The 288,358-nt window shown below is 38.9% G+C and overlaps 1 protein-coding gene, 1 long non-coding RNA gene and 1 pseudogene across 9 annotated transcripts; 1 reads left to right on the top strand and 2 right to left on the bottom strand.

The window, feature by feature from the left end:
- Positions 1-40,226: 40,226 nt before the first annotated feature.
- On the bottom strand, positions 40,227-42,159 carry LOC110211185 (glutathione S-transferase omega-1 pseudogene; annotated as a pseudogene).
- Positions 42,160-83,991: 41,832 nt separating this feature from the next.
- On the top strand, positions 83,992-266,630 carry NRP1 (neuropilin 1). 8 transcript variants are annotated; one of them, XM_020990447.2, is made up of 18 exons: positions 83,992-84,067; positions 85,870-86,454; positions 89,863-90,037; positions 157,112-157,293; positions 166,855-167,082; positions 174,317-174,472; positions 177,998-178,164; positions 209,907-210,062; positions 214,217-214,361; positions 224,497-224,828; positions 231,311-231,455; positions 237,029-237,133; positions 242,434-242,493; positions 249,023-249,160; positions 257,024-257,298; positions 257,891-257,987; positions 261,305-261,355; positions 263,673-266,630. In XM_020990447.2, exons 2-18 carry the CDS (start codon positions 86,385-86,387, stop codon positions 263,960-263,962), a joined length of 2,772 nt encoding a protein of 923 aa, XP_020846106.1. In that variant the 5' UTR covers positions 83,992-84,067; positions 85,870-86,384; the 3' UTR covers positions 263,963-266,630. The 8 variants fall into 8 exon arrangements, with proteins under 8 accessions (XP_020846106.1, XP_078008364.1, XP_078008352.1 ...); XM_078152238.1 differs by lacking the exon at positions 83,992-84,067 and adding an exon at positions 84,425-84,582; XM_078152226.1 differs by lacking the exon at positions 83,992-84,067 and adding an exon at positions 85,203-85,461 and having other exon boundaries at positions 85,874-86,454.
- On the bottom strand, positions 242,478-259,270 carry LOC144456757 (uncharacterized). The gene is made up of 3 exons (XR_013485830.1): positions 258,949-259,270; positions 255,999-257,590; positions 242,478-243,386 (listed from the first exon to the last, which is right to left on the bottom strand). It is a non-coding gene; the product is annotated as an uncharacterized LOC144456757 (long non-coding RNA).
- Positions 266,631-288,358: the final 21,728 nt, after the last annotated feature.

The raw sequence follows: 288,358 nt of genomic DNA, 5'->3' as shown, positions 1-288,358 counted from the left end.
TACTTCAGCCCCTCCCCAATCAGGACATTCACTGAGAAGTCTCTCTTCTCTGGCTTCACCCTCACCTCACAATCACTATCCCACCCCCACCCCCTACCCCACCCACCACCCTGCTATCCCTCCTTCCTTCTAGTCTCTGACAAAGAGGTTGTGACCAGGGCCAACTCCTCTACATAGACCCTTGATCACATCTTCTCCAGGAAATTGTCAGCACTGTCAACCGCCACCTCTAATTTTCAACCTTCTCCTATCTATTGATTCCGTCCCAGTTCAATTTCTTCCTCCTATTCAGTTCTGGTCCAAGACTATTGTTTATCTGTAGTATCTGTCCAAAAGAGTTGTACTGAGGGACTAATTTCCTTTGGCTGCACATCCGACTGCATAACATTGTCAAAAGAATTGGCATATGTGTATAATAGTAAGAAATGTTAATTCATTGATAGTTGGAATATACTAGCCAAGTGCATTGGGAAGCTGCTATACACTGTGGGGTAAAAACATGAGAAAGGCTAAGATGTAGGAATAAGCTTAGAAAAAAGATTAACAGAGAAGGAAAGAAGGAAAGTGAGGCTTTAGTCCTGGATAGAGCTGAGGGTTCTGTCAGAGACTGGAAGCTCAGTGTGGTAAATAAAGTGCTAAGTGCGACCTCAATTTCTTCATCTGTAAAATAGGGATAATAACATCCAGGTGGGTTCTGGTAAATGTTTAAATAACTTTTAAATTTAATCTGCACTATTAAATTTTTCTCCATCACTTTCTTAAATCCAGACAGTCAACCAAACGATAAATCAGGTCCCGAGGCATAGTGTTTGCTTGTTTCTTAGCCTGAAACTGGCCCCAGCACCACCTCTCTTATAATATCTATAGTACTCATCTCACTGTGTTGATGTGAGCCTCACACTAGAATATATATGTAAAGCACTTTGCCAACCTTGAAACAATTATTTATTATTATAGGTTCAAATTAAAGTTGGAAGGGACTTTGAAGGTCAGGCAAGCTGACTCTTGATTTTTGCAGATGAAAGAGAATAATCTCTAACTTGTTCAAGGCCAAGCATGCACTAAGTGACAGAGACAGGATTTGAACCGAGGATCCCCGACTCCAAAACCATTATTCTTTCTATGGCATCGACTACTTCTCTAAGGTACTTTCCCTTATCTTTACAGAAATACTTCTTGAGCCACCAGCTGAGTTTTACATCTCCACTCCCAAGGCTCCAAGCACTGTTCGAATACATTGCAGGACCTGACAGTATCTTACTGAACCTTTGAAACCTAATTTGCAAGCTCAGCCCAATGCCTCCGAGCATCCCTTATGAAGAATGTCTGTGAATGAGACTTGTTAGTTGAAAGACTACCCTTACCACTCACCTTGCTCCTGTTTGCCTACAGAAGAAGCTTCCCCATTTGTGAGTGTCTTTGTGCCCGCTGTTTTTACAATAATATTTTTTGGATTCAGTGTTTAGTTTTTCTCTTTGTAGATTCTAGTCAGACAGAAATTGTCTGAACTCAGTGTGAGGGGAAAGGTAGGGGATCTGTAATCTTCCTTAAAATGCGTCTTGGCCAGAACCCCTATCTAATTTGTGTGATGCATTACCCCACCATGTTCTGAAACACCACACTGGCCTCCGCCCCTAATTTATGCAAATTCCAAGCATACTTGGACAGAACCTTTGATATTATAAGATAATTGAGTTTTTTTTGTTTTGTTTTGGATATTGCTTTGTTGGTCTCTCTAAGGAATCAGCAAGTCTAGAAACTTCCTAAAGGTCATCCACACACACACCCCCATCCCATTACCCAGTGTTTGGCTGATCTATCGGTCACGTGTAAGTGCTTTAACATCTTTGAAGATGTTACCTAGGTTCAGCTGCACATTCACAGCTGCATTTCAAAGTGTCATTTTAATCCATTTTATCCTTGTGATAACCTAGAAGTTCTGTTTGTGGGGTGGTTTATTTGGCTCTCTAAGCTTCCTATTTCAGCAAAATCCCAGAAGAGAAAATGCTTTAGGCAGAATGAACCCTGAACTCCTGTCACTGAGATCCTTAATGTAAGTACACTGAATGCAGCCTGCCAGGTTTGACCGAAATCATTAAAAACACATATTCTCTTTAAGTCAAAAATTGAAAAGAATATCCTCTTTTTTTCCCCAAAATGTCATCAGATCTGACCTTGGTGACTCAAAGCATCCAACATTATCTCTATAATGAAATGGAAAGCTACTGATTTGCTTCATTTTGGTTATAAATATTATCATTCTATGCTCAAGATAAACTGGCAAGGACTTGGTCACTAAAAGTTAAGGATGTTATAGTGACACTGTCTTCATCTGATACATGAATATTCATGAATCAGGGTGATAACAACAAATTAACTTTTTTGTTTGAAAAAATAGCATTTATTAAATACATATTATGCACCAAGCAATACGGTTGATCCAATATAGCCCTCACACATGGAAAGAAATATATTTAAACACTGCTTAAAATTAAGAAAATAGTAAAATTTTTTCAAATAACATTTTCCTAACTCCTTTCTCCAAAATATAGGAATCATTAAAAAAAAAAACTTGTTTATTGAATTCAGATTTCCACTCCTACCCTTCCCCCAAAATTGCAATGTATATCTTTCATATGCAACATCCTAGTGATTAAGTTCTTAAATCTCTACTTTTTCCCCTGGATTTCTTCTCTTATTCCTCATCTTTGCCCTTAGCCACTATGACTCCTGTTTAAATCTATCCAGAACAGTTTCTCACAGTTTAATGCTCAGACATCTAAATGTTAAGAAGAAGAAAAAAGACATGGCTACTTGGTTAGTTTGTTCTATTTCTAAATCATTAGTAATAATTGGCTCTAAAATTATTTTAAATCATTATTATTGTTATTATAATTATTTCTATGTAATACACCAGGAAGGGAAATAAAAACAAGGTTGTGGGTATGGGGTGGGTTTTCCCCCTTTCAACAATTTTTATAAAATTATTTTGCTTAAAACATCTCAAACATTGTTTTTACATTTTTTTGTTAGATCCATGTGTATTATATCATGCCATACAGCTTCCCTATTGCCCTACCCCAGTAGACATATCCTACCTGGAATGTACAAGCCAATAGGTGACTCAGTGAATCGAGGCAGCTAGGTGGCTCAGTAGATAGAACTCTGGGCCTGGAGTCAGGAAGATTTGAGTTCAGATCATGTCTCAGCTGTGTGACCCTGGACAAGTCACTTAACCTCTGTCTGCTCCAGTTTTCTCAACTATTAAGTGAGAATATTAATTGCACCTACCTTCCAGTGCTGATGTGAGGGTCAAATGGAAGCATATTTGTAAAATTCTTAGCACATTGACTGGCACATAGTTGATGCTTAATAAATTCTTATTTCCTTCCTTCCTTTCGATACAGGATCAAATTAGTGACATGTCTCTCATTCTTTAATCACATTTTGCCCAGAAAGATCATAGTCTTATAAGTTTATCTGGAATATAGGAGTCATGACCATCATTTTCTAGGAAGAAAGCACCCTTGTTGAATTCAGATCTCTACTCCTAACCTCAAAAGAAAATTACAATGCATATCTTTCATATGCAGCACTTTAATGATTAAGGTCTTAAATCTCTTAAACTCTCTGGCCTCTTAACTTCTTTTAAAAAATTTTATTTATTTATTTGTTTTTAGTTTCCAACATTTACTTCTTTAGATGACATGCATTCTAATATTGGCTATACATGTACAATCACATTAAACATATTTCCACATTAGTTATGTTGTAAAGAAGAATTAGAAACAAAGGGGAAAACCATGAGAAAGAAGAAATTTAAAAAAAAAAAGAAAATAGTATGCCTTGATCTACATCCAGACTCCATATTTCTATGGATGTGGATAGCATTTTCCATCATGAGTCTTTTAGAATTGTCTTAAATCCTTGTATTGCTGAGAAGAGTTAAGTCTGTCAAAGTTGGTCATCACACAATGTTGCTGTTAGTATATACAATGTTTTCCTGTTTCTGCTCACTTCACTAGCATTAGTTCATATTAAGTCTTTCCAGGTTTTTTCTGAGGTCCACCTGCTCATCATTTCTTATAGAACAATAGTATTGCATTGCATTCATATACCACAATTTGTTCAGCCATTCCCCAACTGATGGGCATCCCCTCTATTTCCAATTCTTGGTCTGGCCTCTTTCCTAATCTATAAAGTGAGAGGGTTGGATTTCATGACTTCTAGCTCTAAACCTATGAGAATATTAGTCATGATAGCTGTCTTCAAATTTGTCCTTAGAACACTGGGCAAGTCACTTAACCCTCTTTGCCCAGTTTTCTTTTCTGTAAAATGAGCTAGAGAAGGAAATGGCAAACCATTCCAGTACTCTCCCAAGAAAACACCAAATGGGGTCTCACAGAGTTAGACATGACTGAAACAACTGAAAAATAACAATTTATGCTCCTGAAGTACTCTATTTTTTAATAAACCAATTTTAAGGAATTTTTTCTTGCATAGAACTTTCTGTGATCCTCAACTTCCACTCATTCCAGTCAACAAATGAGCTAAGTACCAATTATATGCAATTATATGTACTGTCCAAGTGCTAGGGCTCCTTATATTCTCCAGGACCAAATATAAAATGTTCAAATCCCACTTCATCATAATTTGTCCTTCAAATACTTGAAAATATTGAACACATTTAGGAAGCCCAAATCTGTCTCTTTGAAACTTTCATCTATTGGTCATGCTTGACCAAGGTGGGCTAGGGGTAAAGGGAAGGGGGACAGTCAAAACTCTCTTCTACATAATATGTAAAAGTGTTTGAAGACAGCTAACATGGTGCCCCAAAGCCTTCCTACTTTCAGGTAAAACATCCATACTTCGTTCAACTGAACCTCATGTTACGCAGCTTCAAGTCCCCTCATCATTGAGGTTGCTGTCCCCTGGATGTGTTCCAATTTGTCCTTCTCAAAATGTGTTGCTCAGAGTTATACACAGAACTCCAGATGTAGTCTGACCAGATCAGAAGCCACTGGGAATATAAAGCCATCTCTTTCAGTCTACTGTACTTCCATTGTTGAGATTCAAAACACTGCTAGCCTTTTTTGGGCTGTTGTTTCACTCTGTTGACTCCTATTAATCTTCAAGTGCACTAAAACACATAAGTTACATAATATATTTCTAGCCAAATTTTCTTCATCCAGTACTTGAGCAGTTGACTTTTTAACTTGTGTGTGTGTGTGTGTGTGTGTGTGTGTGTGTGTGTGTGCGCGCGCGCATCCCTCTTAAATATCAATTTCTTAGATTTGATCCATTGTTCAATACTGGCAAGATCTCTTTGTTTCTAATATGCAATGTATTTGCTAGTACTTCCAGCCTCATGTTATCAAATAAATTTGCTAAGTATGCCATCAATGCTTCATTTAAGTTATTGGTAAGAAAAAGAAATCAACAAAAGATGACCAAGAATAGAGTTCTGGGATCTTCCACTAGCACTAGAAACCAACTACCAAATCCATTAATTAACACTCTTTGGATTCAGGTGTTAAATGAGTTCCCAAATTTTGCTAACTATATTCTCACTAATTTACATTCTTTTGTAAGAATATAAATATATTCTCATGTAGTCCACAATGTTCTATCTTTTGCACAAAGATCTCATGAGGAACTTGGTTAAATGTCTTGCTGAAATCTAAATATAGTATGTCTATAGTATTCCCCAGATCTATAAGTCTAATGACACTAACAAAAGGAAATGAAATACATCTTAAATGAACTCCTGCTGGTCATTGTTCTCCCCTTCTAAGTGCTCACAAATTGCATTTTTAATAATGTACTCTAGAAATTTTCTCGGAATTTAAGTCACCCTCACCAGATTTTACTATGAAAAAAAGCCTCCTTTTTAATTTTTGAAACTAGGACTTTTCCTGTCCCTAACATCTCTCCCACTCATTTAGATCATTTAGCCCAGCTCTCTCATTTTAAAACTGAAAGAATTAAGCCAGAAGAGCATTTGTGTGACATCCATTGTTATCTGATTTATATAATATATAAGGATTCATAAGATTATAGGTTTAGAGATGGAAGAAACCTTACAGATCATTTAGTAGAATGCTCTCATTGTTATAGTTGAGGAGCTAAGTATAGAGAATAACTTGTTCAAAGTCGCACTGGTAGTAGCTGGCAAAGGTGGGATTCCAACCAAGGTCTTCTGATTTCAAATCCAACATATTTCTTCAGTACCATCTTCCAATCGTCTACATGTTTCTCCTTCCACCACTCTATACTGCTGCATGCTGTTCCACTTTTAAGTGCTAGACTCATCAGAGGGGATAACTTCACTCAAACTGAAAAGAGCTCATTGTTGACTATGGTTATTCATTATTCTCCCTTTACACTGCCATGACTAGAAAGGAATGATTAAGAAGGTCTTCTGATGCTGCTAATTGATGGAGTAGGCATGGTTACAAAAGCAATCCTTGGGTTTATAAAATATGGAGTGTGGACAGCGAATAAGATAAAGTGCTTAGAATGATTCAGGCCAATAAGCATTTAGTGAATGCCTGTTATGTACAAAGTTTAGGCTACTCTAAACACAAGTTAAAAGAAAATCATTACTATCCTTCTTTGTCTGCCTTGAGTTTATAAAAGTACTATAGAGCTAAGTGGCAAAAGAAGTATGAACCGAATGGTTAGAACTATCAGCTAAGGATCTTTTGGTTCACCTGCTGGTTTCCTCTTGTGTGACATTTTTCCAGTCTCTGCCATGCAGATCTATCCCACCATGGTTTTATGCCATACTATGTTTCAACTGGACTTAATACATTCTTCAGCTACACAGTGACATTCCTTAAAGCTACCTGGGCAGCCAGGAGACAATACTATTAGCATTCCTCACTCTTGTCCACTTGTTCATTCATGTCCAACTCAACAAGACCCCATGGTCTTTTATTCATGGGGTTTTCTTGGAAAAGATACTGGAGTAGTTTGACATTTTCTTCTCCAATAACTTCTAGTTATCTTCTTTTCTCAGCAAAGACTATTCCACTCATCACTATTATCAAAAGCATACAGCATGTTCCTCTCTGTGTCTAGGGCTGAGCTAGTCATCAAATGAAGCAAGTTAAATAGATATTCTGTGTCATCCTCAGCAAATTCCTAAAAGTAAGGTATGGTGCTGCAAAATATCTTAATGGGAATAACCCCATTGGGAGATGGGTCCTCAGCTTCTCCCCTAAAGGTCTGATCTACAGGGCCACCTGTGTAGACCTGTGCTACACCTATGCAATAGCATGGTCATGTGGGAAAGATTTCTCTACCCGTAGTTGGTCAGTAGTACCTGGCAAGGGGCATTTCTATTGCCTTTTTGCAGTTGCCTGCTCTTAAGAAGGGAAATGGTGGGTCCTTGCCGCAGTGGGGGTTTTCCTTTCACTCTGCTGGTTATCTAGGTGAAACCTCAATCACATCGCTTCCCCTCCATCCAGAAATTGCAGAATTGTGTGTCCCCTTGGCTACCAATAGCTAGGCAAAATGGAGGTCAGTATGTTCTCTGTGGCCTCTTCTCAATGCCACTCTCAGGGGAGTCTAACTTCCTCTCAAAAAGAGAAGCCAAATTTGGCATTCAACAGCATGAAGACTTTACCTTCTTTCTAGCCAACCTAGTTTGTCCTAACAGCTGTAAAGGACAAGAATATTCTCTTACTACCAAGAATAAAAAAGTCAGTCCCTGCCAGCCGTACGGGAAATCAAAGTGGAACTATCAGATTCATAGTCCATAGTACAGAAGCAGAGGTCATTGTAAATAGCTTATCTCATGGCCTATTAAGTGATGAAAAAGCTAGACCAGTTGGCACAGACCCATGTCTCCAAACAAACTAATCTTCAATAAAAAAGTGTGCTATAAGAAATAATAATTTTAATAAAAATGGAAATGATTATTCAGAGCATTAGTTGGGGACTTCTTTAGGCTCCCAGTGCTTCAAAATTCAGTAAATGTGCCATTACTGGGCCATTGAGAAGCAGGAGAAAGGCTGGTGAAACCCTACAAATCAAATAATGTTTGGACCCAGTTTGCAAGAAGAGTGCTTTAAAAAGGATATTCCTCAATTTTCTAGGCTACTGATGTTATCCTTAACATGCTATTATCCATGAACAAAAATAATGCAGCTGGAATGAGAAAGGCTATAGATTGTGAGGGGGGAAGAAACTTGCTGCAAAGATTTTTATGTTGCTCTGATTGGAGAAAGCCCCAGATTAGATCATGCTCCTTCTTCCTCCCCAGCCATTTTCTGCTGCTGGTTGGTCCTCCTATCTCATCTCTCCACACTCCAGTCCCTCCTCCACTGACCATGTGACCACCCTACTCAAGAAAGTCCCTATTATCTTCAGGATCAACTATTAAAGGCTTTGTTGAGCCTTTCAAAGTCCTTCATAACCTGTTCCCTTTCTACCTTTTCATCTTTCTTACACCTAACTTTGCTTCACATACTCTGAGATCCAATGACATTGATCTCTTTGCTGTTCCTGGAAAAAAAAATTCCATCTCCTGACTCTAAGAGCTCTCACTAGATTCCTGGAACACTCCATCGTCATCTCTACCTCCTAGCCCTGGCTTCCTTCAAGTCTCAGCCGAAATCCCACCTTCTGCAAGAAGCCTTCCCCAGTCATCCTTAATGTTAGTGCCTTCCCTCTGAGATCACCCCTAACTTGTTTTATGTATATCTTATATGTACATATTTATTTGCATGTTGACTCCTCCATTATATTGTGAGCTTCTGGAAGGCAGAGACAGGAGGCTGTTTAGTTAGTTTGTTTTTTTTAATTTTTACATTCCCATGGCTTAACACAGTGCATGCCACAGAGTAAGTCCTTAACAAATGCCTTTTGACTTACTGACTCTGCTTTCTACCTCATCCTTTGGGAATTATAAACAAGGCAATACTACACTGCTTCCAGAAAGGGCTTGTTACTCTACTGGCCCATTGTGTCAAAGAGGTCTTGTGACCTTCCTAGACCTTGAATACTACTCCCTCTCTACATATCAATAAAATATCATCTCTCATTGGATTATAATCTCCTAGAAGGCAGGAATTGTTTCATTTTTGTATTTGTATCCATAGCACTTAGCGTGGTGGTAGGTGCATAATAAGCCCTAAGTAAATGTTTTTCATTCATTCATCAAATATCTCTACTAATTGTCTAACATTCAAAATCTATTAGAAACTGATATAAGTTTATAAGACTGAGCCATGGGTCTGTAGATAAGAAGTCAAAGGTTACAAATAATTTTTAAAAGAAGAAATCCAAACTATCCCCAACTATATGAAAAAAATGTTCAGAATCACTCAAGAGAAATGCAAGTTAAAACAACACTAAAGTATCACCTCACATTCATCAAATTGACAAACATTTTAAATGATGGAAATTGTTATTATTTGAACAGTTCTGGAAATATGGATACACTAATCTATTGTTGGTAAAACTGTGAATTTGTCCAGTGCTCCTGGAAATCAATTTGGAATTATAAGAGAAAAGTTACTAGATCATTCATATCCTTTGAGCCTCATTACTGAGCTTATGCTCCCAGAAAGACAACATCAGAAAAAAAGAGACCCCACATGTATCAAAATATTCATAACAATGCTGTTTTTGGCAGATAAAAATGCTAAAAAAAAATAAATCACATATTCAATTGGGAAATGGCTAAACACATTCTATATCTAAATATAATGAAACATTATTACATGAAAAGGATCTAGGAATGTGAATAATTCAGAAAAATATAGGAAGACGTATACAAACTGATTCAAAGTAAAGAAAACAAAAAAAACAATATCCACAATAAATCCAACAATATAAATGGAGACAGCAGAATTAAAATTAAATAAAATGGACAGCATTAGTTCCAGGTGACTGATAATAAACTTCCTTTCTTTTAAAAAATGGTAAAGTATGAGTGGTGCTGTCAATTTTAATTACAATTAATTACAATAATATATAATGCGATTAATCTATTAGACTCTTTTAAAGGGAAGATATAAGGAAGCTCACAGACTTAGTGCTGAAGATGATCTTTCATAGACATCATCTAGTCTGACACCCTTATTTTACAAATAAGGAAACTGAAGATAAGAGAGAGTAACTAATCCAAAGTCACAAAAGTATCAGAGGTAAGATTTGAACACAGATTGTGGCAAAATTTGACCTCTGATTCCAGACTGAGAGCTCATTTCCCCTGAAACATGTTGATTTTACTATAGAAATTCGTTGTTATATTAAAAACACACTATATCCAAAAAATGTTAATAGGGAAATGATATTTTTATTAGAAAGAGTCTGGAGTGGAGATATAACCTACCTTGCAAAAGAGACCCAGCATCTAATGCTGTGCTCTCTTATATTGTAGGCACTTAAATATTTTTGTACTCTATTGAAAACCCATAGCTCATCTAAAGCAAAAGCAAAGTCAATTCTACCACACTTATATAACTCTCGTATTGGTTAGAAAAAAGATCTCAGGTCTAAAACTGTCCTAAAATTGTTCTTGGTAGATAGCAGAACAGGGAACAGGCTGGGAAGCACAGGGAAGAGGAGCCTGGATAGAGACAACATGAAACCTATGCAGTATATTCATGATGGAGATTTTGCTTATATAAGTATCTTAAGGGTCACAAAAATCCTAACAAAACCTCCATATGATGATATTTAAATTTCAAAATGCTAGGCAATTTCACTAGATCTCTCCCATCCTGGGCATCAAGAAATACATAGGAGGTTGAGGGAGGGAAAATGAATCAGATTCACCTGGTCAATCATTTTTATAAAATGGAATTATGGATACTGTGTATCTCTGTCCCACGGAGTGCAGGCTGTTGTTTGGCCAAAGCAGATAAGCAGTTCTTATTAGGACCACAAATGGATATATACACCAAAGCTTTTGTGCATCAGTGTGTGTTGGAATTGGCCAACCCAACGTAAAGCTACTTTCAGGGGCTATAGGCAAACAAAAAAAAAGAGCACAGTTGAATTCTCAGAATTGCAACATAAGGGAAAAAAACCCCCCCCCCAAATATTAGAGGAGTACAATCCTTCCACAAGAATATTAAGTGGCTTCGGATGGCTGTCAAGCATGCCAAAGGAGGAAGCTTCGTGCTTGTCAATTAAAAGCTCCTGTCCCATAACCAGCATGCAAAATTGGCCTCAAACAAAAAATAAACCAAATAATTGAACCTGAAAAGTGCCAGCTCTAAGAGAAGGATTAGGAGAAAGGAGGGAGAAAAGCTGGAGAAAGCATTGCCAATGTAAATCAAAATTGCCTTTGGCTCTCTGGCCTTTTTGAGGTTCAAAGTAGGGACTAAAACAGATGTTGTGCCTTCTATTTTCCAATAACCTCTTCCTTAAAGCAACTGGCTTGGCTAAAACCTTAGTGCTACCTCCAGGGAAACCTAGGGGCCCCCAGAGAAGCGAAGGGTGGGCACAGGCTAAAGAGGACAGTTATGATGGATAGGATCGGGTGTTGGTATTGTCATTGTCGTCTTTGTCGTCATCGTTGTTGCTGCTTTTCCTGTTGCGCTTCCTGTTACCATTATTGCTCTGGAAAGAACACAATTGACTCCCCTCTTGGATCTTTAAGCCATGGTTGATAGAATGATAGGGAGGCTGAACCTGACTCGATACAGATTACTGCTTCAAAGACACGTGGGTTTTTTTTAAGTACTGCCAACTTAATAGTCATCAATAAAAACAATCAAACGTACAAGAAGAATTAAGCCCCGTGCAACCCCCTTTGCATTTAGGAAAACAAAGCCAAGTGAATTCACAACAAAGAAAAGAAAATGCTTTTGCTTTCCATCCTCTTCTTGATATGCCTGAAGTTCTTCTATCTCTGGCTTTGTTTTCTTGGAGAGAAGTATTTAATAGGGTCTTACAAGCCCAAGGACTTGCAGGGAAATTTCTAGCTCAGTGCAAACATGCAAATCCATCAAAAATCAGTTCTAGAAATTGCATAAATCATTCTTAATAGCAAGCATTCCTGAAAATGGGGTGGGATTAGGTTATTAAGCCCTATTCTACGTTACCCAGCGTACCCTGACATGAGGCCACACAGCAGAGAGAGAGAGAGAGAGAGCCAGCCAATGTGTTATGGACCCCTTTGACAATGTGTATCTGTATAGACTATGTATACATATAGAATAATGTTTTTAATGAATAAAATAAAATGTATAAGATTACAAAAACATTGAAAATGAATAAAATAAGATATACGATTAAAAAAAACAGTTATATTGAAATAGTTATCAAAATTCTTTTTAAAAAGTTCAAATACCCCAGATTAAGAAACTCTACTCTAATGTGTCGCCCAGGGGAGAAAAAGAGTTGAATGGGAGAGGCTCATTCCTGTGGGATTTCATCCTGTCCTTTCTGCTCCTGTTAGTCTAGTCTCTCTTACTTATGTGTGTCTACAGTCGGTTCTTTAGCTGTTCCTGAAGATTGGAGGCAAAATAATGAACCTTGTGAATTCTACAATCTTTGTTAGATCTGAGGGATGTTTGGAAGCACTTCCTATTGACAAAGGAGAAGTTGGATTGGAATCAGGATGATCCAACCCTGTTAACAGAAAGCCACCGCCTTCTCAGTCTAGTCATATGACCTATTGTTGGCCCCTTTTCTAAGATTTCGCATGATCCAATCGAAGAAAGAGTGTCTCTGTCACACACACTCACACACACACACACACACACACAAATACACACATTTTAAATAGCTAGAAGGTAATGAATGAACTGTCAGAGGAAAATTACATTATTACCAAGGATAGCTAAGAGGGCTGGCTGCTAACTGTGAGTGTTGTGTGTGTGTGTGTGTGTGTGTGTGTGTGTGTCCCATATGATCCAAAATAATCTCAACAAGCAATAAAATACAACCCAAGCTTTATCAGCACAAGTTAAGGTATCAGGATTTAACATTCCAATAATTCTATTCTCTAGTATGACAACTAGGCATAGAATGTAGTCTAGACATTGCCTGCTTTACACACAGAATAGGGAGAGGTGGGCTAATACTACATGTTCATTGGAAGACAGAGCCAATTAAAACAAAAGAAGCAAACACTAAGGGTAAGAGGCAGGTTCCAATCAGCATTTGGCTTCTAGGAGTAGTGTGGTATTATTGTCATCTCTTTATGTTTGGGTTTACAAGGTCAATGCTCAAGGGACCATTTGGAAAGAAAAATGGGAACAAAAGAGCATTGCAACAGGCTTATTAACACCTTGTTAAAAATGAGTCAGCTATGATGGTGCTTGGGAGTTCCTTGGAAAGTGGTGTTTCTTTCCCCCTTAAATTCATATAAACCTGATGTGTTCATTAATGTAGCTAATTTTCACTGAAAAACTCCCTTTCACTCTACAAACAAATATCAGTACTTACTCTACAACTGACAGCCTAAGAGAGTTGCCTGGGACATTTGTGAGGGTCACCTGGCCAGTACGTGTCAGAGACAGGACTTCAACCTATCTCTCCTTGACCCTGAAGGTCAGCTCTCTAGCCACTAAGCCACATTTCCTCTAAATCCATATGTTCCCTGAAAAGTCTGGGTATGAGAGACTCTTTTACAAAGACCTCAGAAATCTCTAATATAATTCAGAAGCACTGCAACCCAATGAATAGGAGTTATCAGCCCTATAGACATGTGCGATTCATGGCTTATGTTGTGGGGCATATGTCACACAAGAAACAGGACTCACTCATTTCTGTTCCATTGAGAAATGCTCAGTTTCACAAAATGTGTAACGAGCTCCACTTCTATAATCCTGCTCCCACTCCCATAACCTCAAGGCTTCTTTCTAAAATGTGATTTCCCCAGATGAGCTATAATTTTTTTAGCATGGTATGACAGATAGGATATTAGAACTAGAATCAGAAAGACCCTAGGTTCAAATTTTCCTTAAGATGTCTACTAACTGTGTGGCCCTGGGCAAGTCACTTACCCTCTCTGGGTCTTGGTTTTCCCATTTATAAAATGAAAGGATTGAACTAGATGAGCTCTAAGGAGTCTTCCAGCTCTAAATCTGAGTCTTGCAACCCCACCACATGCTAGGATGCTGAATAGACTATCATAGGTGACACTTCCCATCCACCAGAGCCTTGAACTCTAGGCTTGCTTACAAAATTAGCTTAAAAAATAAATGTAGCTGAAGTTGTAGCTGTGATTTAAGGGATACTGCAAAGCCTCCAAATTTCTCCCCAATAGTCTTCCAAGGCATTACCCATATCTACAATTTGATCTGAAACTTCTATAATTAGGGTCACTCTCTCAGGTTAGAAAGCAAAGGTAGGAACACTGTCTTATAAAAATTATTGTTAAAATTCTCATTTTACCTAGAAGGGGAGGAAGGCGCTCTGAAGTACTCCCTTCAGCACATGGAATGCATTAGTTTTTAGTTTTAGTTAATTTTCACTTGGAAGGCACAAAGAGCTTAGTCCATGGGGAAAATTTTTGGAGGGATAAAGGTGAAACATGGCAGCAAGAAGTCCTTGGTTTCTTGAGTTGATTCTTGAAGGAAACTAAGGATTCCTAGAGGTGAAAGTGAGAACAGAGCTCATTGCACCGATGGAGTATAACCTCTACAAAAGCATAGAAATCGGAGAAGGAATGAGTAGGGAAACCGCAAGTAATCCAGTTTGACTGGAATATAGAGTATGGGAAGGGGATGAAATAGGCAATAAAGCCTGGAAATGTATCCAGATTGGGAAAGACTTTAAATGCAAAGTAGAAAAATTTGTATTCTATTTTCCTAGTGGCAATAGGGAGCTACTAGAATTTCCTGAGCAGCATAGTGACAGACCTGTGCTTTGGGAAAAAAAACAATTCACTAACTTAGATCTCTAGCAAAAAACCATGGTACTACTTAGTAGTAGTGCCGAAAAGTGGACAGAAGAGTCAGTTTCAAGATACACAATTGCTCACCAGCTGAAGTAGTTTACATTATTATTTGGGCTCTATTTTGTTTGAATGGCTTTTGCTAAGTAATTGCTGGGCTTGTGAAATCAAAGGAGTCACCATGCAATGCAATTAACATCCTTCCCACTCTCTCCAAGAACCACCAATCAGAATGCTTCTCCTTCAGACATTTGTGACTCCAGCAACACTAGCTACCTCGGCAAAGAATGTTTCATCAAAAATGTACAACCTTATGAAAAATGGAAATGTGCGAGGTTGGGTTTAGCTCCTCAGCTGGAGTAATGTCATCACATGTCTACTCTGTGCAATGTACTTTCATGATTTTGATTTTATTTTTGGCCAAAGCCATAGCAATTTCAAAGCATCTCAGAACTGTGCTTTCTCTGAAGTAAGTACTTTTGATTTTCATCTGTCATTGTCCCTCTCTGTGATGATGTTGCAAGCTCCTACCCTGGATGAGTAGCATCCCTGAGTCTTTTTTTTTCTTCTGTTCAGTGAAACATAAATCCAGTTGGAAAAATAAATCTGAAATAACATGCTTCTATTTTTATAAGCCTATATGATTATGACATGCTAGAAATGTCATTATAATTGCACAAACAAGTTATTTCAACAATCCTCACAACTGAAGCTATTTATAGACCATTTCAATATATATATATAGGAAAGGAACTAGCTCTTGTGAAGAGCTTGCAAATGTTTGTGCTGTATCTCTACGCGGCACCTATAGCCACTTCGGTGATCTAGGGCACCCTGTGAGTAAGTGTGTCCTGCCATTAAAACATGGACCCCAGTGAGTCTTTATTCAAAATAAAGGCCATAGTCATAAATAAAAGTAAGCATTTGAAGTAATTATGATTTGGCATTTACTGAGCCAATACTCCCAGTGTGTAAGGTACTGTTTTAAAAAAATCTCAGCAGCTATCTTGCCGTCCTTCATGGCTAGAGACTGATTGCCCAGGGGGGAGAGACCCTGCCGGCACAGAGGGGGAAAGTGACAAGAGAATAATGTTCAGGTCAGGAAAAAAATATCCCTTATCCAAGATCATTTGTAGACCATTAAAACTGGAGGGAAATACAATCCGTTATGATGCTTCATGCTCACTTTTCACATTTCATCTTGAGCAAGGGAAGCAAGCTGGCTGGGGCTGCTTATTTGTTATTGGTTTTCTGCTTTTTTATTTTTAGTCTCTTTCATTTTATGGCTTTTATATAGCTTTGCTTAACAAAGCTGTAAATTCAGAGATGAAATAAATTTCACAGTGGCACTTTAACCTCCACTGCTAGGATGCATTTGCAGAAACTTCAGCTCAGTTCTGGGATTTCAGAGAGGGGCGGGGTTCAAAGAGGAGGGAAAGGCATTGGAACCCAAGTAGTTCCTGTAGAAATCCCAATTTGCTCCCAAACTAGCAGTGCCTTCCTGTATTGGTAAATGCAACTTTCTTCTTGGGGAGTTGATTATAGTTGACAGTACTGTCATGTGGAGGGCAGTAGGTCAATAGCTTAACATCTCAGCTGGGGAACATGATCAGGCTTCACTCAATGACATCCTAGCTAGCAGGCTGTGAGCAGGAATTGGTAGGTGATGACAATACCATATATAATGTTCTCTGTTAACAAGAAATGCCCATTCTTTTTTCTAATCCCCTTTTGAATACCAGGTCTGCCCTTCTTTTATCATCAAGTACTCATCCCTGTTGCTTTCTGGACTGAACACAGAACCTGAATTTTCCTATAGTCATGTTTCTGGTACACAGTGTTATCTCAGATCTACAGTGGGGCATGTGTATGTAGGGAGAGGGAATTAATAGACTGCCATTATGTGGAGAGAGCAGGTCAGGGGAATGTCGGCTGCTTGAGTTAATGTAGGGCACAGGGCTGAACAGCTATGACAATCTCTCAAGTGACCAGAAAGCAATCTGCAACCTCACCTCATGGAAAGTACAGAACCAGAGCAGAAAGATGCCTTAAAGGCAGAGGACAAAGATTTATGCTGGTAAACGGCTGGTTGTTTTCTGTGCTCCATGTGAAGAGCTAAGGAAAGAAAACAAAAAGAACCTCTCCCCTAATTTTCCCCCCTCAGAAAAAAAAAAACCAACCCCAATAACATGTGTGCTGCAGGGATTACAGCCATGGTTCCATTTGGAACGGATGAACACGTGTTAATCATTAGAATTTGAAACCAATCCCAGAGTATGTTGCATTATAGTTACATTCATGAACACTGAAATCTTTCTTTGACAATGGGCATCAATGCTGAGACGAAGACAAAAGCCACTCCCCGAATATTGTGGAGCCCAGGGATGGGTTTAGGAGGACAAGATGATGTCTCGGGGCGCCTTTAAGGAAAGACAGATGCATTTTCCTCTGAGCCAGCAAGATGCTCCCTGGCACGCAATGAACAGCCTTTGTAAGGCTTGGTGAGGGCTCTCCAGATGGATGCTGAGAATAAGACACCAAGCGTAACAACACACTAGTTGGACAGCTACCTGACAAGCATTGGGAGCCGCTTATAGAAAGGGCTCCTTCATTAAGCTAATAATACACCAGCTTATGTGGTTAACTAAAGCCAAGGGGCTGAAGATAATTTTACAAAAAGGAGAAATTTTAGCTGCCATGGCAACCTGGACAACTACAGATCTTCTGAATGTGACAAGATTCCAGTCTGAATTATACAAAGTCACCATAAGCCCAGAAAGCAAAGTGGATTTAATTAGTTGGTTAAGTCTGAGAGAGCATAGAATGGATAGCAGTACTGTGTCCTTTATTCTCTTTCCAAACCATCACAGTATCATTATGTTGATCATTCCCAGGGAAGAAAGACTTTTTGAGCTAGAGTGCCTAATTGTAGAACAGAGGTTACGGTACTAAGTCACAAAATTCAAATTCCCTCAAGACTTAAAACTAGGCCTGAGTGTTTTGAGTTTGTATTATATAGCCATTCTCTATCTCATTGGCTGCTCTTTAGTCTAGTTTCTATGCCATGCTCACCCCACCCCAAAAAAAAAAAACCCCTCACCTTCCCAGTTATAAATGGTAAACTCACCTCTTTCTAACTTTCAGAGTGTGTCAAAGGTATCCTTTTACAGAAGGGCTAGTTTTTCTTCTGCTCTGGTACTAAGCCATAGTAAATAATTTCCTGTTATACTAACTCCCTTCCTCCATGTTCATAACCTTCGGGTTATATCATGGGATGAACTCAGCTCCCTGCTTTCCTTGGTAATGCCTTCATTAATAACTGCTACTGTATTCCTGTGTCCTCGGTTCCACTATGCCTCACAACGTCATAATTCACATAGACCCTAGCTGTTTGAATGCTATAATTAACACTTTCTAGCTGTTGAATGGGAAGGTGCCTGGAGAAGAATCTGCCCCTCCCCCACATGCAGGACTGTACCCTAATGGGTCACAGGGTTGAAGGGATAACTTTCTTTCTCTGAACAGAGGAGGATTTTTGGAGCACAGGAGCCATATGGATTAGCCTGAGGGAGATGGCTTTTTGATCATTTGAAAAAAGACCCCACACACCTTCCAAATAGAGTATAGCACCAGCAGAGCTTCCAAAGGGAGGCTGAATCATGAACTATTAAGTTAGCAGTGAACCCTGGAATTCTGGGACCTTGTTTGACCAGAAAATAGACTCAAATTTTGGCCTCTTGACCTCTTTTCCTGTCTCTTTCTTTCAAGTGACAAAAAAAATAGTCACCTTGGGCTGTCACTGCTGTGGTTCCTTCCCCCTGAAATCACCCAAAAGGTAGCCCCACATTGAGGCTCCCGCCTTCCTGGGTAGCTTCCAGGAAGTTGCAAAGCCCAGCCTCATTCTTCTTCCTGGATTTGAACAATGCCAATTCCCCTCTTCGCCTGGGGTCATCTCCCTTATCTCCCTTCTTGGAAAATCCACATACCCTTAGGCATGTACACTGCTGAGCTGAGGAAAGCTATTGATCTATTAATAAATGTGCATATCAAATGTTAATTTAGAATTATGGCTAAAGATTCTATTCTCATTACAGAGAAGTGATTTTTAATAGATTGGTCAATTCCTTAATAACCTTAAAATGACCCCAGAGTTAATATTCTGATGGTTCCTATTAAATACATCTCTCTAGCACAGTATTATGTAATGTCTTTCCTTGAGGGCAAGGGCTGTCTTTTGCCTCTTTTTGTATCCCCAGGGCTAAGCATAATGCCTGGTGCATAGTAAACATTTAATAAATTTTTATGGATTGATTTATTTCTTTGTGGGCTTCAATTTTGAAGGCTTGCTAAGATCAAGACACAATGATCCCAAAAGCATGGACATTCTAATCCAACATATTTAGAAATAAAGCAGGCACAAGAGCTGGTGGAAACTGGATGGGTTACCCCTCTTCCGCTAGGTGTCATAACATTTACCTTTGACTCTTCTTCTCTCACCTTTCAGATCTAATCAATTGCCAGATCCTGTCAATTTCACCCCCATAACATCTCTGGAGCCTCTTTACTCTGTATTTCCATTGCCATCACACTTGTATTAGCCCTAGTTCCAAACCAACTGCAGTATTGCAATAACCTCTCAATGCTCCTGCCCCGTTGGGATTTCAAAACCCTCCTTGGCATTATAACCTGGCACCAGTCAGCAAAAAGCATTTTTTCATTTACTATGTGCCAGGGACTGTGCTAAGTGCTGATAATACAAACATGAGTAGAAAGAATGACAGTCCCTGTCCTCAATGAGCTTAGATTCTAGCAAAAGAAGACAACACATAAAAGGAAGCTGAAAGTCAGGATGTGTTGGGGAATGGGGGTGGGGACAAAGTAACCCAGTGTGGATCATCTCAGAGAAAGTCTAGGTGCTATCTGGAGCAGGACAAATCATGGCTGCTTAGACACCCTCCTTAAATGGAGGTTCTGGGAGGAACCATTCAATCTGAAGGAAAGGTTACAGGGGCTAATGGTGCTTCCGGAGTGAGGCTTCTGGATGAAGAGTTGGGACATGGTAGAGGAAGTCCAGAATGCACCTGGAGAAGAACAAGCAACACCCTAACTTGAACATAGTAGGTGCTCAACAAAAATGTGTAGAACCATTCGTCAAAAAGCATTTATGAAGCACCTACCATACACAAAGCAGTACCCTCTATGTGAAGCCTTTCCTGGTGTCCAAAGTAACTAGGCTCTCCATCTACCCTCCAGTTATATTGTATCTACCTCTATATCGTCATATTGTCTCCTGTCATAGAATATAAACTTCTTAATAGTCTGGATTGTTCCATTCTTAGTATTTGTATCCCCAAGTAGAAGCTTCATAAAAATTGATTGATTGATTAATTATTGATTAATCAATAGGTGCTGGGTATGAAAAGACAAGAGTAAGATAGTCCCTGCCCTCAAGGAGCTTCTATTCTATTGGGAGGGATAACATGTTTTGTGCACATATACTATATTATATATGTATGTATATACATACATATATACTATATGTTATATATACACATGTGTGTATGTGCTACATGTAGATACATAGTATATATACAGCATACACATATACATACACAATATGTACAAAATTTGGGTAATTGGGGGGAGAGGGAGGAGAGACTAGCAGTTTGGGGTATCCAGAAAGGTTTAATGTTGAAGGTGGTATCTCAGCTGTGCTGTGAAGGAAATCAAGGTTTCTAAGAGGCAGAGATGAGAAGACATATGTGTTCTAGGCATAGGGAAAAGTCAGTGAAAAGGCACAAAGACAAAGGATCATTAGGTTTGATGAACCATAGATTGCAGTGTCTGAGGAGAGTAATTTGTAATGAGGCTGAAAAGTAGGTTGGAACAACTGAATGAAGAAACTGAATTGTGTCCCCCACAATTCCTTGTCCAGTGCCTTATATAGGGCCGCTATGAAAGAAATATTTCTGAATGACTGCAGCAATGAAGGCAGCATGATTTTCAGAGACTACTTACTCACATAGGGTGAATTCAAGAGAAATGGCTCACTTTGCCCAGATTGTTAGAACCCTCATGTCTTGGAGTAAATGAATGAGCTCTTCCTTCTAGCAGCTAATGTATATCACAGTTTGCTTCCCAACTCATAGAATTTGGAGAAATGGTGCTAATGGGCAAGTGATCTATTTAGCTTCTCTTACCCTCAATTTCCTCATCTGTAAAACAAGTGGTTATAGTACATAATTTCCAAAATTTCTCCCAGCCCTAAAAGTCTATGACTGTGTGAGTATGGAAAACTCACCACTCTTTCACCTCCTTCAGAAACAGTCTGCCCTGCTTAAGTCCATTGTGCTGGCTCCCAGAAACACAGAAATTGGTTAATAAGCTGTTCAGGTGGTAAGGAGATAGACTATCCTAGGGATAGTTTTGAGCCTAACCTCTCATGAAAAGCGTCACATTCCCAGAATCTTCCACATCAAAGACTCTGGAGCTGTTATCATTAGACTTTGATCAAGCATCCCACAGAGTTCATGGCACTGGATTAGGTGCTATGTGACATATAATGATTAGGTTTAGAGGTGGTCCCAGCCCACAGGGAGCTAACAAACTAGTGAAGCGATGAGCTAGACAAAAACACAGATACAATATCTCACAAGACAATATTCTGTATGTATACTCTACATGAATTAAAAGTAGACCATCAATAAATGTTTCTATACCTGGGGATTAGTTTAGGGGATATTTTTGGGATAATTTTCTGGGATAGATTAAGGGAATTATTTAAACATTTTGGGGATAATTAGTTTTGGGATAGATTAAAGGGGTTATTTAAGGAAAATTTCATAGAAGAAATAAGTTTTAAGGAGCATGACTATAACTATAATTGGCACCTACTATCCACTGGCATTTTAGAGTTCCCAAAGCACTTTGTATGAATCATATTGTTCTTCACAATATTTTTGTGAATTAGGTACTAATGGCATTATTATCCTCATTTTGCAAATGAGTAAACTGAGTCTTAAAGAGGTTGACTGGTTTGTCTATGGTCACATAGTACTTATTGCAGGCAAGATTTGAATCAGGTTTCTTCTGATTTTTATTTCACCAACATCATGGAGTAGTGAATGGAGGACTGGACTGGGACTTAGGAAGACCTAGGTTCAAATTCTGCCTCAGATATTTACTAACTTTGTGACTCTGGGCAATTCTCTTGGTCTCAGTTTCTCATATGAAAAGGAGTTGGATTTGGAGGTTGATAAGGACCCTCCAGCTCTATATTGATGAACCTATCACCCCATGCTCCCTGCTGCTGATTACTGGAACATGACTCATGACGTCCTTTGGCCAAAAGTAATCAAAGTTAACCTGACCCAGTAACTGTTAGCGTCACTAGTGACACTGTTTAGTGATATATACATGAAATGCAGTCTGGATACTATGTACTGAAACATAGAAAATTAAATTTTTCTGATCTTTAAAGCCACTGTTCAATAGGAGGCAAATATGGCCCAATTATGAATGTAGTAGGGAAATGTAGCCCAATTTTGAGTTTTGCAAACTACTCCCTTTTTAAGAACTCTAAAATCTTGGCTAGGGTGTGCCCATTATTTTTATTAATTTGTTTTTAACAATGCCCAGGAAGCACTGCCTCTCCTCCTTTCCACGCTCACTGTTGGTGCTCCCTTCAAAATCCTGAGGACGTCTGTACAGAGAAGAATTCTACAGGAACACAGAGGGAGACTGTCTTTGGGTTAGCCATACTAAACACCTCCTCTCATTAGGCCCTTTCAAAGGTCTAATGTTAAATACATGTTAAATACTTGTGTATGTGTTTGGATTTTCTGTGATTTTTTAATAACTTCAAGCTTGAAAAGACCTGGGAAGATTTCTAACACAACTTCCTTGCCAATACATAAATTTCTTCTACCACATCCCAACAGCTGATCCTCCAGGCTCTGCTTGAATACTTCCAGTTACAAGAAATTCACTACTTTAAAAAGCAGTCCACTGTTGAGTAGCTCTACTTGTTATGAAAATCTTTGTAATCTACTTATTCAAATAGAGTCATCCCTACTTGATATAACAAAAGTGCCCACCCATCAAATTCATAATTAATATTCTAATGCCCACTGTTTTCAATTTTATTGAAATAGCTATACCATTCACTCATGCCATTGACTCATTCTCCATCCTTTTAGCTATTAGTGAACCTATGTTATCTAATCTTTCCTCTATCCTCCTCGCTGATGATATCATACCTTTGTACAATAAACATTATCTAGTGCATCTGACTTTTATAAAACTCTTTATCAGGAATGAATTGGTGAAGATTGCAAATAATTTTTTCCCACTGTGCTCCAGGTGACCACAAAGCTTATGTTATTCATTGTTCATTGCGCAAAAAACATTCCAATGTGTAGATAATTGTGTGCAGAATGGCAGAGGTAAACATTTCTGCCTTTATCTCCATGGACACTTCACACAGAAGTAATGAAAAATTGACCCACACCATCATGCATCTTGTGACCCATCCTCCATCTGAAGTGTTATGTTGACAAGGTTGGTTTCCAAAGTAAAACCACCTTGATCTCCAAGCTAAATACGTAAACAAATTGTCTGTCTTTGTGGAGAGAGTTGACTATGCATCCACTTTATCTTATTATGTCTAATACATATTCTAAATATCTCTCTGAAAATTTTACCCACGGCTCTATGTGCCACTTGAGAAACATAAAATAGAATCATAGAATCTTAGAGTTAGATGACTTCCCAGGTCTAGTTCAACCTATTACTGAGCAAGAAGCTGTACCGAGATATCCCTGGCAAGCATTCATGTAGCTTCTGCCTTTCTAGTGATAAGAAAGTCACTACTGACTAAAGCATCCATTCCTTCCTCTTCTGCCCTTGTACGGTTCTGATTATTAGGAAGTTTTTCCTCAGATGAAGTATGTCTCTTGTAACCTTCACTCATTGCTCTAAGTCCCATCCCTCTGGGTCCAAAGAAAATGAGTCTAATCCTTCTTCCATAAGACAGGTCCTCAAATACTTAAAGACAGCTGTCATATTCTCCCCAAGTTTCCTGTCCTGCAGGCTCAACATCCCCAGGAATTTCAATTCACTTACATATAGCTTATGTGTAAACCTCATCATTCTGTTAATCCTCCTTTGGACATACTCCAGCTTGTCCGTGCCTAAAGTATGGCACCCAGAATGAAGCTCACTATTACAATGTGTTCTAATCAAAGTAGAATCCAATGGAACTATCACCTCCATTATTCTGGAAACCACAATTCTACTCATTTACCTAGGGTTGAGTTAGCTTTTATAGTTATCATGTCACATTGTTAACTCATATTGACCTCATGATCCTTAAATGTCCTGGCACTTTTTCACACTAATTATTGTCTAATCAAGTCTCCCCTATCATGTATCTGAACTTCTGATTTTTAAAATTCAAATATAGGACTTTATATGCATCCCTAACTTCATCTTATTAGATTCTGCCCATCATTCTAAGTGGTCAGGATCTTTCTGGCTGCCGATTACCTCATTCAATTACTTGTTATCCCTTCCAACTTCATATAATCTGGAAATGTGCTAAGCCATCTAGGGCTTTATCCAAACCATTTATAAAAATGTTCAACACGAAAGCTTCAAAGAGATATCTTTGTGGTATTTCACTAGAGACTTTCTATCAGGATGACACATGGAACGTTCATTATTGATCTAGTGGTCCACGACAAAATCGTTCTTTGGGCCTCGTCATCCAACTAGTTCTACTTCAACGTGTAGTCATTCATCCTGCAGTCTCCATTTTGTCTTAGATATGATGAGAGACTTTCTCAAATGGCTTGCTAAAATCTTATTGTGATGTAGCTGCAACATTTCCCTGACCTGTCAGTCCAGTAACCCTATCAAAAAAGAAAATGAAGTTAAGGAAATGGGACTTATTTTTGATGAATCTGTACTGGCCCACAGTATTCACCACTTTCCTTTTGAAGTGATCACAAATTAGCTTTTTAATAATATGTCCTTTTAACAATAATATCCTTTTAATAATAAAAATCTTACCAGGGATTAAAGTCAAGCTGATGTGAGTATATTGCTGGAAAAATTGCTCTTCTTCCCTCTTCTGGAAATCAAGACATTTGCCTGGCACCAATCATTTAGCACCTCTCCCAGTCTGCATGATTTTTTCAAAGATGACTAGCAATGGCTCAGAAATCACACCTGTAACTTCTTTTACACTCTGTCTTTACTGAGATAAAATCGTCAACGTCTGCTGATTTCAACTCAATAAAGAAAACTTGGTGATCTCTTGCCATCTTCTCATGTATCTGGGTTTTGGTTTCCTACTGACCATCCTCCTCCCTACCCCCTGCAATATTCCAAAACGAAGATCATTCTTCTTGTTTAAAAACGAAAACAAAACTGAATAGAACTTGGAAGTCAAATAGTTGTGCCTTCTTTCTTTCATTGAATAATCTCCAAGACAGTCTTATCCCTTCTCTGATCTTCTTCTTTCCCCTAATACAACTTTTTAAAAGCACCTTTTTTTGTTATCCTTAACATTTATAGATCACCCACATAAGGGAGTCTGGAGGTCATCTATCCCAACCATCTCACTTCCCAGTTAGGAGAACAGATGACAAGAGAAGTTAAGCTGCAAGGTTTATCTTACTCTGGGCATTTCCTCTTCTGCCATTTGTACAGAATTACGCAAGAGTTATATTTTCAGCCTAGCTACCTGCCTTTACTTCTGTTTCCTTTTACAAAACTCAATGTGGTTGATAAGTTTCTTGTGCAACCACGTCAGTCTCTAGGCTTTGCTCACAGACTAGTATAATAATAATAATAATAATAATAATAATAATAATAATAATAATAATAATAATAATAATAATAATAATAATAATAATAATAATAATAATAAATAGTTAACACGTATATAGCACTTACTATGTGCCAGGCAGAGTGCTAGTTACCTTACAATTGTTATCTCCTTTGATCCTCACAACAACCTTGAGAGGTAGAAGCTATTATTATCCCCATTTTACAGATAAGGAAACTGAGGTGAGCAGAGGCCAAAGATCATGATTGTGTCATCGGAATTTTATTTTTGAGAGAGTACCTCCCCCTTAAACAGAATTTTCTTACAGAATCTTAGACTTATACTCTCTCTGAACTAGCTAAAATCTTGTTCTCCCAAAGTCTAGTAGCATGTGTCAGATTAGGCCCAGTGTTTCCTTTTTTTAATCTGTCACAGACTGTACAACGATATGGTCATTGTTCAGTCGTGTTTCAGTCGTGTCCAGCTCTTGCTGACTCTATTTGGGGTTTTCTTGACGAAGATACAGGAATGCTTTGCCATTTCCTTCTCCAGCTCATTTTACAGATGAGGAAACTGAGGCAAATAGGGTTAAGTGACTTGCTAGTAAGTGTCTGAGGCCTGAGTTGAACTCAGGAAGATGAGTCTCACTGACTTCAGGCCTGGCACTCTATCCACTGTGCCAAGTGATATGGTCACTTTCTTTCAAAGTTCAGGGGTGGAGCCAAGATGGCAGAGTAAAAGCAGTGACCTGCTTGAGCACTTTCTCAAACCCCTTCAAAGTTCCTATTATTTCTCCTTTACTTGTTCCTCTTTTCGGACAAACACACATCTAAAGGAGGAGGGAAGGTGGGAATGAGCATTTATGTAGTGCCCTACTATGTGCTAGGTACTGTACTAAGTTCTTTTTATAAATATTATCTCACCTGATCCTGACAACAATCCTGAGAGGTAAGTGATATGATTATCCCCATTTTTAAGTTGAGGAAACTGAAGTAAACAGAGGTCAAGTGATTTGCCCAGGATCCCACAGCTGCCAGATTTGAACTCAGGTCTTCCTAGGTCCAGGCCCAGAGCTTTATTTACTAAGCCACTAGCTGCTTCTAAGATAGTAACTATCATTTCTGCTCCTATTCCTTGTCATTTTCTTCTTTGAATTACTGAACACTTGCACTGCTATTTTTCTTCCTATATCCTACCTGCTGCTCTCTACAGTATTTAGAGGAGGAACTATAGCTGAACATTTGTCTTTCTCCTCCTAACTTTCAGTATAAGGCCATTTTAATCCATTTACCCAGTTCCCCATTACATTTTGCCTGGCCTTTTTAGATGTATTCTATCTCACAAGAGCATCTCATTCCTGTACCTTAAGCCATGGTTCAGAAAGCCCAGATCTCTTCCCTAATATTATCTTCTTGCCTTCTATTCACTTACCATGCAAGAGTCTCTTCCAAAGTCCCTGTTTACCCAAATCCTTCAGTTTCCTACTCAGGTCTTCAGAATTCCTTAAAATTCACTCCTACTGGTATTCATTTGTTCTCAGACGAGTAGGGACTTTCAGACTCAAAGGCTCAAGATGGACCCTATCACGTCTTGAATATACTATCCAGGGACAAAGCTTGTCATACGGCCTGATGGTGCATGGCAGGCTAACCCTAACCCTTTCTCCCAGAATGTCACCCACCAAGAGGATATATTTCATGTGGGGAAGGGGAGGGGAGTCTTTACTCTTCATTACATTAATGAGTCCTTTTTTTCCCTGCCTAATAGTATTTTATTTTTTCCAATTACATGCAAATATAGTTTTCAACATTCACTTTTACAATATTTTAAGTCCTAAATTTTTCTCTCTCCCCTTCCCCCCTCCCAAAGGGATGCAATCTGATATAGGTTATACATGTACAATCGTATTAAACATATTTCCATATTAGTCATGTTGTGAAAGAAGAATCAGAACAAAAAGGAAAAACCATGAGAAAGAACACCCCCCCCAAAAAAAAATAGTACTCTTTGATCTGCATTCAGACTCCATGGTTTTTTTTTCCTCTGGAAGAGGACAGTATTTTCCATCATGAGTCTCTTGGAATTGTCTTACATCACTGCATTGCTGAGAAGAGCAAAGTCTATCAAAGTTGGTTGAAGAGTCCTTTTTAAAATCTTTTCTTGCTGCATGAGAAGCTGAAAAATCTTCTCTCCGTGAACTTCAACTCCAAGATCCTTCTTCCTTTCCTGCTCTGTGCAACAACATTCAATCAATGCTGGAGATAGTCTAGGGCTCAGTATGCCAGCACCCAGAAGCTGGAAGGCTTGATACCATCTAGCTGATTACAAAGAGCAAGGAAACTGCCTTGCTGGCTATTGACAATACCCAACTACTACGTGGCCAAGTAGCCAGATCCTTCAATCAGTATAGCTTGCCAGTGGCATTTCATCCCCAAGATTCAGCTCCAGTTATTTAAATATACCTGTTGGCACCATTCATTCCTACCAGTATCAAGATTTAGAAACTGGCAAGCAAGTAGTTTAGTTCACAACTTATTCACGTCCATTTAACCATTGCAAATAAAACTTGGAAGTCAGGGTATGTGCCTCCCACTTTATGTGCATTTTTCTCAACCAGATTGCCTGAAGGATTTTATGGTTCTATGTATTTTTAATTTGAAAAGGCTCAGTTCTTTTAGTACTAAAGAACAAAATTATGTGCCTGGGAAAGTACAGTCATTCATTAACTTTTTTCATTCAACGCGTACTTATTGAGCTTTTGCAAAATTCAAGATACTTGCTGAAGGGGCAATAGGAGATAAAAAGATAGTAAGACACAATTCTTGCCTTCAAGTTGCTTACAATTTAGTAGGACATTATTTAGGGGCAATATTACTATTGAGGGGGCAATAATGCACAGTGTCAAGGAGACTTTTGATACCCAACATGGTCCAGTGGAGAAAGGGTAAGATTTGGAGTCAGAAGACTTGGGTTTGAAACCTGTCTGCCACTCACTATCTGGGTTATCATTGGCTTAATCTCTCTAAACCTCAGTTATGTCTAGTCCCTGCTCCAAGCACTTTCTAGCTCCAGATCTACGATCCTATAATTCTTACATTTGAGGTTGTCAACCAACAGATTCACCATCTTTAGCATGAGCAAGGGACCATAGTAGAATATACCAGCTCCTTCAAGATTTAAATTGGGATTTAGCACTAAATAATCGTGTTCTGGTGGATCCATTTTTGGAGAGGCAAACCATACCTATCCCCATTATATTATCCCAGGTGTATGTAGTCACCCACCTCCTCACACTCAAGAAATGTGTGCACACTAATTCCTAAATTGTGACCCAAATTGTGGAAGACACCACCTTTATTCACTCATTGACTCCTCATACTCTACATCTACTCTTCAAAATCTTCACATCTTTCCTCAAGCTCTCAGCCCTTTCTATTCCCATCCCTATCACCATCACTGATCATTGTTGGGCTGAATCATATGAAGCTGAGAAGATTGAGAATAATAGAACCAGACTCCCTTAATTGCTTTCCTTCCTGACATATCTCCATTTGCTGTTGATTAATCTACCTGAAGCCATTCCTTTAACTGCGTTTCTTCTTCCTTACCTCTTCTGAACAACAAGATTTGTGTTTCCATTTGCATCATCAAAAACACTTATTAGAAATACATGGGGTATGTAAATTATACAGACCTTGTCATTATGGAACATACAAGCTGATTAACGGACAACATAAATTCAATAGGATATGATTGCACTTTTTTTTCCCAATTGAAGAAGAAAGAAAGGTTAAGGGGGAAATACTACAAGACAAAACAGGACTCTAGCTATGTGTGACCCTGGAGAAGTATACTATTCAGTCTTTCTGGGTTTCAGTTTACTCATTTGGAAAGTGAAAAAGCTGGACTAGGTGAGTCCTAAGTATCCTTACAGCTCTACACTTCTGTAGACACCTGGAGAAATGACCAGAATTACCCTTATTTCCTGACTTCCTGACTAAAATAGAATTCAGTCACATGGATCTCACCTTTCCTCATATTTTCATTGGCTGGAAGCCTTCCCTGACCAGTCTTCATTCTAGTGCCTTTCCTTTGCTATTCCCTTTTCATCCTGTACATAGCTTGCTTTGCATATATTTGTTTGGATGTTGTCTAGATCATAAGCTCCTTCAGAACAGGGACTGTCTTTTGCTTCTTTTTGTATCCCCAGTGTTTAACACAGTCCCTGCCACATAGTAGGTGCTTAATAAATGTCTATTGATTGTTGGGCCACAAATAAATGCCCTATTTTGCAACCAGAGGTACCTATCTCCGTCCCATTTATTAATCTATAAATATCTTTTCCTGGGAAAAGGAAGAAGAATGACATTTCCAGCTTATTTAACTCTTCATTAACCCTGTTTGGAGAGGTGAGGTTATTCTATTTAGAATCGTCTGGCATCCAGGAATCAATCATCTGAAATGCCTTTCTTGAATTTTGAATCACACTCCATTGTCCATAAGAGGCTCCTCCAGTTGGTTTATAACTTCCAAGTATGTGGCTGCGAACATAATCTTGTTAATAAATAACCCCAGCAAGCATTTAGCTGAAAAGCTATTTAGCATTAGCCGGGGTAACTGACAGAGCAAATTATGATGGAGAACCTCTAATAAAGAACATGAATGATGACTGAGAAGCCAAGCTGATCCATAATGAATGTGGTGCAATTAGCCGTGTACTGGGATTGTTGTGTTCTCACAATAGGTGTGCATGACCAAGAGGCAACATCGTGACAACTTTGCCTTTCCTTGGGTCTGTCTGGGCCTTGGTTAGCATGTTAAGCACGTGCTGTATATTTGGCTCACTGCGTTATTGATTTTTAAAATGCACCTATTGCTGAGCCTCTAAGCCCGTGTACAAAGAACAATATACCGTTTAAGTAACACTCATTTTCTATAGGTTGTAATTATAGTTATAAACCTGCCAGTCCTCCCATGGCATTAGAAGAACGCCTTACCTACACCCCAGCAGCCTCAAGCCCTGATGAGAGAAGAAGGGCCTGTATGTAAGAGCAGCCTGTAAGTGCTCAATAAATCCTATTGATGATGGAGAAATGGAGATCTCAGAGGCCAAACCAAATGTCCTTTTCCCAGAATCCAATCCCAAGGAGCCTGTCGTCATGCTGCTACTAATCTCAGTTGCATAAGTAATGAGGTAACCAACCAGAAAAGTGCAATCTAGAGGACTTTACTGATCAGAATTAACACAGGCAACTGAGACTGGAAGTGAGCAGAAGGGAGAATTTACTGTAGAACCTGGCTGTTATTGCCTGTGAGTGCTATAGACTCTAGGACGCTAGAGTGGAAAGAGTATCTAATAGGTAGAAGATCCAGATTCCAGTCCCAGCTTTGCCCCCAACTGGAGGTTTAGAGACTTCTTTGAGGTCAGCCTTGAAGTTACAAATTAGATGAGGAGTAGCATGTGTCCTATTGCCCACTGACCAGTCTTTACCGTAACTTTAGCTAGCATCTCCCTGCAACTCCAATGGCTGAATATCTGTCTAGCCCCACTCTGATTGGTCAGATGCAATTTTCTCATTTATTAATTCAAAGAGTTGAATGAAATAATCTCTAAGGTTCCTTGCATCTCTAAAAGTCTTTGATCCCAAGTCAAGAAATGCTCAAAACACAACAGATTAGTCTAGAAAGTATAAGTAAATTGAATTAAATCAGCATCTTCACTACCTCCCCCACCATAAATTGTTACACTTTCCCAACCCAGACAAAGAGCAAGGTTATTTTGAAGAGGATGCATTGCATTTGTCAACAATCCAAATTTTTGACTGGTACTCATGGATGGCTCCATAAAGGGTATGTCATACCTTTCTTCCCCTTTCATTCCCCTCCATAGCCTTATTCCCCCACCAGGTAGGCTGTAGTGATGACTACCTGGGGAATAATGTGAGGGGAATGGGATATATATGAGTAGAAGGAGAGAGAAAAGAAAGGAGGAATGGAATAAGGAGTGGCAGTGTTTTTATTAAGATATATGGCTAGACCTCTGAAACTGCCTTTTTCTCTACTTTTTCCCTATGTCTTACTACTTCCTGCTTTGCCTTCATTGTTTCGGCCTCATTTCTTATCTTTTCATTTTCTCTCTGCCCTCTTTTCTTTCCTTACCAAAGGAATGAAGAATTGAAGACAGATGAGGAATATTTGAGGGGGTGGAATAGGAAGATGGGAATAGGGGAAGAAAGAAAGAAAATCAAGGGACTTTCAGGTTGTTTTTAACATTTAGTCCTTTTTCATAAACAAGCTTTCAGAAGATGGTGAGATAATTTTTTTTTATTTGACACATTGGATATAGGGTGGAGAGACATTACAAGGATTACAGGAACTATATTAATAAACACTTGCTTATAGGTACCCCCTTACTAATTAAATAGAAATTGTGGACTTTATCTTGGAGCTAAAAATTCCTTTCCTGTTATTTCCTTAACCAAATCTCCTCAGTCATTTCCCCCCAAATGTTACAAGTTTAAAAACTGGTTAATAATATACTGTCTAATCTAGAATAAAAAAAGACATGGATTGGTGAGGGAAGGGGGAATCTTTATATCAGATTTCTCTGATAAGGATTTGATATCCAAGATGTATAAGCAATTAACAGTCACAATTAACAGCTAACATCACACTGCTGACTTACACTGAGCTTAAAGGGCACTAAAATCTTCAGATCATTTTTTAGAACAAAATTGATCTCTACTCATGCCTTACCCATCTCTTGCCAAGATAATTTTTTTGTACCCAAATATATCTTTACATTTACCCCTTAATAAATTTCATCTGATTTTGAGTTAACCCAGTTGTCCTGACAAGATCTTTTTGAATCCTGTCATCTGCTATTAACTACCCATTCCAGCTGTGTGTCATCTAAAAATCTGATAGGCATGCCATCTATACCTTTATCCAAGTTATTAATAAAAATATTAAACAATGCAGGGTGACTTGAATTCAACAAAGGCAGCTACATGTGGAAGTTTTTGTCTAGGATAAATATGAGACCCTTTACATATTCAGGCTCTATATCATATCCTTTACATTTTTTCATTAATTTATTTTATATTCATGACCTGTTGTTCTTCCAAATTAATTCTGTTATTAATTTTTTCTAGCTCAATAAAACAATTTTGGTGGTTTAATTGGGATGGCAATAATAGATTAGTTTAGATGGAATTGTTATTGTTATTATATTGGCTCAGCCTACCCATGAACAATTAATATTTCTGCAATTATTTAAATCAGACTTTGTATAAAAATATTAAGTGCCTAGGTTTGTCCTGGGAGGTATACTCCTAGCTACTTTATATTGTCCATAATTATTTTAAATGAAATATCTCTTGCTATCTATTCTTGCAAGGCTTTGTTGGTGATATATAGAATATTGATGATTTATGTGGATTTATTTTACATCCTGCTACTTTGCTAAAATTGTAAAAAATTTTGACTAATTTTAGTTGAATTTTCCAATTTCAGTTGATTTTCCAAATATAATATCATACCATCTCAAAAAAAGATAGTTTTATTTCCTCAACCATTCTGATTCCTTCAATTTCTTTTTCTTCTCTTATTGCTAGTGCTAACATCCTGATCTAGTTGGGAAGACTTCTAGTTTATCCCTATTACAGATAATGTTTGTTAATGATTTTAGGTAGATACTTCTTATCATTTTAAGGAAAAACTCATTTATACCTATGCTATCAAGTGTTTTTAATAGGAATGAGTGCTGTATTGTCAAAAGCTTTTTCTGCATCCATTGATATAATCATATGGTTTTTGTTGCTTTTGTTACTGTTGTAATCAATTATGTTAATAGTTTGCCTTATGTTGAACCAGTCCTGCATTCCTGGTATAAATCCCACTTGGTCACAATATGTAATCTTCATGACATATTGCTGTGGTCTCCCAGCTAGTGTTTTATTTAGGATTTTGGCATCAATATTCATTAGTGAAATTGGTCTATAATTTTCTCTCTGTTTTTGCTCTTCCTGGTTTAGGTATCAGCACAATATTTGTCTCATAAAAGGAATTTGGTAGGACTCCTCCTTTGACTATTATTACAGATAATTTATTTAATATTGGAATTAGTTGATTTTTAAAGTTTAGTAGAATTCACTTGTAAATCATCTGGTCCAGATGCTTTTTTCTTAGGAAGCTCATTTATGGCCTGTTCAATTTCTTTTTCTAAAATAGCTTTATTTAGATATTCTATTTCCTCTTTGGTTAATCTGGGCAGTTTACATTTTTATAAACATTCTTCCATTTCACTTAAGTTGTTAAATTTATTGGCATATAATTGGGTGAAATGACTCCTAATTGCTTTAATTTCATCTTCATTAGTGGTATATTCACCCTTATCATTTTTGATACAAACAATTCAGTTTTCTTCTCTTTTTTAAAAAACATGTTAACCAATAGTTTATCTATTTTGTTGTTGAGGGCAGGTTTCATAAGACTAGCTCCTGGCTTTATTTATTAATTCAATGGTTTTCTTATGTTCAATTTTGTTAATCTTATCTTTAATTTTCAGGATTTCCAATTTGGAAAGATTCTCCATTGAACACTCTTGTTACCAGATACCCTTCTGGGCTCACGGTTTCAACTCCTACTGACAGGCTGGTTCCCCAAAGGGCAACTGATTACTTCTAACAGGGTTCTAAGGGGTGACTCTAAGTGGCTGGGGATTCTAGCACTATCACTTAGAAGCCCCCAACTAGTGTACCCCCTCAATATAGAATTATAAGTTGATATAAGTTAGCAACAAAGGATATTTACTTAAAAGGTATAGCAAGAACAAAAGTCATGAAAACACTGCCCCCACCCAAATCAAACTAAGGCACAATCTTCTATCTGCATAGACTGAGTGCCTAAGGAAAGTGGGCTCAAACTTAATGAAAGTTGGTATAAACCATTGCTCCCAACCCAGAGTACATAGCTGATGGAGAAATTACTTCTTTGCTCAACTGGACTAGCTCTTTGAAGATCTGGTGTCTTGGATGTTGGGTCAACCCACTCATTGGCTGAGTCAAGAGGTCAAGAGTGACACCTCATCAAACTGAGTTACTACTGCTACTGAATCTGGTGACCTCTCCTACCAATGACAGTTGCTGGCAGGAATTGCACATCTGACCTTTCGAACTGTTTACAGTATATTAACCTTGGTCATTCCATCTCCAGATACTCATTCACTAGATATCAAGAAAAAATGTATACACTCACGCACAAATCCAGCATCATTAACTCATGGATACATGGTAGCCATATAAGAGAAGGGATCCCCAATAAAGCCCCATATATCAAGTCCACTTCACTCAAAAACAGCCCGGGAAGAGGGCAAGAGATCATTTGCTCAGACTTTTTGAATATATCCTTAGTTCTGGCTCCTTAGTCAAGAAGACTTTATCACCACAGTACCAATCCCTCAGTCATTCATGGCTGGAAGTGGACTCATCAAGCCTCTATGTTTTGTATTGGAAGCAAGCAGAGAACATTGCACATGCCCAGTATAACCCACCAGGCTGTACAAATCTTCTATGCTCTATGTATTGGGATTTCATTGGTCAGTTCCCCATTAAATATAAAGGTCATTCTTTGAAGAGAAAACAAATGAGGATTTACCTTCTCTCTGACATCAGTTTTCATCATGCCATCTGCCCCAAGTAAAGGTCCAATCCATTCAAGACTCCAATCTTTTTTTCCAGTATAGCTTTAAAATTTTTGTTGTTGTTTTCATCCTTAACTTCCCTTGCCAGGCTCAGATCATTTTGATCTTTAGTATTTCTGACACTATTTTTATAGGACCATGCCACAGTCTTATATTCATCTTCTGCTACCTGAGCTTACTTTCATCTTCTATAAATTTCTTTTTTAAATCCAAATTAGTTGGTGAATTCCCTGTGTATTCACATTGGTCTCATCAGACAAATTCCTTTTTTCCTCTTCACTGAAATTGTTTCCCTTTATGTTTTCATAATTTCATTACTGAGCAACCCCCATCCTTCCCAGACTGACAAGAACTTTGTCTATTTTTCCTCTGAACCTTTGAAGTATGCTTTCCCAAAATCTGTGGTTTGTGCCAGACTATGCCAAGATTTCCTCTCCTCTATCATAAATGCTAGAAAGGAGTGGTCACTTCCCTCACCCCCACAGTTCCAATCACTTCCACTCCAGAAACCAGTTCCTCCCTTTTAATAAGAATCAAAGACTTTCAGGAGCCAAGAGGTCGGAGTAAGCAATAAATCTCCGTAACTCTCCCATATTCACCTCCAAACAACCATGAAAAAGCTCCTGAAAACAAATCCTGGAACAGCAAGATGAGCAAAAAGATGGGGTGAAAGAATATGTTAGCCCAATAAATTTGAAAGATTGGCAAGAAAGGTCTGTCCCACTTGTGTAAAGAGGAAACACAATCCAGGACAGCAAGCATCCCAGCAAGCCAGCAGCAAGCCCCACCTCAGCAAACCAGTAGGAGATCCTGAGCCCCAGTGTGGTGGAGCAGGCAACTGCCAACACCAGGATGCCCCGCATGCCTCAGGATAGCCAGGAGAACAGGCAGACACCAGCGGCAAGAACCACCACATGCTTCAGCATAGCCCCAGGCTGACAGGCATCCTCCAATGGCCAGACTGCTTCAGTGTAGGCCCAGGGAAATGAAGAAACACCCTCTCTCCTCAGTACACAACAGACACCAGCATTAGAACCCTGTCTCAGCACCAGGCAAGCTACCAGACCCCTATGGCCTCCACCCACCTCACTCCACCTCCTCAGCACAGCACCAGCCACTAGGGTCCCCTGTGGGCCTCCGGGCAACATCAGTGCAACACCAGGTAAAGAACCAGAGCCTGCAGCCTCTGGCACAAGAAGCCTGAGGCAGTGCCCCTTCCACCCTGGGAGCAGAGCTCAAATGTAAAAGAAAGGGAAAAGACCAAAGAAGGTAAGCAAAAACAAACAAACAAACAAACAAACAATCTGACCACAGAAAGTTATTCTGGTGACAGGGAAAATCAAGACACAAACTCAAAAGAGGACAACAATGTCAAAACACCTATGGGCAAAACCCCCAAAGGAAAACAGGAAGTGGTCTCAATCCCAGAAAGAACTCAGGGAAGAGCTCAAAAAGGAGCTTAAAAATCATATAAGAGAGGGAGAAGAAAAACTGGTAAAAGTAATGAGAGTGATGCAGGAGAATTATCAAAAAAGAGTCTACAGCTTGGAAAAAGAAAACAACTGTTTAAAAAGTAGAATTGGCCAAATGGAAAAGGAAGTACAAAAGCTAACTGAGAATATCAGGAATCCTCAATCAGGATTACACAGGACTTAGCAGCTGCAACATTAAAAATTCAGAGGTCATTGAACATAATATTCCAGAAGACAAAGGAGCTAGGACTACAACCAAGAATCACCTACCAGGTAAAAGCATAATACTTCATGGGGAAAATAGTCATTCAGTGAAATAGAAGGATTTCAAGCTTTCATAAGGAGAAGACCAGAATTGAACCTAAAATTTGATCTCCACTATCAAGACCCAAGAGAATCCTAAAAAGGGAAAAGAAAACATAAGGAATTCAATGGAGCTGAACGGTCTACATCCCTACATGGGAGGTGATACTTGTAATTCCCTAAAAATTGTATCACTAGTAGTACAGCTAGAAGGAATATACAAAGAGGGTATGAGTATGAATTTGAGGGAATGACATAAGAATTAATTAAGGGATGACAAAGAGAAGTATACCGGGTACAGAAGTAAAGGAGAGGTAGAATGGGATAAATTATTTCACATGAAGGGGCACCAAAAACCTATTACAGTGGAGGGAAAAATGAGTATTATTTGAACCTTACTGTCACCAGTATTTGTTCAAAGAGGGAAAAATATACACAATCAGTTGAATATAGAAATCTATCTTACTCAACAGGAAAGTGGGAGGAGAGGAGATTAAGTAAAAGGCAGGGGAAAGGGGTAGGGAAAGACTGACAGAAGTGAGAGCAGACCAGCAGAGGTAGTAGACAGAAGCAAAACACTGTTGAGGAGGGAAAGGGTGAAAGAAGAGAAAGACAAACAGTAGGAAAAGTAGGATGGAGGGAAACACACAGGTAGTAATCATAACTGTGAATGTGAATGGGATGAACTCTTCCATAAAACAGAAGCAGACAGCAGAGGGATGCGAAAATCAGAATCCTACAATATGTGATTTACAAGAAATACATATGAAGCACAGAAACACACAGAGTAAAGGTAAGGGGCTGGAGCAGAACCTACTATACTTCAGCTGAAGTGAAAAAAAAAACAGGAGGGGCAATAGTGATCTCAGACAAACAAAAGCAAAAACAGACCTAATTAAAAGAGATAAGAGGAAAGTACAACTTGCTAAAAGATATCACAGACAATGAAGTAATATCAATACTAAACATATATACACCAAATGGCATAGCATCCAGATTCTTAAAGAAGTTAAGTGATTTACAAATTCATGAACAAACAACAAATAGAGAGCATTATAAAATATACATTTAGATAATTTTGATTATATTAAATTTAAAAGCTTTTGCACAAACAAAGCCAATGAGATCAAGATTAGAAGGAAAACAGAAAGCTGGGAAATAATCTTTACAGCAAGTGTCTCTGATGAAGGCTTCACTTCTCAAATATATAGAGAACTGAGTCAAATTTATAAGAATATACTCCACTCCCCAATTGAATAATGGCCAAAAGATATGAATAAGCAGTTTTCAGATGAAGGAATCAAAGCTATCTAAAGGCATATGAAGAAGTGCTCTAAATCTCTTTTGATTAGAGAAATGCACATTGAAACAACTCCGAGGTACCACCTTATACCTATCAGATTGGCCAATATGACAAAAAGAAAAATAATAAATGTTGTAGAGGATGTGAGAAAATTGGGACGCTAATGCACTGTTGAAGTTGTGAACTGATGCAACCATTCTGGAGAGCAATTTGGAACTATGCCCAAAGGGCAACCAAATTGTGCATACCCTTTGACCCAGCAATACCACTAGTAGGCCTTTATCCTGAAGAGATCATAAAAAAGAGAGAGAAAAGAACCTACCTGTGCAAAAAATATTGATAGCAGCCCTTTTCATGGTGGCAAAACATTGGAAATTGAGGGGATGTCCATCAATTGGGGAATGGTTGAATAAGCTGTGGTATATGAATGTAATGGAATACTATTGTGCAATAAGAAATGATGAACAGGCAAATTTCAGAAAAACCTGGACAGATTTGTACAAATTGATGCAAAAGTGAAATGAGCAGAACCAGGAAAACATTGTATACAGTATCAGCAACATTGTGAGATGATTGACTATGAATGACTCAGCTCTTCTCAGCAGCACAATGATCTAAGACAAGTACAAAGTACTCATGAAGGAAAATGCTATCCACATCCAGATAAAGAACTGATGGACTCTGAATACAGATTGAAGCATATTTTTTTCATCTACTTTATTCTTTTTCTTGGTTTTTTTTCTTCTGATCTGTTTCTTCTTTCATAACTGCGACTAATACGGAAATATGTTTTACATAATAGCACATGTATAACCTATACCAAATTGCCTACCATTTTTGGAACAGGGGAGGGGAGAGAGGGAGGAAGAAAAAATTGGAACTCAAAATCTTATAAAAATGAATTCTAAAAATTTTCAATATGTAATTGGGAAAAATAAAATGCTATTAAAAAAAAAGAAAAAAAGAACCAAATACAAATTTTCCCTTCTTGGTGCCTCTACCTTTTGCAGGATAAAATCCTTACGAAGGCAAAATAAGGAGACATAAGCTAACCTGGTTTTGGCGGAGAGGGAGCTCCAGCAGTTGTCTGAATTTTTTAAGTCTCCCATTACTCCTATGTTATACTTCTCTACCAGGTATGTGATCTGTTTCTCAACCTCTTCATGTATTTTATCTTTCTGTCCAATGGCAAAGTTATTTGTCTTTCTCCCTCCTTTGAAGTTCACCTAAATACTTTATTATACTATTTCACTCAGCTTTCTGAATTTCCTCACATGAGCATATCCTTTTAATATACAATACTACCCACCAAGCCTCAGTGAAATAAACTTTCCCTTATTTCTTTTGATCTCCTTTTTCCTTTCCCTCTTTCTTCCATCTATCCATCTATCCATATCTATCTTTCTATCCATCAACTACCTATATTTCTCATCTATATTTACTATCTATCTTATCAATTGTTTTCATCTACCATCTATCTATATTTGTTACCTACCTATCTATTGGACATAATATTATATGTAATGGAGATGAAGGTCATTCTTTGTGTTGTGAAGACCAGGGGTCAAATCCTGTCTTTTTTATTGGTTTGTTTAGGAAATTTTAAGATTGTTACTGAGAAATTTTTAGAAAATAAGGCTTACCAGCCCTGAGCCAAAGTCTAACACAATTATGTTGCGAGGATATGCTGGAAAGAACAAATGGTGAACCATATGGTGAAGGTATAGCTGCTGCTACTATATCCCCCCTCACAGCCCACAGTCAAAAGCATCAGGATTATTCTGAAAAGAAAGATCAATGAATTCTTTATATGTCTTTGCTTTGAGTTGGAGTGGGGGGGACCTGCTACTGTGAGATCTTTCTTCATGGCTCTCCACAGTTTCAAAGTTGGATTGTGGTCTAGGCAGTCAGCTACCTCCTATGATTCCAACTATTTAATCCAGGGTCAGCTGAGGCAATCAATCATGGATACAGACTTCCCACCAAACAAAATTGACTTCTGTTGTGTAAGAACCTACTCCAATTTGCTGGTTCCTATTGGAGTCTTTTTTTTTTTGAGTACTACAGTATTCCCAATTTTGAATTGTTTTAATTGACTATCTGAAGACTGACTTTCTAAAGTCAAGTATGATCTTGGTTTATTTGGGGTTTTTTTGTATCTGAAGTCATCTTTTGTAAAGCTTTATCATATTGGTCTTCTGGAAACAGCTTCTTCTGAGTAAGCTTCATCTAAGTTTTCACAAGTGATGGAAGATTTATAGATCAATCCATCTTTGCTGGTCTTCTGATCTGGAACATATTCTGACAAATATTATTTGTGTGACCATGGACACTTCATTTAGCCTGTTTGGTGCCACAGACAATCTTTGAGAGTATAAATTATAGAGGTTACTGATCTTCTCTGGTGGAGGAAATTCTTATGCTTATACCACTAAAATCATAGGTCTGGAATTTACATATGCATAAATACATACACACACTATTCAGTACTCAGTGGGATTACCATTTCTCTCCTTTTAGTTTTAACCTTAAATTTGAAAATTGATATTAAAGAAATATTGTGTTATTCTTTTGTATTTAATACTATATTACTACTAGTCAAGCAACAATCTGGGTTAAGTATGGGAAGGCTTATCGCCATAAGGATTTCCACAAAGTGTTGCTTTTCATTCAAAATGCCCTACAAAACATACAAAATATTAAACAAACTTCAGGCCTGTGTGGTACTGTTGGGCTTCCTTGGTGATGACATGGCAGAAAAGAGGACAGAGGGTACTAAAAATCACATTACAAACAGAAAGCATCAGTGCTTTTAATGAGGATTCTTTGTCAAGTGACCAACAAATTGTTGTATTCCTAAAGGAACTGAATCATACCTGCCACTCCAGTTTGGAACCCCAAGAGAAGACTGGTAGCAGTATATGGGAAGAGACAGCACTCTGTGAAGATCAGCACAAAACCCCAAACCAACCTATCCTCCAGCCAGCTACACAGGCAGAGGTCACCTGCTTCTGCCTGCTGGACTCGAGAATCCACTCCTCACACTTCCCACACAGAAGTGACTCTGAGAATCTGCATTTGTCTGCCCACCTCCTCTCTTTCTAAACCAGGGGTTTTTAACCTCGGGTCCATGAACATATGTGTGTGTGTGTGTGTGTGTGTGTGTGTGTGTGTGTATGTAGTCTTAAAACTATATTTCAGTGTAATTGGTTTTCTTTGTAATCCCATGTATTTTATGCATTTAAAAATATTGTTCTTAGATGGTATCCAAAGGCTGCCAAAGGGTTCTATGACACTCAAAAAAGGTTAAGAACCCATTCTCTAAACAAAGTACCAGCTCCAAAAGGGACACACTTGGTTGCCTTTCCTCTCTCCTATTGAAACTCCTGATCTGCATATGCTCAACTGTTCCACATTCCATCCATATACTTTCTCTCTATCCATCTCCCTCTTCCTCCTCCTCCTCTCTCTCTCTCTCTCTCTCTCTCTCTCTCTTTCTCACACACACACATATCCTGTCACAAACACATCCATGGTCTATTTCATTAATTCAAAAACTTCTTGCTGTATCACAAAACACCACTATCTAATGACTAGAAGGTGTTGTCATGCCAAATCAATACTTTCCTGATGTTCTTGAACAGCCTGGAGTGATAAACACTCACAGACAGCTGTGAGCATAGTGTCTGCTCTGCACAGCTGTCTGCCTTCACCTGGGATCCTCTACCATAACAGCTATATTAACATTCTTTATCTAAATGACACCAGAAATAGTTGCAGATAAATGGAGAAGGACTCACAGGTCCTCCACAGAGATGAATAAAGAGGTTGATGGGATTCTTTTCACTGTGTATGCAAAAGACATAAGAAAAATCTTTTCATGAGATCCTTCCTCATCTTTCCTTGCAGTACTCCTGTTGAGGGAGAGCTAACAAACTGCCATGGAAACAATTGCAGGCCAGCTTGAGTTTGAGGATGAAGAAATAAAGCAGTTCTATGAGACACTTCACAAAGCCCTCTAACCTAACTACACATGGACCCGGGCTTTAATGTGAAGGGTGTCATAAGACAAGGCAAGAAAAACACATATATTGGGAGAAATAGCTTGGAATCAAGAAATGAAGGAATTAAAAGGCATTGTTAACACTTACCATGTGCAGAGCACTGTGCTAAGCACATCGGGATACAAAAATAAAAACTAGACAGTCCCTGCTTTCAAAGAGTTCATATTCCAACAGGGGTAGATGACACATATAGGAGATTTCACTTGCAAGTCAGATGGAAAGGCCCCATGGTCACAGTAACAAAGCAGATGGCAATGAATCTCCTTTTGTGTTATTTATGTTGATGAATCCATATCTGCTTCTGATGCTGAATTCTTTGACAGTGCCAAGGACTTTGGTGGAAAGAATTTCTTTTCCAGGGTCTTCAGGAGCTGTAGAGTTAGGGGCTGCAGTACCCACAGAAGCAGTTGTCAGGTGGTACCTCCACAAGAACTGATACTTTGGATAATGGCTTCATGGGCTGGAGGGATTGGAATAGTGCTACTATTCCCAGGACTCCTGGACTTACTTGCCCATGGGATGGCAATTAGTAATTAGTGTTGGTAAGAGCAAGGATAGAGGATGGATGCTCTATAGGGTCAATCCCCTTCATGAAGGCCAGGCTGAAAGCAGGTTTATATGATGCTGTTTTTCTCGGAACAGTCTACTTCAGAGTCTGAGAGGAGGGAGAGGTTGAAGAGGAAGGTGGAGACAGCGGTTTGACCCATCTAGCATGAGCCATATCTTGCTTTTCCCTAAGGGAACCTTGTTGGTCAAAAGCTCATCAGAAGTCTCATGCTTGTACACAATAAATACTTTTCAAGAAAGAAGCAAATAGATTTCTCCATTGAGAGCGCTGAACCTCACAGAGAGACCAAGAGATAGAGAGGCAGAGGCATGGAGAGACACACAGAGAGAAGTACATCTTCCCGGATAGGGAAAAAATGATTATCATTGTATACTTTCATATCATTTCCCTTCAGAACTAGCCGCCTGGGGCAAGTCACAGCTCTGGCTCATGAGGGACAAGGGTAAAAATCAATAGCAAATTACAAGGAAAGATACAGAAGCGAAGATAACGTTTTTTTAATGCAACTTCTTTAAACAAGCTGTCGGTGCTTTAAAAATGCTAAATGATTAAAAGTAAAGGACGTTGACATTGATTATTCCTTTTTCTTAGACATTTGGCCAAAGCAAAAGAGTTGTCACAAAGAGGATGTGGATAAAGAAATGGCCTCGGCCTGCAAACGTGATCCTGACAAACAGAGGTAATGAGCAGTTTGTGCCCATTCAGAATGCAAGCTCACTTGCAGAATATTCTAACGGCACCATCCCTTTCATTTACACAGCAATTACTTTAGTTCAGACCCTTATCTCTTCTCTCCTAGACTATGTCAATCGCCTCCATAGGAGTGTCTTTGCATTCAGTCTCCTCTGTCTTCAGTCCATGGGTCACGTTCACTCTCTTGATGTTCCTACTCCACAGTCATGATCTTGTCACTCCCCTGCTCAAGAAACCCAATGGCTCCCTCTTGCAACTTGAAAAAAAAAAAAACAGAAAAACATATTTTTGCTTTTATAATTTTAAGACACAAAATGAGTTTTTGGTTTTTAAAGCTCTTCACAACCTGACTTCAACCTGCCATGCCAGGCTTATTGCATTGTTCTGTAGTCCTACCTAACTGGCCTGTTTGCTATCCCTCACAGGTGACATTGCATCTTCAGCTCAGTGAGACAGACTGCTTCCCCCAAGTCTGGAATGCACTCCCTCCCTCCTTCTGCCTCTTGCAACCCCTAGTTTGCTGTGAAACTCTATTCAAGTACATTTCCTGCAGAAAGCTGATACTGACACCTCTAGTTGCTAGTATCCTGACATCCTGGTAATTATACTTAGTGTGTGCGTGTATGCGTGTATGTATGTACGCATGTATGAATATGTGCATACATACACAAACATGTATTCTACTTTTTTGCATACATATTTTCCCTTTCAGTGCAATGGAAGCTTCTTGAGGGCAGGGACTGCTTTGTTTTAATCTCTGTATCCCCAGCACATAGCGTTTGACACAAAGTAGCAGCCAGGTGATGCAAACAATGAAGCACTACACCTGGAGTCAGGAAGAACCGCATTCAAATCTGGACTCAGAGACTTTCTAGCTGTGTGACCCTAAGCAAGTCACTTTACTCTGTTTGCCTCAGTTACCTCATTTGTAAAATGAGCTTAAGAAGGAAATGGTAAACCGCTCCAGTATCTTGGCCAAGAAAACCCCCAAATGGAGTCATGAAATGTTAGATACAACTGAAAAAATGGACTAAACAACCACCCAAAGCAGCTAGGTGGTGCAAGGGATAAGAGCATTGCGCCTGGGTTTGAATTCAGTCTCTGACTCTATTTGTGTTTCCCTGGGCAAGTTGCTTAAATGCTATCTGCCTCAGTTTCTTCATCTGTAAAGTGGGGATAATAATTGCATCTAACTCAAAAGAGTTGTTGTGAGGATCAAATGAGAATATTTATAAAGTAAATACTTGTTCCCTTCTCTCCTGGTGTTTAACAAATATTTGTCAAATGAATGAAATCATTGTAGATTAGTCCAATATTTCTTCAGAATGAAAGAAAGATAGCAAAAGACCTGATTAATATATTAATTATCACTCTGTATTTAAAATGTTTCAAAGTAGTATCATTATTATAAGCCTGTTGCCTCACAAAACATGGAAAGGCAATTGAGGGGAAAATGAGTCATCAGAAAATTTGGTATGAGATCCAGAAAAGCTGTAATATCTTGAGGACATTTGTAGAAGAAACTGGGAAGATAACAAATCAACATGAAACGGGACAGATCTGCTGGCATTTCTAGTCTCATCAACAATGACAAAAACTGGAAGGGACAGGTAACTCAATGGATCAGAAAATCAGGACCCAAAAAGATCTTAATATACTAGAGCATCGGACTGAATTGAATTAAATGAAATTTTATACCAATAAATGTAAAAGTCTTATACTTGAATACAAAAAATATCAACTTCATGAGTATAAGATGGGGCAGACATGTCCTCAAGATTAGATAGCAATTGTTCTGAAAAAGGTCTACAAGTTTTAGTATACTATCAGTTCAATATAAGTCGAGAGTGTGATGTGGCTGCCAATTCTCTTGTTGGTCAGACATTTTTAGTCATGTCCAACGCTTTGTGACCCCATTTGGGATTTTCTTGGCAAAGATCCTAGAGTGGTTTTCCATTTCCTTCTCCAGTTCATTTTACAGATGAGAAAATCGAGGCAAAGACAGTTAACTGACTTCCCCAGGATCACGCAGCTATGCAGTGGCTGGATTTGAACTCAGGAAGACGAGTCTTCCTGACTCCAGGCCTGGCACTCTATGCACTATGGAGCCACCTAGCTGCCCTGTTGCTAAGTAAGCAAGTGCAATCTTGGATTGCACAGGGTGGCAAGTAATAGGGAAGTGATGGCACTCTGTCCTCATCAGACCTCACCTAAAGTCTTGGGTTCAGTTCTAAGCAGAATTTAAGAAAGGTATTAAAAAAGTTAGAGAGTGAGGAGAAGGGTAACCTGGATGGAGAAGGCCCTTACATTTATGTCATCTGAAAATCAGTGGAAAGAACGTGGTGCTTTAGAGCATGGGACTTTGTTTGGACAAGCCATTCACTGCCAAAGAGGTAGGAAATAAAAAGGATGATTCACAAAAGAACTCAAAGAGGAAAAAATGGAGCTATTTCCTTAATCAATCAACAATGGCTACAAAAACAAAAACAAAACAAAGCATAGATGATAAGAGAAAAGAAAAGCAAGATCTGAAGCCAATTCACTAATCCTTCTGGGACTTTTTAAGGAGTTACCTCTCAGTAATTGGAAATTACTAGGAGATGAAATATTTCTTTCCTTTTAAATCCACATATGCTGCCCAGAAGACCCTCAGGCTTTCTGTAATTTTTATTAAGAATTCCAGATATTCAGGCAATAATTTTCAGATACCATGACTTCTGTTAACACCATGAGGTCTGGAATTTGTACTCCAGGTGATTGATCCTGAACTCACTTTTTTATAGACATAACACTCCTTAAATTTTGAAATATAAATTATATTCAGTATAAACAAAACTGATAGACTTAAGATAGCAGCTTAAAATTAATTGAAATTAAATTTCAGAGTCACTGACTTGAAATGGAAAAAAGGCCATTATACTAATGAGGAGATGTTCTTTTGCTTTTATAATTTCAAGACACAAAATGTTCACTTTTAGGAGGTTGGTTGAATTTGTCAGAAAAGAAATTATTTAATATTTACCCAGGGGGATAAACGGTTAAACTAGATGCTCAGCCTCTTCTGGCTCTAAATCCTATGATCCCATGATTATCCAGCTGTATTCTGAATTAACAAGAGGTGGTATAGCCCAACGGTTTGGGATAAGTAGGTAGTACAGGGAATAGACCCTGGATTTGGTATTAAGAAGACTTGAGATCAAATCTGGCCTCAGATGCTTACTAACTCTGTGACCCTGGGCAAGTAATTTACCTCATTATGCCTCAGTTTCCCCCTGTAAAATAGGAATGAATAATAGTAGCCACCTCCCAGGATTGTATGGAGGGTCAATTAGATAATATTTGTAAAGTACTTAGCAAAGTGTCTAGCACATAGAAGACAGTTAATAAATGCTTTTAATTAGCATTAATAATGCTAGTTATTAATTAGTAATATTAGTTATTAATTAAATAATCATTAATTAATGCAAGTTAATAAATGTTTTAAATAAAAAAGGAAGGCTTCCCATGGAGGCAGGAAGACCTGGGTTCACAAGTGCTAGCTATGGGTCCGAGGGCAGTTCACACAACCTCTCAGTGCTCCCTTTTCTTTGTCATTCAGTCATTTCAGTCATGTGATCACTCTTCCTGACCCCATTTGGGGTTTTCTTGGCAAAGATACTGGAAGTGCTTGGCCATTTCCTTCTTCAATTCATTTTGCAGATGAGGAAACCGAGGTAGAGTTAAGTGACTTGCCCAGGGTCACAAAGCTATGAAGCGGCTGAGATTGGATTCGAACTCAGGAAGATGAATCTTCCTGACTTTAGGCCTGGCGTTCTATCTATTGCTCCAACTAGCTGCCCTCAGTGCCCCTTGCCAGGCAACTATGAATTTCATAGTATAAATATACACATAAGTATTATATGATAATGAATGCATATGTAGATAGATAGAGAGTATGAAATGCAGACAAGTTACCAACATGCCTCAGAGGAAAGACTTTCCACAGTGGAAGTTCAATAGGGATGATAAAAACCTACAGATCAGACTGCAAAATAAACTGATATAATTCTGCACTACCACCCTCACATTGCAATTCTGACATATCCTTCTGAGAACAGACTAAAAATACCATGTTGCTTTAACAGTAACCTTTAAATCATTCTAAACTTCCCAATGAGCAATAAAAAACTAATGTTAAATGCAGGTCAGAATCAATCTGCTCCCTCTGAGAAAAGCACATGGTCTTTTATCATACTGTCAATCACCGATTTGGGCTCAGAAATAAATTTTGTTTTACAGAGATCTTTGTTGTGCTGAACTTCAGACAGTTATGGAAAACATGTGATAGTGTTAATCTGGGGAGAAAAAGGATTCTTCGACAATACAGTAAGTGTGTGGTACTGCATTCTACACCAGGCCCTTCCTGATCACCCAGTTAATACCTTCTCTTGGGGCAGCTAGGTGGCTCAGTGGCTAGAGCATCAGCCCTGGATTCAGGAGGACCTGAGTTCAAATCGGCCTCAGACACATAACACTTATTAGATGTGTGACATTGCCTAACCAAAAAACAACAACAACAACAAAAATACTTTCTCTTATTCCCCAAAATTATTATGTCTTTCCTTTGTATTTAGTTCTCTGTGTAAATATTGTTTACTCATAGTACAAAGTAAATTCCTTGAGGGTAGGAATTGCTTCATTTTTGTCATCGTACACTCAGCACGTAGAAAGGTCTATCTGCCATGGTTGTTGAGTCAGTTTTTAGTCATGTCTGACTCTTTGTGACCCCATTTGGGGCTTTCTTGGGAAAGTTACTGGAATGATTTACCATTTCCTTCTCCAGCTCATTTTATAGATGGGGGCAAACAGAGTTAAGTGACTTGTCCAGAGTCACACAGGTAGTACATGTCTGAGGCCAGATTTGAACTCAGAAAGATAAATCCTCCTGATTCCAAGCCCAGCACTCTATCCACTGCACCACCCAGTAGTGAGGCCCATAGTCACTTGATAAATGCTTGTTGAATTGAAACAAATCAAAGGAGCATTTTGAACACTCAGTTGAAGGTTTTTGACATATGCAATGATTTCCTACTGACCCCTTTAAGGTGTTTCCCTGTCTATCTACTCTGTTATGTAATACCATTTCTTTTAGAACACGCCTTTAAAGAAAAGCTATTATATATTTTTTATTGAGCCATCATATCAAACTATAGCCATGTGCAAAAGCATGTGCTGGAATCAGCTGCAGCTGACAAATGCAATCTTCCAGTCCATTCCTCTTCCTGAGCTGCATGAATTTATGGTTATTTGGAGGCTACTCAATGGCTCAGTGGAAGTCTGGTGGGCCTAGAGTCAAGAAGACCTGAGTTCAAATCTAACCTCAAACACTTATGAAACTGTGTGATCCTGGACAAGTCACTTGACCTCTCTATTTGCCTCCATTTCCTCAACTGTAAAATGAGGATAATAATAGCACCTATCTTCCAGAGTTGTTATGAGGAACGCCTGAGATGAACTTAGAAAATGCTTAGCCCAGTGCCTGGCATATAGTAGGTGCTATATAAATTGTTGTTATCTTTGACTAGGCCCCACCCATCTTCTCCTGAGCTGGCATAACTTTCCTCTGTGACTTTTAGCATCCATTTTTTCTTTGCATCTAGTTTCACCATGTATATAAACACATTCACTGCTTATTTAGGTCACATCTGCGTGAAGACAAATGATCGAAAAACAAAACATTAAATTAAGTAGTGTTTAACTTGTTTGTTCTACATAAGGTCTGTACCAGTTTAGCCGACTTTTACACTAAATGAACTAGCTGTTCTATTGTCTTGTAAACACAATTGGGTATTTTAGTGATTACTCTGCACTTAAAATGTTTGTGAAGTTGTATCTTGAAAATATTTTGACCAGAAGAAAGAGGTGAGATTTTCAATCAGTCAACAAGTCAGCCATAATTCCTACTTGTAAATGGCTTACATTCTTACAGGAGATACAGAAACATACATAAATGTATACTGAATAAATATTAAAAGAATAAATACTACATGGCCAAAAACAAGGTAGTTTGAGGAGAGTGCTGGCAGCTGAAGGGATCACTAAAGACTTGGTGAAGATAAGGCTTGAGCTATGTCTTCAAAGAAGAAAGGTATTTCTTTCCAGCGGATCAAAGGAAGGTGCTCTTTTTCTGTGTATATATATCTCTGTTTGCTGATAAAATAGGTGAAACAAAAAAAATTCTAATAATTCCTAAAATTAAGTTGTGTTCTTTTTAAGTCCTGAGTCAGGAGCCAGACCTGATCTTCTAACCTCAAAAAGACCACATAGAAACACTCCCTGAAGCACATTTCTAGTTTCAGTTCCAGAGAACTCTCCCTGAAAATCGCTATAGAGTGCAGAATTCCATTGCAAGTTACACAGATGCTGACAGAAGAGTTTCTAACCTCTTACTTCCTCTGCCATAATCTGTCAACTAGAGCTCTCCCAAGCTTGTTTGAGGGTAGGGGTGGGACACGGGGAAATCACAGAACCTCAAAGTTGGAGAACCCCAGATACCAACTAGTCCAACCCCTGCCTAAAAATAAACCACTGTCTAGCCCTCTTGATAAAACATCATCCTGCTTCTTGGAGATCTGGAGGGAGGGAAGCCCATTTCACTTCCCAAACATCCCATTCTACTCTTGGACAGATGTGCCTGACAGAGAGAATGCAAAAAAGGGATCTGAAAATGTGGCTTTGCCGGCCAGGTCAAGTGTCAGCAGAAAGATGGGTTTGTTGTTTATGCCTCTGGGGACACGATATCAGATTGGCCACTTGAATGCTGGATCTGGAGTCTGGTGGGTCTGCCAGCCACAGGTCTCTCCCCGCTCCAGACCATCTTCGACTAAGCTGCCACAGTGATCTTATTAAAGCTCAGATCTGACCGCGTCAGACACCCCACAAACACAACACACATTATCAATAAACCCCAGTGGCTCCCTATCGCCCGCAGGATCAAATATCTAACCCTCTGTTCGACATTCAAAGCCCTTCCTAACCTGCCTCTCATACTTTCCAGCCTCCTTATAAGTCACACCCCCACTCCCATCCCCCACACCTTTGATCCAGGGACCCCACCCTCCTTTGCTGTGCCTCGATCAAGCCCCATCTCCAAACCCCAGTCATTTTCACTTGCCAGTCCCCCGCTACCACCACCCAGTGTTTTCCTTCCTCAACTCTCCCTCCTGGCTTTCCCAGCTTCCTTCAAGCCCCAGACAAAATTCCACCTTCTACAGAAAGCCTTTCCTGGTCCCCTGTAATCCTAATGCCTTTCTGCTGTTGATCATTTCCAATTTAGACTGTATTTAGCTTATTTGTCCTAGTTATTAACATCATCTCCTCCATTAGACTCGGAGTTTATAGAAGGCAGGGACTGTCTTTTGCCTTTCTTTCTATAAGTAGAACTTAGCATAGTTGCCTGGCACATAGTAAGTGCTGAATAAATATTTATTGACTGATTGACTGAAGGAGATCTGGGTTCAAATCCTGCTTTTGCCACTGGTTAGCTGTGTTTCCCTGAGCAAGACACTTAATCTCTCCAATTCTGTTTCCTTATCGATACAACGAGAAAGTTAGATTAGATGGCCTCGAAGCTCTAACACTAACTCTACGACCCTTCCTGGGGTTATCTTCCCTTACTGTTTCCCTCCATTGTTGTTGTCGTTGTTGGACAATGGGGGTTAAGTGACTTGCCCAGGGTCACACAGCTAGTAAGTGTTATTATGTCTGAGGCCAGATTTTAACTCAGGTCCTCCTGAATCCAGGGCCAGTGCTCTATCTCCTGCACCACCTAGCTGCCCCTTCTCAGTTCATTTTACAGATGAGGAAACTGAGGCAAACAGTATTAAGTGACTTGCCCAGGGTCCCACAGATAGTAAGTGTCTGGGGCAAGATTTGAATTCAGGAAGTTGAGTCTTCCTGACTTCAGACCCAGTATGCTATCCTTTGTACATAGAACAAAAGTTAGATAATTCACACTATTAGATAGTTCACATTGAAGTGTAATTGATTGACAGTTGCTTAAAGGGTCCCCTGCCCCACCAAGATTTTTGTATTTGTAGAGGAATTAGACCCTTAAGCTAAAGGAACATAACCTATGGGAATTCAGATGCCCACCAATAAGGAATGAATTGATTTATTTTCTCATGGAGCCTTTCTAAGGGTCTTGAAACAATAGCCCTAACTAGCTCTGCCTCCTAAGACTTTTGGCAAAGTCTCAGGCCTCCTAAGACCCATAGACTTTAGGCAAAAGTTCTTTGAGTAAAATGCTATGCATAAAATATCTTATAGGATCATGGATCAACAGAACATGGGAAGACTGCTAACCATTCCCATTTCTCATCTTTCTGCTCTAGAGCCACACAGGTTCTATTTTTCCCTCCTTTTTGTCTGTTTCTCTGAAGAGACTGCAAATGCTCTAACGACACTGTCCCAAAGGAAGGGAACCATAACGTTCCAACAATAGCAGAATTTTGTAATATGCCTTTTCTCTGAATGTCACATGTGTTTACCATTGTTCATCTAGTGAAACTAAAACCCGCTTCTGAGTTTTATACATAACACGTGAAAATTTAACCTACTTTTAAAAAAAAAACTGTTAACAAAAGCAGATTCGCTTCTGCAGGGGAAAAAAGGAACAATTCCCCTGCCAGTGTGCCAACTGGAGAGTTGTTCTAGGGTCAGCACCAATCCACTGGTTTACATTTTTAGGGAGTATCCACCCAGCAGCTGTGTTTCAATCATCTTTAAAGCAACACTGCCTCCCACCCCCTCTACCCTAAGTTCCTGAATTGTAATCAAAAGAACACAAAATTGAATATGCGATGAAATATACATTATGCTCCATTGTGGAAATGCCTAATTACTGTACTATACATGCTAGGCTGGAGATTGACTGAAGGCAAGAGAATGAAACAGAGTTGAGGCTATTTCTGGGCTAAATCCAGCCAGCCAGTGAATGGTACAGACCTTATCTTGTGCCAGCAACAAGACTATGGAATACGGAAATGCATACAGGCACAGAAAAGATGGATTAAGGTTTATATTAAGAGAGATGCCCTTCCAGTTATGTTTCTGGCTCTCTGGCCTTTGCCATCATGACTCAATTGCCTTCTCACTCTGGAACTTCCCTAACCACCTGGGAATTTCTCATCCTGGAATATCCCTCGACCTTACTAATCCACATTTGGAGTTACCTTCTCTCCTTTCTGTGTTATCTTCTCCCATTAGAATGTAAGCTACTTGAGGGCAGGGAACTTTACCTTCTTTTTGCTCTACTTGTATTTGTATCCCTGGTGCTTAGCACACTGCCAGGCACATAGTAAATGCTTCTTAATAAACACTTGTTGCTTTGTCTCACCTTGCCTTCATGAGTGGGTTAAGTACTTTTCAGGTGAAATCAATTAGGAAATGAAGCTAGCTTCACTATCCTCAGGCCTAGGGGAAATTCTAGGAGATAATAAAAGAAGTAAGGAAGAGATATTTCACACCCTCTTCTCCCAATATGAAAAAGCTTTCCTCTAAGAGCTGAGAGGTTATTTGTTAGCAAGTACTAAATACGCTAAATACAGCAAACCAGATTTATTGTTTACTTTATAATAATGGTCTAGGTTCTCTGAGGGATACACCCAATCTAACACATATTTTCTGTCTTCTGGGAACATGGAATCACAAAAATCACAGAATTTCTGAGCTGGAAAGGATGTCAGAGGCCACTCAGTTCAACCTATACCTGAATGAACCCTCCATACGATATATCCAACAAGTGGTCTTGGCTTAAGGACCAACAATGAGAGATAACTGCTTCCCAAGGCAGCTCATTCCACTTTTGTATAGCTCTAATTGTTAGGAAGTTTTTCCTCTTTGTTATGGTTGTTGTTCAATCATTTCAATTGTGTTTGACTCTTCATAATCCCATTTTGAGGTTTTCTTGGCAGAGATACCGGTGTGATTTGCCATTTCCTTCTCCAGTTCATTTTACAGATGAGGGAACTGAGACAAAGAGGGTTAAGTGACTTGCCCAGCGTCACACTGCTAGTGTCTCAGGTCAAATTTGAACTCAGGAAGATAAGTCTTCCTGATTCTAAGCCCAGTGTTTTATCCACTTTGCCACCTAGCTGCCCAAGTTTTTCCTGACATCAAGTCTATATTTGCCAATATTTAGGCAGCTAGGTGGTACAGTGGATAGAGCTCTTTGCCTGAAATCAAGAAAACTTGAGTTCAGATCTGGCCCCAGATACTTAGTGGCTATGTGATCCTGGGTAAATCACTTAACCCTTGTTTACCTCAATTTCTTCAAGTGTCAAATGAGGATCATTATAACACCTATCTTCCAGAGTTGTTGTGGGACAATATTTTTAAGCACTTAGCACAATATACATGACACATAGCAGGAACTTAACAAATGGTTATTTTCTTCCTTCTTCCCCTTTCTAAATAATAATTGATAATATTAATTTTAGATCATATTTACTAAGTACTTAGCACAGTGCCTGACACATAGTAGGTGCTTAATAAATGCTCACTCCCATTCCTTGCCACCCTTTGCCAGTAGACGTACTATAGTTTGGGGCCAAGAAGAACTTGGTGGATAGAGTTCCAGACCAGGAGTCAGAAAGCGCTGGAGAAGGAAATGGCAAACCACTCTAAGATCTTTGCCAAGAAAACCCCAAATGAACAGTCAGACTGGAAAATGACTTAACAAGAACTAGATTAATTCCTCTTAAGTGTGATAGTCCTTCTGATATTTGCAGACTGGCAGGATATCCCCACTACATCTCTTCTTCTTTAGGCTAATCATCCTGATTTCTTCCAATATGGCCCTTTTCTAGAGGGCTTTCACTATCCTAGTGACTCTCTTCTCTTGACATTCTTGCTTATCAATCTCCTTCCTAAAATGTGATTCCCAGAACTAAGCCCAATGTTCCAGATTTGGTTTGAAAATGTCCTGTGTAATAGAATCATCATGACATTTTTCAACATGTTAACACAGCTTATGACGGAGCCTGAACCTGCCTTAATTGCCCTGGCTGCCATATCCCACTATTGGTTCATACTGACCATACTGTCCACTAAATCACAAGTTCTGTTTTCAGATGAGTTGCCATCTAGCCATATTTCCCTCAACATACACTTGGGAATCTTAATTGATGAGATAATAAGACCATAGATTTAAAGTCAGAAGATACTTGTCCAGTCCTGTCCCCTCATTTCTTAGGACCCAGAGAGTTTGAGTGGCTTGCTGGCCCACTGTTGCCATTGTGATGGAGCTCTTTTGCCTTTGCTAAGGGAATGAAAGAGGCTGGGAGTCATTGTGTTATGAAGCTAAGATTTGTGGTCATAGCTGCCTATGCTATGGCTGCCCAGAGTCAGGAGACAGAGGGTTTGTAGGCCAGGACAGTGATCAAAGTAGGCAGGTGTGAGCTGGTACCTGTACTCCCATAGTACCAACTGGGACTATCTTGAGCCAGGACACTGTGGAGCAGACATGGGGGGATTTGAGTCGACTTTGATCTCAGAACCTAACCATGGGCCCTTTGACCACTCTGATTTTGGTAGGGTAGTCTTGAGACCCTACAGATTTCCTTGCTGACTTTTTTTTATTCTCCTTGCTAATAACTTCTATCTGTTTTTCTTTGTTTGTTTGGCCAGTCATCTTGACCTACATCTTGCCACTGGACTCCAATGACTGGAGGAGAGGGTGAGGCTGATGACTTTGCCCAGCTCTGCTTCACTTAAATCCAATTTACTTGCAAGTGAAGACATCACCATCCTGTTGTCACTGGTCCTCTTTGAGAATGAAGAATGAATAACATTCTGTTTTTACTTTCCTGTAGACTTTTTATCACCTAGGAGATTGATTTTTTACCTTGAGGTTTTTGGATATCCTGTTATTGAAGGAGTTTTTATATCAATCCTCGAGCTCTGAATAATCCATTCAGTCAATCAATAAACACTTATTAAGCAACATCTACTATGTGCCAGGCGCTGTGCTAAGTGCTGGGGATATAAGAAGAGGCAAAAGACAGCCCCTCTCTTCAAGTTGCTTACTATCTAATGGAAGGAACAACATGTAAGCACATACAAACAAGCTATGTGTAGGGAAAATAGGAAACAAGAGGTAGAAGGTGCTCAGATAGAGAGGGGAAGCTTTCCTATAGAATGGGGGATTTGGGTTAGGACTTCAGGAAGCCTCTAGGTGCAGATGAGAAGGGAGAACATTCTAAACATGAAAGACAGCCAGAGAGGATCCCCGGCGCAGAGAGATGTTGTGTTTTGTTCATGGAACAGCCATGAGGCCAGTGTCATTGAATTGAAGAGTATGTGTCAGGGATGAAGGCGTCAGAAGACTGGAAAGGTAGGAAGGGGCTGGGTTATGAAGGGCTTCGAATGCCAAGCAGAGGATTTTGTATTTGATTCTGGAGGCAATAGGATATAGCAGCTACTAGAATTTATTAAGTATGTTGCGGGGGGTGGCGGGCGGTGACACAGTCAGACTTGTGCTTTAGAAAAATGTCTTTGGCAGTGGAGTGGAGGATGGATTGGAGTGGAGAGAGATTTGAGGCAGGCAGAACCACCAGCACCTATTGCAATAGTTCAGGCATGAGGTGACGAGGGTAGTATCAGAGGAGAGAAGGAGGCATATACAAGAGATGTTGCAAAGGTGCAACCTAGAACCATGACACATGTAGTGAGTGGCAAAGCCACTGTTCAAACCCAGATCCTCTCCATATCCAGTGCCAATTCCCTTATAGCACATAAACACATGGAAAATCAATTTCATGAAACATTGCTATGAGACATCATAACGTCCAGATTAAAATATGACCTTCAAGGGCACAGTGGAAGCAAGCCAGCCTTTTCCCTTTACAGTTGGCTTTGTGGGTGCTCTAAAGGCATTTTGTTTAAATGTCCTTAGTCTTGATTCTCCTCTTCTTACTCTTCACCCTTTCCTCTAGAAGTAAGTAATTAAATGTGGAATGCATGGCACACACAAGAAGGAGTGTGAGCCCAGAAAAGGGAGTAGGCTGAAGTGTTTGGAAAGAGCTTCACAGAGGAGGATGAACTAGAGCCAGGTCCTAGAGGGATGGGCAGGCTTGGGCTAGGGAGAACCCCAAGAGGGGAAGGAGGAACAAGATGAACTAGGTACAGAGGCAGGAATGTGTGTGCTATTTATAGGACATTGAGTAGATCAATCTGACTGGAGCTGGGGGTACAGTAGGAAAGTCTTGAGAGGATTGGAAAGATCATCAGATTTGGGAGATCTTAATGACTAGTTAAAGAGTAAACAGTATGCTTTCAGTAATGGGGTAACTTTGAAGGCTTTGTAACAGGCAAATGATACACTCAGATTGGTTTTTGTTTTTATTTTTGATATAATAAACTATTTCTTTAGAATATCTTGTTGAGCAATTGGGTATCTAGCCTTGCTTTCCCTGCTTTGTACTTGTGTCTTTGATTTTATAGTACAGGAATTTAGATTTATGCTATCGAATTTTATTTCTTTAGATTTACCCCATCATTTCATCCTGTTGAGATCTTTTTTTTCATTCCGACACTATAGCCCAACGTGTGAGCTATTCCTATTAGCTTTGCGAAATATGGAAATTTGATAAACATGTTGTCTATGTCTCTATGCAGTCAGCTCAGCTACTACTACCCAGCAAACCTCTTCTTACCTATAGCACCAGCAGCTCACAAAAATTATCTTATTTATAGAGAGTAGCTGTTACATGGACAGAGACCAAAACCAGGACTTGTACAGAATGTTTGTGTAAAGTCCTGTCTGACTGGGTAAATAAAGCATCGTTTCTCTTGACAGGGATGTGAAAATAACGACAATAATTCTCTTTTAATACTTTAATGGATCTAGGGTTACATGCACATGGATGGATAGAACAGCTCAGCTCTTGCTCAGTAATCCCCTCTTCCCCCGCTGTACATGGAGCAAACCACAAGGTCACATGGAAGAGGAATGCTTCTTGGCTCTAGTTACCAGTGCTGGGATCAATGGGTAGATATTCCAAAGAAACACACATCCCATATTCTTCTTGTATAAGTCTATCTGGAAGGCGTCCATGAGAGTTCTTCCAACTGACATACTAAAAGTCTTCCCTTTAGGGTATATGTATTTTTTTTCTTTTTGCCATTACATGGATAGCAGCACAGTACTCAAGGTGTGCCAGTGTTATTCCTCCCTCTTGCCATTGACCAGCCTACCTCCTTTTCTGGACATACGTCCCCCGAATGATAAATTTTGTGCCACTCTTCGAACACAAGTTATTATTGCTAAAATCTGGCAGCCTCCTCAGATATCCCGTGTGTCCTTGTGATGCCCTCTGGGTGACCTTCAATTATTATTCTGTGGGAACTGTGCTAGCCTATTATTTGCAGCCATGAAATATCACCAAAAGAAAACTGGTGATAAAAAGATAAGGAATCAGGAAGAAACTTGGAGGACATTGAAAGTGATGCAAAATTTCCAAAGCCTTTCCAAGTCACTCTTTTCTTTCTTTTTTTTTTTAAGGAAGGATTTTTTTAATTTTTTTTTCCATATGCTTTTGAGTTGAAAATTTTTCTCCCTTTTTCTCCCCCCCCCACCCTCCCCAAGACGGCGCACAATCTGACATAGGCTTTACATTTACATACCCATTAAACATATTTTCACGTTAGTGAAGTTGTAAGTAAAAATTAAAAACAATAGGAGGAACCATCAGAAAGATGAAACAAAACTCAACTGAAGGTAAAAATAAGTGAGAGCGATTCGACTTCCATAGTTCTTTCTTTGGAAGTGGACAGCATTTTCCATCCCGAGGCCTCTGGAGATGTCTTAGATCCTTGTAATGCTGAGAAGGGTTCAGTTTAACATTCTTAGTCATTGCATAACGTGGCTGCTATTGTACAAAGTCCTCTTGGTTCTGCTCACTTCACTCAGCATCAGACCATATAAGTCTTTCCAGGTTTTTCTGAAGTCAGCCTGTTCATCATTTCTTATAGCACAATAGTATTCCATTACATTCATATACCACAACTTGCTCAGCCATTCCCCAATTGATGGGCATCCTCTCAATTTCCAATTCTTTGCCACCACAAAAAGAGCTGCTATGAATATTTTTGTACATGTGGGTCCTTTTCCCATTTGTTTGATCTCTTTGGGATATAGCCCTAGAAGTGCTATTGCTGGATCAAAGGGTATGCACATTTTTGTAGCCCTTTGGGCATAGTTCCAAATTGTTCTCCAAAATGGTTGGATCATTTCACAACTCCACCAACAATGTATTAGTGTTCCAATTTTCCCACATCTCTCCAACATTTATCATTTTCCTGTTTTGTCATGTTGGCCAATCTGATAGGTGTGATGTGGTACCTCAGAGTTGTTTTGATTTGCATTTCTCTAATCAATAGATTAGAGCATTTTTTCATATGACTATAGATGGCTTTAATTTCTTCATCTGAGAACTGTCTGTTCATATCCTTTGACCATTTATCAATTGGGGAATGGCTTGTGTTCTAAATTTGTCTTAATTCTCTATATATTTTAGAAATGAGGCCTTTATCAGAAGACTGGTTGTAAAAATTCTTTCCCAATTTTCTACCTTCCTTCTAATCTTAGTTGCATTGGCTTTGTTTGTGCAAAAACTTTTCAATTTAATGTAATCAAAATTATCCATTTTGCTTTTCATAATGTTCTCTATCTCCTGTTTGGTCATGAATTCTTCTGTTCTCCATAGATCTGATAGGTAAACTATTCCTTGTTCTCCCAGTTTACTTATGGTATCAGCCTTTATATCTAAGTCATGAACCCATTTTGACTTTATTTTGGTATATGGTGTGAGATTTGGGTCTATGCCTAGTTTCTGCCATACTCTTTTCCAGTTTTCCCAGCAGTTTTTTTCAAAGAGTGGGTTCTTATCCCAGAAGCTGGGGTCTTTGGGTTTATCAAATAATAGATTACTATAGTCATTGACTACTGTGTCTTGCATATTTAACCTATTCCACTGATCCACCTCCCTATTTCTTAGCCAGTACCAAGCAGTTTTGATGATTGCTGCTTTATAATACAATTTAAGATCTGGAATTGCTAGGCCACCTTCCCCTGCATTTCTTTTCATTAGTTCCTTTGATATTCTGGACCTTTTGTTTTTCCAAATGAATCTTGTTATTATTTTTTCTAACTCTATAAAATAATTTTTTGGTAGTTTGATTGGTATGGCACTGAATAAGTAAATTAGCTTAGGTAGGATTGTCATTTTTATTATATTAGCTCGGCCTACCCATGAGCAACTGATGTTTTTCCAATTATTTAGATCTGATTTTATTTGTGTGAAAAGTGTTTTGTAATTGTGTTCATAGAGTTCCTGGGTTTGTTTCGGAGGTAGACTCCTAAATATTTTATAATGTCTACAGTAAGTTTAAATGGGATTTCTCTTTCTATCTCTTGCTGTTGGGCTTTGTTGGTAATATATAGAAATGCTGATGATTTATGTGGGTTTATTTTATAGCCTGCAACTTTGCTAAAGTTGTTTATTATTTCAAGTAGTTTTTTACTTGATTCTCTAGGATTCTCTAAGTATATCATCATGTCATCTGCAAAGAGTGATAGCTTTGTTTCTTCTTTGCCTATTCTAATGCCTTCAATTTCTTTTTCTTCTCTTATTGCTAAAGGTAATGTTTCCAGTACAATACTGAATAACAGTGGTGATAATGGACATCATTGTTTCACCCTCGATCTTACTGGAAATGCTTCTAGCCTGTCCCCATTACATATAATGCTTGCTGAAGGTTTTAGATATATGCTATTTATTTTTTTTAAGGAAGACTCCATTTATACCTATGCTTTCTAGTGTTTTTAATAGGAATGGGTGTTGTATTTTATCAAAAGCTTTTTCTGCATCTATTGAGATGATCATGTGGTTTCTGTTGGTTTTGTTGTTGATATGCTCAATGATGCTGATAGTTTTCCTAATATTGAACCAACCCTGCATTCCTGGTATAAATCCTACCTCATAGTGTATTATTCTTGTGATAAGTTGCTGTAATCTAGTTGCTAGTATTTTGTTTAAAGTTTTTGCATCTATATTCATTATGGAAATTGGTCTATAATTTTGTTTCTCTATTTTGACTCTTCCTGGTTTAGGTATCAACACCATATTTGTATCATAAAAGAATTTGGTAAGACTCCTTCTTCACCTATTTTCCCAAATAGTCTATATAGTATTGGAATTAATTGTTCTTTAAATGTTTGATAGAATTCGCATGTAAATCCATCTGGCCCTGGAGATTTTTTCCTAGGGAGTTCATAAATGGCTTGTTCAATTTCTTTTTCTAAGATGGGGTTATTTAAATATTTTGCTTCCTCTTTGTTAATCTGGGCAATTTATATTTTTGTAAATATGTATCCATTTCACTAAGATTGTCAAATTTTTTGGCATATAGTTGGGCAAAATAATTCCTAATTATTTTTTAATTTCCTTTTCCTTGGTGGTAGCTTCTCCCTTTTCATTCTTGATACTAATAATTTGTTTTTCTTCTTTCTTTCTTTTTTAATTAAATTAACCAAAGGCTTATCTATTTTATTGTTTTTTCATAAAACCAGCTCTTAGTTTTATTTATTAGTTCAACAGTTTTCTTAATTTCAATTTTCTTAATTTTTCCTTTGGTTTTCAGTATTTCTAATTTGGTGTTAGTTGAGGATTTTTAATTTGTTCTTTTTCTAGTTTTTTTAGTTGTATGCCCAATTCATTAATCTCCTCTTTTTCTATTTTATTTATGTAAGCATTTAGAGACATAAAACTTCCCCTAAGAACTGCTTTTGCTGCATCCCATAGGTTTTGGTATGTTGTCTCATTATTGTCATTCTCTTGAATGAAATTATTGATTGTTTCTATGATTTGTTGTTTGACCCAATCATTTTTTAGGATTAGATTATTTAGTTTCCAATTATTTTTTAGTCTATCTTTCCATGGCCCTTTATGACATACAATTTTTATCAAGTCACTCTTTTCTTAATGAGGCCCAATTCACACTCATCCAATCTGTCCAAGATATGGGTAGAGATGAACCGACTCAATGGACTATCCAATGAGCTACATATCAATCAGGATGATAGGCATCTCTCATCAAAGTAATTTTTCCTCTGTGGATGGCTAGGCTGAATCTTACTTAGGAAGTTCTGAAATGTGCTTGGGCTTTAGACAGTCAGTACAAGTTCACCAAAGAACAAGATTGCTTGAAGGACTTTGCTATCTACCAGAAATTCTTCTTTCATTTGGGTTCCATCCAGAATGTCTTCCACACTAACAAACCCCTTCTTCCCTTCTGTATATTTTGTGTTGTGTTTAGTATTAATAATCAAATGTTTGGAAGCAGACACTTTGGTTTTATTTATGAAAGACTCATTAATAATGTTGAGTGTAAAATTTCTTGTTGTTGTCATTGTTGTCATTGTTCTGTAGTTTCCAAGACCCCAGGAACCTGTTCGGGGCTTCCTTGGTGAAGCTACTGGAGCAGTTTGCTATTTTCTTCTCCAGCTCATTTTACAGATAAGGAGCTGAGGCAAACAAGGTGAAATGACTTGCCCACGGTCACAAAGCTAGTAAGTGTCTGAGGCCAGATTTGAATCCATGAAATGTGTCTTCCTGATTCCCAGCCCAGGGCTCTATCCACTATGACATCTAGCTGCCATGAAATGTCTCATTACAGGACTATCTTTAAGGTTCGATTGGGTTCTATAAGACTGAATACTTTTTAGTAATCAACAAACAATAAACACAGTGGGGTCTTCTGCTCTGTGCATTGTTAGTGTGTGAAATTGTGTGTATTATAAGATATAATACTTATCTTGTGTGACTATAAAGATGTGGCACACAGTAGAAAGAATACCATTTATAAAATCCAGCTTGTTCCCTTCTGATATTTACATAAAGGACACCCTTATAGGTCATGTTGATCGTTCTTATATAGATTTTGAAGAGATGAGGAAGTAGGCATACAGATCAATAAGTATTGATACCTTCTTAATCCACCAACCAAAGGAAGATGTAAGTCAATTCAACACAGAGAGAGCAAGCTTAGGTCAGCATTAGCTGTCACTTCCAATTAATGCAAGAGGTGATCCAAATATGCTCAGGATGCACCCCAGTCAGTCAATAAACATTTATTAAGCTTCTACTATGTGCCCAGCACTGTGTGTTAAGCACTGGGGATGCAAAGAGAGGTAAAAGACTGCCTTCAAATGTCTCACAATCTAATGGGGAGACCACAAGCAAATTTGTACAAATAATCTCTATATGGGATAAATAGGAAATAACTTTAAAAGGAAGGTATGAGAATTAAGAGGGGTTAGGAAAGGTTCCCTGTAGAAAACAGCATTTTAGTTGGAACTTGATAGGAACCAGGAGGAAAAGATGAGGAGGAGAGTATTCCAGGCATGATGGACAACCAGAGAAAATGCCCAGAGCACAGAGATGGAATAACTGGGAAGCAAGATAGAGTTCTACAAAATGGAGTGGGAAAAGAGAAATGGGAAGCCGTGTAGCTTCTTCAGTTAGCTCTACACAGTGTAATTTCACTGTTTAGTTTGAAGAATTCTGAATTCCCAGAACTCAGTCGTAAGTCTGATTTGCATTAATGTTTAATATCCTACTTATAGGCATCTACAAATTGCAACCTATAGGTTCTATTATAGATTAGAGTAGTATCATTTTTTTCTGCACCTTAATGGATCCCAAGGAAGTGAGTTCCCCTCACTTTTAATAACAAGAAGACAAGATAGGCAAGAAAACTCCCCATATTATTATTATTCCTGTTATTGTTTCCTCCTTTACCAGAAACTACTTGTATTTCAAGCATGATAAAGAGAGAACCAACTTAAATAGAAAATTAAAAGCTTATGTCCCTTCATGGCTATCTGATATTTTTTTCAATACTTCTAGGATTTATAGCTTCATCCTTATGGATACTACCCAGCAGCTCTTCAAAAGTTTCTAAGACCAAAAAGCATATCCCTCCCTTGGCAGCCAGCCTGGTGATCTTGGTGATAAATATCTCCAAACTGAACTAGATGGGCCTTTGGACAATACATATGAAGTTCATTACTGGGCCCATCCTCAAAATTTTCCAGCATGGTAGAAGCCACCAAACCTTGGAGTTTACTAGCAAAGTCCTTAAGAACCCAGAGTCAGCTCTGTACAACAAAATCCAAACTAGAGTGAATGGAGAACAAAAAGGTTTTTTGGCACTCAAGATCTACTTATCAAAAATGTTTCCTCCAGTATCTAACAATGCAAGAGTTTGTAAATGGAGAAAGTGAATGAGCAGGGTGCTCACACGTTTCACCCCATGCCTGTACTAGTGCATTAGCAGCTGGTAAGGCAGGGGAATATAGTGGGGAAAACAGGACTAGAGGTCTAGAAACCAAGGTTTCCCAACACTGTTCTAGACCCAACTCTTGTTACTTATTAGCTGAATGACCTTGGGCAAGTCACTTAACAAGTTAACAAGAAGTTAACTTCTCCATCTCTCAGGTTCCTTATAATAAAATAAGGTTAAGGGGACCAGATTATTTCTAAAGTGTCTTTCACCTGCATTCTATGATTCTGCCACATAATTGGCATTCCCTCTAATGCATTTTGCAAGTTTTAAGATTCATTTCCCTACAACAATTTCATCATGATTTTTCCATGCTCACAGACCTTAAATGAAGGGAAAAAATTTCAAACCCATTAGCTTGATGATATTCAAGGCCCTCCACAATCTGATCCAACCTACTTTTCTAACTTTCCCTACCTATCCTACAAGATCATTCTCCTTACTGCCCCTGAATATGCCATCCTGCCCACATTTCCCTGCTCATCCCTTTGCTCATTGGCATTTCTTCTGTTTATAACATCTACCCCACTTATCGAATTTCCCTCAGCCCAGCTGAAGTCCATTTCCTTTGTGAAGTATTCTCTGATCATTCCTGACCCCCATTGTACCTCCTTATTCTGAATCCTCATAGTGCTCATTAAGTACTTAACGACGTGGAGTCAGGAAATAAATCCTACATTCAATTCCGTTGAATAAGCATTTATTAAGTACCTACTCTATACCAGGCCTTATACTAGGTTCTAGGAACCCCAAGACAAAAACAATATAGTCCCTGTCCTTGGAAAGCTTGCATTCTACTACTAACATCAAGTTCTACCATTAACTGTATTAATCTCTTTTTTTGTTTTGTTTTGGGAGGTAATTGGGGTTAAGGGACTTGCCCAGAGTCACAAAGCTAGCAAGTGTCTAAGGCCAGAATTGAACTCAGGTCCTCCTAACTCCAGGCCCAGTGCTCTATCCACTGTACCAGTTAGCTGTCCCAACTGTATGAATTGCTACGAATTTCAGTTTCTTACCAGCAAATTGCATGTGTTGGACTAAATAATATCCAAGTCCTTTCCCAGCATCTAACAGTCTATCATTATAGAATTCTGTTGCCCATTACTATTCATTACCTTTTAGGGTATGCATGCCTTGACATCGATAAAATTGTATGCCTCCAGGGGCAGCTAGGTGGTGCAGTGGATAGAGCACTGACCCTGAAGTCAATAGGACCTGAATTCAAATCTGGCCTCAGACCAAACACATGACACTTACTAGCTGTGTGACCTTGGGCAAGTGACTTAACCCCAATTTGCAAAAAAAAAAAAAAAGATTATATGCCTCCTGAGGGTAGGGATTGTCATTTTTTCATCTCTGTATCCCCAGAGGGTAGGGATTGTCATTTTTTCATCTCTGTATCCCCAGCACTTACTATAATATTTAAAATATGGTAAATACTGAATTAGTGTGCATTGATTTGAACTGTAAGATCCTTTAATACAGGTGATTTCTTTTTTATCTCTCATAGTGCCTTATACACAGTAAGTACAAAATGGATCTGTTTTTCAGTTAGTTCTAAAATTCTTTCCACTGGCTGGTCTTTTAAAATAGGATAGATTATCATGTGGCTGGGACACTTTCAGTAATAAGGCAAGCTTTCTTCCAGGCCTATGATTTGGAAGGAGAAAAATAGACAGAAAAAAAAAACTATCAGTGTAACTTGATGTTGCCTGGGTGAAGGCTACTATTCGAGGCTATATCACTGTTGAGGGCTGGTTTAAAAATACAACAACAACAAAAAAGAAGTTCTAGGGATTCATTAACTGACTTATTGTTCAAAATCAAACCCATTACCCAGATATCCTAGAACCTAGTCAGAGGATATATAAAACACCGCATTGGTCTGGAGGAAAGAGGGCATTTCTCTAAATATGATAGCTATTAAGGGCATTTCAGGATAGATGTGTTGTCTGCATATTCTTACACCACAGGGATAAGAAACAAGTCAGTAAAAGGTAGTTTCAAACAATTTTCAGCAACAAGAAACACATCAAAAATTATAGCTAGATTGAGAGTGAGAATTTTTCAATTGTCCAAACAGCATTGGAATGATGGTGTTTCTTCCACCAAACAATGGAAATTTGAGGTGAAGAAAATCTTGAAATAAGATTGAACTGGAAAAAAAAATTCACTGCTTTGCAGGTTATTTAATTTTTTTTAAGTTACTTAGCATTGGAAATATCATTTAAAAGAAAGAAGGGGAAAGCCTGTAGTATGGTGAAATTGACAATACATGATAAATATATAATAAAGGGAAAGTTTTAACTTTAAAAGATTGTGAGCATATAAAATATTTGAAAGCAGTGAACAATCCTTTTACAAATGAAATATGGTTGATATTATAGTAATGGAAGTATCTATAGCTAGATAGCTAGAGATAGAGACAAGGGCTACGTTTGTGATTTCATTTTTTAGGGAACTCTCAGGCAAGGAACCCCATTTACATAAGCAGACAGCTACCTTCTCTGTAATTTATAATTTCAGAGTGTGCTTAGAGTGCTGATTACAGATTTGCCCAGGGTTATATGGCTACACAGACATCTAGGTGGCGCCATAGTGCGTACAGCACCAGGCCTGGAGTCAGCAAGCATCATCACAAGTTCAAATCCAGCCTCAGACACTTACTAGCTGTGTGACCCTGTGCAAGTCACTTAACCCTGTTTTCCTCAGTTTCCTCATCTGTAAAATGAGATGGAGAAGGAAATGGCAAACCACTCCAGCATCTTTGCCAAGAAAACCCCAAAGTGGGCTCATAAAGAGTCAAACACAACAGAGCAACAAATATAGCCATATATACGTCAAAAACAGGATCTTCTGACCTGACAGGAAGAACCAGGTCTTCCTGTCTTTCAGTCCACCCGGGGTATCGACTACACCATATTACCTATCCGTAGCTACACTGTATAAATTGAATATAGGTAGTGTGAGACTTACTAACAACCCAATACTTAGGAATATCTCCTGACACGATCCCCTAATACTGGCACTCTTTAGATGATCCACATCCTTAGTCTTCAGGAGCCACCAAGGTCCCCCCTTAATTTTTATTCCTATTCCATGATATCCCAGCTTTCTCCTAGTGCTGCCATGAAAGCTGCTTTGCTGCCAGAACCTATCCATCCCAAGTTCTTTACTCTGTGTACTTCTTGATTACCCACATGATTCATGAGGGTAGTGGGGGAGGTGCTCGGGACTTTAGTGGAGGCCCAAGGCCCAGAATTCCAGGCTTGGGTTTTAAGATCTTAGGAATCGGAATTCAGGTTCCAAATTCTGGGTTATTATTTCAATAATATTATGTGTTAAATAGGTTTTGTGGGTTGGCCTAGAGGCCTAAAACTTACGATATCATTTGGGTGGCCAAGTGTATTATGAATTCCAACAACCATTTTATAAACACACTTTTGGAACACAAAATCTATAAGTCTTGAACTGCCTATCCATCTCCTCAAATAAATTTATCAAGAACTAAAATTATGGAATTTAACATTCCTCTGGAGAAGAGAGAGAAGCTAGCACACATCTTCGTAAAAAGCATAATTGTTGAGGTCATGTATTTTAGTTTGTCAAACCACTTGAATTTCAAAAGAGGCTGGTTCTTGTGGTCCCTGCTTCTGGGAAGGCTGAGGCCGGTGGATCACTTAAGTTCAAGAGTTCTGAGGTATAAGAGAACTAAAGCCAATCAGCCTGGCACCAATATGGTGAACCTTTGGAAGAAAGGTTACCAGAGTACCTCAGGAGGGACAGACTGGTCCACATGAGAAAAATGAAACAGGTTACACCTTGCATACAGATCAGCATTGGGATTAAGCTGTTGGGTAGTCACTGCATTTATGGCCTCTCCAAGATAAGGACAACTAAGTCTCCCAAAAAAAAAAAAAAGGTGGGGAAAGAGGGCCAACTTTGCAATGAGTAAAAGTGTGAAGTGAAACTAGTGATTGGTAACTATACTTTACATTTGCATGACACTTTCATAATTTTAAAAACACTTTCAAATATATTCAACTCCCGCTAAACCTGTTAGAGATAGCCCTATAATGGTATCACCGGGATGATTTGATAGAGGAGGAAACTGAGACTCAAAAGTGAAATGACTTGCCCAAGGAAGCTCAAGAAGTCAAGCTAGACTTAGGACCCAGATCTTCTGCCTTATTACAGTCATTCTCTTCTCACTAGACATCACTGCTACAGCAGTGGTAAGGGAATTTTTCTACCTGTTACCCTACGGATTTAGTCCTAGAAGGGACTTTATGGGAATTGAGTCTAACAATCTCATTTTACAGAAGAGGAAACTGAGTCCCAGAGCCTTTATGTGATTTGCCCAGGATCACATAGCTAGTGGGAGATACTTGCAATGTTGTTTGACATATCCCAGGATCCACCTGTGGATTCAGAAACTGGGGTTCACAGAAATACAATTTTTGCATTTGGAATTTTCTCTGAGATTGAGCCTAAGAATTGAACCTTCAATATCTGCCATGAAGAATGGCAGTTCCCTCTTTCCCTTTTCTTTTAAGAGTAAAGCTCTATGTAGGGGGCACAACAAAGACACAACCAGAGGCTAAACCACTTGGATCAAGAAGGGGCACGTTAAAGGTCGAAAACGGTTACGTGGTGTGCAAATCACATCAAGGCAGCATCAAGAGGATTTAGAATGAATGTGTGTCCAGGGAACTTAAACACAGTCCAAAGCATTCCCATTCATTTAAGGACCCCCTTGGAGTCTCTTCCCCTTACTCCCTCAACTCTGGGTAGCCATTAGTGATGGAAATTACCTGGTTGTGAGATTAAGGAAGACAATGGGTCAAACACCAGCCAGGGGATGAAGGTGGCTCTGACAAATTACTACAGAGCCTCTATTTTAGGGCAGCAGGATATCACTCTGGGGGATTTTTCCATCAGCCAAAGTATACTTACCTGGATCTTTGTAGATGTGACCTTCAATTAAGGCAATGATTTCCTCATTACCTATTTTCCGCAGACTTATTTTACAGAGATCCACCCAGGGAGCATGAAATGGGAAAATTCAAAGGCAGCAACAACAACAACAAAAAAAAAAAGGTCCATTTTTGTTGATGGTTGCTTGCTGTTTGTAAAAAGCGGGCAGTCTTTATAGCCTAGAAAACATGGAACTGTTGGGAGCCTTTACACAGCTGACCTGTTTTTTCCAAGGACAGTTTTTACTAAGTGCCATGGATGAAACAATTGTAACAAAGATGTAAAGATGCATTTTTGCAGGGTGAATGGAGGGGTGGGTGAAGAAACTATGTAACCATGTCATAAAGGAACAATAGTTCTTATCCTCATCCTTTGGGACCCAGATGCAGCAAACTGTTCTAAAACTCACCATGTCATCAGCACAAAATAGCATCCTGCCATGAAAATGAGGATTTGTCACGTGCCCATATAGGTAACCTGTCATGGCAAGCCCTTTATGTGGGTAAATAATTAAAATAACCTCAGCAAGAGCTTTCTCTGTTCTAAACATTGTGCTCCAGCCCTGAGAAAATATTTAGTGTGCTTTATCAATGACTTGGACAAAGGTATGCTTATCAAATTTGCAGATACCACCAAGCTGGGAAGGATCACTTACACCCTGGATGACAGAGTCATCCAGAGTCATCCAAAAATATCCTGACAGAAGGGAGCTTTGGACTGAATCAAATAAGATGAAACACAATGGGATAAATATAAAGGCTTACTCTTAGGTTCCTCATATAGGATAGGGGCCACACAGTAGTTTCCCTGAAAAGATCTGAGAGGTTAGTGGTCTACAAACTCATTTTAAGTCAGAACTATGAAATGGCCATGAAGGAAAAAGAAAAAAGCTAATGGAATCTTGAATTGCAAGAGAGTCATCGCCTCCAGGAAAAAATGAAGTGATAGTCCTTCTGTTCTCTGCCCTTGTCAGATCATGTCTCAAAAATTGTGCTCAGATCTAAGAACTACAGGAAGCATGTTATTAAGCTGGAGAAAGGCCAGAGGAAAGCATTGAAGGTAGAGAAGATCCTTCAGTCTATGTTAGATGAGGGTGGGTTGAAGCACCCATGTCCTTCGTGGAGGAAGGAGAAGGAAGAATTTGCCATAATAGGCAAAGAGCAGGATGTTTAGTCTGGAGAAGAGAAGAGTCAGGGGAGACATGATAGCTCTCTTCAAGTATCTAAAGGGCTGTTGTACGTTATTAGACTTGTTATATTTGGCCCCAAAGGGTAAAACCAGGAGCAATGAGTGGAGGTTATAAAGAAATAAATTTAGGCTTGATATCAGGAAAAATGTCCTAACAAGAAAAACAAGAAAAAAATCCAGTGAGCTGCTTCAGAAGGTTGTGGGTTCTCCCACCTTGGAAGTCCTTAAGCATAAACTGAATGACCATATATAGGCTCAAAGATTTGGAGTTAGATGTGCCTCAGAGGTCATTGAATCCAATTTTCTTATTTAACAGGATGAGGAAACTGAGGCCCATAAAGGTTGTGACTTCCCTAAAAGGCAATAAATAGAAGAGTGGATTTTGAACCCAGGTTCTTTGACTCCAAACTCCATGACCTTACTATCATACTATGTTGCCTTTCAATGTCAGATATGTTAAAGTGGGTTGTCCTTTTGAATATAAGTTAGACCAGATGGCCAGTGAGGTCCCTTTCAATTACCAAATTCCACAATTCTTTTAGATCCATTTATTGTCTACCATGAGCAAGTCAGAACAGGGATTAAACTGAAAAATTAAGTCAATGATGAAGTCTGGAGAATTGTTGTAGAAAATATTGGGGGGGGGGGATTTGCCACAGGGTGCAAAGAGCAGGAAACTATATCAAAAGTCATTCATAAACACAGACCACTCATTATTTGCCTTTGACCTGACCTAGAACTAGTAGCATTCCAATGACTGTTCTCTCATTAAAACCGGAAACGGGACAGCAGAAATTCAGTTCGCTAACGTACTGCTATCATTAATCGGAGCACACAGGGTGGTGGTGTGTTTTTTAATGGTGTTGTTGCAATTTAACCAGAGGAGCTACCTGATGTTTTACTAATCAAAAAAAGGAAAACACAGCTATTCTACCTTTTCTCCATGAAGCCCTTCCTTGATTATTTAACCCAGCTACCTTCCAAAAATGTCCAGAATTTTCCTATATTGCCTCCATCTTCCCACTCTTAGATGAATACAAGCACTCGCTCAGCCTTCACTTAACAAAAAACAGGCATAGAATTTTTTTTGTCATCTCCTGACATTCCCTAGATAGCATTTTCTTCATTATTATCATTGGTTATTGAGTGCTGACAGTATGCTTCGTACAAGATACATAGAAGACACAGTTCCTGACCCCAGAGACTTATGGTCTAAGTTAGGCAGACAAACAGCTCAAGCAGGAAAAAAAATACCAGCTGAGAAGGTGGTCATATCCCTGAGATGCAAAAGGACTGCGTCGGTTTAACCTGGTTCACAAGACTTCTGGCACAGCACTCTATGAACATAGACCCTTAATAGATATTTGACAGTGATAAATCCACTGCAATGTTTTAATAATTTATCAACCGAGACAGTGGGATCAGAGATTCATAGGATGTAAGAGCTGAAAAGGACCTTGGAGTCCAACTTCTCAGGTTCTAAACCTACTGTCCTGGTAGGAAAATTTGAGGAAGGAAGTGACTTACCCAAGGTAATGTACTGACAGTGAAAGAAGCCAGGACTGAGAATCAATCTATAAATCAATGAATAAGCATTTATAAAGTGTCTGCTGTGTGCTCTGGGGATATAAAATAATGAAATGGTCACCGCTTGTATGGAGTTTACATTCTATTGGGGGAGGCAACATGCACATGTGGAAATAAACAGAAAATAATTACAAGGTAATAGGGTGAGTGGGAGGAGGAGGCAGTAGCCTCACATAGAAGGTGGTTTTGAGCTAAGCTTTGAACAAAACAGGGGATTTTGAGTGGTAGTGATGAAGAAGGGGTGCATTCCAGGCACTGGGGACAGCAAAGTTGCAATGATGGGAAACAGAGTCTTCTAGTAGAACCTAATCTAGTAGTCTAATGTGTTCCATTCAAGGCTGTCACCATTCATACATTATTATCTTACATTTTAAGGGACAGCTAGGTTGTGCAATGGATAGAGAACTGGCCCTGGAGTCAGGAGGACCTGAGTTCAAATCCAGCCTCAGACACATAACACTCACTAGCTGTGTGACTCTGGGCAAGTCACTTAACCCCAACTGCCCCTTTAAAAAAGAATACATTTTAATAACCCCTCTCAAAAGTAATGCCTTTTTTCCCCAAAAAAACTGGACTACTACCAGGTACTATCCTGTCCCCAAAACATTTCAGCATATTCTGGCAAATCCTTTGTTCCAAGAGTTTATGCTAAGGCCAAACTTTGTAGATGAAGCAAATCCCTGCCTAATTTCCCATTCTGAGTGTTCCAAATGTCTTCCTCTCTCCTCAAGCCTGGTTGGGCTCTGATGAGATGGAAAGGTTTCAGACAGAATCCCAGCTATTTTGTCTACAGTCAGACAGCTAAAGTAAATGAATGAAGAGGCTTGCTGCTAGCCCATTGGCCACTAGGTGATGAATTACTGGGCTGGGGCAATGCACTAGACAAAAAGAAATTTTAAACAGCTGACCTATACAGTCTCATTTCATTGCCAGAGTCATTGCATCACATTAGTGAGAAGGGAATCAGAAGGTGCAAGAATCCCACGCTTTTCAGACCATCAGTTGTGGATCCCTAAATAAACGACCACTGTCCAATGAACAAAGAATTAACTTCTTAGTTGAAGAACTGAAGTACATCATTACTGATCATTCTCACAATGGGCTAACCTGGAGGACAAAGGGAGATCACAATTAAGTAGGGTTCATAGGTGAACCTGTGGAACAACCCCCGCTATCAAGATCATAAAAGTTTATATGCCTCCAGTTCTATAGGTTGAAGAGGGAGAAAAATTTTATGAAGGATCTGATACTTCCAAACCATGAGAACATATATCTCAATATTTGATGAGCAGTACAAAAGTGAGCACCTGGAATAAAAGTTAATATAATATAATAAAATATTAATATAATAATAATGATTAAATGTATAGTAAAAGACAATATTGGAAAATATCAACCAAACATTTATTAAGCACCTGCCACGTGCCAGGCACTGTGCTAAGTGCAAAAAAAGGCAAAAGACTGTCCCTGCCCTCAAGGAACTTATACTCTAATGGGAAAATACAGTTCAGGTTTCAAAAAGACAAGAAGTAAAAGGCTTGTAGACTCTGCAACATCCCTTCTATATATCAGAACCTTGACCCTTGACCCTTGAGTCCCTTCAAGCCCCCTTGTGCTATGGTTTGGATTCCTCCTACCTCTTGCCTTCTCCATTCCTGTTTAAGTGGGAGGAAGTCATACCATCATGCTTCCTAGAGCCACTCCAGATTCACATTTTTATATCACAGTTGGACCCTCACTGCTGTACTCCAATCCTACTCCACTTCCACAATGGACTTTCCATTGCACACCTTAGGACACCTATTCCAGACATCCTCTTTTCTTCTCAAGCCACAAACACCATGCCTGATATCATCTTGCTCAGAAAAAGACCTCCCTTCAAACATCATAATCTTTCTCTTCTCCCTGACTCCACAATTCAGATCACTTCTGCATTATCCCTCATTCTCTCTTCCTTTTTTCCTCATCTTTGAAGTTTGAGGAGGCCCTCTTTGCCAAAAGCAGTCCCTCGGTGCCTTCTGTCTCATCTCTTCTGGCACTTTGTCCCTTTAATCATCTCCTCTCTCCCTCTACTTTTCAGTCTCCCCCTTTCCACTAGTACCTTCATTAGTTCCTACAAATATGCCCATATCTCCTCAGGCCTTTTTTCAAACCCTTCATTGACCCTATCATCCCCATCAAGGGATACTATATTCCTGTACTGTAGTCTATATTCTATACCATATTCTAGTACTATATTTCTTCCATCTTTCACAGCCAAACTCCAAGGAAAAAATTATCTGCACCTCGTTGCTACCACTTTGTCACCTCTCACTCATGTGTCAATGAGAGCTGGTTTCATGCCCTGCCATTTGGACTAAAACTGCTCTCTATAAGACCGTCAGTGATCTTTGCGCTGCTAAATATGATGCTGTTTTCTCAAACTTCATTATGCTGCACGCGGCACTGTTGGCCACCCTCATCTTCTTCCTCCTCTCTCGGTTTTCTTGACTGTGAGCTTTTGTGGTTGTCTTCCTGGCTGATGCTTCTGAATCTTCTTGGCAGGATCATTGCCCGTATCCTGTCCCCTATATTGGGTACAGTCCAGGGTTCTGTCCTGGGCCCTGTCCTCTTTCTACATATTTTCTCTTTCTCAGTGATCTCATCAGCAGCCGCTTCTCTCTATGAAGATGATGCTAGAATCTACGTATATAGCCTTTTTCTCTATCCAAAGCTTCAGGCCTGCCTCTCCAACTGCCGACTAGGCATCTTCTCTTTGATTCCCATTAGGCTTCTTAAACTCAACGTATCCAAACTGAGCTCCCTCAATTCACCCCTCCTCTTAACTACTCATCTCGGCTGGGGACCACGCTATTCTTCCAGCTACCTAGCTTTGCAACCTCAAAGTCATGCTCTACTCTTCCCCCCCCCATCTTCATTCAGCTGCCAAGTTCTATAAATTCTATCCCCTCAAAATCTCTCCCATCTATAGCCTTCTCTTGATTCACACCACAAATACCTTAGTTCTGGCCCTCATTACCTCTTTCCTGGAGCACTGTAACAGTCCAGTCAAGGAGAGATGAGTTATTAATGATTCCATTAATAACTAATCTTGCTGCATCCAGTCAATCTTTCCTCCATTTTCTACATAGCTGCCAAATGGATGTTTTAAAGCACAGATCTGATCACGACAAGCAAGCTTCAGTGCCTATACATTAACTCTACAATAAACCATTCATTTCTCCACCCTTCACAATCTGACTCCATCTTATCTTCCTAGGCTTATTAGAAATTATTCCCCATCATATACTCTGTGTTCTAGGCAAACTGACCTACGCATTTCTGTCCATGACATGACATTGCTCATACCTCTGACCTGTGTCTTTACACAAGTGTCCCTCACTCTTCAAATGCTCTTCCTCCTCATTTCTGCCTCCTGGAACCCTCCGAGGCTAGGCTCAAGTAGCATCCTTTAGGAGGCCCTTCCAGATTCCTCCATCTGTTTGTGTGCCCAACCTTTTCCTTCTTCCCCCTATTTTAAACCACTTAAAATTTCTGTAGGGAATATATTGAATTCACTAGCCTAGGGCAAGGCTGGCTATGAGTGTTTCTAGGGGGTTGGCAGTAACTCTTTTCTAATACTATACTCTTGTGCTCCTATTCCATTGTGGTCCACCACCTGTTGACCAGCACCCTTGCTATATCTAATCAACTAACATCAATTGGCTTTTACAAAGACGTACTTATTTTAAAGATATAGCAAGAAGTTGAGTCCAAACATCTCACTGCCAAATTTTCAGGGGTACACTCTCCCCTGTACCACCTCTGTCTCTAGGGAGAGTAGACCCAGACTTAGCCCAGTTTCTACATAGCATTAGTCCCACCAAGTTTATATCCAAATCTAATCACTGCTGGATAAACCTTTGTCTCAGCTACCACTGGGCTGGGCCTCATTACTGCTCCTCAGTCTCCAGGGCCTCAAAGATCCAACCATCCAGGCAGCTAGAAATATATGTGTGTATGTATATATGTATGTATGTGTATATATATATATGTATGTATGTGTGCATGTATATATATACATATACATGCACACATACATATACATATACACATACACACACGTATATGTATATATGTATATGTATGTATATGTGTATGTGTATATATATTAAATAATGAATTAAACAATAATAAAAATATATACAAAAATAAAAATATATAAAAAACAGGGTTCCCTAAAGCTAAAATAAAATCAGATGAAAACAATGAGATAGTCCATGCTCTCGCAATGTCACCATTGTGAGACTGCAAACAAACAAACAAATGCCAAAGACCGCTGAGGTTTCTGTTATCTTTTCTGTCTAAAAACACCCAAGAAAGAACTGAAGTTGAGGTAAAAATTGACGCTACATGGTAGCATCAATTTGTCACTAGTAAGGAAGTAATCTCTAGCCATGTATCTGAGGTTACATGCTCTTATTCATTTGCAGAATCAAAGGCTTTTAGAATTTAAAGCAATCTTAGAGACCATTTAGTCCACTCCCCCTCCTTTTTCACATATGGAAACAGGCCCATGGAGATTCAGTGATTGGCCCAAAGTTACACAGGTAGTACTAATTGACAGTTAGAATTTGACCACAAATCCTCTGACCTCAAATAGAATGTTCTTTTCACTATAATAGGAATTCATTCCTTGATTCATTCATTCATTCATTCCATCATCCATTTGTTGAATTAATAAATGTGTGTTCAATTAAATTGAATTAATTAAACAAATATGTATGTATAAGGTACTCTGTAAAGTAGTTAGAAATGCAAAGATGAAGAAGATGCTTTCTGCCCTCATCGAGATCACATATGCCTAAATAGGCAAGTAAATGTGTATAAACTAAGCTTATAAGCGAGAAATTCCTTTTTATAGGTGATGCGAAAGCTGCTGCCATAGCTGAGGAATATTTTAATCACTTGGAATATTTTATCACTATGAAATAATATCAAATTAATAGTTTTAGTGTCATCAAAAGTGTTGATCTGGCAATAGCAGAGGATTTTGTAAGAGACAAATACAACATTCTATCTGAGTAATTCTGATAGGCTGTGGTTCTTGAGTTATATTCTATAGAATCCTACAGTTCAAAGACACAGTTCTAGGAGTTACCAGAAAGAACATTTTCATCATAGCAGGCAAACTTCACTTTATGTCCCTCCATCAGCTTCAGATCCCACCCCAATATTATACAAGGGCTTGAGATTTCAAATAGCAATGAAAGCTCCCACAGTCTCAAAATTTTTGAAAATCAGGAAACTAAGGAAACTTTTCAATTCACCTTTTCATTCAGGGTTATAGACTATATTTCAAGATGAATTTAAAGCAGCCATCAGAACTTCTGGCATAATATCTTTTCTTCCACTTGACTTTACAAACTACAAATCTGTTCGAATTCTCAAGAACTTCCCAAAAATAAATTTGAGATTTTCATCCTATTTGACTTGTAAATCTTAGGTCCACATTCTTTGTGACACTGAATTTAGATTCAGAGTGCAAAGTTTCCATTTGCACCTCCGTTTTAACAAAGCTGTGTGATTTTTGCCAAGTTCAATAATCTCTGTGAATAAATAAATTAAACAGCATTTATTAAGTGCTTACTGTGTACAAAGCAATGTGCTAACCACCTGGGAATGCAATTAGAGAAGCAGGATGGACCCTGCTCTCCAGGAGTTCACATTCTAAAGGAGGGAGGCAAATGGAGGCAGTTTCAGCAGCAAATCAGACAGAAAAGTACCATGGTCTTTTGAGTAGAGCTGCAACGCAGATAATAAAATCTTCTTTAATGTTATTTCCACTGATAAAACCATAACCATTTCTGATGTTGAACTATTTGGCAGTGGAGTTTGTGGTGAGAACTTCCTTTTCCCAGTTTTCAGTAGCTGTATCTCCAAAGGAGGAAGGGTCTGCAACATTTGCAGAAGTAATTGCCAAATTTCATCTCTCCCAAGGTTGATTCACTGGGCTGGAAACAGGACTGGTTGTATGGCTTAGTTCTACTGTTCTAGGTGCTCTTGAGATGAGGGCCTTGGGCCTCAGTTTCTCCATCTAGAGAGTAAGGACTTGCCTATAAAATATTTGAGTCCAGTGTCTACATGGGCATAATTTATGATCAATACAGAAATTCTGCTTTGCTAGTATTTTTATTTTACGTTTAGGGCTATTTTCCATATTGTTCATTTGTTAAGCATTAAACATCAAGGAGGGGTGACAGGTTCTGAGGTTATGAAGAAAAAAACTGTTAAACAGTTCTTGCTCCAAGAGAGCTCATCTTTTCAAATAATATTTTTGTTGTTGTTTAGTTGTATCTGACTCTTTGTGACCCCAGCTGCAGTTTTCTTGGCAAGGACACTGAATTGGTTTGCCATTTCCTTCTCCAGCTCATTTTACATTTACAGGGTGACACAGCTAGTAAGTGTCTGAGGGCAGATTTAAACTCAGGAAGAGGAGTCTTCCTGACTCCCGCCCTTTAAGATAATAGATATTTTGGGGCAGCTAGGTGGCATAGTAGAAGGAGCACCATCCCTGGAGTCAGGAGGATCTGAGTTCAAATAAATCTGGCTTTAGACACTTGACACTGGCTGTGTGACCCTGGGCAAGTCATTTAACCCTGATTGCCTTGCCCAAAAAAAGTTTAGATAGATATAGATATAAATATATAGATATATACATATGCACATATATATGTATATTCACATATATACACATTATACATATAAATATACAGTTTAATAATCTGTTGCTCTAAAATCTCACCTCCTTACTGTCTATATTTCCTTTTGTCTACCCAAATGTGGGAAATCTGAGGCCTTGAGGCCACATGTGGCCTTCTACGTCCCTAGGTTCGGCCTTTTCACTGAGTTTTACAGAACAAACCTTTTCATTAAGGGGATTTGTTCTGTGAAGTTTGGATTCAGTCAAAAGGCTGCACTTGAGGACCTAGAAGACCACAAGTGGCCTCAAGGCCAATTGTTCCTGATCCCTGGCCTAGTCCACACCCAGAATTCTCACTGAAAAATTCCTGGATGGAAGACAAAGTAAGGCAGCAGAGAGGGAAACCCATTCTGAGAACTTATTAGATATTTCTCTTGGCTGTCAACATTCTTACTTAGAATTTTGTAGGGGGTATTTAAAACCACTTGACAACTTGGAGAAACTGCCAGGAAAAGCTAAGAATCTGTTGTTATGTGTGAGCCGATGCTATTTCAGTCTATAAACATTCCAAGAAAGCCCTGTTCTTGCCCACTCCTCCATAGATAGACCAGAATCCATTCGTTGGTCTTCCAGCAGTTCCACTGAGATAGTGCAGAATGTCGGCAAGAACAATCATCAATACTTATTAAGCACTTAGTATGCACGAGGCACTGCTCAGATCTGAAGAGCTGAGATGGAAACTGAACTGAAGGTGGGAATAAGGCCATGTTTATTAGGTCAAAATAACCATAGCCACATCTTTTCTCTGGGTTATTTTGTCCATTTTAAGGTTTGTTTGCATTGCAGCAGGGTGATTCAGCAGCTAGAGTGCCTGACCTAGAGTCAGAAAGACCTGATTTCAAACCCAACCTTAGACGGTTCCTAGCTGTGTGACCCTGGGCAAGTCACTTAACCTCAGTCTGTTTCAGTTTCCTCATCTGTAAAGCTGGGATAACAATAGTACCTACCTCCCAGGGTTGTTGTGAGGATGGAATAAGGGAATGTTTGTAAAGAACTTAGCACAGTGCCTGGCACATAGTAGGTGTTTAAAAATTGTTTGTCTCCTTTGTGCCTACCTACTTGCAGTTCACTTGACAATCTGCCTTCACTATACTCTCAAATGCTGAATCCAATTTAGATAGTGCCCAAGGTCAGTGTTCTCCATCTCCTGGACTCTGGGTTCACAAAGAACCAAGTCTACTCCAGTGGTCTAACTACCTACCCAAGAGGGTCATTTTTTCTCTGTCTGGTTTTTGCTCCCTCTCTGGAAGTCTCACTCTTGAGAAATCTCCAGAATAAATCCTAGGAATGACTTAAGGATGACTAAGTTTTTCCAAATATTGGTAACAGGGACCTCCATCCCCTCAGTGGGTACTAAATATACTGTATGAAACAAGTTGCCTTCATTTCACCCACTACGGAAAATGCATAAGACACAAAGGACTCATAGGAGCACATGAACAAATATAGAAAAATAAACCACTCTAATAGTTCATTAGGCTCACACACATACCTATACATATATACATACATACATATACACACAGATACATACACCCCAGAACGTTGTTTTTTTTTTTGATTGAGGGAATTACTAAGCAAATGCTTTCCATCCATCTCATACCTGTATCATCTGAGCAACTCATAGCAATAAAGAGGTTGGTAAGGTCCAGACTGCATGTCTCCTCCCTCCCTCCACACTCCTAACTCCGGTCCTAATTATCTTGGACGTAGCTAGAGTCACTGGGAACCAATCAGAGGAATTCCCTGAGACTTCTTCCTAGGGTACTAGATTGCATATCTTTTGCTATGGATAGTGGCCATCAGACAAAGGTCTACACTCTTGGAATCTCAATCTGATTGGGGAAGTAGGAGAACTCATCAAATCAACCTGGGATCTCCTGATCAGCTCCTTTTAAAAAGCAAAGATTTGTCATTTTCCCATAAGCGATATCAACCTCAAATCTAACATTGCTTTGCCAGAATTATTAAGAAAGTGGAAAATTAAATGAAAAATAAGTTTCATATTATTTTAAATTTTCAGTAACCAAAGCATTTTTTCATTACAGATATTCCCTGACTCACAGGGAACACACACACACACACACACACACACACACACACATATACATATGTTATATACATGTTTTATACACACACACACACATCAATAAATACATCAATATGCATCAATGATCTTCCTCTTTGGGGATCTTGGTTCCTCCTGGAATATAGTAAATTTTCTCCAAGTTTACAAAACTGTGCCCTTTTGGATTCAGATAAGACAATCAGTGGCTTCCTCATCTGGAGGGTGAGTGGCAGGAGACGTTTCCCTGTTACTGTCTCATTCTGGGTATCAACATACATTCCAGATACGGTATGCAAAAGGGAAGAGGGAACTATATGTTCCAGATCCCCCCAAGTTTCCTTCTCCCTACATAATCTGGAATACTTTTCAAAGAAAATGTGTTAATATAGTGGCTATATTCCCAGGCTAGTCCACCCCCCACACCCACACCCCCTGCACAAACCCTGAAATAATAGAATTAGTGCTATGATTCAGCTACACTGTGGGTTAAACAGCCCTTTGCAGGTTTTTGAGAACTACCATATTATTTTCCATGGGAAATTATTAGAGTTCTAAACAACTGACTTACAAAGAAACTTTTAGACCACAACAGTCTTGTAAATTGGGAACTACCTATATTGGTAAATTGTAAAGGAAGCCATAAAAGGTAAAAGTGGCTGTGGCTTTGAGTCTGTTAGTTTTATATTTTAAAAATAGATTCAACATTTAAGTTCTCTATGAAGTTATAAAATATTTACTGCTTTAATATTTTTCTAAACTTGTTTTAAAATGTATTTAACTTATAAGATTTCAGTTAAATCTTAGGGGAAAGTTACTTCTTTTATATTTTGAGTATTGTTCAATGATACTGTTAATTTTCTCTAATAATTTAAACTAATTTCTTTCTAAATTGTCATTCATATGTTTTCTCACCTAATGATTTTTAAATTTAATTGCTTAATGAATTTAATATTGTTTAATATGATTTTAATTTCATTTAATTTCCTTTAATGATTTTTGTTTTAAATTCAGTCAGAAAAACTTTATAACTTAGGACTCTAAACATATTAATTCAGAACAATAGGATTAATCTCTTATCCTCAGGGAACCTTCTTATTGGCTCAGACTAGATGCAACATTTAAAGTTGAATGTTGTTACGATATGACTTCTAATATATCCCTTCCTAAAAAAAAAAACCTTGCATTACACTAAATTTAAGATGCATATTGTTGGGGTTTTCTCCAATATTATATTCCTTTTTCAAAGGTCTAACATAAATTTCATAAAGGTGGCTTATTTTTTCCTTCCCCTGCCACTAGTTAAAATGGAGATGGACAGCTGTAAATAGGGTCCTACATGCTGTCTTTGCAAATTACATCATTTATATGGTAGTGCTACTTAATATAATTGCCATTCAACCTAAAATGGAATAAATTTTACTTGCAGTTCATCTTTAATTATGATTTAGTGTTTAACTTTTTACAGTTACCCACTCTTCTGAGTATTAATCATATTCTGTGTTGATTCTTTTCAATATTATTGTGACAGGGTGTTTACAGGCTTTCGCTGAATTCTAAAATGTCAACTTGATTTTCCATATTGCTTCAACCCAAAATTATTTGATAAAGTTGAGCGGTCAAAATGGCCTTCTGGGGACAGTGGATCTAAACTAATTTCTGACAAATTGATAAGATGATGGAAGATATTGAGCTTTTACTACACAGTATTCATAAAAAAAAAAAAAGGCCACTGATTCCAGCTTGGCTCAATGGGATCAAAGCCAGCTTCTGAGGTCTGAGTAGCTTCTGAGGTCTGAGTAGCTTCTGGGAGCATCAATGAAACTGGATATCGCTGATTCAAGGACCAAGCTCTGGCTCAATGAAATGAGAGTTCTAGTGGATGAATGTGTAACTCAATGAAACCGGGTCTGACTAGGTCAGAATATTGGCTGGACTTCAGCTTGAATGAGGTGTTCATCAGTCCCTAAACTCAGAGTCAGGTGAGACTTTAAAATAATGCCACCCTAGGGAAAAGTGCTAAATCCCTCCAGGGTCTCTCCCTTATTCTCTCATGGACATCAATCTCTCCTCCTTCCACCCACTGCTCCTGTGTTCTCATCCCCACCCCTTTCTGGAGTTTGTAGAAATCTGTGATTGGCTTTTTACATCACTACTTGGGGTGTCAGAAAAGAGGTAATAAACAAGCATAGTTTATTCTGAACCAACCCTCATGCAGGAATGTGAGAAAATCAGGGGAGGCTAGAACAAAAGCCCCAGCTTGGTCAGCTAAAACTAGGTAAATCATGGCAGGATTTAAGGGTTAGGCATAAGGAGAATAACAGGACTTGGAAATCAGGATTTATCCATATTACAGAGTTAATTCCTTTTTTTTTAAGGTGGTTGAAGGAAGGAGTTGGCAAACACCCATAGCTGGTGAGAAGGAAAAGTGAACAGTTTGCTTTGAATCCATCAAACAGTGCTGCCAGGGGGTAGGGTGGCATAGAAGGGCATCTCAAATCTCATCGTTTGGGGGGTAGATGATAGGAAGGCAGTACTCAGCAAGGAAAGAAGAGGGAACCAGCACTTTTCTAAAAACACACACACACACACACACACACACACACACACAAACAGGAGCAAGATTATTCTTTGCGTGCCCCCTTGGCTCAGCCTTGAAAGCCTTGAATGAGGCGGACTACAGGGACAAACACTGGCTGAGCACAGACTGAGCTAACTCCCAGATGTCCCTAGGACACTCCAATCTTCCACCCCTCCAACCGGCCCAACCATTTGTCAACCTGCCTGAACCCTCGGATTGTTTTTTCTATCTCTGCCTCTGAATGGGTGGTGGAAAGAGGGGCGTACTGAAGTTCAAGCAGACCCTCAGACCTTTGTGTTCCTGGCTGGCTCCGTGTAGAAGATTAGGAGCTGAGTTACTAGGCTGGCTGGAGAGGAGAGGAAGAAAGGAGGAAGAGAGATGTGCTGATAGAAGGACAAGAAAGAACGCCAGCCTGGGGTTCAGGAAGGGAACCTTTCCCGCTTTTCGGTCAGATGGGCAAGGCTGCTTTATGCCTTGTTATTATAAGGCTACCAGACATCCCGTCCTTGCCTGCCTAGCGCCCGCACCCTAGCCTGAGTCTAGCTTCCCTAGCAGCGCCTCCAGCGGCCTCCTTTGGCGAGGCGGGAGTAGGGGCGGATCTGAGGGCTGGAGATGGGCAAGGAGGCGTGCCGGGGGCAGGGTTGGTCGGGGTCTCAGGTGAGGAGATTGGGTGAGAGGCGCTCAGCAGGCGGCGCAAGGGGAAAGGCTCCCGGGGCAGGGGATACAGCAGGCAGTTTGGGTGAGTGCTTTGGCCTGGGCTTGAAACTGACGCACCAGTCCATCCTCTAGCCCCCCCCCCCAAGAGATAGATAAACAGCGCGGGGACCCAGCACAGAGAATATTTCTCTGGGCTCCACTATTTCGGGATTTGAAACCAACGCCCCTAGTGCTCGCGGAGGAGACGCGTGATTCCCACTTGTTCTCTGCACTCCCTGGTTGTTCGGCCAAGATCCTGGGCTCCTTGTCTAGTCTCCTTTTCCAGCTCTCTCTAAATTGCCCTTGACAGATCTCCCTCTCGCTTGCCAAGTCGGAATAAGTCCCGATTTCGGGGTGTGTCAATAAGCGCCAAACACTGGGGAAATGCCGTGACCTCACGGTTTCCAAAACATCCTCCTTCCGTGGATATCCGCGGGGCAACCCTCTAGCTAGAGTGCCTGATCCCTTGGTCTCCGCCTGTGTATTCCACGTGAAATGTTTTGTCTACTCTGGTGCACCGATGATCTTCAATAGCGGCTATCTGTGAAATGAGCTAGGGTGAGGGAACCAGGGGCCAGTCAGCTGCTGGTGTGAACACCCCTCCCAAGAGGGACGAGAATTGGGCGGGAGCGGGGGGGAAGCTACAGGACATGTGCCTTGCCTGTTGCTGGAAGGGTGCAGCGAACGCCCAGTAGAAGTGGACAGAGGTTCTTCATCTCCTTTCCCCTGGGAATCTAGGGCCACAGTAGGCTTGGTGCCATAAAAATAGGAACGAGGAGCACCTGGGCTCATGAGAAGAATGAACGGGTGGGGCTGGGCGACAGTTATATCTCCACTTGTATTCAGATCCCCCTACTGTCCTCCTTTCCCCTCCACCCATGGACTACAGGGCACCCGAGACCCTGAACAATGGAGCGGCTGGGCAGAGCCCTGGGCACCGAGTCGTAGAGGCTGGGTTACCCACTAAGCTGCTCGCTCCGACGCCCTGCCCCGGGTTGTCTCTTGAGGCAGATGGGCATCTTACGCTTAATCGATCTCACTTGGCTTTAAGTAGAACTGGCTGCCAACCCCTACTCTATCTTTGCGGGTGGGGAAGGCGCAGTCTACCTCTCCTCCAACCGACACTGGAGCTCCTGAAACCACTATGTGGGCTGGAGAGGTCAGGAAGGCAGGGGTGGGGGCTGGGACAGCTGCGCCTGTGCTGGGTTGGGTGCAGACAAGCCCCGCTCCTCCTTCAGCAGTGGCAGCGGTGGCAGAAGCAACAGCAGCAGCAGGCGACTTGTGAGTTGCAAGAACAAGCTGCCGCCTCCCGGGCGCTTCGCACTCCTCTCCTCCAGGATTCGGAGTCACTCTTTCTGGTGCGGCCGCCGCCGCCGCTACCCTGGATTCATCTCCCGGGTCCCTTCAACCCCGGAGCTAGCAGCATCCTACAGGCAGGTCACACGGAGGCCCTGCTTTGCTTTGCTCGCTGTGCCCTTCTCTTTTCACTGCCCAAGGAGAGACTGCCTACTAGTTGGCACTGAGACCCATTGCCCCTGACGCCCTCCTTCCACATATACACCTCCTACGCTTAGCGAGCCCTAGCGGGTACTCAAAGACAGACCGACTGACGGAGAAAAACACTGAGGGAAACTTATTCTGCTCCCTGCCTCTTGTCAGGCCATTACAGGCGAGCTTATCGGGGAAAGAGGGAGGGAGAAAGGGAGGAAAAGGGGAGAGGAGGGAAGGGGAGGGGAGGGGAAGACGGAAGGAGAGAGGGAGGGGAAAAAGAGGTGGGTGTGCAGTTTGTGAAACTCCTCTGTCTCGGCTCATCTTTTCAATTGCTTGCTTCTCTCCTTCCCGCAGACAGCCCCCCGGACCTCCCCTGGGCGCGATCTCGTCAGTTTCAAGGGGGTCAAGCAAAAAAAAAGACATCGGATTTTCTCCCCTCTTCTTTCCTTTTTGGAATTTGGCTTTAGGCTACCCGTGTCTCCCTTCTCCCTCCCTCCAACACCAAGACCTCCTCCACCCACCCACACGTTTGGATTTTTTTTTTTTTTGGAAATGGCCCGGGCAGCGGCTCTTGGAAGAGGAACAAGTGTGGGAAAAGAGAGAGGAAACCGGAGCTAAATGACAGGATGCAGGCGACTTGAGACACAAAAAGAGAAGCATTTCTCCCGGATCAAGGCAGTGTTCCGCTGCTGCTTGCTTTTCTCCAAGTCAGCCTGAAGGATTTTCAAGCTGCGGGAAGACTTGAGGCTATCGGGGGAGGGAGTTTTTTTTTCCCCTTTCCCTTTTGCCCTCCCCTTCTATTTGTCTCCTTCGCCCCCTCCCCGGGTCTCTTTCGCTGCCCAAGATTTTCTGCGTCCTAGTTGAGGAGAATGGATTGGGGTCTGCTCGTCCTGCACTGCGCCGCGCTCACTGTAGCCCTTGCCAGCGCGGTTCGGAACGGTAAGTGACAGCAGGCGGCCGGAGAGGCGCGTCTGACAGCCGCACGCACGCTGCTGGGCCCCGGGCTGGAGGGCGCAGGAGCCCCGGGTGGGCGCTGCTCCGAGTGAGAAGTCGCCTGCGCCTTCTAGCTGGGTGGGCATCTCGCCACAGCTGCTCGAGACGCTGGCACTCACTAGCCTTCTCGTGGCCTAAAGGAAACTTTTTTTTTTTTGGAGTGGGGGAGGAGAGGATGTTAAACGTTTTACATCAAGAGGATTTCGGAACGTGTGTGTGTGTGTGTGTGTGTGTGTGTGTGTGTCCTCTCTTCCCCTGTTACAAAGCAAAGCTGCCTACCTTACCAGATCAGCGCGCCAATTATCGTAATAATGTTTCCTCCCAAAGGCAATTAGATGAGAATCCCTTTCAAAATTTTGATGGCTGCTGAAAGTTAATGAACACTTTAAAAAGGAAACTTCCTAGCCCTCTTAGTATCCCAAATATCCAGCAGCCTCTGTTGCGTGTCTGCAGGTACTGATGTGGGATGTGTGTTTTTCCAAGTGCTCCTAGTCGTCTGTCCCCTAATCCTGTCATGAAAGTCTGGAGTTTAAATGAAAGTTACCTAGTGTCAATAAAGGAATTTGATATATACAGTATAGGAGACGAGCCTATCTGAAAATCCCTACAGTTCAGTTTGGTTTTAAAACCTCTGCGGGTTAAGTAAATGACAGAATGTGTGGGCTATAAACAGGACTACGTAACATAAATAATGTTTTTAAATGTGATCTGGCTGTAGGATTGTTTGCCTCTCACTTTAAAGTAGGTGAAGGCTGGGATGTGAAAATCTCTTTTCAGTTAAGCCTTCAGCAATTATTATTAACTAATTATCAAATATTTGCTTTTGCCTGACTTGGATTTCAATCAAAGTAATTAGAAGGAAAGAACATCTACTACTTATTGTGGTATATTGTTTTAATAAGAGACCACAAGTGGAGTGCTTTATACTGAGAATTTAAGTCAGGGTTTTATGATGGAAGTTAATCTCCCTAATATGTTTTCAGGAGGCTGTGTGATTTAAGCAATAGATTCCCCCCCCCCAACCACCAGTGTTCTCGAAAATATGCTAGGAAAGCAAAAATGTGTGAATGTTAATTTGTGACTTATTAATGAACTCCAGTTGGTGGTATCTTTCTGAACTCTCATAGCAAGGGCATGGGAGGGGGTGAGATAATCCCCTCTTCCATTTGAATTAGTTCAACTGACCAATCCTTGGAAATTAACAGCCTCCCCCCCCATTCATGGCAGACTTGATATGTACGGTAAGAGAAGTGCACTGATAGTGAATTTGAAATCAAATGCGAAAGGTTGTAGAAATTACATAGCAACTACAATGTCATATTTCTTCAAATGCTTAGCAGGAGTAATGGTAACTGGTAAAGAAACAGAGATGTAGCCGATCAATCAGTTAGAGTTTGGGGGGGGGGGAACTGCAGAAGCAGTGGAGTCACCAAGGCCATCCTCTTAACTTATCAGAGCTCCTAAAGCCATGTCCACCTCCTCCCAAATGCCAGTGCCTGCTAAATTAATTCATTAACCTTATTTAGGACTAATGGTCCTAAGTCATTAGAAATTGCTCTTTCTTAATCAACTGTTAGAGAGACTTAACAGAGCCAGGGAGTCTAGCAGTCCAGTTATCTTATTATACTGTCACTTTCTCAGAAGCCACAGATTAAAGAGCATTGGTGGTACTGAGCCCACCTAATCGTCTTCTGAAGGGACTCTTGTCAAGTGACTAGGAGCAGAACTGTTTTATTTCACTCTTTTAACAGATGCCAGATTCTGCCATGTTGTTTGCACAGAGCTGGAGGAGACTTAATGAGACAGGGTCACTTTCCAAGTTCTCTGCAAATTTAGAATAATGCAAGACTCTCAGTAGAATCACATAACAGAGTCCAATATGATCATTAGCCGAGATGTTGAACTCCAGTCGAAACATGGCTTGGTCTTGGCAAGCATAAGGCTTTTAAAAGCCAAAAAAAAAAAAAAAGGAGAAACCAACATAAGTCTACTCTAGTCCAAGAAACATGGTTAGAAACATCCAGTGATTGAGAAAATAATAGAATTTATATTGTGTTCTTTCTCTCTAATTTATGGGAAATGTTTTCTGTAACGCATGTAGCTTTATGCATTTTTGATGTGCATTTCATCTTTCATTTCCATTTGACCTGGTTTTCCTGTAATAAAATTCTGTACATTTATAAATTCATGCTGAGAGCAAAGAATACCATTCTCTTTCCATAGGGAATCTATTAGATGCCGTATTAAAATCTATATATACCATTACTGAAAAGTTGTGATTGATAGGCTTATATATTTCACTGGTGTCATACCTGTTCCTCTTCCATAGTTTATGCACAGATTTTTTTTTATTGCTAAAAATTAAGCATCAGTAAATGCGGCAGCCTTTCAAGCTGAAGCTCTCTAGTATGAAATCCATCATAAAAAGTGACAATGAAAATCGACGCTGAACAATAAAGCAGCCTCAGAGACTGGTTTATTTAGCTCTTGGCGATCAAGCCAACATTTGGCTTTTGGAAATGATGAGTCTCAAAACCATCAAACCCACCTTTCCCAGGATGGTAGGCTGTGGCTTACTATATGGGGCACCTATACTTCCTGACATTGACTGTCCAACAGTTAGGTAATTAGAAATAAAGCTGTGTGATTATTTATTTTTCTTTCTGCACCATTACTTTGATCTAGTCTCCAGGCCTGAGCAACTTTACCCAGAGAAATAATGCAGAATTATTTCTGGTTCACTAAAAACACTTTGTTCTCTGCTCAGTCTGTGTTTCAAGAACATAGATAGCTTGAAAGCACTGAGATTTATGAACTGATAAAACAAAAGAAGGTTTGGCTTAAAGCAAAGTCTATGAAGACGGTCCCCAATGACCAATGACACAGACCAGGCTTATCATCAAAAAGCAACACAGGGGGTCAAACTGCATCTCTTAGTCACCTTCCACTTAGAACTTGTTACTTAAGAAGATTACATTTCTTGGAGATAATTAAGTCTAGCAGAAGCCCCCTAGGGACAATGTTAACATCAATTGAGGGGATTTAATGTTTTTAATGCTGGAAGATCTCTTTTTGGGGAAAGCACTTTGAAAAAAAAAGTCCCCTTTGGAGTACTAATGGTGCTATCAAAGAAAGCTCTCTATACTGTGCAAATGCTTGGGAGATCAAATGATGATCTTGTTAGAACTATTTCAGACAACAATACTTGAAGAACATGGGGGGAAAGTCACCAAAAAGTTTCCCTGAAAAAAAGTTCTGGAAAGTTTAACAATTGATAAATTGTCATAAAAGCTAGACTGTCAAACTGTCATCTGTAAGGAAAAGATGAACTTAAGCATGCTATTTTCATTCCAGGTAAATGTGGTGACAATATAAAAATTGTGAGTCCTGGGTACCTTACTTCCCCTGGTTATCCTCATTCTTATCACCCAAGTGAAAAATGCGAGTGGCTGATTCAGGCTCCAGACCCATACCAGAGAATTATGATCAACTTCAACCCTCACTTTGATTTGGAAGACAGAGACTGCAAGTAAGTCGGCTAATCCGGACAGGGCACTATGGCACCATCTAGTGGTCAGAAATGTCTTTGGGGAGAGCCAAAGTAGAATGGGAGAAAAGGGGGGGAAAGCAGCTGATGTGTGCAAGATGGTTTATAAATGAATTAAGAAGCATCTGAAGCCAGACCAGGTCATGTGTTAGTGGTATAGGATATAAAGGTTATATTTAGTGACTTATGAGCCTCAAGTCCTGCAAGATTATCTTTAATTTTGTAATCTCTTTGTCTCCTTTTTCTCTAATGTAGGAAGGAGCTTGTTAATTTTTGCTGTTTAAATTCTTAGTGTTTCAGTCATTACTTTTTTTCTTGGAGGGGTATGAGAATAGTAAATAAAATCTCTGGCTAGCATTTTTATGAAAAATTGCAAGGCACTAAAATTTACAGCAACCACAGACAGCGAGGTCAGACATTTTTAGCAAATCTATGGAATATTTTACTATTTAAGAACTATATTTATCTTATTTATGCTTGACATGGGAAACCATAAATTGTATTGGGTGACAATAAGTCACATAGTGGTAAAAATAGGATAAGTGAATTTTCTGGTAGAGTAAATAATGGCTTTTTATGAAGACATTCTAAAAATCAGTGTCTAAGTGCAAAAATTGATTAAATTGGTGTCTCAAATATGGGACAGTGTCTTTTCCCATTTCCAGGAAAGGGTAGAATTCTAAGTGCTTCAACTTGGTTTTTCTGTTAATTTGTTAAAGGGTCCAATTATGCCTGACTTCATTATTAAAATAAAAGATATTTCTACATATAGGTATGATTTAAAAAAAAAACTTGACTTATTAGGAAGATCTAGGTAAATTTAATTACTTTGTAATAATAACCCAGGTCATCTATTCTGCTTTTTGGTATATGTTTGCCTTATCCACTATAGAGCAACTCTAGTTGAGGTGTGCTTTGAATATGATTAAATACTGCATTCAGCTCAATTTAGGGTTTGTTTATCTACTGTGTATACTTAGTAGTCCTCCTGTCTGTCTTATTCACATCATTATATGCTATAGCCTTACCTATGCTCTTGTCTCTACTCTCCAGAGGTGTTGAATTGGTATTCATATCAATCATTTGTGGAATTCAGGCATAGAAATCTTTCTATCAAGGGAGGGAGAAAACTATTTAGGTGTCGAATCTGTAATGTTTCTTGGGGAATGACAGTCTCCTCTAGTTTAAAGAACAGTCTCTTACTTATAATGTGATGTACACATCCACTTCAATGAGAAAAAAATCCTCGTTCTCTAGGTACATTTATTATTAAGTAAATTCTGTTCATTGTTCTTGCACGCACAGGACCTTTTCTTCTAAAAGGATAATACTAAAAATTATGATATTATATAAAATGTATAAACATTCACACCAATAGGATTTTTCCAACCATTTGCAGAGTTATTTTAGTAAATATATTGTTATAGGGCAGCATGGGGGAAGTGAAGTATTCTGTTTAATCCAATGTTCTGGTTAATGGAGAGTTATTGTAAATACATAGATGGGTAAAAAGTGTTAAAGAATTAAAATATAAGAAAATGTGCTATAAATAACATTCATCTTTATTTGATGATCCATAAGCACTACAAAGACCATAGATTTAGAGTTAGAAGGAACCTTAGAGGATATGGAGTCTTACCTTTGCCTCTTCCTGCCACCATTTTCCAAATGAGGAAACTGAGGCTGAGAGAGGTTAAATGACTGACCCAAAGCCACATAGCTAGTAAGTGTCCAAAGTAGATTTAAATGTGGGTCTTCCTGACATCAGTTCCAATATGCTGTCCTCTACACCATGCTGCCTCTTGCTTCAGGTTATTGCTTGAGCTTCAGTTAGGTAATTCATAAACATTACAGTGTACAAGTCTAGAAATATCAGTTCATAGAGAGTTTTGCTGATCAGAATGCCAGACAACAGGGAATTTGCTATAGTTTGCTCTGCTAGGTGAATTTGTAGTGCCTGCCACCTAGACAACCTGAGTACCTAGTCTCCGAGTTATTTGGTTGCTTCTTAATGCCCATACTCCAGTAGACATTTCCTATAAGAAACCTTTTTGCATCTTGTATTCATATTATTCCAGTAAGTAAGGTATTTTTGGACTTGAGTCTAAATTATTTCCTATTTCTTGATCTATAAATTATTATCATATATATATATATATACATATATATATACATATATATATACATATATATATATATATATATATACATATATATAGTACAGGAATTGTAATGAGTCTCCACTTTGTTAGAAGTTTCAACACTGGAAGTCAATAAAGGGTAATGAGAGAGAGAGAGAGAGAGAGAGAAGAGAGAGAGAGAGAGAGAGAGAGAGAGAGAGAGAAGAGAGAGAGAGAGAGAGAGAGAGAGAGAGAGAGAGAGAGAGAGAGAGAGAGAGAGAGAGAGAGAATTAAGAAGTAGGGGATATTTAAATTTCTAAAAAGGGATAATATCAGTGATTTTGAAAAAAAAAAATTAGTGAGGCTAAGAAGGCTACATCACATAATTGCAGAATGTTAAGTCTGGAGGAAGAGAATCCATCCAATTATAGAGAATCCATCTCCCTCATTTTACCGTAAGTGACTTGCCTAAGGTCATCCAGCCAGGACTAGCTGAACAGACTGATTCAGGAGGGGAGAGGAAATGACATTTTCTGAATAATTGTGTTTATAGTTTAGTTCCAAGTTGCTACCTCTTGACCTACATGAAAAACTGATATGTTGAATTTGGAGTGTGTGTGTGTGTGTGTGTGTGTGTGAGAGAGAGAGAGAGAGAGAGAGAGAGAGAGAGAGAGAGAGAGAGAGAGAGAGAGAGAGAGAGAGAGCGAGAGAGAGTAATGTTAGGGATGAGTAGTTTTGTGCTATATTATGCAATGCTGCTCCTTGACCTTGTAACTAATGGGAATTTCAAATGTGCAGAAAGATCAACCTCTGACTCTCCTCTGCCTGCCATACAAAATACTATGCTAGCATACAACAGAGATAATGGGAGTAAATTCTGGAAGAGTGGTCACATTTTTCATGTCTTAGGTAGGTAGAAGACAAAACTAGCAGCTTTTGTTCATAGTGATTTGACAGCTAATATTGGGAAGAATTTCCTTGGTATCTTGGAGGGAGGAAGGAAGCAGAAATATTAGAAGAAATTCAGTAGTAATATAAATGTTCACAAGTCAAACATCCTCAAGAAGTATAGTTGAAAGAGTCAGACTACATTGGATTCTGATTTCAACTCTTCCCCTAGCAAACTGGTTGATCTTAAGCAACTTCTCTAATCATTCTGTGCCTCAGTTTCCTTGTGGAGTTACATGTTTTACCTATATCATAAGATTGTTATTTCAATAAAATGAGATCATACATATAGAAGCACCCCCAGCTGCTGGAGTCCTCTGTCCCTAACTGCTTGGCATTTGGTTCGTATTCATTTCATGTATATTTATTTATGTACACCTTACTTTCCTCCATAGAATGTAAACATCTTGAGAGCAAGAATCACTTCATTTGTTATCTTTGTTTTGAGAATGTCTAGCAAAGTACCTGGCACAGAGTAGGTGCTTAATAAGTGTTAGTTGATTGATTGATTGATTGATTGATTTGGAAAACTAAAAGCAGTCCTCAATTGTTAAGCATTTTTATTTTCATTATGTCATTCCCAGAATTTTATTTAGTAATTAAATATTTAACACTTAGAAATCCTAATATATCTAGTAATCGTGATGGTTAGTACTTTAGGGCTATTTTGCAAATTAAAATGTAATGGTATTGCACCACATGGAATTTGCATGTCATTCTCTTGTTTTGGCCAGCTTAAATAAGTTTAACACTTTGGACAATGTGTGATTTTTGAGAGTGTGAGTATTCCCTTCATTAGCACAAATCACATTCTCTGCTTTAGTAGATGGTTTCATGAGTTATAATATACCCAGCTCCTCCCTTTAACACCCCCCACCCTCAGAAAATCAATATCACCTGATTGCCAACTTCTCTGCATTTAGTTAAGTCGGTCTTTGGTCAACAATCCATTGCCAGGCTGTATCAGAAGTCCTTCCAAAATAGTAGGAGATTCCAGAGCCTAGGACTCTGGTCATCTTCTTTGAGAACCCAGGTTTATGTCCATGCTGCAATCAGGCATCCAAGTAGGATTTCAATGGAGAATAGCCAATATGTACACTATAAAAGCAGGAGCAGGTGGGTCTAAGATAAAAACCCTTTGAGGAGAATCTTAGAGCACCAAGTCAGCAATTTCCATTTGTGGGGATTGAAGATAGAGAAGTAATTAGACTTTCACAATGAGCAAGTCAGGACTAATGGAACAATATCCTAAGGACAGGATTAGTGGGAAAACATTCCGGAAATTCAATGTTGCAATCAAGCACTAGAGTAGTCACAGCCTTCCACTGAAAGGTCTCAGTGCTATATTGCATGACTGAACTAAGGAACTGACTTCTTATTTTAAAGGTGATGGAGAGGAGAACTCATCCTTACAGTCACTCTGTCAACAGGGGCAGGGGGAGGGGGAACAATTCCCTTATAAACCAAGAAAAATGAATTGTTAAATTCAATTGTAACAGATTATGCTTATTAATGACTCAGACTGTATAATGTCTATTTGTAGGGTTCAGAGGGGTTTGTGATCTCCAAGAAAGTTAGTTGTGCTAACTTTTTTTTTTAATACGAGGGGCAAGGATAGAGATAGCAAGTAAACAATGATTTCTGACACAGAAGGAGGTATAGAAGGAAGGAGAGAATGGTATTTCCTTTTTACACCAGTAAAAACTTGCTTGTTTGTGAAGTGACAAGAGACAGTGAAAAGCAAGAGAGAAAGAGGGAAACTGACCCATGAAGCATCTGGTGAAGCATTGCTCAGAACATTTTAATGCCGGCTCTATGTTGTAAATGGCTTTTGGTGTTTACATTAGGTTAGCTGGGTCTTACTCCGTTAAGGTTTCCTTTCTGTGGTAAAGCAGACATCTTGAATCTCATAAAACTTTATATCTGTATAATAAACAAGAATGTCACTGATACAGTAGTTAGAATTTATGGAACTTTTCCGGTTTCCCAGCAATGTAAACTATCAGCATGATAATTTATAATGGTTTGTGACAAATGCTGTTGAGCGAAGAGGTGTGTGGTTACATTCAGATCAGATGTCGTCATCTGGGGAGCAATAAAAATTTCACAGACATTGGGTTAAAAACATTAAGAAAATGAATGTGAAGCTCCAGAAGAAAAGACCTAGAGATGGTGGGAGGAAAAGCCCAGTAGTACTCTTCTTGCTGAGAAATTATAGACTTCATGACCAGATACAACAGTGTTTTTTAATAGGAGAATATGCATAGGCTAGCCTACAGCATTCTCCTGTGTAGACAACAATCTTTTCTTTTGTGGAATGGTTGATAAGGTTGGGTTTTTTTCACATTTGCATTCAAAGGGAAAATTTGCGTATAGTTAATTTTAATTTTAACTCCATAGAGATTTTCATTACTGATGTTACAGCTAAGAAACGTTTGACACCATGGCTATGGGGCAATGAGTTTTTCACCTTTCACAATTCTTCCTGCTCTGCTTCTAACCATCTAGACTTTGCCAGTATGCCCTAGATGGTGGCTGGAAGTTCCCCTCTGTACCTGTGGCCTCCTCATCCTAGAATATCCCTCCTCTGAACTCCACCCATCCCTCCATCCCTCCTCTGGTGAGTTTCTCCCATAACCTTCATTTTTAGGAAGGGCTCAGGGCAACTCTCCTTTATTCCTCTCCCAGCTCCACTTTGACTCCCCTGATATGGTCACTAGGTCCTACATGGGTACTTTCCACCTACATGTTCCCTTTTAGCTCCCTTTATGTGTGAAACTCCCTGAGGGCAAGGACTTTATTGCTTGTGTTTGTATCCTGACCCTTAGCATTGTGCCTGGAATATAGTAGGTGCTTAATAAATGCTTGCTACCTTGTCTTGGTGATCAGTAGACACTAAGTGCCAGGCACTGTGTAAATGCAGAGGATAAAGAGAAAGGTGAAAGACAGTCCCTGGAGCTCACAGCCAAATAGAAGACAGAACATGAAAACAACTATATCCCAACATACAATTTATAGGATAAATTAGAGATAATCAACAGAGAGAAGGTGCTATAATTAAGGGAGAATGGGAAAAGCCTTCCTGTAAAAGTGTGGCTTGAGAGGGGACTTGAAAAAGCAAAAAGGCAGAGATGAAAAGGAATGTTTTAAGAATGGAGGACAACCAGTGAAAATGCCCAGAGTCAGAAGATGGAGTATCTTGTATAACGAACAGCCAAGAAACCAGTGTCACTAAATTGCCAAGTGTATATGGGGAGGAAGATAAGGTACATAAGGTGTGTGAAGTTGGAAGAGTGGGGTGGGGTGGAGGTTTAAGTTATGAAGGGCTTCGAATGCAAAACAAAGGAATTTTTCTATTTGATCCTGTAGGCCATTAGGGAGCCACTGGATTTTGATGAATAGCAGGTGACACGGTCAGATGCTTTAGGAAGATATCGGTTGGATAACAAAGGATAGATTGGAGTGGGGAGAGACTTGAGACAGGCAGATCCACCAGCGGGTTATCAATAATACTGGTATGAGGTGATGAGGGCCTGCACTAGTGTGGTAGCAGTGTTAGAAAAGAGAATGAAGTATGAAAGATGTTGGCAACAGATTGGCTATAGGGGAAGAAAGTAAGTGAGGAAGCAAGGGTGACACCTGAGTTGTGGGCCTGGGTGATTGGGAAGTTAAGAAGAGGGGAGGGCTTGAGAGGAAAGACGAGTTCATTTTTGGACATGTTGAGTTTAAGATACATTCAGGACATCTAGTTTAAGATGTCCAACAGGCGATTGGAGACGGGAGACTGGAGGTCAACAGAGATTATGGAGTTCCTTGCACATAACACACCCTTAATAAATGCATATTATTTGATGATTAAGTAGGGGACCAAGTACTCAAACCAAGAAAATTACAGGTTCTTGTAGTTTAAAAAATATATGTGTGACATCATTATAAGGGCTAAGCTTGAAAAATAAGGTGCATTTAAAAATTTTGAAACATTTTTTCATAGAGTATACAATGTAGTTTTTAATTATATCGATGAATTTTGACACATATATACCTCTTTTTTGGTCTTTGTTCATGAATAGTATTTTATATTTGAGTATATTCTCTAGAACCAAGAGAAGAGGAAAAAACATTGCCCTTGTTTTATGGGACTCAAAGGATGTTTAAAGCCAAATACTTTGCTATTTTCTGTAGATAGTGCACTTTTAACTCACTGAGACATTGAAACCTTATAGAATGAAGCCAGAAAGTGCCTGCTGTTCTTTCTGTAATGAAAAAAAAAAACAGTCCCATTGGAACATTTCATAGTTTTGGGCAGTATCTACTTTTAGCAGAAACATTTTTGAGCTTCGTATGGGTTGCATAAGCTACAGCCTTATTGAAATCTCAACAAAATATTGATCTGGCATCCAGTGCACAGAGAAGTCAGGCTCCCCAAATATCTTTCTTCATTATCTGAATCCTTCCATCTCTGCATTAGATATCCAGCGAGTTCCCAAGGATGTGCAATATGAAGGGAATGACATTTTAAAGGGCTACCAACAGGTTCATTTCAATTGAAAAATGGATGCTGTGGGCAGAGAATGAACTCTTCCTGGGAAAACCACAGGTCCAGCTTATTGTTACCACCTGGAGTATAGCTGGTTTCTATTCAGGTAGACAATTATCTGCTTTCTTTCCTTTGACTTTTTTTTTCCCAAAAAACACTGATTAAATTTGAGCAAAGCCCTATGTGTGTTAAAATAATAATTTTCTTTATTATTTCTTATTATAAGCAATCCAATTTGATCTGAGCAAAATTTTGAAAATAACAAAGTTGCTTTGTCTATCATTTTTGTAGTTTAAGATGCGTTTGTGTGTGTTTATGTGTGAGCAAGAGAGAGAATGAGGAAGAAAGAGAAAGGGGGAGAGAGAGAAACAGACAAGAGAAAAAAGTTAGTTAAATTTTATCAAACCAAAACGTGTAGTTTCCAATCTGCTATCTCTTTTTTAACAGTCCCTAAGAGAAGGCTTAGATGTACCCTCCCCTTCTTTTACTTTCTACCATGTACTCCGTTTTTGAGTGTACTCTTTGCTACTGTCTTCAGCAAAGAGCCAACATACAGGTATAAGCTTAAAGAATAAACTTTCTAATTAAGCTCTAATACTCATCTTAGGGTTTGATAATTAAGTATAAAGAAGAACAAGACACATGATTAGTGTTCAGATCATGTTCCAAATGCCTCTTAATTGGGTGTTTGTAATCAATCCTGATTGTGAGAGCCAGTGAGTTGGCAGGAAATAATGCACACACAAAAAGCCTCCCCCCCCATTTTCTTGTTGGTGGACTTGAGCCTGGTATTTAGGTCAATGTGCAATAATAGCAGAAAGCCAGAGATGGAACTCTTTGCTCTGTCTGCCCAGCACACCGAGGTCTTTTATGCAGTCTCATTGTTAAACAATATATATTCCTAATAAAGAGAGCCGTTAAGTAAGCTATGTTTACTTGGAAGTGTGCTGATTCCTGGTTGAAAACAGAGAAAAGACACTTCTTCAGGCTTCCATCCACTATTAATTGTGGGAAAGAGTTCAGAATTAACAAGAGTTATGGTTGATAACTTTGATTGACTCCTCACCAGAGTCTGTTAGTCACCAAATATGAGAGGTCAAGATCATTCTTTTTCTTTAAACTTAAGTCACCATAGAGCATTTGGGGGGGGGGTAATCATGGTTTCCTTTTGCCTTTACAAGTAAAAGGAATTAGGCTGTGCCTTCTAAAATGCCAAGTTTAGTAGATGCTTCTCAGCTCCTTTTTGGTTCAAACTCTTGCCTACTTACGTATAGTGCTAGGCAATACTTCCCACAGAAATGTAAAACAAAACAAAAAGCCATGTCCTATTGCAAAGGCTTGTGATTTTTAAATGTGTATATGTTGGTACAAATGAGCACTTATTTGTGCAAAAACCATGAGCAATCTATAATATTCACTTAGCACAGGATTCTCCTTATGTTAGAAACTGGAGATAAATTTCTCACCTTTTTATTCCCCCTGTGGCATGGTAAAAAAAGAATGAATCTGTTGTTAGAAGACCTGGATTCATATCTTGTCTTTGTCACTTAACCAGTGATGGGACCTTGAGTAAATCATTGAAGTCTCAGTTTCCTAATCTGCAAAATGGGAACAATAATGGCAGCCCTGCCTATCTCACAGGGTTATTGTGATGATCAAAAGACATGGGTTTGGTGGAGCACTATCTCAGCCATAAACTGTTATATCAGTGTCAGCTATTATGAAATCATGGAAGTATGTGGTGTATATGATATTTATCTGAAGCTGAGGAACCAGACAACACTTGGGTTAAATTTTTAATGTATGTTAAAAGACCACTTGAGATAATGCTATGGTCTGGTGAATAAACAAACTAGATTGGGAGACAGGAAATCTGGAATCTCTTTCCAGCTCTGTTCATCTGGGAATCTCAGGCAAATAGTAGACAAGTATGTCCCTTCTTCCCAGCTCCCCATTTGTAAAAGGGGTGAACATGATCATCACTTGGCGCCATAGGGGTTAATGGGATGCTGTGTGCCCAGAACTATGGGCTCCTTGGACAAGTGGGCTCTATGGATGTGTTTTTGAAAAGAAACAGACCCTTGAGAGTGTCTTGTTTTTATCTGGGTTGATTCACTGTAAAAATGGGAGATCCAGGTTTAAGGTGATTGTACGCCTGACCAGTTCCACAAGGGATTAGACATGTCACAGATAGTGCATCCAGGCTGGGGGGTGGGGTGGGGAGAAGGATGTCAAGAGCCTAATTGCTCATATTTCTCAGGAGTGGCTGGTCTATGGAGTCACAATTCAGACCACTTATCTTCTCATCTCATCCAAGGACAGCTACTCTAATCATAATTATTAGAGAAGACGTTAGGGATAGATTGGTGTCTGCATTCAGGAAGCTTAGTCAAGCCTGTCTGAAGAAGAGTGGTCAGGGGGCCCCTTGGGAAACACTTCCCTGTGCCTAAGGCTCTCAGCCTGTCCAGGAGTACGGAAGAGGACTAGACAACCACCAGTTTGCAAGAGGGAGTGGTAGGGCAGGTTTTCCATGCACAAATGTTGGGGGCTTTTTTTCTGTTTACTGTGCTACTGTGAACCACCTTGCACAGAGGTCACCTGCCTCTAGGATAAGCCCTTGGACTATATTGCAGCCAGTTCTCTGTGACCAAAAGTCAGATGGAAAGTCTGCAGTTAGCATTTCCTCAGTTTCCCCTATAGGCTGTCACTAGTATAGCAACTAGTACAAGTTTCCCCTACAGATTATCACTTTGGGGTGAGGGGATTACAAAGGTATTAGGACACCAATTAAAATTAGTTTCCAAGGCAGATAAGAAGCAATACAAAAAAAATATTTATTGAATCCCTACTAGGTGCTGGGGAGTTTGCAAAATTGTTAAGAAAGGACCCATGCTGAAGAGCTCTCACAGTTTTGTAGGAGAGCAAGACACCAATACAGAGACCCTTTGGTGCACCATATTATATGATTAATGCTCTCCTGCCAACAACACTCCCACACATGGCAGAACTAGATTCAAATATGATTGGGAACCATTGAACAAAATAAATAAAACCACAATAAGACATAGACAATGCTACACTTTAAAACTAAGTCAATACGCAGCCCATAGAGATCCATAGTTATGGTTTGGTCCTGGTTTCTATTTGAGTTTGACCCCACGGATTTAGAGGGTTACAAATCAGACTTGTTTTGCCACCATCTATTGTCCACCGCTCTCCTTCATAACTCCTGCCGCTGTGGAACAATGGTATTAGTGCTGTCTTCCCAGATGCTACCTCATTTCCCCCATTGTTATTCTAGTTTTTACAACTGTTGTGAGAGTGTTAGTTCATTAAGATAGGCTGGGGACTTGTACAAGTTGGGAGTGTGCCAGGAGCTCTTTGAACTTCTCTGGGGAAAAGCATAGCACTGGGAATCAGGATAGCTGGATTGGAGTAGCACTGTTGCTATTAACTTAGCTGAAAGTTACTTGGGCTGTGTCTAAATGAATGAATGGTGGGCTTGTCACTGATCATCCCACATCTTTTAATTCATCCCTTCATTTAAGAGACTCCTACGTGCCAGGGATTGTGCTAGGTACTAGAGATACAAAGACAAAAAAATAGTAGCTGAAGTCAAGTCAGCTTAAGGGGAAACAACATACATGCAAGTTAATAAAAACACAATATAGACAAAATAAAGTAAAAAAAAATGTCTTGTAGGAGGGGATGCTTGAGTGGAGATTTGATGGGACATAGGATCTCCCAGAGGCAGAGGAAAGAGCAAGAGCATTCAGGGTATTGGGGAATACTTGTACAAAGGCATAAAGAAGGAAATGAGAAGACTGCCAGGTGTCATGTATGGGAAACAACAAATAGGCCAATTTGGCTGGAAGGTAGAATATGGAAGGGAGTGAAGTGTAATTAGCCTGGAAATATAGGTCAGAACTAGATTGTGAAGAGCTTTAATTACCAGTGAATCAGTTTGGGATCAGTGAAGCTTGTCAGCAGGTGGGTGACATAATAAAGCTTATACTTTAAAAACATCAGTTTGGGACTATATGGAGGATGGATTGGAAAGAGAATGGATGCAGGGAAACAGGTAGGAAACTGGCCATTGTCCAGGTGGGGCATGGTGAGGGCCTGAACCAGGATGGTTGTATGAATGGAAAAGGGATGGCTGTGAGAGAAGTCATGGGGTTAGAATTAACAAGATGTGGCGAGTGATTGGATATGCGGAGTGAGCAAGAGTGAAGAATGACCTGGAGATTTCTAATCTGGGTAAATGAAAGAATGATGGTACCTGCACAGAAATAAGAGGTTAGGAAGAAGGGTAGTTTTGGTGCGTGTAAAGACAGGCTCTCCTTTGGACATGTTAATTTGAGATTCCTCTGATCATCTGAACAAAGACAATTAGATTGTGAATTCCTTGAGGGCAGGCTTTGTCTTTTGCCTCTTCTTGTATGCCCAGAGCCGGCCACTTAATGATCTCTAGCTCAATTGTTTGATTGAATTATGCCACTTGCAAATGTCTAATTCAACCATGGTTGGCCTTAAGGAGAGCCATATCGCCTCGCTAGATGTATCCACCAACAAGTTCAGTAACCACTTATAAAACCACGTTAACCCTTCGTTAGTCCATTCCTACTGAAAATAAAGCCTACCCTTCACCACTTCATAAATAACGCAAGTGGAGGAAGTACCTTAGAAGTCCAAATGATGTTAAATGCAGTGCAGATATAATTGCTACAGGAAGCACATCCGAAGGTTTGGTTCCTTAAAATAAATTAAGACTGTAAACAATACTTTTTGTGTCCTTGAAAGGATACACTTGTATGTTTTTCAGAAACATAGTTTACCTCTGGACTGGAGACAACGTCTGGTGCTCAAAATGTATTCGGCCAGAAAGAGGACCTAACTAGTCTTAGATTGTTTCGATTTGATAATTGTCTTATAACATGATACCAAGAGGTAGTGTGGGATACTGGGTAGAGAAAGCCAGCCTTGGAGTCAAGTCCTGAGTCTGATCCAGACTACCTGGTGACTATGGTCAGGTCACTATTAGGACCTGCCAGACAAATCTCTAAGATTATATCACAGAATCATGAGATCAGAAAATTTGAGAGTTGGAAGGGACATTAGCAGTCACCTAGTCTGACCCACACCAATGTGTGGCAGATGAGTTCCCAAGCTACATTGGTAGAAGCCATTTCTATAACCGAGGAATTCCCTAGCTGATGAAAACATAGGTTCAGACAAAAGAAATGAAACAAAACAAACAAAAACTGTAGCATTCTGTTTTTTAAAATCCTTGATGGGTAAAGTTTCTAGAGAAACTCACAGCAGATGCTACCTCAGCCTCCTTTGCTTAGATAATAGCATCAGTGTCTTCTTGGGGTTTTTTGTTTTTGGAGTTTACTAGAGGACTATGAAATGTGTTTACTACAATCAAAACCTAAACCAGCCCATACTTACCAGAATGGGCTAAGAGCCATTATCATGGTGGTCATTATAGCAAGAATGCAGGCCAGAGGAGACGCTGAACTGAAAAGCACAAACATTCTCATTTCAGCAAGAAGTGAAGACCACATCAATTTGTAACAAAATAAAAAACCTGGACTAAAATAGTCATGGAAATAAGACCTTTAAATCATGCTGGCATATTCCACCTCCAGATATACCTGCCGCTTGTTAATTACCTTTCACATTTCAGCAATCTTAGCTCTTTTCCCTCTTTACCATTCTTCCTCCATTACTGGCAATGGCCAAGCTGCCATTGGGCAGCCTGAGGGGAATTCTCAGGCACTCGGCTTTGAAGGCAATGCCAGTAGGATAGGGGATACTGAGAGAGAGAAAAAAATTCAGACTGTGTCAGAGTGCAAATGTCTAGTTCCCTCAACTATAAAATGAGGTAGTTGGGCTATGTGGTCTCCAAAATTCATTCCACTTCTTAAGTTTGGGAGAATGAGCAAGACATCCTGGTTTCTTCTTTTACGGGGCCATAGAAACCAGTCTGGTTTTTCCAATGGAGTAATATTCAAACTATGAATTCTGCAATATCTTCCCATTCCTGTTCACTTACCTAGAGAAATCCTTACCACCTGCATGCATTTAGGGTTAGGGTTGGGGGAGGGGGATGGTGAGGAGGATGGTAGTACCAAGACATGTGTCTTTATGCCAGAGAGGGAATTGCTTATTTCCACAATTTAGAAGCTTCTTCTTTCACACAACCTTCTTTTTCTCCTATGAAAATCCAGGCTTGATTGGATTGTATATAGAATGAAATACAAAATAAATAGCCCATCCTTTAGGAAAAACTCGGTTTCTGACAGTTTGCCAACTGCTGTGTACATAATATTTATAGCTACTATGTAGCTATAATTTGTGTAGCCCTTTATATAAGTTACTTGATTTGATCCTGACAAAAACGTGTGAGGAAGATGCTATCATTATCCCCATTTTACAGATGAGGAAACTGAGGCAAATGGGGTTAATGGCTTGCCCAGGGTCACACAGCTAGTAAACATCTGAGACAGATTTAAAAGTCCTATCTTCCTTTCTCCAAATCCAACACTGTATTCACTAAACTACTGAGCATCTCCATTAGTAATGAATATTATTTGTTTTAAAAATCTGTTTCCAGGCTGTGAAAGTTATAGAATCTTTAACTTTGGTCCATATGGTCCAACTCGCTCATTTTACAGGTAAGATTTGCTCAAGGCCACACAGCTAGTTAGCAGCAGAGCCAAGTCTACAACCCAGATGTCCTGACTCCCATGCCAAGTCTCTTGCTATCATACGTGGTCACTACTTTCTTGTTAAACTGTGTACCTTGCGGATTGCAGGTGCTTATTACATATTTGTTGATAGCCTGAAAATCAGCTCATGTCTAAAGAATCTTCTCGCGAATGTTAATCTTTGAGATGTGAACCAATCCAACTACTTGGGTGGGGAGGAGGGAGATGTAACTTAATCAAGGCACAAAATGCACACGTATACTTCTCATTTCCTTAGCAAACACAGCATTCTGCTGGGTGCTAGAGTTGGGCTTACAATTCTTATTATAAAAACACTGTTTAAAAGGCTTAGGCAGTTTCCTCAAATGAGTAGCTTAGCTAAATCCTGAAAAATATGCAAAGGTAGCGGTTGGGTGAAAGCTTCTCTTTCTGTTCTACAGTCATCTCCATAATCTGTTTGGGAGACAAAGGCAGAGAATGTATTAGCATTGTAGGCATATGTCCTCATGCTGAGTGTTTTCTGACATTTCCACAACCCTTGGGACTTTGTGCCACAATCGTGTAAACTTTATCTATTGTATATTCATATCTGGGCTGGAGTCCAAACTACCTTTACATAAATTTAACACAAATAATTTAGAACCTTCTTCCAATTCCAGCTGGCAACCCCAATAAATGCCCATTTTAACTTCTCAGCAGGCTTGCCAGTGTGAGATTTTTAAAGTGAATTTCTCTGTCATATTAGTTAAGGCAAGAGGCATCCCCCTATTGGATGGTGTGCTCACATCAATCCAGCCAGGCAAGTAATGGGCAAGCCTTTGGCTTGATAGGGTTCTCAGACTAGTGTGCCCATTCCTGATCTTGCAGAAATAATGTCACGCAGAGATGATGAGAGAAAAAATCAGGGATTTTATCTGCCTTAACGGAGCACTCCTCTGATTCTCAATCAGATTTCAGAATCATGGCAATATTTCTTTGTATGGCTTTGGTTCCTTACCCAAGAAAGGGAGAGAGAGAGAGAGAGAGAGAGAGAGAGAGAGAGAGAGAGAGAGAGAGAGAGAGAGAGAGAGAGAGAGAGAGAGAGGGAGGACAAAGTTGATAGACCTATGATTCACATAATCATCTACCTGTTGATGATGGTTATCCCATCCATAAGTAAAGCTAAACCTCAGGACTTGCCTTTCCTTCCCCTTTTGCCATTTCCTCCCCTGCTTGGATAATCTTGTACTCAGGTTTTCAGGACATTCCTTAGGGCTTCTCTTATCTCTTCCATGAGTTCACTGAGCCCCTTTGGAATTTTGATTTAATCCAGTGATAACTCAGACTTCAGTTCTTAAGCTGCATGTCGCTCTTTCACATGCCACTTGACTGTCAAAAACTCCAATTCCTACTTTTAAATAATACAACATATTCTGCTCAGCACAAAGAAGATATGTTGCTCTTTTTTCAAATGTGGCTCTAGAGACGCATACCTGTTGATCCCATTGACCTACTCTACCCTTCCTTCTCATCATTGTCGTTTGCCCTTCATTTCTGGAGAAGACCATGGCATCAGGAAGGTAATGATTTGCAAGGCCATGACTTGCAAATGAACTGGATTTAAGTGACAGAGGACTGTGCAAAGTCACCAGCCTCATTTTCTCCTCTGGAGCCATCTGGGTGCAGTGGCAAAATATAGACCAGGACAACTGGCGATGGCCCTGGATACAATGGGAGACCTTGGCCTTTTTAAGCTGAGGTCTTTCCCAGGTCTCAGTTTGACTGAAGCAATGCCATTCAGTAATGAAGGCTAGGCATAAAATGAAGCAAAGAATGGCCTCTTCTACCTAGTTTTAAAAAAAAAAAGCACATGCAATGGCAATCAAAAATGTTTGCTTTTTATCTCTGTATTTGGCCTAATTCCGGTCAGAGTCATAAGCATATGACTTGTTGCTGACATCAATTCATTCTGCTTGTTTGAAACAATGGATAGAGCACTGACCTCTGAGTGAGGATGACTGAGGTCCATTTCTGCTTCTTTAACTTTGAGCAAATAGCTTTACCTCTAGGTCCCTTAGATCTCTAAGATTCTTAACTTATAGAGTAATTACTGATGCACCCTGTTTGAGGGAGATTTCTCCCTAAAAGTGCCATATGCCAAAGAAATCATAAATGGGGGGGGGGGAATTGCAGTTATCTCAGGGTCAGAACTGAACCCAAGTCTAATTTTGAACTTGAAAAAGGTAACACTCAATCCCCGGTGGCTACATGATGAAGGAATATGAGCAAGAATAGTGTGGTACAATGGAACCAGTACTAGATTTGAACTCAGATAACCTTAATTCAAGTCCCATTTACTACCTCTGTGGCTTTGTTATCTAACAAAATTATCTAACCTTTCCAGGCCTCAGTTTCCTCATGTGTAAAATGAAGGGGGTAAGACTGGATGACCTCTGTTGTCTATTTCATCTCTAAATCTATGAATCTAAACACAGTATTTTTGGGTTTTAATCTTGCTTAGTAAGCCAACTCAGGCTCAGAAGATCACAGAAAGTGGGAAGAGTTTGGCCTAGGACCTAGAAATCCAGATCCAGGTAATTAGTATAGTAGAAGTATCAGATTTTCAAGCTAGAAAGAGTCTTAGAGATCATTTAAATATGCCCATTTCATGTAACAGAAAAAGAAACTAAAACCCAGGAGGGTTAAATTATTTTGACCGTGATTATACAACTAATTACTGGCAGAAAAAAACTAAAATTATTCGATGTTTTTGTTAGATTATTAGGTACATAGCTATCTTTTCATAGAACTAGAAAGTTGTGTGGGTACCTCAATGTTCTTTTCTTTTTTTCTCTCAATTTACAATATATTGACTGTTCCCCATGTTCTTTATTGAGAGGCAGCAGGAATAACAGTGTGAAAATGGTGCTAAACTTAGTTGGAGTCACATTTGAATACATCCTGTACCACCTATGACCTCTGTTACCTTGGGCAAGTCACTTGAATTTTCTGAGTCTCATTTTCCTGACCTGTAAACTGAAGGGGGATGGAGTGGGTAGCCTCTAAGGTTTCTTCCAGCTCTAGGGTCTATGACCCTATTTTTGACAACTCCTTTTTTTCAATTAATTAAAGACATGATCCTTAGATTTTTCTCTACTACTATATTGCCAGAGTCCACGGATACATCTCCTTTTGTAGTTGTCTTTCCTGGGGTAGCTGCGGAGGACATCATTGTTTTTCCTCCTCTATTCTCAAAATTTTGTTTTACTCTTCTAGCCCTTGCTATTCCTAAGTACAAAATTCCGTTCCTATTTCGTACCTAACATACTCCATTCCCCCTACGCTCTTATTATACCATAGTATTTTCTGGCCATAAGTCTTATCACACCTTCAGACTTCAACTCTGGGAAAATACAGTCTAAAGAATGTCCCAATGTTTTTCATCCCTATTCCTTACCCATCTATAGTGGAACTTCATTAAATAAATGAAAGGATATGAAAATGAGGAAATTGGAAAATGATAATATAAGAAATCAGTTTACTGTGTCATTGTGATCATTATGCATTTAAAACATGTGCAGTTCATGAGAATTCTATGTACTGATCAGCTGTTTGGGTGGGAAGCCAGATGGGACCAAGGAGCAGAAATATAGGTATAATTTGCCTGCTCTGTGTGTGTATGTATGCATGCATGTGTATATATACACATATATCATATACAGCTATTGGATATATTTGAATTTATGTAATATTCCATATAATGATATTGTGTATATGTGTATAGCCTGAATTGTAGCCAAAACTCAGGTCTTATTATGAAAACCCTAACGTAGTTTGATCTTTTCTTTTGTTCAATACAACTTTCAAAAGTTAGATACCAAAGACTACAAATTATGTTAAAAAAAAAAAACAAAGACAGTTGCTGTTTTGTTAATGAATCCTGCCTTCCTTTTACATCTCAAAACCAGTGTAAGCTGTGTACTTGTTTGGAGAAGAGCAACAAATTAAGGCACTGATTCCAATGCCATTGTGAAAATAATTTTCTGAAATTGTGGTCTATCAACAGGAGATAAGATGGCACTCTGTCGTTGCCTGCTGAGGCCCATTATGAATATTCTATTTCAGAAGCAAATCACACTGTAAATACAATGTTCTGATTCCTTTATTCCCACAATGGTATTTTTGTAAAGGTGCAATTTAGTAATTCGACTTAGCATTGATAGCACTTCATCATTTCCAGATTCTTTATAACTGATGGTTAATTCACATGTTCTTGGGAAATTGTTTACCTCTACCAGGATGATTTTAAGATAAAACAACCCAAACACATAAAGATAAATCAACTTGCTAACTGCTAAACAGGGGCTAAGCAGGGAAGGGGAGGTGATTAAAATTGTTGTCCACCTCTCTTCTTTATTTATATGACCCAGCCAATATCAAGACACTGTATTTGTGTTTATCTATGGTATGTGCATATGCATATTTATGGAAATGTATGTGTTTGAATATAAATACACATTTGCATGTAGATATACATATATACCTAGAGTGTGCATGTGTATGTGTGTGTCTCTCTATATATATGTATGTATAGACACACATACGCACATGTTGTTCAGTTGTTTTCAGTTGTGTCTGACCTTTCATGACCTCATCTGGGGTTTTCTTCGCAAAGATACTGGAGTAGTTTGCCATTGCCTTCTCCAGCTCATTTTGCAGATGAGAAAATTGAGGCAATTAGAATTAAGTGACTTGCCCAGGGTTACACAGCTAGTGTCTGAGGCCAAATTTGAGCTCAGGTCTCCCTGACTCCAGGCCCAGCACTTTATCCAGTATGTCACCTAGTTGCACATGCACATACATATACATACATACGTACATACCATGTTCACATATATACAGTATGTATATGTTTACATATGTATGTAATAGATGTGAAGTATCCTGACTAATGACTTGGATAAAAATAAGAGTGCTTAAAGAAACAGATTACTGTAGACAATATAAGAAAACAATACCCAAAATAATTACATGTGCTGATTGTCTTTTCTAGTTACATTTAGTCTTTAGCCCTATATGCTATAGGAAATGTTCAGCAATGGATTAATGTTTGAGTGTTCTAGTAATATCTAACAATATCTTGAGGGCTATTTAATGTTTCTAAACACCAGATTTTGTGATTACATCCTGTGATTTACCTTATAATTTATACTCGCTACACCTCCTCCTGGTGTTGACTGATGTTTTGATTTACATTGAACATGATAGAACTACTTAAATAAATGTTGGAAATTAAGTCATTAATTATATGCCAGGCTTTTGGCTATAGCTCATGCACAGCAAAAACCTTATTAACTCAGTTCTCATGAATTTTGAATTTGGGGTGATTGAGACAACTCAAATCTGGAAGTTAGGGCAACATTTCAAATAGATGATGTTGTGGAGATCTGAAGAATCAAAGGGTCAGAAAACTAAAGATGGAGCATAGCTTGGGGACCATCAAAAATTCCAGTCCTCTCATTTTACAGATGAGAAAAGTTCATATAAGTAAGAAGGGACAGAAACAGGGCCGGAACCTAAGTTCTTTGCCTTCAAATCCGGAGCACTTTCCAACACACTTCTTCTCAAGGAGATGATATAGTGTGATTTCTTGTTGCATGAAGGCCATCTCTAACAGTAGAGGTCTGACTACCTTTTTTTCCCCTGCTGTATCCAGGGACTCTAGTCAAAATGTGCTAAGTCTTCTAGGCAAGTGATGTCAAACTCAAACAGAAACTAAGGCCACAGTAGTAAAGGTCCCTATGAACCAAATATTGACTTGGAAAACCACATATTAACATTATCTTTGCTCTACTGTATTTTTATTTATTTTGTTAAATATTTCCCAATTTACATTTTAATCTGGTAGCACATTTGACACTTCTGGTCTAGGCCATCCTCTGAATCTGGGACTAACACTGGGCGTAATCCCTGGCTCCTTAATCAGAACTACCAATAGTCTATATGGGCAACTAGTAGGCATGGTGGATAGAGCACAGGGCCTGGAGTCAAGAAGGTTCATCTTCCTGAGTTCAAATCTGGCCTCAGATACTTACTAGCTGTGTGACCCTAAACAAGTCACTTAACCCTGTTTGCCTCAGTTCCTCATCTATAAAGTGAGCTGGAGAAGGAAATGGCAAAGCACTCTAGTATCTTTGCCAAAAAAAAACCAAAATGGGGTCACAAAGAGTCAGGCATGACTGAAATGATGCAACAACACACACACGTGTGTGTGTGTGTGTGTGTGTGTGTGTGTGTGTGTTATACATGGTATACATGTGTGTATATATGTGTGTGTGTGTGTATATATATATATATGTGTATATATATATGTGTATATATATATATATATACACACACATATACCATAGTCAATTATTTTCACAGTGGCATTTAATTGAATAGCCAAAGGAATCAGTGACCACTTCATAGATTCAGAGGATGACTTAGACCAAGGATGTCCAGCATGTGGCCTCTGAGCCATGTTCAGCCAACACCACTCCCAAGTGTGGCTCACATCAAATTAAGATGTAATTGTGAAATATTTGACAAAATAAGATCAATAGAAAAGAAATATATAAGCTTGGGTAGTTTTCTCAGTCAATGTACACCCCCAGGGATCCTTATGTGTGATTTAGTGGGTTCTGTTTCTATGTGATTGGTCTAGAGCACTTAGCGCATTCTAACTACAGTCTGAATGGACTGTAGTCAAGCATCTAAGCCACTGGAACTTCGACCAACTTCTCTCCTCATGCCGCAGCATCAGGCTTCAGAATGGGGAGTGAGGAGCTGTACCAGACAAAGAAGGCAGCCACGATTCTGTTCGTGGAGTGAGTTTTGATCAGTCCCCCAGTAGGGCTAGGCTCCAAATCTGGCAGAGACAATGGTCCTGTCATGATGTGCCTGAGTCAGCTATTGTCCACTCCAGCCAGGTGTTTCTGTTTGTTTCCAGAGCAACAGCAGTTGGAGATTGGCTCTTACCCTAATTAAACAAAAAAAAAAGACAAAAAAGGTCCCTGGCAGAGGGAAAGGTTGGCTCAGCCATCAGGATCTTTTCTTTAGACTTGATGGCTGGCTTCTACTGTTTCTTGTCTCCTTGCTACTTTTCACTCATCGGTGAGCCCATACCTTGCTCCCACCTCCTTGTCATGCTGTTTGTCTCCCGATTCCAGCCCAGGCAGGGCTTTTATGTGAACTCCTTCCATCTATACTCCAGAGTGACAAGCCCCACAAAACGTCAACTATACAGCAATATCTGTGTCTAAAAGAGGAAAAGTCTGGTCCCTTCGGTGCTACTTTTGAAATCGTTTCCTATGATAGTTTAGATTACCGAGTGTATCCTGCCCAATAATAATAAAAAACAACAATAGCTAGCATTTGTATAGTGCTTTAAAGTTTTCTATGCCCTTTTGTATATGTAACCTCATTTGATCCTCACAGTAACCCTTTGATAGGTACTATTAGTATCTCCATTTTACAGATGTGAAAACTGAGGCTAAGAGGAGGCTTGCTAAGAGTCATACAGCTATTAAGTGTATGAGTCAGGATTCACACTCAAGCCTTCCAGACTCGACATCCAGTGATTTATCCATTGTATAATCTAGCTCCCTAGGCTTCAGATGGAGGTTGTCACTTTAGAGTAATTCAGAGGTTGCACAATTAGACAGGGTAGAGAGAGCTGGGGTCACCATAACCTGGCTGTGCAAGGTTCACAGGTTAATAGAAAAGGGAAAAGGAAAAAAACTATGGGGAAACTAGGCCAGTTAGTTCTTCGGATCCCGGTTCCACTGCTTACTGTCTGATGTCTTTGGGAAAGTCCCTTACCCTCTCTTGGCTTGATTTTCTCATCTGTAAAAGGAAAGGAGTTGGAAAAATGACCTCTGAGAACTTTTTCAGTTCTAAGGCTGTGATTGTGTGATCTTCATCACCTTCCTACTGCTAGGAAAGAAAAAGGGGGGGGGGAGACATGCTTCAGTGGCAGTAGCTTAATTCATGAGGAGTTGCTGGATAAAAGAACCCAGATCTTTCTTTTAAAAATCACCCAGCTGTTTTCAACAATTCGACCGTGTATTTGGGCTCTCTTATGTTTATAATAGTCACACTCCCTATCGTTACCCTTGACCTTAGCTTATATTAAGTCCTTAGGCACTATGTTCCCTCATGTTCACCAACACAACCACACGGCTCTTTATTCCAGTTCTCCTGTGTCAGTATATGTCATTACCTCTTTTCATTCATTCATTTAAAAATATTTATTAACTATCTATACATATCTATACATAAGCTTCAATGTTAAGTATGGAGATGAAAGATTTTAAGAGATGTATTCTCACCTCTCAAGGAGTTTTAATCCCTCTGAGAAACAAATCTCTACAATCCAAAGCAACAATAATTAATCAGAATGATTCATTTTTATATTTCCCTTCAAAATTTGCAAAGCACTTTTCTCATACCAACTCTGTGACATACGAAGTGTGTATCCCCATTTTCTGGATGGTGAAACTGAAGCTGAGAAAGGTAGAATGAGTTGCTCTGTGATAATAAGTATCAGAGCTAGAATTCAAACTCAGGTCCCCATCTCTAAAGCTTCCCCCTCTTATTGCTTATACTGTGACAAGAGCCATGCGGGTGGCCCAAACAAAGGGTCATATATAAAATATGGAGGAAGGACAACTCACTGGCTGGTGTGGTCAGGGAAGAAATTCTGGAGGAAGCTTCCATTAGGCAGAAATGGGGACAGGGCTATCCAGAGAAGAGGATGAATGTAATGATCAAAGAGGTATAGGGAAGCATGCCCAGTACATTTTGGGAGAACAATGAATAGTTCAGATTAACTGGAACAACATATTTACATACCTCAATCCTAGTAGATGCTTAGTAAATAAATATTCTTTGAATTGAATTGGGGCATAAAGACAGGAACAATGATTTCAAGATTTCGGTGATTTAGAGCAGCAATGTCAACATATGTTTGGTCAGGGAACAGTACTGAGTGCTGCCCATATTGAATGTAATTGGGAAACATTTAATGAAATAAGTAAAAATACAATGGAACCTAGATAATGCTATTATTCTAAGTCAATATGTGGCCCGCAGAGATCCTCATGTATGGCTTAGTTCCACACTTCTGATGTATTGCACTCCCAGATGAAGATAGGACCTCTCCCAAAGTAAGTCATCATCTTCTCTGCAATGTCTGGCCTTAGAGAATTACTCAGGGCAATGAATTAGAGGTTAAGTGACTGCCCCAAGGCCACACAGCCAGAGTACATCAAAGGTGGGATTTGAACCCAAGTCTTCCTAGCTCTAAGATCAGTTATCTTATTGACAGTGCCCCATTGAACTGGGGAATTGAGGGAGATAAATCCAGGTAGATAAATTGGGGCAAGACTATAAAAGGCTTTGAATGTGAGGCTAAAGATGGTCTTCTCCCAAGCACTGAGAAGCCCTTAAGGATTTTCAAATAGAAAGACACACACATAAAAATTCACCTGACACTGGCGTGTGTTGGGAATGCAGGGAAATGAGACAGGGAAATGAGTTAGCAGGCTATGGCAATAGCCTCAGAATGAAGTGATAAAAAGAGCAAACTAAAAAAAAAGAAATGGCAGGAGATATGCAAGAAAGGAGTAGATGGGGAAAACATGGGGGAAGGAACCATTGGACCTGGGAGTTGAATGGTTATAGGACTGAGAAAGGAGTCAAAGATCACACCGAGGTTTTGAGCATAGAAATATGAAATTTTGGGAGAGCTGGTGGGGGCAGGGGAAATGGGGAGATGAATTCAGCTTTATGCAAGTTGGAAATTCCTAACAGTTCTGGCCAGCTGGAGATTTATGAGTTATACTCTTTGAGGCAATAGCTGAAACTATAGCTCTCCAAGGGAGGTTTTAGAGAGAGAATAGGAGAAGGCCAAGGTCAGAACCTGGGGGGCTGCTTTCACTTAACTTGAAAGAGGAAAAAGTGTCAGTAAAAGAAACGGGAAAGTGCTTAGAAAGTAGAGGAAAATCTAGGATAGGTACTGTTATAGAAGCCAAAGGAAGAAAGAATTTCAAAGGAGGATGTAGTCAACAGGATCAAATGTTATGAGGTCATTAGTGACCTTCCAGAGAAGATTTTGGTTGAGTGGTTGAAGTAAAAAACAGAATAAAAGGGATTAATCAGTGATTGGGTAGGAAGGAAATAGAAACAGCAAGTGTAGACCTTTTAGCACTTTCATGGGTTTAAAAGTAATTGATTCCCTACTTCCTATCACCAGCCCTTTGTTTCCCTTACATTCTCTCCAAACCACCATCACCAAACTCTCCCAGAAACTGTTATGGTCTAAATGCACCAACCAATTACTAAATTCAAAAAATGAAAATAAAATTAGGCACATAAATGAAATCATTTCCTAGGGTCATAGATCTATATCTGGAAAAGACCTTAGAGGTCATCTGAATGTCAATCTCCTCATTTTATATTTGAGCAAACTTCAGGAAGGTCACATAGAGGTGGGTTCCCCCGAATCCAGAGTTAGTACCTTCTCATTGAATCCTACTGGCATGCCAAAATAACTGGAAATTCTATTCTGAATTGCAATGGGGCATGAAGAGCCTATGTGAACTTATATACATAAGGTTATGCTAAGGATGGGGAAGGGAGCGGAGAAGATTTTAGAATGGAAAAAACTGAGAATGCTTCTAACTATAGTCTAGCCAGGGAGAAAGGGTGAATCTGATTGCATGGAGAATTAAAAGCTGCATATAGAATATATGATCCATGCTTCTGCTCACATTACTGTTAGGCAGTACCTTGAAGCCTGTCCTCATATATTTATTATAAATTTACCCACCATACACACACACACACACACACACACACACACACACACACACACACCACACACCCTTTAAAGCAGCCACAACTTACTATGTAAATAACTATCTAATAAGAGGCAACTAGGTTGTACAGTTAAGTGACTTGCCTAATCTTAAAGGCAGTAAGTAGAAGAGTCAGGATTTGAATGTAGGATGTAGACAGAGTGTTAAACTTGGAGCCAGAAAGCTCTCGATCAAAGTCTTCCTCAGACACTTAATAGCTGTGTTATCTTGGGTAAGTCATTTAACCTCTGTCTGCATCACTTTCTTCATCTGTAAAAATGCAGATAATAATAGCCCCAGCTTCCCAGGGTTGTTGTGAGGATCAAATGAGAAACATTTGTAAAATGCTTTGCAAACTTTAAAGCACTATGTAAATACCAGTAGTTACTATTTTTACTATACTGCAAATTAACTTCTAATTTTGATGAAGTTTCCAGTACCAGTTATTTTGTAATGTCAGAATCTCTGCACCAGGACTTAAAATCAAAATGGAAAAATGTTGTGCAAATATTTCCTTTAAACTCCCAGTATTTTAAACTCAAGTGAATTTGTTCCTGGGAAGTTTTTCTATGGGGAAGACTTTCCCTAGATGTTCAATAGACATTTTCTTTTCAACATCTGACCCTTGATTGCATGCTTTAAAAGTTATTACGTTCAGTCATTTCAACCCTGCTTGGGGTTTTCTTGGCAAAGACACCAAAGTAGTTTACCATTTCTTTCTCCAGTTCATTTTACAAATGAAATGAGGAAACTGAGGCAAAATGGGTTGAATGACTTGCATAGGGTCACACAGCTTGTAAGTATCCAAGGCCAGATTTGAATTCATGAAGAGGAATCTTCCTGACTCTAGGCCTGGGATATTAATAAAAAAAAAATGTGAAGATACAAAGTAAAAAAAAACAAAGAGTTATTTCTTAAACCATTTTTTGTCAAGAAAACTTCTGAATTGACATTGATAATGAAGTACCATTCATGATTTACCTTTGATGATAGCCTTCTTCCTCTTGTTTCCTTTCCTTTCAGTTGTCTAGGACTTTTGGTATCATCATCTTTACTATCTTGTCAGATGCTCAGGGGAGTTGCTTTCATTTACTGCAGGGATCCTGTGATTAATTGTATATGTTTACACACACACACACACACACACACACACACACACACACACACACACACCCCTCAATGTATCCCCAGTCAATTACAGTAGACTGCCTTTGCTTTTGTAAACAACATATCAGAGCCCAGCAGGGATGTTTTATGCTCATTGTCCACATCACCATTATTTATGCTAGAAAAACAAAGTGCCCCATCCATAGACAGTGTGTCGACAATAATAAAACCACATTTGCAGATTTAGCGCAGCAAACAAGAATAGCCAAAAAGTGGGTTAAACCTTAACAAAAATCACATTGATTATAATATCATAGCATAGTTCTTTGTAGCTGGGGTTGAAATCTGCTTATGAAAACATGATTTCACCTTATAGTCTTGGTCTTCTACCAAGGTTTGTTTTTTTTCAACTATTGGCAGCATTGAGAAGCAGACATAATATATATAAATGTATAAAAACATACACATAGTCCTAGCTATGCATTTGTGTATATGTTGTTCCTTAGAGAACTTGATATAGGCATTCCTTATACCTTAAGTAAAAAGCATCCAAGGTGAGTGTGGTAGCAAATGCTTATAAACCCTGTTACTGAAGAAGCTAAGACTGGCAAGATCTCTTAGGCTTAAGAATTTTGGGCCACAGTGGGCTAATCTGATCAGGTGTCTACATTGAGTCTGGCATCAATACGGTGATCCTCAGAGTTGGGAGGGAGGAAGGGGGAACCGCAAGTTGCCTAAGGAAGACTGACCTGGCCCAGGTCAGATATAGAACTGGTCAGCTCTCCCAGGCCAATCAGAAGTAAGATCATACACAAGATTAGATATTGCACTTCCAGCCTGGGCAAGAGGGACAGACAGAAGGAAGGAAGAAGGAAGGAAGGAGAAAAAAAATCTTAGAAAACCAGAAAAAAAAAAATCATCAAATTTTAGAGCCAAAGGGTCTTTAGAATTCCTTGCTTTGTGGATAAAGAAGCTAATACCCAGAGAAGTTAAGTGATTTACTCAAGGTCAAACATTTAGTTAGTGGCAGAATTAAAATCCAAGTTCCAGTCCAGCTACCCTTTGCCTAATACATTGACTCCCATGGCATCACTGTTTCTTCAGTAGCTATTATTTGCCCTTTGAAAGTTTGTATGATTTTAAAATTTCATTCTTTGAGATGTACAAAACTTTTTTGTACCGTACTACTGGCTCTATCCACCTCTTTGGTGATAAGAGTTATTCTGTGTAATTCCTGAAGTTAAGACTAGGACCAAAATGTAGAAAGAAGGCTGATTCTGAATCAATATTGGGAGGAAAGAAAACTTTCTAACAGTTAGAGCTATCCAATAATGGAATAAAAGTAATGAGCTTCCTATTACTTAGACTGTTCAGAATGGATAACCATTTCTCATGGATGTCATAGAGGAAAGTCCAACTATGTAGGGACATAAATTATCTTAAAGCAAAGGCTCTTGGTTTGAACCATGCATCATTGTGGTGCCTGCTACAGAATATTTACAAGAAAAGCCCAGCAAAGTCTGTGGTGTTACTGAGCTCAGGATCATATGGGTCACAAGAGGCAACAGGGAAAACAAGGCCAATGGCCATTAATAGGCCACCTTATGAAGCAGAGTAGATAAATAAAACAAAACAAAACAAAACAAAACAAAATGGATCTGCCAAAGAAGAGAGGATGTAGTTATTAAGGAGGACAAAAAATTGGGGAGGGGGAGGAAGTGGAGGCCACTCCTCCTAAATTCCTAATTTCTGTGTGTTTCTATTCTTTTTCTCCCATTTGCTGGTCTTTGTTTCGGTAATAGCTGAATCACACTGAAAAGGTCTGCCAAACAAGAAGAGAGTGAGGCTTACATAGATGCTTCCTTATTTATTTGAGAGCATAACTTTTATCCTGACCAGTGAACTTCATACATAGATTTTTGAGTATTTCTGATTTTTTAGTGTCTGTAGAATGCACCATGCCTATCATAGCCTTTCCCCACCTTACTAGATAATCTTAAGATTATAAATCTAAAGCTGAAAGGGACCTCAGAAGCCATCTAGTTCAACCTCCTTATTTTGGACATAAGGCCCAGAGCGATTGAGCTATTAGCCAACTCTTCGATCATGAGCCATTTTGAACTTAACTAGGTTGGTCTTCATTTGCCAGGAACATAGGCCACCATTGGACTTCCACTTAAAACCTTTTCAGCTTAGCAGGTTGTATTCTACTGGAATAGCCCTTGAGAACAGAGGGTCATCTCCACCCCACAGTGAGCAGCAAATGAGAACAGATCTTCTAAAATGTCACAATAACAAAAATTAGGCACTATTTCACGTTCTTCGTCTTTACGATCATCATCACCTTCTTCATCATTATAATAATATGTATTGAACATCATTTAGGTGTTTGGGGAATCTTACACCTGGAGTCACTCAGTATTGATTAGCCATTTTTCAAGTCAATTAGCATTTGGTAAGTGCCTACCATGTGTCAGCTACTAGCTGAATACAAAGAAAGGCAAAAAATTAAAATAAAATCTGTGCTCTGAAGGAATTCACAGTCTAATGGGATAGACAACACATGAGCAATTTTGTACAAAAAAAGACATATACAGGATAAACTAGAAGTAATCTCGCATGGAAGACATTAGCATTAGGAGAGGAAAGGCTTCTTGCAGAAGGTAGGATTTTTAGCTGACACCTTAAGGAATCCAGGAGAGCCAGAAGATAGAGATGAGGAGGAAGAGCATTCCAACATGCAGGATAACTACTGAAAATGCCTGGAGTTGGGAGATGGAATGGCAGCAAGGTGGCCACACCAACTTCTAAAGTAGAAGCCCTCAATGACAAATTTTTGCCTAGTTACAATAGATCCAATTCCTTCAATTTAAGAGCAAACAAAGGCCCCACTTTTTGATTTCTCTATGTGAAATATGGCCAAGTATCAATCAATTAACAAATATTTGTTGAGCATCTACTATGAGCCAAGTTATGGGTATGCAAAGTTGTGGATGTATAAGACTCAGCCTCTGCCCTAATGGAGCCCACAGTCTAGTTGCAGAAACATATGCATAAGAATTCCCTGGAAATAGCATGGGAGTTCAGAGAATGCATTTTCTTGGGTGAGTTCTATAGCTGATGTAACATGTACAATGAATGGAATAGTGGTTATTTAACTTTAACTTTTTTAAATTAGCAAGCATTTATCTTTTTCCCCTTCTCCTCACAATTGAACAACAAAAAAAAAAAGAAAGAAAGAAAGAAAGAAAGAAAGAAAGAAAGAAAGAAAGAAAGAAAGAAACCCCATGTAAAAATATGCATAGTCAAGCAAAGCAAATTCCTACATAGGCCATGATGAAAAATATATGTCTCATTATGCATCTTGAATCCATCAACTTTCATGTCTTGAGTCTATGGGTAGCATGCTTCATCCTTAGTCTTCTAGAATTGTAGTAGGTCATTGCATTGATCAGAGTTCTCAAGTCTTTTGAAGTTATTTTTCTTTATGACACTGTTATTGTACAAAATGTTCTCTTCATTCTACTCACTTCACCCTGAGTTGACCTATACAGATCTCACTGTTTTCCAAAACATCTATTTCTTCATTTTTTATAGTACAGTAATATCCTATTATATCTTTATGCCATAATTTGTTTAGACATTTCCCAAAGGGTGAGAACCTCCGTAGTTTCCAGCTTTTTTGTTTTTACAAAAGAAATGTCATAAATATTTTATACCTATTGGGAAACACTCATTTCTTAAAGGTAGACTGATCCCAAACTTTGAGACAGAAAAAAGCAAAAGTTGTTGTCATTCAATATTTTAACTTCTCCTTTTCCCAACTAATGTTTGCAGGGAAATAGAGTTCATATCTGGCCTCTATGAAGTAGCACAACAAAATATTGTAAAGCAATAACAGATATTTTAAAATTCACATACCACAATACAAAGGGCAAATGTGGCATAACAGATAGAGATCCAGCTAGGAGGATCTGGGTTCAAGTTACACCTCCAATACACGCTGGCTCTATGATCCTGGGCAAATCATTGAACTTTCTAGTGCTCTAGATAACTTTCCAAGACTATCTGTTGCATGTAGTACAATGATCAACTGTGAATGACTTAGCTCTTCTCAGCAATACAATGATCCAAGGCAATTCCAAAGGACTCATGATGAAAAATGCTATCCACATCCAGAGAAAGATGGAGTCTGAAGCAGATTGAAGCATACTATTTTCACTTTCTTTATCTTTTTTGTGTTTTTTTCTTTTTGCTCTGTTTCTTCTTTCACAATATGTGTAATATGGAAATATGTTTCACATGATTGCACATACATAGCCTATTTTAAATTCTTACTTTTTAGGGAGGGCGAGGGAAGAGAAGAAGGGAGAAAATTTGCAACTCAAATTTCTTTTAAAAAATGAATGTCAAAAATTGTCTCTACATGTAATTGGAAAAAATAAAATGCTATTTTTTAAAAAAGACTGTATGTTGCAGAGAAGATGCAAATAGTTATAGGTACAGGGAACTTCTTTACTTGAAAGTTACCTATACCAGGTCTAGCCCTATTCTCTAGATTACAACCCTCACTCAAACTAGTATTTTCTTTTTCAAAGCAGCCCTCTGACTGGTCATTCCAACAATGCCACCATCACTTCAAATATACTTGGAACCCTACTTTTATAACTGCCTTCATGAGCCGCATGAGAAAACCAGTCCTACTATATTAAGGTCACACTTCACTTTCAACTGAAAAGCTTACCATCTAGCTCTGTGGACCATTTTACAGTGGGAAGACCTTAAAAAGTCAGCCCCTAGTCTAATCTGGCCATTTTACAAAGAAAAATAATAAATCCCAAAGATGTTTGGAAGTTTCTTTGAAGAAAATAAAAGAAAAGGAAAGAGAAATGATTTGCCACTACTAAGAATGTGCAAAAGATGTGAGAATTAAAAGACAACATGGTATGGTGGAAAGAACTTTGAATTTGGAGTCAGAATACCAAAGTTCAAATCCTCCTCTCCTACTTATCATGTGACCATGAGCAAATTGCTTAATCTTTTTAGGACTGTTTCCTCACCAGTAAAATGAAAGAAGTAGACCAAATAGACTCTCAGATCTCTCCCACCCCCAAATCTATGATCCTTTGGGCCTCAGGCTCTGGAGCCAATTCTAAAAATATTTGTCAGAAGGACACATGACATAATCATAATAAGTATTCACCCTCTATATAAGGTAGCTTTTTTTTTTGGTTAGGCAATGGGGTTAAGTGACTTGCCCAGGGTCACACAGCTAGTAAGTGTCAAGTGTCTGAGGTCAGATTTAAACTCAGGTCCTCCTGACTCCAAGGCCAGTGCTCTATCCACCGTGCCACCTAGCTGTCCCTCAATAAGTTAGCTTTAAGGATGGCAATTAACACTTGTTCAGTATCATGTTATAACGTATTTGTTAAAAATCAAAAGTTGCTATTATCATATTTCTTATTTCCAAGATGGAGACCTTCTTGTCCAACATGGTGAGTGGAGGGCAATTAGGGCTGCAGGAGGCATTTTTCTCACATTGTCTAATTCAAGAAAGTGCCCTTGCCAAGCTAGATCCATTTATTTTATTCTAGGAGCATTCTTGTGGAAGGAAAGAGTCCCGCTCTTCCTTTCATGGTCTTCATTTTATGAAGGCCTCTTCCCTTCATGAAATTTCCTTGTGGTCCTTGGACTTCTAGCAAGATGCCAGGCTATCTCTCCTCTTGATGTTTAGGAGCTACTCACAGCAAAAGCAACCATCTGATCTTGAAAGTTCTAACAGCTGAAAATGGAGTGAAGACCTTATCCCTGAACCATCTTTTGATCAATGAGGGACCAGCTCAGTCCCAAAGGAAATCTTTCCTGTTTACCAATGGCTAGTTCTTTGAAAAATCCTGGCAGACAACAGAACCAGACTCCTCAGCTTCTGAGAAAAGGGGCAAAACAGGATGAAGCCAGGATGGAAACTGTATATCATAGGAACTCACAGGTCAGGAAGTAACAATCTAAGTAGGAATTCTTGATTAAAAGTAGAATTGTACAGGTTTTTGTTGGGGACGGAGGGGGGGGTAGTGAGAAGAGTGGACAATGCCATTAAAATATACATATATATATAGTCTTTGTGCCTAATTGTAATGATAAAGCCATTAGGCTGCCCTTTCTCTGTTGAGTTTTGTTTCCATCACATGTGATTCATATCCACATAGCTGAAAATCTAAGATCTGTCTTCTGAATGAAGACCTATACTAACTGTAGCTGATGGTTCCACAGGGGAATTTAGAGAGGTCAAAACACAATTATGAACATCTCATCCCTAAATGTAACTTAACCAGAGGAAAACTTCCTTCACCCTACTTCCCAAGTCTAATTAATTCAAGTTTACATTTAAGAGAAGTGGAAAAATTTAGAAGTTTGCTATTTAATATACCACTCCTTTTTCTATGTCTATATTTCCCAAAGAGAGTTTTAAAGTTTGCCAAGTTCTCTTCTCTTCTCTCTTTTTCTCCTCTTCTTTTCTTCTTCTCTACCTCCTTTCTTCTTCTCTTCTTCATTTCTTTTTCTCCTCCTCCTCTTCCTTTCTTTTGCTTTTCCTGTAATCCTTTCTTCTTTCTCTTCTTCCTTCTCATTCTTCTTCCTTCTCCTTTTCCTCTTTCTTCTTTTCCTCCTCTTTCTTCTTCTCCTCTACCTTCTCCCCCTCTTCCCTCTTCTTCTCCCTCTTCCATAGAGCAAACCATTAGGTGTTGGTATGTCATAATCACATTTGCTTCTTCAGAAAGTCATTTCTGCTTTTGCTGAAACCACTCTTGTGGAATCAGCACACACTGCAAGACAAATAAAGGCTGCTATACCCTCCCCACCCTTTCACTCACCTGCTAGCATCTGCATGAATGTACAGAAGATATGTCTTTTTTCCCCCCTGGGCTCATGATTCCACACCTATAAAAGTTTAGCTTGATCTCCATTACAGGGTTAATCACGACCTTCCTTTTCCAGACAGAAGTCAGTAGTAACATGTTTTATAATTATAGGACCATGCCAACTAAAGAATAAATTGTCATTACCAGATGGTTCAGTGTTGCAAAAAAATGTGTTAGTACAGAATTCTGCATCAGCTTCCTTGACTTCCACCCAGCAGGTGATATTTATGGAACATTTACAAGTTGTTCACATATGGCATTCTAAAGAAGTTTGTAACTTTTATACGCTGTCATCCAGTTTATTTATTTTATGAAAATCCCCCTTCAAAGGACAGCCCCATCCCGCCTACCTCCCTAACTTGAGGCTTAAGAAAAAATCTTGAATGTTACCCTACTATAGAGGAGCTCAACATATCCACTGCCGTACAAGACAAATTTAGTGTTCACCACACTCCCATGTCCCTTAAGCTCTGCTTGTCTTGGCTGTAGGCGTAATTCAGATGAGGACTGCGTAGTGTCTTTCTTATTCAAATGATACAACATTCATGTTCTTTTATGTGGAAACGTCTGCCTATTTTGGGTAGGATTCAATTCATAGGGATGAGGAGACTGAAGAAAGTAGGAGAATGGAATTGAGAATTAAATTGAAGGAGCAGAGATCCTATCCAAAGGAATGTAGCTAGCCCAAGAGGTCAAGTTACGCAGAAGCATCCATCTAAAAACTTAAGGAAAAGCTTCTTGTCAGATAGCAATGTCTGGTTTTCTCTAGACCACCATGGAGGAACTCATTTTAAATACTTTATTGGCCGATGGGTGATACTGGAAATTGTAACACTATGAGAGCAGTGATGAATTTGTACCTGAGCAGAGTTCTCCCTGATCCTAAAACCCTTTCTAGATATACAAATGTATTCTTTCTCCAAAATGACTTACTATTCATTCTTCTAATCAATTGTTCTTGTCTATGTCCACATTTTACAGTGCTGGTATTGAATAACAATGATAGGTCACATTTATATGGCATTTTGAGGTTGGCAAAGCACTTTAAATAGGTTATCTCTTTTAATCTTCCCAAAAACCCTTGAAGTGTTACCGTGATCTCCGATTTTATAGATGAGGAAACTCAGGCAGACAGGATAAGCGATGTGCCCAGAATTGCATACTTAGTAAATATTTGAGCCAGAATTTGAACTCAAGACTTCCTCTACAATGCAATAAAATTTCATTCCCCACTCTCCTGCCTTTCTGCTCCATTTTATATGTTTTTTCTTCCATTAAAATGTAAGCTCCCTGAGGGCAGGAGGTCTTTCTTTCTGCTTGTGTTTGTGTTCCCAGTGCAGTAGAACAGTGCCTGGCTCATAGTAAGTACTCTATAAATGCTTTTTTAACCTGACTTGACTTGACTTCCTCACTCCAAGACCAGCAATCAGTCCCGCATTTAGACATTAACCTCATTTCACATACTAAAACGAGCAATACTTGATATATGTAGGGAAATTTGGTTACTCATCATTGTTTGAACATCATATCACACCACTGCTAAAAATATACTCTTGTTGCCTGTCGGATAAAATTCGAATGCCTTAGCCTGACATTTAGAGCCCTTCACAATCTGGCCCCAACCTATGTTTCCAATTCCATTTCATATGACTTCCCTTCACACACTCTATATTCCAGCCAACTGTCCTGATTGCTATTCCCTTAACCTAGCATCCCATCATGGCAGTGCTTTCATCCAAGTTGTATGATGCCTACAATGTTCCCCCTTCCCACTTCGACCTCTTAGGATCCTTAGCTTCCTCCAAGTCTTCACATTGCTGCCACTTCTTAAAAGATGCAGTTCCTGAGCCTTCTGGTCGCCCTCCTCAAATTATCTCATACTTAGCTATTTATGTACTCATTGTAGTTCTCTTTCACCCCCCACCCCACTCCCAACAGAATTTAAGCTCCTTAAGAGCAGAGGCTGTTTTTCATTTTTTGCCTTCAAATTCAAACATAATGATTTGCATGTAGTAGACATTTAATACATGTTTTTCAGATTAAATTTTTATTGTACTTTGTTGAGAAGGCAAGTAAATGGTTTGGGTATAATGTTGGATATGGAATCAAGAAGACCAAGTTTGAATGAATCCAGCCTCAGATACTTCCTAGCTGTGTGAACCTGGGAAAGTCACTTAACCCTGTTTGCCTCAGTTTCCTCATTTGTAAAGTGAGCTGGAAAAGAAAATGGCAAACCCTCCCAATGTGTTTGCCAAGAAAACTCCAAATGGAGGTCACAAAGAGACAGACATAAGTCAACAACAGGCAGGTTATTCCTGGAGGTAGCACTCAAAATGTTGGGTGCTTACAAATGTGCACTTCTCTTACTTAATGAATATTTGCAGGGAGTCTCAATAATTTGGGAAGCCCACTTGGCTCTGTTAAAAAACAATCTGTATCCATTGCCTGCCAAAATTAACATAGCTTAAAGTATGACTGAATGTTCGATTTCATCAGAATGGGTATTCCTGCTATCGACACAGATTACAACCCTTCTAAAACTTAGTAGAGGTCTTTAAAATCTGCTGTCACCAAAAAAATTTTGATCATACAACCACCTCAGTGATGATTCTCTCTAAACTTAACTAGCCTGGCTCATGGTCAGCAAACATGCATGTAGCCAGTCACCTGTTCAAGATAACTAAGTTTAAATTCTAAATCAAACTTATCAGACCATTAACTACAGAAAAATAAAGTACTGATTTTAAGAGAACAATACTTTTTGAAAGTAAATTCTTTTTAAGAACAAACAGCATAAAGCATTTCAGGCATCTTTTCCTGGACTTTAATGGCACTTCCAGGTAGAGATCTTGTTTTCCTTCATACCAGGACCTTCGTGATTTATGAAGGTAACTTCCATGTCCTCATGTCTTTGATGGAAAGAAGGTAGGACTCCTGAAAGAGTTGCACTTTGGCCTCAGGAGATGAAAAGTCCGAATCTGAATAAACAGTGCTGCAACCACAGCCCTGGGGGCCCTTTTGAAAAGCTTTCCTTTTTAGATGTAATTACTACCTGGGCACATCCTCACGATGGAAGCCCCTGGCTATAGCCTTGCTTCGGCTTTCTAAATCAAAAACAATTACATTACAAGTGAAAGATTTGTCCCCAGATGCGTGTTGCTTCTTATTAAGGAGTCCTAAAGTCAGTGGCCCTGATCTGAAGTCTTCCATAAGTTATGTGAGAAACTATACCCAAAACATCAGTGGTTAGTGGAGGATATAGTAAAATTTATGAGTACCCACAAATCCAATTTAAATATTTGTAGAGTGCTTTGAAGTTCTATTGAATGATTTTTTTTTCTGTGTTGAAATCCGATTACTAGGTTAAAAATGATAATCCTGCCTGGGCTGAGTAGCATGACACTCTAATTACTGTCTGAGAACAAGGTGACCCCATATCAACTTAGCTATGAACCCACATTGACCCAAAAGCCAAGCACATACTTGGAGTGCTTCTAGCCCACACTGTAGGCATTTGAGATGGTTTTAAGGTTTCATAACTATTTAGTGGCAGAGCTGGAATCAAAACTCAGGCTGTAGAGTCTCAGAATTTTACAGGCTATCTAGTCCACTTGCCTACTCAATGAAGTATTTATTTGTCTCTGTTCCCAGTATCAGAGGCAGCTAAGTGACTCAGTGATGGGCCTGGAGTCAGGAAGACCCGAGTTCAAATCCAGCCTCAGATAGTCACTAGCTGTGTGACTCTGGGCCAGTCACTTAACTTCTATTTGCCTTAATCCACTGAAGAAGGAAATGACAAACCACTCTAGCATCTTTGCCAAGAAAATCCCATACAGGGTCATGAAGAGACAGACACGACTGAACAACTGAACAACCATCTCAATATCATTCCTGAGGTTTAGCCCTGAATTTCCCAACTGCCTATTGAATATCTCCATTTGGATATCTCTCAGCAACATCTCAAATTCAGTTAGTGGTACCACTATTCTTCCCCTTATACTTGAAACCCTGTAATAATTTTGATTTCTTTGTCTCACTCACTCTGCTGCATAAAACTAACTGCCAACTCTAGATTCTATACTTTATGAATTTTGTATTTATTAATAATTAATTAATTTCTATTAATTTATTTTAAAATTTTATTAATTAATAAAGTACTAAAACTTCAATACACATTAAGAAAAGAAAAAAAAACTTATAATAAACTTAAATACAAAATAAGAAAAGAAATAAAAAAGAATTGCCATGTCCATAGCAGAAGTAAGAGAGGATTCAAAATACACAGTAATAAATTTCCACTTCAAGAAAGCCTATATGATAAATACTACACATTGTGTTCAGAGCTGTCCATCTTTTCTTTGCTTCCTTGTAAGTTTTCTTTTGTTCTCTAGAGTCTATACTTGAAATATCTTTCCCTTTCATTTCTTCCTTTCCATTCCCACTGCTACCATCCTAGTTATAGTCCTCATTAACTTTTATATGAATCATTCAAGAGTTGGTCTCCCTGACTCCAGTCTCTTCTAGGTCATGCAACAATTCCTAAAGAATTCAGTTCTGTTCAACATTTATTAAGCACCAGCGCTAGGCACTAGCATCACAAAAACAAAAACACAATAGTCCTCAACATCAAAAAAATGATGTTCTATGGTGGAGGGTGAAAGGATGGTGGGAAAGGAACCTCTACATAGAAAATTAAGTGCAAAATATGGACAAGGTAATTTCGAGGGCAAGCCCATTAGCAAAATAGATGGTTAGGGTATGCTCCTAATAGGTAACATTTGAGCTTAGCTTTGAAGGAATCAAGGGATGTGAAGAGTGAATGCATTTTAGGCATGTGGAATAGCCTATACAAAGATACAAATATGAGAGATGGAATGTTGAGTATAAGAAACATCAAGCTGGCTGTTTAGTATATGAAGGAGTGCAACAGATAATAAGCCTAAAAAGGCATGTAAGAGCCAGATTATGAGTGGCTTTCAAAGCCAAATAGAAGGATTTTTATTTCATCCTAGTAGCAAATGGAAGCTATTGTTTCTTGAGTAGAGCAGTGACATGGCTGACCTCTACTTTCATAATATCAATTTGGTAGCTGGTTGGAGGGTGGATTGGAAAGGGGAGAAACTAAAAGCAAGAAGACCAGTTAGGAGGCTATCGCAATGGTCTAGGAGAGATTCAGAAGGTCTGGACTAGGATGGTGATTTTATGAGTAGAGAGAAAGGGACAATTCCAAGATAAAGAGGAAGAATCCCCAAAACTTTGCAACTGCTTTTGATATAAGGGGTGAGGAAGAGGAAGAGTTGAGTGTAGTAATAGGATTGTGAACCTATATGACTAGAAGGATAGTAGTGCCTTCAATAGAAATTGGGAAATTAGGTTAAGGGGAGGGATTTGGGGGAAAGACAATGAACCCTCTTTTAGATATGTTGAGTTTGAGATACCTGTGGGAAACCTAGTTGGTGATATCAATAGGTATTTGGTGATACAGGACAGGAATTTGGGAGAAAGACTGGAGCTGGATACATAGATGAAATTTTCTGCATAGAGATGATAACTGAATCCATGGGAATGGGTGATATCACTAAAAGAAGAACAGAGAGTCCAGGATTGAACCCTGGGGTATATTAATGCTTAGCATTTTGGGACACGGATGATGATATTGCAAGAGATACTGAGGTGAGTGGCTAGTTGGTTAGAAGGAGAATCAGAAAAAAAAAAGTAGTTTCATAAAATCCTAAGAGGAGATAATGTCTAGAAGGAAGAGGTGGTTAGGTGTGTCAAGTACGGCAAAGAGGTCAAAAAGGATAAGGACTTTAAAAGGGCCTTCAGATATCACAATTAATAGTCCATTGGTAACACTGGAGAGGAGAGTTTCCATGGAGTAAAGACACTGGCAGTTAGATTTCAAGAAACTGAGAGGTGAGTAGGAAGTGATAAAGCAGAGGTAATAAGCGTTGACAGCTCTTTGTAGGAGTTTGGCTATGAAAGGGAGAAGAGTCATAAAACAGTAGCTTGAAGGGATTGTGGGATCAAATGAAAGGGTATTTTTGTTTTTAGGATAGCAGAGGACTGGGGATAGCTATAAGTAATATGGAAGGAAACTCTAGATGAGAAGAGATTAAAAATTAAGAAAATTAAGATTATCAGAGATAAGCTGCAAGAAGTAATGGGAAAGGATTGGATCAAAGGCACAGAGAGATTGACATGTTCAAGTACAGACAGGCAAAACAAACCAATGCATTGTCCATATGTGATAGCACACGCCTCGTTCCTCACCTAAGGTACATCACCTATCAACTTCGAGGAGGGAAGCAGATCCCATCAATAGTTGACTGAAGTCACAAACTGAAGAGACAATAGGATATGTTCTTACATCTGTTTGGTAGATGGAGAATTGCCAGCTTCAAATATTTGTCATGTAATAATGGTTTCCAAATTATTCATCCTTGGGGTGAACTCAAAATGTGTCATCCCGAATGGAACAATATACTCGAGACGTGGTCAGAGCAGCATAAAGAAAAGTAACACTGTACCTTTCTTATTCTGAACACTACATTTTTATTACTGTATCAGCATTACTAAGACTCCTGGATTTGAGCCTAAGGCTCCTTCTACTAAACCAAACTTTCTGCTTTAGGTGATTATCTTCCTACATCTTTATGGCTGGCTAGCCATACCGTATATTCCTGTTAAAAATAGAAACTATTCTCTTCCAAGTTTCCTTGTGTTCTTTTATATACAAAATACTGAAGTTCGTTTTTCTCTTCATTGATTTGTAAGTGTTGCCACCCCCAACCGCCACCTCAAATGTCAAGACAAATATTTCAAAAGATCTGTAATTTCATCACATGTGAATGGTTGTTCTACTGAAGAAGATTACAGGCCCTTCACATGTTAGTCACTGGTCTTCATGAGATGCTATGACTGAAATCATCATTCTATAGTCAACCCTTTGATGGGCTTATTTAAACATCATGGACAATAGGCCTACATCACCAAGCCTATACTTAAAGTATTTCCATCTTAGTAGGACCTACTGGGGTTTGTGTTGTATTGGTATAGCCAAACTCTTAAGGTCCCTTCTAGTGTGATCATTTTCTGATTTTTTTTTTAAAAGTTCAGGTACTTTTCTGCCTCTTTCCTTTGGAATGCAGACTTAGAGAAAGCAGTGAGGCATCTGTGGCTTTCTTTTGAGTTTATATTAAAAACAAAGAAGCATTGAACAAATGTTTGGATCATAGTATTTGTTTACAGAAATAATCCAAGTCATTGCCACTGGAAATTACAGAAAGACCATCTTTAAGGAGCCAACTTAATGCAGATTTTGCAAAGACACTATGCAACATATCCCTGTAGGCTACAAAAATTTAGCATCTGCCAAATTACCTGAAAAGATATAATCGATTGGCCAGAATTGTTCATCAGACATTTGCAATCCTTTCAAAATTTCTAGATGTCTCATACTACAAATACCCCAAAATGTCCTTGAGAATTGAACAAATAAACTATACTGGAACTATAATGTCATTGCAGACAAAATTGTTGCCCACAAATGCTCAGATATAGGTTTAACCAATAAAAATTTAAGAACAATAGTTTTGCCTGAAAGTTGCAAATCCCACTCCCATTTTCTATAAGCAATTCAACTCTGTTCAATTCACATACATATGGTATTGTTACATGGCAACACAGGAAAACCTGAAGAAGAATATCTTTAACTTCTAAAAGTGACTTTTTTGATCATCCAAGGTTATGTATGGAGAAAGAATATTATCTATGTTACAACCATAACAGATAAAAAAATACACATTGAACATGGATAAGTGAAATCCATTCATTCACACAGTCATGCAAAAACTGATAATTCTATATTGTGGTAATAGTACCATATCCTTGTACAAATCGCTATGTTTGGCTTGGTGGTGGGTTTGGGTAGATTTTCTTTGTATTTACTATGCTTTTAGCAGAGGACAAGCATTTTCCCTTCAAAGGTAATGAACATGTTTTGCTTCCACTGCCCCCACCCTTCATTGACCTAAATATTTACTTAGTTCAGGAAAAGCCTTGTCGTTTTTTGGTACAGTGGAAGATAAGTCGTGTAATCATTTAAGGGCAGAGAAAAGTACTTTTACAAAAGGTTGACTTATGAGCCAGGAAAGGTTGTAAAATCCTAAGGAAGCAAACCATTTCTGCTTCCCTTGCAGAGGATTCCAAAAGATGTACTAAAGGTGTTAGAGTCAAAGGTTACTGTGAACAAAAGGATTCCTGGTGAAGGAAAGTCCCTGTTGGGATTAGTGCTGAAAATTAAGGGGAATAATGAAGTCTATCTGTATTAACCTTTTCTCATCTCAAAAGGAATAAGTGATTGAAATATTCCAGCGTTAAGATAAATCACATTGGAACATATATGCATATACATTTATGTATTGCATATGTCTATATAAACACATACACATAGTAAACCATAAAATGAACAGTATGAGAAGAAATTAGCTCAAATTGAAGCTTGCAGGATTTAGGTTAGCCTCAAGAAAGAATTTCCTGAGATCAAGGGTTGTTAAATATTGGAATGGAATACCAAGGGGAGGTGTGGGATTTCCTTCTTTAGAGGCCTTTGAAATGAGGGCAGAGGCACGTCTGCTCATCTGTCTGAAATGGATTAGGAGAAAACACAAACTCTTAAGGTCCCTTCTAGTGTGATCATTTTCTGATTTTAAAAAAAAGTTCAGGTACTTTTCTGCCTCTTTCCTTTGGAATGCAGACTTAGAGAAAGCAGTGAGGCATCTGTGGCTTTCTTTTGAGTTTATATTAAAAAATGAAGCATTTATTAACCCCGGCAGTAAGTTACAAGACCTATCTTGTGACAGTGAAGTTTTCTTGGTTCACTTTGTATACAAGTGGCTTTTTTCAATCTGCTAGACTTTTGTCTAACAGGAGCTATCACTCAAATGGTAAAATCTTACCCTTTCAGAAAAGTTTTGGTTTGATTCTCAAAGTCATTTGAAGTCCCCTTACCATTTTAAATCTATACTTCCTTTCAACCAAACGCAAATGTTTCAAATATAAAATGTTTATTGTGAACCAATTTGCAGTCTCTTTGAGCGCTCTCCAAAAGTCATGCCAACACAGTTCTTCTAAAAAGAGGTTGTATATACTTGTGTCCATTTTCAGCACTTTTATTAATTTCTCACTGCACTTCAAGGGTTTTCATAATGCTGTTCTAGTTAGCACTCTGGTTTGGTTGCTGTTTGTTCCTAGCTGTCTGGGAAGCCTTCAAATCTCAATGACTTTCTTTTTCTTGCCCTCAAGCCATAAACAATGGAAGAAATATGTGTTTGTTTCTCTTCTTCAGAAAGAGGGCTGCCCCAAAAGTAAAATTCTTAACCCTTGGAGATTTATCCAAATGCAGTGAGTCACAAAGCGAATGTGCACCAGGGCTTGGGTAGCTCCTAAGTTAAATTAATCTCAGAACCAGATTGTATTAGTTAAAACTCGAGATCCTAATTTATACCGACAAAAATGTCAGATCAGGCTACCGAGGTGCCTAAGACTTATTGCCCAGATAATGGCTGAAGGTTTGAATTTAGTAGTTTTATGGATTGCCTTGTCTCTAAAAAATCAGGCAGCTTTTAAAAGCTCTGGATAAAGGTTACTGTCTATGGACACCTACAGAGTGACTATTTATAAAAGTACCCAATCATTTTTCCCTCCGAAAAGTGCTATTGGCAGAATAAAACTTGGTATTTAATCCATAACCTGCTATTCACTGCACCCTACAGTGGCAAAGAACACACAGAGCCAGAAGAAAGAGATCAAAAAAGCATTAAAAATGTCAGGCCACAGGACCATGTTTAAATTATGAGGTGAGATGCTGTCTTGCCTATAACAATAGCCCTGCACACCTCATACATAGCCCAACTTCCTCTCTACAAGTTAGCTTTTGATGGGTTATTGCAATTTGTGCAGAAATTGAATTTCTATTTGTTTCGATAGCACTTTTTACTAAATATGAGCAACTACACGTATCTCATTTGTACATCTTGGTATGTAATATTCAAAGATAATTGAAACACACATAGGCTATGGGATCTTATGACATGTTTTTTAACAAGTATTGACTGAAATGAAATAAATCCGACAAAGACTGGAAACTTGCCACTGCTGAGAAGCTGTGAATAGAAATGGAAGGCTAATTTGTGATTTCGCTAAATGGATTTAGGTTAAGAAATGGCTTACCCAAATTTCTATACTTTTCCTAAAGGAGTTTGGGTCTCACCCTGATGGCTAAAATTGATCATTTCTCATTTCTGAAGTTGTAATTATTCTCTGTATGGGTCATCTCATGGTTTCTGATGTTATTGCTGTAAAAAGTTAAAAAAAATAAATCTTGCCAACTAAGATGCACAGAACCAACTCCAAATGGCAAGATTTTGATAGATTAAGTAGCACTTGTTAGGAGTTTTACAATTAAAATAATATTTCAAACACATGAGAGTGCTGTGTGTGTGTGTGTGTGTGTGTGTGTGTGTTTTGGACCAGACTTGTGATTTCATTCATTTAGAGAACTTTAGTAAGGAACTTTCTATTCCAAAGTAGGTCAGACCTGTTTCTTCAACTTACTGGGGGTAGGAGGTTAAGTGACTTGCCAAGAGTCACACAGCTAGTAGATGTCAGAGATAGGGCTTTTTTGAACCCAGGTCTTTCTGACTCAATGGCCAGCTTTGAACTCAGGAAAATGAGTCTTCTTGACTCCGGGTCAGGCACTCTATCCTCTGAAACACCTTGCTCCCCCATCTATATAATAGCACTTATGTAGAGCAGTAGCATAGCATAGTGGACAGAAGGCCAGCTTTGGAGTCAGGAAGACTTGCATTCCAGTCTAACCTTGGACACGTGGTGACTGTGTGATCCTGGGCTCATTTAACCTCTCAGTGCTTAACCTCTCAGTGCCCTCCTGCACCTAGATCTAGATAAGGTGTTCTTCATCATTTGTAATTGTTTCATGGACCCCTTCAGCAGTCTGGTGAAGCCCAGGAAGCCTTTTTCAGAATTTATGTTTTTAAGTGCATAAAATAAGATATTTAAGATTACGAAGGAAAGCAAAGGTTACTGAAAATAAAATATATTCTTTCCCCCATCATGGCCCCTTTGGAGATTAGCATCTTGTCTTTAACTTACTGTTTTAGAGTAACCGTGACTTTATTGTTTTAAAAATTATTTTGATAAATATATTTCAGTATAATTGGTTTCCTTTGTCATCCTGTGCTTTTTAGTTTATGTGTTTAAAACATTCTGAAAAGGGGTGTAGAGGCTTCACTCACTGTCATAGGGTCCATGAGACAAAAAAGGTGAAGAAACCCTGTTTCAGAGAGTTGCCTGGGGATACTGAAAGATTCAGTCGTTTGAAAAGGGTCACACAGCCAATATGTATTAGAGGCTAGAGTCTAATCCAGGTTTCCTGACTCCAAGGCTGGTCTTCTATTCACTGTGAGATGCAGTCTTTTTATATAAAGTGCTATATAAATATGAGCTATCATTATAATAATTATTATTATTACCATCTTATTAGGAGCTCTTTGACTTTCTCTTCTAGTTTTTTAATGTCATTTTAATGAAAAACGCTGATGAGAAAAAAAGACAATCTGTCATTTACATCTCTGAACTGTATAAGCTAGATGGCATTGTTGGAGCAATGAACTGTTCTCTAAATGTTGCTTTGGATTGAAAAGAGCAAAAAAAAAATTGTGAGTAGAAGTTTGAAATTTAAATTACCTACTGAGCAGGGTCATCTAAAATCTTGACTTGCATGCATGCTGACCTTGGTTTAAGTAAAGAAATTGGCAGTGATCCTGACTTTCACGCACCAAAAGAAAGAAGAGAATTATATTTTTGGGTTTGCAACAGAGGACTATTGAAGAAGAACATTAACTTTTATGTTTCTTTTTTACTGAAAGAAATAAAAGAAGCTAGAATTGAAGCATGGATGGGGGAAAAAACAAAAGAGAATAAAAATAATAGCATTATTATTAAAACCCAAAATATTTGGATAATTTCATGCGTGCATTTTTTATGTGCTCCAAACATTAATTTGGTTTAGACTCATGAACAAGGATTTGGGGGGGGGGGGTGCACATGTGTGTAGTAAATCAAATTAAATCTGAAAAATGCAACAGAAAATCTGAACCATGTGAATATTGCCATGTCCAAAAGAGCACCAAAGAATGACAGTACTATTTGTGATTTTATAAGTAATCTTTGCATTCTGAGATTACTTCATAAGTAATCTCTACTTCCCTCTCCCACCTCCTCCCCCCCCAAAAAACCCTGAAGTCTACTGATCTCATTAGAACCATCACTTTCCCTTTAGAAACCAAAGTAGAAAGGCTTGGTTTCAATGCCTGGGGATTTATAGACGTAATTCTTATTATCACTAATAGGAGTTATGTGCTTAAATCCCAGAGGGTCTCAAATAGACTGTGCCCCTAAGCGTATGGTGTGTTCTGCTGAAGGGATGTTATTGTAATGATGGTTATTTTAATAAAGTTTGATGTAATTGGAAGCAAAGCATAACTCCTTGCACCACAAAGAACTTCTTCAAAAGTAATTTATGTGTTGAGTATCGAGGTTTCCTGGGATTACTGGGTATTTTTGCTCATTTCTTACTGAGAAAAATTGGAAGACTATAAAACGTGCTCAAAAGTAGGGAAGGGTTGATTTCTTTGGGATACACTGGTACTTAAGTGTAATTCGAGTTCATTCTGCACTCTACTAATTAACTTAGCAAGCATTCACTAAGTGCTTTCTATGCTCCTGCCGCCGTACTTGATGCTATAGTTAATTTAAAGGAATCTGAGGGCAGAGCTGTGCCTTCTGAAGAACAGAAAATGTCACTGAGAAGCTAAGACATACACCTGTGAAACAGCCAAAAGGTAATGCCAGGACAGTTTAGAAGCAAGTCGATATGGTGTTGATTAAGAGCTATGCGAATTCCTCCTTGGAGAAGGGAGCGCTCATCAAAGACTTCATTGAGTATGGGCTTCTTGAACTGGGCTTTCGAAGAAGCATAGGATTTGAATTGCCACAGAGAAGCAGGAAGGGGATTCTGAAGGGGAGAAGTGACATGAAGGAAGGTGGCCAGAGCTGTCCCCGGGGCATAGCAAATTGGGGGTAATTGCTCATTAGGTTGCGGGGTTGGGAGGGGGGCTTCATGATGTTACAATGACTAACAGCTGGGCAAGTAACTCAGGAAGAAAACCCGCAGAAGAAAAAACAATGACTCCTCTAGCTAATGTTAGAAGATCTAAGGATGCTAAGCACACATATGTAATGTATCTGTATTTGTATGTGTATATGCATGTATGTACCCACCCACATATATTTACACACACATACATATATATATCCTCATCCATTTATGTGTATCAATAAAGTTGTCTTTGATTAGCTCATTCTATGACGATCCTTCTCTAGTTATGAATTTTTGGGGGGTGAGGCAGTTGGGGTTAAGTGACTTACCCAGGGTCACACAGCTAGTAAGTGTCAAGTGTCAGATCTCAGGCAGTACTTGAACTCAGGTCCTCCTGACTCCAGGGCTGGTGCTCTATCCACTACATCATCTAGCTGCCCTGATATGAATTCTTATAGCCCTTTTGTATATAGTATATATGGAAAGCAGGTAGAATTTTTTTTTCCATTCTGCCTCGTATTATGCTATTCCAGACTACTGCATATTATACCTTTTTGATTCCTTCTCTTTAAAAACCTTATTGTAACTCAATTTCACTTGAGTAAAAATTTTAAAGGGGGCACATTGCATTTAGTAGGCACTTAAGCATTCATTGAATAAAGGTGTAAATGATGTACCTAGGCATTGCCTTTCATCAGTGTCTAAACAAGATGCAAAAGTATAGGGTACCTACTGATGGGCATGTTCTTCTGTCGTAGTACTGGTTCCTTAAAAAAGTGTGAAGTTCTCTTGAAAACAATGAACTCTTTAACAAAGTGTGGATTTGCTTTGCCTCATTTAATACTTCACTGCTGATGAATTATTGGACTTTGTCTTTAAAAGAAAGGATTCAGGGGGCAGCTAGGTGGCACAGTGGATAGAGCACTGGCCCTGGAGTCAGGAAGACCCAAGTTCAAATCTGGCCTTAGACATTTGACACTTACCAACTGTGTGACCGAGGGCAAGTCACTTAACCCTATTGCCTAGCAAAAAACAACAACAACAAAATGTACATGAAGAAAAACAGAGAGGAAAATAATTTGGGGACAGCTAGATATCACAGTGGATAGAGTGCCAGCCCTGGATTCAGGAAGACCCGAGTTCAAATATGGCCTCAGACACTTACTAGCTGTGTGACCCTGGGCAAGTCACTTCACCCCATTGCCTCACAAAAAAAAAAAAAAGAAAGGATTCAAGACACAGAGAGACTGTGTCCCTGTTAGAGAGACATAAAGAGGAGAGAGGTGCTACCAAAAAACTAGTGGCCTTTGATTCCTGGTGAGAAGGGATAGGAATCCATGTTGCCCACCAGGGAAGCTGTCAGCCCTAGAGATACCAACATTAAAAGAGCAGTGACAGACTTCCTGGACCAAGCAAAAACCAGAGCCAAGGAATAACAAGTAATAGACCCATGTTGTGAAGGAGTCAGCCCAGAACTTGCCTTCATGAGTACAGTGAGTTGTGAGGACTATGCACGTCCCAAGTTCTTTACCTTTTTGAGAGGAGAGGAAGGAAAAAGGGAAAGGCTATTCCAGTAGTATTACCCATCTAGAGCAGTGTATAAAGAGACCACTGAGGAGATAGAACTCACCAGAGGGAGACAGGTCAACTCTCTAGTGACCCTGAGCACTTTCTCCTTCTGAGACCCGAACCCTGGGATAGATACACAATTCCAGAGAACTCTATAGGTCCTGGGGGAGGAGGGAGATCCATTAGAGAGGGCAGGAGAATTGCTTTGACTATTTATGAGTCCTTTGTGTTTTCTGTCAGGTTCAATAAAGCTTGTCCTATATTCGATGTATTGTTAGCTTGAGTAAATGCACAGAAGCCAAGGAAGGCCTTTTTCCTTTTGCCATGGAGACCTAGATGTAAGCCAAATCTTGATGTTCCCAAGGGAAACCCTGGGAGGGAGCCGGAGCCAAAGAGAGTGTTTGTGAGAGATGCCCCCAGAATTAAGTCTGCTTAAAAAAAAAAAACACTAGAGCTTCAATTATAGGCCACAGGTTGCAAGCGAATGAACGAACGGATGAAGAGAAAATAATTTGTCCTGGGGTCCAGCAGGCCTCTAGTTCTGACACTGGTCCATGCACCCTGCCTTGCCATGGCCCTGGAGGGAAAAATAAATAGATACTCATACGTTGTTTTGTCAATGTCCTCAAGTCATTTTCAAGCTTTGCATCTTATATTCCCTTTGTATCACTCACTGCTGCTAATGCACTGTTCGGCACATCCTTGGATTTGTGCCCTGGCTCTGTCTCTTACTAGAGACAGAGATTGCTGACCCATTGCCTCACTGGACAGTGGGGGGCCCATTCCAAAGATTGGGAGTCAAGCCCAGTGTCTGCCCCACCATTCAGTTACCTGATCCTTGTTCAGGCCCTTTGCCTCTGCAGTATAAACAATGCCAAAACAGCAGATTATCAGTTTTTAGTCAACCAAAATGTCAATTCAGTAAAGAAACACATATCAAATTACTTTTTTGACCAAATGGGCTAGCCTACCTGGTTGCTCAAGTTTAATTTTTTTTTTCTATTTGTAAAATTTTGTAAATTATAGAACTCATTTTTATTTTTTCAAATTGGTAACAATAAAAAGTACACTCCTTAGAAATATGTTATATAAACATGAGGAATTATTCAATTTTGTTACAAATGGCATATATGATTCACATTCAGAATTCTTCCTTCCATATCATATAGGGACAAAAATCAAAGAGTCCTCTAATCATCTTCTTCCAATTTGTATGGGAAATTTCCATTTCAGAGATCAATATTATTACTGCTCAAACATTTATGAAGTCTACGTTAAGCATGTCTGTGATGCATTAAGGGGAAATGCATTTTGAAGGCATTGGATTTTAAAGAGGTGAAATTAGAAAAATATCAACTTGGAGTTATTATTTTTCATGACTTCCAAGTTCAACATCCCTCCCACTTCAGTTGTATGTGAACTCTTCACCTGTATATTTCAGTGTACTTATTCACCAGCATATAATTAAGGAAGAGGTCTTTAGTAAGAAATTGATATCAAGTAAAATAAAGAAGGCCATTTGACTCGTAATTCTATAAAGCCCACGTTGAGGTGAAATTTAATGAGAATTGTGTGTATTTAATTAGTTAAAAGGGGGATTTCACCTTTGTCAGAGAAGCTAAGTTATTACTATTTGGGGCATATTAGGGAAAGTATCCTATATCCAGGACATTTCTTGCAGTTTGGTAGAATCATATTTTATTACACTGAAAAATATGAAAGGGCAATCTGTGATAATACCTATAGAACCTGGCATGAAATTGGCTGGAAGCTATATGAGAATGTAATATATCAATTAAACAGTACTAAAATAGAAATTTTCTCTGTCTAGTTTTTAGATTCCTTGGCTGGCAGGTATAGTTTTTGTTTTGTTGTATTTTGTTTTAAAGGCAAAGTAAATTAGAAGCCTTTCTTCTGGGTAGAACAATCAGCACTCAAAATAGAATTTGAAAAGTGCACCTGCATCAGGGAGCTCATAGGGCAAAGTGGCGTTCTCCCAGCTGAGTGAACCGTCTTCTATCACAGCACTCACTGTGGGGTGCAAGAAGTCAGGAAGACAGATTATGAACATGAGGAGGTAAATGCCAGGAACAGCTAGATCATGGGTTCTTTACTTTTTCTTTCATGGACTTCTTTGGCAGTCTGGTGAATTGCCTATGGATCCCTCCTCCGAAAAATATTTTTTAAAAGCATAAATACCCTTTGGCCCGACAACAGCACTACAAGGTCCATATCCCAAAGAATTCAAAGAAAGAGGAAACGCACCCACATATACAAAAATATTTATAGCAGCTCCATTGTGGTGGCAAAGAACTGGAAACTAAGGGAATACTCATCAGTGGGGGAAAGCTAAATGGCATAATATTATTGTGCTATAAGAAATGATTAAGGGAACATTTCCAGAGAAACCTGGGTGGTTGTTGTAGGAACTAATGCAGAATAGAGTGAACAGAATCAAGAAAACAATTTGTCCTATAGCAACATTGTAAAGTGAACAACTTTGAAAGACTTAACTGTGATCAATAGAGTGATTAATCATGATGGAGGTAATGAACTAAATATGCAAATAAGATCTGTTGTTTTGAAATGGCCAACATGGGAATTTGTCTTGACTATGCGTATTTGTTAAAAAAGAACTTTGTTTTTCTTTTCTTTTTTCAGTTGGAGAGAGGAAGGTAGAAGGGAGACAAAATAAAAGTTTGCTAATTGAAAAAATAAAATTTAATTTAAAAATATTAAATGTATAAAATAAATATATAAGATTACAAAGGAAACCAATTACATTGAAAATTGCAGTTGTCAAGATATTTTTAAAACCAAGTTCATGGTCCCCAGGTTAAGAATCCCTGGAAGTATGAATGTAGAGGATAAGAAAGTATGTTTAGGACTGGGTGAAGATTTAAAAGTGTGTCTTTTGTGGAAAGAGGACTAGTTCAGAACAACTGCATTCTAGTTTTGGATGAGGTTTTAGAAAAAGCATCTACTCTTTCTGGGTCTCAGTTCCTCATCCATAAAATGAAGGAATAGCTGAATAAATGATACTCGGGATCCCTCCAAAATCTCTCTAAAAGCTCTAAAATCTATGATTTTTCAGTAAATATGAAAAATTTGATCAGCCAAGTCTGATGCAAGTCATCTTCATGCAACCATACCCTACAAAACATTGCCCTGAACAAGCATCATTTGCAATGTTCTTTAAACACACACACACACACACACACACACACACACACACACACACACACACACACACAGGCATACATATATGCATATATTCAAATCCTGCTGTCCCATCACCAACTCCCACTTAAAGAACATTAAGCCAAGCTCTCATTCATAACCTTGCTTCCATGGTCCTAACTGTCCCCTGTAATGTTCTTTTATCTAACACTGTGCTTTCATAGATCCAATTAATGTTAGTAAATAGGGTTTGTCTGTAGCCTAAAATGAAACCAGCAGTCTCTAGTTCTTTGTTGTGAGGCTCTGCCAGAAGAATGATCAAATGATTCAAGCCAACCAAAATTTACAGTCTCTGTTGAATCCTCTCACCAAGTATAGATATAGCCTTATGTACCCACAACAGCCAAAAACTATTGCCAATATTTTTTCCCCAAAGCACTGATGTAAATTAAAAACAAAACAGTTCAGATCAAGTGGAAGAAGGAATAGGTTGCCAAATTTAACCAAATCTTGCTCATTTATTTATATATAAATATATATATATATATATATATATATATATATATATATATATATATATATATATCTTTCCTTCTCTGACTCTTCTGTTTCTTCTGCCCTAGGGTTTGTGCAAAGTAAAATTCCTTTTGTAATAGTACAATTCTGGAGCCTAAGTTTTTGCATGCAAATTTATAAGAAACTCATTTTTACTTTGTCAGAACTTAATTTGTGAGCTGAGTCAAACCTCTTCCCTTCTCCATGTTTTACAGTTCCCCGTTTCCCCTTGCCCTAAAAATGAGTAGCCAGTGGATGCTAATCCACTTCGAAGGATGGTTATAAGGGGAATACTAATGAATGCAAATACAGCAAAACCTCCTCTCATTTGAACTAATTATAACAAAGACCAGCCAGATTTAGTGAAAAATCCAAGTTAAAGATTTTTTTTAAAAAGCTCCTCACTAATATATTCGTATGTACTTCCAATAGCCCTCACTACCAGCAAAGAGCAGAGGCTATATTAATGAAGAGATAAGGCAAATTTGCAATTATCAGCATCAGTTTGCTTGAAAAAACAAGTACAGCTAAAGTACTTAAATACACTTTGTTCTCTGCCCCCTCCATATTTACACTATTAATTTGCTTAGTAAACCCTTTCTTTGGAGATAAAGCAAGGCAAGCTTTAGTGTAAGAAGACAAAGGCCAAATTAATGAAGTCCAAATTAATGCTAATTTTTCTGGAGTGAACTCTAAAAGCTCACTCCAGAAAGTCAGATTTTTAATGAAAAAAATCTCTTTCACATATGGAATAAGTATGACATCTCTGCAGGCTAAAGATCAGCTTTTTCCCCTCCTGAGTCTACCTGTGTTGTTTTTACAGCTGAGTCTTAAGTAGTATCAAGGGGAACTTTTTACAACCTCCAATAGTTTATTTTGCACTTAGGAGAAAAGTGAATTTGGAAACTCCACCTTTATTTTGATATTTTGTTTGAGCTAACTTAACCATGCTCCCTTTTTTCTCTCCGTTAGGCATGACATATGGATCTCTTTCACTTGAGGGTTTTGGGTGGTGAGATGGGGACTGTTTCTTTTGCATGGTTGAGTTAAGTCCATGTTTCAATCCCAGTTTCTGGGTGTTGACCTTCTCTATGGTCATATAGTTAAACTCAGCTAATGAGCTGCTCCAGCCCTTTGGCTACTGGTAATGTTTATGGCTACCGTTTTCCTTTCTTCTAAACACATAGTTACCACCTTAAGGTCCACATAAATCGTGAAGCTGCCTAAATCATTAAAATAGTGGGCTTTTCTTTCCTCTTCTAGGTCTGTTGCCAATAGAGAGACATTTCTACGTTTTACAACTTGGACTGCATCAAGTCCATTCATTCCATTCATTAAAAATCAGTCAAACTCATCTGCTTGCTTGCATCAGGTAATAGAAAAACAAAACAAGACAAAAACATTGGACATTGGACAGAGAGTCAGAAAACCAGAGTGCTCCTCCTAACACTATCACTAAAGAGCTTGGTACCTTATGCCAATTGCTTCACTTACTTATGGCCTTGCTTTCCTCCTACCATCAAATAAGAGGTTGGGACTTGGTCTAGGGTTCTTAACTCTAGTGTCTGGAAACTCATTTCTAAAAATGTTATGAAAATTGTTCCAATGTGATTGGTTTCCTTTGTAATCTTTAATATTTTATATTACACATTTAAAAACAATATTCTGAAAAGGCTTTATCAGACTACCAAAAAAGACTTCTCTACAAACACACACACACACACACACACACACACACACACACACACACAACACAAAATTGGTTTAGAACTCCTAGACCAGATGAACTCTAAGGTCCACTCCAGCTCCACTAGCCTGGGATTGTATGACTCCTCTTCTGGGTAGGACCAATACACAATTGGTTGGCCAAAGCGTTCGCTCTTCAGCAGCTTGTCAAGGTGTGCTGTAGTCGGAGTTCATAGCTTTTAATGTCTATAAGCTATTTTTCAAAGTATAAATTATTCACTGAGTTACAGGTATATTTGAAGTTATTGAATATGTGCCAAGAAGGTAAGTGACCCACTCTAATCATAGCAGCCCAATAGGCAGCAGTTGACATATCGGTCCTCAGACTTAATAGAATTTTAAATGGAAAATATATATTTATATATTCTGAGCATGAAAGCAGTGGGAGCTTAAGAGGGCTTAGAGCAAACACCATCCTGCTTTCAATAAACATTAAAGTTTAAGCAAGGAGAAAAATGACTTTGCAGAACATTATCAATTTCCTACATTTACAATATATTCCTGTTGTGAGTGTGGACTAGGTTCATGGCTATAGGATCCATGTTCTGTGGGAGTGTTTAGCCTTGGACCTCAAGTGGTAACTCTCCAAAGAAGCAATATTTTGACTTGCCCACCACCTCCCCTGGAAATCTACCCATCCTGTTAATGTAGTTACACAGGGAGACAAAGGAAGCATCCACCTATATTAATAACTCCATCCCCCTACTCTACTCTGACTTAATCTTTTTAGGCATGCAAGATGTGTGGCATTACATAGGATCATAGAAGCTTATATGAAACATATATAATTTGATCATATGGTGACGATGGCTATGAAAGCTACCATTTTTATAGTGGCTTAAAGTTTGCAAAGACTCCTCTTCCTGAGTTCAAATCTGGCCTCAGACCCTTACTAGTTGTGCGACCCTGGGCAAGTCACTTTACCCTGTTTGCCTCAGTTTTCTTATCTGTAAAATGAGTTGGAGAAGGAAATGGCAAACCATTCTGGTATCTTCTCCAAAAACAAAATGAAACAAAACCCAAGTGGGATCAGGAAGAGTAAAATATGACTAAAAATGACTGAACAACCAAGTTTGCAAAGAACTTTACAAATATTATCTCATCGGATGATGGCAACAACCCCAGCAGGTAGATGTATTATTATTCCCATTTTTCAGATGAAAGGCATGAGTCAAATGAAGGTAATAAGCAGCAGAGCTGGGATTCAAACCCAAGACTTTCATCTCTGAAGTTGGCAATCTTTCCATTGCCATGCTCTTTCTTCACAATGTGATTCCCTCCCTTCTCCTACATCGTTAGATTTTTTTTTAATTACCTGCCTGACACTGAGGAGATTCTACTGTAATTATTGCATAAATTTTGGTGGCTGTTTTTGTTTTTTAAACAATACTTTGCTGAGTTGGATTCCTAAGGCTGTGATTAGCAGCTACTCAGCTCCCCACTGAATAATTACTAATTAGGAAGAATCAGGAGATTCTTTTAAAACTCCCCAATAGAGCCCCTAAGTTTCTAAAGATTTTTTTTGTTTTACTTCCATTTTCCAGAGAATTTTTTAAAAAAGGATTCAAGGTCTATGATTCTGTGTTCACATTAGCCAAATTCACCACTTCTCAGAAACAGGAGGCACACCCCAATGACTTTGGCACACACCAATTAAGAGGGCTTTTGGAGAAAATTCGGCACTACATGCTAACAGCACTAATCCAACTCCAAGTTATTAAATCAACTGAATGAAAATAGCAGATTTAGTGATTTTGGTTTTTTTTAATGTGCTGGCATGTAGACATTGCTTTCTTTAGGGCTATTACTGAAAATCAGAATAATTGGCTGATTTTTTCAGCAGTTGCTTTGGACCTACTATCTTTTCCCTAGTAATTCAGAATTTCAGGTCTTAGATATGTACACCTACCGCCAGTCACCTGATGACTGACAGATTTGTCTTAGCAGGATAAAATAACAGTGGTTGACTTTCCAGCATTTTCAAAACTGTTGAAAACAGCCAGAATCCATTTTAGATGAGGAATCCAATGGCTTATTCAGAATCCGTCTTTCTCAGAAACCTTCTCTCTCCTTTCATCCCACCTCACCCAGCAGGGAATGGCTGATCATACTTTTGTCTTTAAAAGAGACTTCCTTAATTATCGGGACAAAGGTGTGGGTAAAGAAGGCTAAATTGGGGAGGGGGTGAAAGCTGATTTAAAGCAGAGAGAAAACACTGAAAACAAATACTTAAGGATTTAAAATAAATGAAAAGGAAGTAAACGTATCTCGAAGATGAGCCAAAGATCCCTCTGTCACATCTTGAGGGTTTGACTTGCTTTATAAACCAATCTTGAGACAACACATAAAAGTTTTTGGGTGTTTTTTTTTCCGAGGAGAACAGTGGAAAGTTGGCAAGAAGTAAAAATGTTCTATGAAATAGGGAGGTGAACAAGTTGTAAATGATGCTAATATCTTCCAGATGGCACATTTTTACTTGGGAACTGAATTTAGAGTAATTAAAGGCATGTGAATTTCCTGTAAATACTGAATTTTGCATGTCTGACACTGGAAAGCTCCATCATTCCTGAAGCCTTCTAGTTCTAAGAGAGGTTTTTGGTCCTTCTCCCCCATTTTAAAGTGAATCTTTGGGTTTCTGAATCTCATTTAATAGATAGAAAATGCTTTCCCATGTAAAGATTTCTCTTCCATGCCAAAAACTGTTTATGACATGAAATTCCTTACAAATGAAAAAAAAAATTAAACCACTTTTCCTATAAAAGAGGCTTTCTATTTATAAGGAAAAAAGTCTAAAGCATTTTTATACATCATCACTGTAGTGTAACACACATTCCTTTTTTTCTTTTTAAGATCCAATTTGATAGCCCCCAGACATGCACGTGGGAGGTAATTTTATCATCCCAGGTCCTACTTCAATCAAGATGTAGACCTCTGACCTCCTTCAGGTTGTGATCAGTAACCGTTCATCTAGGGCCATCCACAAATGGATCAAACAAGGCTGAGATGAATTAATCTTTGCCATAATATGAAGGTTCATCAGCTGGACTCTGACCTACTGGAGTACTTCAAATCCTCCTTGCTTAGATCTAGAGTACACTACCATCATATTTTGAGCTGGAAGAGACCTTTAAAATCATGTAGCCCAATCTGTTCATTTCACGGAGAAATACATCAATTCCGTTAGAAGCTGAGTGATTTGCTCGAGGTCGAACAGGTAGTACATAGGACTGTTCTTTCCTACCTCAGCTAAGCTGCATGGTATAAATCTTGTAACTGCCTAAAGCTGGTACTCATTTGACTGTCTGTTGGCTACCTCCCCTCTATTCAACCTTTTTTTCCTAATCCTGTTCCTTGACCCCCTCCAAGAGTATATGTCAGACCCTTCCTGCCTAGTTAGATTCCTGTTCCTAAGTCAACCCTGTCTTCTTTCCATCCCTACCCAAGCATTACAATCTGTGTTATTATTGTACTATAGAGTGAAAGCAAGTAAATATCTTTCAGTATTCTCTAATCAACCAATTCATACTTGATTTAAGCCCTTATATATTTAATCTTTATTTTCTTCATGGACGGGGGTAAGATCCTAGTTTTTAAGATAGAACACTTAGGAGGCAGTTAGGTGGATAGAGTACTAGGTCTGGTGTCAGGAAGACCTGAGTTCAAATCTAGCTTCAGATACTTCCTAGTTGTGTGACCCTGGGCAATTTATTTAACCCTATTTGCCTCAGTTTCCTCATCTGTAAAATGAGCTGGAGAAGGAAATGGCAAAGCACTCAGGTATCTTTGCTAATAATGTCCCATGGATAGTATGGTCCATGGGGTCACAAAGAGTTGGACATACCTGAACAACTGAATTACAATAATACTCTTATCTAGTGTTTCATTAACTGTATATCCCTATTCACCATCAAGTCTCCATAACTAAACACAATAATATTTGATGTTCATAATTAAGGTCCTATAGCACTGAAAGAACCCAAAGATTAGGTCCCACGCTGACACTTTTATTAATATATTTTTTTAAAACCTATTCTTTATATTTTAATGCTTTGTACATATTAGCAGCTCTGTTTGTCTATGATAATGGTCTGGTTCCAGTATGATTTATTTGTTAGATTCTCAAGGGTCTTTTGACATTGCATTTGCAGTATGGTGATCTATCATCTATCAGTTTATGAAATGTAGTAAACTTCTAATGTTTAATTCTGTTCTATCTTGTGAGATATTCAGTAGGTGTTAAATTTGTGCAGCCTATAGTGATGTGTTGACTACTTTCTACCATTTCTATGCATAACCTACAGTGACCAATGTCAGTATTCCTTAAATACAACCTGTTATCTCAAATGAGATATTCATAAAGCATTCAGCACAGTGTCTGGCAGTGTGTAATAAAAGTGCTTGATGCATACTTCTCCCCACCACCACACCACCAGTTGTCATTTCTAATGGCAATGATCTGGTTTTGAATTGCCATCATGAGCCTCTTTGTTTCTATAAACAAACTTTTATGTCTAAAGCCATTTTATCTAATGCTTCTTTGTCAACATCCCATTGTTTGGTGTTCACATGGATATAGCCCAGGAAGCTTTTGTTTCTCTTCAGAGATTAGCTGTTTCATAGGCCACACCTGGAGTTCAACCCAATGTCTTGCACCTGATGTCAGCCTTTACTTTTGCTTCACAAAATTATGTCTGCTTATTCCAAAAGCATTTCTGTAAAATGTTAATGCATTTATCGGATGACCTGAGATGTCTAGAAATCCTCCTCCTCCACTGTTGTTTGTTGTTGTTGAAAATCTTTCTCATCTTATTTGATGGAATTCAGATAGAAATGGTCCTGGGATAAGTTGCTATCTAGCTATTCTTCTATATTTAACATTCTGAAAACTGTTGCCCAACTGGATGAAATAACTACTTTTTGTAGTTGAATAAAAATATTTGAATATAAGTTTATCAGTACAATTTCAGATGGCACACAGAATGATGAAAAGAATACTTACCTCATCTTGCTCCCACATGTTTTTAATTTCTTCTAAGTATCTGCATTTTGAAAACTTTTCTTTCCATGCCATTTGGAGATTATGAATATTTAGTATAGTAAAGTTTATTAAAATGCTGTTCTTAAGTTTTTATATATCAATATTATGTCTGATTGGGGCATCTGGGAGGCACAGTAGATAGAGCGCCAGGCCTAAAGTCAGGAAGTCTCATCTTTGTGAATTCAAATCTGTCCTCAAGAACTTACTAGCTGGGCAAGTCACTTAACCCTATTTGCCTTAGTTTCCTCATTGGTAAAATGAACTGGAGAGAGAAATGCCAAACCACTCCAGTATCTCTGCCAAGAAAAACCCAAATGGGGTCATGAAAAGTTAGACACAGTTGAAATAACTGAACAGTAATTATGTCTGGTTGATTGTGGACAACAATTCCCTATGTGATTATGCTTCCAGCTCCAGGATAGCTTATTGGTTGAGTTCTGAAGTCTGTATTCATAGGGTTATTATTATTGGTTCAGATCTGCGATTTAATCAGTATAAGGAATTTGCAGTGAGGAAATATCCCCAAAATGGCATAGAACTGAAACTGTTCTGTAGCTTTTACTCTTGGAGAGCTGCCTGGGGCACTGGGCAGGTGAGTGACTTATATAGACAATAAATGTCACAGGCATACCTTGAACCCAGATCTTCAAAGTAAGAATTCTGAAGCCTACTTTCTATCCAGTCCCCGATTGCTGTCTCTCCATTATTATCAATAGCAATTGTAATCCTCCATTAGCGAGACATGAGATTCATATTTCTTTTATATTCACACCGTGAAATTCACATGAAGTCACCCTTAATTCCTTGACTGGTCCATTTTATGAGTATTGGCCTACATTCGTGGGCCAATCTGCCTGAGTTAAGGTGTGGGTTTCTCTTTAAAGGAATGGAATCCTGAATTTGGCCTTCTTGGTACCATGCTCCAACCAACTGAAATAATGAATTCCATTTAATTATGGAATAACCTCAACTTTTAATTCTTTTGTAATAATAGCTCATATCTATATGTACTTTATTGTTTATAAAGCATTTTCCCATGAAACAAATCATACAAATATTATTAACCTTATTTTCAGAGAAAACCAAGTCCCAAATAGGTAAATGACTTGCTAATTAATGAGGGAGCTGATATTGGAATCCTTGAACTCCAAGTCCAAACACTCCAAGTGTTCATTTTACTCTACTATAGTCTCAAGGTCCTTTCCAGGCCTGGGCTAGCATCACTGGCAATGTAGAAATTTACCTTGGCTCTTTGCAGAGTCTGAGTTGAAGTGAAAGTAGCAATGGAAGTGAGGAGATCCTATTAAAGGCTAGGGATTGGAAAACATTGCCCAAATGACCTCTTCTTTACCCAAAAAGACAGTTAGCTACTAAGATTTCACAGGCAGCTACTCACATAGAGAAAAGTTTACTTTAGATTTGGCTAATTTCTTTACTTCATTAGGAGAAATTTACACTAGTTGACAAAAACATACACAAATACATTATAGTCCCAGAAACTAGAAACAAACTTCTATCACCTGTCACATTTTCAATATTTCAGAAAGCAAGAAGCCATGTAAGTTTGAAACCTAGGCGTCATAGCCAGCTCATCCATATCCATTCACGTGCCAAGTCTTGTAGACTCTATTTCCTCAGGATCCTTCACAGGCATCCTCATCTTTCTTTTCATCACAACAACCCTCCAGTTTCTAATTGTAGTGTCTTATTGTAGTGAATAGAGGGCTGCCTTTGGAGTCAAGAAGTCCTAGGTTCAGGTCCTGACTCAAAGACATACTTTACCTGTGACCATGGCCAACTTCTCATTGTGTTGGGCGATATCCTAGGATATTCTTATTTGCACTTGGGAAGCAAATTTTCACACCAGGAGATTAGAGAAAATCACAGTTGTAAAATATATTCTTATACTAACAAAAATTCACATAGAAGCCCTATTAATCTGCTGTTTAAAAAAAAATCAATACCTTTGACTTCATTTCCAAGTAAAATACAATAAAAGATAGTATTTTCAAATAAGCAATCTAAAATCTCAAGCATTTGAGATAAGCTTTTACAACCCAAGTCCCAATTGTCAAACCAAGCAGTTGATGGCTTGCTACTTCATGTCTATAATACAGTTCTAGTGTCACGGAACCTCAAGACGCTATAGAGTTCATTTGTTCCAAATCACCCTTTTCAGTCAATAAACATTCATTAAGCTCAGTGCCAGGCACTGAGCTATGCAATAGGGATTCACAGAAAGGCAAATGATACTCCCTGCTTCAAGAGGTTCACAGTCTAACAGAAAAGACAACATGCAAACAGTTGTACAAGCAAAATACACGTAGGATAAATTTGGGTAGTAGTCTCAGAGGGAAGTCTAAGATGAAGTGGTTTAGGAAAGCGTTCTTGCAGAAGGTGGAATTTTAGCTGGGACTTGAAGGAAGCCATGAGGCAGAAATGTAGATGAAAAGGGTTCCAGGTATGGGAGACACTAAGGAAAAAAACCCAGAGTTGGAAGATGGAATGTCTTGTGGGAGGAATAACAAGGAGACTGGTGTCACTGGGCCAAAAGTGGTGGCATGAGAAAGGTATTTCCCAGATAAAGAAGGCAATGCCAGCCTAGGTTGAGTAACTGTCCTAAGATCACGCAGGGGTCTCGATTCCCATTCCAGGAATCAAGACTAAGTTGGATTAATCAAAGGTGACCTAATTAAATAATTCTCTCCATTTAATTTTTGTTTCTCAAATATTTTGCCTCATATTTGGAAAGACCTATTCCCTTTTGGGTGTGTGTAAAGCCACTTTTGGATAACAGGATGATTGTACCCAGGCATTCATTCGCAGTATTTGAGCTATGTGTGTTGGTCTAGTGCACAGAAATAGACCAACAAGGATCCAAAGGGCACACATTTTTGGCAAGTGAAAATTATGCTGCTGAAGTTATTATTTTCACTCCAGTTTGTGTCAGATGTCAGATTTCACTGTTATATTTGTGTTTAGGCATGTGAGAGCAGGTCCTGTTGGAAGGCAATTAATAGTATCATACCCCAACATCAGTTTTCCCTATTTGCTACCAACGGCTGGCTCCATGAGGACAGGGACCGTGTCTTCTATTTATCTTCTCCATCTCTCTCAGCACCTAGCACATTGCCTCACATGGAGTCAATGCTTAGGTAATGTTTGTTGAATTTAATTAAACTGCTATAATACTTTCCAGAAACCCTGAGGAGCTAGGTATGGTAGCTCAAACAACACCCCGCAGTGGATTAGTTTTCTTTCTATTAACAGATTTTAGTATCTAGAGATTCAGGGGTCATTGATGTAGTCACAAGAGAAAATGAAAATTAAGCAAAGTACAGCAATCTCCTATTCAACACTGCAAATGGATGAGGTCTCCAAATGTCATTCCCTCCCCCCGCCTTTAGTGAGTGGATGTATGTCTCATTTTCTCAACACTTACTTCTCCTTTTACTTGGCTTTTTTCCTAAATCCGTAACTCATAAACCTCCCAAAAGAAGAAATGGTCTCTCAGTAACCCTTTCAAGAATTCTAAGAGGATTCGGTTTTCTTTTATCACCCTTATGGGAAATCTATTATTATTTAATATCTGTGGTGTACTTGGCTTGGCAGTGAGACATCTGGTGGTGCCCAGAGAAGAAAGGACATGGTCTATCTCCTCGAGAAGACTACATTCTAGAGAGAATACTTAGAACATTTGGAAATGAGGCCACTGAAGTGTCTGTACACCCAAAACTGAGAAAGGAGGGTAGTATAGTACATTTCTGAATCAGAAAACAGAATGCTTGACGTTCCTTCTGAGCAGCCCAGGAAGGAAATGTGTGTTATTGTTGTTGTTGTTGTTTTTCCACTGACATCTGTTAGAAAATTCAGTGAAGAGGGGAAGCTTTTAAATCACAAACATACTCAATTGGATCTGTGACCTCATTGATTTGTACATTTTTTTCCATCAATGAAGATTACAGCCCATTCATTCCTCACCATCCGGTACTACTTTTGTCCATATCCTCACATAAGTGCACCAGAGGGATTCATCTACCAAGTTATAGACCTTCCTCCCTTTTATTTTCCAATATTGGGAAGGCTTGGGCTTCCTATCATTTACTTTCCACTCTCACCACATTACTAATCCATCTTCTTTTTTGATGATATGTATTTTGATGAATCCTTTACACTTATCTCCTTACTTGATATGAATGAGTAAGCCCACTCATATCCACCGTTTGCCTCTCCATCATCCTGCTGCTATCAGCAGTCCTCTTTGAGAACGAAGGACGAACAACAACAATAAACAAGTTCGCTCAGTAATACTTACTTTTAGATCTCTGGAGACTACAGTTTCCAGTGACTCACAGGTATACAACAACAGTGGTAGGTCAGAATCTTTGGGGTTTTTTTTTGTTTTTTAATGGGACTGTGTCAGGAAGAAGTTTGGAATTTGTATAGGTACTTTGCAGTTTCCAAAAGACAATCCATCCTGCTCCTCTCTTGTTTAATTCTGGACCCAACGTGTCAGTTTGCAATGTCTAGATGTTATATACATATATACTTGATATATAGATATCGTGTATATTAGATCACCTCTATTGATACGGACACAGATCTAGGCAGCTAGACGGTGCAGCGGATAAATTGCCAGGCCTAAAGTCAGGAATACTAGTCTTCCTGAGTTTAAATCTGACCTCAACCACTTACTATGTGAGCCTGGTCAAGTCATTTAACCCCATTTGCCTCAGTTTTCTTATCTGCAAAATGAGCTGGAGAAGGAAATGGCAAACTACTCCAGTATCTTTGTCCAGAAAACCCCCAGTGGGGTCACAAAGAGTCGGACATAATTGAAAACAACTGAACAATAGATCAGACATAGATATATAAAGATGAACTCTATAGGTTGTCCATCTAATTGCATATCATAATCTGAATAGGCATTCTTCATCTGGTTGATTTCATCTGGTCTGGTTTTTTTCCTGTGTATATAGTTAGGCCAAAATCTTATATAAAATCTATTACAAAAACAAAATATAAGTGAGGATAAAGACTTACCTAAAAATACCAATTATCTTTGAATTCTGTTTATACTCAGCATGGGACATTTAAGGGTGCACCCAGACGCCAGTAATGCTGTCTTTCCATTTGCCCCAGAACCAAAGGACATAGCTTCCAAGCTATTTGAGGAATGCTATGGTCAGTAATGTGCTAGATGCACTGTCCAGTTATCAGTGATGGAATCTTTCTTTCTAAGAAAGCCAGTACCTATTTAACACTCTGTGCTCCAAATGAAGTTGAGTCTGCTTTGTGGCCTACTACTGCTTCCATTAGCCAGATTTTTCAGATCTTCTAAAATCCTAAATTATACAGTCTCTTCAATGAAGTCTCCCTTGATTCTCCAGGTGAAAGTGATCTCCCTCTCCTGAAATTTTCCTACAGGACTTTTTCTAGATTTCCTCTAGACAAAAAGATCATATTTTATATCATACTATCCTTATTTGTAGACATGTCATATTTCCCTATTAGAATGAAAGCTGCTGGAAGGCAGGGACCACCATTTTTTTTTAAATCCCTAGAACCTACCATAGTACCTCATGCTTTTCTTTTTGTGTTATTTTGTTTTGATTTCATTGGTGGAGGTTGAAAGTGTCTTGCTCTGAAAACTTCATCAATGTTGACTGGTAACTCATCTGTATCATCCGGATTATAGAACTTGCATCCATTTGCAAAAGAACTGCTCCCCATTAAAGAGCTAACAGAAACACACAGCGCACCTAGGGCAGTGAGGTTAGACTGAGGTTCAGACAAGTGATTCCATTTCTACCTTCGCTGTTCCCACTATGGAATTCTTGTCATCCCAAGAAAAGCAGTGCTTGTCATACACTGGTAGCAGTAACCGAGCAATGCAGGCCGGCTGGGAGATCCAAATTTGCAAACTCAGTATCCTGGGCCCGAGGCCAAGGCAGCCTGGGTGCGTTGCTGCAGTGACACATTTTGTCTCCAGAGAAGGTTGCTGGCACAACACTTACATTCCTGGCACTGCATTTGTCACTGACAAGCTTATGGAGTGGAGCCGGTATCAACTCCAGAGGGAGATGCGAGCCTGCTTTCTTAACTTCACTGGCAATGATGTAATTGACAAGTTGTGATGGTACACTTGCCTGACTATTTACAAAAGCTGTTATTGGTGAAACTCTTCTCTGGCCTCTGTTTCACGGTACTTTGAAGGAGTGTTGCTAGAATGACAGTTGCATTTCCGTTTTCCAAAGATGAGGCATCACTCACATTCCAATAATTTTATTTCTGCGTGTGAACTTGTGGTACTTGAAAATTCAACAAGACTCATCTCTTACTGTGGAGGAAGCCTAATCTCTCTCTATTCACTTTAATGACTTTTGGTATTGCCAAGTGGAGAGCCTGGGGGTTACTATTGGCTGCCATGTCGATTTAAGCTCTCTCTCTCTTTAAAATCTCCAGTACCACAACTGGGCCTTTGAAATAGAAGATATTATTTTACCTGAAAGAAAAGACTTCCTTCCAAAATGTCCTTAGCTCTTCAGAATATTGCCCCATCTCACTTGGTTTCTGTCTCAAAGGCAAAATGCACCAAGACACAACCACTTAATATTCAGATCACATCAAGATTCAAGCATAAAGCCTATATGACAAAGCCTAGATGCACAGTAGCTAGTTCAGACAGTAAACAGGCCAAATCACAGCTAAATTATAAGAAATTGTGGAGCAAAACAAGCAGACCTGTCCTGTCAAAGAGGAAACAGAGATAAAAGGGAGTTCTCCATCAAATGCCAATTTATTTGGTTTGAATGAATAGGAGATGGCGCTCATTTCAGCTGCCCTCTCTTTGAATGTAAAAGGTTGGTTCAGAACTTTGAAATATAATGCTTTCTTCCTCCTCCTCCTCCTCTTACACTCCTTCCTCTTCTTTTAACAAGCAAAGTAATCCCAAAATATTGAGAAATGAACAATTCCTCATTCCCTAGCTTTGAAATGGGACAGCAATGCTGGCCAAGTCACTAGAAACATTGGATGCGCCAGAGGAAATGCAGTTAATGCAGTAACTCACATATGTTAATGCTTAGAGTTCTATCAATGTCAGCTTTATTTTCTCCCTGATATACACCAAAGCTGGCATGCAATTTTTACTGATGAGGTAATGTCATTTTTAATTTAAAGGGCCTTAAGCTTTCCACTTTAACTAGTGATATCATCTTTGCAATTGTCTCATGAGACTTTATGTAAACATAAGTAATATGCCCAAGATAGCTTAAAAAAGGGTCGTTAAAGATGACATTGGTCATCTCGAAGAATTATTTTTTTTACCCTTTGATCCCTTAAAAATTGTCAGATATAGTTTATGTTACTGCTATTTCAAACTGTTCCTGAAATTAAAATATCCCATAATTTTTGAAACAAGTTAAACATAGAAGTAAAATAAAGCTCTAAAATGAATGGATAATAACATTTTAATGCCAATTTTAGAAGAAAAACAACACAAATTAGATTGTCTGACTTCTACATGGTAATAAATATCTTTAAGATAAGAGAGAGAAGCAATTAATGTGCCTAGATATAGATATAACCAGATAAATGAAACTTTTGGCGTCATTCCCTTCATATCTTGAAGTAGGGGTTGAGGATGAGGAAAGGACTAGTTTATTAAGGGTGAGTTATCTGCTTATAGGGCTAAGAAATGTTCTGTCCTTTTAACACAAACTTTGTAGTAGAATTTCACTGTGTTGTTTCTTTAATCACGTCACTAGAATATTATTACTACCTCTATTTTAAATCTCATCCCTGGGCATTTTTTATTCCCTTCTTTCAAATAAGTGTATTTTTCCAAGCAAATCAAGTTGATTATTACAAGATAAATTCTATTTCTTTCTCTTTTTTAAAACAAAAGTTGGGGGAAAATGTAACTTCTATGATCCAAGTCTGGCTTTCAAGAAGGTAATCTGTGAATGTAGATATTGACAGGGTGGTTTGGTTTGTTGTTATTTTTTTTTTCCTGAGTAGTCTGGAGTGTGGTGGAACTGTGAACTGAGTTAAATGGGTAAGAATTCATTTATTATTCTGTGGCCATATGTTTTAGAGGCTAGTTCACAGAAATCAAAGTATTGTTCATAGAGAGCTCTAGCCAGGGACATTTTGAATTCATAAAAGAACTTCACAGTTTGAAAAGAATGCACAGCATTATGTATTGACACCACTACCATAGACAAAGAAACACAATTTAATAATACAGAATTGTGCTCATGAGATTTCCTTTTTCTTGTTAATTGGTTACTTTAGCTGACATTGTCTGCCAGTATAATGGACACCATTCTTCCTACTAGTCCTGCTTTGCCAGATGATGTCTACAGACATGATGTAGTCCATTTTAATTATTTCATTTTTCTGGATTTCACTGTGTGGTAGAGTCATGGATGTGGGGAGCATCCCCACCCATCCCCACCCCCCATCAATCTACACTGGCTCATTTGAAGCTCAGAATTCGTAGAAATGAAACACTTCTTATTTCACTTAATGTTTTCCTCCTGTGTTTGTCCATTAGGTATGACTATGTTGAAGTCATTGATGGAGATAGTGCAAGTGGACGTTTATGGGGCAAGTTCTGTGGCAAGATAGCTCCTCCTCCCGTGGTGTCTTCAGGGCCATTCCTGTTTATCAAGTTTGTCTCTGACTACGAGACACACGGCGCTGGATTTTCCATACGCTATGAAATTTTCAAGAGAGGTAAGTGAACAAAGGATAATGACAGACCTTAGTCTGTGTCTTTTTTCCCATTTAACAAGAGTTGGTTTTAATAATTTATGAAAGTGAAGCAAAGGATTGAGAGTACTTTAAACACACACACACACACACACACACACACACACACACACACACACTCACACACCCCACGTCTGGCAAGGGAACAGATCAAGACGATGTTATTCAGATGCTGTGACCAGCCAAGTGAATGTGCTTTGGCAAAACTGTATTAAAAAGCATTTCTTTTTACTTTTCTCTTTCTTTAAAGAAAATAAAAGAGTTAAGCCATGCTCAGAATCTGGTTCTTTGATCCTTTGAGCAGCCAAAAAGTCCCCTTTGAAAACAGGATTAGCCCCTTCCCACCTTGAATTCATAGAAGTTCTGTTCCTCCTAAAGGGCCTGCACCAGCCCCTACCCCCCACCTCTCTCTTTTTCCTAGCTACTATATTCAAGAATGTCTGGTCCTCAGAAAGCCACCTCCATGCTATGGTAGTTTCCATACTGGTGGGAGAAACACTAGATCTCTGTTTACCCAGGCTATTAAAATAACCTCTTGGAGAGTGTAGGAATAGTGGGAAATGCTATTTCCTTTGGGAACAGGAATAGGTCACCACTCTAATCATTTGCTAAACCTTTTATTAGGATGCAACAGTGAGGAGGCTTTGTGAGGTAACAGAGAAAAGTCTGGTTCATCATATGCTTCAATTCCCAGTGGGAGCATTAGGCAAATTAATTAATTTTTTAAAATGTAACTTTACCTGCAAAACACCTCACATTATACTCATTACAGCCTTTAGGTTCCTCACACATATTAAATACAGTGGTTCCTCCTCTGGTCTTAGCTTTCTGAAGCTGGCTTTCTCACACAAAAGAGTGAACCAAGGCCAGGGTTTGCATAAGCATGGGAAAAGGAAGCAGGCTTCAGTGACTCCCAATTGACTGTAGGATAAGCTACGAACCCCTTAGTAGGGGTATTAAGGCTCTCCACAGCCTACCTTCCCAATCTTATTTGACATTTACTCTTTCATGCATCATAAGCCAGACTGGGTTATTAGATATTCCTGAACCTCTGGAAGCCCTGTCCTGGCTACCTTGCATTCCCACAGACCCTCCCTCCTGCCTGGCTTCCTCATCTCCATCTTCTAACAGCCTGACATTTCTTTAGGGCCCAGCTTGGCTGGCGCCTCTTCAATGAAGTCACCCTGGATTCCCCAGTTGGAAGCAATCTTTTCCTCCTAAAATATCCCCAGAGCACTTTCTTTGCCCCTTTATATTGTGCTTTGCATTACACTTACTTCTCCACATCATATTGCTCTATTTGACCATAAGCTGCTTGACAGCAGTGTCATTATTTTCTTGCATCCTGAGAGTGTATCACAGTACCTTGCATCTTTTTGTCATCATCATCACCATCATCATTGTTGTTGTTGTGACCTTTGCGGAGTACACTCCTGGTGGGGAAAGTTCTTCATGACAACAAATTACAAATTCATCCACAACTTATACCCTTATAGAGTTTTCTGGGGCACTGTGAAGTTACATACCATGTTCATGGTCATAGAGCCAATGTGTGACAAAGATAGGACTTCCTATTTCCCAGGCCAGCCCACTATCTACTTTATCACATTGCCTCTCATCTTGCCCATAATCAATACTTTAAAGATAATTGTATCATTGCCTTAGAATTTGTAAAAATGACATCAATTTTAAAAGTGGTTGTCATATTTACATTTCAGTAGATTAATATTTTATGTCATGGTCCCATTCTGTTGGGTGAGCAATGTATAAAAGAACTAAAATGTTAATTCACTGGATGTGAACATGGAGAGATTTTTTTTTTAGTCTGGAGCATTGATATCAAAAATAGAAATGAATCTGTGGCTACATATTAAATTAGAAAACCACAAATTAACATTATCTTTGTTGTATTGTATTTTCTTTATTTTGTTAAACATTTTCATCTGGTTCCTGCAGGTGAATTTGATACCTTTGATCTTGAGCAGAGTGGAGTTCTGAGCAAACCAAGTAGTTAATTGAAGAGCTCATTAAGAGCCCTTCAGCTGAGACAATGAGACTTTCTTGGACTTCAAAGAATGCTGGTCCAATTCCAAAACACAGCTTAAATACCACCTACTCCACCAGGCCTTGCCAGGTCCAACCAGCAGCTAGTGCTTTTCCTTCTCATACTGCTTTCTATCTATTCTGTATGTAACTTTTATGTAACTAGTTGTTTTACTTGTAGTATCCCTTATTAGAATGAGAACTCCTTGAGGACCCAACCACTGTTTCTTACCTTTCTCTATAATCCCAGAGTTTAGCACAGCACCAGGCACACAAGTGCTTAACAACTGGTGACTAGATCTGATGACTCTAGAACTTACAAAATCATAGATGAGTGGATCACAGACTGTCAGAGATAGGAGGGCCATTTGAGATCATAGACTCAGAGGTTAAAAGAGAGAAGAGACTAGAGGTCAACTTCTCCAGCCTCCTTTCTTACAGATGAGCAGCTGAGACCAAGAGAGCCAAAGCTGATTTGTCCAAGATTACATATGGAGAAAGCAGCAGAGCAGGGATTCAGACCCAGGCCCTTCAACTCCTAATCCATTATTCTTCCCACTATACTAGATATGCTTTCATTTTTAACACACATAGAAAGTCACATTCATAATAACATGCTTAACCAAGGCTCCATTTATAGTCATTCTTAAGTGTCAAGACCTATATTGAACTTTTTAATGAACTAGCCTGTCCGTCTGTCTTTCTATCCACACAGATACACGTGCTTTTATCAAAGAAGTAATATCCCAAAAAGAGTGTAAAGAATTACTTTTCTTTTCCAATCAGTATTTTTTCAAAGTTGATTGAAAGAGATAAGAGACATAAGTATGTGGCCATGACTTATAGAACCTCTTGCCCTTCCTCCCAAACAAACTCTCTTTTCTAGATCCCCTATTATTTTAAGTGTCCCCATCATTCTGCCAGCCCTTTTCCTTGAAACCTTGGAATTACAACAACAATAATTGCTAGCATTTATGTAGAGCTTTAATTTATATAGGTTTGCAATATGTTTTGCAAATATTAACTCATTTTATCCTAACAATAATCCTAAGAGGTAGATGTGATTATAATCTCCATTTTACAGATGAGGAAACTGAGGCAGACAGATGCTAAGTGAATTGCTAGGATCACAAAGCTAGTTTCTGAGGCAGGATTCAAACTCAGGTCTCTCTAACTCCATGTCCAACATTTTATTCTTTGACTACATCTACACATAGTAATCTTTGACTCATCGCTGAATCCCCTGTCCTTTATGTCCATCTGCATCCTGTAGATCTAAAAGATCTGTTCCTCCCATTATCACTTCCAAAGTCATTACCACTTCATAATTTGATTGCTACATCTAGATCCTGCTAAACTCTTAGAACAATCATGAGGTAGCTTTCCAACTTCAAAACCAATAGTAGGTGTCAATTGCCTAATGCCTAATGGTCAGCTTACTTTTTATAACTCAGATCACACCATTAACCAGTCCCCTACACCTCTCCAATTTCTTCTTTTCAATATAGAAGGGTCTTCATCTGCAGGTAAATCCTTGTTTCACATCATAGAGTAAATACTGGAGAAAAACTCCATAATTATCATGAATATGGAAGACCTTTGGCTAATAGAAATCTTAATTCTCCATAGCTCTTACAATCTAGGGGTGAAGCTAAGCTCACCTGTCCTAGAATTCAACTTTCTGGACAGCTTTATACCTCTGCATTGAAAATAATCCCTCCAGGCCCCACCTACCAATTCATGTCACTCACCTCTTTCAAAATCTGGTCCCAGATTTACTTTTCTTCCTAGATTAATGACCTCATGATCATCACTTTTTAAAAATATTCATCTTCTCAGTGTGGTCAGCTAAGTGACAGTTCAACAAACCAAAAACACATGCATTTAGTTTCCACTCTTTTTTCCCCCACCTATTAATACGTTGCTGGTTAATGAATTCAAGTTGTTTCATATAGGAATCAGACAATCAAGAAACACTTATTCAATGCCCACTACATCATATACTGTGCTAGGTGCTGGGATAACAATGACAAAGTGAAACAGTCTCTGCCCTCAAAGGATCTCCATTCTATCAGGGACACTGTATTGCAATAAATAGTCCAAAGACAAGCATCACAGCATCTATTTCTTATGTGTCTACATAGAACTCTCTCTGCATTGTAGTCACTCAATAAATACTTATTGACTTCAAAGAAATGCATCTTCACATACACATGCTTACATAATTTTTTTGCCTCTTTTTTTTTTTTTTTTGCTTTTTGGCTAGGCAATGGAGTTAAGTGACTTGCCCAGGGTCACACAGCTAGTAAGTGTCAAGTGTCTGAGGTTAGATTTGAACTTAGGTCCTCCTGACTCCAAGGTCGGAGCTCTATCCACTGAGCCACCTAGCTGCCCCTATAATTTTTTTCAACAGTAGTTAAATGATCTTATCATGCTTGCATGAATCTGTACTGTTGAAAACACTTTGCTTCTGTGAATCACCTTAATCATAATATAATACAACCATGAAATTAGTCACACCTGTTGGCCCTGAGATTTACAAGTATTAAACTCTGGTTCTTAAGAAAATCAGGCCATTTTGTCCCCTGTGGCTTCAGGGACAGTACCACTGGACACTTTCATTTTGCTGGGAACCATTAACACTTCCTACTCTTCTCAAGATGTTTCCCTGCTCATCGGGCTTTCAGTCCTTGTCCCACTGCTACCCCTGAGCACACAGCTTTATTGTGTTCACTCCCCTCCACCCAATGTGAACTTCCCAGTCTGAATGTGGATTTGAGAAGACCTTTCAACCTGATATATCCAGACCAATGACCTGAATAATCTACAGTCTATGTCAGAGAAGTGTGTCTTGTGGGACTCAAGAGAATTCTAGGGGATCTTAGGAGCTATGTATTGATGCATAAAATTTCTACTTGTGTCCACAACAATTAAACATGGAGTTTTTGTATGTGCTCCATATACATCCAGGCTAACAAAGGATCTGCAAAAATGCTCATTGGCCTAAAAATCCTTTTAAGTCCTGTGTCAAAGTAGTTGCTGGCTTTCTGTTTCTCTCATTTACTTTCTCTTTCTGTCTCCTCTCTCTTCCCCTCCTTCTCCCCGCCCCCCACATACACACACACACACACACACACACACACACACACACACCACACACACACACGAGTTGCTAAATCTGTCTGTTCCTAATCACTACTAAGGTTCCTTTAGCGGTTTTCTTTTTAACCAATTACCTACCACAGATCTGTTTTAGTAATCTCTTTGGTGTAGTCTATTTTATGAAGCCTTTTTATTTTGGGTTCAGATGTGTGATTTCATTCATGTAGAAATGCCGTCCATTGATGCCTAGGGGTACATCTTCCATAACTTACACTCTTAGGAAGTTCCCCAGAGCATTGAGTATTTGAGCCACTTGCCCACTTATGACCACACATTTGTTCTATGTCCCAGGCAAAATTTGGACACGCTTCCTTCTGATTTCAAGGCTAGTGCTCTCTTTGCAAATTTATTGCATGAAAAAAGGTGTCAAAACTAGTTTTGTCAGATTATGGATTAAGCTGAGAACCACAGTATCTGAGAGAGAGTTGGAAGAGATTTTAGGTATCATCAAATTCAACAGAAGTGAAAAATGAGATCCATAAAGATAAAACAACCAATCCAATTGTCATAAAAGGCGCTGCTGCAACTAAAGTCAAGATTATAATGTAAATGATAGCTACCATCCCTAGAATGCTATGCAACTAATGTTGCTAGTTTGTTCGTTTAACTATGATATAGGTAATGCTAGTGCTAGCATTGTCATCCCCATTTTACAGATGAGAAAATTAAGGCTCAGGAGCTTACCCAAGATTACACAGTTGCTACGTGTCAGAGCAAGGATTGAAGTTCCTTTGTACTACCAAATCTCCACCTTCAGATAGTACCCTAATGTCCTTAGATATATCAATGTATTTTCCCCAAGGTATGTAGCATAACAAAATGGAGAACAGCCTAGAGATTACACAAAACCATCTGTGTTAGTGCTTCACAGTGAACTGCCTTGTGGTCCCTCAGCCCCTTTAGTGTCTATCACCTAAGCAATTTGGCGGAGTGGGGGGAAAATAAAGCTGACTTTACATTCATTACTTGGCTACAGTTAGCAACATGACTCTTTCCTTTTGTATTGCCTCATGAGGACCTGACCACACTGACTGGAGCTCAGCTCTAGTGAGTTTTACATCCTGGAAATAAACAGTTTTAAAAGGCTACCACCTTTCTTTTCATTTATGGGTTAATGACGCAAACCCTTCTAGTTCCTTTTCAGCTGAGAGACCACCAGAGTAATTTAAAAAATTGGTTGGCAAACTACATTGGAACAAATTGGAATCCCACTGACATCTCAACCTCAATGTGTCCCAAACCGGAATATCCTCCCTTCCCCTTTAAATTTCCCAAGTTCATTGGTCCTATTCCATGAACGTTAGTCTTGTCTCTTCCCTGATTCTTGAAATATAACTAACAGGAAAAAAAATAAGTTTACAAAAGAAAGAATGAGCACACCTGTGGTCCATGCTGCTGGGTAGGTTAAGGCTGATGGGTCACGAGTTCAGGAGTTCTGAGTTACAGTAGGGCTAAAGCCAATCAAGTCTCTGAGCTAAGTCTGGAACCAATATGGTGAGCTTCCAGCAGGGAAGGACCACCAGTCTACTGAAGGAGGTGCAAACCAGCCCCAATTGAAAAACAGAGCAAGTCATAGCTTCCATGTCAAACAGTATTGGCCACTGCCCTTTCAGTCAGGGCAAGGTAGAGGAGTCCAGGGAAGGAAGGAAGGAAGGAAGGAAGGAAGGAAGGAAGGAAGGAAGGAAGGAAGGAAGGAAGGAAGGAAGGAAGGAAGGAAGGAAGGAAGGAAGGAAGGGAGGAAGGGAGGAGGGAGGGAGGGAGGAAGGGAGGAAGGAGAGGGAGGGAGGAAGGGAGGAAGGAGAGGGAGGGAGGAAGGGAGGAAAGAAGGAAATCAACCTTTTCAAAAAGACTTCCAAATGTTCTCTGTGCTGAAATTTAGCCAAAATATGCGATACACAGAGATAAAAAACGGCCCCATCTCAAACTCTCCAATCAAATTCAGCTTCACCACACAAATTGTGTCACAAAGAGTTGACACGACTGAAACAACTGAACAACAAAGTACTGTAGTTCACAGCCAAATAGGGCTATTCTCTGTCCCTTATTCTCACCCTTTCCTCTAAGCTTACTTGTGTTATCTCTCATGTCTCAGATAGATCCCTCCCCATTCTTTATCTCCAGCTAATGAGGTTTCTCCCTTCTTTCCAGGCTCAGTTTAGTGGCCTCCTCACTAAATTCTCCCCAACAACTGAAAGTGAACTCTCTCTCAAGTTTTTTGTGCATTTGTTGTTGTTCAATAGTGTTTACTCTTTGTGACCCCATTTGGGATTTTCTTGGCAAAGATATTAGAGTGGTTTGCCATTTCCTTCTTCAGTTCATTTTATGGATGAGGAAATTGAGGCAAGCAGAATTATGTGGCCCAGGGTTACGCAATTAATTAATTAATTAATTAGTAAATTAATTGTCCACTGTCACACAGCCTGTACAAAGTGTGAGAGGCCAGATTTGAATTCAGGAAAATGAGTCTTCCTGACTGCAGGCCCAGCACTCTATCCACTATACTACCTAGCTGCCCAGCTTTTTGTGCATTTACCTGTATCTTTTCTTTGTACCAATTTCACTCTCTCTTGTATCCCAGCAACCTGGGTACCTGCCATTCTTTATTTTGAAAACAGGGTTTACATCATATGGTATCTTATATGTAGTAGGAACTTGATGAAACTTTGTTTAATTGAATTAAATGGAAATAAAATTAACTTGCCCTGATGACTAATGTTACCTTTTGATTTCTTGGCAATTTATTTTGAGAACTATCTAGTCAAGAATATTTCCCTCAAACTACTTTTTTTTTTTAAATTATTGTCTTTAGAACTTGCTCAGGGAGATATTGATGGATAAACTTGTATATCTCTCTGCCCTGGAAAATGAAACATGAAGCTGATCTCCCCAAAATTTGTTCTCATAATATTAAAATGATCCTGGCATTTCACATGCACATAGGGTGAACCATAGGGCTGAGCTCCCCAAAATTGTTCCTGCAATATTAAGACAGTCCTAGCATCTCTCGTGCATATAGGGTGAACTATGGAGCTGAGTGCCACAAAATTTGTTCTTGTAAGATTAAGACAGTCCTAGCATTTCATAGGCACATAGGGATTCTTAAAATGAATCTTTTGAAGTGTGTGAGGGAGGAAAAACACATGGAAAAGCATGCATCCTCACATGGCCATTTAGATAGGTACATTTTTCAAGTATTCAGGTAGCTCTCTCCTCTTTGTGGATAGAGCACAAATGAATTAATCAGATGGGGGAAGCACCCTAGGTAAGACCATGTATTGCAGTGAAAAGACCCCTTGGATTTGGACCAAAGACCTCAGTTCAAATTCTAACTCTATTGCCGACCTTATGACCTAGTACAAATCACTTCACCTACCTTAGCCCTCGGTTTCCTCTTCTATAAAATGAAGGGATTGAACTGTTTGACCTCCAAAGTCTCTTCCTTAGGAGAAGGAACCTGTGATCATCATTATTATGTTAATCACTACCATTGTCACCACACAACAATAGTACTAGCTTTCTGGTACTGTCCTTGACCAGTGCTTGAAATATTAAACCACGACAGTTTGTAAAGTTGAAATGATTTGAGCAGTCAGGCCCAACTAAATGTTGTAGGTATTTTTTTCCCTCATCACTAACTTTCTCACCATAAACAACCATTTTTTGGAGCAGCAGAATATACTAGAACTGATACTTTCAGGAAGGTTAGTGTGTCAACATTGATATTAGGTAACTTCAGCAACATTGCCTGTAATCACAGTTTATCATGCCTTCACTAACAGCCACACTTTACTGGCACACCTGTGTCAACACCACTCAGAATGAGTCACTCACCCTGGGTACATGTACGAATTACCTTTCACATTTAGTTTGTCAAAGAGCCATAGGTCACATCTGGCAGAGTTACTCAGTCGCTGGTATAGGAATCTGAAACCAGCACTCCCTCTACTGAATTCACTCACCCGCTTTTGTAAATGTTCTATTTCACCAATAAATGGCTGTCAACCTGAAGATTTAAAGATTTAAGCTTGAAGGGGCTATAATTATTTCTCTAGGGCTCTGTCGAGATTTCTGCAGCTTATGCTTTCATTGTTCCCACATGATTTTATAGTTGTCATTTTTTTTCTCCTAAGACAGAAGAAGTTTTCAAATTGATCCACAGAAATGGAAAACTGGGCTGAACACAATGATTTTCATACCTATCAATAATAGGAAAGGGCTGAGTGAATCAGTGATTAAAACAGTGAATACAAGTATAGTAGGTTCTTTCATAGTTTAGGACTTCATTTCTTTCTCTTTTTTGTTTTGTTTTTGCCTGTATAGGTCCTGAATGTTCTCGAAACTATACGTCATCTACTGGAGTGATAAAGTCCCCTGGATTCCCTGAAAAGTATCCGAACAGCCTTGAATGCACTTACATTATCTTTGCACCAAAGATGTCAGAGATTATCTTGGAATTTGAAAGCTTTGACCTTGAGCCTGACACTAATCCTCCAGGGGGGATGTTCTGTCGATATGACCGACTGGAAATTTGGGATGGATTCCCTGATGGTAAGAATAAGGAGAAGCAGCATCCCAGAGAAGGGAGGGCCTGGGCAGAGGGCAATAGATTACTTTTTCTTTCAATTTTTTTTTTCATTTTTGAAATATGTTTAATCCTTTTTTTTCTATTTCCTGTACTTCCTAATGCAACACTTCCTTCTTTCTCTTCTAAAGGGCAACCCCTTATAACAAAGAATAAAAATGAGAGAGAAAAAAGGTCAGCAAAACTTACTAATATATGGAAAAAGTCATTATGTTCTGACTTATATAAGTGACATTGTATTTAGTGTTCATCACCCATAATCACTTGCCTCTGCAAAGAAACAGAAGGGCATGCCTACTCATTTCTCTTCTTTGGAGCCAAGCTTGGTTATTAGAATTTTGCAGTATTCCATTTCAATTGTTTTGTTGTTACTGGCTTTTTCCCCCATTTACTTTATTATCATACATCAAGGGTCAACCAACTAAAACCTGCTGCCTTTTTTTGTACGGTTTCTATGGGCTTTTGGACAGCCTGGGGTAAGAATGGTTTTTACATTTTAAAATAAAGTTTTATTGTATTTTAAAATGAAAACCATTCTTAGCTTGGGCTGTACAACTAAGGGGCAGCTGCACTGATTTATCCCTCAGGCTGTAGCTTGGTGACTGCTGCCATATATCATTTTATCCCGAGTCTTTTTAATTCATTTTGCATCAGTCGGTTTGTCTTCCCATGCTTCTCTGAATTCATCCTTGCTCATAGCAGAATAAGATTCCATTACCCTCATGTGCCACAACTCTTTTTGCCATTCCTCAGTCTATAAAGCATCTACTTTGTTCCCATTTCTTGACTATTACAAAAAATTGCTACTACAAATATTTAGGTGTAATACGGGACCTTTCTTTTTATCACTGACTTCCCAAAGATTCCTTTTTCAAATGTCACAAGATACAAGCTGTCATTTGGTATTTTGGAGCTATCTTAAAAAAGAGATCCATTATAGAATCACAGATTTAGACTGTGTGAAGGAAGCTTGGGACCGATCTGAGCCAATCCACTCACTGAACAAAAGAAAGAGATGCCTAGAAAGGTTAGATGCTTTGTTTGAGGTCACAGAACAAGTTAGTGGCAAAATTGGAACAAAGATCTAGAGTTCCTGAGCTCATAAAACCATCCCCCCACCCCCACCCACCCACTCCTACACCCACTGTCAAATGACTGACCAACCACACATGCTCTTTTCAAAGGTGATATTGTCTCCCAAACTTAAATGTGGTAGAAAATTTCAAAATTTTTAAGTCTGGAGATAGGATAAGAACCCCTGATTTGGGGCACCCCCTTTACCTCAGGAGCTCCAAACTTCAGGCATCAGGAAACTGCTGCTTGTGGGGGCTAAGCTCTCCTGACCTTCTTCTGAAGGAGTCACCAGATACTCAAATAGGAAATACAATGATTTTCTTTATCTTCCAGGTTAACATTTTCCATTCTAATCTTTGGGAATTTGAAGGTAAATGGCTAAAATACACCTTCCACACACACCCCCAAATTCTGGCCAGGGAAGATTATATCAAATAATTTGTTTCAGCTGCTTTGACAGTGGTATGTTTAGTCTGGTTTAACATCCATATTTCCCTGGAGAAAGTACAGGTCATACATCCAAATGGGGTGACTTGGCAGTTCTTAAGAATCAGAGAATAGGCCATGTTCAACCAACTATTTAAGAGAATCCTGTGATTTTTTTTGCAGCTGGTAGGAATCTTAGAAATCATATAATCTAAGCTCCTTGTTTCTGATGCCTTTTTTACCATACTTATAGGTAGCAACTACAGTTAAAGAAAGGATTATTTCAATTCACTTTGTAAGTGAATAATGGACAAAATTATGACAGAACTTGCATGTCCCTTTTCTCGCTATTAATATCATCAGTGTTGGTTACTGTTCAATTTTCATAAGTTTCTTAATGTATAAACAATTGGGGAGAAAATTAGATTTAGTGAAAGCTTATGTTGTCATTAGATGAAATGGGTGAGTTAACATTAAATCCCTCTTTAGGGTTTTTAATCATACAAATAGGGTTATGATGATCTTACTGAAACTCCTTCATTAAGTAATGAGATTGCCAAAACAGTGGGCTGACTGACTACCCAGCATTCAATCCATCAATTAGGAAAACAGTCTGATAACAATGTGATAACAACATTATAACAATAGCTGGAACATTTAATAATGGGTTTATTTGCGCACAACCCAAATTTTCAGCCTTCCCCTCTAGAACTTTCATTTAAACTGACATGTGAAAAGAAGGTCCAATCAACCAACATATTTAGAACACTTTCAGAATGGAGTACATTGTTATTAGTGTCAAGGGTTTTTCAAAGCAGTAATTTTCTGGTTCTAGAAAATCACTGAGTTGTAATGAGGAACAATTAACCATACAAGTTATCAGCCATGCTATTCACCCATGCTTTAAAAGTCTAGCAAGTTTGACTTATTCCCAGAGTAAGCTGGCTGGTGGAATATGATAAATGTGTTTATGTATTTGTTAATATTTAGCTGACCTTGTCTAGCCTGCTCCAGCAAAATGTCTCGCTAATTTTTTGGCCCAAACAAGAGACTAGATTCTCCTGGGCTTTTCAATGGCACTAGACACATTTTTGTCATAGCATTTCAAAAGCATACAATTCGTCTGCCAGTAAAATGGCTATGGATCTTTGAAATCCTTTCCAAAAACAACAAGCAGAAGGCGCTGAAGGCTTTTAGCCATTGAATGATTTTGTGATGCATTTTATCATAAACATTGAATTAAATGGCCAAGTAATTGAAAGCGACCCATTGATTTACATTGGCTTTGAAGAAAAGCAGTTTACTTAAAAACTTAGAATATGAAGCATGCCCATGATGAATTCTTCATCTCCGTCTACCACTTTTCCCCGAGTGCTATATATTCTGAAGTATCAGCTCAGAAGTAATTTAAGGAAGTTTACACATGGTTTGAGAGCCATGGGTTATTGCTACCCTGGTCAATACCGCAAGCATTTGCACCAAATTATGGAACCAAAAATGAATGCTTAGTTTCAGTTGTTGACGTAAGTAAAGACAAAGTCAGCCATCGATTTGTATTGTATGTCTGTTATTGTTTGTTGTTGTTGTTTTAAATCTTTGATTGTTATCTACTTTCTAGTGATTATAAACATGTTTTAATAGTGGATTCTGGTAATGTGGTCTCTGAATAGAATCTATTTATATATAATTTGGTATTAAATCTAAGCTCTTGAAACTACTGGGATGGCTCTCAATCCTGGACCTTCTGGGGTAGTAGTGGAGGGGGGGAGGTGTGGAAATCATTTTAGGTACTCCCTGAAATACTCTTTGTACTTCAGAAATTCTCTAATAAAATGCATGTTAGTTAACTCATGAAAAATTACACATAGCATATATTGTACTTTTAAAAGATATATATTTCTTTATCCAAAGTACTTTATTAAAAATGATTATCATTTTTGAAAAGATGAATAAAGTCTCATACAATATAAGAAAATTAAGGCAGAATTATAATAAATGGGGAAATGAGGAAGAAACAAAGAATGGTATGAATAATCATTGTAATCAGTAGTAAGTATCATTAGAAAGTCAGAGAGGCATACACTTTCTTACTGATAAGATACTGCCATTTTAATCTAATGACTTCCCCCCAATTACTAGTTTGCCATTGGCTACATGCACAATTTTCTAGGTACAATTCTGCATTATACTTGTATCTTTGTAATCACAAAGTTGGAAGCACAATTTCTTTTTTCTTTAATCGCAACTCCACTGTTTTTAGAATAACACAACCAGAAAAAAAATTTATTACTTATGACATCATTCTACACTTTGCTAATTTGTTGCTATCTCAAAAGTTGAGGTGAGCAAAAAAGAAAATCCAACAGCTCTGAGCACCTGAATATACAACCGGTCACATACACAAGAAGACTAAAAGTCATCCTCCCTCTCTCCGCTACCCCCCCCATACACACCAGATCAATACTGCATTACTTTGCTAGGCGAAGGTCTCATTGTTGTACAGGAAAATTCAATACTTCTTTGTAGCATACTCAAAAAAGCCTTTTTCACTCCCATATCTTGAGGGCTACTAAGGAGAGTGGTACAATGCTATCCGGGGGCAATATTCTAAAAGATAGAGTGCAGAATTACCAAGCATGTCTTAAAAATTATAAGCCAGTGAGTCATGCAGACTCCCTAAATTATGAGTCTGTAGTAAACAAAGTTCTCTTCTGTTTGCTATTTCAAAGGTTCCTTTCCCCCTAAGGAACTGGGTAATAGTGGGGGTGGGGGAAGGGGGACGGAATGGGACTAAATTGCCCTAATAAAAAGGCCACAGCTTCCCTTTGTCACTCATAATTCCTGGTAAAACCAGTGATTATAGTGAGCAGAGGTCATTGTCCAAAAGAGCAGAACCATCCACAGATATTTCCGCACATAGAGAAATAACATATTTCATGGTAGGAGGGAATAATGAAGCCAGAATAAGAGTACATGAAAGATAAAGGAAAAATGAGAAAGCCTTCCATTTCATAAATTAGACAAGAGAAGGATTAATAGTTATTTGGATACTTTTCCTGGAAACGATCTAGTTTATGGCCTGAGCAAGCCACATTTATAGATGTCTAATAAAGGAACAAGTGTCAGACTAGTGTAGCGGAGAGAGGGACAGTCTTGGCATCAAGAAATCTTGGGTTCAAAAATTGTCTTTCATTAGCTGTGCAATCATGGGACAAGCCAATTGATTTCTCAGTACCCTCAGACTGCTCTTAGTTGCTGACTCCCACACAGATGAAGTCACAGGGTAGTACACCAGGCGTGGAGTCAGGAAGATCTGATTTCAACTCACGGCAAATCACTTAATCCTGTTTGCCTCAGTTTCTTCATCTGGAAAATGAGCGGGAGAAGGAAATGGTAAACAGTTTCAGCATTTTTCCCAAGAAAAGGTCTAGTAAGCTTCCTGAGGACAAGCAATATTTTGTTTTATCTTATTTGTTTACTTTTTTTTAATCTCCAGCCTAGCATAGTGCCAGGTACCTTGTAGATTTTTAATTAATGCTTGTTGAATTCAATTGAAATGAAAAAAAAATCTTAATAGTTGCACAACAGAGAAAGGAGGAGAGGAGGACTGAAGTAGTGTTTGTTTCATGTTTTATAAAAGAAATTTTTTTACCATTTTAATATGTTAAAGACCCGTTTGGCAGTCCGGTGAATCCTATAGACCCCTTCTTGGAATAACATTTTTAAATGTATAAAATAGGGTAACACTTCCTTCCAATGTTAGCAGCATAATGCCTTTGAGTTGTCCAAGCAAATTATTTTAAATTTTATTTTGCCTTCCTTTTGCTAAGGTTATAATTATAAAATGGATAGAAGAGTGGAAAGGAAAGAGTTTAATTTGGTCATAACCATCACTTAGCTCTACTGGTTGCTTTAAACACACACATTACATATATACAATGGATTATTTGACTGCTCTCAGCCCAGTTTTACTTCATTTTGTTTTTCTAACTGATATGCCTGAGTAGACCCAGTTTAAGCAGTAAAATTCTGCTAATATGTTCTGCAATAGCAGAAAAACAGTGAAATGGTTAAAAAAATGCAGAAGTGGTAATCCTACTCATGCACAAACTCCATAGAAACAGCCAATAAGGAATGGTTGGTAAGGACTTATCATTTGTATCCTGTGCTCCATCCAACTAATATCTTTTAATTACTTGCTTGCCCAGTTTATAGAAAAGTCTTGGTGACCTAGAGTATCCATAGACAAGGCAACATCCCTGAGTAATGCAACAGGGAACTGTGTATTTTCCAGATTAAAAAAAAAAAAGGTGATGCAAAATTATCCATCTAAGCCAGAATAAACAGGTGGATGGGCTTCCATTACGTGTACAACAGAAACCTGTAGCAGGGGTTCTTAACCTATTTTCGAGTCATGGAACCCCTTTGGAAGTCTGGTAAGCCTATGACTCATTTCTCAGAAGAATGTTTTTGAATACATAAAATAGATATATAGGTTTACAAAGGAAACTATATGTATTGAAATTAAGATATGATGTTTTACTTCCATGTTATGGACCCCCTGAAATCAATCCATGGATTTCTTCATGGTTTATGGACCCTAAGTTAAGAACTCCTGATGTGAAAACAGGGAAGTCATTTTCAGTACTGCTAGTGGCCTATCCAAAGAAATTATTAGCTTTCCAAACCCACGGTACTTCAGCATTGTCAGAATGACCATTTGCCAAAATTGGTAAAAAGCACTTCAGGATAAAGGTATTACTGACTTAAACTCAATAACAACTTGACTCTGTCCTAACCACTGGTTTAAGTTTGTACATGGTTTCTTGCCTGCCTCCCATCATCTCCCACAGCCCTAGGCTACACAGTCAAATTCATGTTTGCCATTATTTCTTGATTATTTGATTCGCCTAAAACATACATATAAGCTAAGGAGTTTTAGGTGATGTTCTCCAAGGAAACTGAGGCGGGAATCCTAGAGAAAGTAATATTCCCCTCAATATGAATATCCAGTTGTTATTCGAATTCCATTCCTGGTGTCTCTAGTCTCCAAATACATTGTTAAAGAGTTGCAAATATTAACTTGTCTCCAGATGGGCCACTGAGGAGTAAATGGTTCATTACAAAGTGCATGTGAGGCTTTCCCAAACAAAAGATTGCTGAAGGAATACAGCAAGGAGAGAAGCTGAGGCTTTCCCCGCCTTGAGCAACCCCCTTGAAGCTATTAGGGGGTCTGAAGATATCGACACTTTCTCCATTTTCCTTTGTTAGGACAGAGGGAATCGTTGGACGGGATTGGAGGAGGGTTTGATGGTTGTGCACAGCTTGACGCATCTCCCCAATGCTTCCAGGGGCAAGTTGTGTACGGGTTGGAGCTGCGAGATGAATGCTGAGGTACCACTTGGCTGCCCAAGTCTCATTCTTTGCAAATGAACCAAGCCGACCATTTCTCCTTCTGAAAATAATCCTGTTCACTGGGGAATGCGGTTTTGCCATCATTGCTCCTCGGAGCACACTTTTAAATCCTCCCTGCAAACCTGGCCCAATATGTTTACTGCAAACCAATTAACTAGGGAAGGCATGATTTGGGTTAGAAAAACACTTCTGTGTTCTGCTGGGACTCATCTTTGCAAACTGTCGTTCTCTCATCTGCTTTGTTTTGTGTGCGTGTGTGTGTGTTTTCCCTTCCTTTCTTTCTAGTTGGTCCTCATATCGGGCGTTACTGTGGACAGAAAACACCGGGCCGCATCCGTTCCTCAACTGGCATCCTATCGCTGGCTTTTTATACTGACAGTGCAATAGCAAAAGAAGGATTCTCTGCAAACTACAGTGTCTTGCAGAGCAGTGTCTCAGAAGGTCAGTGTTTATTCATCTTCTAAAGCCCAGTGGAAAACATGCTCTGTTATGCCTTCCCACACACCTGCTGCCACATGAAACATTAAAGAAATGTTATATAAATAAAGGGGGCTGGCTGTTTGCTTTTCTCTTTAAAGAAAAAAAAATCAACCTTTTCTGAATATCAATAGGAAAATACTGCTTTGTGAATTTTCCTAATGAAATGGTAAAGGGAAAGAGAGCTGATTGTGCAGCCTGGAAACGATGTAGAAAAACAGAGAGATGACAAAATAATGCCTTGGACTAGTGAGTTACAGTCAAGCCGGGTACCCCCGGTGCCCTTGAAGAAATGATAGCTTGTGGTTCATGAAAGTCTGAACATTGATTCTAGAATGAAAGAATGAATATGCATGCATGCTCACTCCACCCACCCCCACTATAATCACACTGAATACAGGCTAGGATTTAATTCAGTGGGAAATAGTGAAGGTGGCATATACATTTTTTTCCCCTCTGACTAACTAGAACATGTTTTGATTTCTATTGTAACATTCTTTAAGCCCTCCATAAATGTACATTTGTATGCAATAAAAAGTCCTTTGGATAACAGAAAGACTCTCTATTCTCCAACTTCAGTTTTTTCAACAACTGGTCCTACAGACACATAGGGACTATAGCTCCTTTAATATCTTAAAATAAGGGGGGGGGGAACAAACTGGCTCTCTATTTGGCTCAAGAGTGCCTTCTACTCTTTGTTAAAAGTGACTTGTTTTGTGTGTTGCTGTTCTTCTATGAAAATATGGGACCGACCCTATTTAGAATAATCATCAATATTTCATATGGTACTTTGAGGTTGACAAAATACGTTACATTTTTATTTGATCTTCACAGAAACCCCCATGAGGTAAGTTCTAGAGGCATTATTATCCTTCTCATTTTATGAATAAGGGACTTAATTAGAGCACACAGCTAGTATGTCAAAGGTGGGCTTTGAACCTATGTCTTTTTGACTCCTGGGTCCAACACTCTATCTTCTACCCCATGCTTCCTCCAGGCAGGGTCATCTTTACTGAAGTTTATTGACTGTAATAGTTCAGTGATCCAAGGTATCATCAGTTTAGGTATTCCCAGCAATGGTGCCCATGGCAATCCAGTCATGCCTTGTCCTGCTTGGTAATTCCTGTCCATATATTTCCTACCAATCCTCCATAGATGATCCATCCAAAATGCTAGGAAGCTAGGTCTCTTTCTTTCATGAACTTTGTTTGTCAGTCAAACATCCTCAGCCCACATCCTTTCCCAAACATTCATTTCCCTGACGATATTTTTGATAACACTTTTTACTAAAAGGTCATTGTTGATAATATGCCTCACTTAACTTATGCCCACCATACTTTTCTCCAATTCCCTTTGGGTCATTTGCAATTCTGACTCTTTTTTCAACTCAAGAAATGAAGAATTTTTGAAGTATTAAAAGTAAAGTTGGTAAACATTAAATTTCAAGATCTCATAATTGATTATTTTCTTACATTAATAATTATGAGTGTGTAGCTGAAGTCTAGCATAAGAAAACTAGAAATAAAATAAAACTTCATTTACCTTGAGTGCTCCAGCAGAGGATACAAATTTTGGCTCTGCTATTTAATACTTCATATTTCTGTGGCCTTGGGAAAGGCACCAAACCTTTCTAGGACTTGGTTTCCTCATCTGTAAAATAATGAGATTGGATTTAATGACCTCAAAAGCCCTCTCTGGGGCAGCTAGGTGGCACAATGGATAGAGTGCCGGGCATGCAGTCAAGAAGACCTGAGTTCAAATTTATCCTCAAACACTTATTAGCTGTGTGATCCTGGGCAAGTCACTTAACCCTCTTTGTCTCAGTTTCCTCATCTGGAAAATGAGCTGGAGAAGGAAAGAGCAAATAACTCCAGCATTTTTCCCAAGAAAACCCCAAATGGGGTCAAAAAGAGTCAGACATGACCAAAAAACACCTGAACAGCAATAAAAGCCCTTTCTAGCACTAAATTTATGATCCTATAAGTTCTTCCGGATAGTATAGTATCATCATGAAAGGTGAACTCTCAAGTTGTCCTTTGAGTCCAGGAAGACCTGGGTTCAAGTCCCATCTCTAATACACCTTGACTCTGTGACCCTGGACAAGACACAAGTACTGACTATGAGCAAGTCTCTGGAGCAAGCTCTAGGCCAGAGGATTCAAACAAATAGAAACCATGGCCAATAAGGACATCTACAACCACATATAATGACTTATTTTTAAAATGCGATGTTATCTGTGTTTTATTGCATTTTTATTCATTTTGTTAAATATTTCCCAATTACATTTTAATCTGGTTTTGGCAGCACCAGGAGTGCCTGCAGGCCCTTTGATACCTCAACTCTGGGCAACTCTCTATGTAAGTCTAGCTTCTAACACTAGTATACTGTAATACAGGGATTCTATTAAGACCTATTGAGATATACAGGTCTCTTTGCCCCTCCAGTGACTATCTCTTGAGTGTTTTCATTTTTGAATTCTTTGTCTGCTTTTTATTGGGTTGTGTTTGATCACTCTGAGTTTTTTCTCATCGTTGTCAAAACACCTGCCCAGATCAACCCCCATACCTTGCCACTTTTAATCTTCTGGGATCTTAGAAACAGCATAGCCAAGTTTGCTAGATCTGTGTGTAAGACTAATCAGTCTCTGAGTGAGGACTTCAGGGTTTCTCAAATAAGCAATGAATTCATGAGCTGTTAATGCATACATAGACTTTGTCACTCCTCTTTTGGCTACTCAAAAGTATTTTTTTCAAATTCCTCCTTCTTGATTATGTTCCTTATGTGTAAGGTGGCAAGACAACTGAGTACCAGATAGATGAAGCATTAAATTTATAATATACATAAATGAGTCATATTAAGAAGGAACCCTTGATTTACAAAAATGACTAATGCTAAAGTTCCTTCAATAGAAATTCTCTTGGTATGTTGAAGTGTTTAACTTTTAGTTTCTTTGCACAGTCTCCCCTGATGCTCATCCAAATCTATAAGCAAAATGGTAGGAAATGATCCATTGAAAACCTGCAAACATAAAGCATTTCATATATTTTCATATATGTCTGTGGAAAAACAAGATAGTGTTTATGAAAATTAGATTGCCCTTACCTTTTTAATGTACCTATCTGTTGAACTTGTTTAGAAATTCAGCTACCAAAATAGAACAAAGTATTCGCCACTTGCGAAAAATGAAAGAACATTTCTGTAAACTTAAGTTCCATGTATAGCAGGTTTCATCACTAGTTCAAAAATATTTTTTCTATTATTGGTTTTAAAAGGATCATCATGGAAACCCAAATGACAATGCTAATCTAGGCCCTTCTTATTTTACTACTCTTATTGTGTCAATTCAAGTTTCTATGGACTTTAAGTATGCATTAGAATTAACATTTTAGTTTACTGGTTAAAAAAAAAAAGATAAAAACCACATTCAGTGTCACCTATGGACTCCATAGAAAATGCTAATGGGTTCTACCCATTTTTCCCCCCATTCAGATTTCACGTGTATGGAACCACTGGGCATGGAATCAGGAGAAATTCATTCAGACCAAATCACAGTTTCTTCCCAGTATAGCACCAATTGGTCTTCAGAAAGATCTCGCTTGAATTACCCAGAGAATGGATGGACTCCTGGAGAAGATTCCTATAGAGAGTGGATCCAGGTAAGGAGACCAGGACAGATATACATTTACCAAGATAATCACTAACCTTGGAAAAGTATACTGCCTTTATCAACATTGTGCTCTATGCCTTTAAGTGAAAAGAAAAATGCAAAATATACAAAGCCAAATCACTCTATGGGGTGTAAGAATAATCAAGTTATTCTGGTATTAATAGTCCGAGTGAAGAGAAGACAAAATAAACTCCCTGCAAATCCATTTATTCAATTCAATTCAACTAACTTTTAGCTACTCCTCTGGAAAAAAAAATCACTTTTCAGAGGATTTGGATCCAAATGAGCTATACTGGTTACACTAGATCTGGAATGTTTCCACCACAAGGAAGCTGTTTCTGCATATATTTCTGTTTTTCAAGAGATTTGGAATTCATTTTTTGGCCTACATTGCCTGTTTTCTTGGGTTTTCTTCCCAAGTGTAAAGAATTTGGGGTACATTAGAAATTTGGTTTTCCACACTGACCTAAATGGCATATAAAATAGATTAATCAACCAAGAAATAATTTAGTATTATGTATAGAGTATGAAACTCAGAGTCAAATAAACCTAGGTTTGAGTCCCACCAGCAGTTACCAGTTGTATGACCATAGCAAGTAAGACCTCTAACCACTCAGTTTCCTCAGCTATAAAATGGGGATAATCACACCTGTAGAACCTACGTCCCAAGGCTGTTGGGAAGCCCAAATGCCTATGTAAAGTGCTTTGTAAATTTTAAAGGGATATAAGATCCTAGATGAGGAGCTAGAAGGGACCCCAGAAGCCATTAAGTCTAACCCTCTCACTTTAAAGACTAAGAAATCAAGATGCAGAGAGGTTGTGACTTGTCCATGGTCAGAGATAGTATCTGAGTCTGGATTTGAACCCAGATCTTTCTGACTCCAATTTCACCCCTCTATCCATTGTGCTGAATAAATGGATGAGGATAGAGACTGGACCTGCGATTTCACCAGTATAAGAAGCTCCTGGAGGAGGACACTCCCTGTTCCAATGTAGTGCAGCAACTCTCTGCAACTTATCATCTCATAATTTGTTTAGATGCCCTTGGTTTCATGGTTCATCCATGCAAATGTGGCATAGTGGAAAGAACACTAGATTGGATTTGGAAGGTCTCGGTTGATATTCTGGATGTGATACCTAGTGGCTAAGCGAGCCTGGACAAATCACAGGGCTCAGTTCCCTCTTCTCTGAAATGGGAGAAATACCGTTTGTGCCACCTACCTCCCAGGGTCCTTGTGGGAACAGCATCCTTCCACCTCTCCCCTACCCCCACCCTAACTTAGAGAAATGGTTAAAAGCAGAGGGTTTCACCAGTGGTACCTCCCAAAGTCTGTTTTGGTCTTCCACTCCCATGGTTCTTTCCATCCTTTAGGATTCTAATTTGCTCATTCTCCTGCCACCTGTTCTAGACCTCTGACCCATTCCCAGCTACATGCTCAACTGACTTCTTGATCTAAAGCTAACTGAAGCAGTTACATCTGGACCTGCAGGATCAACAATAGACAAATCATACAAAAGATATTTGCTGGACCATCCAGACTTTTTTTGTAGTGACAGAACCTACCTTGCGTCTTTGCTAGGTAAACAAAAATGACTAATTCCCCAGAGGTCTAAGGGAGAAAAGGCTGGAATGATTAATCCTCTATTTCCATATCTACTGGGGGTTTTTTCAGTCTTTTGAGTATAAATAACAAAGATTTTGTTTTACAGTGGAAAAGTCAATATTAGCTTAACATACACTTAAAGTGAAATGATCTATTATGGCTCACTGAATTCCAACTAGACCTCTAAATAAAAGTCCGCCAAATCACTCTGGGAGTGAGAAAAGACAAACTACTGTTACCTTGAGAGTATTGAATGCTGCTCAGGATTAAGACAGAATTGAAATGGGGTTGCCTATGTCAACGTAGCCCTTGGTAATTTGCCCTTCTGTTTCCCTAAACCAACACGCAATTGAGAGCTGATTGACAGCCCTAGCTCAGAAGGGCAGGATACATTTTTTGCAGTGCTGAGCATGTTGGAATGTTAATGAAATCCTACTTCTTTTCATGAGGCAAGAACTCAATAATTTAGGGATAATGGCCTAGCAGGAGTTTGGAAATTGCAGCAGTATATACACATATATGTACATATATATATGTGTATACATACAGATATAGATATATATATATATATATATATACTCACATATATATGTATGTGTGTCTGTGTGTGTATATGTGTGTAAATATGTATATATATATGTATATATATATATATATACACATAAAATATTCAAATATATATATTTATGAAAGGCCTCCAGTCACCTTTCAGCAGAAAATAGAAGACCAAATGGACTTTCAATTAATATTTGTCTGTAACAAGTGGGGACCATGCTAGGTAGCATCTGTAACTGTCAGATACACCTTAAATATGTCCTAAGAATGGTAAACAAGGGTCACTGCCCCAAGGAAGTTTTATTCTGTTCTGAGTGGTCTTCTTACCTTAGATAAAGCAGCTTCCTCTGAATTTCTCTTCATCTGGAGGAGATAGTGACTGGTCCAGTAATTGTTGGCCTATGAATGCAATGTCAAATACATAGATGTGACTTTGGAGTCTGCTCTGTCCACAAGGTTTCACTTCAAAGTGAAAATTATCATTTGTTTTGTGAGTATGTTTATGTGCTTGTCTTAATTGGTCAGTAAATAACCATTTATTAGGAGCCTACTATGTGCGGGGCTCTGGGAATACAAAAAGAGGCAATAAACAATCCCTGCCCTCTGAGGCCCTGCCAATCTAAAGGAAGAGATAATAAGCAAACAAATAAGTACAAACAAACTATATACAGGACAGAGGAAATAAATGAGAGGGAAGACTAAAATTAAATGTTTGTCCTTATCGTGAATGATCTCCTATGGTTCTAGGTTCTGGTTCTGTTATTCTGTGTTGTTTTGTTTTGTTTCTTAATATCTAGGAAGGTGTTTGTAGGGTGGTAGTATTTTCTTATCAGCTGGCTGTCTTACAAATTAACAAACATTAAGCACCTGCTATGTGCCAGGCACTGTCCTAGGTGCTAGGGATACATGTGCAAAGGGTAAAGGAGTCCTGCTGTCAATGAGCTTATATTCCAGTGGAGACAAGGGGAGGGTCAAGTACATATGTAAGTATACACAGAATAAAGAGAATAAATACAAATGTGTACATAGTAGTTGAGGACAGGGGGCACTAGCAATTGGAGAGGTCAGAAAAGGCTCTATGTACAAGGTGGCACTTCAGCTGGGGCTTGAAGGAAGAATGGACTACAGTAAAGTGTCAGTGAGGCATGGCCAGTGCAAAGGCTTGGAGATGGGAGATGGAATGTTGTATATGCAGAGCAGAGAAAAGGCTAGTTTGGCTGGAATGAAGAATTCAGGAAGGGGAGTGATGTCCAATAAGGCTAGAAACATAGGTTGGGACCAAGTTGCAAAGGGCTTTAAAAGCTAAACAAAGGAGTTTGTACTTAATCCTGGGGCAATCCGGGGTCACTGGAATTTGTTTAAAAAAAAAAAGCCTGGCATAATTTGGGCCAAGAGCAAGAATCATATTTATCCCAAAACAAGGAGATTGAAGTATACATTAATTTCAGTTTATGTATCCATAGAAATATGCATTTTTGTGGGCAGGGGTTCTTTGGTTTGCATCTGTGATTTTATCTATATATTGGATTCCTGGCAATGAGGTATCAGCAACTCCTCTGTGTGTTATAGACTTAGCCCTATTGGGTTAAGTGACTCACCCATGGTTGTGTAACTAATACATGTTAGAGACAAGACTTGAACCCAGCCCTTCCTGATTCCATGCTATTCTTCCATCTACTATACCATTCTATTTCTCGTGCAATTCATATATATACATATATATGTATGTACATATGTATATATATATATATATATATATGTGCAATAAAATATATATATACGTAAAGTTTTATGTGTGTGTATGTATGTACTTTTAAATCATTTTCAAATTTTGCATAAAATGTGCTCCAAAGCTATATTGCTATGGTAGAGCAAGCATGAATGCTAGCATATGTTAAATTAATAAGGCATATTGGAAGCTTCCCTTAATTTAAGAGAAGAACATTCTTTGGGTTCCCATTGTTTTCCTAGGAAATGACTGAGTGACATAAAAAAACAATGCTTCATTAACCAGTGATATGAATGGTCACAACAGTGTTTCCTGTGAGATTTGTTGTCTGCAAGAAAGCTTAAAAACAAGTCAAGTGGTACTTCAGTGTCAAAGAAAAGAAGAGGAAGGTCTTTCATTTCAGAGGCTTAATACAATGGGACACTCAGGTATCCTGCTTAAAGGCCTCTGCACATCCTGAGAGCCTGAAAATCCCTGATTGTCAATGACAGAGTTGATCGTACTATAAAATCAGGAAGTGCTGAGTCCCTCACGCTAAACAACACGCACGGCATGACCCCTCATTCTTTGGTTTAATCAGATATAAGCTCAATATTAATGATCTGAACCCTAAAGAACAAAAAGGGGACATGCATCGGCAGATGTGTCTACACCCACTAAACGTCCTGATTAAAATTTTAAAAATCTATTAAAACATCTGGAGAAATGTTGAGATCCCAGGGGATTCTCAACCTGGGACCCAGACAGGTGGAATCTACGAACTTGGATGGGTAAAGAAAATACATCTGTAGTTTCACAACCTCTAACTAAAGTTTGGCATTTCCTTTCATTATGAACATATAAAACACTATGTTGGAGCTGATAGGTTTCTTTAGATGGCCGAAGGGGTCTATGACACCCAAAACATTAAGAAGCCAAGCTCTAGACCAGAGGTGTTGAACACACAGCCTGGGGGGCTGATTTTCTAAGTCGATATGAAGCCCCCAGTGGCCCTGTTTCGATTTGAGTTTGGTACTGTTGGTCTAGAAGATGAAGAACCAGGTCTTTCACTTGAAACTCTTTCATCTGGATGTTTGGTCATCATATGTATACAAAGTCATTCTAACATGTATTTCACCCATGTTCACCCATTTTGCTACTCGGATTTCTTTATGCTGATCACCTGGTTTTTGGTAGTAGCATCAGCAATTCCTAGTCAAAATTGGAAGTATTCCTACTGCTAAAGATGCCCTTAATTTGTCAGATTCACAAAAGTATCCAGCTCATTTACCCCTCTGAGCCTCTGTGTTCTCATCTCCGACATGAAAAGGGGAAACATCACTAAGCTTCTTTCAAGCTCAACAATTCTAAGAATCTTCTGGGAAAAAATATTTCCAATCTTTTTTTCCCCTGTTCATTGTAAAAAACAAAACAGAAGCATAACACTTGTGTTATGGAGACCAAAAAATTCTCAAACAAAGCAGAATTTAATTCATTTAATTATTTCAATGTTTTATTAATGATAATATTCACCACACTGTAAACAGATTTATCCTCCTGGTTTTAATTAAAGCTCTTGGGAATGCTTCCCTCAAAACAACTGTGACTTTTCCCTGATTAAAATGCCAGGAGACAAAAAAAAAAAGTCAAGAGACAAAAATGACTGGGTAGGATCAGGACAACGTTACCATGAAGAAAGGAAGATGATCACACCCTCCAATGTATTCCAGGCCACTCGGTGGTAAAGTGGAAAGAGTGCCTGGCCTGGGAGTCAGGAAGGCTCATCCTCATCAGTTCAAATCTGACCTCAGACACTTACTAGCTGTGTGACCCTGGGCAAGTCACTTACCTCTGTTTGCCTCAGTTTCCTCATCTGTAAAATGAGCTGGGGAAGGAAATAGCAAACCACTTCAGTGTCTTTGCCAAGAGAAGGCCAAATGGGGTCACAAAGAATTGGGCACAACTGAAAACAACTGAACAACAACAATAACCAATGAATTCAGAAGTCAAGTTTCTTGGCAAATTTTTTTGGAATCAGATTGAAGTTTTATTCTCCTCTAGATTGTGATCTTTTTCTCCACAAGGCAGCAATCTGTCACTGCAGAGCCCCTTACACATTCTGGTGGTCATGCATACCACATCCTGTTTGATTTGGTAAATCTGTCCTGTTGTGAACAAATCACAACATTTCCAGATGAATGAGAAAAGAAAAAAAAAAAAGAATCACTCCCCACTGCACTTTATATACAGCAACGATTTTGTCAACCAGAAACCACTTCTTTTTTCTCCTCCCTCCTACTTTCCTAATACCGATGTTGATTCTGAAAGTATGAGTTGGGGAAATAGAGCAGAAAAAGAGAAGCTGGAGGTCACCTTTTGTGATGATTCATTTCTATGCTGTTTTGACACTGAGGATGTCTTCATTTTCTCTATAGAGAGGCAGTGATGGAGTTGATTTGGTATGAAAACCGAGTTCAAATCCAGAACTGCTACTACTATTTGCATGACCTTCAGTGAATCTGGTCCTCACAATTTAAGGGGGAAATGGGCAGATTACAGAGTATCTAGAGGAGATTGACTAGAATGAAAAGAAGTCTGAACCCTTGAAGGAACTGAGGGCATTAAAATACTTGAAGATAGTCATATGGAAGAGGGAAGAGACAGTTGAGGGTACAGGAAGGCCAATGGTCATGTTGCATTGGGAGAGTGTTAGTCTGCAGTCAGAATACCTGGGTTGTAATTTTGACTTTGCCATTTACCACCTATAAAACCTTAAATGAATCACTCAACCTCACTGGGCCTTTTTTTTCTTACCTGTAAAATGATTTAATTGAACGAGATAATTCCTAAAATCTCTCCCAGCTCTAGATATATCATCTTATGATCTAATTTTCAAGAACATTTATTGAGCTTAACAAAGAGAACAGTAAATGGTTGAGTTGAATTGCATTCATGACAATTAGAACTTTCTACAACCCACCATGAAACATAGTGAGTTTCCTGTCCTTAAAAAGTTTCTAGCAGAGGCAAAATGCCCCTCCCATCTCCCTCCAGGGATATTATAGATGAGATTCCTACATTAGGAAGAATGACTTTGGGCCTTGGTAGGCTTTAGGGTCCCTTCCACACTTTAAGATTATAGAAAGAGGAACTGGCCTATTGACTTGGAGTTCTGGACCCAACATTTTGGAGACCTAGGTTTATATCCCACCTTAGACATTTGATGATTGTGTTAACTATGGGCAAGTCATTTATTATCTTGGAGCCTCCATTTCTCATCTGTACCATGGCTGCTGTGAGAAAAGAAGTCTTTAAATATGATTATTATTCTCTCATCCCCATTTTATACTTGAAGATACTGAGGTTATTATGGGTCATAATTGTGACAAGAACTCAGGTCCCCTGACAGCCAACCCCAAGCCCTATCCCTAAGACCACCTTACCTAGAACAACTCCAGGAAATCCTTTCCTTCAGCAACTCTTCCTTCTTCCTGCAACTCTTGAATTGGGGGGGCTGGCGGAGAATGGTTCTGAATCTCAACAGCAGCTATGGGGCAAGAGGAGAAAAAATCTTCTTAAATAGCTTATTGTTAGCTGAAGTGAGCATAGCCACAAAGAAACAAGCTAGAGGCATGGAACTGAAGGGAATAGTACCCTAGTGGGAGATGGCCAGGCCCATCTGGAAAGCCAAAATTTTAAATTTGAATTTAATGAATCATTGAGTCTTAGAAATTTTTATTCTGGAAATCTATGTATTTTTGTAATGAGGATTAATTGAAAATGTGGCAGAAGTCAAAGGAAGAAGGCATTTCCTGGTAACATGAGCTTTTTCATCCACAAAGGAATTAATGGATCCAAACAACATAAGTTTTCTTTATCCGTAAAGGAATTAATGCATCTAAATTTTGCTGCTGCTGCTGCTCCTCTTTCTCCTCCATTTCCTTCTTCTCCTCCTTCTTTTCTTTCTCTTTTTACTTTCCATCTCCTCTTCCTACTTTTTCTTATCCTCTTTTTCATTTAAAAAATCAGTTTAGGTTCTTTCTTGAATTTTAAACATAATTTTAAAAACTCACACCTAAATGTAAAGAAACTTTACCAAATTGACTTTAGCCATTCCTCATAATGTCGCCTTGAACATTAATTTTAAAATGAATAATTCCATTTTGGCTAGTTTTCACCCCACCCTGTTCCCATGCATGTATTCCTCAGAGCTCACTTCCACTAAAATTTGCTGTCAACAGAAATTCATTAAGCACCTGCTGTATTCCAGTCACTGTGCTAAGTGCTAGGGATACAAAGAAGCTAAAAACAGTCCAACAGTCCCTACCCTCAAGAAGCTCTCATTTTAATGGAGGAAGACCACATGCAAACACCTATGTACAAATAAGATACACACACATATACAGGATAAATCTTTCAATCTTTTTCACTAGCTTGTTGATTTCAGAAGAATATATGTTCTGTGAAATGCTTTTTAACATTAGAAAGGCTAACCAATTTTCAACAAACCTGTTACTCAAAATAACAAATTATAAATCTTTTCTTGTATACTTAGTTGACCAACCCAGAACATCTTTTGAGCCAGGTTCTCTAGGCTGTAAATTCCTTTGCACTTCTGAGTTGGGCATTTTAAGAGATGCATTAACTCATTGAGGTCAGTTAGTTAGTGACTGGCTGACACAGGACAAACAATGATTCTTTCCAAGCTGAGAACTGGAAAAAAGCATGATTTATTAGATTGCATAAAGGTGGAATTATGTATTTAAATTCTGCTGTCTTATGCACTTTAGCAAAATACTGCTGAAGCAATGTATGCCTCCATATTTCTTTAATGATAACAATAAATAGCATTTATATAACTCTTTACGATTTGCAAAATGCTTAACATTAACTTGCAGTGTTAATAATAACTCACATATGTTAATTATATATTGGTTAAGATTTACAAAGAATGCTTTCCTCACAACCACGATGTGAGGTAGGTAGTACAAGTATTATTATCTCTGTTTTATAGGTGAGTTTACTGAGGTACAGACAGGTTCCATGGTTCAGTCAAAACAAAATCACTCAACTAGTGACCTCCTCAAACTTCAGTTTGAGCAGATTACTTGATACTAAGTAACTCAGAGTCAGCATTTAACTTTTGGACAATAATGTTGATTTTAATGTAAAATAAATACTGAAAAGTCAACCTATATAGTCTATGTCAATTCTGACTTTTATTCACTGTCAGTATGAATAAAAAGTAGTTAGAAGTCCATTGAGACAGACATTCTACCTTCAGAGAAAAACCTAACATGCTAAAAAAATTTTCCTTATACTTTTACTTTTTTTTTGCATTTTTGCACATTAAACATGCACATATACATATACATAACATATGGATAAAATATACCCACTAGTTAGACTGAATTCAGTTTTTAAAAATTGATGGTATTCAGCCAAAAAACCTAGATATCCCAGGGAAGAGGGAGGTCCTGTATTATGCCAAATCATATTTTTTCTACTTTTCTGTTTTTAATTTTTTTTATGTAAAAATAGCCAAATTTTTTCCTTACCATTTTGATCAGCCAGTTTATTTAGTCAAACAACTTTTGAATTTAGTTAAAAATAACAATCAAACCACTTGCTCAAAGACTAATTTAACATTTTGATACATCCTTGAGAAAATAAAATAAATATTTAAGGAAGCATCTGAAACTTCAAGATAAAGGAGAACTATATTAGAACTACCATTGTTGTTTATTTATAATGAAAATGCTTTTGGTATTTCATCTTTTTTATCATTTAAGGCCAACATACATTTGTTAGACATAACTTTCAACTCTATTCCGGAAGAGAATTCTCTCTTCAAGAGATATTTAGACATTCAATCATAGAATTTAGTCATGGAATCAATCAAGCAAGGGCATTAGACTAGTGTTGAGAAATCCTTGAAAGCCATTGGATAAAATCAAGTGTTGCTGCATAGGAGGTCATATTTGGATCGAATAAAGAAACTCAATCATGCCTTATGGGTCTTCTATAAAATATCACGTCTATTTGGAACCCAGGATTCCAGTATCTGGCCAGTGAGTGGTGGAGGCAGTCCCAGAGAAGGCCTGCAGAGGAAATAGCTTCGGAAAGGGAGAAGGCCTCTGTTTCTTTGTTTTCCTCTTGATCAGTACATGACCTGGTGAACTTCAGAGGGTCAGAAGATTTGAGCATCTCAGCAGAATCCTAACAGTGTCCCCCCAGTAGTGACTGGTGGCAGTGTCTGTATCAGAGAGCTAAGAATTCATGGCATACTGAAGAAAGATAGCATTAGCTCCTTCCATAGGAATCATAGTAGAAAGCTATACTATACATAAGTAGAACTTCTTGGTCTTTAGACGTGTCTGACCCTTTGTGACCCCATATGGGGTTTTCTGGCAAAGATGTTAGAGTGGTTTGCCATTTTCTTCTCTTGTGGATTAAGGCAAATAGAGGTTAAGTGACTTGCCCAGGGTCACACAGTTAGTGAGTGTCTGGGGTCAGATTTGAACTTAGGTCATCCTGACTCCAGGCCCAGTACTCTGTCCTTTGAGCTACATAGCTGCCTCAGGCCAAATCTCAAACTCTCCAGTGTCATTGTTTTGTGTAAATAGTATCTATTCAGTTTAACCATGTGTCTTATATAAACTTTGAGGTTGTATTTACATAATGTCCTAACTCCCAGGAGGTAATTTCAATGGAGTGGAATAAATCCAAGTTACTGATTATTTGGCATTTCAAAGTCAAGGAAACAACTGATTCATTGAATGATCTGGTCACTTTTGGACTATTTATCATTTGGTATCACTGGTATCACTTAGATGTGAATTCTTATATTCAAAAGCAAAGATTTGTACATGTATTCTTCAGGAAAATGGCATTATGAGCCTTTTTTACTTTTTTATCTTATAATTAATTATTTTTTATCATTTTATAAAGGACTATATTTAGCTGGAATCATTTGGGACATTCTTTTGGGGAGGCTGTTCCACTAGGTCTTCAAATCCCCTGATAAAATTGAAACGAAGAAAAGGAAATGTGATATACAAAATTTCACCCTGTTGATGAGAGCTGGGGAAAATAAGACTGAAATTAGTTCATCCTTGAAATGAACATTGCTGGTTCCCTGACCTTCCCCTCATTGTTTATTTCATGTAAAGTATGCACCCTTCATCTTTTTGAGAAATCTGATTTAATCAAAAGTAAGGTCCCATTGTTGAAAAGCCAGTCCTATTGCTCATTAACTTATCTTTTCACAGGAAAAACAGTATAAAGTTTCCATTTCTGTAACCTAAACAACAAACATGTTAATAGCTATCAATTACCAACCACTTCCATGTCTTAGAACCAATGAGAAAGCAAGGCTGAGGGTTCCACATCTGTTTTGGGTGAAAGGCTGTTCCTGTCTGTGGTCTTTAAAATTTAAAGAACTTCTGTTATTATACAATTGGGAATCCTCAGGGACTAAAATGTTAATGAAATCCATAGCATGCACAGATTTTATGATAGCAGTTTCAAGACATCCCTTCACAAAGGATTGCTGATTTCTGCCATGGCAGTAATAATCATACCTTTTACAGAGTGAATTAATGTTCACGTTTAGGACCAATAGTTACGTTTATGCAATGTGTAATGTTACACATGAAATCCTTAAGTTTAAATACCCTTCACATCTTGATTTGAAAGGCCCAGATCAAAAAAAGTACATTCCTCCTAAAACTATGCATGCTGTTTTCTTTTTAATAAATTATTTTCAATGATCAAACTTCTGTTTTTTCTCCTTTCTTCCTCCACTCCTCCACTGAAAAGCAAGCAAGAGCAAAAGATAGAAACAAAGAAGGAAGGAAAGAAAGGAAGGAAAGAAAGGAAGGAAGGAAGGAAGGAAGGAAGGAAAAGGAAGGAAGGAAGGAAGGAAGGAAGGAAGGAAGGAAGGAAGGGCCATTGTATTATATAACCATAGTATTACAAAACAATATTGGCCACATCCAAAAATGCATTTTTCTCTCTGCATGTTAATCCATCATCTTACTGCCATAAATTAGACCTTTAGAGTCATGGCTGATTACTTCATTGATTGGAGTTCTTAAGCCTTTCAAAATGCATTTTTACATTATTAATGTTACGGTATAAATTGTTCTGTAACAATTTATTGTCACTGGTTCTGCTCACTTCACTCAGCATCCTAACAGATGCTAACCAGCCTTGTCTTGCTGCTCTCCAAGAGGCAAAAGAGAGAAGTGTATACCTAAGGCCTGAAAGCCCTGATTTGGTATGTGGTCCTCAAACATTTCATGCCCTGAAACTAAAAATCCTTCCTTATAGCATTAAGAATGTTCATAAGGGACATTTGAATAAAATGAGAGAGTGCTACATGATCCATGACAAAACTGAATGCACTTGTGGGTTCTCGCCTGTCTTTTGCTTATATATACTTCTCTCCTTCACCTTCTAACCTATCACCACTTCTCATTAATATCATTGAATCCCATGAACAAAAAGGGTGGAGGGAGGGGGGCTTGGGTTCGGGACGGAGGAATGGATTTAGTAGCAATGCCTTATAAATTCTAATAGCGTGTTTTAATTAAAATACTTCATGTATAGTTTTAATTATGTAGAACAGAGAATTCATTCTAGACTAAAAGCTCTTGAGTTAATTCTGTATTATTGTGTATCTATTTGTGTGTTTTGAATATATTTCTCAATCTCTTTTTCCCTGGAGAAAAAACTGTCATAGTATTCTCCTCTCAATGATTCCACTTGAGAGAAAAAAAAAATCATAGTTGGAAAAAAATTCCGTCTTTCGGTTCTTTTTCTTTTAATTTCTTAATACATCATGGGGACCTATCATCAAAATCAATAAATAGTTCCACAGTTCCTTTATTCTTTTAATAAGCCTTTTAATAAATCTTAATTCCTGGACCTTCCAACTCACAAGATTCTGTGATTCTTTAGAAATACCTATACTCTTTCATTTGGTATTGTGGGCTTTCAGAAGTTTAAAAAAACCTTTTTTTTAAATTAAAAATTCCTTAAAATACATTTGGTGTTTCTATTGAGTGGTATATGACTCCAATTTTATTTTATAAACAGATTTCCCCTATCCTTTCCTCCTCCCTCATATCAAGTTTTACCATCCAAGTTTTATCTTACTATTTCACACTGAAAATTTATTCATGTTTTTCTTTTGAGTTAATTTGTCAGGAAGCATATCAACCTAAGGTGAGATAAGATGAAACCCTCCACTTAAAAAAATCATCTTTTCATTGCCTTTTCCATTTTAGAAAGAGAGTCAGGCTGCAAATCCTGCCCATGACACTTACTAGTTTTGTGATTTTGGGCAAGTCACTTCTCTGTAAAAATGGACCTCATTTTGCTTATCTGTAAAATGAAGACACTGAAGATGGGTTGCTGAGGTCTTTTCCAGCTCTAGAAATTAGATCCTTTGATCCTATGATCTGGATCATAGGCTTGGCTACCATGAAGTACTTAAGATTCTTAGTCTCCTTCAAAGCTAAACTCAAGGCCTAATTTCCCCCTCCACCCACCTTGTCCCACCCTCTAGTGCCTACCTCCAAGAAATGGCCTTGTGTTTACTTTGCATGTACTTATATTTAGTATATTTATATGTTTTATAAAAGTATTAAATAGATTTATTTTATATCAGTATGTACTCATATATAACATAATTGGATTTGTCCAATATATATTATGGTATATTACATATTTCAACTAGTATATGTAACATACGCTATAATATGCATACACACAAATATGTGTGTATGTATATGTATGTGTTATGTGTATATGTATATGTATATGCATGTATATAGGTATATAGGATGTCCCAAAACTCTTATTGCTGTTTTAAGCTATTAAAGCTTAGACACAAAAACAATGCTACCAAAGCTTAAAACTGTTCTAAGAGCTTTGGGACACACACTGCATATGTGTTATATGCATGTGTGTGCAGATTGTTGCATTCCCACATTAGAATACAAGATCTTTCAAGGGAAGGGCTGTTTCATTTGTGTCTTTGTGTGCCAGTGCCTAGCATGGTGCCAGCCCCATAATGTAGCAGGAGCTTAACAGATGCTTATTAATTGACAGGTTGATTGAACTCACCCAAAAGCGTAGCAGCTATCAGCTATTCCTTTTCCTTTTCCTTCTTCTGCCAGTCAAGTTAAATCTCAGCTCAGGTCATTTTATAGGTCATAACAGCAAACAAAACACTGTAAAAAGCTATATTTCTGTTCCAGATGTGTAGAAAGTCATGCATATTGCTCTTTTACCTTTGTAATTCTTGATAGGTTGGCACTGAGTCTATGGTGACAGAGGCTAAACCCCTTTTCGGTAGAAGAAATAGGCTGTGATGACCCAGACTAGCACTTGCGTGGGTAGATACAGGCAGAAGAAAACGGACAAAAGCAGAATAGCTTGCACATCATTGAAATGAAACACAAGGCTTATTATAGAGGTAAATGCTGGAAATGTGAGAATGAAAAGAGTGTAAAGAACAGGGAAGCTCTGATCTTGGCATTGAGTCATGTATGTAGGAGCATCAGCGAGGGTGACATATGAAAAACTGAAATGAAACAGTTGCCAGCCTGAATAAACAGATGAAGACAGGAAGTATATAAAAACCTGAGCAATCCAGGACCAAGTTACCAGTTAGTGAAGTCACTGATAGCTGTATTCACCTAGAAAAACACATCACCACTCCCCTCCAGTCCCCTAACATATATGCACATGTGTATGCACGTACATGAGTGCATGTACACACACTACCTATATCCCTAGCATTATGTCCAGTGGTTCCCAATATTTCATACATTCAGGGCCAATTTGCTAGAATTTGCTTAATCATAGCACGTGAATTATAGGAATTTATCCTTTGAAAAATCATTGCCATGTGAAGAAAAATCCATAAAGACATTTATTCATTTATAATGTTATTTCCACTAAGTTAGGATCAATGAAGGAAACAATAAATGAATTTTCTTCTAGAAAAGCAAATACTGAAGGCATTTTCCTCAAACCTTCCCCCTCTACAATTTATTGGGTTTGTTAAGGAGCAAGAAATAATGTAAAAGGTACAGGAATGAATGCCTTTTTTGGTCCAAATATTTCCTGAAATTTGGCATTGATCAAGAATTTCCATAATAAAAGTGAGTTCCTATAGTTGAATTATAATGTTTTGCTGGAGGGTCTACCCAAGTATTTGCTTGTTTATCTACCTTAAAATGCCTTTCCCAATATCTGGATATGAAATATGCATGAGTGCTCTTACAAAAATGCATATTAATTAAAGTCTCTGTCATAACCAACTAAGGTAGATTGTGACCCAGCTTATTAGACCCGTCATAAAGTATTGACACTTCTGTTCACTTTATTTCAATTCAATTCAACAAATATTTACTACTTTTTTTTTTTGCAAGATGCCATGGTAGAAATTGAAAATTTAACCAAAACAAAAAAAAAAAGAGGAAAGTCTCTAACGTCAAAAATGTTTACATTCTATTAGAGGATGTAACATATAAACATATAAGTAGATAGAAAATAATCTAAGGAGAAAGTACCAACAAGAAGAAATATTGGACAGCACTTCTTATAGGAGCAAATGAGCAGAACCTTCAAAGAATCTAAAAATTCCAAGGGGTAAGAAGATAGAATGTCAACAAGACGGAGTATTTAATGAGTGCTTACAATGTGCCAGGCCCCTGTGTTAAACACTGACTATATAGATACAAGTAAAAAGAACAGATAGTCCTTGACCTCAAGAAGCTTATATTCTAATTGGGGAAGATGAAACACAAGAACACGAAAGGGATGTGAAAGCCGGGGCAGGGGGGTGGCGGTGGCGGTGGGGGTGGAGATTAAAAAGAGGGAGGATACCTGTGGGAGTCATGGTGACAAAGTCCAAAGAATAAAAGGTGGTTGATCTAGGCCCTTCCACAAATGGAAGTTCTGGATGGCACACACCAACAGGTGAAGGGGCAGAGGTAGAAAGCCGCTGAATCTCAAGTTCAGGGAAGAGCAAGAGGGTCAACTAGGCCAAAATCTAAAGTGCATGAAGACAAGTAATGTTTGATCAGTTGAGCAAGGTAAGTGAAAGCCAGATTTCGAAGGGTTATAAATGTCAAGTTGAAGTACTTGTATTTCATCCTAGAAATCACTGGGAGCCACTAGAGATTCTCGAGCAGAGAACTGACCTGGTCAGATCTTTGCTTTAGGAAGATAATTTTGGCAGCTATGTAGAAGATACATTGAAGGGGGCAGAGATAGGATGAAGGGAGATCAATTAGGGGACTATTGTAATACACCAAGTAAGGTGTGATGAGAACCTAACTATGGTGGTAACCATATGACTATAAAGGAGATGAATATGACAGGTATTATAGAGGTAGACTCAATATTGAGAACTGATTAGACATGGAGGATGAGAAAGAGAGAAGAGTGGAAGATGGCTCTGAGATTGTGATCCTGGGAGACTAGAAAGATGGTGGTACCCTGAACGGAAGATAGGGAAGTTTGGATGAGGGGTAGATGACCTATTTATCCCCAGCTTTGAATCCAGAAAGTAAAACAATGATCAATCAACCAGTTAACCAAGAAGCATTTGTTAAGTGCCTACTGTATGCCAGGAGGCAAGGTGCTAGGAGCTGGGAATACAAATAAAAAGAATGTAGCAATCAATACACACACAAAAATAATCTTACATTCTAATAGAAGAGGGAAGAAGTACATATGGAAAAGACATGGAATAAAAATAATTAAATTAAATATAAATAAATGCAAATGTAGTTAAATACAAGCTCATTTGGAAGGGAAGATATTAACAGTCAGAGAGACCAGGACCTATCTGTTGTATCAGACACAGTTGACCACCCTGTCCTGACTCATCTCTGCTCTGGGTTTTTGTGACATTGCTCTCTCTTGCCTCACTTTTGACCTGTATACCACTCTACCAACACTGTTTGTTGGTTTATGGACTGATGCTAGAGGCCCTAGGGCAGGGGTGGGGAGTTTCTTGAGCAGGGGAGGGGCATGGTCAGATGCTTCAGGTCAAACAGTTATATGACCTACCTGAGAATGTTGGCCTGAGGAAAGTGCTTTGGAAAATGCTAAGCACAAGAGTGATGGGAGTTATCACAATGGATTTTAGAGTGCAGCTGTCTTCCTCCAAACACAGACTAGGCATTGCTTTCTCCCCCCTTCCCCCACCCACCCACCCACCCCCCACCATCCCAGGCTACAAAACATCAAGACATGTCCTCATTCCAAATTATATTATTAGGGAGTTAGTTTTTAAAAGAGCATGATTTCAGGGTGTGTGTGTGTGTGTGTGTGTGTGTGTGTGTGTGTGTGTGTTGCTTTTAATTCTTTAAGCATAATCTTCAAAAAGAGTGAGTGTAAACTTCTCGGCTGAATAGCAAACAAAGCTTCCACGAGGGAAAATCTAATAGACCAAACATTAAAAGAGGAGGCTCATTTCATCTGTTCTCAAGAACAATTGACTTCTCTTCAGAGACTGGCTGTTTATACATAATTTCTGGCAACCAGCTGTACCTAGGTAGCCTGTTTTTTCTCTTCTTTGGGGTCTCCAGGGTTGGATTCATTGTGACCCCAGGTGTAGTGGCAGACTTTAATCTGAGTAATCTGTAATACTGGATGAATGTGTTTTCTAGAAATGTACCTGCATATACACACGGGTCTTCAGTCAGCAAATAAAATTCTCATTAACAATGGAAAGGCAACCTAGAGTTGGGGGGGCGGTGGAGGCAGTACATGGAAAATGGGTGTAAAAGGATGTTGTCAAAGTTCACAGGCCAAATGTCTGATCGAGACTGTTGCCCCATCTGTAAGTCTTTAGTTCCATAAATCCATCCTCATGTTTGTTTTTGAAACCAAGCTTGGGGGGGAGGAGTTATAGGCGTGACCTACTGTGAAACCCATAATAAATAAACCACTTTGTGTGTGCTGGGAAAGACAGGGGCTGTATGAGCACAAATATTTGTTTACCTTCAGTTATTTGGGAGTCTCGCCAACAGATCAGTTGAAACTTTTTTGTGCAGTAGCCAGGAACAGGCTTTTAAAAATGAAAGAAGATAGTCTGTGTTTCATTATTTAACATTTTTTTCTGGACCTTATATTTTTTTAAAGTACTTTAAAATCCCAGTGGACTATGAAGAAGATGTATGTGCCTCTATCTGCATCAGTGAACACCAGGGTTTGGAAAAGACTAGCTGATTTGTCTCCTTCCCAGTCCAACAGAAAATCACAATTAGAACTCAATACCCCTAAATCCTTTCACAATCCATGACTTTGCCCCCAATCCCCCCACACACAACCTATGCTATAGTGTATGACATCAAATATTTACTGTTGGAATGAATTTTTTATCAAGGTACTTGAAAAAGATGAAACAAATATGGGGGGAGGAGTCTAAGAATAAAGATGAATTGACAGGCTGGTAAATTCCATGTTTGAGGGTGGAAAAAAGCAAAGTAGGAGAAGAATTGCTAAAGGGAATTTGAGTGAAGCATTAAAATTATGATGGGTATGGTGAAAACTAATGGGTTCTTTTTTATACACTATCTATTGGGACAAATTTAGGGGGAAGACACATTTGTGAGTTAGTGGTGGGTCAATTAAGACACAAATAAAAAGAAATACTTCTTCACACAGCATGAAGCTAAGCAGTGAAACATTACAACTACAGACTCTAGAGTCAAGTAGTGGATTTTTAAAGGGTTGGAAATTTTATGACCGATTATAGTATTTGCAGTTACAAATGCCAAGATAAGAATTATCAGATCCCTTGCTTGGGGGCACACAGTGATTGCCAAAGGATTTTTCATCCCTTGTTCAATGTTGTACTGTTGGATTGAATTGGGGTGGGGGGCAAGGGGTGGCAGAGAGGGCTAGAGGGAAGTTCCATTATATGCTAGTAAAGTCAGAACTCCATAATAGCCACAATCTGAGTAACTCAGGCAGAACTAACTCTGGCCAAAATTACTCAAATGACTTAGCAAGAATAGAGGTTGGTCAAATTAGAATGTTTTCTATTTGAATAGTGCTTTATACCTTTTACATCCATTATCTCATTTGAACCTCACAATGACTCTAAGAAATAGGTACAGCAGGCATTATTGCCATTTTACTGATGAGGTTGAGAAAGTCCTGGTCAATTGTTAACCCTCTGCATCCACATTTCTTCCATCTGAAAAGAATGTAGAGATTTTTAGCTCTTACTGTGATAAGATATGGGCTGAATCTGTGATTTTCACTGGTAGAACAGATTCTCACATGAGAAAACTCTTTCTACCATTACAAGTTGGCACTTCCTATAACCTATGATTAGAAAGTTTTCCAGAACAGTAAGAAAGAGGTCAAGTGGTTTGCCTGGGGTCACGTTTTCAGTATGAGTCAGGGGAGGAACTTTAACGAAGATCTTCCTGGCTATAAGGTTAGTTCTCTATCTACTGTGCCTCATTGCCTCTCAGGAGCTCTATAACTGAGGGCTGTTGTGTAGATTTATGTAAATCAGATCAAAAGCAGTAGAAAAAGTGAAGTACTATTTGTGGGGCTTCAGAGACAACAGCTCCTGGAATACAGGCATTTTTTTTCCGAGGCTCCATCCTCCTCCTTCTCTTCTATACTCTCTCCCTTGGCAATCTCAATCAAATACCATGACTTCAACTCTCTCCTCTAAGTAGACATTTCCTAAATCTATATGTCTAGAAAGTTCTCTGGCATGTGACAGTAGACCTTAAACCCAACATGTCCTAAAGCCAGCCGTCTTCCCGCTCCAAACTGGCTCCTCTTCTCTCCCCTACCACTATTGGTGACACCACTTTCTCCAAGTCACCAAGTCACCCAGTCCTGAAATCTAGAGTCCATTTGGGTTACTGCTTCTGCTTTGCCCACATCCAGTCAGTCAAATCATAGGATCATAGATTACAAGCTTGAGAAGACATTAGAGACCACCCTAGTTCCTCCCTCATTTTACAGAGGAGGATGGTTAAGTGATTTGCCCACCATGGTCGCCTAGGCAGTAAGCTGCAGGGCCAGGATGCAAACCCAGATCCCTGACACGATTATATCCCTTAACAAACTGTAAGGTCACTCTGAGCAAGGATCACGGTTTATTCAATTGCATTATCTTCCTCACAATGCCTTGCAAAGAGTAGGCACTCAATATGTATTTCTTGAATGAATGAATGATCATTTCTCCTACTTGTCCCTACTTCCTTTCCTTTTGACAAAGCCAGGTAACAAGAGCCAAAGACTTGCACACACTAACTGCTTCAGTGTATCTGACAGGCTTTGCTAGCCTGGATGCTTAAAACCATATCTCAGTAAGCAGCTGTGTCTCTTCCACATGTCCCTGTGATGTTTACAAGGCCTACTTACCTCTAATTGGCCACTCTTGGTGTGTTGTTTTTCCCTTTAGTTCTGAGTGCAGAACTCTCTTTGCCTTTAATAGGGGTTATGCATAAAAGGAAGCTCTTGTTAGTATCGGACCCAGAGTAATAGGACGAGGCCATTATCTAGGAAGAAACAAGCCAGGACTTTCACATAAAGCATTTGACTGGGAGACTTTGAAGGCTTGTTGCACATTTATATGTATCTGAAGCTTGTTAAATTTTTTTTAAAAAAAAACCATAGTATAATTATTTTCTTCTCTTAGAGACCCAGCAGTTTGGTAATTGCTGCTATGCAGTTTTTTCAGTTAAACAAATTCTTAATCAAGCTTGCAGGGGTTATATTCGGTCTGTTCAGAATACTTGTCCTCTTTCCAGATGAGAGGATTAAGCTTAGATTTAAAATTAAATGTAAATTGCAAATAAGTATTCAAAAAATGTTAATTAAAAGTATTAAGTTCCTGAATCATTTATTGCTCTGTGAGGGCTTCTAAGTATCTTAGTCAGAAAAAGGACTATTCAAATATCCCCTTTCGACCATACTATTATGCATACCTTAGGTATAGCCATCTGCAAGTTAATATAGTATTGAAGCAAAGGATTTCATGTTAAAGGCAAAAATATTTTATGAGTAGTTATACTTCTTGAAGACATAAAACAATCTTTTCCAAAGCACGGGGATTTAATCAGTCTTTCTGTTCAATGCTGCACAGAGGTTTCAAATTGCCTCTGTTGCTGATTACTTAGATCCTGGAGTCCATAGAAACCCCAGTACTATTACATTTTCTCCCATTTTGTTATCAGAATTTATTGTATCTTGGTGTTCAGGTTTTATACGTTTATTAAGTAAGAGATGAATTAGAATAAAGCATTTGTCTGATTTTTCTGACTGCAATTATATTACTCCCAGAAATATGGAAGGGGGTGGGGTGGAGGGAACCCCTTCAGGTAAAGGAGTGAATTGAATTTTTGAAGACTCTTTTCTCTATGGTATTTGCCTTAAATGCGCTCCATGAAATACAGTGAATGTATTGCAGGGTGTTGTCGCCGTCCCCCGATACACTGCCTTCAAACCAAAGTCCTTTCAAAGCTTACTGCTATAAATATCACACTGAACTAATGGGGACTAGTGGTAGGACGCCTCCACCCCAGGAACAACATTCTTCTCTTTCACATTTGATCTTTATGGCTTCCATATTGGAGTGATTTGGGTAGCTGAATTCTGGAAATGTCTCAAGTTGAAATGCTAGTGTATTAACCTGCTGCCCCGAGTCCGTTTTGTTTCTTTTTGCCAGTGTAATGCTTGCCAATTTTAACAACTACAGCAGATTTTACTATTCAAACAGAACCAGATGGAACACCAGTTCAAAGAACATGTCAGAATTAAATATTTCTTTTTTAATTAGTCGCTTCTGATTTATGCAAAAAAATTGCCATAAAAGTGAGAGAACGTGCCATGAAAAAGCATTATCTCCTTTTATCTGTCAGAAAGAGAGGGGGTCATCTTTTGGGGGGACTTTATTTTCTTTACTCTTTCTCTCTCTTTGAGGTTAGCACAGGGACAGTCAACAAGGCTTCTTTGCCCCATGAGTCTATATTCTCTTATTAGTACCCAGATGTCATTCAAAATAGTCATTTCAGCCCTCTCTGTAGGAACATTCATCTGTGCAGTTACTTGGGATTGGTTCAGTACTACCCAAGACTTTCTTGCAACCAATGATTTGTTCCCTACTAGCAAAGGTTTGTGTTTATCTAGCTGGGACAAAGTGTCCAGTCCGGAGAGTTAAGATCATAAGGCACTGAATGAGGTCTGACATTGTATTTTTCTTGTTCTTTGGTGATTTTACTTTTCGATGATCCAGATTTTTAAAAAATAGATACGTTTAGCATCATATATTAGAGACAAAATGGGTCCTTAGAGACCACTGAGTCAAACCTCATTATTTTACAAATGGGCCAACTCAGGCACAGAAAGATTATTTGATTTGCCAGGGTCACATAGTTAATCAATGTCTGAGACAGTATTTGAACTCAGTTCTTTCGGATTCCAAGTCCAGCACTCTACTATTCCATTGTTTATGTTTTTCCCAATGAACCATGGACACCATTTTGCTTTTCAACAGCAAACCTAAAACATTTGTAGACATTTCCTTCTCTAGTGATGATATAGTTTAAAACAAAACAAAATCTATACATGGTTACAGTAATTATAACTTATGTTCTATTCTGGATAACTACCAAAATCCCTCATTCCCATGCTGGGGATGAGAAGTGGGTGGGAACGGCTAGCAGAGTTCATTATTATTTGCCAAGGAAATCAGAATGGTCTTCCTGACAACAAAGTTAAGAATGAACAACTCATCAGAGCAACATGGTAACAGATTGGAGAAATATTTAAAGGAAAAGTGAATTATTGGCACTAAAACTTAAGGTGGACATCATGATCCAAGATAGTCAGTGTTAAAAGTATATGGTGCTCAAGAAAAAAATAAAATAAAAACACAAATCTCAGATGCTGTGAATTAGGGTATGAGATCCCAGAATAGCAAAAATTCTCAAAGGTTAGGCCTTTATCAGAAACCATGTGATTTATCTAAGGAAATGAGACAATTGCCTAAAAATATTTACTTTGGGCTGTGGTGTCAAGTGATGAATTGAGCAGTCCTTTGAGTCACAAGAGAAGTTCTAAACAAATCCTACACACACACACACACACACACACACACACACACACACACACAAAATCTTCCTGTTTTTAATCAGCCCCCAGCCCTTTGTCCTTTATTTTCTCAGCCTTGTTGATAGACCTGCAGCAGGAGTGTTAAAAATGGGTAACTGCTCCCTTGCCAATGCAAGCTCGATGGGCAGTATTTTATCGAGCAAGACAGATTTTCATTTTGGAAATAAGGCTTGCTCCATTCTGACATGACCAATAGCTAGTTACGTATTATTATGGGAGGCAATGATATTCATTTCATGGCTCGCAGGCTGCATGCTGGTGTTTAACCACCAGTTTGCAAAGATTTGCTATATGATTTACTCTACAATGCCAAGTGTGTTTCTTTGTCCCAAAGTGATTCCAGGTAAAATGTGTGTGCCTCTCCTTGTTTCTCTTTATCTTGGGAATGCATTTCCTGTCATTACTAAGACAATGCCATAGCAATAATGTACACTTTTATTGTATATGAAAAGGCATCCTACAATAAAAAGCAAGTCAGTAGAGGTCAGACAGCCCATGGTAATGCTACAGCAGAGTGCCTTCCCTGGAATCGCTGCAAGTAGCCTGATAAAGTAAGCAAGAACAGCTGTTTTCTTTTAATAGGGCAATGTTTCTCCCACACCCAAAATGAGATGCTTGGGATTTCCCCATTTTTTGTCTACTGTCCACTAAGGGCTATTCGATTACTGTTGATTACAGTGATGATAGGATACTGACAAAGATTCCATCTTCCAAAGTGCTATTCAATACTGGCATTGGGAACCATGCACCTTGTCTGGTCAGCAGTGTTTATAATATAAGTTCACTCACTGAGTGACCACCAGAACTCAACAGGAGTTTGATAAACTTCAGAAAAATAGTTTACATACCATCAGATAAGTACCAGATGTTTATGTTTGTCACACACACAAGAGTGAAACATCCAATAATTTTAGTGAATGCATTTGATGTTCAGTTCTGCATGTCCAGCCTCTCATCACCACATCCCCTCCCTATAAGTCTTAATCCAAAACAGAAGTACATCAGACTCAAATGTAAAATCACCACAATTTTTAAAATTAAAAATAAAGCAGCTGTAAAATGATAATATTCCTTTATAATGAGGACATTGTAACTAAAGAAAGACCAATTCAGTTTAGATAAGATGGGTTGCCCAATTTCTGTCATTGTCTGAAAGCAAGAATGAACATAGGGCAATCTTTAAAACTTTCCTGGACTATCCCTTTACCCTTTCCAGCTGCTATCCCATATAATGTGCCAATGATCTTCCCTTTTAGGATTGGAGTTCCATGAGAGCAAAGACTGAGAAGCCATGTTGAATACAGGCAACTGGCTCACTTAGTCATAGCTCTATAGTTAAGTAATTGATTGACTGATAAATAGCTGAACTAAACTGATTTATTGAAATGCTGGTTATTGTGGCATAAAGATAGCTAGATGAGATAGGCATTTAGCAATCTATTAACTAATATAAGGGTAGTAAAAATTATGTTCTTTGTGGTACTTATCACCATACTTTTTCAATATTTCAAAAGATCAATTGTCTGTATTTCCTTAACTGAAGAAGTATATAATCTTTAGTCAAAACATTTTTTTCATATGGTGGCCAATCTTCTATTAGCAACCTCCTCTGAAAGCAGCAAGGGGTAGTCCTCAAGACAAAAGATCTGCAATTCTTCTCCAACCGAGTACTCAAAGCCTTTCCAACTCAATAGTCCCTGCCCTAGCTTATACTCAAGCAATAGAGCTTTCCAAGGCTACCTCCCCTCCAAGATGCCACATCAAACTAGGTTTTTTTAGATGCTTAAATAATAGATTAAATGAGAGAGCATGTCTAAAGTGTCTTACAAACCTTAAAGTTCTATATAAGTCCTAGGAATTATTAGTAAACAATAATTAAAGCTGTAAGACAGGATGGATAGGGCATTGCATCTCATCACTGTTATTCATGCATGACCCCAATGAAGAAATATGTAAAGATACATCCTCCCACTCCTATACAGAAGTGGGAAATCTGTATGTGTGAAACATCGCATATATTGCCAGATTTTTTTTTCCATTTAATTGGCTGTTTTTGCTGATCTGTTTTCTCTTCTTCCTCTTTCTTTTTTTTTCTTTTAAAAATATTCTCTCTTTCATGAGATGGGTGTCTGGGATACATAGGAAAAACTCAAGTGATGATACCAATAAAACACAGGATAGCAATAAGAATTTATGTAAAAAAAAAAAAAACTCAGTCCTTCTGGAGGTGAAAAGATTTTTCCAAAACGTACACCAATGATACAACACTTATGAAAATGAAAGTTTACTATCTTCTCTCTCTACTTTAGAGAATTCATAAACCAGATATAGAATGGCTGGGGGGGGGGAATTTCAAGATACAGCTACTTAGAAATTTTGCCATCCTGTGCAGTTGGTGTGCTGGTGATACTCTAGTTACTACCAAATAGTCAGTACAACAGTCTACAATCCCTCCCCAATCATTCTGTAAGGCTGTCCTTCTTTACTGAGCCCCATTGCAGTAAAGTTAAAAGGAAAATTAAGTTAAATTCCAAGGACTGCAAAGTGGTAAATAGAAGCTATGTAGCTGGTTGGTGAACCCAGCCTTAAGGTACACCAGGATTGATTGAAAGTTTAAAGAGGAGTTGTCAAATTATACTTTATGATTGCTCGCCATTTTTTGTTGTTGTTGACTTAAAACACACATATAAGGTTCTTTGGAAGCATTGCTGTTAGCATGTGCTTACAGGAACTTAATGTTTGGGTCTTTTGACATCTACTGCTTTGACTTTTGGATACCAACAGTCAAGTATTTCTTACTTCCAAAATGACTAGGTTCCTAGTGTCTAGGTCTTTCTTAGGGATAATTGCATGACCTTTTTTTTTTTTTGGAGGGGGGTGGTGTGAGGAAGAGAGATTGTGGGAGAAGGGACAAGGGTGAGGGGGAGAATTAAGCTTTCTTGTAAGAATTTTACTTTATAGAAAATTATCCCTAGATACACAAAGGACCATGTTCAATCCTGTTCTAAAATTCCTAACTTTCAGCACTCAGTAACTGCTTTGCCTCTAGCTTGGCCCTTAATAAATATTTGTTGAATGGACTAATGTTTGTTGCTTGCTACAGTAAATAATTATTTTTACTTCCCATTCCTTCCCTTTTGCTCAGTCCAGACTCTAAAACTCATTGTTGTTAGTTTCCTAAGAGATAAGTTGTGTGCTAAAGTTGCTCTCCTTTTTCTCCTAAAGTTGGAACAAATGTAGGAAGCAGAGATTGTACACCTTTAAAATCTTTAGAGTGAGATGAAAGATAGTCTCCCATTGAAAATGAGATCCATCCTTTCTCAGTGAGGAGAAATTCTCGTGCTGCATAACTTTAAAACAACTTGTATGTGACATGGATATCGAAATAAAAGCCAGCCTGCCACAAATAAAAGATAATTCATTTTAGGTGAGAGCTTGTAACTTTTGCTGTTTTAACTATTTCAGCGACCTCCAGGGGGGGGAAAAAAAGGTAGAGCTTGAAATCCTCAGTCACCCTTTATTGCCAAGGCATTGCATAAAACGGAGATATTTCCAACATTCATGGCCTATAGCAGGGATTCGCAACCTTTATTTGTGTCATTAACTACTTAGGCAATCTGGTGAAGTCTATGGAGCTCTTCTCAGAAGAATTTTTGTTTTAATTTATCCAGTTCTGAGAGGGGAAGGTTGAAGTCCCTACCTATTCCCACTTGTAATTCGTTTAGCTTTTTCTTTATGATTTTGGATGCTATAGCATTTGGTGCATATAGGTTTAGTATTGATATTACTTCATTATCTGTGGTGCCTTTTATCATAATGTAGGTAGTTTCCCTGTTTATCTTTTAATTAAACCTATTTTAGCTTTAACTTTGTCTGAGATCATGATTGCTACTGCTGCTTTTTTTTACATCAGCTTAAACATAATAAATTCTGCTCTATCCCTTTATTTTTACTCTATGTGTATCATTTTTAAATGTGTTTCTTGTAAACAACATATTGTCAGATTCTAGTTTTTAATCCATTCTGCTATCCATTTCCATTTTTTGGATGAGTTCATTCCATCCACATTCTAAGTTATAATTAGTAGTTGTACATTCTTCTCCATCCTATTTTTCCTTGCTGTTGATCCTTCTCTCCCTCTCTTTTTACCCTATCCCTTCTCAGATGGAAGAGACCCTCCCTTATCCTCTCCCCTTACCTTCCTAATCTCTGATCTACCCACTCTTCTAAGAGTACGTCCCTTATTTTGTCCCTTTGCCCTCTTATTTCCTAACCACCACAGTAGCTTTCTATAGTCTGGTTCTTTCTCTTTTACTTACTGTTTTTTATTTGTTTGTTTTAGCAGCTTATTTCTTGGCTGCTAAGTTTGTACTAGGAGTCAGGCTCTACTCCTGAGACATAGGGGATAATATCTCAGGCTTCAGGTGTTTTGAGCTGCTGTTCTCTGAGCTCTGTCTGGAGACCTGACCTCAGGTACTCCTTTCCTCCCCTAAGCCACGTCTGTAATTTTGTCACCATAAAAGCTCTTACAACCTGAAGTCCCTCCTGTGGCTGCAAGCTTCAGCTCACCCCTTTGCCCTGGAGCCAAAACCAGGGATTCTGCTCTCCTGTGAGTGACCACAGCCACAGGGCCCAGTCTTCTGTCACTGCACTCATCCATGAGCTCACTCCTCCTTGCTCTCAGCCTCAGCCTAATACCATATCTAGTCAGCGCACCTACACCTGGATTCCAGCACCAGCAAAGGTTCTGCAGTTTTCCTCTGATCAGACCTCTGACCCCCACACTGTTCATGGGGTGTAAGTTCCTGAAGCTGAGGCTGTGGCCCCAACACAGATGCCCCCAGGACTTGTTTGTTGATTCAGTGGTTTCTGCCCAGAGGCATGTGCACTTCAGTGAGGCCAGACCACCACCCTAGGAGGTCAGGCCTTTCCTAACTTCCTCCCAAGTTGTCTTAGGCTGGCCAACTGCTTTCCCCCACCTCTTAATTATTTCTGATGTTCACTTTGAGACATTATTTTAAATTATTCATGGGGGAATTTGGGAGAGCTCGGTAATTTCCTGCCTTATTCTGCCATCTTTCCAGAATCTTCTTGGAGAATAATATTGTTAAGTGCACAAAATAGATAAGATTGAAAAGGAAACCAATTATGTGGAACATAGTTATCAAAATATTTTTACTAACAAGTTCATAGGCCCCAAGTTAAGGTCTCCTGGCCAACAGGAACTGGAAGGGTTAACTGAAGCTCTGTGAATTGGGATGTTATGCTATCACGGCTAGAGATCAAGATTCAGAAGGAGGCTGCTTTCTGAGGAAAATGGCATTCTAGTTTTTCCTCAATGGTTAATGTATTGTTGTAATGTTCTATACATCATAACTGGTTTTGATATTTAATTAAGGTTTTGTGCCAGAAATCTGGATTTCATTTCTTTAAAGTTTCTGCAAACAACTGAATGTAGAAATAAATGGAAAGCATTTAAAATAAAAAAGCAGATTCATTACTTTAAAAAATTTAAAAAAACCTGAACTTCTCCCTTATTTGTAGCAGCCCACTGACTGATTTGGTCTAAGATTAAGACAGTCAGATAGAGCAATGGATAGAGCACTGAACCTGGAGTCATAAAGACCTGAGTTCAAATTCTGACTCAGCCACTGACTAGCTTCATGACCCTGAACAAATCTGCTAACTTATTTCTGCTTCAGTTTCAACTATAAAATGGGAATGATAATAGCACCTACCTCCCCAGATAAAATTTGTAAAACACTTTGTAAATCTTACAGTGCTCATAAGTAATAGCTACAAATATTCCTATTTCTTAAGACTAGAAACAGAATTTTTAAATCAAAATCTGTGAAGATATTTAACTGCGACACTAGTTGAATATCAGAATTGAAAGGGACCTTAGAAATCACCCACTTTACTCATTTACAAGTGAGAAGGCACTCAGTAACAGCAAATGACTTATCCAAAGTCCCATAATCACCTAGTGGCAAAGCTGTTTCTAGGACTTGTGTCTCCAGACTCAGTCTAATGTCCTTTTCACAGTACAACAAAGAAAGAAGAACATGAAGAAAAAAAAATAGAAGCAAGGAGTGGTGGAAAGAGAGCTTAGAGTCAGGGGAGATTCAGGTTTTAATTTAATTTAATCTGATATTTCACAAGCTGTGTGACTGTGGGCAAGTCTTTGATTTCCAGGATCTTGAGTTTGCTCTTCTGTGGAATGAGAATAATACCAGCTCTATGGCCTACCTAAAGCATGGTTGCAAGGATCAAAAGAGATAATGTATGTACAGTGCTTTGCAAGCCTTGAAGCCTAACATAAATGTCGACTGTTACTACTAATGATCAGACCCTTGGAGTGAAGTCACCACTTGGTTGCAACTGCCATGCATTCAATTAATGGATCGCCAAGTGTAATCCATAGAGGTCTTAGGACTGATCCAGAACTCCAGTGTGCGATGTGTCAATGGGAGGAAAAGACAAGACCACTTACTAAGAGAAGCTTCTTTGTCTGAAATTCACTAGCTAGGCAGTTCTTGCAGTCTGGTGCCATAGTTGATTGCTTACATAAGATGGAAGGGAGAAAGATGAAGGAAATGTAAAGAAACTCTGAAAGCTTTGCTTTCTCTTTATCCCCAGCCTCATGCCCAAGCACAAATCTACACCCCTACTTCATCACCCCTTCCAAAGCCTTGCTATTGCTTTGTCTGGTACCTCATTTTTGAAAGGAAGCAAAATGCTGCCTAGTGATTGAGAATGAAATTGGGTCAGATAAAAGTCTCTGTTCCATTCCAGCCAAACTAATGTCCAATGTATGACCTAGGGCAGGAGCTGAACCACTCTCTTTTAGTTTTCTCATTTGTAAAATGAATTATAATAAAGTGATGTCTAAAATGTACTTTGAGACACTCAGAAAATATAATTCTATTTGTAAGACATTCATAATATATTTATAAGGCATTCAGCTCCATTCTCCCCTATGCACCAGGAATCATGTATTCCTGTTTATAGAATTGACCAGAGGCTTCTCTTCCCCTGTCAGTGGGCAGAATCACCTGCCTCTGCCCAGCTCCTGTGTCCTTGAAACGCAGAAATGTAAAAAGAGGAAAGGTTTTAAGAGATAATTCTGGAGACCCGTAAGTTTTTTGTTTTTCAAAATGTTATGATCTAGAGAGGGATGTGTTTACTACTCTTCAGTGCTCTGGTCTGTGATTAACCATCAGCACTTTTTTCTGCCCTCCAACTGTGACCAGGACCCCTGCTCCTGTAGGGCCACAAACCCTGGCATGCTAGTGCACCTCCTTACCCTGGGACTGTGATCCAGGGTGGCAACCTGGAGTCCTGTCCTGAGTGCCAGCAGAGGGATCCCTGCAATCTCCTTCTGACCAGCTGTCAGTTCCCCTTACCGTCTGTGGGCTGAGAACTCCAAAAACTGCCACTGCTACTGTGCCCCAGCTACTTCAGTCACCCACAAGGCCTGCTGCTAATTTGCTGGGGTGGAATCTGCACTGGGGTGGCCTGTGCCAGCCTGCATTCCACTCTCACCTGGGTACAAGGGACCTTATCTGCCAATCTTCTAAGTTGTCTTAAGCTACAAATTTGTTTCAGGTGGGTTCTGCCACTACAGAATTTGTTTTAATACCTAGTTGTTTGAAGGGGAAATTTGGGAGAGTTCAGGCAAGTCCCTGCCTTTTTTCTGCCAATTTGGCTCCGCCCCCCAATAGGAAGGATTTTTCAAAAACTGTACCCATGCCCCAGGAAGAATTTGGAGATCTCTTCCTACTCCAGTGGGGCAGAGATTATCATTCTTAGTCAGTGGGTAAAAATTTATTAAGTGCCTACTTGTGTGCTGGGCACTGTGCTAAGCAATGGAGATAAAAAGAAAGGCAAAAGATAGTCCTTGCTCTCGTGGAGCTTACAGTCTGATGAGAGAGTCAACCTGCAAACAGCTGTGTACAAACAAGATATATACAGGATAAAATAGAAATAATCAACAAAGGGAAGACACTAGACTTAAGGGGGAGCAGGAGAGACTTCCAGGGGACGGTGTAATTTTAGATAGGACAAATTCTCCCCATAAAAAGCAGCCCCTTGTGCCCCTCCCTCCATCAGCTTGAATCCATTTTGTATTACATGTTATCTCCCAGAACATAAGCTTCTGTATAGCAGGGACTGCTTTACTTTTCCTTTGTATTTTCAGTGTCTAGTACAGAACCTAGCACATAGTAGCTTGCTTAATAAATGCTTATGGTTTGAATGACTGAAAAAATTTTTTAAAACCATTTAATGAGTGCATTCTGATTGTCACTAAGGTGTATGACTTCAGTTACTTTTCTTCATATCTCTGTGCCTTTGGGCTAAAAAGAATAATAGTAATAATAATAATAATAATAATAAACATTTATATATTCTTAGTATATGCCAGGCACTGTGCTAAGTACTTTACAATGATTATCTCTCTTCCAGCTTGAAACCTATGATCTTATGAATGCAAAGGAATATTTAAGGTGTTAGGAGTTTAGCTAGCTCACCCTACCCTCATGGGGCTTACAGTCTAGTAGATCTATAAGCCCTCATTATATATGACTAAACCTCAGAGAATATGGTTCATTTCAGTTCATTACCTTGTGAATCACTATGTATTGACCATAATATGCTGAAATAGCCTATGCTTTCTTTCTGCCACAGGTTGACCTGGGCCTTCTCCGTTTTGTCTCTGCTATTGGGACACAGGGAGCCATATCAAAAGAAACTAAGAAAGAGTACTACGTCAAGACTTACCGAGTGGATATTAGTTCCAATGGTGAAGACTGGATCACCATAAAAGAAGGGAACAAACCAACTGTAAGCTTGGCTGCCATCCCTTTCACTGATTGGGGTTTTATTTTAGTTTGTTTTGTTTTGAGTAGTCAATTTGCATCTCATTTCTTTTTTTCTTAGACCTGGTTTTATTCTTTTAACTGACTTCAAATGAAAAGTGCAGTTAGAAACTCGAGCTGGACCCACATGCCTCACTTTCCTAGTTTTAGAAACAAAATGGAAATTATTCAGTCTTCCAAGAAAAGTCAATACTAGCTAGATTAAATATCACACTTGACTCACTTTAAATATCCCACCGAGGCATAGATTGTATATGAAATAAATAATGTTTTCTTGGAACCTTGAGAAGCATATTATTTCCCATTTTCCTTCATTCCTTTTTATGATTTCTCCCTCCCTCCTCTATAACTAAATAACTTTTAAGAAAACTTTTTATCTAGCCAGTGCATCTTGCAAGCCAATCTATAGTTTTTGACTGCTTCTCATGAGAACTAAGAGAAATGAGGGTCATTCATCCAGTCCGTGTAGAATTTACATGCTGTCCCTTTAGGGTTCCCAACGCGGAGGCAGGATCTTGCTAGGTCTCTTGGGCTCTCTGCACTAATTCATTTGGACTTGGGGAATGTTCTGGGGTAAACAGCTTACTTGAAATTATGCTTGCCTTGATTTACTAACCCAAAGATTTCTGGGAACTCGTATTTATCGATTGCCAAGAATTAAGAGCTTGTCCTTGGGGGCAGAATAAATCACCAGGAGAAGAGAAATACAGAAACTCAAATCTAGGTATTGTGAAATCATGAATATGTAAGGAGTGGGCATAATAATAATAAATAGTCATAATAATAATAGCTAGAATTCATATAGTATTTTAAGATTTACTAAGCACTTTACATATTCTCTCATCTGATCATCAGAACAATCCTGTGCTGTAAAAGCTATTACTATACCTCTTTTACAGATGAGGAAACTGAGGCTCAGAGAAATTAAGTGACTTGCCCAGAACTGCATAGCTATTGTCTAGGGAAGGATTTGAACTCAGATCTTCCTGATTCCAAATCTAACACTCTTTATCTACCACTCCATCTAGCTGCCCAAAACGGCTACCTTGACTCTGTTTCTCTTTCAAACTCCAACGGACTGAGTAATCTTCACATGTGGAAGGAGAGAGAAGAGAATATTTCTCAATGCATGGCAGGAGAAAAGCTTTTTTAATACCCCTTCTGAAGTATCATTAGCAAAATTTTTCTTGGAGGGCTGATATGCAAGCAGCAGGACTGTATATAGTACTCATGCAACCACTGTCTTTGTCGGGCATGCGTCTTTTCAGACCAGAGGAATACATAGAACTCCCCATGAGGGAGTGAGGAAGACAGGAAAAAAACAATTTCTCCCCAGGCACCATGAATGTGTATAAGGAATCAACCTGGTCAGCAAAGAAAGAAAACAGTTCAGAATCTCCTGACTTGATGGAATATTCTTGGTTTAGAAAGCCCTTTTTAGAAGTCGCGACACAAGATAAAAAAGATATAGCTAAAGAAGAAGATACACAGTGAAAAGACAAAAACCAGAGAGGGTGAGAACCATGCCTGAGTAACTGAGCTCAGGTTTCTCTTTAAAACACAGTTCTGTCCATAAACTTTGTGCTATTTGTCTGAAGACAATTTTTTTAGAAATTCTCTTTCTTTTAGCTGGTATTTATAATTCCAGCACTGAGTACAGTGGCTGGCGCATAGTAAGTGCTTTAAAAATTCTCATTTTCTTCCTTCCCATTCCTCAATGAGTGTCCTCCTATCCCCAAATAAAAGAGAGTTGGCTTCCTGGGTATATTTGAATTGGTGCTCCCATGGTACTAGGTCCATTTTGGAGGAGTTGCCCAACTAAAGGATTTCAGAGACAACAGAATAGTGATTCTGATGAAGCATGTTGCTGAGCCACACCAAGTCTGAATGTATTCCAAATGTCCCTCTTCATTACCTTTGTCCTTTTCAACATCTCTGGTAAAATCCCTCTCTTGACTGCCCTCCTCTTCCTCAGTTAACCTCAAGTAGAGTTGGGTGTGGTCCATTGCCATAACCAAGTTTCGGCTGTTCCTTTTCAAGGAGCCCAAATTTTCCTGAAACCAATTGAAAGGACAGACTGACCCTTATCATCAACCCTCTCATAGACTGATTTGTTTCTGATACAATGGAAAGAGAACTGGATTTAGAGTCAGAATATCTGGGTTCAAATATTGACTCAGCCACCTCTGACCTTTGTAACCTATAGCAAGTAACTTAGCCACTCTGGGGTTCTGTTTCCTTATCTCTTAAATGAAAAGGTTGGATTTGATAACCTCTAAGATCCATTCCAGTCCATGCTGCTATGATTCCTTAGAGCAAATAGTTTGCCCTTGTACATGTAGAGATTATGACTAATGCTCCTTTTAGATATTTTAAGCTGCGACTATCCATAACTCCTTGTCACACAAAAAGGCTCATTCATAGATAACTTCTCAGTGATGTCTTAGAAGCAGAACAGAACCTGGAAAGCTTTCATGGGCTGTAATAAATTTTTATATTAAATTGTCTCCTGAGAAGGATTTGGATAACATACTTCTTAAACTTTTGACTATCTTCAATTAATGCAGCAGCCCCTAAAACCAAGAGACTAGGGAGGGAAATGAGCCTGATGAAAACACAAGCCTGATATCCTTGGACCTAGGAGGGAAGAGAAAGGTCTTGGGAAACCACAGCTTACCTGCGCTATATGGAGAAGGCTGAGGGATGGTCCCTATCCCTACACTGACTGTTGGTGCTACTACTCAGGGACACAGTTATAGCTGCACAAACAACAGGGGGAATTGAGGCACAGGGCTAGGCACACGGTAGACATGGTAATATAATATTACATTCCTATGTCATAATTTCTTCTGTCATTCCCCAATTTGGGGGCACCCATTTTCCTTCTAGTTCTTTGCTATTTCAAAAAATGCTGCTATAAATACTTTTGTATCAATGAGTCAAAGGATACATATACAGTTTAATGACTTTTTAAAAATGTAACTGCTTTCCAGAATAATTGAACTAGTACACGGCTCCAAAAGTTGTACATTAGAGTACCTGCATTTCCACTACCTTTCCAATATTTTTTCAATATGTTCACCTTCTTCAATCAATAGAGATGAGATAAAAATTTAGAGTTGCTTGAATTTGCCTTTCTCTTCTTATCAGTGATTCAGAAATTTTTTTTCATATATTGATAGCCAGAATTTCTTCTTTTGGAAACTGCCTGTTTGTATTCTTTAAACCACTGACCTACTGGAAATGACTTTTGTTCTTATACAACAGTATCAATTCCCTATTTATCTTAAAAATCAGAGCTTTATCAGAGATATTTTCTATGAAGGTTTTCCCAATTAACTGCTTTTCTTCTCATTCCAGTTGTACTGATTTTGTTTATTCAAAAGCTTTTCAATTTTCTGTAAGCAAATTTGTCTATTCTATCTTCCTGTTCAGCTAAGAATTTATTACTTAGTTAAGAATTTTCCACCTAGCCACAGCTGTTCAAGATACCTCTTTCCATTCTCTTCTAATGTTTTGCGATTGGACCTTTAATATTTAGGTTGTATATCTATTTGGAGCTTCTTGTAATATATGGTATGAGATGTTAGTCCTATGACTCCACGTTTATCTCTCTCTCCAATGCATTATGCCGCCAGTTTGCCTTAGCGCAATAAATGAGGCCAGCAGAGCCATTAAATTCTAAGCAGCATGATGCCTTTACCTATGACTAATGGACAGATGGGAAGCTTCTCTTCTTTGTATGTCTGGGAACATAAAATAGTATGAATTCTCATAGAGAATTTCTATAGCATTCTGCAGGGACTTATGGTGAAGTTAATAGTTTCACTATTTATAAATAATGTTATATATCCTTTACCAAAAGTTATTTTTGCAACAATGCTTGTCTTTCTCTAATCTTGGCTTCCTCTAGACCCATAGAAAGGCAAATAGATGATTAGCATAATATACTATGTTAGACATGGGTTATTTCTGAGGTTTGTGGAAAAGACATGGCAAGTTATTGAAGCTGCCTCATTCTTTATAGAAAAAAATGCTGGGATTGTAAATGATTTTCTGAAAAATCTTTTTCTTTAAAGACATAACGTGCTTAAAGATTCCTTCTCTTTCTTTATATAGATCTTCCAGGGGAACACCAACCCCACAGATGTTGTGTATGGAGTTTTCCCCAAGCCTTTCATAACACGTTTTGTCCGAATCAAGCCAGTAACCTGGGAAACTGGTATATCAATGAGATTTGAGGTTTATGGCTGCAAGATAACAGGTAAGCTAAAATACTGCATATTGTTTTCCTTTTGGGGAAATTTGGATTTAGGGGAGAAAGTAAGTCTATGTTTATTTTATATTTATATCCTATACAGTTGTTAAATGTTAATTTATAAATATCATATCATGTATTTATTTAAATAGTTTCTTCTGAAGATCATATTATGTTAACTTTTCTGCCACTACCTGTGTGACCTAGGTCTAGATCAGGGTGGGGAACCTGAGGTCTCTAGGCCACATGTGACTTTCTAGGACCTTGGGTGTAGCCTTTTGACTGAGTCCAAGTTTTATAGAACAAATCCTTTTATTAAACGGATTGGTTCTGTGAAGTTTGCATTCAGTCAAAGGGTTGCACTTGAGGACCTAGAAGGCCACATGGGGCCTCAAGGCCCCAAGTTTCCCACCCCTGGTCTAGACAGTTAAATTCTCTGGGCCTCAGTTTCTTCACCTGAAAAATTAGGGGATTACACACTAGATCTTTCAGGTCCCTTCCAACTCTAAATACTATGACTGTATGGTTTAGCTTTGCAAAGTCTGTTAAGTCAGAGATTTTTAGAGATTAAATTTAGTTTACACATGTGAAAATAAATAATATTTCATAGTTAATTTATTAAAAGCAATCAACAAATTAATATATCCCCATCTAATGAATAGAGAATACTTTTTTATTTCAATTTACTTCAACAAACATGTTTTAGGTGGGGGTGGAGGAAGGGAAGGGAATAAGCATTTATATAGTGTCTATTACATGCCAGGCACTGTGCTAAGCACTTTACAAATATTTGATGCTTACAACAATCCTGGTAGGTGAGTGTTATTATTACCCCCATTTTACAGAGGAGGAAACTAAGGCAAATAGAGGTTAATGACTTGCCCAGGGTCACACAGCTAGTAAGTATCTGAGGCCACCTCAAACACCACAGAACTCAGGTCTTCCTGATTCCAGGTCCTCCAGTGTTCTAACCATTGCGACACCTGGCTGCCCCTGTACTTTCTATGTGTAAGCCACTGAATTAGGTGATGAGAACACAAAGACAGAAAAAGTCACTTATATCAAAGAAACTATGTTCTATTGAGTGAAAAATAAAACTGAAAAATGCCACCTAATTTGAGGAAGAGATGGAATTAGGAACTGGAAGGACAAAGGAAAAAACTTGAAGTAGGAGGAGACTCCTTACTTAAGCTTTGAAAGAAGCCAGGCATTCTGAGAGGTAGATGGGAGGTGGGAGTACATTCCAGGTTGTGAGGCACAGCCTGTGTAGTGGCCTGGAGGTGAGACACAAGATGTAATATATCAAAGACCAGAGACCAACATGCCAGAGGACTATGACGTATGTTTAGAAAGGTAGATGAGAGCCAGACCGTGTAGGACTTTAACTGACAGGCTATTTGATGCTGGGGGCAACAGGAAGCCAATGGAGATTTTTGAGTAAGAAAGTGATATGATCAGACATGTGTTTTAGTAATGTTAATTTTACAACTGTTTAACTGATGAATTGGAGAGGGAAGAGATTAGAATCAGGAAAACCAATGAAAAACAATATTACAACATTCCAAGTAAGAGGTGATGAAGGACTGGAGTGCTTAGTAATAGCCATGTTAGTACAGAAAATGAGAAAGACACGGGACGTGCTGATAGAGAAGGATGTGCGATAAAACTTAGCAACTTAGTGGTTAGAAGCTGGGAAGGAAAATGCTAAGAGGTGGGATTAGAGAGTCAAAGTTAACTCTGAAATAGCTAGCGTTTATATAGTGCCTTACAAATATTGTCTCATGTGATCCTCAAAACAACCCGGGGAGGTAGGTGCTCCTTTTATCCCCATTTTACAGATGAAGAAACTGAGGCAGACAGAGATGAAATGACTTAGTCCAGAGTCACACAGCTAGTAAGTGTCCGAGAATTTGAAGTCAAGTCTTCCTGACTCCAAGTCCATGATATTTGATATTTCAAACCTGAGTGATTATTAGGATAGTAGTGTCACCAACAGGAATAGAGTTGAAGGATGGTTGGGTTCAGATAGGAAGATAGTATATTTTGTTTGGGACATATTGAGTTTGAGAGGGCTACATAAAGACGTCCAATAGGCAGCTAATGACTAAAGTTCAGGAGAAAGGTTGGGGTGGTACATGAACACACACACACACACACACACACACACACACACACAAATTTGGGCATCATTTGTAGAAAGATGATCATTAAACTTATAGGGATTGCTGAGATCATTGATAGATTCTAGAGAGAAAATAAAAGAAGTCAAGGCAGAACCTTAGGGAATGTCCTTGATTAGAGGACAGAAGATCAATGATGATCCAGCAAAAGAGAATAAGGAAGAGTGGTTGAAAGATTAGGAAGAGAAATAGAGCAGTGTCACTGAAACGAAGGGAAAGGGAGGTTTTAAACAGTGTCAAAAACTGTAGAAAGATTAAGTGGCCAGGGAACTAAGTGAAAAACAAAAACAAGAAATATTGTGCTTAACAGTTAAGGTGTCATTGCTGACCTTGGAGAGGCCAGCGTCACATCCTCCTCTCCCACTTCATATCCATCAGATTCACAAAGCTGACCTCAAAAAGAAAACGGCACTGTCCAGAAGCCATATAGCAAATGATTGAGAAATGAGTGGGAGATGGGACAATGGAGGCCATGAGTCTAGTCAGAGGTGGGGGAACCTGTCGCCTCAAGGCCACATATGGACCTCTAGGTCCTCAAGTGCGGCCCTTTGACTGAATCCAAGTTGGATTCAAAGGGCCACACTTGAGGACCTAGAGGGCCACGTGAGGCCTTGAGGCTGCAGGTTTTCCACCCCTTGTCTAGGTAATTTGCTCTTCCTAGAGAATCTGAGGGACTAGCTTCATAGCCTCTTCTGAAGAGGGCAAGGTATGAGGTGTACCCAGAAAATATCCCTCACATGAAGCAAATTCATGCTTTCCAACCTCTGGGCCATAAGAAGCTCCCCCCACTTTCTATCCCTGACCAGGACTTTGTGTGCCTGGAGGTTCAGATTCTTCAAAGAATTTGTTTAGGATCTCTGATCTCAAGTAAGTGCAGGCCTTACAGAAAATGTCAGAACAGGAGAGGACTGTAAATATCACCTCCTCTAACAAATCCATTTTTTAAGGGCAGAAGACTTGAAAAGTTTAAAAAACTTTTATCATTTTATATGCATGTTTTCAGGGATTTGTTTTTCATTACCATAAATTCCAGCCCTGTTATTTATTTGTGTGTGTGTGTGTACATGTATATATACATACTTTTTAAAACCAACATTTTGAAAAAGAAAAATATTGATATTGTTAGATTCAGTGGAATAAATGAAAAGAAAATAATCAGCTAAACCATTTTCCATAAAATAAATAATTATGTTAAGACCTAACTGAGAAGGAAATTATACTTGCTTACAGTATAGGCACTTGAAAAATGATGCTTTTTTTTTTCTTACCACACTGATTGTTTTTCTACTTGAGGCAGTCCTGTTTGGTAAATACCAAAGGACTCTGAACGTGAAAAGAGAGAGGAGAGGAAGGGAATGAGGGAGGAAGGAGGAATGGAAGGATGGAAGAAAGAAGGGCAGGAGGAAGGGAAAGAAGGAAGAAAAGGATGGAGAAAGAGAAAGAAGGAAGAAAAGAAGGAGGGAGAAAAAGGGGAAAAGGGTAGGGAGGAAAAGAAAGGAAAGAGGAAGGAAGCAAGAAGAGAAGGAAGAAAGAAAGAAGAGAAGGAAGGAAGGGAGGAAGGGAGAATGGGAGGAAGGGAGAAAGGGAGGAAGGGAGAAAGGGAGGAAGAGAGGAAGGAAGGAAGGAAGGAAGGAAGGAAGGAAGGAAGGAAGGAAGGAAGGAAGGAAGGAAGGAAGGAAGGAAGGAAGGAAGGAGGGAGGGAGGGAGGGAGGGAGGGAGGGAGGGAGAGACAGAAGGAAGGAAAGGGGGGAGATGAAGGAGAGTCTGGCACAGAAGAAAGAATGTGGACTAGATGTAAAGATTCCTGTTTTCTAGTCTATTCCCTACAACTTTATATGTGTGACCATAGTTTGGTTATTCTACCTTTCTGTCTCAGCTTCTTCAACCCCCAAATAAGGATCCTGGATGCTCCCACCTCTAACACTGGAACAATTCATCTCATTCTATGTAGAAGATAGTTTATAAAATATTATTATAAGCAGAATCACCTGTTCCAGTTAATTACTGGTGGGAGTAGGGGGTCCTCCAAATGGCATCATCTGGTCCCCATTACCAGCTAACCATTGTCATTGTAAAGTCTGGTTTTAAGTCAAACAGGTGCAACCACAGTGGCCAAAAATGTAACTTCTATTTTTAACACTGTTGTTTTACACACACCTGGCAAATACGTTTATAAACGCTTGCCAATTTATTATTTGTTTATTTACTTATTTATTTACAGCAAATGTAGAATTCTGAGAAATGACACTGAAAGGAAATAACAGTCTTATAGGGCATACACAGATATAATGATCAGACATTGATAAAAAATAAAAAGTAAAAAATTTTATGAAAATAAAAAGCAAAAGTTTTAGCAATATTTTACTAAAATTCCTATTAGCCGGAATTCTCAAACATCTACATGTTTATGTTATAACTGATGCTTTCCCTCAGACACAATATCTTGAAGGACCTTTAGAATCATAAAAGAAAGTTTAAATTGTGTTATCCAGTTGGACAGGTTACAATCTTTTCATTGTCTACTTAACAAGATACTTTATTAATAAGAACACTTATCCCCTAACAATTCTGGGAGAGAGACAAAGACAGACAGAGAGGCAGATGCAGAGATAGAGAAAGGGGCACTATGGCATACTGTATATAGAAATCCAGCCTCTGACTGAAAGACCAGGGTTAAATTCTGCCTCTGATTAAAAATAGTTGTTAACCCTAGGAAAGTCTATTTAATCTCTGTTCTCCCCAGCAATTCTCTAAAACCATAAATTGCTTAACTGACAGTTCCAGGTCTTCATTGGTATTTTGTCATGGGGAATTTCCTATATCAATGAAATCACAAGTCTGAACAAAAAAAAAAAAACAGAAAGTTCACTGTTTAAAATTGAAAAGATTTTAAAATGTCATAGAGTTATCCCTTCTTATCCACCTGTCTTTCTATGTCTTGGAATCATCAGAAATTCTGGATTCAAGTCTCAGCTTCAGTCCATATTGGCTGCATGATTGTGAATGAAGGGATCAATCTCTCTGAGTCTCAGCTTCCAAATCCATAAAATTCAAGGATGTCCAGTGCGCCTTCCAACTCTTAACATAAGATCCTGCAACCTCTCTCGTTTTCAGTTTCTTCATCTCTTAGATGAAGGAATGTCTTCACCACCTCTCTCACACAGTTGGGGTGGGGACAGAGCCAAGTAATAAGTTATGATGTTAATCCCAAGATCATTTGTATACTTTACAAGGTGAATTTGAATTGGGAGCCATTCCTTTGTGGGATGATTCTTCAAATTATCAAAGTATACGTTCATCTGGGTCCCAATCTTGAATTGTAAGTGTAAATTTGCTCACAGTCACAGTACAAAAATGATCCAAATTTTTTTTGTTAAAGAGATAGCTTCAGGGGGCTCTTAGTTGTTATTGGAAGGAGACACAGAAGCAAAATTGATAACAGCTTGTCTGTAAGCTATGAATCTGTGGTCTGAGTGGAGGCTCTGCACCATTAGCTATGTGGACATGTAAACTGCATTAGTGAAAGGGCATAAGTCTGGTTGAAGCTCTGCTCTCCTTACAACATTCAAGTTAATTACATTTTTTTCCTCCAAATGGCAACATCTGATCCCCATTACCAGCTAAACATTGCCATTGTAGAAGGCTGATTTTGAGTCAAGCAGGTGTGACCACATTGGCCAAAAATGTAACTTCTATTTTTAACACTGCTGTTTCATGTTCATTTGGTGATGAATGTATGCCAATTTATTATTCATTCATTCATTCATTCATTTACTTACGTATGCATTTATTTATTTAAATAGTCAGCAGGTTTAAGTCTTGGGGTTCCAAATCCTACTCTGAAGGAACAAATATTTATTACTAAATTATAAAGAAAATTAAATCTTAAAATAAGGTTTCAACTGAGGAAACGGCACATGTCTTTGGTTGTACTTGAATTTAATTGTAACTAATTCTGATAATATCTAAGCATTCTTGGCTATCTGGTAACCAGGATGCATTTTGAATGCATGCAATTCACTTAGAAAAAAAGATCATAATTTTGGTTTTGTTGATAATTTCTAAGAAAATTTAAAATTGATATAAAAAGAATTGTGATTCTATTTTTTTAAAATCATAACTCATATTTGCATAGTGCTTTAAGCTTTATAAACCCTTTTAATCTCAACAACTCTATGAGGTAGGCAGGGTAAGTACTGTTTTCCCATTTTATAGATGCGGAAAGTCACTTATTACCTTTCCCAGGTAGAGACGACCAAAAAAGATCATATAGCAGTTCTAATTTTGAGAGAATTTTCAATGGATCAATCAATATTTATTAAGCATCTACTTTGTCCACTCTTGTAGTAGGTGTCAACAGATTCACAAAAAGCGTAAAGACATGGTCCTTTAAGGAGCTTACATTCTAACTAAGGAGGCAATACTCATATACACAGAAACCAATTTGAGAAAAACGTCCTAATCAATATAATATGGTGCTAAGTGAAATGGAAAGGAGAGAAGTGAAAGATCAGTGTGGGCTAGAGTCATTGGAAAAGGTTTCATGGAGAAACTGAGACTTGAAGGAAGAAAAGACAAGATGATGAAAAAACAAATATAAGGAATGGAGGAGGAATCAGGAGCCAAAGATGATGCTAAGGTTTCAAGCCTGATAGACCTGCAGAATCTGATTCCAAGAACGGAAATTGGATCACACTTTATCACCCTCATAGATTCCCCTCTTCCTTATAAAGTTGAAGATCCATGAAGGCAGGGACTGCATCTTCTTTCATTTTTATGTGCCTAGAACAGTGCCTTGCAATATGGTTAAGTGTTTCAGAAATGTTTGTTGAGTTCACATAAATTTGGTAGTTGGAAAGGGAAGCTAAAGTGTCAGAGAAGATAAAGTATGTGCCATATTGACAAGAGGATTATCCAAGCTTGGAGATAACTTATTTTTGTTGTTGTTCATTTGTTTCTCCTGTGAAACTGAAGCAAACAGGATTGAGTGATTTGGCCAGGGTCACTTAATCCTGTTTGCCTCAGTTTCCTCACACGTGAAATGAGCTGGAGAAGGAAATGGCAAACCACTCCAGTATCTTTGCCAAGAAAACCCCAAATGGGATCACCAAGAGTCAGACATGACTAAAATGGCTGAACAACAACAACAAACTAGATAGAATCAGCCACACGGACACCCATCTCTTCCCCCACCAACATTCATGTGCTCCACAGATCACTTCAGCATTCTCACTTTTACCAGAATCAATTCAAGCAGCCCTTAAGCATCTGCCTCCTAGAATAGAGATTTTGCATTAAGATAACAGAGACAAAACCAAAACAATCCTTCCCCTTAAGAAGCTTACATGCCATTAGGGGGATAATACAGGTAACATACAGATAATCATGTATTAGTAAATACAGAATAAATTGAGAAAGGAGAGAATAAGATAATCAGAGCAGGTTTATTGTGCCACAGAAGTAGCGTATTAATGGAAAATAAAAATTTGGGAAAAAATACTGGCAGAAAACGTATTTAAGCCATGGGAGATGGCCTGTATGAATACACAGGGACATAGGGACAGGGAGTAGCTTGCTGAGTTTGAGTAGCGCAGCTCTGCCACCCTTAAATCCAATTCATTTGCAAGTCAAGGCATCCCCCTCCTGATGTCATTGACCTCTTCAAGAATGAAGGATGAGGGGCAGCCAGGTGGCGCAGGAGGATCTGAGTTCAAATGTGGCCTCACACCAAACACTTGACACTTACTAGCTGTGTGACCCTCGGCAAGTCACTTCATTGCCTAGCAAAAAAAAAAAAGAATGAAGGATAAACATGCAGTAGGTTGATTTGGACAGACTGTAGAGTACGTGAAGGAGAGCAGCAAGGTGGTACAGTGGATAGAATGATCGACCTGGAGTTAGGAAGACCTGAGTTCAAATCCAATCTCAGATAAAAGTCACAGCTTGTCACTCTGGGCAAGTCATTTAATCTCTGTTTGCCTCAGATTTCTCAATTGTTATTAATAGCACCTACCTCCCAGGGTCGTTGTGAGGATAAAATGAGATGAGATTTGTAAAATGCTTAGCACAGTGTCTGGCCCATAGCAGACACAATATAAATGTTAATTTTCATTATTAGATATATGAAAATAACTGGATAAGTAGGGGTGGCTAATTGTAAATTGAGGGGTCTCTTTTCAATAATGGGGGCAGGGGGAGGCTCTGAAGTATTTGGAACCAGGAAATAACGAGTACCTTAGGCAGATTATTTTGGCATCTGTGCAGAGGACGACTTGAAAAGGAAAAAGACTGGTAGCCAGGAAACCAATTAGGAAATTATTAGAATAGTCTAAGGGTCAGGTGATAAGAAACTGAACAAGGGTGTGAGTGAATGAGCCATATCACCTTGGAAGAAACAACAGGGGGATAATGCACTCATTTTCTTTTAGATCTAGTCCTTTGTGCTCTTTGAAATGAGAGGTTTCCTGGTGTATCAGTTTCCTCCATTGGTCCAGATCACCAACTCATTCCTCACCTAGGACCTCCTCACTGTCACTTACGCAAGATAATCCATCTCTAGACTCGAAGCATGTTCACCGACTATCCTCCTGCCTCGAATACTCCCCCTCCTCATCTCTGCCTCCTGTCTTCCCTGGCTTCCTTCAAAGCCCAGCTAAAATCCCATCTTCTCTGAAAAGCCTTTCCTGATCCTCCTTACTACTGCCTTCTCTCTATTGATTATCTCCGATTTATCTGGTATAGATCTTGTTGGTACAAAATGGTTTTCATTAGACCATGAGGTCCTTGAGAGCAAGGAGAGTTTTTTGCCTTCTTTCTCTCCTCAGGGTTTAGCACAGTGTCTGACATCCTGTGTTGTTGTTCAGTCATTTCAGTTGTGTCTGGTTCTTTGTGACCTCATTGGGGGTTTTCTTGGCAGAGGTACTGGAGTGGTTTGCCATTTCCTCCTCCAGCTCATTTTACAGATGAGGAAACTGAGGCAAACAGGGTGAGGTGACTTGCCCAAGGTCACACAGCTATAAGTGCTTGAGGACAGATTTGAACTCAGGAAGATGAGTCTTCCTCACTCCAGCTCTGGTGCACTATGCACTATGGCGCCTCCTAGCAGTCCCAGCTTGACATACAGGAGGTAGCTAATAAATACATTTGGATTAATTGATAGCCTATAAGAATTGCCGGGGACACTGAGAGAGTGTGTCTTGTTCATTGTCACTCAGTATATATCAGAGGCAAAATTTAAACCCAAGGTCTTCTTGATTCCAAGGCCAACTATCTCTCCCTTACACTATTTCTCTTTTAAACACTGTAACTAAAGCCCTGATTTGGGCCAACAGCACTGATCATCCATGCAAATGCCTAGGAGTCCCCAAACCACACTTTGAGATCTGGTGTTTAAGAGAAAATAACTGCTAATGGACAAACTGGGCTCAAACTGTCTCTTTGTGCCTTAGGCCTTTGTGTGTGAATAAGAAAGGATCAAAGCGGAAAGGAATATTGGAGTTTGTTCTTTGTGGGAAACTAGATTTCAATTTGAGGCAAAACATTCTACACTTATCCCTTGCACATCGCGACTTTCCTCATTGAGGTTTTGACATATTGCTGGTCAGCATAAGAAATTCAATGGGAATTGTGGGGGGGAAAGCTTTGTGGAAGCTGCAAGACAACATGGGAAGGCCAGGAGGGGACATAGACAAAGTTTAGAAACTCAGAAATGCAAAAATACATGTATAGTACTGTAAACACCCCATAAAAGAAAAAGAAAAAATTCAGACTTTCTCTCTGGTGTGATGGGAGGGCCAAAAATTTTATGCAGATTTTCCAGATCCCGGGTAAGGGTGCCACACTCTTAAGCCCAGCGATGTGGAAGGGATAACTGTAGCGGTTTCTGCTAATGGTTTCTTCAGACAGTGGAGTTACACAGAAAATCATTTGACATTGCCTAATTATTCCCTTTTATTCCACAGATTATCCTTGCTCCGGAATGTTGGGGATGGTGTCTGGACTCATTTCGGACTCACAAATCACAGCCTCAAATCAAGGAGACAGAAACTGGATGCCTGAAAACACCCGCCTTGTCACCAGCCGCTCAGGTTGGGCACTGCCCTCTGCCCCTCACTCCTACACAAATGAGTGGCTCCAGATAGACCTGGGTGAAGAGAAGATTGTGAAGGGCATCATCATTCAGGGAGGGAAGCACCGCGATAACAAGGTGTTCATGAAAAAATTCAAGATCGGATACAGTAACAACGGCTCCGATTGGAAAATGATTATGGATGACAGCAAACGGAAGACCAAGGTGAGAGGGCTGGAGGCTGGCACAGCACCCCGTTCAATCAGCAAGCGCTCGTCAGCCTGGTATGAACCAGGCACCGTGCTAGCGAACAGTCTTCTACTGCAGTGTGAGAGATAGCGTGTGCATCTCTCAGGGAATGTAAAATACACATGAAACAGATAGAACTCGGCCTGACTCTCGGCCCAGTACTCTGTGCACTATGGCGCCACCTAGCTGCCGGAAAACAAGGCAGTAAAAACTAGTTTGACGGTTGGCCGGGTAAACTTCATAACGCTAGAGTGGGAGTCAGAAAGACTTGAGTTCAAATTTGGCCTCAGATATTTACTGGCTGTGTGACCCTGAGCAAGTCACTTCACTTCTCCATTTTCTTATCTGTAAAATGAAGATAATAATAGCACTTACCTCCTAGGGTTGTTGTAAGGATAAAACTCTTTTAAACCTTAAAGTGCTATGTAAATGTTCATCATTGTCATCCCCTCCTAGGGGATCCCTGATATAAATTAACTTGCTTGGTATGGAAACTTTTAAAATATAGGAAGCTTCCGTTTTGTTTTGTTTTTTACCTATGATGATAATGGCAACAATCTATCAATAAACATCTATTAAGGGCATACCGTGTACCAAGCACGACGTTAAGTGCTAGGGACGCAAAGGAAAATTGAAAGCTCTCCCTGCCCTCAAAGAGTGAGGGAGATAATATGTACACGGAAACAGGAATGCTTTTCTTTTTTTTTTGCAGGGTAATCGGGGTTAAGTGACTTGCCCAGGGTCACACAGCTAGTAAGTGTCAAGTGTCTCAGGCTGGATTTGAACTCAGGTCCTTCTGACTCCAAGGCCAGAGCTCTATCCATCGCACCACCTAGCTGCCCACATAGAAACAGGAGTGGATCAGATGCAGGGTAAATACTGGGTGTCCCAAAAGTCTTAGTGCAGCTTTAAGCTCTTATCAGCATATAGTTTACAAAGCATTCTACTCACAAGAACTCTATAAGGTGAGTAATGTACGTATTAGTATCCCATTTTACAGATGGAGAAGTTGAGACTGGATAAAGGTTAAGTGCTATGCCTGTGGTCACACAGCCCACAGATGGTATAGTTGGGAGTCCAACTTAAGTCCCTTAATTCAATACAAAGCACTGTCTCTCCAAAATAGTCACAGAAAAAATTTATAGTCAGACAAAAGCCAGAGACAGCTCTAAACAGCTTATGAAAGCCAATTGTTAAATTTTCTATTTGAGCATTTGAGCTTCAGAAATTGGCAAATGCTCCACATCGTGGCTTGACTTATTGTTTTGTGTATTGGCTAGATTTAAGGGAGTGATGTAGACAATGTGAATGTGGCAGATTAAATTTAAAAATGTGCCATGAGTACATTTTTTTCACAGTTAGTTATTAAACATTTACCAGCACACCCTTGGTTATAATACGTGTAATCCAGAATTCATTTCACTGTGTTGTGTGATTTTAAAAATAAATGGGCCTATACAATTAAGTTGCTTTCAGCTGGTATTCAAATTGGTTTGTATTTCCTAAACCAAGAGTTTTTAAAATGGAAAGGGGTGGAGGGGACTATAAACTTGAGGGGTTTTTTTAATCAATATTACTGTATTTCAATATAATTGGTTTCTTTTGTAATCCTTTATAACCTGTTTTAAGTATTTTTAAAAAATTCTTCTGAGTAGGGGACCATAGCTTTCATCAGACAGCCAAAGGGGTCCATGACAAAAAAAAAGGGTGATGAACCACGTATCCTGAACTTATTAACAATGAAAGAAAGCACTAAAGGAGAGGAGCACAGGCTGGGAATTGAGAATCATGGGGTCAAAGGTACTAGGGACTTTAAAGATGACCAGAATCGACCCTCTCATTTTAGAGATACAGAACATTCAAGTTACTTACCCAGGTTCACACAAATTATTAGTGACAGAGACAGGACTAGAACTCAAATCTTCTGATTCCCAGTTGTGTCTGATCCCTTTGGCAGTTGGACGAAGCTAATGGACCCCTCTCAGAATAAGGTTTTAAATAATTGAAGACATAGAGGACTCTTTCCATCACACTGCTGCCTCTCCTTCAGATTTATTTTTCCACAGTCAATCCACAATTCTGACCCAAATAATCAAGAATTGAGTTAAGACCAGTTAAATGACTACATACAGTGGTATTCTTTCCATGTAGTACCCTCCTTAAATCAGCACAAGAGTGAGCAAGCTACATCTCGTCCCTTGACATCGAGAAGGTCCTCAACCCTCCCCCCAACAACCTTCTCCCACCCCGGTATCTATCTTGAGCTTTGCCTATGACCTATTCTCTAGAGAAAGAGAGATCATGGATCATTGTAGAGAACATTATCATCACACCAGCTCTGAATGAGTGTGGGAATATGGTTTGATAAAGTGAGGCAGGCCAAAGTTGCTGGAGGCAGGAAACATAAACTGCAATGCTTCCAACTCCCACTCATTCCAGATGTGTTGACTCTGTGGAGACAAGCCATGTCTCCCATGTGGGACTAGTTAATACATCAGGCCATCTACGCAGGGCTTCTACTTTCTAAAACTCTCTTACTCCCATCTCAAAAATCCTTCATTTGTAAAATGTCTTTGTTATTCTTTCTCTGTCTCTCTCTGTCTCTGTCTTTCTGTCTGTCTCCTGTCTCTCTCTGTCTGTCTCCTCTGTCTCTCTATCTCCTCTCTTTTTCTCTCTCTTTCTCTCCCTTCTCTCTCATTCTCTCTCTTTTACTTTCTTCTTCTTCCTCTGCCTCTCCTCCTCCCTATGTTTCTCCTTCTGTCTGTCTCCCCACCTCTCCCTTTTCTTTCCCTTCTCTTCTTTCCTTTCTTGTTCTATCTCTATCTCTCTCTTTCTGTTTCTCTCAGTCTCTGTCTCTCTCTTTCTCTTTCTCTCAGTCTCTCTCTTCTCTCCTTCTCCCTCTCCCTCCTTAATTCTCTCTTGTTTCCATACCCATCCTTTCCCCAAAAGTGTGACATAAACAGATAATTTCTGGACTTGGAGTGAGCAAAATCTCTGTTCAGTTCCTGCTTGGCACTCTTGCTAGAGTTGTGACCTTAGATAAGTCAGAGGACTTGGTTTTAGATATCAGTTCTGCTGCAACCATTTATGTGACCTTGTGCAAGTCACTTCTTTGAGTTCATCTCTGTAAGAAGGAAGCCAGACTAGATGACCTCAGAAGGCTCTTCCAACTCTAAACCTATGACCTTAAGAGGTCCATTTAACCTCTTGAAGTCTCAGTTCCCTAAAATGGGGATAATCATACTCATAGCACTTAATTTTCTTTGTTTTCTTTGTTTTTGGTTTTTTATAAATCATGTTTTTAATATTGGATCATATAGTCAAGCAAAGAATTTACATGAGACTAGATCAAGACAAAGCTTAGAAAGCACTTACGAAACTTCAAAGCACTTATGTCAGTTATTACCTCTTATTTTAAATTTTCACCCAAAAATGTTTTTAAATAAACATCAGGAAATAGCTTAAAACCAATCATTATTCATGGCCCTGTGAGTTGTGACTTCATTGGGAAGTGTGAATATGGTGTAAATCAACAGCTTCACTTAGCTGCTCTCTGAATAAAGTGTGTTGTTTTGACACGTTCTTCAACACCACCGTTCTAGAAGAGAGAGAGAAAAAAACAAATCACCATATGCTTTTTATACGATGCATCATATGCTTCTTGGGCCTTTGTTATCTCATCCAGGCGTTTGTAATCAAGTCTGAAGCTATCAGCCTACACAGCAAATTGAGAGGAGGATTCATCAGGAAGGCTACTCACAGTTTTCATCTTTAACAGCAACAACAACAAAAATCATCTTAAGATCTGTTGTTTTTTTCTTAAACATGAGCTCGACAACGTCATTATCTTCCTATAATAGCCTGAAATATAAAAACATTTAAGTTGTTTATATAACACCTATCACAATAATGCTTAAAATGTCCCCCAACCAAAAGAAACTTCTAGCACGCAAAAGAAATCCAGTAAATTTTCCTGTTTAGGAGCCTGTCATTTAAATTTTTACAAGGACAATGAAATACTCTTAGTTTTTTCTATGCAAATATGGGGGGACTGCCTGGAGTGTCACTTAGAGCAGTCCAAGAGTTAGGAGGAAAAGAGGGTGTGAGTTCTTGAAATGAATAGCTGGTGGTTTCTCAGGGATTTCAATCTCACACAATCACGTGTGCAGGAAGTCACAGTCCTTAGAATAACTAGACTTTCTTAACAGATAGAAGGGCTCCCCTTCAAAAAAAAAAAAAAAAGGATCAATTCCTGTGCTCAAAGGGCATACTCAAAATCCATTACCAGATAGGCCTATGTCACTAAGGGCAGAGATTCATCCTGATTCCATATGTCTCTTATGTTCTACTCTTCATCTGTATTCAGCACCAATATCTTAGTAGTTCAGTTTTCATTGTTTCATGCTTCTATTAAAACCATTATTAAGAGAAGAGTCTGTCTGGAATTTTGTAGATATGGACGTCTCCACACATGCTTTGTTCCCAGGATCTTTGGAGTTATGTTAAGGTATACAAAGCATTTCTATGTAATAGTATAATCTTTGTGATAATTAGTGCCTTACTGGCAACAAATTAATTAGACCCTAATAACAGCGAGAGTTAAAAACCTGGGAATTTTTCAGTTCTGTCTGAGAAATACAGGTCCATTAATACCATGTCCACTTTTTTTTTTAAATGATGGGAAACTTAGAGGGTGCCCAGAATATTGTTAAATTTCTGGTAGCTTCTCTTTGCCAAGTAATGCCTTTCTGAATATGTAGCCTACCTCCTCATATAGATAGGCAGACAGAGCGTTTATTAAATGCTATGTGCCCACTGTGATAAGGGCTGGCAATACAGATACAAGTAAGCAAAATAGCCCTTGCCCTTGAGAAGCTTACATTTTAATGGGGAGAAACAACTCACGAGGGAGAGCTAGAGGGACGGGAGATGGGCGAAGTAGACATGCATGGTATGAAGATGGCTAAGATATGGAGGAGGAGGCCTGATTCTGGGAAAGATCAGGTGAAAGCTTACCTATTAGAAACCAGGGTGCTTTTGAGGGCATGATTCCTGAGAGGAAGACGTAAAGTTGCTGGCCAGGGTGGAGGCAGCATGTTATAGAGATGGCTATTTGTGATTGGAACTGACAGCTACCTATCTCTATGACTTGTATGGTGAAGTTCCTCTTTACACTCATGCCATGCCCCCCCACCCCACCCCACCAAATGGCCAGTAGCTTCATTTTATTTCTAATGTCTTAGTGTGATCATTAGGACTTAGCATGATATGGTGGCATTCTACGCTACCCTAGTAATGGAGTAGTAGTTTACTGACCAAATCAAAAGCCATCCTTTAAAAATTTGCTGCTATACATGGTGGCTCTTGGACTAAAGATCACTGCATTCTGATCAATAGCATTGGGTACCTTCATATCAGATGAAAACTCAAGAATTTTATTCTTGATGAGATTAACTTATGATGCGATCTTATGAATCAGTTGACGTCTTTAGTCCTCATTTCCCGCATTGGTAAAAACAAAGAGTTTAAGCTAAAAGTCCCTTCTAGTTTAAAAATATTTTATTCTAATTTCCCCTTGCTCTCCAGCAAGGATAGGGTAAAGAAGATGCTGACTCAGGAATAGAGAGGATGTCTGTCCTAATCCATTATTTGTCAAGGAAAATATATCCAGTTGTTAGGAATCCACTTCAAAGGAAATTCAGATTCATGTTATGATTTAGCCTTTCTTCATAACATGAATTTGAAAATATTGCCAGTTGGGTCACTTGCTACTTTCCCTGAGATGAGGAAATCTTTTATCTTCAAATGTCTGAAGTGGGTAGGCATTTCTTAAATAAATACCCATTTCAATGGGTAGGCAGTTCCTGAATAAATAGCAATTTTGTTAGATAAAATTGACCAGTTCCAACTTCTGCAATGTAATTTCCATCTCTTTGAGAAGACTAGATTTTGTCAGACTGGGACCCCACTCATTTTGGGAGAATCAAAGAGCCATATTCAGTTGAATGTGTATTCATGATAAGCTTGTAAAAGTGGCAAGTTCCTATTCTCAGTTGACTTCACATACACACCACACACGCACACACACACACACATGCACACTCACACACACACTCTTTGCCTTCTTCAGGAAGTGGTAAAAATGTTACTTCACCAAACCACACATCAAAGAATCATTTAAAAACATGTCTCATTAAATCCTTAGCTTCCGATATAACTTCATTGAAGACTACTGTTTCTAGAAAATAATATCGCTTTTCAGCAAAGGTTTAACTACCCATTTGTTCCCTCTTCATTTAAGAAATGCCGTTTCCATACTCAGTGAGACAATATGGCTTACTTTTTAGCCCATGTAACAGAGACCTAGGATGGAAGTGGATTGGGGAGGGGGCAGGAAGGCATGTTCTTTGTTAATAGGGAGTACTGTCCTAACAAATCCTCTTTTTCACACTTCACAGTCCTTTGAGGGTAACAACAACTATGATACACCTGAGCTTCGAACTTTTCCTCCTCTGTCCACCCGATTCATCAGGATCTACCCCGAGAGAGCCACTCATGGAGGACTAGGGCTAAGAATGGAGCTGCTGGGTTGTGAAGTGGAAGGTAATTAATTACATTTTTCACAGACAGTTCTAGTCGGTTGGTTTGTTTTTTCCTCTTCATGTTAGTGTGTTCCCACTGGTGCTTACACTGAATACCACCTTTTCTCATCAAGGATTGACAGTGCTACCATGTTGCTGCGATAGTCATTTCTGTACAAAGGTCTGGAAAGGCCACTCATCCACTAGAATACTGCCAGAATTATATACAATTATAACATTATAACAATGGAATTATATAGGAGGAAGGGGTTTTCCCTTAATAATCTCTGGTGTATTGTGATTACCTGCCTTTTGCAAACATTTTTCTCTCAGTAATCTTTACCCATTTAGTGTTCAGAAATACTTTCCTCACCCCCAACCCCCATAAAATGGATATTAAGTTCTATGGTTAGGACTTTTTCAGATCTAGAGTCCCCATTGTTTTCCAAATATTCCATGTCTATATCATGTTCATCTGTGCCATAAATTACCTGATGGTTCCACAAAAAAAAAAGAAAGAAAAACTTCAAAGACAGTCTCACAGAAAATTGGAAAGACTTACATAACTGATGCAGAATGAAGTGAGCAGAACCATGATGATAATCTATATATTAACAACAATATCATATAGACAACTTTGAAAAACTTGAGAACTCTGAGTCACACAATAATCATCTTCAAGTCCAGAGAAGTCACAATAAAACATGCTGCCCATTTCCTGAAAGAGAGGTGTTGGCTTCAGATTGCAGATTAAGACATTTTTTGGACATGGCCAATGTGGGAATTTGTTGGGGTTTTTTATATTTTATATTTTAGATTTCTTATGTTCTCATTGAGGGAGGAGGAGGGAAGGGGGGAAGGAGAAAAGGTGCAGACTATTTGAAAATAAAATTTATTTTTTTGAAAAGGAATGGCATAGTAGTTTAGCATAGTACCTGACACATAGTAGTACTTAACAAATGTTTGTTGATTGATAATAGAATGACTTTCCTATTGTCAGAGCAAAACAAATTATTAAATGGGAGTATTTATTCTATACAAGGCACTGTCTTGAAGATACCAAAGTCCTATTTACATGATATGTTGCTGTCAAGGAGCTTACAGTCTAAATGGCTATGTAGTGAGATATCTGAATATAGTTATTTAATTTGGAAAAGTCAAAGTGGACTGTGAGCTAAGCATGAGTCCATAATGTGACAGGGCAATCAAAAATGCTAATAAGCAATCTTGAGCTGCATTAACAGAAGCAAGATGTTCAGCAGGAGGTAGGTGGTTTAAATTGGTACTCTGCTCTAGTTGTATCATTTATGGAATACTGTATCACTGTTTAGGAAGAGCATTGGCTAGTTGGAGTGTGTCCAGAAGAGCATAACCAGAATGGCAGTGACAGTGAGGGGAACTGGAATCCAGAACACATGAGGATTGATTGAAGATAATGGAGATGGTTCGTCTAGAGAAAAGCATACTTAGGGGATCCATGTTAGTGGTCTTTGGTATTTAAAGGACTATCACTTGGAAGAAAGATTAGATTTGTTCTCTCTTTCCCCAGAAAAGAAAACTAAGAACAATGGGTAGAAACTACAGAGAAACATATTTTAGCTCAACATCAAAGAGAATTCCATGATAATTGGTACTATCCAGAAGCAAGATGTCTTAGGATGTAATGGGTTTTCTTGTCACTGGAAGTTTTCACACAGAGGCTAAATTAGGGTTGGTCAATGAATTATTGGTGAAAGAGCAACACTTGGGAAAATTGTCAGAGGAATTCTTGGTCAAGTGCAGTAACCTCTCGGGTCTTTTCCAACTCTGAATTTCTGTGGTTTCTCACGGAGAAATACACGTGAAGGCACTTTGCATCTTTATAAAGATGCTGTGTGTATATCTGAGATATCATTATTATCATTTGGGAAGGACAGCAGGGCAAAGCAGAGTTAAAATAATGCCTGTGTGGTAGCGTCTGATCACATTTTTACTAAAAAAAAATACAATGGTCTGTGACGAAAATGTTGCAAAGTAGAATGAGGGTTGCTTGCTGTATAAGTGTTGGCTTGGTCCATTTCAGCTACCCTATGGCTTTATAGCCATGCACAGTCCAACCACAGAGTAACCTCAAGACTGACCAATTTCATAAACTCAAAAGCTTCACTGAGGAGAAAGGCCCTTGCTAGCATTTCTATTTATTGTTAGTAGTGCCAACACATCAGTAACCAGACATTAAATTATTAAGCCTACACTCATACTATTCCTGAGGAATGCCTTTAAAAAAAGACCTCTTTCTTTTGGTTTCCAAAAGTATTTGGGTCTTGAGCTAATCAAATCTAATTACATTCCTGGGCAAATTAAACACCATAAAAATATACATGTGCTTAGTTCAATCAATTCACTACTTCTGAATAATTCATAGCAACTTTTCTATGGATTTATTTAAAACAAGCCCATTATCTATCTTCTTAACATTGTAGCTATGTTTCTATATTCATAGCATCACCCCAGGCCACTGTATTATCTTAATGCTCTCAACACAGATCTCAGTTAACCATGTCTAAGGGATTTTAGCTAGGATACAGATTTTGTAAGTTTGAGTATATTCCGGGAACAGACAAATTGGACTGAGGGCAGACTCATTCACCCAAAGTAATGAGGAATACAGTCCAGGATAAGAGGTTCTGTTGCTCTGATGTAACTCTTTATCCCTGATTCTGGAAAGGAAAGCTGACGTGGCAAGTGGGATGAATGTAGTGAGTGGAAAGATTGAACTGAGTGACTACTTTCCAGCATAAACCTAAAGCATGTTGGTCATGTGATTTGCTGTCAGAGTTCTAAGAACTCACAAGACTGAGGAAGTCACTTTAGAGCCTCAGTTTCCTCATCTACAAAATGGGGAAGTTGGAACAAATGACCTTCTAAGGTTCTTTCTATGAATCTGTAGTCCTATGAAATACATATATATAGATAGATAGATATAGATATAGATATAGATAGATGTATATATACACAGATATATATGTCATCTTTATGGGTATATAATATCTATATGTACACATATATACATAAATATTTATACTTACATACATATATATGCACACATAGATATTGTACACATATAGGTAACAGAGAAAGAGAGAGATAAGGAAGAAAAATCAAAGGTACTTGAAGCCTTCCCCCATACATACCTTCTTCTTCTCTGAGGGTCTTCAACTCTCAAATTGATTCTCTTGTGAAGGAAGATTAGGCCATCTTTTGCCTCACTTTTTACCTAGCCTTTAATCACTGAATGGGTGTTGCCTCAGACATACTGATACCTGGGAAAGACCTTAGCTTAAGAAGACCAAGGTCTCCCACTATATTCAGGGCCATTGCCAGTTGTTCTGACCTTTGTCTTGCCACTGGACTCAGATGACCCTGGAGGAGAGAGTGAGGCTGATAACTTTGCACAGCTCTGCCTCACTTAAATCCAATTCACTTGCAAGTCAAGACATCATCCTCCTGATGTCATTGGTAGTCTTCGAGAACAAAGGATGAACAATACCCCCTCCTGCTGTCCCTGCCATTCAGTGAAGGTAATGTTCCCTTGCTCAAGTTTCTCATAGCTCTGTGTCTAGATCTCTTCTTTACATGTTTCCTTCTCCCTTGTAGCAAAACTATTTTAGTACATGTCATAGCCCCCCCATTAGACTGTAAGCTTTTTGTGGGCAGAGATTGTATTTATTTCATCTTAATGCATAACTATTTTACACAAAGTCAGACTTAGAATAAGACGCTTAGATTTGTTTAAGACTTATCAGACTCTGTCCTTGACCCTAGAGAATGCTTAGTTCACCTTCCTCATTTTACAGATAAGGAAACTGAGACTTAGAGAGACTAAGTCTTGTCCATGTCAATTCAAACCCAACTCATTAAATGTTAATTCAACTTAATTGAATCCCATATAAATTAGTAGATTTTGTTTCTTGTAAATCAGTCCACAAGTATTTGTTGAGCACCAGCTATGTGCTATTAATGCAAAGAATAAAATAGTAAATTTTGGCCCTAATCCTGAAGGACTTAAATCTTTGGGAGAAAGCCAAATTCATGCAAAAAGAACAAGAAGAGACTGGTCCATGACAGCATTTAGTTTCATCTTCCATATTTGCCCTGTGAGGTCTTGATACAACCAAGGGAGTTCCTCTCCTATCAAACTGGGAACCACACCCCCTATAAGCATTCATGAGAGCAGGGATATTGAGCTGGGAAGAGGGATAAAGAGAGTTTAAAGTACTTAATGGTGGCAGTTCTAACACAGTAGGACAGTATTATGGAAATCTGGAACTATCACGGGCTTGCCTGTGTTGATTATATTGACTCAATGATACCCCAGGGAAGAGCATGGAGTGGTATGAGCATGCCTATTGTGAAATCAGAAGTGAAGCAGTAAATAGTGCATGCATTATCAGCATTTTATCCTTTCCTATGGATAGGAACCAGGCCTTCTCATCTTCCGATCCCCCTGAGTTCCTAGCATAGTGCCTTGTACGTAATGAGAGCTCCGTAAACGTTGGTTGAATGTTGAGTGAATGAATTGTCGATGTATATGTTTGGAGATTGGAGGAAGCTGGAGCTTAGCTACATTTGTCATAACTCTGCAGAGCACTTAATCACAATAACAAACAGTGTCAGATTTTTATTGGGAAGGCAGCAGTTACCAGAACATTTCCACTGGCCAGAAGCTGTGAGTGAACAGATCCCCTCCCCACCCCCCTTGGCTACAGCTTGTCTGGCTTTCAAACTTCAATGGAAACGTACACTATCTCAAGTCTTATAAAGTGAAATGTAATACTGAAAACTGTAAAATATTAAACAGACTGAAAAAATGAATAACAGGCTTGGGAAAAATGTACTGAACTAAATTTAAAGGAATTTTTTTTATTAATGTTAGCTACCCTTCAACTGCAAACTCAAAGATATGGGGATATCTACCAACCTTGGAATGCAATTCTATAGAAATTAACCAAAAAATGATGCTAAGATACCTTGAGACAACTCTTCTCACACACCTGCTCCAAATAGGAAGATTGTGCATTACCAAGTATTTGAAAAGGTTTTCTTGGGGGGAAACTTAATCAACTTTTTAGAAAAAAAATAGAGTTAAGTAGGAGTATGGGGAAGCCATTTGGGAAAAGGAAAATTATGCTGAGATTTGAATAAATTTATAAAATGTTAATTATGCAAATGGAGTCATGACAAGTAGGTTTTTCCAGTAGCTCAAAAATTAAAAGGGAAAAAAAATCAGTCAAAATATGTCTCATTGATGTTCTTAATTCTTAGGTATGAATTGCTAGTGAGAACTGAAGACCTCTGCAATAAGGAGATGTCTGTAGAGAATATAATTGGTCAAATTCAGGTTTGCTAACTCAGTGCAAGCATAAATCAGACACTCAAACTCAGTTTTCCATGATGCCTTCAGAGAAAGCACTGAAAAGAAAAAACAAGATAATGTGTCTCACCTTAATCACCATAGACAAGAGTTTTCTTCCCAGATGTTGGCAAGTCTAGCTGTTGTAGGCTGGAGGACACATTTTAGCCATGTTGGATCATAACCCTTGGCTCTTATTTCAGCACCTACAGCTGGACCAACCACTCCTAATGGGAATCCAGTGGATGAATGTGATGATGACCAGGCCAACTGTCACAGTGGAACAGGTGATGACTTCCAACTGACAGGTGCAGAAACCATCTTCATTTCATTGCAACATCATTTTAGCTCATATCATGGTCATCTCCAACTAATATCTAATAATCCATAGCAGAAAGACACCATAATCCCATTGATGATGGCAAACTTTATCAGAAATTTACATTATATTTCTTCAGTCTCCTACCAAGAATTTGCTTTTAAAACCTACAGTAATCTTTTCAGTCATTTACAGTTACTTCAGAAGGAATTTCTCTACAGGTATACTCTGCCCCTCCCTCAGGAGGGGCACACACACACACACGCACATATACACACACCACTTTAGAATGATGATTTAGAAAGATGTTCATTTATTTTCATGTTCTAATGAATCCAGAATTCAAGAATTATCTCTAAAGCATAAATAGATTCATTGCCCAGCTTGCCTCATACTCTAAAAATAATGATGATATTAAAGTATGAATAAAAGCAGTTTTGTTTTTTGATAAGACCTTTCAGATAAAGGGATGCTAAAAAATTTTATATTCCAATTTACAAGTGATATATGAAGTCATTACTTCACCTCACTGTCAAACGTACAAGCCACCTATAGTGACATGGCAAATATTGTCCTTAGTAATAGAAAGTATCAAACAACAATAGTCTGAGAGAGAGAGAGAGAGAGAGAGAGAGAGAGAGAGAGAGAGAGAGAGAGAGAGAGAACTCAATCTAGTTGGAATAGCAGAGGAAATATTAGGCAAGTGGGGAAATATGATTACACTATTTGGAAGTTGTCTAAGGCACTAGGATTTCCACTGTATTACTACAAAAGGTACTATAGGACCTTTAATACTGCCCAGGTCATAGTGCAGTTTCAGATGTCATCTGAATCTCATTTTGAGAATCCCAAACCTCAGAGATTAAATAGGAGTTCTTATATGAAGTTTTGCATCTTTATACAGCAGGGTTGCAGAGAGCCTACATAATTAATTTCCATTGGCTATATTGAAGGCCATAGTATCAGGAATGTCAGGATGGCTCCATGTTGTTGGCCAAACTGTTTTTCCAAGATCCCATAATATATTTCCCAAAGTTCCTAACCAATGATTTTATAATCTGTCTCTCTATATTTTTCAGTAATAAAGTTATAAACAAGAATTCTAAGCCAGGAGCTAGTATGAGGAAAGAGAGGGATGGCGAGCTGTAGAAGGGACCAGGAAGTTCCAAAACACTCAATTGAGTAGTGTTATCCCCCTCCTAATTTCCAGGCTAAACATCTCTTGATCATGCTATTAATGAAATCTGTATTACTATTTCCCAGTAATAATCATTTTCTATTTAAAATGTCCCATAGAAAACCCTAGAGTAGATGTAAAAACAGAATACCATTTTTGCAACCAGCTCTTTCTGAGCCTTCCCATAATTTCTTGCAAACATTATGCGACAGATATCAGGCTTTTGGTAAAGCATAGCCCATATCCATATCGAAACTCCTCATGGAAAGAGCTGACTGCAGCAATCATTGTATATTCCTGTCATACAGCAGCTCTTTTCTTTATAACCCACTAAAGTAGTCAGTTGGTATTGATTAGAAACAAAACTTCAACTTTACTGTTGATATCAGAATAAGTAACCTCCTTAACTTCACATTTACTCATTACTGAACCAATTGAAACCAAAGTCTTTGAACAAAATCCAGCAAGTATGTTAGCCTGGAGCAAATTGTGTATGGCATACAGTTGCAAACAAGTGAAAATAGGGCATTTGTAGTGGAAACATAGACAACCATTTAACCATTCAAGAGCATGTATGATCAGTAGTGTTCTAAATTACTCCTTGTAGAAATAGTGCACTTAGAATTTTTTTGAGTCCACATTAAGGCCAAATGTTGCCTTCACTAATTGGTATTGCAGGTCTCGAGGATTGTATAAATACATTCATGAAAACAGTAAGAGCATCTGGATGCACAGAGGTGCCTGGGGTATGGACACTGCTCTACTGGTAGCAGGAGTGGGGATATAAAAAGGTGCTTTTGCCACAGGCATCAAAGGCTTCCTTTATGCCCACTGCACTCACGAATGTCTTGTTAATATGCTAAGCTAAGATGAAGTTGTCATTTGAAAACATCTTTTGTTTTATTAAACTGCCCTTTCTCCCCCTTCTGAAAAAATACTTGCTAATACACAAATGTTCACCAAGAGAAATAATGTCATCCAACTCGTGTAACTTCCCTTGCTGTCCATCTAAACCACACAGCTCTTGTATCTACACTCATCTCTCACCTTTGTTTATTTTTTGTTTTGGGGTTTTTTGGGGGTTTTTTTTTGGCTAGGCAATGGGGTTAAGTGACTTGCCCAGGGTCACACAGCTAGTAAGTGTTATGTGTCTGAGGCCAGATTTGAACTCAGGTCCTCCTGACTCTAGGGCTGGTGCTCTATCCACTGTACCACCTAGCTGCCCCCTCACCTTCTTTTTAAACCCTTCCAACAGGACTTTCACTGTGGCACCTCAAACTTTGGATATTCAGTGTCACGAAGCCAAATCAAACCCTTCTCACTCTAACACTGATTGGCGGGAACATAGAAATTAGGTTCTATTCATCCTAATCAATGCTCTCATTAGAGTTTTTTTTAAAGTTATTTTGCACAGCTGAGGTTGATTTCATTTCTGTTCCTGTCATGACCTATTTGTATGAGGTTGGGGGGATGAGTTTTATAGCAGAGTGCCCACTCCTTAAGGAATAGATGGAGTTCCAGGTGAATTTATGTGAAATGCATGCAAATGAGGACAAAGCCTGCTCTTTCATACATGCTTGCCAAGGTGAAATTCACCCCAGAAGTTACTCATTTGCAAATGCCTTTGGAGTCATTAGATAATACAATTGACTTCAAAGGCACCAGGAGTCTGATTTTTACTTTGGAGCTCTGTATCTACCTGAAAGCAGAATTTGGCTCCCAACCTGCAGCATGCGTGTAAAACTGATAATGCATATCAGTTTTTTAAAGTGAATTTTCACCTTGAATCTTTATTCCATAGGGCCACGGGTAACATAATGCTAATGTTCCTTGGCCTATCTCCAATTCTGCCATTACAGACTCACCTTTTTAACCCATAATACATATAATTCCTTCTTTCCAGAGCCTGCCTCATCGAGGCTTTGTTCATGGGTCACCACACATCCAGCAGTTTTACTGGGGGAGAGAGTATAGCATGACTTGTTACTGCTGCTGATTATCTCAGAATTCTTAAGAACATTCCAAGGGCAGGGCTGCCGGCCTCTGATTCACACTGTGGATGTGTAACATGTGTCCTATGCTTTCTTGTTCCACGTGTAAATGGAATATCAGTGGGAGCTCCTTGCATAGGACTAGGGCCCAGCTGGAGCTGGAGGGTATTGTCATCATCAGCTGTAACAACCTCAAACATTGATTGAGTATATGCTACATGCCAGGCACACAAGGCAAGAGATCTACCCCAAGTCATAATAACTTCTGTCTTCTAGCTGGGCTTCTACCTGTCCCATTTATCTATTTCTAAACTCCCTCAACCATCAACCATTGTCTCTCTGTCTCTCTGTCTTTCTCTCTCTCTCTCTCTCTCTCTCTCTCTCTCTCTCTCTCTCTCTCTCTCTCTCTGTGTGTGTGTGTGTGTGTCTGTGTCTCTGTGTATATATCTGTCTCTCTCTCTGTCTCTGTGTGTGTGTTTATGTGTGTGTGTGTGTATGTGTCTGTGTCTTTTTCTGTCTCTCTGTGTATATGTCTCTCTCTCTGTCTCTGTGTATGTATGTATGTGTCTGTCTGTGTGTTTGTCTCTCTCTCTCTGTGTATATGTCTCTCTCTCTCTGTGTCTCTGTCTCTGTGTATATGTATGTGTGTGTCTCTGTGTCTTTTTCTCTCTCTCTCTCTCTCTCTCTCTCTCTCTCACACACACACACACACACACACACACACACAGAGCCTATCCAATTTTTTGCATTTGAGATGACAGGTGAATTAACTTGCCTGAAAAGCATGCTAACAGAGGAAATACTGTTCTTAAATATCCACCGATATATATTAAGTAAAATGCTACATAGTTGTAAGAACAGAGCGAGAATATAAGGGCCTGATAAACAAAGAAGAAGAGATATAAGAGCCAAAGAAACAGACAGGGAAGAGGCAAAAGAAGCCTTGGTCCCCTAAGAGTCTGTCCTTTGACCAGGAATTTCATTGTTTAATATTGATTGAAGGCCCACAATATGCTTAGTGCTTCTTTTTTCACTCTTAATAGGCAGTTGTATTTCTAAGGACAATGAGAAAGATTTCTCCCCTTCCTTTTTTCCCTGTAACGATCCAGCTTGAGATGAACTGGGCATAAACCTTGGCCTTAGAAAAAAAAAAAAACTTCATCACCGGAAAGGAAAGACTATGGTAGCCAGCATCAACCCCCTTCATTTTTAAAACAAGGCAAAGGGAGCTAGTTTGTAACTACCATTCAGGTCATAGAGTTAAAATACTTGGAGATCATTTTCAAGGGGAGAGATCTGGGTCAAATTTATTCCCAAATTACGAAGGACATCCAGAAATCAGTACTTTCCACTATATTTTATTCCCATGGCTTATTCCTCATATAAATTTCAAATAGATAGCCTTATAGGAGGGTTTTGTAAGGAATCTTCTAGGAAAAATAATGGTTGATGTTTTAATTAAGCATTTGCACATATGTAGCAACTTCAGTTTTATAAAGCATTTACCTCACAATAATGCTGTTAAGTAGTGCAAGTATTATTATTATCCTCATTTTGTAGGGGAGGAAACTGAGACTCAATCAATCAGTAGGAATTTTTCAAGCATCAGGCACTCTGTTAAGCACCGAGGATGCAAAGACAACAGTGAAATTGTCTTTGCCTGAAAGGAGTTTACACGTGATTAGACCAGAAAAATTATAAGTAACTCCCTCAGGATCACACAGATTTTAGAGGTATCTGTGGTATACCGAAAACAAAACAAAAATCAATGGACTGGGGAAGTCAGAAGCACCACAGATACCTCTATCATCTGTGTACTCTGACCTTTTTTGTGGATAAGTTTATGCACTGAAATTCGGAGAGCTAAGTGGAGAGTATTAGGATTTAAATAAAGTATAGGAACTCGTGTGCATGCCTATGTATGGAAAAGAGAGACAGAGACAGGGACAGAAAGAGAGAAACAGAGAGACAAAGAGACAGAAACCAAGACAGAGATATGCCAACAGCTACATGCATAGCATGTATAGATGCTTATAATGTCATTTAAATGCCTTTAAATATGTCATCTCTCATCCGTAATGTTTCCTCCGCTCATTGCCTGCTTTATACCTTCTCTTCCAGGCGGTACCACCATACTGGCCACGGAGAAACCAACTGTCATAGAAAGCACAATACAGTCAGGTATGGTATTCTGTGCCTTGTCTGTCTATTAGCGCAGTGGGCATCATGAGCGCCAACAGAATGCTTGTAGGGCCTCTTTCTCCACTCTTACATCCCCTAAAAGTCCCCTCAGGAGAGTAGCAGCATCTGGTTTCCAAGTGCCAGAGCATAAACGTATTTTTTTCCTCCTTTTATCCACATGTATATGCAGCAGGAACTGAGATTTCCCTGCCCATGAGCCTTTGCCAAATGCTGACAATTTCAGCTCTCCACCAAAGGAACTGACTAACATACTTTGTTTAAACGCAGCGGTCTAGGACATGGGCTGTGTTTGCAAACTGTAGGGAGAGGGAGCCTCACAGACAGCAGCAGCCTGACTGTTTATTTTCCTCATGATGCTGCAAAACCAAGACAGGCAAAGTTTGTCAGTTCTGCCTGCCGCAGAGTTGGCAGTCTTACAGTAATGTTTCCAGTGGGCCGGTGGGCGGGCCACAAAAAGGGGGTGCAGGAAACCACTGCTATAAATGTGTGCAGGAAGGGAAGTACTCCGGGGAGCCCTGGGGCAGCACCTCCTCATCCTTGTATTAATAGAAAAGCTAATGACTCCCAAAGTCTTTCAGTGGCTATTTATCAGAGCTTAACCACTCTCCAAGGTTATGGCCTTTTTTTTTTTAAAGTATTTTGCACAGTTCTTCCTCACAGACACGCACCAAAGGAAAACAATCAGTGCTGGCAAGCGGCAGTTTTTAAATACTTTAAAGTTAATCATTATGGTTAAGGTGAGCAGGTCAGTTTTTCAGTTTCTTCCATTTCCTTTATTAAGCACGATCATCCATGGCTGCCACAGTAATTTATTAACGGGGCATGTGGTGTATATCAATGTTTCCTCAACAGTCCGGCACCATCAAGCCAAGCTGAAAACAGAAAGAGTTGGCCTAATTAGTATGCTTCCTTTAGGGACACCATCACTGTTGACCTGATTAGGCAGCAAAACAAACTTCCCTACCTTGAACTTAACCCCTAAATCTCCCTGCTGGGCATTCTGGTTGACTGACGATCTTCCTGACGCCTTCAAGTCCTTCTTAATATGTCAGTGAGGGATAGTCACTAGCAGGAAGCTTATTTCTGATCACCCCTTCACCCCTACTTTGCCCAAGTTGCTGTCAAACTTGGCCCTCTGTATCGCTTTCTATAATCTGAGTGAATATCTCTCTGTGTGATTCTCTTTGCAGTCAACATGGGCTTTAAGCAGTGTGGTAATAGTGAGTACTAAGAAAATACAGCCAGCTTTCCACTGTAGGTGCTAATGAGGACAGGAGATAGGAAACACAACCTACTGTCCATTAGGTTCATGAATAGGGAAAACAAATAGAATCGATTAAATGAGGTCCTGATAATTCCCTTAAATGATTTCATTATTACTTTCAGTTTTCCAATCAGTAGGCACAACTATTAAATCTGCAATGAAATCGTGCTATCAGTTTAATATTTCCTGTCCTATCTTCTTTTTCACTTCCTCCTAGAGATGCTCCCACCTGGGTGTGCCAACACATCTGATTAGACAATAGACACAGCCTGTCACTGAGCCCATACTCCAAGCCTTTCTATGTCAATTGTGCTATCCAGGGCTTGTGAACTACCGACAAAGCCTTCTAGAACTCATGGCTAACTCCCCACCACACCGAAGCATCCAAGCTAAGGGATTGTTTTGGAAGGCAGGTGTTAATACTATAACCAAAAGACAAACAGTAGAAAGAAAGAAGGATGAGGAATAAAGCAATTTGGAATTCATAGACTGGATAGTTTTCTCCTAGGCAATCAAGAATTTCTAAGAACTGCTTTAAGAAAGAGAAAAGAAAAAAAAAACTCCACTTGACTCATTTGATTTGAACTTGACATTAAGGTCATGGTTCTTTAGTTTCACATAAAGGAACCTTGTTTCGTGGTCACAGACAGCAAGCCTGCCATCTCACCAAAGGCACAGTCAAAGGGTGCTCACCCAAGTTAATTCAGTTCAACCCATCACCACTATAGAAAGGAAGGGAAGAAAAAAATTTAAAAACAACCTCAAAGGCCATGTCCTGATGGTACTGACGTATGCAAGGTCGTCTCTGTATACAAAAGACAGCACCCTGTATCTCTTTTTCCATTCTCTAATTTACTGCCTGTTTATTATCCAAGGGGTGGTTTGGGACTGCTGAATCAGCAGCTGTCATTTCGGGGTGGAAGGGGGCAACAAAGCCAGTAAAAGTAACTCAACAAAGAACTTCCTCTAAGATGTTTGTTTTCCAGTTTATTGTGGTTTCAATAGTGACAACATCCGTTAAGGAAGTATACTAATTAGACCCAGGGCTTTCAGGCTAGACTGATGGTATCATTGTCGAGGAAACATTGATATACGTCATACACCCTGTTGATGAATTCCTTTGGAAGCTAAGGTTGATTGTCTGGTGCACTTAGAAGAGCTGAGGATATCATTTGTATTGCTGAGGATATCAAACTAGATTTGGAGTGAAAAAGACCTGAGTTCTGCTCTTGCCCCAGATTGTTACTACTAGTACTACTACTACTACTACTACTACTACCACTACTACTACTACTACCACTACTACCACTACTACTACTGCTGCTGCTGCTACTACTGCTACTACTGCTGCTTCTAGCTAACATTTAGATAGCATCTACTATGTGCCGGTCACTGAAATATGGGCTTTACAATCATTATCTTATTTGATCTTCACAACAACCCTAGAAGGTAGGTGCTATTACTATCTCTATTTACAGATGAGAAAACTGAAGCATTTAGAGGTTAAGTGACTTGCTCAGGGTCACATAGGTACTAGGTATCTGAAGCCAAATTTGAACTTAGGTCTTTCTGACACCAGGCCCAGAATTCTATCTACTGAGCCATCTAGCCAAATCATTTATCTTCTCAGAGGCTTGGTCTCCTCATCTGTTAAATGAGAAAAATAATACTTGTCCTATTTATCTCATAGGTTAGTTATGAGGAAAGTGTGTTATAAGCCTTAAAATGTTATATTAAGGTGGATTGTGAGTTATGTTTCATTAGTGCCCTCAAGCATAGAGCAGACTGGGCATTTATGTAGAATCTAAGAACTGGCAAGGACCTCAAAGGCCATTTAGTCTTGAATGAGAACCCCCTCTAAAATTCACCCAACAAATGGTCGTCCAGCCTTTAGTTGAAGACTCCTTTTGAGAAAGAGTCCATTACCTCCTCAGACAGCCTTTGGATGGTTCCAATTATGAGGAAGTTTTTCCTGGTGGATAGCAAGGCTAAATGGGCTTCCTGGTAACTTTTCTACTTCTAGATTCTGGGGCCATGAAGAACAGGAAGCCAGATTTATACCAAAATGGATTCTGAGATGATTGAAAAGTTCATTTTGTCCAGTTGGTTCTTTCTAGCCAGCCTACATAGTTCTTTGTGTGTCAGAGAACCTGAAAGTATTGTTCTCTCTCACTGTTTTTCATAAACTGGAAAATCAGAACTCATCAGAGCTCTCTATCAGAATCCAATTCTGCCATGATCATATACAACCAACCAGAGTCTAATTCTTACTAGTGTTAGTAAACTCAATAAACACATAACATTCTCACACCTTTTGGGTGGTTGCATTATATGCAAGATTCCATTAGTGCTATGCCAAGACAGCTGGTACAACCACCATCTTTTTAAATATATTTTCCCTCTACCAGGCCTCATATGCTTCTATGTCTTCAAATATTGCTATAGCAACTCAAAGTGTGTTAGTGTCCTTGCAATTTCCATGCCCCTCATCACCTCCCCTTGTTTGAATGGTAAGGACCAGCCTGTGAGTTGGGAATGTTCAACTACTCAATAGAAACTTTGTATACTAGACTTCAAAATTAAATCCTCGTGCACATTCACCATTAATGATTCAACTGTGAGTAAGATTGGCTCTATAAGTACAGCTGGTGCTTGCTCTCTGAGACTATAAATTTGTTTTAAGTTCACAATATTGTTTCCTGCTATTTTTTTAAGAGTCGAGCAGGGATTTAACCACATTATTCCCATTTGCTTTAATGAGAATTTTGCAGCTATGGTGCCCGGATAGCATTCTGAAGATTTAGGGGTCAATATTCCAATGTTCAGTTTACATTTATGGCTATCTTGTGCCTCTAATTGCCTTTTTTGCCCAGGCCAAAGTTTGAAACTTCAAACCATATTCACCACCCTAAAATGCCTTCCTTCCACTTTTTCTTACAGAATGAAAAACTAGCCATAAACTATAAATTCAATGACCAACAGATAGAATAAAAGAGTAGAAGAAAAGCACGCATAGCAATCAGCATGCTCTGATCAAAACTTAGATTTTCCAGACTGGGAGGGACCTTGGAAGTTCCCTTGACCGACCATGCAGGACCACACCCATGACTTCCTAAACAGATGATAATCTAAGCCTTCTTAAAAAAAAAAAAACTTCCAGGCAAAGAGATTCCTTAATCCCGGAAGTAATAAGAACCTAAACTCTATGTTTGTGACATCAGTAGAAATCCTTTAGTTTAATTCACAGATGTGGTGGTTTCCTCTACTGAAGGACATGCTTAGGGTTTTTAGCAAAGCAAACATAATCTGAATTATATATATGAAATATGTCATTGCCTTCCTGTACTGAATGTTTTATGAAATATTGTTGAGAGTAACACAGAAAAAATAAAATATTCCCGTTAACATTTTTCTAACATGTAGTTATGTAGCAATACAGTCCAGTATGATCAGATTGCAGCATTCAAGACTACCTAACTATACAATTTACTGTCCTTCATTTACATAATTTAATCTCACTAGGCAAAAGTGTGGTAAATTTTGGAGATGCTTTCTCATGCTTTAAGAAGCCTTATTTCATGGTTACGAAAGACTAGACATGAAATATAAATCTCCAGTGACACGAGAACTGTGAAATATGGCCCTTTTCCACTAACTGATAATGCTCACATTATATACATCATCTGTTTTCCTAGTTTATTTCTCTGGACTTCTGATGTCATCCTTTGAAGAGGTCACATTGTCACTGGAATTAGGAATTTTTTTCTATTCCATTTTGAGGGTATATCAGGTGGAATCCTTATTCCAGATTTAATATGAGTTGGAAGCAAATATTAGTGTTTTCAAAGTGCCAGAAATGTAAAGAATTTCATTCTTATCTGTTTAATAGATCTTTCCATTAAAATTCCAAATACCATTGTTATAGTGCAAAGGGAGGAGGCTGGTAGGGAGGGGATAACACAGGTGGGGTAGATAGAGAAAGCAAAATACTTGGGCAAAGTTAAAGCTCAAAACAAGATATGATCTCATTTTGACCATCATAAGCCTTAAGATATCAGACTTCCCTCGATTTACATGAGACTTGTTGTGAGGTTTATTTTAAGTTCAACTGGCAGGGTGCCCTATTTGTCTCTCTCCCCTTTCCATTTCAATGCTGCCATCTTGTGGGCGGTCTAAACTAAATTAAAAGCAATGAAATTTGTTGGTGTTATTTGAGTTTCTGAATGCCTTATTTTCTTAAACAAAAAAATTGCACATTAAAGCATCCATAGCTTGTCACTATATCTATTTTAAGTTTGAATTTGGGGGAGGTCTTAATTTCACCACAAATTTTCCAACATTCAATGGGGTTTTGTTTTCAGCATTCACAAGGTTAAATAAAAATCCTAAAGGTAAGAATCTTATGAAAATCTATAAGATTATATATTTGGGAAGGAGCATTGTCAGACAATGCCTTGCCAGATGAATGAGGAAAATAGTTGATCTATATCAATGAACTCCACAAATTCCAGAGGAAGAGTTTTTTAAAAATGAAAATTTTCTGATGGTTATTTAAATGTGTGTATAGTTTCGATTACCTCTGTGGTTTTAAGTGTGTCAAGCATTTTAAGTGGGAAAAAAAATAACACACACAAACCATAAAACAAAAAAAAAATTTAATTTATTATATAAAGAGCACCCAAAAAATGCTAATTCTCCTCCCAAAAAAACTTCATCTGAAACATCTATTCTAAGTGTGAAAACTTTAAAAGAATATTATGAAAATTTGGATTAACATCAGTATTATACTCTTTAGACAACCCACACATCCAGATTTTTTTAAATCTGTGGGTAGTATCCTCTCAATATTCTTAATTTTGGATTTCAGTCTATATGATTCAGCCTCATCAAGGACCATTAAATATTGTGAAAGGAGGGACTTCAAGTGGTACAATAGATGTCATTGAAAGATACCATCTTTAATTTTTTTTCATGTGAAACCAATTTGACGTTGCCATCTCTCATTTGTTTAAAGCCAGTAAAGAATAGCTAAATGAAATTTTGAAAACAATTTGACATTTTCCCTGCATTTCAAGTTCCTGGCAGTTCCGATATTTGTGGCCTTCCCAGAATATTCAAGTAGAGATGAATCTCAAATAAATTTTCCTTCCAGGGACTAATTGAGGTCTCTATTTTATTCTAAATTAAATGATTGACTCTGTCTTTTTTCTGCCTGTCTCTTTTTCTCTTCCCTGCCCAATGAAGAGTTTTCAGCATATGGTTTTAACTGTGGATTTGGCTGGGGATCTCATAAGACATTCTGTCAGTGGGAACACGACAATCACGTGGAATTGAAGTGGAGTGTGTTGACGAGCAAAACAGGGCCTATTCAAGATCATACAGGTAATCATGAGTTCATGGCAAACTCCATTCTCTACAAGAATCCTTTCTGAACCAGAGAATTCTCTGGGGGGATGGGATGGGTCACAGTGGTTTCTGTGAATTTTGAGTTGGAAAGTCATCCTGAGACAAGAGCCTTGTAAATAGGGTTCCATTGACAAGATATCCTATTTGTCTTTTTCCTTCTTATATAAGGATTTACTCAAGGCAAGGAGCAAAGAATTATGGTTTTATTTCTCCTATGAGCAATGTCCCTCCTGGGAAGCCATTTGGCAGAAGAAAAATGCACGCGAATTAGTCATTTTCGTACCTAAAATCTGAAAATAAAATCATAGAGTTAGAAAGGCAGAAATCACCTCTACATCTTGTACAACTGGCCATCCAACCTACAAAGGCTTAAAGACCTCCAGGGACAAGGAATTCACCACCTCCCAACATACTCCATTTTTCAAGAGCTCTAATTGTGAATAAGTTTTTCTTTTATTTAGCTGAAATCTATCTCTCAACAACTGTCCACTCATGACTCCTAGTCTTGCCCCCTTGAGCCAAGTAAAACAAATTTAATCTCTCTTTCACATAATAGCTCTTCAAATACTTGAAGCCAGCTAGCTCTCATGCTCTTCCTAAGTCTTATGATCCTCTTATGGGATGGCTTGCTTTCCCACACCTTCTCCTAGAAAGTCTCTAGTTTTTCAATGTCCTTCTAAAATCAGAACCAAATACAGTGTAATTATACCCTCCCTCATTCTGGAGAACATGCTTCTTTCTTCATGTCTTTTTCTGTTCTTATTTATGCAGCTGGGTTTAATTCAAACACTTCATATTCATCTCCACTAAAAGGCATCTTCTTAGAGTTAGTACATCATCCTAGCCTACTGAGATGTTTAGGGATCTTGATTTTTGTCATCTTAAGCCTAACAGATAAAAAGCCAAGTTCAATCAGGAATCAATGCACTTGCGATGTACCAGCACTTGGTATATCAGGTCCTGGGTACACAAAAATAAAAAATGAAAAAGTCCCTGCCCTCAAAAAGCTTCCATTCTTCTGTAGGAGACAATCTATCCAAATGTAAGTATGTATGTAAAATATATGCAAAATAAATACAAGATAATCTAAGGGAGGTAATAACAATAAAGTCATAATAGCTGACATTTATGTGACACCTACTATGTGCCAGGCACTGTGCTATGTACTTTACCAATAATCTGTCTGGGCCAAAATGTGGCCATATATAAGTATGGATAAACAAACTCTCCTTATTTCATGTTATCTGCAAATTGGATAATTTTGGTGCTTATGCCTTTACCCATGACATTAATAACAATATTAAGTAGAATAGAGCTAAGGAGAAGGGTCCTGTGGACTCCCCTAGAAGTCTTATTCCAGATTGACAGCAGCCCATTCATTAAACGCAATATTTAGAGTCCAGTCATTCAATCCATTACAAATCCAACAAACTGTACCTTCCTAGGCCATACCTCTCTACCTTGTCCACAAGAGTATCATGAGACCTCTTCAATTGAAACACAAGTGTACTATGCCTACAACATTCCTTTTATTCAGAGCTGATGAAAGTCTAAGTCCAGTACTTAACTCTTCCATAGGCCTTGAAGTGGGATAAGGCTAGATGGATTGATAATGCTAGTTCTGTTTTGAAAGACTTTAACGTCATTCACTTCTGAACAGGTGAAGGCAGCATTAAAAAAAAAAAAGTATCCCTTACCCTACCCCCACCGAAACACTAAAATAACCCTTTCACCCCTTGTAGAAAGAAGCTAATAAGACAACAAGCTGGGAAGGAACAATTCCATTTCCTTTTAATCATTTCCCCAGTTCACCTCTTCTTTGACATTTACTTAGCTGATAGTATAAAGAAGTAAGAATTTCCCGTCTTGGATAAAAACTTTCAATAAGCTGGTATTCTTCCAAATACTGCTTATACAGAAATAATGGCTTCCCTAAGGATCCCCAGAGTAGGAATTTGCTCATGTATTGAGATCTCATTAAAATAAGATTCCCCCCGAGTTGGTGCTTTGGTAGAGTGGGTCAGTGTGACATGGATTATTGGTCTATTTTGCTCTTCCCTTTTTATCTGGTGAATGGAGTCATTAACTGTGCCAGATAGGCCTTTCTCTTACACAGCTCTAACCTTCCCCTCCCCCTCACCCTAATGAGAATGACAAGGAAATTAGATAAAATTGGACTCCTTCAGTCCTGAGACACTTTTCATTGAATCTTAAGACAAGTAGTTTTAAAAAACTTAAAATACTTTGACTGTAAATGGCACTGTACATATAAATGGCAGCAAATTAACTAAATGCAATTAGCTGAAATGAAGGCAGTAATGGTGAAAAAATTGATGCAAAGTGAAGGCAAATGGCTCAGTAGGATCTGACATTCAAAAGAGGTTAAAAGCTAAGCGAGCCAGAGACTGACAAAAGCTAAAAGGCTGAAGAAGGAAAGCACGAATTGAGACAACGAACACAGAGTTCCTGACCCAGAACTGGGATAAAATCCCTAAAAGGAAAAATATCTGTACTTTCTGACTAGACATGTTCCAGAGGCTGCTCTGGGCTTAAATTAACAGCCCAAAAAGTTCTGCTTCCTTTGTTTTGATGAGCAGCCATTTCAACTTGGCCATTGGACCAATGTTGTTGTGTTTTCTTTACTAAAAATAAATAAGTCTACTAAAATGCTAACAAAAAATTTCATACACACAATCTTTCACAATCTTCTAGTTTTTCAGTCACTAGTTTTTTTCTTTATTTCTTCCTTCCTTCCTTTTTTCCTCCCTTCCTTTCTTTCTTTCTTCCTCTTTCCCTTCTTCCTCCCCTCCCTCCTTTCCTTCCTTCCTTCTTTCCTTCCCTCCTCCCATCCATCCTTCCTCTTGAGAAAATTTTGTGATTCAAGCCATGGGAACAGTTTTAAAATAATATTATCCAGACACTATGGCATGCTGTCCAACTTTAGACTTATTTAAAACAGCTCTGTTTGAATTTCCATGTTAGACTTTTAACAGGAATACAATGAAGTTTCTCTGACAAGGTTTTTTGGGTGGAGAGGAGTGGAGGTTGGGCAGAAGGAGTTCTGCCTCTCAAAGGAAACATAGATCCGGAAACCGAGTTCTAACCAGTAGTTTCTAGGACAATGTTGCCTTGTTCACCAATAGAATGTAGGTTCCTAGAGGGGAGGGACCCTTTTATTTTTGTATCCTAGTATCTACCAAGGTGCCTTATAAATAGTAGGTGCTTAGGAAAATTTGTTATATTCAATTTTTGAATCACTGATCTTTTGCATTAACCTTGAGTAGCCAGGATAAAAAGGCCTAGAACACGAAAATTGGCCCAATCCTGGATTTTTCTTCAGTCGTTTCTGTCATGTCTGCTCTTCATGACCCTATTTGGGGTTTCCTTGGCAAAGATACTGCAGTGGTTTGCCACTTCCTTCTCCATATTCTTGAATAGAGGAATTTTTTTAAAAAAAACTTCTTCTAAAACCTAACTCAGAGGAAGGAAAAAAAAACCATTAATTCATTCAAAGCAAGAACTTCAACTGAATTAATATTAGTTCATTGTGAGTTCATATAGTATTAAGATGATAGGATTTGGAGCTGAAAAGGGTCTTTGAAATCATCTAGTCTAATTCCTTTATTTTACAGAAGAAAAAAACAATGTTCTGGTTTTGTTATATTCTGAAGATTTAAAAAATACATAGGTTCATTTCCAACTTTAGCTGGCCACTAGGTATTTTATTGGTGTTTGGTGGGAAAGAAGCTTTGGGGGAGAAATTCAACCAAATTGAGTTTATGGCTTAGGTTTTTTTGTTTTGTTTTTGTTTGTTAGTCAAAGTTGGATTTTTGTTTGTGGCTTACAGAAGCAGTATGATATAGTGGAAAGAGGAATATATTTGGACTGATTCAGGAGATTCTAGTTCCAGCCTCGAAGGTCTCTAAGGTTCTGTCCAACTTTAAACTGAGATCCTCTGATCTACTACCACGACCTTGGGCAAATCACACTCCTTCCCCAGGCGCCAAGCCTTCTTTGTAAAATCAGGAGTCTGGATTAGATGGCCATTAGGACCTTTCCAACTCTAAAATGTAATTATCTGTCAAATTAGTACCTGTTTGGTTCTAGATAATTTGTTGATATTATTAATTATTCATTAAGGTTAATTCATTGTTGGCAGAAGTAATATTATTTTAAAATTATTCCTGTGGTATTCAAAGCTTGTTTTTATTCAGATCTTTGATGGCAAAGATAATATATGTTGCCAAAGTCTGAACAAGGGAAGTAATACTCATTTACATTTAGTATGAGATACCCTGACCTGGCTTTTTCAAGTAATCCTATGGAGTACAAATGATCCCCCAGGGTGAGGAAGAAGGGGGAGGGGGGGAACAAAACCCTGATTATTACTATTTCTGCTTTCCCTGAACTACTTCATTGATCCTCCTTACTTCCCAATTCAAGCTTGGCTTATTTCCATAGTTGCGACTTCATTGTACCCTTCCTGAATCCTACTTATTCTTTCTATCTTTCCAGAGTTAAAACCTTCATTTTCTTGGCCAACTCACATCCCACATTCCTTAAATTCATCCCCTCTTTCCCATCTCCATATTCCTCACAACCTTCAATTTCTTCTTCAAAACCTACCTCTTTCCTGACTAATCTAAACAAGTCCTGAAAAGTGGGTACTATCATTATCACCATTTTACAGATGAGGAAACTGAGGCAGATAGCTCGCACAGGGTCACACAGCTGGTAAGTGTCTGAAGCTGGATTAGAACTCAGATCTTCCTGATTTCAGGCTCCAACACTCTATCCACTGTGCCACCTAGCTTCTCCCCATCCACCAAATGTAAGAGACCCAACCATCTCACACTCCTACTTAGTGCAAACCAAGTAGATGTTCCTCGGTATATTAGATCTCGTAAGTCCCCAAGTTTCACTTCAGAAAGGTACATTTGTGACTGTCAATCTCTGTGGACAGACAAATCACTCTTTCTTTGTCTGCCCCTCATGAAAGAAACAGACTTTCAGATGCTTAAGACATCAGTAAGTAGTTTATCTCTTAGACAAAATGAGCTGAAAATAGATAGACTTAGTGGTTCATAGATGTGTTTTACTTCAATCATCCTTTTATTGCCATCATTGATAAAGGTATTGACGCAGAATGAGCATGTCGGTGACACCACCCTGGGGAAGAGAGAACTGAGTTGTGTAGCCCCTGTCAACTAAAGCATTATGCTCTACTCTGGATAATACTGAAAAGGGCAGACACATATATGGATACCAAACATTTATACAATAAAATATACAAATTTGGCTTAGGGTCATAGATCAAAAGCTAGAATTAGGGGCCCCAAAGGCTAACCACTTGAACCCCTTCATTTTACAAATAAGGAAACTGATGCATGAAGTATAGGGAGATTAATGACCCTGCCCAAGGTAAACAGGTAATAAGTCTCAGTAGTGGGATTTGAACCGAGGCCCTCTGATTTCCGAATCAATGCTCTTTCTACAGTATATATTGAAATACATTGAATGTGCATTGAAGGCAGAGAATAAGATTCATAATTCCATTGTCTGTACTTTAGCCTTAGTCCTACTCCAATGCCCCAGTGTGACATAGAGATGGCCATGGGTTCCTTCAGGTAATTGAACAGCAAAATACCAGCTCCAGCAGGTACTACCAAGATGAAAAAAGCTTGAGGCACAGCCTAGTGACCAACTATATAGCCATGGTCTAAAGACCAGACTAGTTGAATTCAGAAAGATTCATTACCAGCTGGGTTATAGATTGATAAATTTTTCACCCCTGGTGATTCTTCTAAGTCACAGACTGAGTCCTTGGAGGGAGTATCCACACCAGTGAAATCTAGCCCCTGGAAGCATTTAAGCATTAGTTTGAGTGACTTCTGTTTGAAGGGCAAACAATGAAGTGTAAGTTACGTGTTTAGACCAGGTGGTGACAGAGGGAAATTTTCCCAGTGGGGACAATTAAAAGCAAAACCAATAGTAAGTAATTGCAGCTCAGAGAGTATCTCCACTGCCAAAACCAACCCATTCCACAGGGCTTCAAAAATGTGACTTTATATGGATTCAAATATAGTGCCTTGACCTAAGGAAGAGGAATTCTCACAGTGCAGAACTATATATATTATCTGCGAGGGCACCACCACCACCACCACCACTACTGATAATAATAATAGAAATAGCTAACATCTGTATAGTGCCTGCTACGTGCCAGACATTGTACTAAGTGCTTTCCAAATACTATCTCATTTCCCCATTTACAGTTAAGGAAACTGAGGCAAACAGAAGTTAAGTGACTTGTCTAAGGTCACACAGTTTGTAAGTATCTGAAGCTGGATTCAAACTCAAGTCTTTCTGACTCCAGGCCCAGTTCTCTATCCATTGCACCACCCAGATGCTGCTCCTCACGCCCCGCCCCACCCCCCCATCATCCACCAAATGCAAGAGAAACCTAACCGTCTCACACTAACTGAGGAGAAACCCAGGTCAAATGAGAGAAAAGAGATGAATGATCTTTTTTTTATAAAACTGCAATTGTAGCACTTTAAAATATGCACATACTATAAATCTGCAGCTAACAAATCGTGGCCCTGTGTAAGTCACTTAACCCTGTTTACCTCAGTCTCCTCACCTGTAAAATGAGCCAGAGAAGGAAATGGCAAATTGCTCCAGTCTCTTTGCCAAGAAAACCCCAAAAGGGGTCACAAAGAGTTAAACACGACTGAAAAACGATTAAGCAGCAACAAAACAAAGTGTTAATTCAGTTCAACTAACATCTCTACCAGAAACAAACAAAAAGACTTACGTATCCGTTGCATACTTGTACGTTGTGTACGTGCTCATGTCCTTGTCAGTCCTGATGGCAGCTAGGGACACGACGGATAGTGCAATGGAGCAGGCGTCAGGAAGATTTCAGTTTAAATCCCACACCTAGGTGGGTGACCCTGGGAAAGTCACTTAACCTCTTTCATCTTTAAAATGGAGATAATAATAGAGCTTGCTTCACAGTACCATTGTAAGGACCAAACAGGAACATAGATATAAAGATGGGTATAAATAGAGATATAGATAATAGAGATATAATGTATGTATATGTGTGAATATATACACATGTATGCATGTATGTGTTCTGTGTATACATATATGTACATGTGTACATGTGTGGCCTTTATATGTAAAGTACTTTGCAGCTGTCATCATCATCATCATCACTGACCGTGATGAAGCAGGATGCCTTAATACACATGTCTCGGCTGCTGTTCAAGTTTGGCCGGTCCCCAGGACAGTGTCGTTTACACACAGACTCTGCATAAATTCAATCCAACACAAGAAACATTTACAAGACCACTCAAACATTTACAACAAATGTTGATCAGATAGAAGTCCTGGGTATGTTTTAAGGAACAGTCAAGAATCACTTTTAATTAGTGCAGTCAGTGTTTGTATGCAAATGAGCATTGCTGGAGTGGTATTAAAGGTACTGTAAACAGTTTGTTTTCTCCAAGAAGCCAGACTTCATCCCCAAGCCAGGACAAAACAATCACGGATCCAAATGAACAGGATATGAATTAATGAGGCTTTACAGAATAAAGAATTACCACCAGGCTTTTCTCCTAATCAGGCTGTTGTTGCAAACATGCACACAGAAGGGCCTCGGCTACCAAGCAAGGCTTTTTAGAGTTTCCCTGTGAAGGGTTCCGTTTCTAACACTGGGTCCAGGCAGCTCAGCCTGGGGAAAAATAGGCTTGGAGGGGGTAGGCATTTCTAAGGAAAGAAAGCAGAAAAACGGTGAATGAGACCACTCTTCCTAACACAGTCTTATTGTCACAGCAGGAGATGGCAACTTCATCTATTCCCAAGCTGATGAAAATCAGAAGGGCAAAGTGGCCCGGCTGCTGAGCCCCATCGTTTATTCCCAGAACTCTGCCCACTGCATGACCTTCTGGTACCACATGTCAGGTTCCCATGTTGGCACCTTGAGGGTCAAACTGCGCTACCAGAAGCCGGATGAATATGATCAAACGCTCTGGACTGCCATTGGACATCAAGGAAACCACTGGAAGGAAGGACGTGTTCTACTTCACAAGTCTCTGAAACATTATCAGGTATGTTGGCCTGCCTGGGTTGGAGGGCAGTTGATTCAGATGAACAGTTAGAGAGTGTTGAAAGGCTTTAGAAACAGAAGCAGAGAGATCAGACCTATGACCTCTTTTGAAAATGTAACCTCCTGGGGGTTATGCAAAAGAAAGAGAGGATAGAGAGCAGAAAACATTCCAGAAATTCTGGAAGATGGTGGTGGTGGTGGTGGTCCTTCTGAGTCCAGGATATTGCTGCTGTGAAAGTTGTAATGGCGGCATATTTCATGATCTCCCAAATTACACAAGTTGAAGCAATTACCTGAGAAGGAACAGAAAATGCTGCCTTATAAACTATTTCTGGGCAGTCACAATGTTTCATCCCATTCATCTGCTATTTTTTTTCCCTAGTTTTAAAGTTTCTATTTTTAAAAGAATGTGTGAAGTGATGCTCTATGGTACCATACCAACCAGCTAATACCGATTGACAAGCACAACATGTGCTTGTGTGAAAGCTTGTGAATTTAATTTGGGTGCTGTCGCTAGAGCTGAGCAAGCATTCGTGGGCACTGCAGCTTGGCACTATCAGTTAAACAGTGTGAAAATTTTCTCACTTTGCTAGGTGATTGTTGAGGGTGAAATCGGAAAAGGAAACCTTGGAGGGATTGCAGTTGACGACATTAGTATTAATAACCACATTTCACAGGAGGATTGTAAAAGTAAGTATGAGGTACCATAGAGTGGGACCAGTGAAGATGTGGCATAGTACAATGTTCTCAACACTGCTCTTGTCTTTATCTCACTCATATGGAAATAGATATTCAGTATTAGGTAGGTGCTAGTGAGATAGGTATGCCAGTTGAAACCATGTTTAAAATCAAATCATTTCGTATTACCAGTATCCTGTAACCACTGATACAGGAACACCAGAGAAAAGAGAGAGAGAGAGAGAGATCTAAAATGTGTTTTTAAGGTCACTGCTTATTGTTGACCCTCATAACAAACACTTATCACTACCATAACTTTTCAGTGGTCTATATGCCAAAGACCTGAGACAATTCATAGCCCAGCCCAGATGATAAGACATGTTCACGGATATATATGACACACATGAACACAGAGACACACAAGAAAAGGTAGCTAAATTAACAGACTCTCACAGCCATACTGTTTCACCACAAAGAAGTCTCAGCCGGCTCATGATCTCTTAAGCCTTCCACAATAAAGAGCTTTCTAATAGTAATTGAATGGGCCACCTTCACAACTACCAATCCAGGAATTCTTCTGCCTCACTTTTTGTGAGTGACTAACACAGTGCCTCACACAGAGTTGGCATTTAACAAATTCTTGTTGACTGATTGGTTGATTTTATTTCTCCCATCTTTTTCACTGCTGCCGATATACACCTTCAGAATGGGAGGGCAGCTATTGAATGCGACAGCTCCTGGTTGGCGTCCCAGTTAGGTTCCTTGGTGTGATAACACACATTGAGTGATGTTAGTTCACCAGATGTCTGCTCTAGATGCACCGATAAGGAACAGAGTATATGGAGGGCCATATCTAATAGCCAATGTCTATAAAGACCAGTCATAGAGACCAGACTTGTGATTTAATTGGTATAAGGAACTCCCAGGTGAGGAGACTTCCTGCGCCATTACAAGTCAACACTTTTCCCTGTACCTTTAGTCTTACAGAGTTGCTCCAGGAACTGAGATGTTACTTTGCTCAGGATCCCATAGGCAGTTGGTATTAGAGGTGAGACATGAACCAAGGTCTTTCTATTTCCAAGGCTGGCTCTTTATCCACCACATCACATTGCTTCTCTGGGAAAGGTCCAAAACTGTTATTAAGGGCAGCATCTGTAGCAGACCAAAATACCTGCAGGGTAACTGAAACATTTAAACAACTGTGTAGTTCCAAGTACTTTACAGCGTAAATGCACATGGTCAACTTGGAAAAAAAAATCTGGTTTCATGATGTATAACTAAGGTCAAGTCAGTAAATTATGAACCCTGCAAACATCATGTATTATAATGAGTTAGCAAAAAGGTTTCTATACCCCCAAATAACTGAAATTAATTTTAATAAAATGAAGAGAATTATGTCTTATGCCCAGAGTTGGCTGTGGTGGTAGTGCCATTTTGAAACACATCTGATATTGGGGGGGGGAGAAATATAGACAATAATTCTTAATTTTTTATACTTTTTTTGAAAAGCATTTTTAATGTCATTGTAATAGCATACTTGTTTATCTTCATAGCATACTTGTTTATCTTATGCCTCATTTATTTCACTCTGACTTTAATGTTATGTATCATCATATAAATTCCTTGCATTAATTAAAACTAAAGAGGATCAATCTGTGACATCAGTTTAAAACCTGTTCTCTGTAATGTATGTTGGGGTTTTTTTTTTTTGAAACTCCATTGCTTTTCAAATCATTTCCTACCAGTATGTTTAATGCATACAGACCCTGAAATGCTAGTAGAAATATGACTGGGTCAATAGTGGCAACTGGAAAAAATATAGTGAAAAAATGCTTATTTCTTTGATCTATGGGAGGAGATATTCCATCTGATATCCCAGTGAACTGGTATAAATTGTATTTATCAGGTTGTGGCAGGGAAGAGTAATGCTTAATATTTTGGTGCTGGTCACTGATAATTACTCATAAGGCTAGCATGACTTGGGCACCACATAGGGCTATGAGAGAATAAATGGGGCTCCCTAACAGCAGATCCTGTGGGGCTTCTCAAGCAATATCTATAGAGGGTTATGGAGATAAGATGTCTATCGGCTCATTTGTATTTGTATACGATATTCACTTGAGATAACCCTCCTGAATCTCTGGGAAGTGTCCCCTTGTAATGATCAGTTACTCAGCTTGTTGAACATTTATTGCTCAAATTTTCAGGTAGAAAATGCAAACGCCACCTTGGTGAATCAGTCCTAGGGAGACATCCTCTTTCTAGCTGCCTCATTTGTTTCAGTCTCCAATGAAAATACCATATAGCCGTTCCATCAGTCAATCACAAAGCATGTGTTGTTTTCCTGATGTGTCTTGCTCTGTGCTAGACCATTGCACTTTAACTCCCAGTGAGCTTATGGACTATCTGGAAGAGAAAAAAAAATCAGCATTTGTGAAATAAACAAACAAAAAATAATAACTCATAGCTAAGATGTGTGGTTTATGCTGAGCACATTAGGATTTCAGAGAAGGGAGTGGTCAGCTGGGGGCTGAGGGACCAGGAGAAGGACACCTGTTCAAGTTGTGGTTTCCAAAGGGGAAGGGCTTCCTTTCTGAAATTTTTGTTTTAGGGATCCAAGTTTCTAGCTGCATCAATCTCCCAAAGGTATGCTCCGTGTAGGAGGCAGGGAATATTGCACCATGGTCTTTGTAACCAAATTCAGGCCAGGGGTCTATGAAGAAAGCAAAATTAAGATTTGGCATGATTTAACGGGCTAAATGCCCTTGGAATACAGAACACTGGCTATTTGGCTAATGCCTTTCCCACAGGCTCTCCATAGGTCATCCTGCTGTCATTGGCTACTTATGATTTTTTTTTAATGTAGGCAACTCCTCGTGAGGAAACTGCCCTCTTCCCCCAGTGGTACCTAGCTTATGGTGTCAGAGTTGTTTGAGGGCACTGAGAGAGGCTTAGTGCCTTGCCTAGGGTCATACGTTCAGTATGGGTCAGAGGCAGGTCTTCCTGACTCCAAAGCTAGGCTTGTATCCTGGCTGCCTGTTGAACTTATTCAAACTGCCGCTTCTTCCTCCCATCGCCTAAAAACATCACCTATTACCAAAGGGTCTGCTTGAGGGTGGGGACTGAAACTTAAGCCAAAGTATTCCAATTCTGGCTGATTAGCAAGTTTGTATGTGTTTTATTGTCACCCTCCTATTGATTTCTAATCATTTCAAAGGGCTAGAGCCTCCTGGCATCTCAAAGGGGACCTAGAAATTGCGTGTTCCTCTTGTGTGTTATGTGTTTGTATCTTTAATTATCGTTATCCTTTTTCTTTTTTTATTCGTTAGAATCAACGGATGTGGATAATAAGGACAAAGAAAACTCAAATCCTGAAACAGGTAAAATTGTCTTGTTTATCAGTCTGACGTGATACTCAATGTATTTGTCCTTAAAATCTGTCATTGGAGTGATTGTGTTAATATAAATCCTCAGACCCTGGTTTGGATTGTTGTAAGACACCAAGCTAAGAGTCCCTTTAATGTTTTCAATTAGCTCCTATTTCATTTCGCACAAGAATTTCAGCCCAATGGAACCTTTTGTGGCTCTCTTTGGTCTAAGCCATGCCCTAGTTATCCTGGAGAAAACATCATGCCCTGACATCTAAAAGAGGCCAATTCAAACTTTTACTGCTAGTTATTCACCAGACGCAAATTACCCAAAATGTTAACAAACTGTTCATCCTACACAGTCCATTGTGTTATTGGGTTTGACCTCCTTCCTTCCATTTCCTTCCTAATCCACAACAGCCCCTGTTTTCATGATAATTTGAGAGTTTTCTTTTTAATTAGTCCTCAACTGCAAAGTTTCTACCTTCAATTGGTTTAGGAATTGCCAAAGATCACCAAACTTAGCCCTTTGTAGAATCTAGAATTTAAAAGGAGCTTCAAAGATCAGTCTTACCCCTTCTTTTAAGAGGTAAGAAGACTGAGGCCCATAAAAGGGTCCAAGGTCACCCAAGTAAATAAGTAGCAAGACTAAAAGTCAACCTCAAGACCTCTGACTCTAGAGTAGATATCTTCCCTTCCTGTTGTGCTGCCTCCCAGAAGGTATTGGGTTACTTTAAGAGCTACATACCTGAAACCAAGACCAATGAAACCACCAAGGTTGACCTGTACTACCACTTTGGAAAGGCCTAGTGTGCCATCATTGCCTCGAGTGTTCCAACAGTAATCCCCCATCATTCCCAGAGTTGGCATGTTTTCTACGTATTCAAGTAAATACCAGAGCCTAGCATAGACATGCATGTACTCTTGCTGTATCCAGAAGTACAGCTGGTATATAGTCATTGGGCTATCACACATATTAATATATTCATCATGGTTCTTAGGTACAGAGTCTTCACACTCTCATGTATACCTTATTAGACATTGTTTCAAAACAGTATTTCATCAAGGGAGAGAGTATTAATATGTCCCTTGGTTTGTATTCCCCCTGCCCTGTTTAGGGACCCACTGCATTTATTTTTAGTTTTCTTTGAGTAGAATCATTGTTGTTTTGAACACCATTAAGTAAACATCAAACATGTTCACATTAACATTTTTAGTCTCCTTTCTAGTACAAGGTAATTAGTCACCAGGCAAAGATTTCCCCAGTGACGATTTGCAGAGCTCTGCTACTTTCTCCAGTGAAACCACCAGGACCGTGAGGCCACTGAGTATGAAGGGACTTCTAGCCAGCATATCTTGGCCGTGCTTTGTGCCTCCCTAAAAAGCATTCCAGCTTTGCTGAGCTTTGCCAAATTTCTCTTTGCTTTCAGCTCAGAATGAACATATCTTGAAGGCTTGATTCTGCCTTGAATGAAACCACAGTAGGCTTGGAAAAATACTGTTGTGTGGAGTGAAAATTTTGCACTCGGGCAGGACAAACACATGCGTAAAACACACAGTGAGAGTGGAGCCTTCACCACATAAAAGGATGGCACTGAACATTTCCTCGTGTCTGGTTTTGGAGTTAGTCAAATGAACAAGGAATGTTTCAATCCCTGCACTATGTGTTTTGATTTAGTGTGTGACTGAGCATTTCAAAAAGCATAATGACCAAAGCTTTGAACTAACACTTACTACATGTAGCTATTGGCCAGCTAGGTAGAACAATGGATGGAGCACTGGGCTTAGAGACAAGAAGACTCGAGTTCAAATCTGGCCTCAGACACTGACTAGCCGTATGACTCTGGGCAAGTCTGCCTCGGTTTCCTCACCTGAAAAGTAGAGATAAGAATAGCTCCTACCTCCTAGGGTTGTTGTGAGGATCAAATGAGATAACACTTGTAAAGTGCTTAGCATAGAACCTGGCACGTCATAGGTGTTATATAAATGTCAGCTATTATTATTAGCTATGATGTATAGATGGAGGTACTTTAAATCCTAAATTCCATGGGAAATCTGAATTAGAATAAAATATAGTCCTTCCTGGCCAGAAATGCTAAACAATTGGTCCCAAAGTCAACATCCATCTGACCTCCCCCAGGCACAAGATACTGAGCTCCCCTTAGTCATGCCCAGCCATCTGGGGAACAGACCTCAGCTTTTACAAATTCACCCAAGACACTATTAGGGCAGACCCTGCATCTTTTTCATTTTTTTCCGATTTACTTTCATCTGGCATTATGACTGCTCACAAAGGCAATTACTTCTATCTTCTTCCCCTCCCTCTTAGGAAGCACACCAGGATACAATGGAATAGGAGAAGGTGATGAGAACATCTCTAGGAAGCCCGGCAATGTGCTGAAGACATTGGACCCCATTCTCATTACTATCATCGCCATGAGTGCCCTCGGTGTCCTTTTGGGAGCCATATGTGGGGTTGTCCTGTACTGTGCCTGTTGGCACAATGGGATGTCTGAAAGAAATTTATCTGCCCTGGAGAATTACAACTTTGAACTTGTGGATGGCGTAAAGTTGAAAAAAGACAAACTGAACACACAAAACACTTACTCGGAGGCATGAAGGCCGAGATGAAAAGACACATCGAGGAATTTAAGTGGAAGGATGTAACTTGAGCGTGCTGGGGAACAGTTGATCTTCCTTTACTGTACAGGCTGAAACATGCGTTGATGACGCTGAGCCAAGCTTTTCTCAGGAGGTTTGATGAGTATAGCTGACAGACAAACCTGAACAATCATCTGTATTAACGATCTGTACCATGGATGGTCAGCTTTTTCTGTTGGTTTGATTTAAATAATCAGATGCTGGTGTTGAGACCAAGTAGGATCGACTTAATGATTCCTTTTGTTCTTTCCCCCATCCCCCTCTCTCTTTTCTCCTTTTCCTTTGATGGATTTTATTCTAAACTGTGCAAAATCCAAGATGCTGTCACCAAGTGTATTCAGTGGGGTCCCTTTGCTGCCTGTAACTCAGTGCCCAGAAAAGATTGGATTAACCGCGATTTAGTGGACTCTTGCGCCTGTACTTGTGTATAATTACTCGTGTTGTGCGTAGGCAAAGAAGGGTTAGGCTGTCTTCTTGAGAGAGTACTGACACCTCAGTACCAGTATAGTGTGTCAGCTCTGTTTACGAAGCAATACGGTCCAATCTCCCTTGATGTTTTCAGTGTTGTACTCGACTTTGTGCTTGTGAACTCCATACAGAATAATGTGCCATCATCAGCCATGACTGGCAACTGACCCGAGTGTACCACCGGAAACCGAAACAAACAGTCCTTGGCACTGGCTAATTTATGTCCTCCAAAGTGCCTTTTTGTTTGTACTGGTTCTTATTGTGTTCACTTGACTGACCCCTCTCTTTCCCTCTGGTGAAAAGAAGCCCTTATCTCTACTCAAACCCTGGTGGTGTCCTGACGGAGAAGAAAGTATATTTTAGTGTGAAATGTTACCCCTCCCTCCCCCAGGAAGGCAAGGGCTCTGAAGTTTGGGCAACTTGGCTTTGATTGTTCTACTTTTTCTGTAATTCAGTTTCATGCCTCTTAACCCTTTTGTAGAAAGCTGCAATATCCTCTTTTATTGTCCTTTCATATGGAATGTATTTTCAGAGGTAAACTTTTTCTTCTCTTCTTCTTCTTCTCTCTATTTCCTATCACTCTGCGTCTTTTCTCTCTTATTAAAAGATAGGCGTTTGCCATTGTTGAGGAAAGAAACCTGCAGCTTTAATTTGCTGACAATGGCAGAGGATTTTACTAGACTTTATGTTTAAAAATAAATAAATAAGGGAAAATTCCTAATTTTACTCCCCCCAAAGTCTAACTTTGGGCTTCTTGTTAACTCTGTAAAGTGACAGTATCCTTTTTCCTTCAACTTTTCACTCACTTGGTCTTTTTAATCCCAAAATCAGAATCAAAATGAATTGAAGTATTTGGGTTCAGTGGGGAAAGATAAATTGGGAGCTTGTGGGATGTGGTTTTTACTGAATTAGGTTGCAAAAGAGACCTCAAAGAAAGGCTGAATGAAAGCCATGAAATTTCAGTGCTAAATGTTCCATTGGAACCTTCTTATTTGGGACTCAGGTTGACTAAGTAAGTAAGGTTATCAGGTTCCTTTAAACCCCAATGAAACTGTTTGGTTGGAAGATGAGAGGGGAATACAAAAGCTAGCAGTTAATTTGAAAGAAAAACTCTAAATCTTGGGGCCAGGAAAGGAAAATGTTCTGAGATGAGGAAAGTAGAGAACTTGAAAACCCATATCAAAAACACACTCAGAAGCAGGGGGAACTGGTGGCTCCTGTGAATGAATGCCTCTGGGCTTCTTTCCAAGTCACTGAACAAAGTAGAAGCCTTCTGTGGGGCAGGACTTAGGGCTCCTAACACCATAGCAAGTGAGACATCCTGGCATCAAGGCAGCCTGTGAATTATCCCAAAGAAATTTTGATTGTTTTCCGTTTACTTGTGTCATGTTGTATATAATGATCTATAGGTCTTTCCCCCCTCTCCTGCATAATGACTGGTCTCTCCAATAAACTACTGGGAGTCACATTTGCACCCCATTTGCAGTGTGGAAAGCCCATTCATCTGGATTTAATTGGATTGGAAATGCTGTTTGTTTCATGTAAAGTATGGAGGGCCACAAAAGAAGAATAAGTGTTTGTCCCCGATGGCATCCAGTCCAGAACCAGGACTAAAGCACTAAAGACTTCATTTCTTAGAAGGTGATGGACTTAAAGTTGCCTTCAACCAAGGAAAAATGATACTGCGACTTTAAATTAAAAAGTATCTTGCACTGATAAATATATTTAAAAATTATATGTTTATAAAGTTATTAATTTGTAAAGGCAGTGTTACAGAATGTTCAGTTTATATTGTTTTAGATTGTTTCATAATTTTTAAAAGTGTAAAATAACATATTTTTTTTCTTTATTGAAAAACTATAAAAAAAACTTCTGTAGTAAAATGATTTCATTTTACTGGTATATTATTGCTTCATGTTTTGTACCATCATGAAATTTTGTGCAAATTTTTTTTACAGAAATTTTTATTTTCTATGACAATAGGACACTTGTAAATTGTTGTTTCAAAATGAACAGTGAAGCCTTAACTTTAAATGACGTTTGTATTCTCAGACACTGAGTAGCATAAAATCCACCTAGAACTGAACTGTAACTGAAATTCCAAGCTATGACTACTACATTCCAAAGAAACAGTTGGATTAAACATTTTCATAAAATAGCCCAAACTTGATGCCTCTTATTATCATTGGCTCTCATCATTAGAGAAGATGGTATTTTTTCAAGAATCAGATAAGTCTTATGAGAATGGAATTTTAAAAAGTTAATTGTTATAAAAGAATATACTCCTCAGAATAAAAGGTTGAGAGGATAACCCTTGCTGAATAAACCTGGCTCAGAGTAGATGTTTGAGGTGCTACCCTATGAAAAGCCCTAATGAAAGCTTAATTTGGGTGAGGATAGAAGATTAAATTGTAGAGGGAGGGAGGGGGTGTAGGTTTTTAATCTCTGATGTTATAGCAAGAAGCTCTGTGTTCCATTAGCTAAAGCTGTCCTTTATAAGAGCCATAAGAACATGGTGGTGCATTTTAATGATGTGGAGGGGGAGCGGGGAGGGGAGAAAGACAGACAGAGAGAGACAGAGAGACAGAGAGAGAGACAGAGAGATGCTTATAGCATTTATAGCATCACAGACATAGAACAGTAAGGGACCACAGAAACCATCTAGTCCAACTCCATTTTACAAATAAAGAAACTGAGGCCCATGACTTTTCTGAAATGCAGGTAGTAGGCATAAAGGAAGGGACTTGAACCTAGGGCCTCTGAATCCCCAGCCTACATACATACACACACACACACACACACACACACACACACACACACACACACACACACATTCTCCTTTTGAGGGCAATTACCAAGTTGCACATGGTAGACTCATTACCAACCATTCAATAGCCTTTGAGGAAGTTCCAATTCCATCTGGAAAAATAAAAAAGGTGAGGTGTTGTAGCATCAACATAATGCTCTTTAGAAAGATTGTTCCAGAATAACCCATAGTTCCCTTGCCCCTTAAAATCTACAGACTGCCAAAGCCCCAACCATTCGTCTTTTTCTCTCCTTGGTTATTTTAGAAATGCCTCATTCTAAGCATATTTGGTACATTGAGGAGAATGTTCCTGCAGCACCCCATTCTTTCTAAGGGTATCTTTCCCTGAGAGAGAATCTGCTTCTCTCTGTGAGTTTATTTCTGTTCATTCTCCTCTTTCTTTCCTTAAACCAAAGATAGAGAAACTCTAGCATTGCAAACTTGTAAGCAAGCAACAATTTTGCTGCAGTTGAATAACAATCCCAGATTAATGATATTGGTATAAAATAGAATTCCTCCCCACCAAGAGACTAAATCAAATGCCCTTCCTAGATGGAAGGCTTGTTAGGAATAAAGCAGTTGACAGCAGCAGCTTGAAGTCTAACCCTTTGCAGCGACAAAATACTTTCTCATAAATTATTCTCATTTGATCCTAATGTCAGTCCTTCTCTCCAGTGAGATCTGTAGTACAGTAATCATTGCTTTCATTTAAGGGATAGGGGAACTGAGACTTGAGTAACTTGGTTAATATCACACAGCTTAGTGGAAAAGGCAGAAATCAAACCAGAGGCCACCTAGTCTAGCTCCTGGATTTAAATATGAGGAAACTGAAGCCCAGGGAGTGGAAGTAACTTTTCCAAGGTCATATCAGTAGGAATCAGAGGCAGGATTTGAACGCAAGCCCTCTGGCTTCCAAGTCAGTGTTCTTTCCCTGGTGCCATACAATCCCACTAGTAACTCTTGACTTGTGATATGTCAGATTAGAAAGAATGCAGAGACTTGTTTTAAAAAACAAAAGTACTATCAGTTCTATATATGATGAACACAGAGGCTTGTTTTACCATTCTTTTTTTTTCTTTTTTCTTTTTTGGTGAGGAAATTGGAGTTAAGTGACTTGCCCAGGGTCACACAGTTAGTGATTGTTATGTGTCTCAGGCTGGATTTGAACTCAGGTCCTCCTGAATCCAGGGCCAATGCTTTATCCACTGTGCCACCTAGCTGCCCCACAGAGACTTGTTTTAAAAAACAAAAGCACTATGTATAAATTTCCCTCTGTTTGGTTTCCTCAAACGGCCACGGACCTGACAACTTTTCCACCTTGTCCTTTTCAGTATTCAAGGTTAGCAAAACTGAGCATTTCCCACTGTGTTTGATGAGCTAATTCTCTGTGCATGTCCCAAATTCAGGAATTAAATAAATTGCACGGATTTAAGCACTTTATAACACAAAGATTATTCATGGTCCCATTGCCTCCCTTCCCCGGTAACTTGATTAATTGCCAATTGGGTTGAATTGCACGGCATGAATGTGCAGTTTCAATTAAGAATCTGTCCTATTCCCCCATGTTTCAGCTTCCCAGTGGTAATGACACCAATTTCTGTTGGAAGTAAGAAGTAATCACATAAAGAACTAGTTCCACTTTCCTCAAATAAGTGACTTTTGAGCAGAATTTCAACCTATAGCTGAGTGACACCAGGTACATAGATAATAGAACTTAGTGTTAAGAATGCTCGCAATGAATTACTGAAATCCTTCACCCAAAGTGAACTAGCATCATTTCCTAAGAATACCATCCAAGTGTTATAACCAAATGGCATGATAGTACTACAAAATATCCCTATCTCCTTGTTCCATCCCTTCAGTCTACAAACACATATTCTTTTTCTTGAAAATGCCCTCACTTGATGCTCCTATCCCTGCTTGTCATCATCTGCTATCTCTCCTTCCCTTCTGAGCTAAACTCCTTTATAAAACAAAAACAAAAACATTTATACTCGATGGCTTCATGTCCTCTCCTCTCACCCTCTTCTGGAGCAAATCTAGCTTCCAACCTCATCATTCAACTGAGACCGCTCTCTCCAAATTTACCATTGATATCTTAACTGACAAAGTTAACAGTCCTTTCATAATCCTAAATCTCCTTGACCCTCCTGAAGCATTTGACGCTGCTGATACTTTCTTCCTAAATACTATCTCTTTTCTGGATTTTCATGACACCGATCTCTCTTGGTTCTCCTCATACCTATCTGACTGCTCCTTCTCACAATCCTGTGCTGGATCTTCATCTATGCCACACCAATGGCCACTAACAGTAGGTATCCCTGTCTTGTTCTGTTTTTTTGTTTTTGTTTTGTTTTGTTTGTTTGTTTTGCAAGGCAGTTGGCGTTAAATGATTTGCTCAGGGTCATACAGCTAGTAAGTGTCTGAGGCCAGATTGGAACTCAGGTCCTCCCAACTCCAGGGCCAGTGCTCTATCCACTGTGCCACCTAGCTGCCCCCCCAATCTTGTTCTGAACCCTCTTCTCTTTTCTCTCTATACCTTCTCACTTGGTAATCACATTAGTTTCCATAGGTTCAATTATCATGTCTATGCAGTTGATTTCCATAATTAAAGATCCAATCCTGCATCGCCACCTGACTATTAGACATTCTGAAATGGATGTCCAATAGAAAACTCAAATTCAACGTTTCTCAAAGGGGATGTGTTACTTTTCCCCTCAAGACTTCCTACTTCCAAACTTCTCTGCTTCTGTTGAGGGCATTGCCTCCTCTCACCTGCCCAGAATCCTCACTCTCATTCGCCCTACATATCTTAGCACTGGCTAAGTCTTTATCATTTCTACCTTTATACCATTTCTCATACACATCCATTTCTTTCCACACTTATAGCATGACCCTATTTCAAGCTTTTATCACCTCTTACCTGGACTATTACAATAGCTTTCTAATTGGTCTTCCAGACTCAAGTATTATCACTCCAATCCATCCTCCATAAAGCTAACCAAAGTGATTTTCCTAAAGTATAGATCTGGCCATGTCACCTCACTACTCAGGAAGCTCTAGTGGTTCCATATTACCTTTTGTATCAAACACAAACTACTTTGGCATTTAAAGCTCTTCACAACCTGGCTCCTTCCTATCTATTCAGTTTTCTTACACTCCCCCCCTATATGATCCATCCATCCAGATCTATTTGCTATTCAATGCACAAATATTCCATCTCCCGTCTCTGTGTCCAGTAAGACTTACTGTCTTCCATGCCTGGAATTCTCTGTTCTCACTTCCACTTCTAAGAATTTCTGGCTTCCTTCATGACTCAGATCAAATGATACCTTCCACAGGAGAGCATTCTGGCTGTGACTTTGAAAAGAGGTACAGAGTGGCTCTGCATTTTTTTTGTGTGTGTGTAATATGTGTAAGAAAAATAAAGACCTTTCTCAGATTAAAGCATTAATCAAGTCAAATCAACAAGCAGTTATTAAATGCCTGCTCTGTGCCAGATACTGTGCTAAGTGCTAGGGATATAAAGAAAGGCAAAACCAGTCCCTGCTCTCAAGAAACTTATAGTCTAAGGGGGTAAAAAGGCAAATGAGTTGTTAATGTTGATTTAAAAAAAAAGCTTTGATAGGTAAAGATTAGGGATGTTATAAGAAGAAAGAACTCAGCACAGTTGCTAATAAGACTTTCTGGCTAATTAAATGTCCCCATATTGAATATACTACATAACATATTAAACAGGGTAGGAATTTTCAAAGTTTAAATGCAATGAAATTCTCAAAACTAAAACTAGACTGAACATATCTCAACTTTCCTTTCATAATCAAGAACTTATGCCATAGGGTTCCTGTTTTTAATATTACTGCACAGCAAGAAAGGTTCTGTTCCCTGTTCTGTTGTTTTTTAAGGTTTTTTTTAATTGATGTCTTCTGTTTGTTACATCATCACAGCTATCCCAAGCATCCCTCCCCCCTTCCCTTCACAGAGAGCTGTCTCATATAACAAACAATTTTCCTTTAGAGAGGAAAACAAAAATCAGCACAGTGAAAAAGACTGAAAACATGTGCAATGTATAACACGTGTGAACTTCTCACATCCCCAAAGGGGAGATTTGGGGTGTCCTCTCATATTTCTTCATTTGAGTCATGCTTGATCTTTATAATTTTGTTGAACCTACTTCTGATTTTTTGGTGTGTAGATGTTTCCATTTACATTGTTGTAGTTACTGTATATATTGTTTTACTGACTGGTTACTTTACTTTGCATCAGTTCATATAGATCTTTCCATGCTTCTCTGCATTCATCACACACATCATTTTCTTACACAATTGATATTCCATTACATTCATGTACCACAATTTGTTTGCCATGCCTCAATTGATGGGCATTTGCTTTGTTTCTATTTTTTTGCTATCACAAAAAGTGCTATTATAAATATTTTGGTGTATAAGGACTTTTATATGTATTAAGTACCTAGTGTACGCAAGTCACTTCTCTTTAGGCAGCATAAGAGTCTAGTAGCTCTTTTGACTTCCATATTATACTCCTTGCAATTGGCATTAACAATGGGAGAATTCCAGAGACAACAGTCCAAGATGACAAAAGCACTTGGAACCAAGGCAACATGGAAATCATTAATGGGACTTGGCTTACTTGACTTGGAGAAAAGAAGACACAGTCAAAATGTGACAGTCATTTTCAAATATTTGAAGATCTGTCCTGTTGCAGAGGGGTTAGACTTCTTCTTTGCCCCAGAGGGCAGAAAGAAGACCAATGGGTAGAAGTTATAGGGAGGTAGATTTGGAGTCAACAAAGAGAAAAACCCCTAATGCTAGAGCCATCAGGAAGTATAATAAGCTACTGACTTCCTGGGGCTCTTCAGGCAGAAGCTAGATAATCGCTGCATGGGGATTTCATAGGCAGGATAATAATAATAATAATAATAATAATAATAATAATAATAATGATGAATGATGATGATGATGATGATTTTGTAGTGCTTACTATGTGCCAAGTACCTCACAATTATTATCTCATTTGATCCTCACAACAACCCTGCAAGATAGTTGCTATTACTATCCCCATTTTACAGATGAGGAAACTGAGGCAAACAGAGGTTAAGTGAGTTGCCTAGGATCACACAGCTAGTAAGTGTCTGAGGACAGATTTGAACCAAGGTGTTCCCTGCCCCACCTAGTTACATGATTCTATTCAATTCAATTAACAGACATCCATTAAACTCCTACATTTAAGGGATTGTGGTAGGCACTGGGGATACAAAGGCATTACACAGAACCTGGCAGCATGAATGTGAAGAAAAATTAGGATAAAGGTTGGACTAGATAGCACCTGAGCTCCCTCTCAAGGCTAAGAGTCTATGATTCTATGAAGTATCAACCAATAAAAGTTTTCAGCCAAACAGAATTCTGTAGCAAGTTTTTCCAATACAAAAAGTTCAGTAGGAAAAGGTACGCCAGATCCCACACCAGGGGCTCATCCCCAAAGGCCGTATGCCCTCAGTAAATGGGTATCTACTTTTTATAACCCTGCCACGTGAATGGAGAGGGAAGTGCCCGATGAACTGAAAAATGTGTCTGTCTGTCACGTACGTTCTGGCCTATAAATGAACTGTTGGAGCTGACCATCTCTAGACAGAGCTCTCTTTCCCAAGCAAAATGAATGCCTGGAAACATTAATGAGCATCCCATGCTTACCAGCTGGAGAAAAGCCCCTGGTCATTGTCTTTCAGCTCCTGAGTCCTCCCCATAATGCTTGCCAATACCTTCACTCAAGGACACCGCAGTCATCATCTCTGTGATATGAAGATTGCATGGGATGGGCTGTTCTCAGTGGAGTCCTGCCAGGAAAGCGCCTAATCTCCTATTAGGGCTCTCATACATCCCATCTGACGCAGCCTCTCAGCATTTTCAAGGCTGATTGAATTGCTCTAACACGCAGCACACATAATTTTTTAAAGCCAATCTCACCATTATTATTCTCAACTCTTTCTCAGTGCCTTTGCTCCTAACTCAAGCCCTCTGTCTAGAAGGTGCTTAGTGATTCAGAGCCCAAAGCATAATTCTTTCTTGTGTCAATATTTCATTTCATCAACATTCAAAGCTGCCCCAGCCCGGTCAGCCCTGAGCAGGAACAAAAAGCCTGTCATATCTGTCTCCCATTTTTTCAATATCACCAAAGTGACCACTTATTCCCTTGAATAATTCCATTCTATTTATTTGTGAGTTTGGACTACCAGTAGGTTTCTTTTTATTTGTCCTGGCCTTTTATTTAGTCATTCTGTGTACTAACATAAGCATCTCCCACTCCACGCTGATCAGATGTACCAAGGTTAAGTCAAGGGGAGGTCCTAGAAGAGGGCCCAGAGCCCTTCTACAGAACTGAGGCCAAACTCAGTTAAGATGACAAGTGCCACAAATGATTATTGGAGCACAGAATGCCAAAAGAGTTGTAACTAGGAAAGGGTGATCAGGGCTTAGCCCCAGGGTGGCAAAATTTAGAACATAGCATTTCTGTTCCCTCAGCAAGTAGAAACAACTGAGCTTAAAACCTAGTTAGCAAGAAAAAGTCATTAAAATAAGTTAGGAGTTATCAGATGATACATTTCCCCTTCTATCCTACCAGCCCTGTAGCCATAGCCTAGCTGAGCACCTCTCCACCAGGCCCTGCCTTGCTCCATCTCCCTGGTGGTTGTCTAGCAATTTTCAAAAGTACCTAGCTCCTTGGCCAGGGTCTCTCCCTTATGTCTAAAGTCTTTCAACCTCTCAATTGAAAACACATTTTTCTGGTACCAACATTGCTATACTGCCAGTTCTGGCCCTGAGTGAAGCTAAAGCCAAAGGGTTGGTCACACACACTTCACTGGTTGTAACACAGGTTGCCCAGAAAAGAGCCCAGAAAAGGTCAAGACAGAGAAATCTGAGCTGAGCAAATGAGATGAGTCAAGCAGGGTCAGGCAATAGATAGGGATTCTGTGATAGAGCAAGCAGGCTTTGGGGGAGAGATAAAAGCATGGGGGATGGGAGTAGAGGGGAGGATCATAGTAAGGGGAATCGAAAGCAAGAAGTGACAGAGAGCAGTTCATGAGACATAGAGGTATATGGATGTCACGGCCAAAAATGTCAGGAAGTTCAGCTAGACTGTAAGTAGTCTAAGCTCACAGACTACAGATAGGGTAGATCTCAGTAGGAAAAATGATGCCCCTCAAGCCTTGTTACCAATGGGATATTCAAACAGTCTAGCACAGGACCTCCTGGGAAGGTCTTTAAGAGAATCTTCAAGGTTGGACAGGATTAAGAATGGTGGGGTGGAAACAGTGGTGAACGTGGAATTACAGGACCTGAGTTCAAATCCTAATTTTGCCACTAACTACCTGTGTAACCCTTAGGCAAATTGCCTCATCTCTCTGAGCTTCATTTATAAAATTAAGGGGTCAATTAGACAATCACAAAGGTCTCTTCCAATTCTAGATCAGTGGTACAGTGGTGGAAGAGGAGGAGGAGTTGGGATTGGGGGTATGGGGTATCTTTGTTTCATCCCTAATGACCAAGGTAAAAACATATAATGATATATTTGCCTTGGGTACTGACAGACGGAGAGCTACCATGCTGGCCATTTTTGTCAGAAGTGATGAGTCAAGGGACATAGGCATGGCCCTAAGGCAGGCAATGGTCTGTTGAACTTCTTAATGATAATAGTAATAATTCACATGATTATAAAGGCAATATGACGTAATATAGACTGTACTGAATTTGGAATCAAGAAGCCCTGTGTTCAAATCCAGCCTTAGACATTTAACAGCTGTGTGACCTAGGATAAGTCCCTTAACCTCTCTCTCAGCCTCAGTTTCTTCCTCTGTAAAGTGAGGGGGTTGAATTTGATGACCTCTAAGATCCCTTCTGGCTCTAAGTCTGTGATCCTAAGATCTTCTGAACCCCATAAGGCAGGCATTGAGTACAATATTATCCTCATTTAGCAGATGATAAAATTGAGGCTCTAAGAGAGTGACTGAATTGTCCAAGGTAACCCAGCCAGTGAAGGTAGAGCAAGGAATGAAACCAGTCTTCTGATTCTAAGATCAATATTCTTGGTACTAGATTCCACTGCCTACTCCTGAGAAAACGCCTTGTGTTCCAGATGGTTCAAGCATAATAACAGTTATGGGCTTTAAATGTCAGATAGAAAAGTTTATATTTTATCGCGGAGGTCATGGGGAGATTCTGGAGCAGCTGACTGACCCTGAAATATCAATCGGGCAGATCTGTATGGAGTCCAGATTGGAGAGGGGAGAGCCTAGAGGTAGGAAGGCCAATTAGGAGGCACTTTTTTATGGCACTGGGGAGACATGATGAGGACCTAAACTAGGACCTGAACAGTAGTAGCTGTTGAGACAAATGAAAAGTCCAAGAGACAGAATTTCTGGGTAATTAATAATCAATTTATTAATTAGGCTAGCAAATAATCAATAAATTGAGGTCAGTGGTCTCTCTCATAACCAGAGGCTCTGCATAGAGGTTGCTGAATGTTTAAATACCTTTGGAAAAGTGAATGTTCCTCACCAGTGGAGATCAACCTGATTGGAGAACAATCAATGAGAAAATGAATATTATAATGAAAGGTGGGCATTTTCTAATGAGAGGCTAGGGGACATGACTTGGATCATGTCAGCACTCTCAGATCATCCTGCCTCCAATAATCTATATGAAAGAATCTATCTTCCACCCAGTCCTATCGAGGTTGAACAATGGTGGGGTTACATAAGAATTCCACCTAGATGAGATGGTCTGGTGGGGTGAACTTTTGTACTAGGTCAGAAATGTCCTTGAGAGACTGGGCTTTGAATGAGAAAGCAAAAAGAGGATCTTTGGGACCCCTATATAAAAATAGTTATTATTATAAAAAGAAAATAATCATTTTTCTCACTGTGTAAGAGAAGGGAAGAGATACGAGAAACGGTATTGGGGTAGAATTGACAAGATTTGGCAACTGATTGTATATGGGAGTGAGAGAGAGAGAGAGTGAAAAATACAAGATGATTGCAAGATCATGGCCCTGGGTGACTAGGATAGGGGTACCTCACACAGAAATATAGAAATTAGGAAAGAGGGTGGATTTGGAGTTGGGAGGAATGAAGATAATGACTCTGATTTAGGACATGTTGAGCTTGAGATACCCACGGGACATCTAGGTGGAGATATCTAACAGGCAGTGGGTGTTGCAGGATTGGGAATCAGGTGAAGAATGAGAACTATATATCTACATATAGATGACAATGGAATCCACAGGAGCACCAAGAAAGTGAGTCTGGAGAAAGAAGGCAGCCCAGGACAGAGCCATGACTTATACCCATGGGAGTGTGACATGGATCCTGACCCAGCAAAGGAAACTGAATAGTGATTAGGCAGGTAAAAGGAATTTGCCGGTGGAGGTTACCATTTTGACAAGTTCTACCAAGTCAGAAAGGAATCAAATACTATTCTGGTGACATGAATCTGGTGGCTAAGAATTAGACTTGTGAAGGTCAGTGGTTGGCAATCAGGTGATTAACTCTTTTGCCACAGGACCAAAGAACAGCCCTCATTTGGGGGCTTATCCTCACCCCTTCCACTTTGTCATTGACAGTGGTAGAGGAGAAGAAAAGGAGGAAGAAGATACTAAGAAAAGCATGGTTTTTAGACCATCTATATACATCAATTTGATTTTAAGTACTCTAAATGCGAGGCCCTTGTCCAATGACCAATAATTGATATGCTATTAGGGGAAGGGAACTGCTTCGATGTAAAAACTCTCAATATAAAATCAGAAAGCAAAAGATGCTGCCGCTTGATGGAAAAAATGTTTCAGTGGTTCTCCTTGGAGAGGTAAATAAAGGAGCTGGCAGAATTGGTCTCATCATGTACCAGAAGGCAGTTAAGAAACATCATTCCATGAGGTGCTTGATCACATTGCCTTGAAATGTTCATAATGAGCATAAGCAAAAAAGGCCACCAGGAAGATAATTGTAGCTGATAACACCATCTGCTGCAGAGAATACAAAGGAAGAGAAATTCTATGAAGAAACTGATGAGATGCGGCAAATGAATTCAACATATATCTCAATCCTTTGTGACTTCAAGATGAGAACGGACACAAATGAAAATAGCAAAACATCATGAAACATGATTCAGGTTTGAGAAATCATAAATTACCTAACAGCCTCAAGTTTCATATCATAAACACTTCAACAAAGTTGGATGGCCATGAACATGGTGATTACTAATGTCACACATCCAAAAAATAAAACTGACTGTATTTTAACAACACAGGAAATACCTGCTTACCAATATTAATATTAACAATAGTAGTTTTGCATAGATAGATAGATAGATAGATAGATAGATAGATAGATAGATAGATAGATAGATAGATAGATGATAGATAGTTTTAGGTTTCTTCGCACAGTGCCTGGTGTTTAGCAGGCATGTAATAAATTTTGTGGCTCAGGCCTTTCAGCCATGTCTTACTCTTCATGACCCCATTTGGGGTTTCCCTGCCAAAGATATTAGAGTAGCTTGCCATTTTCTTCTCCAGTTCATTTTACAGATGAGAAAACTGAGGCAAATAGGGTTAATTGACTTGCCTAAGGTCACACAGCTAGTAAGTGTCAGGCTAGATTTGAAGTCGGGTCTTCCTGACTCTGAGTCCAGTGCTCCATCCACTGCTCCACCTACCTGCCCCTATCTAATAAATGCTTCTTGTTTTATAGCATTTTATCCTCACAATCAGTCAATCCTACTATGCCTCTACCGTGTGTACCTGCTACATGCCAGCCATTGTGCTAAGCTCTGGGGATACAAAAAAAAAAAAAGGCAAAAGACAATCCCTGCTCTCAAGGATTTCACAGTGTAATGGAGGAGAAAACTGTTATGATTATTTATATATATATATATATATATATATATATATATATATATATATATATATATACACACACACACACACACATACACACACATATGAGATCAGGAAGGATGAGGACTGGAAAAAGGCCGTTCAATCTGACAATCAAGCAATCTTTGGTAACTTTGGAGAGAGGGGTTCCAGTTGGATGAAGTCAAAAGCCAGACTAGAGGGAGCTAAGAAGAGAATAAGAAGCAAAGTAGAAGCATCATTTGCAGAAGGCAAGGGATGAAAGAGAAGACAGTGGCAAAAGGAATCTCAGTTATGTGAGGTAAGGAAGAAGGGCAAGGAAAGAGCCCTGGTGGACAACTTCAATTCTTTCAGTGAAATATGAGGCAAGGTTCTCAGCTGAGCATCTGGGGGAGTTATGAAAGGCTTAAAGAGGGATGAAAAGGTTGGGAAAAGCCCTGCGTTAAGTGGGATAATAAGCTAATTAGAGAGTTGTGAAAGGATTGTTTGACATTGTGAGGGCCCAGTTGAGATTATGAAACATAAATTTATAGTGGACCCTGTAATCACAGTTTCGTGATTTTCTCCAGCTTCATTCAGCGATACATAAGTAGGAGCAAAGGCAGAAAATGGCAGGAGTGATTCAGGGCTGAGGCTTGGCTGAACAAGATCTTTGATAGGATAAAGGCAATGAAGGATTCAAGAGAAGAGGGCAGGGTATAGTTGAACTGGTTCACTAAGGAGTAAAGAGGACAAGTGAGGAGGAGGGTGTGGCTAGTACTGGGGCAATATCTAGGGAAAGCACAGAGGTGTCAAGGGGTTGGAGGCCATCACCAAAGAATTAAATTTGGGTTTTCAAGGCAGAGGGAAAGGTGGAATTACAATAGACTGTGATTAGACAAAGTTTATGTACATGGTGCAACAGCTCTGAGATGTCGTTACTATCTCAGCTTTATAACTGAGGAAACTGAGGCTGAGAGAGGTGGTAACTTGCCAGGGTGACACAGCTAGTAAGTGTCTGAGCCAGGATTCAAACTCGAGTCTTCCTGACTCCAACGAGTCCTGATGGTTGTTGCACACCCACTATGTCACCTAGCATTATGGAGCATTTTTACATCTTCAAAAGATTTGATAAATATTATCTCATTTGATCCTCACTGCAACCTGTGAGACAGCTCCTACTATTATCCTCCATTTTGCAGATGAGGAAACTGAAAGACATTTCAGATTAGCTGCCTATAGGCAGTCAGACAATTGACCAGTTAGAACAAAAGTCAAAATCAACACCGAATTAGAAAGGCTGAAGAAGACACTGTATGGCATGACATCAGCTGAGCTCATGAGGATACATGAGCTATTGGTCAAGTAAATTGGTGACATCAAAAAAAAAGAGAGAGAGAGAAATGTGTAAAGTAAAAAACATCAATTATTTTTATTATTACCATTTCTTATGGAAGTTTAACCAATATGAAATGACTGATACAACAAGAAGACCAAAAGAACCAGGAAACAATCCCAGTTAACCATAATCAGCACATTATGAGCACTATATAAATGTTAGCTGTTACTATTATTATTATCATTATTATTATTATTATTATTTTATCTCTCTGAGCCTGATTCCTTATCTGTCCAAGGACAGCAATAATATCTACATTGCACACCTAGGAAGGTTGTTGTGAAAAACTTGTAACATAAACCATAAAACTATGTAAATGTGTGATATGATCTTAATTATTATTACCTATGAGGTTCCCAAACGTGGTTAGATAATGTATTCACAAGAGTGAGTTTGTCCAATTTTACTCTTTATCACAATCACTTCGAAGAAACAAAGAACTCTGAATAGATAGAGCATATATCCTAGAATGTAGAGAAGGATTAGAGCTTAAGAGTATAAGCTACTATAAATTCAATTTAATTACATTTGTTAAACATCTAATACTTACATAGCACTGTGTAGGCTCTGAGAATACTTCAATGGATCTCTGGTCCTGGAATACCTCCAGTGGTTCAAATCACAAGCCACTCGTGATGTCTTATCCAGGGAATCTTGTCCATGTCATCCACGGAAGATTCCATCCAAAATTCTAGAAGCTTCCCTCCACATCTTATAGCATCGCATAAGTACCAGAACAGGACAATGCCTAATCCTTCCATCATCCCTTGATCTGAAGATGTAAAAATGAGTTGGCATCCAACTCTGGGGCAAGATGAAAAGAAGGTGTGTGGCCAGAGAGCCACGTGGGAGAGCATTGGGCCCCTAGACGTGGAATATTAAAAAGAAATATAAGGAGAGTAGCAATAGTAGTAGTTGTAGGTAGTAATAGTAGTAGCAGCAGCAGCAATAGTAGCAGTGGGTAGTAGTAATAGCAGTGGTAGTAGAAGCAGCAGTAGTAGCAGTAGTAGTAGTAGTAGTTATAGGTGGAAGTAGTAGTAGTAGTAGTAGTAGTAGTAGTAGTAGCAGTAGTAGTAATGATAGCCAGCATTTATATGATGCTCTAAGGTATTAAAAATATTTTGCCATATTTGATATGACTCTGTGAGGGTTGTTATCATTCCCACTTAACAGATAAGAAAAGTGAGGCTTTTATAGAGGTGGAAAGGGCAACAGGTTCCTGAAAATTGGCCTTCTTTCCTTCCCAGGATTCACAGATGGGCTTTAATCTTTAGGTACTTGTAGTCCCTTACACTGGCCACCAGGTGGCACAGTGGATAGAGGGACAGCTCTGGAGTCAGGAAGATTCATCTTCATGAGTTCAAATCTGGTCTCAGGCACTTACTAGCTGTGTGACCCTGGTCAAATCACTTAGACCTGTTTGTCTCAGTTTCCTCATATGTAAAATGAGCTGGAGAAGGAAATGGCAAACCACTCCAGTATTTTTGCCAAGAAAACCTCAAATGGGGTCATGAAGAGTCGAACATGTCTGAAACAACTCTACAACAACCAAGTTCCTTACCCTTCAGTTTATTCAGGAATCTAAAATTTGAGAAACACTTTGCCTTTAAGCACCTTAGGAAAGGGACTTTTAAAAGGAAACATGATTTTTAGGCCCAATTTTCCCATTATGCTCAAAGTTCCCTTTGAATGCAATAAAACATCTATATAAGGTAAAAGAGAAAGAGCTCAGAACTGGTGCCAAACTGTGATGTGCCTATTGACTTTGGTAAGAAGCCAGTCATTCTAAATTCCCATGGGGCAGAAGGCAATTGAATTAATATTTGTAAAATACTTACAGACCCACAGATAGAAGTGTATAAGTGTGAAGTGTCCTTATTATGAGATTGTAGAATAAAGAGGACCTCCTAATGCAGAACAGCTGATTGCCATCCCATATTTTTTTTCCCTCCTAATCTCCAAATTAGATCCATTTCTCTGAGTCCATGAGAGCGTGTTATGCAAAGCATATGTCAAATGCTCCAATTATTTATTTTGTAAGCAAAGTAAAGAATTATAGTCCTTAAAGAACTAAAGCAATTTAATTTCATTTCCTGAATGAGCACAGATACCGTGGAATACAATAAAGCAGCGCATTACATTCACATTTGTGCTGTGAGCTTGATAGGCCATTTACATTCTGGATTAGCCACAGATATCCTGAATTATCTGAATGGCAGGAATCTGGGTTTGAAGTTCTTTCTAATTTGCTAATATACCTGGGCAGATCTTTTTTTTTTATCCTTTGGGTATATTTGATTACTTTAGTCTACAGCTCAACAGGTAATCTTTTTTTCTAAATTTTTTATTAATTTATTTTGATTTATCAATAATCACTTCCATATGCTTTTGAGTTTAAAATTTTTCTCCCCCTTCCTCCCCACCACCCTCCCCAGGATGGTGCACAATCTGATATAGGCTATATATTTACATTCCTATTAAACATATTTTCACATCAGTGATAGTGTAAGTAAAAATTAAAATCAATAGGAGGAACCATCAGAAAGAGGAAACAAAACTCAACAGAAGAGAAAAAAATAGCAATTCAACTTCAATAGTTCTTTCTTTGGATGTGGACAGCATTCGCCATCACGAGGCCTCTGGAGATGTCTTAGATCCTTGTATTGCTGGGAAGGGTTAAGTTTATCAATATTAGTCATCACATAATGTGGCTGTTATTGTGTAAACGTTCTCTTGGTTCTGCTTACTTTACTCAGCCTCAGACCATACAAGTCTTTCCAGGTTTTTGTGAAGTCAGACTGTTCATCATTTCTTACAGCACAATAGTATTCCATTACATTCATATACCACAACTTGCTCATCCATTCCCCAACTGATGGGCATCCTCTCCGTTTCCAATTCTTTGCCACCACAAAAAGAGCTGCTATAAATATTTTTGTACATGTAGGTCCTTTTCCCATTTGTATGATCTCTTTGCAATATAGCCTTAGAAAACAGGTAATCTTTTCAACCATTTAATTTTTCATATTGGTCATGAGAGGTGTGAACCAGAAGTATGGCAAGGTAAAGGAAGTGAGTATGCTCTTGTCAAGATTTTCTTTCCTTCTTTTTCTTTCTTTCTCCTTTCTTTCTTTCTTTCATTCTTTTTTTCTTCATTTCCTTCTTTCTTCCTTCTTCCTTCCTACATCATTTCTTCTCTCTGTCTCTCTGTCTCTGTCTCTGTCTCTGTCTGTCTCTCTCTGTCTCTCTCTCTCTCTCTCTCTGTCTCTCTGTCTCTCTCTCTCTCTCTCTCTCTCTCTCTCTCTCTCTCTCTCTCTCTCTCTCTCTTTCTCTCTCTCTCTTCCTTTCTACAAGTATTTAATAACTCAACTATAGGTACGACACTGTTCTATTCACATCTTTTTTTAAAAAGAGGTTTACCTTTGAGTAATAGGGATAACTTATACACAAAGAATTACAACACAGGGCAGTAAATGATAAGTACCATATGAATCATGTGAACTAAGTGCTCCAGAAACCCATAAGAGGAGGAATCACTTCCAGCAGGAACAGCCCGGAAAGGCTTCTGAGTTGGGTCTCAAAGGATGGGCAGGATTTCAACTGACACAATTTCCAGGGGGTAGTGGGGAAAGGAAGAAGGGAGAAAGGAGGAGGGGGAAAAGGAAGAAAGGATTTTGGCAGAAGAAAAAGTATGAACAAAGGCACAAAGATGGAAGACAGCTATGTACATTTCAGGAACAATGAATGGTCCAGATTGGCTCAAATTGTTCCTTGCTCCAATCCATCCTCCATTCCTGAAGCTCAAGTCTAACCATGACACTACCCTATTCAATAAACAGCAGCTTTCTGCTGCTCCTAGGATGTTTTTTTTCCTGTTTTATTTTTAAAACCCATCACAAGCTGTTTCCAACCTAGCTTCCTAGCTTCGTTACTTGTACTCCCCTTCCTAAATTCTAAGGTCTAGACATCCTATCTTTCTTGGAGTTTCTCACACTTTGTGCTCCAACCTCTGACACCATGTCTTTGCACTGGATGTCCTTCGATGTCTGGAATGCACTCCTTCCAGACTTCTACCTTGCAGAATCCCTTGCTTACTAATTTCAAGATTCAGCTCAAGAACTACCTTCTAAATGAATCATTGCCTGTGCCATGCTCTTCATTGCTAGTGCCCTCTCTAAACCTGTTGTAATTGTTCAGTCATGTCCACTTCTTCATGACCCTGCATGGGATTTCTTGGCAAAGATACTAGAGTCATTTGACATTTCCTTCTCCAGTGAATTAAGGCTAACAGAGATTAAGCAACTTGACCAGAGTCACAAAGCTAGTGAATGTCCGAGGCTGGATTTGAACTCAGGTCCTCTTGACTCCAAGCCCAGCTCCCTGGCCACTGAGCCACCTTGCTGCCTCCAAACTACCACATGATTATTCAATATATACTTATATATGCAAATGTTTTCTCCCCACCCCAACCCCAGAGCGAAAGTTCTTTGGGAGCACAGATGGCTTCATTTTTGGCTTGGATCCCCAGGCCTAGCACAGTGCTTAGTACATACTAGGTATCGTATTGAACATGACAGGTAGTATTGATAGATAAAGGGTGAATTGTAAAAGACTTTGAATTGCTAAGGTTAAGAAATTTAGAGCTATTTCAATGGCAGTAGTAAGCCTTTAAAGAGTGTAAGCAGAAGAATGATATAATCAAAGTAGTAGAAAATTATTCTGGCAACAGATGGTTCACGCTGTCTTTTCTTAGCTAACTTTCTATTGCAATGACTTGGAGGATATTTCTGAAAGGAATTTCTCTTCTAAAGACCTACTTCCACCTCCAATTCCTAGGATTCATCTCTTTCCTCCTTGTATTTTTCCTATGACATTTACGTATCTCTAGTCCTATTCACTGTTGCTCAGCACATATAATCAGCCATTTTAAAACAAAACTATTGTTTTGGTATGGTAAGTAGAGGGACTCCTTTTGGAGCAATGGGGACCTGGGTTCAAGCCCTGACTTTGATACATAGTGGCTGTGAGACCATGGGTAAGACATTTAGCCCTGGGCACCTTCCACAGAGACTTTCTAAAACTCTGAGTTACAAAAACTTTGATGACAGGCAGCTGTGTGTTGAGTTTCCATATTGAGATATCAATACACCAATGAAATCATAGGTCCAGAAAAATGAGACAGAGAAGATGAAAAATTGCTTCATGAAATACAAAGGACTAAATACATATGATGTTTTATTTCTCCCTCAGTTTACCCTTCTTTGCTTCCTTTTAGTGTTGAACTCATTATGCCATCTTCACTTTTCCCTATCACTGTTTTAGCCTTGTGCTAAACCCTTTCTAGAGAAGTCTGGATTTAGCCTGTCAAGAAATGAGGACTATATATAAAGACTGTACTTCCAGGTAATGGAAAACGGGAATCAGTGGAGTTCATATTTGTTAGTTTCAACCTGCTTTCCACCAAATCTTTGCCTAGAACTGCCTTTCTCTGGCTTCACCCAACTGTGGGTGGAAGTGCTAATGACTTGTGAAAATATTGAAAGGTTTTTGCAAAAGGAAGGAAGAGAAGCCTAAATCATTAGGAAAAGACTATACCAGTTCCTGGAATCAAAACTTTGAAAGAGAGTATGTTAAAGCAAACACCTGTAATTCCTGTTTCTGGGGTCAGATGAGGCTGGTAAATCAATCTCAGGTTCAGGAATTTCTGAGATGCAATAGGGTTAAAGCCAATGGAGTAAATACATTAAGTCTGGCACAAAGCCTCCAGAAAGGAAAGTCACCAGGCTGCCTAAAGAAGGGCAAACCGGCCCAGGTAGGGAAAATGGAGTAGTTTAAAGCTTTTGCAACAATCACTGTTGAGATTAGTCCATAAGTGGCCACCATCACCATCTAACATGGACAACATAGAGACACCCAATCTCAGCAGAATGGGGTAGGGATAGGAAATAGACACAGTTTCTATTGCTTTCTCATTACGGTTCAATCCTTATTTAAATGATGATTTGGCTTCTATTAAAGAAAAGTTATTTCTATTTATAAAGTGCCAGTGGATTCCCAACATGTCCCAACTCTTAACAATAAATATAGATCCCCATATTAAAGGTATCTTCAGTAGGCCCAAGAAGCTAAGGTAGGTGGTTCAGCTATCTAAAAAAAGACAGCGGACCCTAAAGTCATAGCATCATGAAATCTTAGCTTTAGAAGGGACCTTCAAGGTCATCTAGTACAATCTCCAACAGGTATATGAATCTCCATTAAAATATCCTATCTAACTTTTGCTTGAAGACCTTTGAGGGTATGGGGCTCTCACTGCCAAGGCTGTCAATTCTGCTCCTGTGCAATTCTAAATTGTTAACTATTTCTTTTGTTTTGTTTCTCTGATATTGAGATAAAAGCTGCCTTGCTATAGTTTTTACCCATTTGCTTTGTTCTCCTCCCTGGGTCCACGCAGAGCAGGTCTGAGCCTTCCTACACTTAGCCCTTTAATTAGTAATGATGTCTCTATAAAGTTTTCTTTTCCCCAGTTCTTTCAACAAGTCATATTAAACATGATTTTAACTCTCCTAACATCCAGACTACTCTTCTCTGGATGTTTTCCCATTTATCAACGTCCTTCTTTAAATGGTGGTGCTCAAATTTAAGCGCAATATACATCATGTGGTCTCTTACCTTCTTTATTCTAGACACTATATTTCTATTAATACAACCTTAAGCCCATATGAAAGTTAGTGTGGCAGAGTGCATAGAAAGCCTGCCTCAGAACCTGCAAGACCTGGGTTCAAATCCTACCTCTAACACTTATTTCTTGTGCAACTATGAACAAATCACTTTATCACTGGGTGTGTTAGGCCACTCTTTAAGAGCACAAGTTACAACTAGACATGCTGGCATGTCTGTAATCCCTGCAACTGGGAAAGGCTGAGGTTGGTGGATTGCTTAAGTTTGGGGGTTCTGAGCTACAGTAGCCCTAAAGCTGATTAGATGTCTATACTAAGTCTGGGGCAAATATAATTGGCCCCCAGGAGTAGATAGTCATCAGGCTGCCTATGGACAGGTAAATTAGACAGGGTCAGAAAAATGAGCAGGTTAAATCTTCTGAACTAATCAGCACAGGTTTTGGGCCTATGAGTGGCCACTGCATTTCCAATCCTGGTAAGATGGGGAGACCCACTCTCAGAAACAAAATCAAACATGTGAGTTGCAAAGAACATGCCAATGGGGGTTGGTGGAATAAAATGAAATAAAATCGCCAGCCCCATCTCTATCTCTTTCACAATTCACATAGATTTTTTTTAAAATTGGCATATTATGCTGTTGACTCAACGTGTGAATTGAGCCTGCAGTCCACTAAGATCCCCTGGTCCTTTTCATATAAACTATTGTCCAGGCACATCTCCCTTGGATAGAAGAATTCAAAGATCTCATAGGCTCTTCTGTGCTCTATTTTCTATGACTCTAATGAGAGCTAGTGACCCAGATGACTCAATATTCGGCAGTTAATCTGAGGGGGGATATTTGAAAAAGTAATATTTTCATCAGCGGTAATAATAAACTGCCACTTCTTTAGACTCTACCACCTCTGTAGCCAATGTAAGAAAGTAGCCACAGGACTTAAGATAAAACTGGGAAGAGTGCCTAGGCCTGACTGAACAACTGAGGAGTCTGTGCCGGAGGCAATGTCATTTTAAAAGCATTTTCTAAAATATCTCTAAGAGGAGAAAATTCTTAAAGAAGGTGAAAGATCAAAGATGATGTTTCTACCAATATGCCTAATTCTCATCTCTACAAAATTTTATGAGGCTCATATATATGTGTGTGTGTGTGTGTGTGTATACATATATACATACATGTATCAGCCTCATAAAATTTATGTATGTATATATGTATGTGTGTGTGTATACATACATATATATGTATATATACAGAGAGAGGAAAAGAGAAGACAGAGAGAGAGAGAGAGAGAGAGAGAGAGAGAGAGAGAGAGAGAGAGAGAGAGAGAGCAACCGTTGATGAAAATGGCAGACATAAATAAGCAGCCTTTCACAAATGATTTTCTGCAGTACATTTCTTTATGGTCATATACCTGACTGGGACGTGTAAAGAATATAAAATCCTTCTTATATAAGATTTTTTGAATGTTTTATTTATGCTTTTTTCTTGCACTGCCATCATTTTCCAATGGCTCTCTTTCTTGTTAAAGACTCACCCCTTATAATGAGAAGTACAATTTAAAAATTGTACAATTAAGTGCAATTAAGAAGTACAATTAAGCAAAATAAATCAACATGTTAATAATGTTCAAATCTTTTTACTTTATTTGAATCAGTGCTATTCCTATGGCTCCTCGTGACACCAAGGACTCTCAAAGGTTATGCTACTGCAGAGCAAGTTCTGGTGGGATCTACCATGTTGGAAGTATGGCTCTAGCAATAGACTGTATCCACTGTCTGATGAGAAGCCTAAGTAAATACAAAGAGCCTCATTGCTAGAAGGTTGACCACAGGGTGACAAATGATTTACCAGAGCAAACCATGAAAAAAGATAAAAAATATGAAATGGTCCTCACTCCTAGGTGATCCCTTTCCACTTCCACAGTGATGTTGTCTTCATTCAGGTCTCAGCTAAATCTCACCTTCTATGAGCAATCTTTCCTGATCACATTTAATACTTCCTTCTATTAATTATGTTTAATTTCTCCTATATATAACATATTTTTACATAATTGTTTGCATGTTATCTTCCCCATTAGAATTTTTTTTGTATTTTGCATTTGTTTGTA

The sequence above is a fragment of the Phascolarctos cinereus genome, unplaced genomic scaffold (assembly GCF_003287225.1).
Source record: "Phascolarctos cinereus isolate Bilbo 61053 unplaced genomic scaffold, phaCin_HiC Scaffold_1;HRSCAF=81, whole genome shotgun sequence".
NCBI lineage: Eukaryota > Metazoa > Chordata > Mammalia > Diprotodontia > Phascolarctidae > Phascolarctos > Phascolarctos cinereus.
Note: the sequence above shows the minus strand (reverse complement) of the source record. Positions and strands in the feature narration are given on the sequence as shown.

Excerpts from the sequence above, each read along its gene's own strand:
- NRP1 (XM_020990447.2), top strand. The coding sequence starts at position 86,385 with ATGGATTGGGGTCTGCTCGTCCTGCACTGCGCCGCGCTCACTGTAGCC. Across the intron at positions 167,083-174,316 it reads TTGGGATGGATTCCCTGATG|TTGGTCCTCATATCGGGCGT; the intron begins GTAAGAATAAGG and ends CTTTCTTTCTAG. Across the intron at positions 231,456-237,028 it reads GCTGGGTTGTGAAGTGGAAG|CACCTACAGCTGGACCAACC; the intron begins GTAATTAATTAC and ends CTCTTATTTCAG.